Raw genomic sequence first — 288,358 nt, 5'->3', positions numbered from 1 at the left:
AGCGTTTCAAAGCTAGGCGTGTGGGGGAGGATCAGAGAGAGAGAGAGAGACATGGAGCTAGATGGAGGCGAAGCTTTGTGGAAGATCAGTCAGATCCTCTTGACTGGTAGATGCCCACATTCAGGGGACCTTGGGACCAAATGCACCAAATCTGCCGGCACTCGCCTCTGTGGCTGTCGGGGACAATCTGCTACGATGTTTGTCGCCACACAGTCGTGTGATGGTGATCGTGTTTTAGGCTCAGGGGGGAGAGAGCAGGATGTCATGTAATGTTTAGGAAATGACAACTTGATATATTTCACTGGTGTTGCTTTTTGGATGAATATGGAGGAGTTACATTGTGTATTATGACAAAAGCTATACTGAAATATGACAGCCAATCAGACAAACAGAATCTGGCTCACCGGGAATAGTTTACTGGACACAAAAGGTCTTTCTTAATGAAGTGGTAACTCCAAATGGCAGCAAGTACTTGTAAGATTCAATTTTCATTTAATTTAGCACGTGTGTGTGTGTGTCTGTGTCTACCATGTTTATATATCCTTGTGGGGACCAAAACTTAAATGTCACTATACTTGTGAGGACCAACAGCTCCATATGGGGACAAATTGCCCGTCCCCACAAGTTTGAAGGTATGTCTGAGACTCAAAATGTGGTTATAGTGTCAGGGTTACAATTAGATTAGGTTTAGGGCAAGGGTTAGGGTTAGGGTTAGGCTGTCATGATTTGGCTGTGTGGCAGGCAGGATTGGACCCAGACGCAGGACTCACAGACTGGAGGTTAAACTTAAAGCACAGCTTTGTTGCTGGAAAAAACTCTCCACAGAAAATAGACTTTACAAAAACAAACCAAAACCTCCAAACACAAAACTAGAAACTAAACTGGCGACAGGAAGCTAGAAACTGAGAAACTCACACTGGGAAACAAACAGAAACATCAAACACACAGCATAGTGTGGGGCTTAACTAAACAGTGGAGTAATCAGGGAATTGGAGACAGGAGGGAAACACAGCTGGGAGAAATTACACCTTAGGAGACAAGGGAAACAAAACTAGAAACACTGGCATGAGACACAGACTTTCAAAGTAAAACAGGAAGCACACAACAGGCACAGACTTGACACTGAACTAAACCTACATGAAACACAAGGGCACAAGAACAAAACCTAAGAACTAAACTCATAACTAGAATTAAACTGAAACCTAAAATAATAATAATAATAATAATAATAATAATAATCAAAACAGCACAACTAGACAATCAGAACATAAATCGTATCGAATAATACCAAAACACAAGAAACTGAAAATGCTGGGTCAAAATAACCCGGAACCGTGTTGATGGTTAGAGTTACAGTAAGCGGCTAGAGAAAGTATCGTGTCAATGGGAGGTCCCCGTGAGAATAGCAACACCTGACGTGTGTGTGTGTGAAAATGTGTGATTCTGTCGCGCTCACTCTCTGTTCAGCTCACAGACTGAACGTGAATGCAGGCTTTAAACGTCCCTCCACCATCACTGCTGTACTTGTGATGTAGCTGCTCTGTTGACATGCTCAGACTTGAATATGGTGCATTTACTGCACTGCATTGTTTACTTGTGGTCTTTTTCTTTTAAAATATCCATCTCTGAAAAAAAAGTTTAAATTAAGACCACTGATGTAAGGCAGAGGGTTTATAGTCATACCAGCAGCTCCCCAAGCCTTCCTGCGATTGTTGTTTATGGTACTAGAAGAAAACAAGGCTGGGAGCTCCATGATCACAGCCCTGCTCCCAAACAGAAACGACTGAGGGGGAAAAAACAAAAGTGAGCCTGAATATTTTGGGTATCTGTGATATTTACTGGATTTTTGTTTTAGTGAGACTAAACTATACATTTCAACATTATTGCTTTTAGGAATAAAATAGAAAATAAATTACACAAATTATGAAAACTATGCTGCAAACAAACACCAGCAAGCAAGATGATTGCGTTTAAAAAGGCTCTGATTTAATTACTGCAGCTTTGTGCACACACTTCTTAAAATCAGTTAATCTCTATAAATGACATGATTTACTCTGTAAAGTGCCCTTATTTTACAAGCCATAGATTAAATCCTTGGTCTGTTAAGTATTTCCCTTTATAAAGTGGCACAGCGAGCTTTTATCTTGTGCTGTCAGTCACTCTGTAATAAGTCGGTGTCACTTTCTCAGATGGCAGCAGTCTCATTCTGGACCAGCAGCTCTTCATCTCTCACATTAACACACACTTTTTCATTACAGCTAAACGGCACTTTATGAAATTAAAGCTTTCATTTCCATATACCATTTTAAGAACGACTCCTTCAGGTAATCTTTGAATCACTTTCAATATAAATGAGCCAAGCCGTCATTAACTCTTTAATACTCTATATTTCTTTATAATCCCTTTATTCTGCCTGCCAGTCACTATAACAGCGGCCAACACCTCCTCAAATGATAGCCGTCGCATTTGGGCTCTAACAATCATATGTTCAGTTTGCACTAATGCACATCGCAGTCAATCACTGGCACAGAGCTGCTCTCTATACCGAAAGTAAAGTGACGAGCATCTTAAATCATTATTCTTGCTGCAGGGACTTAATACACGATTTTTCTTTCAGTGGTTAATGTGCAATGAGTAATTAGTCCTGATTACACATTTATCCTCTATTGTGTTGTCAGTCGTACTAAATAGATTATCATTAGTACTGCACAACAGTGCCCCTGTTTTAACGTCCATGACAGTGTGATCAAAATGTTCCAGGAGTGGCCTTTTTGGTTGGGCCTCTAAAATGCACGCTCAGTCTCTTCCTGTGTGCTTAAACTGTGATCCCGCACCTTTATTTTCACTTTCAGAAGTCCAGAAAGTGTGCGCCTCCACAGCGTCGTGGTTTACACATTTGCTTGGCAGGCTTCACTGACTCACTTCCAGCTGCAAACACAAATTCCATTTGGGGTTATGCCAGGAAGGGCATCCACTGTAAAAGTCTGCCAAATCAAACATGCTGAGCTGCCCACTGTGGTGCCTCACTGTGAAAAGGGAGCAGCTGAAAGTAGCTTCAGAAGTCAACAAAGCACGGAGCGCCATGTCACCTGCATGGGGCAGGCGGTGATGTTTTTCAGTGCCCTCTGTGGCAGCACATTTCAGGTCCTTTCTGCTAAATGTTCTCCATCAGACGATGATGGAGGGTGACAAAGTGGACGTCCATGTTACTCCCAGTCTCACTACTCACCTGACATGAAGCCTTCAGGCTTGGGAAATGTGGACTGGTCCTCTAAACCTGCTCAGTTGTATGTTGACACCCTGCTGTCATCAACAGTGGTGATGTTCAGCACAATTTTTGTGTATTTTGTTTTACTGGGTAACATTTTAACCACGTTTCACTTTTTTTACTCGTCACTTCTTTCATTAAAGTTTTGTTTTCTAATGACTTCAATATCATTTTAACCCATGCATTGACTTAAGAGCTCAGAGTGAGTCATCCAGACCAGACAGACCCCCAAGAAAACATACTCGGCAAGTTTTTTTTTATTAGAAGAATAAGTACAAGTAGTGTTGAGTAAATGTGCTTTTGCCACAATTTTTAGCCCTTTCTTGGAGCCAGCGAAGCATGAGGGCATTCTTAAAATATTCAGTGCTTCCCATGATCTCCCTCATGTTTCCCCAGTCTCCCTCGTTCTTGCGTAACCTTACATAATGTGTTAAATATTTAAAGCGAGTTTAGCTCTGGCGCTCACTTCCCGCTGAAGGAACGAGGGTGGCAGTTAGACTCACTCCAGAGAAAATGAACAGTGATGGAAAAATACAACAAGAGACGACTGCTGAAAATAATTACAGGATGTGTTCTCCTGTCTTTGAGGATGCTCACACGCCAGAACACAAATATTCATGAAACCTGCCTGCTGCTGGAGCTAATTTGAAATATTTACTCTCCCAAACTAGACTCTGTGACAGCTGTTAACACGTTTGACATGTTCACATGTTCAGATAGCTTCACATCTACACTGTTTGAAGGAGTCTTCTTATGTAGCAGCAATCTAAATATACATTTGCTGGGGCAAATATTAGTGACAGTTTACGGCTACGTCCACACGTACACGGGTATTTTTGAAAACGCAGATTTTTCTATGCGTTTGCACCTTTCGTCCACACGTAAACGGCGTTTTCGGTCACTGAAAACTGAGATTTTTAAAACGCCTGCTAGGGTGGATATTTTTGAAAACTCAGTTTTTGCGTTTACATGTGGACGAGAAAAACGGAGAAAATGCAGAAAACGCAGCGTCAAAGGTGTGCGCCACGTTATTGTTTCAGATGGCGGCGTTAACCAAGATGGCGGCGTGCACAGACGCAGCGGCCCGGAGCTCCTACACTTTTGCACTTTTGGTGGTACTGTGTATTATTTCACACAGTCTGGGGTTACTTCAATACAACAGAGATGATCTACTACAACTTTAAACACATCAGAGCTGCTTTTCCACCATCCCTGGACTCGCACCAGTTTGCATACAGGGAGAACCGGTCAACCGAGGATGCGATCGCCACAGTGCTGCACACATTACTGAAGCACTTGGAACACAGGAACACCTATGTACGGCTCCTCTTTGTAGACTACAGCTCGGCTTTTAATACCATCCGGCCATACAAACTCCGTCCCAAACTCCACCAACTGGGACTTAACTCCTCTCTGTGCAACTGGATTGTGGACTTCCTCACTAACCGTGCCCCGGTGCCCCTCAGGGGTGTGTTCTGAGCCCTCTGCTATACACTCTCTTCACCCATGACTGTATTTCCTCCTGCGCGTCCAATCTCATTGTTAAGTTTGCAGATGACACTACAGTGCTCGGACTTATATCCAACAATGATGAGACAAACTATAGGACAGAGGTGCAACAACTAGAGTCATGGTGCCACGACAATAACTTGGTCTTAAACACCAAAAAGACCAAGGAGATCATTGTAGATTTCCGGAAGAGGGGTCATAACAACCATCTGCCTCTCTTCATTGGCAGTGAGGCGGTGGAGAGGGTGAGCAGTTTTAAATTCTTGGGGGTAACTGTGACTGAGGACCTGTCCTGGGGCAACCATATCACCTCAGTTGTACGGAAGGCCCAACAGCGCCTCTACTACCTGAGGAGACTGCGGAGCGCACACATTCCCAGATCTCTGATGTTGAACTTCTACAACTGTGCCATCAGCAGCGTTCTGACGTATGGATTTCTAGTGTGGTTCCCCAGCTGCACCAAGGCCGATCAGCAAGCACTCCAGCGGGTGGTGAAAGAAGCTGGCAGAATTATTGGAACAAGTCTGCCAGAGATCAGTAATATCTTCCCCACTCGCTGTCTGAGGAGGGTGCACAGTATCCTGCGGGACCAACATCACCCTGCGCGCCACCTTTTCCATCTGCTGCCCTCAGGGAGAAGGTACAGGTCTATACAGGCCAGAACATCCAGACTGGCCAACAGCCTGTATCCACAGGCTGTGAGGCTCCTGAACTCTCTGCCCCCCTCTCACGGACAATAACCATATCCAACTTCTTAATAGCAATGAACTGGTCTGCATTGGTGCATCATATCTTTATTCTCTTCCCCCTCCTGCCCCCCCCCCCCCTCTTTCTTAAATAGATAACTATCATATCTGATATCATATCTCACAGTACAATAATATTGAATGGGTTGCATTGTTGTATTTTGTCATGTTTCTCAGGTCTTTGTCTGAATTTCTACGAACATTATTGCTAAGGATTGTCTTATTGCATTGGAGTCACACTGGGTTAAATATGTACACTTGGGTTTTAAGGGGTATTTATTATTTTCTTCTTTTTTTTTGGGTTGTATGGAAGCCCCAAACGCAATTTCATTGTTCTTGACAATGACAATAAATAAATAAATACTAAATACTAAATACTAAATGAATTTCTACAATACTGTTACTGTTAATTGTACTCTCTGCGGTGTTTAAATGCTTACATATACACACACAGTTACTGTCCCTCCACACATACGACTCAGTTTTGCTTCTATGCCCCATCTTTGTTTACTATTTCCCACCGAGGCTTCTAGACTTCTGATTGGCCAACATTTCTGCAAGGTTAGGAATATATCGCCACCTGTTGCTTTGGCATGTTCCTAGCAGCGCTTTCCTTCATTTCTGCAATTACATGTGGACGGGATTATTTTGTAAAATGAAAACGGAAAATCCCCGTTTTCAAAAATACCCGTGTACGTGTGGATGTAGCCTACGTCTAAATCAAAGCTGTTTTGTTGTGAGACGCAGTTGCCTTATAATTAAGATGCGCCAGATGTTTCTACAGCCTAAGTGGTACCGACCTTTCTGTGTTCCAAAAATCTGCCGTTAGTTTCATGCATCAGCCTAGAAGAATGTGGTCCAAATTTTAACGCCACGTCTGAGTGTTTTAACCATCAGCATCTAAGTATCACGAGAGCAGGGTGGACCTAGATGATACAAGGTGGAAATGATGGACATTGCACGCTCTTAGATACTCGATGATATGAATGATTGATTGATGATATTGTACCTCTTGACTCTAATAAAACTAACACAATGTTGCATTCAAAGAGAGATGAAACTATCAATTAAGAAAACAAACTCATCAGGAAAGTGTCAAGAGAGAACAAAGGGAGAGATTTAAGTGCTTATTAAAAGATTTTCATGATGCCTTTTTGCACATAAGTCGCCCTCTATTGGCCATTAGAAAGACTGCAGGTCTAACGTACTTCTGCACTAGAAGATACATCCATCTTTTATATACTGGCTATTCTAACTGAAGCAAGTAACTGGGTTAAGCTGACTTGTCAGTGTAGCTTTTGTTGCTGTTGTAGCTCCACAGTGTACTGGCTTTATAGGTTCACCTAACAAGCGGAAGATCCTAGTTTGATCCCCAGAGGAGACACGAGGGCCTCAAGTGCAAAAATCTATCAAATCAAAAATGTAAAGCTGCCAGTTGTGGTGACCTTCTGTGAATTAGAGAGTAGCTAAAAGTAGTGAGTCATACATAATCACAAGGTGGGTGTCAAAATACGGAGAAAAAATAAGATTGAAATTTGCCATCTCACACCAAAACAGTCTAAATCAATAAACAGCACTAGTGTCTATGAAGGTTCTCAGCCATCCAGGTCATTGTAGTCTAAGGAGCTTGGAAAGAAAAGCGTCTGGAGTTTCCCCCCAAAGAGGGACAAAGGACCCCCTGGCCAAGTTTCACAATGAGCTCACCCGAAACCCTGGCTGATTGTGACCCACACCCGCTTTCACACCTTGGCTCAGGCGATTAGAGGATCATCAGGGGGTCTTTTGTCCCTCTGTGGGGGGATACTCTCACTAGGTTTATATCTGGGACTCTCCACCATTTGACCTTAGAACTGAAGAAGCTTCTCGGATGAGAGGTGAAACGTCTTCAAGCAACTTAAAGAAGTCCAGACGCTTTTCTTTCCAAGCTCCTTAGAAAACAGCACTAGTCCAGGGAGAAATGTGTTTTTAAAAAAATTAGGAATTAGAAACTGTAATGTGCACATTTTTTAACAATGCGCTGACATTTAATGTGCCGGCTCATGAACTGATGGGAAGTGACTGCAGTTTAAGACAGGACAAAAAAAGTGTATGTGTTTATAACTCATTAATATGCAGTACTGACTAACATGAAAGGTGCAGCGCATCGATACCCCCCACCCCCAATTTGACTGGTTAGTGCTTCATGTGCTCTTTGTCCAGCTGTAACAGTCTTTAACCGGTATTATAACAAGTACATGTCAAAACTATTATTTCTTAGTTTAGGGGTATATTAATGATGCCAAAGTGCTTGTAGCTGAACAAATCTGCACTTACTTTCTGAACATGATACCAGCAGAATACCAGACTTACAGGCATCATTTCACATTAATGATGTAAATGATGCACAAACATATTTTAAGAAATTCAGGAACTTTTAGTGTCTGCAAATTACACCATTACTGACTACCTACACCAGCTGTGTTTATTTATCTGATTATTTATTTTATAAATAATATACATACATTTTTTTTATTTTAGATGATAAAATAGTTTTTATGATTTTTTTAAAAAATAAATAAAAGCGAGTATTGATGGTGAACCTTTTTGAAAAGCAGCATCAAACAGAACATATTTGGTCAGCAGGAATATGCGAGTGCGTAAGAGTAATTTACAGAATTAATAATCATTTTAAGACTCCGCAGAGCTTTCTTGTGAGGAGGCGTCGCCGTTAACGGCCCACAACCAAGAACCTGATGCCACTGCTGCTGAAAGAAAGCGCAGGGGGGCTGAAAACAACTCCAGACACTTGCTTTGATGTCCGACACGATACAACCCCATTGAGAAATCAGTGGAAAAAACTCCACGAAGAAGAACCCGAGCATCGGCCCACCACCTCGCTGAACCGCCTCATTGGTGCGGAGCTTTCTTCTATTGTCACGATTGGTTGCGGAGGCAGCCGCGGTGCCGGCTCTCGCCTAGCAACAGGCACAAGCGCATCCACTGTAGAGCACCCCCCCCCTCCACCCTACTCCTGCCTTCATATGGGAGAGCAGCTGATGGATGGAGCATGTGGAGACTCACTGAGAGAACGAGGCAGGGACATATGGATGTGAACGCACAAACACATAATGACAGGACTGAAGATGCATGCTATGTGAACACACAAACACACATGCAGTCTGTTCCCCATTTATTGTGGTCCAAACTGCATAATTTGAGTTTTCTGACATTTGTGGAGCTTTTTGAAATGACCTGCCAATTATAAATGTTACTTGGTTTGTGCAAAGCGATCTTCTGTAGTGGAAACTAGAGCCCTCAGCTAGATGCTGCAACAACGCCTTTATTGGCATGTTCGGTAACACATGAGAGCATTAAGTTAAAAAGTCTAAAGGAAGTGTTAAGTGTATAAGCAAGCTGTGGGGTGTCATCAGTTTCTTAGTATTGACCTACCATCATCATGCCTTCACTGGAAGCAATGCCAGGCTGTAGCACATGTAAAATTAGCTCTTTTAACTCTATTATGTGTTTATAAAAATCTTAATCATATCTGATTTCTCATTCATTGAAGGTGCAGAATGCCATTCTGGATCATCTGATGCTATTAACTGATCAAATAAAACATGGCATAATGTAAATAGCTGAATCATATTAGCTGATGAAATCATTTGAAAAATTAGCACAGACTGTAGAAAAGATGGATGCAGCCACCGTGGCGTCATCCCCTGGTCAGTGAAGCCCTGTTATGAAGTGTCCAGTCCAGTCACTACATCACCTGATGTGATGGCACTGCTATTCTTAGCTTAGAAGAGAGCTCAAGATCAGATTTGATCAAACGATTCCCCGCCGATGTTAATGTCTGCAGAAAACCTCCACAGATTAAGGTGCAGCACAGTTTCTTCATTTGTCCACGTTAGAGCGCACGTCAGTTTCTTACTTCTGTGAAGATGGAGAGAGATGAGATTTTAAATCAGCTCATCAAATGCCGATGTGCTGTGAGTATATTGCTACAGCCTCTTTCAGCTTCCTTTCTTTTCCACAGCGAATAATAAAGAATAATAATAATAAATAATAATAATAAAGAACCTGTTGTAAATATTGGCAATTTGAAATTTGAGAGGATGAGTAGATGTATGCATAAAATTGTGTGAGTTGCATTTATGTGAATGCATTGTGCGGTTGTGTGCCTGATGTGGATAAGTGAGATATTAATAAATCACAATGATGACAACAACAACAAAAACCACAATAATGATATTTATTATAATAGTAATAACAATAATAAATGGTAACAATAGCAGTAATAATAAAAAAATAATATCATTAGTAATAATAATAATAATACCACCGCTTGATAGTAATGAGCAGAGAAGGGCAGTAATGCGTTAAATATTAATGTGTTACTGTAATTGGATTACTTTTTTCAAGTAACAAGTAAAGTAAGGGATTACTGCTGCAAAAAAGTAATTCGATTACTGTTACTTTCCCGTAAGCACACTGCAGTACTGCGTTACTAAGCTGTGATTTTGTTTGTGAGAGTGTCTCATGACAATGATGTAAGCGCGTGCGACGTCTGTGGCAACAGCTGTGTGCAGATCAACAATGGATAACATGGAGTGCAGGAGAGAGTGCGACCGTGCAGCCTTTAAAGCTCACTGAGGACTGAGCAGTAATGAAGTGCTGGAAAACAAAAAAAAAGGAATTAAATTACATGTGTCGCAGATGGACACGGGTGTGTCACTGAGACACACGAAGACAAGTAGAAAAGGTAAACACTAAGAAACACTCAGATACTTAACCAAAACACTGAGGGTCAGTTACCTTAGTGATGAGTGGAAAATTAAGTGGATGGATGGTTGTACTGAAGGAAGGAAAACACTGTGATAATCACAGCGACGCTTCTATGGGCCGAGCGTGAGTGGCTCAAAGGCTGGGAAAAACTACCATCACAGCTGTTTAGTATGGAGTTCTGTTTTAACACATTTTGGCTGAAACCTGCTCTAAAAACGTGCTTTCAACTGTCCACATGGGAACAGACCTTATCTGTGTACAGTACGAGTATAAAAAGCAGAGCACTAAATGCTTTTATGTTCTCTTTAACTCAGACTGCTCCCATGTTGCTCTATATTGTTACAGATACTCGGCGCAGTGGTCAGCTATGCCTCGCACAGCTGTTTCTACATAAGTATGGAAAGAAAGACACGTGCGCCTTTTCTATGTGTCCGAGTAACAAAAGAAATCAGATTACACTCATAGCTTTTCTGATGGATATCCGATTTAACCGAGACGAGGGAAGAGGCCACACAGGTCCCTGGACTTGGAAAGTACTTTCTTTTCTGAAAAGTCTGCTGTACCCATCTCCATGTCTATTATTGATATATAATTCACCCTCTCCCCATTGGTGTTTCTGCAGCACAGGGATGTTAGACTATTAAAATTTAAAAAATCTTGCCAGTGAGCAAAACAGTGTACTACCAGATTCTGCAGGATTTGTTATAGCAGACAAGTCTCAAATCACCAGGGAAGGTAAAAACTGCACATTTCCAGGGGCATTCAGGACCAGGACCTTCCACACCATGCATCATTATTTTAAGAGATTATCTTAAGGTCAAGACAATGTTATCTTATTAAGCACTTTTGAAGATATCATAGGGGACATTTAAAAACATCCTTGTGATCATCTCAAAGGGGTAAGAATGCAGATTGACAAACATTAATTGCTTACATTGGGCCCAAAACTGTCACAGGCATAAATTTAATGCAGATATTTCTATAACATTTTGTAGACAATCATATCAAACCAAACCCACAGCCTCCTCAGCTTTAATAAGCATGCATTTTATTAACTTCTTGCACAAGTTCATAATCATTTTAAGCAGTAAGCAGTGTGAAAATGTCAAATGTTGCTTTTTGGGAGGAGAAAATGAGTTCAACAAGTGCTCCGGCAGCTCATATGCATTTTGTCAAACGGCAGGAGAAATTCAACACAACAGCAGGAAGGCTGTGACACGTTCACTTTGTCAGAGGCGCTTGTCAGCTGAGCCTCCTCCAGCTCCCTGTGTCTTTTTTTATCCCCCCTCTCCTTCCTGCCCAGCGGGGCGTCTGTGCATCCGTCAGGCTCTGTGTGGAAAACAGTGGGACTGGAGCTTTGTGATTGTTATAATTTTCATCTCACCCCCCACCCCACCCCTTCACGTCTCTTGTCCAAGGCCACCTGCTTTTGTTTTTGTTTTTTTCTTTGGTTCTCCCCCCCCCCCCCCCCTCACAGGGAAGTCAGCGGGCTTCATTGACTGGATTGTCATGGCAACCTGATACTTGGCAATTTATTGCTCTCTAAGAAGACACAGCAGTGCCTCTGAGTCACGTTTGTTAGATATATGCATGTTTACATGGTGCGTGTCGGGGTGACATCAGCGCATCGACAATCTGAAAACCAAAGTCTGCACGATCGAATATTCTGAACCATAAATGGACTGACTCCTGTGTAGAGCATTTCTGCTCTTTGTGTACTCAAAGTGCTTTGTGCAACAACCTTCATTCACCCATTCACACACACATTCATACCAGCGCTTGTGTTTTTCTCTGCTCAAGAGCTTTTAATCTAACATTCACGCACATACACACTCTGATGAATGCATCAACTTGGGGTTCAGGTTCTTGCCCAAGGATACATCAAACCAAGCTTCCAGTTCTTAGATGACCAGCTCTACCTCCTGAGCTACAGCCACTCCACTGTTTCAGTTTACGGTATCAACTGTAATTACTATGTACACCTTCTCTTCTAACAACATGGTTGATGTTCGGAGCCATTTGGGTCTGATGCCTTTTTAAAGACGTTTCAGTAGGTTACATAGCATCGATATCTGTAGGACGACAAACATGGTGTACAGAATCTGTGTCTGCCAATAATAATGTATTTTTAATGGTGAAAATGTGTTCTAGATTTTCATTCTTATAAATCTCTCATGCAGACCACAAACTCACAACACACACAAATTCTAAGTCAAAGACATGGACGTACTTTTGGTTCCTCCAGCAGAGTGGATGGATCTCCACGTTTGATTTACACTGGCTGCCCTTCTTCACGCAAGCCTCCGATTTAGAATAGTGTTAGAATATTTAAAGCCAGTTATGGCCTTTTTCTCTCTACCTCAGTAGTGTTTATAATTCACAAAATAAGATATGAAACAAAAATGTTCAGAAAAATTAAGCAATAGATGAAACTGTGCAGAAAAAGAACAGTTCTTAAAGCTTTTAGTCATACTGTAAATATGGTGCATGAAGGGAAACAGAAACAATCCATCCTCGTTTTGTGCAAATATCTTGCAGTTATTTAAAATACACTTTTACATGTGGAAAAAGGTTAAAGTCAAATCCAGCTGTTACCTAAAACTCAATTAGTAGCTTAAAAATAGCTGCATTAGGTTTACAGTCCTGTTTATGTAAGCGTGCTTACTCACATACATGGTCAGAGCTTCCAGATGAACATTTAAGAAGGCAGTTAATGCTGTTTTTCTGCTCTGGTAGCTGCAAACTCTCCCCGCTGAGGACGGCCATCGCAACATTTTTAGAACAAGCAATTCAGGGAGAGAGAGAGCTTTCATTTTTGGCTCGTTCGCCTCAACAACCTTCAATTTGTCTTCCACTTAGAGACCAATCGACTCGCTCAGCCCTTCGCCCCTGAGACCCGTGAGCAGCTTGGATTAGAAAATGGAGCTCTGCTAAACAGCCATCTGCAGTGTGTGAGGTCTTCAACTGGGTGTCCAGTACAGCAACACAACACGGGGATGTGACGTGTCAAAAAAAGGTCAAGAGTGGTTCTGAAGCCAACGTCTTCCCTCAGCATTAATGTGGTCGTGCATTTGTGGAGGTTCATCGTGGTTTGTGCCTGTTACGCACCAAGAAAATGGCAGTGAAAGAATATTTCTGACAGGCTGGGATCACTACTTGAAGAGGGAAAAGTGAAAAATCTGCTTACTTCTTTTGCTCTGAGTTCCACTTCGAAACATGAATTTGCAGAGTTGACAAAGTACAACCCATCCTGACAGTAGTGACCTTTGAAAGTAGCAGAAGTCTCCATATTAGTGCTGTACTGGCATACACTTTTCTATGAAGCGTTCTCTGCTGCAATATATCTCCTCAAAAGTGATGAGCCTTTAATGCTATAGTCACGACTCTAATTCAAGTCCAAGCACCTCTGAGTCCTTAAAACTAAGATAAAGTGGATGTCGAGTCCGATTCAAGCAAAAAAAGAAGTTAAAATAAATCTTTTTTTAAACAGCGCTCCATGGATGCATCCTGGTAAATGAAACACATGACTGTTGTTTCTTTCTTCTGAGAGAAATTTGGGGAAATCACGCAACATCCTTGTGCAAGTTGTAACACCACTAGATTCAGTCTGTTTTTTTAATCACTTAAACTAAAATGTTTGAGTAGCTTTCAGTGGACTCGTGTAGAGACAGTGCACACTCCAACAGGAGTGGCTGTAGTGCTCAGGTAGAGTAGAAAAATGCTATGTATAGGAGTCAGTCCATTTACAAGGATGTCACATATGATATATTTAACTCTAACTGGGTTTATGGTGTCAGTGTAACGTTCATATATTAAATAATAAACCCAGTTAAAATGTGAAGCAACAAATTAAACAGGAGTCAATAATTTCTGCCAGGATTCCCCCTGCTGGCCATCGTAGAAATTGCAGGCTTAAGGCATTTTGCATTTAGTGTCACGTTTTGGGGTTCAAAGTCCATCTTCTTTATAAAGTTTGGTGCTGACCTGTGACCATATAATGTGCAAACAGATTATAGAACATGCTAATATGTTAACATTAACCTCTTTATCAGGTTTTAGTCAAGTGCCAAAAACTGCAGTTCCTCTGGTGGCCACATGAGGCTTTAAAAAGCCCTCAAACCTGTGAGTGATGTTATGGTTGCTACAGCCGTCTTTTACATACAGACTCTGGTTTTAGCCTTTTACGGCGTGATTGAGACTTAAATAACAGAAACAAGCTGGAAAACAGAGTAGCGATTCGGCTATCTATTGCTATTCCTGGAGTCATGCTGCTAGCGTGGCTAAAAGACAAATACTGAAAAACTCTGTTTTGTGGCAGGGACACTGTTCAGAGGCAGACCTGTCACATTCTGTTAGGTGTGTGTGAGACAGCATCTGTGTGTGTGTGTGTGTGTGTGTGTGTGTGTGTGTGTGTGTGTGTGTGTGTGTGTGTGTAGAGACTGTTCCTTGGATGTGGGTTGAGCCCTGACAAGCCAAACACCATCACTCCCCCCCCCCCACCTCCCCACCCCATCACCCAGAGCCAGTCTAGCAGCTTGTCCTTCCCGAGGGCCCCGTGTCTGACATGTCAATCCATGTCTGGGTCCTCGCTGGATCATAATCACACACACACACACACACACACACAGACTTTAAATGTCAAAAATAATCGCTATAAGAACTTAATACAGTGGCGCACTCAGAAAGCAATCTCATTCTCATCTCAAAGAGGGTGGTTAGGTCTTCATCGGCACTTCAGTGGAACGAGATGTGTCATGTAAACACTTTCTGATTACTTTCTATTTTCAGAACACACATCAACTTAAACTTGCAGATGCAATTGTGCTGCAAAGTCAGGCATCATTGCTCCTCCGGGGTTCAGGAGGAATATAAACAAATAGCACATGTCTCAGTAGATTAACAGTAAGTCTGAGGTGCTGTTTCACTGTTGGTGAATTTTTTTTTTTCATATTTGTTTTTCATAACAGACTTGTGTCAGCATGTCAAGTATGGACGTATTGCTGAGTCAGGATGTAGTTAACATAGCTTAGCATGAAGGGAAATTAATTCATGGGCTGGATTTTTTTTCTTCTTATTAACGCAAAATATCTGTGAGGAAGGAACAGTTACAACACGTAGCCTAAAGTCACATTTTAATAATATTATTCAAATTTTCAGAACATTTCCAAGCCCTGTTCACAACAACCAAATCTGACCCCGCTATTCAGCCCAATATTATCACAACAAGTCAATCAGAAGGCAGCAAATCTCATATTTTATTCCATAATGTCTAAAAACTGAGCATAGCAAAAGATCCGGGTCAGGGCGTTAAGTCAAGCCAAGCCACATTTCCATCTGATCTCAGATTACCCAATCAGGTTAAGGCTCAGCTGATAGCCTTCTACACATTTACACAATTAACAGATCTCATTCAGAGTGCACTTTTTAAGCTGCTTTAGCCTGCCTTCATTTATAGGATCCACTTTGAAACACAAGCAGTGCTCTGTGCTCTGCTGGGCGCTGTGGGGAGGGTCCAGATTACTGCACATTGGGAATCCATTTTTGGACTACAGTAGTCCGGACTGAACTTGTGATTAAAAAATAAATGAATCACAATATTTTTATTGAAGTCATAGTTCGAGTGAGCAGAAGAGTCGTTTCTCATGAACTGTATAATCAGATTTTGCAGCCAAAGAAGTTACATCCTGCTGGCTGTTAGAAATAATGAAGGTTTAGTGCGCTTCCCGCTAAGACTTAATGAGAACTGTCACAGTTGCCAATGATCTCAACTCAGTCTGATGAAGACTTAAAACAATCAGCTGAGATGATAAACTTATTATCAAAATGTTTTTGTTTTCTGATGGACTTAGTCGTGAATGAAGTTTGGGTTACCAACACACACGGTCTGGTTTCTTTTTGCTACCACAGGAGTTGCCCCCTGCTGGCCATTAAACAGAATGCAGGTGTAATGTATTGACGCTTATGTGGATACAGACTAAGCAGTTGTGTTAACTGCCCGTTTGCTGATTTATTTAATTTATTTTCTGTTTTGTTTTGATAACATAACGGAAAAAAAATCCATCATCCAACCTTAAAATTGTGAAGTCTGGAGAAAACTGTGCGCAGATGATGCTTTTTCACCTTCAGACAGTTTACGCTTTGGTGACGCAAACCTGAGCAGAGACCTGCTGGAGAAGCACGTATCTGCAGTCACATATCACATCAGGGATTGGAAGTTTGCAGCATGATGAACGTGTATATTTGCTTTACTGACTGTAGACATGTGATAGTATTGATGTGTCCTGTTCAGCCTGCTGAATTTCAGAGTCGCTCAAAAAGCTCTATTTTCAGTCTGCTTCAATGCAGGAAGCACAAAGATTACAGCATCTTCTCACTTTTGTTCATTATATTTTCATGGGTGTCATGGTTGCTAAGCAACAACAGCAGTATTTCTGAGTCTGAGGAGCAGTGAGAGAAACTACACAGAGGCTGAGTGGGTTTTGATTAAAAAAGAATAAATCTTTGATCTTTTCTTGCTCGGCTTGTCAGAAACACAAGACTCTTAATGTGCATGTGAAATATTTTTATTAGGCTAGAACTTTCTGCAGCGTCGAAGCTGAACTAATAACAGAGATTGCTCGTGTCACCATGTACTGGAAGAGTGACAGCAAACAGACCGGCTGAATCTGCTTTTTTCCTGCAGAATTAAGTTTAATTAAATTTGACTTGTTCGTGGCAAAGAAACGCCAGCGTCAGCCTGTCAGTCAGTCAGTTCAGCAATCGGCTTGGGTGGAAATGTCTCCACATTCACTTGATAAAAGACTGTGAACTTTGGTGCAGACATTCGTTGTCCTCAGAGGATAAATGCCAGCGCCTCTAGTGAGCCCCTGACTTTTAAACTTGCAGCACCAGGGTTATAATTTGCATTCGCCCATCCCTTCTGCTCATGACAGGGTAAGATTAGTTAGCAATTTCACCTGACCTTTGAGATTCTTTATCTTTACTTTGAGAGCTGAAGGTCCCAATATTCCAGTCTTGCTTTTCGTTTAAAGCTTTTATGTTTTTCTAACCTTTCCAAACTTCTCATGTTATTACTGATTAAAATAATCAGTAGAAAAGTTCCCTCCCCTAGAATAACATTTTCTAAGTATCTGGTCGTGCTAGTGCTGCTCTTTCACCACTCATCAGAGATGCTTGAACTAGGCTAGTAGCATTAGCATTAGCATCCAGGTCCTCCTCGAGGACATGAGATTGTAGTCCTGACACAGCTGCTGATGGTTTATGCTCTGCAGACCTACTAAACAAATGATTAATATTGTAAAAATGTTAAAAAGCTTTTGGACCGAGCCCCAGGATTGTTTCCTGGGCCCTGAGCCCAGTTTGTTCTTGCAGGACTTTTGCTGTGACGCTGACTTGCCTGCAAACATGAGTCAGAACTGTCCTACTGTGGGCTAATCTGGCTGGCAAGTTTGTAGTTTCAAGTTTCTTTATCAGCTAACAGTCACCATCAGATTCAGGCAGCAGAGCAAAGATGCAGCTATGTGGCTAACTTGCTTGCTTTCGCAGGTAAAATACTATCTGAGGAAAGCATAGTTAGCTAGTTTACTAAATTAATGAATTACTTATTGGTTTCTGAGGCATGCATGTTTGTCATCTTTGTTACATTTTATAAAACAAAGAGAACCATATGGTGAGAAAGAGTGGCATGGTTGTGCTAACACATTAGCTCATGAGCACATGGTTTCACAGTCTGATGAATAAGCCTCCTTTTTAAAACAGGGTATGAGCAAGATTTACAAAATAATAATAATGGATTGGATTTATATAGCGCTTTTCAAGGCACCCAAAGCGCTTTACAATGCCACTATTCATTCACTGGTGGAAGCAAGCTACAGTTGTAGCCACAGCTGCCCTGGGGCAGACTGACAGAAGCGAGGCTGCCATATCGCGCCATCGGCCCCTCTGGCCAACACCAGTAGGCAAGTAGGGTAAAGTGTCTTGTCCAGGGACACAACGACCAGGACAGAGAGCCCGGGGATCGAACCGGCGACCTTCCGGTTACAGATGCGATTCCCAACCCCCTGAGCCACGGTCGCCTCTGTTTTTTATTCAGTATGACTTCAAATGAAGGTGAGTGGTTTAAAATAAAAGTGTCAAAGCATAAAGCTCTTTTTATTGTAGTCTTTGTAGCAAAAAGCTTCATCATATTCAAGCAAACCATGTTGTTATTACGTAATTCCAATCAGGTACAGCACAGTCACATTACACATGACGTGGTCACAGCAGTGAAAAAGAAACTAAAATGCAAGCGCTTCCAAGTTCTCTATATGGTTCATCTAAATCGGGCTTTGATGTTGTAGTGTCACTACTGTAGATGCCCACCTGTCACACTGGATTCATTCTTATTTTCAGCCCTTATCTGACCCAGTTTGCCCACTGGGATCAATAAAGTTCATTTTACTGTATCTTATCTTTGATCTGAGCCAGTATCAGCTGCACCGTGATTGGCACTATGTATTTAAGATCAAATCGATGTGAGGCTAAGTGGGGTCTCATTTGTGTTGTAAAGCTGAACATATTGGACAGATCAGACAAGAAGAATCTATACACTAAAATGCTGGACTACTGCAGAGTTTAAGGCTTCACTGGCTATCATTAAATGCAAGCTGATCTAAGGACTTTTCCCACTTTCTGTTCAGTCAGATCAGATTAAGTGGGGTCACGTATATTCCCAGAGACACAAAACCAAAAGTTACAAGAGCAACAGGAAAGGAGTGGAGACAGTGCATTCCTCTCTCTGGAAGAAACAGCAGAGAATACAACTTTATTTAGTTTCATTTATTTATTCATCAGCAGTCATAAACAATCAGTAGCAGGCAGAACAGGAAGCTCGATAAATTTATCTTTGCCTTCAGCTGCTAAATAATAAAAGTACAATTAAACAAAACAGCAAATCTCAGCATTCGACAAAATGAAATTAAGAGATTTTATGTTATTCTTGTTCAAAAAGATTAACAGTTTTTTAAAAAAATATACTAAACCTGTGTCTAGAAGCAGGTTTTTACACTAGGTAGCCATCTTGGTGATGCCTCAGGCACGCACTTGGGCAGATATCTTCAATAACTTTCATTTTAAGAAACCAGGCTTAGACAGTTCAGTCATATCAAATTTTAGACCCATCTCTAAGCTTCCCTTTCTTAGTAAGATTCTGGAAAGGATTGTTTATACTCAGTTGATGGACTACTTGAATGACTCTAAATTGTTGGAAATCTTTCAGTCCGGCTTTAAGCCATTCCACAGTACGGAGACCGCCCTCGTAAAAGTTATGATTGACATCCTGATAGCGACAGACCGTGGTAAATATGCAGTGCTGGTCTTGTTGGACATGACCGCTGCATTTGACACTGTGGATCACGATTTGCTGATCTCCCGCTTGCAGCACTGTGTGGGAATTTCTGGTTTAGCACTTTTGTGGTTAAAGTCCTATCTCTTAAATAGGACCTTTTGTGTTAAGTTGGGGTCGGCTTCATCCTCTGTGGCCCCTCTGCTTTGGGGTGTGCCACAGGGATCTATTCTTGGGCCGTTATTGTTTTCACTGTACCTTTTGCCTCTTGGCGCGATTTTCCGGAAACATAAAGTGCCATTCCATCTATACGCAGGTGACTGCCAGCTCTACTTACCTTTTAATCATTCTGATAGTCTCCCAACTCGACCTTTGCTTGACTACCGATGTAAAAGCATGGATGGCAAAAAACTTTTTAAATTTTAATGATCGGAAGACAGAAGCAATTTTATTTGGCCCAAATCTTTCTTCTCATACTCCGGATGTTGATCTTGCAGCTTTGACTTCCCAACTAAAGAGTTTGATCACAAATCTCGGAGTTAAAATTGATTCTGCACTTACCTTTGATGACCATGTAAACGGGGTGGTAAAATCAGCATTTTATCACCTCAGACGTTTATCAAAGGTTAAGCCCTTTCTTTCCAAGCGTGACTTGGAAAGTGTTATTCATGCCTTTATTACCTCACGTTTAGATTATTGTAATTCTCTTTTAATAGGGGTTGGGCAGGGCACTTTGTCACGCTTGCAATTAGTGTAAAATGCTGCAGCACGATTTTTAACTGGCAGAAGAAAATTTGATCACATCACTCCGATTTTGGCGTCTTTACACTGGCTTCCAATTGAATTCAGGATCCGTTTTAAAGTCCTTTTATTGGTTTTTAAATCTCTAAATGGTCTAGCACCTGTTTATTTGTCTGATTTGTTGAAGCCCCATGTCCCCACTCGTTCCCTTCGGTCAGCTGAGCAGTTGCTGCTTTCGGTCCCAAAGTCACGGCTGAAACTTAGAGGAGACCAAGCGTTCTCTGTTGCTGCGCAGATGCTTTGGAATAACCTTCCTCTCATACATTTAAATCAAGTGTTTGGAAAACTGTACTTCTAAAAGTACTTGCACCGTGTTCACTCAGTCATGAGCTGCTCCAACATGAATCAAATGGCTAAATTCTCCCCTCAGCATTCAGTCAAAGTCAGTCAAAGTCAAAGTCAACTTTATTTGTCGATTCTGCCACATGTACAGGACATACAGAGAATAGAAATTGCGTTACTCTCAATCCCTAGATAAATAGCAAATGAACATTTAAATATATTTAAATATAAAAGTGATTAAAAATGCAAGTAAAATAATTAAAAAGTAAAAATTTAAATAAATACAATTTTACATATAACAAGAAAGCTATACAATATACAATATAATGGGTAAGTGACATTGAGTGTAAACCAGGCAGAGTAGTGCAAATAGGCAAATAGTGTAAATGGAGATTTAGTAATGTACGGTAAGAGAAAGTGTAACAAGTTCTACAGCATCTTGCTAATGACCAACTAATTGCATTCAGGTGTGTTGCAGCAGGGACACCAGCCCTCGAGGATTGAAGTTTGACACTCCTGGTCCAGATGAACAGAATCACCTTTTAGGGTTTCCTTACCTGGATGATTGAGCATGCATGCAGACTGTTTTATTAGAGCTTGTTTTTAACGCACTTTTGTAGACTTTATCAGGGTACTTCTGTAGTACCCTGATAAAGTCTAAGTCCATCTCAGCTGTAACAAAAACTTCCTACACTAGATTCGCTGAAGCTCTAATTTATTGTTTCTTTTCATTTCCCTCTGCTGTACATTGTTTTCAGACGCTTTCCGTCCCTACAGAGCAAGACTGAAGGTGCTGCTAAATTATTTCCTTTTTTTTGTAAAGAAAGGCAGCACGTGTCCTTTGAATCATCCGGCCCTCGCTCTCCTGAATTATAGATAGTTAAGCTCAGTGATTACAGCAGATTGCCATGCAATTGCCTGTGTCAGTCAACCGGAGCACCATCGACTGTCCTAGATTCACAAATTCTCCCTCGAGTGTCTCTCCTGGGATGCAGGGTGCTACTCTTCCCCGACTGCTTCTGTTTAAGAGGTTTATGGGCTGAGAAGTGACAGAAATTCAAAGAGTGAAACTATTTTCAGCGCTTTTCAACTCGGCTGGTATGATGATACGCCGCGGTGGGATTGTTGTCACAAAATCTTAAGTAGAAGTTATTTTTGGTATCATATTAATAGGGTTGCTGTGTTGTTTTTGTCTGCCACAGAGAGAGAAGGAAAAGAGTAAAGTGGAGACAAAAAGTGATTTCAGGTAAACGTCTTTGAGTAAAAGTTTCTAATCTCTCTGCTCAGTAAAACGATCACCTGCAGTGTAACGAGATGATATCCAGGCATTGATGTGGAAGTAATCCACTCGTATAACCCCCGAAGAAACCCACCCAGGTGGATTTTGGATTTATATTGCTAAACTAAAATCACCATTTTTCCAGTGGGCAGAGAAAGCAATAAGCTTCAAGAGAAGCCAAACCCAGTCCTGAGCTTTGTGTTGTTTCTCTGTTGTGCATCCCTCCTCCTGATCGCGGCTCGGGACCCCGCACACTGGGGGCTGTATGCATTTCAAAGAGAGTATATCATGAGATAGAATCGCGTGTGGATGCTGAATCGTAAATTGGGAAATCAAACATTGATGAGTGAGTCATTAATAATTGAGAGAGGCAGCGTAGCGATCCGTTTGTGAGTAGGAGTTAAAAGAGTGACTAGCAGTCCAACATGAGGGTCTGCTAAGACGGGTAGAGGGTGGATGATTTCAGGCCATCCCAGATGAAAGTTGACAACATGTAGCACTTTCTCAGAGTCCTGTGTGTACTGTGGGTCATGTGTGACACACAATAATATGTGGACACAGCTGTGATTCAAGCATGCTCGCTCTCCTGTTTCACAGGTCATAAGCATCAAACGGATAAACACGGTGACATTTGTGCCGCGTTGTTTCAGGCTGTGGTTATGATGTGCAGTGTAATTACCTCAGCTACTGAAGCTCTGCCACGCTAAATAAGTACACTGTAGTACATGTGTGTGTGATGAGGACACTATTGTTTTGTGTATAAATAAATAAATGTAGCTATCTGCTCATATAAAAACATATAAATGTTCTTCCTTCATACTAAGATATTATTATGATAAATGGTAAATGGCCTGTATTTATATAGCGCTTTTACTAGTCCCTAAGGACCCCAAAGCACTTTACATATCCAGTCATCCACCCATTCACACACCCATTCACACACTGGTGATGGCAGCTACATTGTAGCCACAGCCACCCTGGGGCGCACTGACAGAGGCGAGGCTGCCGGACACTGGCGCCACCGGGTCCTCTGACCACCACCAGTAGGCAACGGGTGGAGTGTCTCGCCCAAGACATATTTAAATTATTTTTTAAATGGAAAAATGTGTTTTTCATTTGTTTATTTATTTTAACTGAGCATTTCTTCTTCTCTCACCTCTTTTCACTCTCTGTGTGTTTCTACACCCCTCTGCATTAAATCATTATTATTCATCTGGGGCTGTCTTCCACATTGTGCCCTGTTCTACTCCCCTCACCCCCTGAAGTAGTTGCTGCAGATGGCTAACAATGCCAAATGTTTTCTTCCTGTTAAAAGGGATTTTTTCCTTCCCACTGTCACCAAGTGCTTGCTGATAGGGGTTTATCTGATGGTTGGGGTTTTCATTCTCTCTTACCTTACAGTATAAAGCACATTTGAAATGTATACAGTCCTGAATGCACAGGGTCCCGCCGAAGTTTACTGACAAAAGAAGCAGAGCTGTTTGTGTTTGTGTGAATAAATTCTGGCAAGACTCACCCGGGGAACAGCATTATGTTTCCTCTGCTCATTATTTCTTCTGTTTTACAGTTGTAATCCATCTTTACTCCGACTGTTACACAAACATGCAGTTAAACTTGATATTTTACTTCTGTTGTAGTTAATGTTACACTCTGGGGCTTGCAATAAATGTGTACGATTGCCAACTTGCAGAGTCTCATTTACACTAGAGTGACAATGACAAATATGGCAACTTACAGAGCACCACAAGTACTCAGAAGGTGTATTTATAATGGCACAGAGGTTCTCCTCAGGCAGGGCTCGGCAACCTGTGGCTCTTTAGTCCTTACAGTGCGGCTGCGCGTGGTTTATAAATTAGAAGTATTTAGCTGAAGTGTGTTTTATTTATGTTAGTTCTTTGTTAACTTGTAGTTCTAAATTGGAAGATTATTGTGATATCGACATATAAAAATAAAATTATATTCTATTATTTTTTTCATCACTCAAAATAAGCGTCACACTCGCGGAAGCCGGTGTACCCGCTGAAACGCCGTGCATTTATCGAGACTTTCAACCCCAGGCAGGCCAATTATGGATCTTGGATCCACATTATGTCAGCAGCTGTTCTCCACCGTGAACTATGTTAAAAACAAACATGCTCACGCCTCACAGACGACAGCTTACAGTCCTGCGTAAAGATGAAAGTGACTTCGTACAGCCCCGATCTGCAGACGCTGTGCGCAGAGGTTCAGGAGCAGAAGTCCCGTTGTAAACATATCACGGCAGACCCGACGCTGCAGACCACGCCCCGCAACACACAGTAACCAGGTAAAATACATATTTAGGCAGAATTTTGCAAATATCTATTTTTCATCAGCATAGAGCTTTTTTTCCCAATTATTTTTTAAAAGTCAGATCAAGGCTCCAAAAGCCCAAAGGCGATATAAGGGTGGTGGCTCACAACAGTTTTTGTTTGCTGGATCATTTTAGTTCAGCTGGGTGTCTTTGCTTTTGTTATTTTATTTATGTAATTAACACATTTTGAGTTCAAAATGTGTTAATTACACAAATAAAATGTAATTTTCTCTGTAGCACTTCATGGGTTTCATAAGCAGCACACCTTAGTTGTTCACACAAAGCACAAAGGTAAAAAACAGTATATACAGTGTTATCTTCATTTTAGATGTCAAAAAGTATTTGCGGCTCCCAGAGTTTCCGTTTGCGTGGAAACCGGGTCCAAATGGCTCTTTGGGTGTTAAAGGTTGCTGACCCCTGTCCTCAGGGTTCACCAGCTGGAAGAAGAGGAAGGACCACCAACTGATTTCAGCAGACAGAATCTAGGCAAGCCTATTGATCCCACTATGACGAAATTGGCTTCAGTTTAGTCAAAGGCACAAGAGGAGGTGCTTAGAAGCCAGTTCTCATTTATTAGGACTGAATGGAGTTAAATGGCTGAAATAAGTGAAATAAAATGTCATTATTCTTACAGGGAAACAAGTTTTTTCCTATAAAACTGCCGATGCTTGTCGATTGGTCAGTTAAGGATTTATGACAGGATGCTCTTTGATTCCAAATGTCTGTCTTAATTCGACATTAAGAGTGTATTTAAATCCCAGCAGAAGCTTTCATGTGTGGAAGTGGTGTCATCAGGAGGCTGCTGACTGCTGCGTCATGCCTGAAATTAAAATGGCGGATGCTTCAAAGTGACGCTGTGAATACACAAATACAGAAAAGCCAGATTTCGATGCTGTAGGCTCAACAAGTTGCAAATGTTCAGAAACTTTACTTTCCAGTTTTTATTTCTGACATTTCTCCAACTTTCCATCCATCCACTCATTTTCTTAACCCCTTCAGGGTCACCAGGGTGAGAATGTGGGGGTGGGAATCTGACACTGGGGGGTGGGGCACACCCTGGACAGACAGAAAATCATTTGTGGTCACAGTCACGCCTACAAGAGATGTAGAACAATCAGGTAACCTAGCATACATGTTCTTGGAGCGTGGGGGGAAACCAGAAAATAGAAAAGTGTGTAATACTACACGTCCACTGTGTGTGGTGCTACGTTTGGTGTTTTAGTCAAAGGAGCTTGCAAAGAAAAGCGTCTGGACTTCTTTAAGTTACTTGAAGACGTTTCACCTCTCATCCGAGAAGCTTCTTCAGTTCTGAGGTCAAATGGTGGAGAGTCCCAGATATAAACCTAGTGAGAGTTTCCCCCCACAGAGGGACAAAAGGACCCCCTGATGATCCTCTAATCGCCTGAGCCAAGGTGTGAAACTGGGTGTGGGTCCCAATCAGCCAGAGTTTCGGGTGCGTTCATTGTGAAGCTTTGCAAGCTCCTTTGACTACGATGACCTGGATGACTGAGAACCTTCACAGACGTTTGGTGTTTTAGCTCTACCAGTAAGGATGCATTAACATTTTGGATATTCTGCATCCACGGTTGGTTCATTCTCATATTTTTGCCATTTTATTTTTAGTTCCAGTTTATTTATTTATTTTTTAAACTGCACTGACACTGAGTCCCTTAAAACTTGATCTTCACACCTCTGAGTTCTGAAGCGATCGGACAACCAGAAACAAGAAAGCTTCCAAAAATCTTTCCCCTCATCTGGGCATCTGCACCCTCACTGGTTTTCCAGCTTCTGAAGATTCAACATCTGACTACAGCTACATAATTTAAAACATTCAATATTAAAACCAGTAGTGGCATGACCTTAAAAAACCCACAATCCACAAGAGGCATTTTTATGGTGTGTGAACATTTACCCCAGAGCCACTGCTATACTGCTACATTTGCCGTCTTGATCCTTTACAGGATTTAATGCAGGATTTGCAGTTACCGCCTCCTATACAGAGAATTACTGACTTTGCCAGCTATACTGAATATTGATGTGAACTCTGGATGCCCCCAGTCTGCAAAGCAGGACAAGAACTCTGATCAAACCCCAACATTCATCATCTTCAGGAAAAAAAATACTGGATTTGTCATTTTATCAGCAAGATGTGAATCTGATGCTTAATGAAACTACATCTGCACTCTGGACAGCATGATAATGAAAAAGAGGCATTTCACAGTGAGAATGGTGACGTCTGGAAAAGACTCGAGAAAGCAAAGAGTTCAAGTTTCTGTATCTGGTTCTGTTTTGTTAAAGACTAAAAATGTTGCAGTTGCCACTCTGACAGTTTTGCCAACACAGACGGACGTCTTCACTGTGTTAGTGCAAATAACTGTATAGCTTGCCATGTGGCATAGCACCTAACTTAGTAGTATTCTATCAGTCTGTTACTAATTTGTATTTCTAGAAACATGAATGAGTGCATTTACCTCCACAGTTACCAAATCCCCAGCACAAACGAAAACCTCTGGAAGGTTTTGAAGCGATTGTGCTGTAAGTCTGTAGATTCAGACAGCTGCTGTCTCATTCTGCAGGGAAAAAAGTCTTCTGACAGAAACTCCACAGATCATCTTCCTCCCTCCTTTTCCCTCACTCCGTCCTCCCAGACTCACAAACCTCATTATGCACATTATGCTGAGCGCAGATCAGAATCAGAATCAGAATCAGAATACTTTATTGATCCCTGGGGGAAATTATTTTTTGTTACAGTGCTCCATTATAAACCAACATTAAGACAAGACAGACAATATGCTAACTAAGAATAGTACAATAATCTGCACAATCCCACAGACATGTTTAATGGGGGGGTGTTTCCCCTTGTTTTTCTAGTTTGTCTCTTTTCTTTTGTCCTCACTGACCCATTTGAGCACTTCCAGGTACAGCCGTGGCCCAGCGAGACTCGATGATGGGGCTCGGGGGCTTGTTGCCTAGCAACAGGCAGCAAGCTGGCTTGTGTGGCAGTAGTGGCTTTATGTAACAGTGGGTTTGATGGTTGAATGTAGGGCGCTCAGTCTCCGGGGGGGAAGTGTAGGGACGTGTGTGTGTGTGTGTGTGTTTGGTCAGCAACCCCCCCCCCACCGCTTACATACACACCACCATTACCACCATGATGTACACACACACGGAGGGGATGGCGAGCAATCCAAAAGGATACCCAGCGTGAATAAACTGACAGCCCCGCTGTCAGGCGCAGTGGCCCGTGGACATGGGATGGACTCAAGCGCAGATTCAAAACCGGAGGCCAGGGGTGAGGTGTAACGAAAAGAGACTTTATTTTTACAATGCTCAGAGGCTAACAGAAAGTGCAGACTAGAATCAATGAACATAAACTAGATGTCTGAGGCGAGAGAAAAATACTGTGATGATAACTAGATGGCAGGGATAACTGGGTGCAGGTACTGGGCAGGGAAAACTGTGGCGGGTCCGGGCACTGAAACAGAGGACAGAGCAGTCAGGGGAATCCCACAGAGGGTTGCGAGTGAATCTAAAAAATAGTACACTGAGCTGTCTTACAAGCTTGCAGGTGGGGGTTGCGTGGAGGGGGGAGGCAGGAGAGGTCCAGGTGGGTGCTGCATGCAAGGCAGGGAGGCAGGCAGGAGAAAATGGCAGCTCCAAAACGGAGAGGGATTACCGGTGGCAGCAAACTGGTATCCAGGAGAGCTTGGTAGGTGGTTTTCAGAGGCTGACGAAAAAAACAGAGATATGGTTAATACACACGATTAGTCACCAAGGAACGGACGTGAGGCCGAGAACTGACTAAAGTTGGCAGATAATCTGGCGAAGACCAGTTGAGTGCGCCGGTCATAAATACTGCTGGTCCGATTGCCATCAGGTGAGGAACAACAAAGACTCCACCCAGTGGGGAGGAGCTGATGCTGTGGAAAACCACCCAGACCACGACACCCGCTCTCTGGATATAAATTTGATTTGATGTTGTGATGAAATGTCTGATTCTATTTTACCTTTGCAGGATGTTTATCATACATGAAGTTGTACATGTATATGTATATTACTTTACCTAAAAAGGTCACAAATTGCTGTATCCCTCAGGTGCAATACACATTAATCATCATCATCGCTGCAAATGTGCCGGTGTTAGCCAAATGCCAAATTTTTCCCACTGCTGTCCGCTGGCCAGATGTTAAAAAAACCTTTAAAAACAACGATTAGGCATACCAACATTTTGAGCAAAGGCGAAAGCAAGCAGCAGAAACAAAGGAGGAAAAGACATGAAAGGTGAAAGATAGACTATGCAAACAACTGATGAAAGACTCTGTACAACAGGCAGTTAAATCCTGTAAGACGGGGAATGATGTAAAGCCAGAGCAGACAGACACTCAGCGAGCAAGGCGGGATAAAGAAAAAACTGTATATAAAAGATGGATGTTACTGCCATAACGTCACTGCTTTCTGAAGAATCCATTCGAAGCCTCGGCATTAGCGTTTTTGGCCATGTTGCTTTTTTAGAGCTGGTGTTATCAGCTCATGCTAGCAAGGGTGGTTAGCAAGTCTCAAAAACTGTAATCTGTGCTAACATGCAAACATGCAAATTGCAAATGAAATACTAGAATTTCTCTCACCAGTACTGGTGCACCTTTTTTGATGGACTATTAGAATTCCCAGTATAGTTTTATTAGGAGAGTGATTCAAATTAGAGGAGGTAAAAAAAAAAAAAGAGAAAATAGAAATGTGGTAGAGATGTGATCTTAAGGCGTGGTTATGATTAACAAAGCATATCAAGATTAAACCCACAGTAAATCCGGAGAACCCACTAAAAAGGTTGTTGCATTAGCCGAGTCTGCTGGATTCTGCTGTGGGGTACGAACAGAGAGGGCGCTGTTTGTCATGAACACAAAAACATCAAAGCTAAAAACATTTTTCATCCTACTGTGGTGTTTTTGAATGTTGGCTTTGTACGCTAGTCGTGTGTAGTTCTTGGTTTCTGTGCTCTTTAATCAGCACATTGTACATCTGTGTTGTGGGTCATTGTTTGAGTCCACACCAACATGCTTTTACACATGCCACATGTGTGTGTGTGTGTCAGCCTGTGTGTGCTCGCTCCTCTCCCTCGCCTGCTGGCCAGATGGCAGATGGCTCCTTGCGGTCAGCTGAGGAGCATCACTGGCGGCAGTTGCCATAGTGTAAGTGACGTCTGATTTATATTCAGCTAGTTTGACTTTTTTCTTAAATCACGGGGACCATCTGATACAGAAAAGCTGAGCTGATCTAAACCGTTTCTGCATTAATGCATGTGCGTTCGCAGGGGTCTTTATTTCTGTCCTGGTTTAACAGAAAGGATGGAGCGTGTTTGGGTTCATGTGGGCTGAAAGGAGTTTTATTAACTGTGAATAAATGCTCGTCTCAGGACTCTGTTTCAACTTGGCTGCTTCATTTGGTGTGGACAACGGGCTCTGAGGTAATAATGTGAGCTCAGCTGCGATGCCACAGGCAGACTGTGTGTGTGTGTGTGTGTGTGTGTGTGTGTGTGTGTGTGTGTGTGTGTGTGTGTGTGTGTGTGTTTTACATAAAACAGTGAAAGGCCATGCCCATGACAGCCGCAGCAGCTCGTTCAGGGAGCAAAATTGAGAAAATTAAACATTTTCACTCACATTCCTGATGACCAAAGAAAAACAGGTTTGGACAGGGACATTGTATGGTAGCCAGTTTAGGCCAAACAGCAACCCTCAGGGATGAAAATAAAGCAGCCAGTGTGGAAGTGTGAAGAACTGCAGTTCCTCGAATGTCCACTTGAGGCTCGCTCCAAAAACGAGTGCCTATAGAGAAGCCTCTAACTAACTACAGAAGAAATAAACACGTTCACATAAAAAAGTTTATAGTTAATTTCCTCCTTAGTTAATTTTTTTCTTTAATAACTAATCCATTTGTTTTTTGTTAAAGAAAGATGAAAGATTGACATAACTACTGTGACATCACTTCTTGGTGACATTGTTTTCACTGTCACCATGTTGATTACGTGACTGACAAGTAATTAGCCAGTGACTAGCTACATACCACAGAAAGCCCTTTACTTAGAAATATAGTATGACTTTAAAAGTAAGAAAAGGCAAAGTGTTTACAGAGGCCAAGACAGAAAGCTAACAGCTATTGCCACCTGGTGGCTTTCAGAGAAATTGCCGGTTTAAAGCAGTGTGTCAGTGTCTTGGTTCTGGGTCATTCGACCGGGCATTTTGAGTTTGCAATGTTTTTCTGATTTCTTTGTAAAGTGTTAGTTTTGTCATTTAGTTTAGTCGTTGGTTTTCATGTAAGTTAATATTACTCCCAGCCCGTGTGTTCTCATCGCCGTGTCAGTCCCAGTTTTCTGTCCGAGTCTATCGTGTCTTCTGTGTCGCGTCGTCGTTGTGTTATGCTTTCATGTGTGCTCTCTCGTGTTCCCCCGCTCCCTCTCTTGTCTGACTTTCCTCCGGTGTCAAGCTCATGTGTTAGTCTTCGTCTCAGTGGCTCCTGTTTTATTTTGATAGTATCATGGTCCATGTTCAGTGTGTTTAGTCCCTCGTAACTCTTCTGTGTATTTAAGTCTCTGTCTTCCTTTGTTCATCGTCAGGTCGTCTGCTCGTCTCTCCGTGTTCATGGTTTGTAGGTTTTCCCGTGGTAGGTTCTTTAGATCTTTGATTAGTTTTTCCCCAGTTTAGGTTTTAGGTTAGTATACCTCTGCGTTCTTTCGCCTTCCTGCCTCAAGAAGACCCAAACGCAGACGCTCAAATAAATGCAGGGTCTGCAGCTGCAGACCCGCGACGATTAGCTTGATGACCCGGAAGCTTCATTCACATTTTTTGCGGTCTGTGGTTAAGGATTAAAGTTAAAGGTGGTGTAGCTCCATCCAGTCTAAAACGGTTATGAAGCATATTATAGAAGTATATTATTTTGTTGTTAAATGCATGTGCAGTGATGTGATATGAGAGAGAGTACATTATCAATGTTGTTATTAAGTGTATGTGCAATGGGCGTGTAGAGCTGTGTGTAGCTTTCTGACCCAGGACGCTGTAGTCTTTGTTCTTGTTAGATATCAGTTACCTGCCCAGAAATTTTGAAGACAACGATCAACATCATCATTTATTCAACAATTATGTTCATCTGATGAACAACATTGACTCTTTGAGATCTGTGTTTGGAGAGAAAAGTAAAAAAGAATTTTTACTTTTTCCGCTGCTCTCCCATCTTTCCATTAAAACAATACTTTGGGGGACCACGAGAGCTCACCTGTAGTTGTGCAGGTAACCTCTACACCAAGGCTACTGCAGGGACCTGGGTTGGAGTCCATCTCCAATTCATAAAAGATTTTAAAAAGATTTTAAAAAATTAATAACAGACCGCCAGTGCAGTCCTGATTATGGGTTATCATGTTGTGTGCTCTTTAAACACCTCGTGTACCACGTGAAGCCAAGCTGGAGTGTTTTTCCTCTGGAACAGTTTGTTCATAAAGTATCAGCTGGAATTTTAACCAGTCAGTATCGACTAAAGCCAACAGGAACGTAGATTTTAGTACCGTGGTGGTTGTGTTTGGTCGAGACCTCTGAGAGCTGAAAAGGAGGTCCACTCTTGTTTTGACCTCTGACCCCCTGAAGCTAAAGCCGCCTGGATAATGAAATCCGTTATCCATCCATTAGCCGCTGTATCGATGCGGTTTGCTCCTGGAAACCTTGTGATAGATTTTGAACCAAGAAAAAAAGTTTCCACAATGCTCTTTTTAAAAACAAATGCAAATAATGTTCAGGGCTGGTGTTACTGGTGCAGAACAATTAAAGTAAAGAAAGCTCTGTTATCAAACTGTTTGCATTAAGATGAACGCTAGAGGCAAAAGTCTGATTTTCTTGTTCTAAGCTAATTAATTTACTGTCATAACTCTGACTTTTATTTTCCTTGGAGTTTCTTTTGATGAAAGAAAATCTGCTTTTTGATGTAGTCTGGAACATCAAACTCCTGCCTTAGGCAATCAAATTTTCCTCAAGTGTTTCTTATTTTTAATATTCAGAAACAATAACAACTCCCAACAGCAGGCAGGGAAACACCACGTGTCCGCCTGCGCGCTTACTGGTATATTTTAGCCAAAATAACAGTTATGATTTGATCAGCTGCTTCACTGAGGATCAAATTGGAAACAACCTGATGCTAAATCAGTAACAACCAATTTGTAATTGAATGCTGAGGTGTTCTGAAAATATGTAAATCCAGTTCATGACAGCAGACCTGCTTGAAGCTGTTGATCTGCTCTCACCACTTCATTTTTTAATATAAACACTGATTAATCATTAATGTTATAATTTGTGCCATACATTGGTTCAAGAAGTAATCAGGGATAGCCTCAGAGAGAAACTGGTCATTGTGCAGTTTGAGATTTATTCAATAATTATAAGGATTCAATATTGCATTCATACAATATTGATATAAAAAGTGAGTACCCACCTTTTGCTTGAGGAATTTATCAGGGGAATTTAGGAAGCAGACATATAAACACCGGACTACAACAGCAGTAATCATGCACACACTCCAGTATGGTTAAAGATCGGATACAATAACATCAACTAAGAGGCATCCAGGGAGGATCCTAGTTAGATGCCTCAACTAGCTTCCTTTGATATGGAGGAATAACAGCTCGTCTCTGCACCCGCTCCTCACTCCTCTGTAACGCTGAGCCCAGACGACCTTTAGAGGAAACACATTTCTGCTGCTTGAAACTGCAGTCTCGTTCTTTTGGCCAGAGCTGTTGACCACAGGTGAAGGAGGGAATATAAACAGACCTGAAAATCAACAGGTTTGCTTTCACACTCAGTTTCTTTTCATCATGACAGAACGGGACAGCATCTGCATCTCTGCAGAAGCAGCACCAGTCCATCTGGGAGTCGATCTCCCACTCGCTCCTTCCCTCTTTCACTCCTGAACAGAACCCGGGATACTTGAGGCAGCAGCTCATTCTTATTCCAGAGTGGACACACCACATTTTTCTGATTGGGAACCGTGGCGTCAGACTTGGTGTCAGAACTGTGCACAAGAAACCACAACTTCAAGTCAAGGACCCCTCTAATCCCAAGGCCTAAAAAATAATTTGCATTTTAAATTATTACAATTTAAGTGACTTAAGTGGATTGTAAAGACATTTTAATGCCTGTGTTAATACACTATGATACCTTTGCACAGCACTAAAAATATGAGAGATTAATAACATCACCTCATTGAGCATCAAGTGGGCCAAACTGGACCCTTTGAAGAGCTGCTTCTAGTCCCTGAACCACATCTTTGTCACCCCCATTTAGCTTGACATCCAGCTTTTGCAACAAACTTGTGTACACACACACACACACACACACACACACACACACACACACACACACACACACACACACACACACACACACACACGCACACACACACACACACGCTTCACTGTGCCCCTGTCACCATAGCAACTCCATTCTCCACATCTCTGCTTCTCCCCTTGTTCCCTCCTCCTCCTCCTTCATGTCAAACAGAAAATCCATACGGGGGAGGGAAATGAGAGAAACAATCAATTTGTCCTGAACTCACCGCACTCGTGTTCGTCACTGTCGTGGTGACCAGATGCTCCGAGTCGTTCCCGTTTGATTTAACAATCCATTCGTCGGCGATGTCTCTGTGGCAACATTCATTTGTGGCAGAAAGAGTGGGAAAGGAGATTTCATGATGCAACGATTTTTTAACATCTGAGATGATTAAAACAGTTTATTAGTTTCCGTGCTGTCGCCGTAATGAATCTGCTGATTTTCCTGAAGCAGTTTGTGGGTGAATATTACACCAAATTAAGCTGCATGGCTTCAGCTGCTATCATCACCTTTCAGTCGTGATGCTGCTGCCAGTTGGTTGTGCAAACATCTTAGCAGAGATTAAATTTACACATTTTACTGGAGGTTGCAGACTGATGAGTGCAGGGCTTCATTTATTGAAAAGATAAAAGCTTTAAGATTTTAAGCTTGCACTTCTAACCACATTATTTTTGAGCTGCCAACATGACACTTAAATCTCTGTCTTGGTGGGTCCTAGAATTTTGACACAACCAAGAAGATCCGTTTTTGGTCTCTTCCTGGCCCCTAGTGGTTAAAAATGATAAAAACAAAAATCACGTCAAAGCAAAGAAGCATTGGAGGTATAAAAGACTCTTAAACAGACTTGGAACAGACACACTTCCCAATCCGCACTATTGTATTGTGCCACGTTACCTTCGTGGTGCTGATAAAGCCTGGCCAAAGCACACAAATGTGTTAAAAGCAAATTAGTGTGTGGAAGCGATCACAAACATGTACCATTGGGAGAAACTTCTGCAGGAGAAACAAAGAAGCGAGGGAAAATAAAAATCACACAGACTTGTGTTTGTTTTATAAATGTGAGTAAAAACCTGGGGGAGAAGCAACCTGGCTACTGTGGTTAGCAGGGTCACCTCTCAGTGAAAAGGTCCTGGGTTTGAATCCAGCCTGGAGTCTTTTCTCTGTGCGGATTCATTCCAGCTTCCTCCCACAATCCAAAGGCATGCGTGGAGTTTGGCTAGCTGGTGATTTGAGTTGTCTGTAGGTATGAGTGTGTTGTTGTTACTGAGGACCAGAAACACGTGGGGCTCAGTAATAGCACACCTCAGTGCTCCACGCATTGAGCTGTCCTTCCATCCTGATATTCCTCTGATTGGAAAAGGAAAAGTTTCACTGCAGGGAAATCAATGAGAAAAGAAATCCACCATTCACTTAAAATACTTTCCTGATTAGTTTGTGTCTCTGTTGCTGGCTTCAGGTCTTATTGTAATAAGACAACAGGGGGATTCTTTTATAAATTGAGGTCCTCACACCTTACAGGCGATGCTTTAGAGCAGGGGCGAAGAACTCCAGGCCTCGAGGGCCGGTGTCCTGCAGGTTTTAGATCTCACCCTGGGTCTACACACCTGAATCAAATGATTAGCTCATTAGCAGGCCTCTGGAGAACTTCAGGACATGTTGAGGAGGTCATTTAGCCATTTAGATCAGCTGTGCTAGATCAAGGACACATCTAAAACCTGCAGGAGTTCTCCACCCCTGCTTTAGAGCAAGCATGTCATTTGACTGATGAGTCTCCACCCTAACACACCTTGTTCCTCTGTTCTACTCAGAAACACTAAGGCTACGTTCACACTGCATGTCGTAATACTCAATTCCAATTTTTTTGATCAAATCCGATTGTCTGGTTGTTCACACTACAAATAAAATGTGACAGCAAACGCGCTGTAGTGTGAACGGTTCACGGCCCTCGAAGCAGCCTGCATGCGCAAAAGAAGACGTCACACACAACGCGCTCTGTTTACGGAAATAAAAAATGGCGGCTACAGAGCCCAAAACGGTCAAGCTCATCATAAAACGGGCAGGTGACTCAACCACGTCCGTTTTGTTTGTTTACATCTTCAGCTTCATTAAACTTGGCTGTGTGCCCTCGTTCAACCATTTCTTTGGCAATGCACTCGAACACAGCCCGGTTACGATACGACCAATGTTCCCTCTAATTTTTCACGTGTCTGAGCGAACACACAAACTCCCTGAGCGTCCCTTGGGCCACTGTGAGCAACAGCAGACATGTGCACTGTGGTCACGCCAGCATCCAATCCATCCAAGTTACATGTTTATTAAAATAATCAAATTACAGCCTTTACATTTATGTTAGACTACTTTTAATTAGCTGCTTTAGCCCACTTACAATGAAAGTTTAAAAAAATCTTGTTCATGACCTGTGTAGTATGTTAACACTATTGGAAGTAAAAATAACTTGAACTCCAATTTGGAAAATCCAGCTTTCTTTTTTTTTCTTTTTTCTTTTTTAAATAAATCTCTGACTTGTATTATGAGTCTGAGTCTGTGGTCTGGGAGAGAGTCTGTAACTCTCCGTCTGCAAAATACAGTAAATAATGACCAATGTTGGGTTATTAATTATATAGTTACTTCTTCAAAAAAGTAACTGAGTTATGCAAACAACGTTTTTTGCAGCCGTTTACCTAAAAATGCAGCAAAAGTGTTTTTTTAAATAAACATTTCAAACTATTTACAGAACAATCAGCTGTTCTGCATCAAATTTGATGCCACACAAATCATTTGTGCCACTCCAAAAAATAATTTCTGTCCACTATGAGATAAAGAACAACAGCCTGATACCTGCAGGCCTGACAACAGGAGATGTTTCACTGCTGTAACACCTGTAACATTCAGCAGTCGCCTCATTGTTCTGACACACACAACAAAATTATTGAATACACTACACACTAACTACACAAGATTTGAGCTAAACGTCGCAAATCTCTCACATCTCAAAACACCGCCACTCCTGAAACGTCCCCCTTCCTAAACAACTAAATGCCATGTTGCCATATCATTTTTTGATTGGTCGACATGGTACATTTTTCCACCAATAGGAAAGGGTGGTTGTTTTTTTTAAATTTTATTTTGTTTTTGCTCACAGGCGGAGAGTGCTTTCCTTATAAAACGCCGTTTTTACCGTTTCTTCCAGCAGTAAATATGAACAACGATAGTATTCAAGAAGAAAACCAAACATTGTACAGGGTGGGCCATTTATATGGATACACCATAATAACATGGGAATGGTTGGTGATATTAAAGTCCTGTTTGTGGCACATTAGTATATGTGAGGGGGCAAACTCCTCAAGATGGGTGGTGACCATGGTGGCCATTTAGAAGTCGGCCATCTTGGTTACAACTTTTGTTTTTGCAATAGGAAGAGGGCCATGTGACACATCAGACTTATTGGTAATGTCACAAGAAAAACAATGGTGTGCTTGGTTTCAACGTAACTTTATTCTAGAGGGAACATTGGATACGACCCTTCAAGTTTAGCTTGAATATTTGTGCCGTTCAAACTGTCACACCATGATCGGATATGGGGCGCATAGGGTCAAAAAAGTCAGATTTGATGCGCCTGCAGTGTGAACGTAGCCTTAGATGATGATGTTTGAAAGCTCAGTTTTAGCCTTTGCAGTCCAACCCAATATTGGGTTGTGGAATCCTGTAGTCAAGCTAGCTATGTCTGTCTTTTATGTACAGCGTATGCTTAAAGAATGAATTTCTTTTTCAAAAGTTTAATTAGTGGTTTTAGGAAAAATATTTTTTTAAATGTAGGTTTTTTTAAACTTCAGTTACAGTTACAGTTCAGTTTGTATCAGCAGGGAGGAATGAGGAAGAAAGAGATAAAATCTTTCTGCAGCCACACAATCAGCAAGTGTGTGTTTAAGGCTGAGTCAGTCTGCACGGGTGTATACCGCCATCAAGTGGATGTTCCTGCAAACTGCAGGATGCCTGTGATTTGTTCCTAAACCCATTTCCACCACTGATTTACAGGATTGTGTATGTGCACAGACAAGGACACCGTCAGAGTTTTCTTTAGTTAGCAGTCTGCTCTCTTGTCTGCTTCTTCACATTCATGTCTGATGTCAGAACTCATTTATTCACAAGAAAATCGTGTGTTACACAAATGAAGATTAACACATGGGGAATAATCTTCAGTTTCCTCAAATTACACCAAAGACGATAAATCTGATATGTCTTTGTATACCAGCTCCTTGATGGCACTCGTCTGGATTCAGGGACTAAATACAGGACTGATTGTTGCATGTGGAGGACATTTTTGGATGAAAGCAGACTACTTCTTTTTTACCCACTCATCTATTTGTTCCTTGTTACACTTAAATACAGGACATCACAAAGCCACAAACATGTGCAGGCTCAGCTCTGTCACGGTAGGAGGTGAAAGATGAGGGTGAAAGCTTGTGGAGGTAGAAGAGGGCAACACAGCGGTGGGTGGGAAAGGGCTTCTATAAATCCACAGAGATGGTTGGAAAATGAGGAACAGGTGAGTGAGTGGGTGTGGGGAGTCAGCTGAATCTTGATCAGCTAACAAGCTGTGCTAATGGGATCATTGAAAACACCTTCTTACTTATCAGTGTGCTGAGGTTTCTGTCCCAGAGCCACTTTGTCTTTAACATTTCCTACATTTTGGGGGGCATTTTGTGAGTGTGCAGGCCTTTGGACAGTGTCTTTTTGAAGACTTTCATTCTCCCCGCTACAGTAAAACATCAAAGAGCTGCTCTTACATCCTGTTGATGTTTGGTATTTGTGTTAAAACGGGAAGAGTAAAGCATCCTTCCTGTGTCTGAACAGAGCAGACGATCAGCTCTGATTCAGATCATCGACCATCAGCTGAGCTCAGCCGGGGTCCAGATGGTTTGGGGTTGTGCAGCAGTCTGGCTTCACTTCCAACTTCTTCACTTCACGCTTGTCAGATGTGAAGAGAAGGAAGAATTCATCAAAACCTTTTTAATCAAGAAGATAAAAAGATGTGGAAATGGAATCAGATACTTTTTAACCTGCCTGTTCTTCTGGAGACGCGCTGAATGCCGTCTCTTTTCAATAACATCAGCATTCAAAAGATGGGACGGGTCTCATAAAGACACTTCAGGGTTAGAATAATACAGCTTACACTTTTACAAAAATAAATAGCAACTGGTTGATATTACAGAGAATAAGACGCCTCACACTGGAACGCTGGAACTTTAAAGAAAATGGAACACGAGCCCACAAAGTAACGTGAAATGAGATTAGTTCCTATTTTCTCCTGATGGAGAGACGATCCAGTCTGACTCCTGCCTTTAAGTCGGGTTAATTAATTAGTTAATCCTAAAGGCTGGCAATAAGACGACAATCAAATCTTAAATGTATTCAGATCGTTTTAATAAAATGCATAATCTGTAATTATAGAGTGCTTTTCTAAAGCCACATTACAAAGTGCTTCACAGAAGAAAACGACCTCGTAACACACAGATGTTGTTATGAATTACGTGATGGTGTTGTGGTCTTTCCTTTCAGAAATGATGGTTTGGTGTATCCTCTGCTAAGAGGTGACACAGGAAGGACTGAAGCACTTTTCCTTTTCATTCAACCAGCTACATCATAGGAAGTTACACAGAAACCTCTGAGACATTTCCCTCAGTTAGAAATACTGAATACTAATGACTCGATGACGATCACTGACTAACCTTTGTGCTTGGCTTTGTGCAACGAATGTAGACATATGTCTGAAGTGCACTTGGTTTAACTAATCCTCAGTCAAAGCTCATCTGTGTAATAACCAAATGTTGATAAATAATCAGCACCACAAACCTTTGGATTTCGACTTTCATTTTAGGGTGTATCTAAACCTGCCTCAAAGTCAAAGTCAAAGTCAACTTTATTTGTCGATTCTGCCACATGTACAGGACATACAGAGAATAGAAATTGCGTTACTCTCAATCCCTAGATAAATAGCAAATGAACATTTAAATATATTTAAATATAAAAGTGATTAAAAATGCAAGTAAAATAATTAAAAAGTAAAAATTTAAATAAATACAATTTTACATATAACAAGAAAGCTATACAATATACAATATAATGGGTAAGTGACATTGAGTGTAAACCAGGCAGAGTAGTGCAAATAGGCAAATAGTGCAAATGGAGATTTAGTAATGTACGGTAAGAGAAAGTGTAACAACAAAGTCTTATGAGGTAATGGCAGTCCAATGCTCCACAAAGTGACTGGTAACTGGTGCAGGCCAGTGAGTGAGTCAGAGAGTGTGTGTGTTTGTGTGTGTGTGACAGAGTTCAGTGAGACCGTGGAGGAGAGAGGGGAGAGGGGGCAGAATCGGGAGGGAGTTAAGCTTCCTGACAGCCTGATGGATGAAGCTGTCCTTCAGCCTGCTGGTCCTGGCCTGGAGACTCCGCAGTCTCCTCCCCGACGGCAGCAGCTTGAAGAAGCTTTGCATTGGGTGCGTGGGATCAGCCGCTATGCAAAGGGCTTTTTTAGTGAGACGGGTGCTGTAAATGTCCTGGAGGGAGGGGAGAGAGACACCAATGATCCTCTCTGCAGCTCTCACTATGCGTTGGAGGGTTCTATGACAGGACGCATTGCAGGCTCCAAACCACACAGTGATGCAGCTCGACAGGATGCTCTCGATGGTGCCTCTGTAGAAAGTGTACATGATGGGGGCTGGTGCTCCTGCTCTTCTTAGTTTGCGGAGAAAGAAGAGACGCTGCTGTGATTTCTTGGCCAGTGCTGTGGTGTTGTACGTCCAGGAGAGATCCTCTGTGATGTGCACACCCAAGAACTTGGTGCTGCTCACTCTCTCCACAGACGCTCCGTCAATGGTCAGAGGAGCATGTTGGGTGTGCATTCTCCTGAAGTCCACAACAATCTCCTTCGTCTTCTCCACATTCAGAGAGAGATTGTTGTCAGCACACCACGTGGCCAGGCGTCTCACCTCACTTCTGTAGTCAGTCTCATCCCTGTTGCTAATGAGACCCACCACCGTTGTGTCGTCCGCAAACTTGATGAAGAGGTTGGAGCTGTATGATGGAGTGCAGTCATGGGTCAGCAGAGTGAAGAGGAGGGAGCTCAGCACACATCCCTGCGGGGCCCCTGTGTTTAAAATGATGGTGCTGGATGTATTACTGCCAACCCGTACTGCTTGAGGTCTTCCGGTGAGGAAATCCAACAGCCAGTTGCACAGTGAGGTGTTGAGCCCCAGCTGGACCAGTTTTTGAATGAGCTGTTGGGGGATTATAGTGTTGAATGCTGAACTGAAATCTATGAACAGCATTCGAACATATGAGTCTTTTTTGTCCAGGTGTGTGAGTGCCGAGTGGAGTGCAGTGGAGATGGCATCATGGGAAGCCATGGAAACGGGACAAAAAGGCAACCAGACACATGGTTTGTATAAAAAATTAGACCCCTTTTTATTGTGTTCTCATATATAAAAGAAATACAAAAAAGAAACATCGACACCGGGCGAGGGTCAGAGCAGGGCGGGGTTTATAGGCAGGGATGGGTTGGGAGTCAGGTGACATGAAAAAGGGGAAATGACAGGAGGAACATCAGACAGTCCGAGGGGATCGGTCAAACGGATATCGAACGGGTGAGGGTGGATGAGTCTCCCTCCCTCCTTCCTTCCCACCTCAACCACAACCAACTCCTACTCTTCTCCTTCTCCTCCAAAGAGAACTTTCAGTTCTTCAAACATGCATCAAAAGCGGAGATGTTCAGGAGCCAGAAATGATCTCACTGGTTGAGTTAACCCAAAGTGGGAGGGGCCAGAGATTTTCTTTTTCTTTTTCTGAGCACATTTGGGCTACCTGGTAAACCTAGAACGATGAAAAGAAGTCACTGTGGTGAAAACATGTAAGTGACTTTCATTCATTTTTACATGACATTCATGATGTTGAAAGGTCAGCAGGCTCGTTCACCACAACAATATAATCCAGTTAGCCTCAATGCTAATGCTCAATGCTTTAGCATTGAGCAAGAGCCTCAATGCTAATTCCAATAATCACCTCAGAGATTAGCAAGTTTTTTCCACCTCTCTTTGGCTGCAGATCTGTGAACCTCTTGGTTGCGCGCCTGCTTTTCTGTGTACATTCAGTGTTTCGCACCAAAATGCGTTGAGTTTATCCTGAAGATCTGAAAAACTTTCTGAGTGCCCTTTATTCCTCTTTAAAACACTGGCAAAGTTTTAAAGCCAAGTGCATCTGAAAAATGAACCGAAGCTAATGTACCAAAAACTGCAATTCCTCCAATGACCACTCGAGGCTTCAAAGGTGAGTCTGTCTCCATACAGGAAAAATCAGCACGTTTACATGTTTACAACCTGGTTTAAAAAAAAAAAGAAAAGAAGGAAAAAAGATTTAGTTTAATAATTTAGATTATTAGTATAGATTTACTTCAATGGCTGACCTAGTTTATCTGGTGACTTTTTTTTAAAGCTTTTTTTCATCCCTTCGACACCATTCTTGTTTTGAGTGGACAAACCCTTATTTTGAAAATTCAGCTGTAGCTAACCAGCTAGCAATTGGCCTGTTCACATCTCGTGTTTCCCGTGCTGGCAGACTCACTGGACAGGTTTCTGTTGAAAGAACCAGCGCTCCACTGCAGCTGGCGATGGCAGTGATGGAGTCTTTCTTGTGATCTGGAAAGCTGCTGTGAGCTACGGGGTCGCCTTTACCAGGACCTGCAGCAGAGGAACCATTCATGTACCCAATTCAGTGAAGCTGCAGAGCATAAGGACTACTGTAAAATTTAACTCATTACTAGGGGTATGACCAGACTTGTTAACAAGTCAAACTCCAGTATAGCCATTGGATGCTAACCAGGCTACAGTAGCTTCTGTTCGATTGAAACTTTCCACCCTGCATTCTTCACATCCAAACATCATCATATCTGGCTTTTAAAAAATAAAAACAGATGTTGATGGAAGCTAAACGTCAGAATTAACAAACCACTGGGTGACACTCTGGTAGCTACGCCAGTCCTCTATTTACAATCAAAGTTGGAAGCTTGCAGAGTGCACATTTGCTGCAGAGCTTATTCTTTGGGGGTCAGGGCTTTTCTTCGTGCATAACTGTCACATGTAGACCAGTATGAGAGTGTAAAGCCTGCAGCAGGTATTACATAACCTGCAAAGGTGAATTTACTAAGTAGGGGTAGGTGATATTGTTTCAAAATTCCATTGACATTTTAAGAAAAACTGCAACTTTTGATGTTATAGGGAATAAAATGCTGAATGTTGAGCGTTGAGGTGACTGTTGCTGTGATTTGGTACTATATAAATAAAATTGAACTGAATGTTGCTGCAAGCAGCAGTATTTATAGGTGTAAGTAAACAAACAAGCTGCTGTCACTGATGACTTGCTACCAGTTGCTGCTGCTAGCACAGATGCTAGCAGCGTTTTAGTGTAATAGTAGTGCCAGAATAAGTCAAACCTAAGCACAAAAGTAGTCTACGTCATGTGTTCCCTGGAAATTTTAATCCATCCATCCATCTTCTTCCGCTTATCCGGAGCTGAATCGTGGGGCAGCAGCCTTAGCAAAGAAGTCCAGACCTCCCTCTCCGCGGCCACCTCTGCCAGCTTATCCGGGGGAAACCCAAAGGCCTCCTCCCAGTGGGACATGCCCCAACCACCTCAACTGGCTCCTTTCAATGTGGAGGAGCAGCGGCTCTACTCTGATCCCCTCCCGGATGGCCGAACTTCTCACCCTTGGAAGATCCAAGGGTGACCCCCTCAGAAGTACAAGACCAAGGGAACAGTTCACCCTGCCAGAGATAGGGTTACCGGGGCCTCTCCCTGGAGCCAGGGAGGTGTTCGAGGGCGAGCATCTGGTGGCCGGGCCTTAGTCCATGGGGCCTGGCCGGGCACAGCCCAAAAAAGGGACATGGGCCCATCCTCCTGCAGGCCCACCACCCGTAGGCACCGTAGGGGTTTAGTGCAATGTGTGCCGGGCACCGTCCAGGAGCAAAGGTCCTGGCAGACTGATTCTCGACTACCAAGACTAGCAATTGTGACATTAAAAATTTTAAATCAAAGCAAACGCTCAACACTTTAGTCAAACAACAACTAAAGTAAGTCCACCTTGTAAGTGGAGCCACACAGTATTTCCCATATAAAACTCAAACATATTTTCTACACTGGATGTTGTATTTTTAGTCAAGCTTTTAAACCAGTTCAGTAACTTCCATTTTCTCTTCCTGTCATTTAAGTGTATCTAGCAAGTGCTCCAGTGACACTCACTCACACGTCATCAGCTGCTAGCATCCTCTCCTTCATAGCCTGGTTGTGCTGGATGGTGTGACTTTGTTTGTTGTTTCCACCTTTAGCAGGAACTGGGATTTTTTGCAAATATTTTGCTGTAAAATTATTCGTACTTTGTAAAGTAACATGCTGTGTCAGTTCCCGCCCTCAGACAAACCTGGGTTTGTTTCATTACTGTACACTCTGGGTACCGTAAAAGCATGGCGTTGCTATAGCAATGATGCAGTGACATGATATTTATATATCACATGATGTGCAGTTTGCTTTGTAACCATTTCAAAGGCTTTAACCACATTTGTCAATGAACTAAGCAAGACCTCGTTCTGATTCATCTTCTTTAGGGTTTCCACCAGTGTACTCCAGGCCTTGAACTGACGCCAGTTCAGTCGTTAAGTAAGCTAATGTGTCTTACTAGTCTGCCTCTGTTTATCTTTTTCAACATCTTAACTATGACAAAGTTTAAAAGAACAGCTGCTCAGTCAATATAAGTTTGCTAATATTCACAGCAGGTTAATTCAGTCATCGCTGTATTGGAATGAAGTCTGGATCTGGTGCTCTCCTGCGTTTACAGCTGCATTGTGTGATATAAATGTGTAGAGGGGCAAAAATCATGACATAGTGAACTCAAAGTGCTCGCAGTGACATCACTACTAAAATTCAGGCCCATCCAAACTCAGTGCAACAAATTTAACACCTTTAAAATGTGCATGAAATAATTTAACTTCTCTGAAGGATGGATGTTGGAGGAGAATATCAGTAACTTCCTGCTGTATCCTGTTGACCTGTTCTCCTTGATATTACGTGGTGTTGCATGACAAACGGAATGTATTTATATTTTATGGTATTTATTTGCATCTCCTGAAAGACTATTTCAGATTAAAATGAGGAAAAACTGCTTTCATCTCAGTTTACTTAAAACAAGCTCCTCATTGAAGTTTTCCAACCAGTAACACTAAAGATTAAACAAGTAGTAGATTTAAACTTTAACGAGCCGTGTTCAGTTTAGTTTAGCACTGAAGCCTTTCCTTCTTGTTCACTCTTGGTGCATTTTTTGATTTCTGGGAGATAAGATGACATTCCTGATTTGAATCCTGCCTACGTAGCTCTTCAGAAAACAGCCTTTATTCAGTACAACATAAACTTACAATTCAGGACCTGAAAGCAGCTTAAACTGCAACAGCTCCTCAAGGACTTTTGTTTGTTGTGTTTTTTTTGCGAACATGCTAGAAAGAAATGTTCTTTAGCTCCGCCCACTTAGGTTTAACTCAACCGCAGGCACTATTTCTGGCTGACGAGCAGCCCTGCCTCTGAGAGATCTGTGGAACTGAAACTCCAGTCTGCTCTTCAGGACAGCTCAGTTTTATCAGCTGCTTCAGCGTGATGGCCCCCTCCCACCTCGGAGCCACCGTGTGCTAACAACGTCCTCCGGTTGTAGTGGTGGTGGCCCTTCATGATGCCCGAGTTGTTGTTCTCGTTGAGGATTTGCTTTTGCTTCTGCCGGTTGAGCGACTGCACCAGGCCGAGCACCACGGCCGCCAGCGAGTACTGGCCGGTGATTTTGCGGGGCTGCAGGATGAGCGGGTTGGGCTGCACGCGGCCCAGCAAGAAGTGCGTTCGGATCTTGCCCTCCTGCTCGCTGATGCCCTTCACGTAGATCTCGCCGCGGTACTCGAACGCGAAGCCGCGCTCCTTCAGGATCAGGTAGGTCTCCTCGGGAACCTGGATCTTGCCGCTCACGCCGGTGCTGTCCATCCGGCTGGCCAGATTCACCGTCTTCCCCCAGATGTCGTACTGAGGCTTCTTGGCACCGATCACGCCTGCCACCACCGAGCCATGAGTCATACCTGCCAAAAACACACAGGACCAGCTGTTAGGGGCTGAACCATTTTTTATTAAAAACACAAAAAGGGTCTTCTTGCTTTTGTTTTCATTTTTAATGATGCAAATCTGGAGGTGCTAAAAACTGCAGTTCCTTAAAAGGCCACTTGAGACTCCAAAAGTCAGTGAATCTCCAACTAAACATCCAGCTGTGCGTTTTGTTGTTTTCTCATTTTATTTTGCACTGATTAGCATCTGACTCTTTGTGTACTTGTTGTTCTGCACTTAAGGACTGAAAGAACCCGAAGAAGTCTGCTGTCGCAATCTGCACTCCTCGATGTTGAGTTTGCCTTGAGACAGCTGATCTTTGCTTTTTATTGTCAGAAAGTATATGAAGTCCTTTGAAAAACAAGGTAAAACTAAGCACACCCTACTGCTTCTACAGGAAACAATTCAACCAGTTGCTTTTTCTCAGTTTCATGGATTTCAGGTTGATGCAGTGACACTGAGAACATTATTTCTGTGCTGCAGCCACATTAAAAGGTAAAAATGCTTTTTGTTTGCTTTTATTTCTTTCACCTGCACTGCAGAAACTACTACCCACTTGTCTTCACACAGCGTTCTGGTGTTTGTCATTGAAAATTAAAACTGAGTCCACTCCACTCTGAGTGTTTAGACTGAGATGATCTCCACAAAATGTTACCCACTTTACTCTTTCGTCATCAAAGCTCTTACCGATCCTCAGCTCAAAGTTGTTGAAGGAGTGCTTGTTAATCTCTTGGATGCTCTCGTTGAGGGCGATGGCGAAGTCTGCCAACGCACACAGGTGACCCCATTTATCTTCACATTGCTGTGGGAGTGAGAGCAGAAGGGTCTGAGTCAGCTGAACATCAGGACCAGCTGCAGGGCAGGCGCATCAGAGATGAACTGTGTCAGAAAACTCTTTTCACTGCCGTGGATACTGAAGCCTTCACTCAAGGTTTTAGGCACACGATCTAATGCTTCCACTCGAACAGATGCGACGGGCTGGGATCTGTCATTATTTTTATTTATTAGTTTAATTACTTCCACACAGCCTGAAAAGTCCTCTGATATTTTCTAGTACTTCTGCCTCAAAATACCAAATTACAAGAAGCAAAATAGTTCACATGTGGTACTGACTCCAGCCATGCTGCAAAACTTTGATCAAACAACCAATTTTCAGCAAAGTTACACTTAACTAGCTAACAGATGGCGCTCTTAGTGTGAGGATCCTAACCAGCATGTTTGGAGAAATGAAACGTCAGAATGTTAGAAATCAGATTCATTAAATCTTCGTATTATTTTTAAAACCACTTAATTACCTTTTATTTTCATTTAATGTATACAAATTATTTTGTTCATGTAAAGTAAAGAAAACAGCCGGCCCCAAGGGTCTCACCTGCTTCTCAGGTGACAGACCAGAGACGGCCATGTAGGTGCTTCCAATCGTCTTGATCTTCTCGATGTCCTGAAATCGGTCTTCACCCAGCAGCTGTAAAGTCAGAGAGACACTTTGAACATTTGTGTTTGCTTTCTTGTTCTTGCAAATATTTTACTTCCGAAGCCACAACAAGTGAAGAAGCTCCAGCTCTGTTAATCCTTCCATCTGCCACCGCCTGTCATGGATAACGGAGTTTGGGCTCCGTGATGTTTTTTCTCCCAGGAACCTTTTTCGGGGACATAATCGTTCATGTTACTGGTTAAATTGAATTAAAAAACTGAACTGAACATCACTGTGTTTCTGCTTTTGCACTATGTGAAGATAAGTTGAGTAAATTACTAAGCTGATGTGGCAACAGCTATTTCCTCCTCACTCTGTCAGCCTCTGTCTTTGTCAGAGCTGCTCTTGGCTGGTAAACACACAAATCCTCAGCAGGCAGCATTTCATCAAAGTCGATACCTGTTCCAGCTTTCTCATTTTGTTTTCCATGGCTTTCCACTCTACTATCTGGCAAGTAGCAGTATTTGTTTGCATATTGCAATACTAAACAAAACCACAAATTACAACAAGATTTGAGACATGACTAAATAAAGCACAACGTGTCACCAAACATGAAATGCGGTTTTGGGGAGTAACAGAATACACGTACCGGCATTACGTATTTAAAATACAAAATATGAGTGACTGCATTTTGTTACAGTTACTGTTTAAATAGGTGATGATTAGAATTCAGTTACTTTGTTGAAATAAATGGATTACACAGCGGTCTTCTCCTGTTTCATATTAGGCTATCCCCTCTCTAATTTTGTTAATTCCATGCATTACCAGAAACCCAAACAAAACACGCAATAAGAGGCTCTAATGTAAACGTCCTGTTAATGTTGGTGGCGTCAGTTACACAGTGGACCCAGAGCCAGCAGTGCACGGGCAGGAATGCTTTTCTTACTTGGAAATTCCGACGCCACTTCACATTTAAAGAAGAACGGGAAATCTGACCGTGCAATGCAAACTCTGTTTGCCAGCAACCAAGCTGCTCTCAGCGTCAAAAGACTTCACCTCCAACCTAAAGAAAGTTATTTTTTAAAAACTAACGTTAGCCTACTGCAGCTACTTTGTTTTAGTTGTGGTAGCTACCTGGGTTATGTGCCACTTCAGTATCTTCGATGTACTACGGTGTACTAGACTGCAGACTGTTAGACTTGATGGTTAGCATTAACAACCTGCTAGCTGCAAATAATCATGTGCAGTTCTGAAAGCAGTCTATGAACTAACCTCAGCTAATGCCAGCTAGCAATGTTAGCTTGGTGGTGAGTACCCTTCAGTAATAGTAATAAATCACAGCAATAGTACATTCATGTAGTTGCAAAAAGCATGATAATATATCAAGTAATCAGAATACGTTACATTGAGTAACTTAACAGAATACATTACAAACTACATTTTGGGCCATGTATTCTGTAATCTGTAGTGGAAACCATTTTAAAAGTGACCTTCCCAACACGGTATATGGATAATTTATCACTATGAATTTGGGTGTGTCTGGGAGATGATTCAGGTAAGCATTTGCTTGGAGCCAAGAGAGTTAAAATGGATGATATGTCACTGGAGTTGGTTGTAACTGAACCCTGAATAATCCAGTAACATGTTTGCTTGACTCTGTAGGCCTTACAAGAAAAATCTCTGGATATATGACGTAATAAGCAAAAAAAAAGCTTACATCAATCCAAATCTGACTTTTATTTCTTTTCTGATAGGTTCCTTGTTGTGGTTGTCTAATCAGAGTTTAACCAACCAGTGTTCACAGAAGTATCTAAACCAGGGAAAATGAAAACAGTCTAAAGATTAAGCTGATTAACATTCTGATGGTGGGAACACACAAGTTCCTGTGGATGGAAACAGCGGCAAAGTACCATAACAAAAATGTGGAGTTGCTTATTGTTCAGTTTTCCGACATGACAGCAAACAAAGAGATTCTCTTTGCAGTCAGCTGATATAAAACTATCATCGTTTTTACAGGAATCTGTTACTTTTAAACCACAACTCATCGTTGTATCATTGTCTGCTGTGGAAAACAATCAGACTGATGCATAAATCTTACTCACTTCTTTGCTAATTGTCCCCTAAAACGAAGCCATTTATTCTGATCTTGTCATCTGCAGTGAGAGCCCCTCTGCCGTGGGCTCATACTGCAAGGTCTGTTCTTGTTTTGAGGGAAAGTGAGTGAGGATTGTGGCCCGAGGCAGCAGAGAGCGCAGCTGGTGTCTGCCTGTCTCTGCGCTTATTAGGAGACTTTGACATTTTCTGTCAGAGACTTCGGTTCAGAGGCTTGATCAGGACCACGAGTTCCTGTAGACTTCAACTCTGTCCACAGGGAACCAAAAAGTGCAAAGTTTTGTGAAACTTCTGCAAGCATCCTAACTCACACTGAATCTGACGCATGGAGACTTATTGAGCAGCTCTTTTATCAACTGGTTTCTTCTCATTTGAAGGTTCCTTCTTGCTGATGCAACAAGGTAACTGTTTCTACAGTTCTGCTTTGGTGGATCAGTCGCAGTAATTCTGTACTTCAGTCTGTTTTGAACTCGTGTAGAAAGTCTGGAGCAGCTGCCACGGAAGCTTAAAAATCCTCCCTGTATCATGAAAGCTAAATCAATACAGGATGAGAGCTAATATCTGGGTTCATATCAGTGGAACCCACAAGCTTTTGTGTCTGTGGTGTTTATTTCCTGTGCGGGTGCGTTTCTGTCTGAAATCAGTGCTTGTTGATAACCTGTGCACGTATGTGAGTGTGCTCGTTGTTTCTGGCTTCGGATTAACCCGCTGTGAAGTGATCTGCTTTTCATGAAAAACAGAAGATGCTGACATCAGAGACGGTCCTCTGCATGTTTAAAATGTTTGTCTGAAGCAGAAGTGGGCACACTTGAAAATCTGCAGTCTCACCTCATCAAAGTCAGCGATGATTTCATTGAGGAGCCTCAGGCACTCGACTCCTTGGTTGTTCATCTCGGTCTGGGAGTAGAAGTCAGCAAAGCCTGGGATGGAGGCAAACATCACGCCCACGGCATCGTAGGACTGCGAGTACAGCTCCTGTGGGTAAACACGTCACGAGTGAGCTCACGGTGTCACGTTTTCTTGAATCACAAACAAGATAACTTCATTCAGTCACTTGTTTTGTGTCTCTATGGATACTGCAGAACCAAGCATTGGTGAATTTGGCCACGCATTCAAACAATCGTCTGGCTGACAGATGACATTATAGCAGCAGGTCGATCATTGCTTTACTCTCCAGAGAATTGAGTGAAACTTTACACAAGACAAATGTGACACTGCCCCACTTTCATCCCCTCTGAATTTCTTCCAGTAAATGAAAACAGAAATTAAACTTTGGTGTTGGGCACTCCACTTGTAATATCTAAGGGAAGACACTAACAGAGAACTGTAATAGAACAGACTGTGCTCCAGGTTATCGTCCGCTTTTTAGCCCTCTCAAGAACACTTTAGTTAAAGTTCAAGCTGAGAGGCAAAAATATCAGGAGAGAGGGAGTCACAGAAAGGGACTGAGGGGAGGTTGGTTGCAAAGTGGCTTGCAGAGGCAAAAGCAACGTGTAGTTTAAATAGTGTGACATGTGCAATATTTGCCAATGAAGATAACGACTCATCAGCTGATTTGAACCAGCTTGATTGGTGCAGTTTGTGGAGCTGAATAATTGCAGTTAATAGTATCAGGGGCTTCTCTCACTTCATGGTGATGTGACTCACTTGACGGTAGATGGTGATGTTCTGGAGGCCTCAGTTCTTCCTGGATTGTCTTGGACCATCAAAATAAACTAAGAGGATACACGTCATATAAAACCTGTGCCGTTGTTTGAATGGATGATGTTGGATTATGACACTTTCTCAGACCTGCACTGAGCTCCTTGGATTTTTCCAATAGTCTCTGTGTTGGTGAGTGCTCTCAAATAAAGCCTTTCTATGTTTCCACAGAGCAGCTGTCAGCTGTAGTCAATCATATCCCTGACAGGAAGTTTGGAGGTAAAACACTTTTTGGAGCTTTAAAACAAAGCACCGAAAAGCCCGCACAGCAGCAATCATTACCTTACAGTTTTGTGCATTACACAGTGCTCATCACTAGGGGGCACTGTTGATACGTGACCGGGCGGGAGGCGTGCTGACATGCAGTAGCATGTCCTCACACGCAGTTGCTCTTTGTGCCATTATGGAGGCATTTTAATGATGAGCTAGAAAACATAACGTCTGTCCAGAGTTCAACATTTGGAGGTAATAATTCAGGAGAAGCTGGGTGACTCTCTCTGTCTGTTATCATTTTAATGTAATTACACACTTATAAAAATAAGCCTTTGACTTTATTGTGAAATCATACAAGCTTAATGAGCTCAGTCAAATGTCAGCGCCTTCAAAGTGGAACTCAGTAAAAGTCGAACTAATTTAATTGCTCGGTTATTCCCGGTGCCTTTTCAGGGCAGCCAGAGCTCCGAGGTTTGTTTGGGCTTTACTTTTTCCTGCAAACTAAGCCTCCCTAACATACTTCAGGAGGAGTTTTCTAATACTAAATAGAAAGATGGGTGACTAAAGGCAGTAATGCTCCACCATCAACACTCCATCACCTCCAATTAAGTATTCAGTTCACTTTAGTACTTAAATTGGATCATGCATCTGTGATCTGAAGAAAAAAAAGACCTTTCTCATCCCATTGAGCAAATTTTTAATTAGATTAAATAAAGAAATAAAAATCTTGATAAGGGTTAAGAATGTAAAACACAAACACAGACTACAGGGCTACACTGCTGAGGATGATGCTTACGGGCTGTGACAGCAACTCTGACATCATATTTTATACTGTGCATCTCCGGGCGTTTACAGAGGTTTGGGTGATGCACAAACATCATAATGTTTTGGATTAGAATAACCTATATTTAGCCAAGTTATGTCAAACCCTGAAGAAATGAAATTTAATTATTTCAGCACAACATGTACATTTCAGTGGGGTGTACTGTGGAGCCAGTTCGACAGAGCCGGGCTTTCTTTAGCTTTTTTAACAATCCCTAAAACCCCAGGCGGAGATGGTGGCGATCACATAAATGGTTATCAGTGTTGTTTGTTAACCACGTTTTCTGCTTCGAGGTGTGTGGAATTTCATATAACTGGGGGGCAATGTTTGCATCATTTCTGTCTTCGATGGAGAGCACTGCCTCAGTAAATCATTCAATCATGTAAATTTACAAGTTGATATCTTTCACTTATCCTCACTGTGCTCTCAGTGCTGTTTACCTCTAAACTTTACTTGACGTTGTAATCTCGGTGGACACTCACGTTGAGCCCAACATATTCATGTCTGGCTTTAGCGGTGACCATCAGTGTTATGCATTTTGATTTGTCCCTTTCCTGATGCTGCAGTCATCATTTACTTTGAATTGTGCTAAAAATAAAAATAATAAAATAATAACATATCAAATGACTTGCTGCTGGGTTCGTGTATGCATTTAGCATTGCACCATCACTCTCTCATACAAATATGGCGACTTATGCCTCCAAAGTACAGACAAAAACCCCCAAATAAAAATGCTAACATTGATTTAAAGCAGAGAGATGTTCCGTCTATCTACAGTTTGTTGTTTGATTATCTCATCGTGATGATCAGCTACAGCTTAGAATCATAATTCCAGGAGCCAAGTTCTGCTCGAGCTATAGATCTGATGTTGATCCGAAACTGTCTTTTATGAGTCACTGAAGTCAGATGCAGTAGTTTCTGAGATTACCTCAGAAAGGCCTCCAGGCAAAAGAATTCCAAGCACTAAGAACTCGGAGGGCAGCGCGCGGTTAGCCACATGCTTTAGGACGAGTGCTGGCTGCCCCGGCACTGATGCAGCATGTCTGCTGCCATGATGACATTAAAACATGGGGGAGGTGTCAGGAACTTTTAGTCTAAAAACAGGGGCAAAGATGTTATTTAAGACCATCATTTTCTTCTCCTCTTTTTCCTTTGCCAAAAATATTTGGATCAACCAATCACTTAGCTTGATGCACAAGTGTCTGTAACAAACAAGTGTCGTTGAAGCAGCAAACCTTTGTTTCTACAGATATGTTTTTCTGTCTTTCCTTGAAGTCACATTTATTCATTTTTCCACTTCCACTTCCTCACTTTCCACTCCATTTTCCACTTGGGTCATTATGAAATTTGGCGTGAGTTTAATGTTCCAACGCTGACAGTTGTACTCGAAACGCCTCGAAGACGTTCAGAAACACGCCATAATTTGCATGACAGCTCTCAGTGTGTTTCCAGCCACTCTGCTTTCAAACACTTTGTTGCATTTCAATCATTCACTTCAACTTTACTTTGGGATCCTTTTTGATTCTATACGATTTTCCTCTAAATGTTTCAAAATAAAAGCTTTACTAGAAGACGAAGAAGAATTCAGAAATGATCCATGAATTGACGAGAATAAGAAACTAAAAATGTGGCGTCAAAATAAAAACTTGACTGAAGCTGTTACTGAAATTTAACAGATTAAATTCTGCTGAAGTGCCATTTAGTAAGCGACTGACACACTCAGGAATAAAACCTTCAAAAAAACGAAGCTACCTGGTGGAATAAATGATGCTGAGTTTTAATTGATTCCAAAGATCATCAAAACCTCCTCAGGGGTGTGGGAGCCTATTAATAACCCAGTGCTCTGGTATCTAAATCACAGAACAACAAACATCCTGATTAATAATGCAACAAGTGATTAGAAGTCAAACTATTCTAATGGATGCATTTTTAATCGTGTCCTTTTTAATTAGAAGCAGAATGATATCGGCTCTCCTCTCCTGACATTCATAATTCATAGGTTGCTCGACCTTTGTTTGGAAGGCAAAGGAACATTGGAGATTTGATCATCAAGGAGGCAAGAGAGGACAATACAGCAATTTGAAAGGACTAGTGATAACGGGTGTGTTTGCAGACCAGTGGCATCAGGTATTACTGAGCTGGTGAAGGAGAGCGACGAAGAATGGACGACTGGAAGAAAAACAGCATCAAGAAGCTGTTTTGTTGTCACCTCTTCCTGCACTTTAAGCAAAAACACAGATAACCTTAACGTAATAATCTCTGATCGATATATCAACACGGTGGCTTTATCATAAGGGATAGTGTTCAAGTTAAAAAGTGTCAAAGGGAAAAGGAGGGGATTGCGCTGTTTCAGCTCAAACTTTTTCAGTATCTACAAATTATACATTTATGCGTGGGTCTATCCCCGATGTTAACGCTAAACCTAAAAATCATATTCTCTGTTATCTTTTTTGGTCAACCAACCTCTAAACCTCTGATTTCCCAGTTCGCCAAAGTTTTTGTTATTCCGGTTAATGCCAACCGTCTGAGGGAGGCCTGGGCCAACTAGACTGCACCCTAGCCACCTTTGGCTCCTCTGATAGGCCACTTCCATCTCACCAAAGGAAACACGGGGATAGGGACGATTGCTGCAAAGAGACAAATCTTACAAGAATGGAAATCCCCATCACCTCCTTGTTCCAAAAAGATTCGTTGCTGCAAAGGGAAGTCTCTGAGCAGTTCTCAGGGCATCTGGAAACCTCTCCTGTAGGGGTGGGTTTTTATAATCGATTCATCGATTAAAATCGATTCTGGCTTGGATAACGTAAAATCGATTCATTAAAATCCTAAATCGATTTTTTAATATAAATTTATTTTGTCCGAAATGCCAGAATCTCTGGTGACATCTCACAAAATTTCAAGAACCTCCAAACAGTAAATGAGAGCAGGTACAGGGATTCTGCACATAGACTTAATCACACAGCGGATCAGAATCAGTTAGATGTCGCCTTTCTCACAGTCGGGGCTGAAAGCCGACAGCTCGCTGATCCGGGTCCGCGCTTTGTGTTCACGCCCTTTATGCGCTGATTCTAAAGCTGTTAGTTTGATCTCTCTCCAAACAATATTGACCGAATCAGCAGCAAAAGAAGATCCAAACGCTTCACATAAACAGCGTCATGAATTCTTTTACTGTTTTGCTTCCATTGCGATGCGCAGCTCTCTCTCTCTCCCTCTCTCTCTCTCCCTCTCTCTCTCTCTCCCCCCCCCCTCTCTCTCGAACAGTTTCGCTTTCTTCATTATTCGCTTGCTTGTTACACAAGTCTACTGTTGCTTACAGCGCTGTCGGCCGCTGTTTTTTCCCCTTTTACATTCTTCCGAAAAGAAAACCTCATTTCTGCTGTTCAATACTGAACAAATTGAAACTTTTTAAAATTATTCAAAATGCAAAATGCTTAGCCATGTCTCTAATAAAACCGCTGTAACGTCAGAGGTAATGTTCATTAATTAATGGTTTTCTTTCGTTTTTGATGTACTGCAGAATATTTTTATAAAATCCCAGGCCAGGAAAATCACCTACATGTTTTTCTGTGTTTTATCTTCAGCTACTTTGACACAAAGGCATCTGCTGTGATGCTCACACCTTGGATAAAGTCTTGAGAGTGTCAGCTTCCTTTTTATAGATACAAAAATATGTAAATGTCCTGATCTGAATTATATCTCTGACTGTCAAAATTTCCCAGATTTAAATCGAATCGAATCGAATTAAATCGAATCGATTCGGGACCTTGTGAATCGGAATTGAATCGATTCTAGAAATCAGTGACGATACCCAGCCCTACTCTCCTGGACTTGCAAGATGGGTCATAATCTGGAGAATTTCTTCCTGCAACTTTATGCTTGATGTCTGCTTATCAAGGTGATTTTTGCTATTAATCCTTTATATAACATCTCTCCACCCATTGATTTTCTTTCATTGTGTGTATTTGATTCTTTGTATAAATATATTTTTTAAAAAGTGTCATATAATAACTGTGATGATGGTTTATTATTTATAACTCATCCAACTGGATAGTGGACTTGGGGGCAGGGCTGCTTTGACTGACAGCTGTCCAGATGTGTGCAGCTGTACCCGCTCACTGTCTTGGCCTGGCTTCACCTTGGCTCATTAAACTGGATCTCACCGCTGTGTTTGTGCTGTTGGTGCTTTTTGGAGGATTTTTCATAACTAATGTTGAGTTGTTTTTTGCTACAGACCATGTGGCAGGTTTGTGCTTTTGTTTCAGTGACTGAAATTCTGTTGTTTTATTAGACTGTCACTTATGTATCACTAATTTCCTAATAAATAAGTTTGTGTTTGTGCGAGAACCAATTCATGATCAAATTACAGGTTTACAGCCTCTACAGCTAAATTTCTCCTTTGTGATGATGCAGTGATCTTTAACTCACCTGTTTGGATTTTGTGAAAGTTTAAAGTAAGCAGCGTGGCCTCTTTGACAGGCATGCAGACAGCAGCTGCTGCAGCTGCCTGGAAGCTTCACCTGCACTGAAAGTCACTGAAAGCATTTTTACTGGCATTATCTTTCTAATCATACGACCTGCTGTGTGATACAAATCTTGAGTTAAATTCTATTAGTTTGTTACTAACGAGTATTTAGTGGTAAGTCTGAGTGTAAATTTGTGCTCTCGTTTTATCTCCCCTTGGGGACAATTAAAAGCACCAGAAGAAGAGCGGCAGCGATAAGGTGAACAAAAAGTGACTGTGAAAAGTTTAATTCTCTGCAGAGTTGGGGCAGCTGAGTCACCGCTGTGCCAGAGACACAAATCAATGTGTGCTGACAGACAGACAACATGTTATTAAAATCAAATCGAATGCATGGGTTGGAAAAAAAAAAGGTCTCTAAAGATTTCCGGCTGAATGAACCGCCCCACCAATTCTCACTTTGTAAAGTCTTTGAAAAGCAATTACACTGCCTTTTCTTTTCTCTGCAGGCAGCAAGACCGAGACTCGGCGAACGAACTGTAATGAACACAGGGGACTCATTTTTCAGCAGGTCTGTGGTGAAAAAAATGAGGCGAAGCGTGCAAAGGAGACGCTGCTTTATAAAACCACTAAATATTGAGTCAGTCCAATGTTCAGATGTGACCTATCGTTTGCTGACAGGTTACTGAAAACATTAATCTTTCGAGTTGTCAGTGGCCTAAAAAACAACCTGTGTCTACTTCATCATTCCTGAAGGTAATAACAGGCTGTGATTCACAAATGCTAGCTGAGAGAACTGAGATCTGGAAATGGTACTTTACTCTGAATCAAGAGAAGAATAAAATTTGACAACAGTACAATGACCCAAAACGTCTGCTGCAAGCATCCACCCTACAATCAGATTCAGCCTTGACCCACTGCATCCTAATAACTGTAACGGTGCAGTTATATTAAGAAATTATAACTCATTTTAAGTGAGACCACTTTTAGTTTGAACCCCCCAAATATGTTGTTAATACAATACTGAGAAAGAGGAACAGGAAAAAAACATAGTGTATATAAAACACAGACGTCGTGTCTGAAACCTGCATTCTGTCTCATGACCAGTATGACTGCAAAAACAAAGTGCCCGTCAAGAGCTTAGATCTGTGACCAGAGCACCCAATTACAGGAAGCCACAGTCACACAGGCCCAGAGACTGGGTGCGGATCCCTCTGGCGATTTGTTGCTAGCATATTCCCAGACACCAACCAGCTAGCCAATGAAAATTTGATTACCGTTATTTAGCAGTTGCTGATATCACAAAGGTTTTGGTTTACTGGAGGCCTCTCAATTTTTCATATTTCAATTTGATGTGTATTTGTGACGAAATGACTCAAAGAACTTTTCCCCACCTCCAGATCCAGATCGACTCAACCGCTTTTTTGCTAAAAACCAACATAACCACTCGTATAACCACTTTTGGTGTGAGCGGGTTTTTGCACAGACCTCGTTGTCCCGGTCCTTCTCTAGGAAGTGTCGGGCCACGTGGCTGGGTAGGATGTTCCTCAGCATGTTCTCGTTGTGTTCTCGCAGCTCCTTCATCTCGTTGATCTCCTCCTTGGCCTGGACACGCCACAGGAAGTCCAGTCGTGCTGTGTACTCCAACTGAAGACAGAAAAATGAAGGCAGAGCACCTCAGATCAGTAACTGTCACAAATCAGAAACCCTAGTTCGGAGTGCCACTGTGTGCTCTAGCACCAGTGGATGCTTGCACTCGTATAATTCATTCAGGCTACTAAACAAATCATTTGGATGAGTTATTAATGTGTTTTTTAATCATTCATGCCATTGTGGCTGTTTGCAGATTAAACACTTCATCTGTTTCATGTGCAGAGAAGATCTTCTTTGGCCCGACATAATTTTACTGTACTTTGTGCATATACCAGCTCAAACATCCAGTGTATGAGATCTGATATCAGTAAACCATTTTGATGTATTTTAACCCTTTAAGACCTACCATAGAACCAAGTCCGCCAGAGCTTATATTATATTTTTACATGCTGTGGAGCCATTTTTGGGAGCATTTCAAGTTGCTATACATCAATACAACCATTACAGCCTAAATGTTAATAATATGCATGCATTAAGTGCATAGTAATTACATAAATTGCAAAAAATTGCAATAAACTACAAAAAAATTGAAAATCGTTTTTGTTTTTTAACATATATTTCTAGTTAGAGAAATTTAAGAGGTTTATCCCTCAAAACTGTAAATACAAAAAAGTTGCACAAACTAGTTTCCCACCACAGGAAATTTATTTTGAGTGTCTTCATAGTTTTATTTTTGAAATACACCAATTTCTATACACTGCAGGAAAAACGAAAATAAATATTATAGTGCAAATTTGCAAAAAAAACAGCATATGCATCAAAATAAACGATTTCCAGCAGTGCAATATGAGTCCTAAGCATCCCAGAAATGACACAGAAAGTCATAAAGTCAAACATAACTTTTAAAAACACCAGTATAGGCTCATGAGGCCTTGGTGGTAAAAAACTACATTTCCGCGACAATGACGTCACTTCCAGTTTCGGGCAGGACATAACGGACATGCGATAGTTTGTGCTGATGGACGTAGGAAGTGTTACAAACAGCTGATCGGATCGGCAAAGCCTGTTTCTGGAATATTATGGGTTTTTTTGCTGCAAGTGCTTTTTATGCAGTTTTTGCAAAGCTTTATGTGGAAGGAAACTGTGACCGAGGACAAGCTGATGCCATAAGATGTAAGTACAACTCCTCCGGTTTCATATGCAAAAACAATTATTGCGCTAGCTCACGTGGTTGCAGTGCTACCGGGATTTAAAAATAGTTACGCAAAACGGAGCGTGCCTGCTCTGACCGGTTTTAAAGGGTTAAAATACAGAGACTTGAACACAGCTTCACCAAACTGCATAGCCCAGTTCTCCAAATCTACACACAGGCTTATTTTTTTTAAACAAACAAGGCACTCTTCAGCAGAAAAACAGCAGCGCTGCTTCTTCACACGATTAAAACAACCTACGCTGATGTTTGCCTGACAAGTGACCCCTTACGGCCATGCCTAATTATTGCCCTCGTTCTGAAGTCAAGGCTGAAATAGCGTGATACTTTTGCATGCTGTTAAGGAGATTTGAAGCTCAGCTTCAGGGGGTTGGCTCGACATACAAATTGTCTGATTTTGACAATGAAGACCACGGGTTGAAACTCGTCTTCTTCAGTCTAACCTCAAGTTATCTAAACTTCACAGAAGGAACTAAATCGTCAAAAAGAAGTGAATGAAAATATACGTCGTCTGACACCACTGTAGGGCTGCCACGATTAGTCGACTATCAAAATCGTTGACGACTGATTTAATAGTCGACGCGTCGTTTGAAGCTTTGTAAGATCCCGAAAGACGCAGGAATAAGTAGCAGGATTTAAGAGTGTAATAACGGACTGAAACAGAAGATGGCAGCACTGCATGTACAAGGATGCCAGCTGCTGTTAAACCCCGAAGAAGAAGAAGCTGTGTCCCAGAATTCATAGTGCAGCCCAGCTCAGTTTCCAACAATGGCGGCAGCTAGTTAGTTTTAATATTACTCTTATTATTCTTTCTGGGTCACAAAAAAACTTTTAACATATTTTCAGGCGAGAATGTAGCTGTGTAAACCTCAAATATCTGCTCAGTTTATCAAGACACCACATATTTTCAAAAGCGCTCCGACGTTTTCGGAGACGTCTGTTACCCACCAGCTCGATAGCTAGCCGGGGGCTAGGTCACTAGAGCCGTGAGAACACCAGACTTCCGGCAGATCGTTTTCAAACCCACCGCCGTCTATCGCTACTCAGGTTAAACATGACATATGAGTCACTTAGATAACTTAAAAATGTTATTGTTTGCCTTTTTTTCAGTATTTTATTTGTTCCTGAGTAAATCGGTTTGTCTGAGATTAAAGTTATAGTTTTTACACAGCGGAATAAACGTCAAGCAGACAGCTGATTATCAGAAGTGCGAGATGCTCGAGAATTTACTCCGGTGTCCTGTTATATTTTAGATAGCAAGGAGTTTATTAAACTTCACTGAAACAATCTGCAAATTTCATTAAAATTTAATAAACTATCATCTTGTCTTTATTTTTAGTTAGCACAGACCTTAAACACTTAAAGCTGTAAGCTAATGATAGTTATATAAGAGCAGATGCTGCTGGTGCAATAAGCTGTACGTTTTACGTTCAGTGGATGATGATCTGATTAGTCGACTATCAAAATAATCGTTTGTGGCAGCCCAACACCACCATCTCCTCGGTACTAAACATAGTAATATGATTGCTTTTCCAACAAAAGATTTAAACACAGACAAGCTTCAAAAAAGCACAACATCTGGCATAAATGTACATAGATATATTAACAACAAGTTATTTTAGAGGCCGTGGACAAAACAAGACATTTTGGATGTTCGATGTGGAGAAGACTGGATTAAAATGATGTTTATGCCTTCTGGCTGTTCTTCTACCAGCAAGAAAATATCAATACAATCACTAAAGTAATTGTATTGTTTTCTCCTGCTGGTAAAAGAAAAGAAAAAGTCAAAGAAAATCAGTTTTTTAAGTCATGAGTTGCAAACATTGTGAATCAAATTACAGAGTGATATACTCAGAGCGATGGGTCTTTAGAAATCAAACCTGCAACAGAGAATAATAATAAGACCAAAGGAGAGGACCCTGAAAATCTTTTTCTTTTCTTCTACTTTTGTTAAAATTCTAAAGAGGAATGGAATAAAGACACCCCAAAACTGAAAAGTAGAGCCAACAAAATGTGAGCTTTAATAAGGAGCTGATGGAAGCTAAAGGAAAATGAAGGCATGTAGCAAAGAAGGGAAAGTGCACCATGATAATGGGGATCAGGTAGGGACAAAAAGACAGAGAGACAAACAAGGAGAATGATCTTTATAAAGCAGAACAGCAAAACCAAAGGCCTCAGGATGATGGGACCTGATGAAACCACACGTTTCTGTGCTTATTTAACATGAGATGCTTCTGTGCTTCTCTTTTGTGGTCTTATCACTTGGTTTCAGGTTGGGTCGTTTACTTACATTACCGACGGTGTCCATCATATCTGATGAAAACACCCTCGCAGCCGTGCAACATTTTCTGAGATTTAGTCATATGTGATGGAAGTTGAGAGAGAAATGGTCCCAACCATCCTTATCCTTGTTATCTGTTATACCTAAAAATAAAAATGTATTTATTTATTCTCCACATATTCCCCAAATCTTCCCCAACCTCCAAAAAACAGGAAATCCATATCCTGTCTGTGTTCTCACCCGAGCCTAAACAGGCACTTGTTAATCACTTAACTGCTTAAACGTGTAACCAAAGTTCAGGGGAAAGTCTTTTGTTTATTTCATTTAGATGATGAAAAAGCTGAGCCGCAGTTCTGGATCAGGCGGCTAAATTAAAAAATCTGCTAAAAGCCAGATCAATTATGTAAAACATGAGGGTGCGATCAATCTGAAGCTCAGAAAAAGGATTCTAATAAGCAACACAAACCGATGTTTTGAATGCACAGTTAATACCAAGTCATTTGAATACATTAGAGACAAACAAAAGTCACCACCATTTACTTAATACTTGCAGATGAGAGGAAGAAAAAAAAACTAATTTTGAGGGCCGGCTGAAAAGCCTGCGAGGATTTAAGCGACTCTTTCCAGCGTTCAGCGGAAACCGTTTTGTGATTAATCGCGGTAACAATTAGTCACTTAATCATATGAGTGAATACAAAAACTTCAATCTCATTTTCTGTTTTTCTAATTACGAATGCAAAGCCTGACAGCCCCGTTAGTCGGTGGGATAATGAGATGGCGCCCGGTGAAAGAGCGGGTCGCTCCGCCGTTAGCCAACATGACCTCCGCTGTTCACCGATGGCTTCTGTTAACTGTACAGAAAATACCTCGCTCTCCTGTTCTAACGAACACGTTACTCAGTACAGGAGCTGCAGTCACCTCACACATTGTGGTTACTGCAGGTAATCTCCATTTATACAGTTACATACCTTAATGTGACAGCCCAACAACCCGACGAGCATTAAAATGTATGAAGATGTTAAACAAAGAAGATTTAGGCGAACAAATAAAATAAAAACAATAATCCTGTAATTTTTCTTTCAGCTAAATCTAGCTGGAGAGGGGGGACAGACATGGCTGATGGCTACTCTGGTTTAAATCATACGTGGTCCAATGACTGGCCTTCAGTGTGAGGTCAGAATAATGGCTTTTATCCTTTATGCTCCAACCACCTGGAAATCTTCACAACGCATTGTTGGAAATGACAATAAGCCCTCGATTAGTTTTTAATTTAAAAAAATGTAATTTTGTACGTGAAAGTGGTTCCATAGTGGACTGGTTTACACGTTTGCCTAACAAAGCAAGATCCCATCTGAAGACCAGGAGGAGGCACAAATCTCTCGTTGGGTTTTGTCAGGAAGCTCAAAAATCTGCCACATCAAAGCTGCTTGAATATTTGAGCTTGGGAGCATGAAAAAGTACTTACACCCTTCCTGATTTCTTAGTTTTCTGTATATTTGTCACACTTAACTGTTCCAGATCATCAGATTTTAATGTTAGACAACAATTACCTGAGTAAATACAAACTGCAGTTCTTTTTGCTTTTCATTTTTAAGGGACAACAGCTACTGAAACCTACCTGGCCCTATCTGAAAAAGTAATTGCTCTTCTTGTTAAATCATTAACAGAATTTTCACTAGCCACACCCAGGCCAGATTATTGTCTAAAACTATTTAGAAGTTATCCAATAATCAATAAACAGAGGTAGGGTAAAAGATCTCAAAACAATACATCATGCCACAATCTAAAGAAACAGCTGAGAAACAAAATCACTATCAGTCATGGAAGGGTTACAAAGCCATTTTTAAGGCTTTGTCTCTCACCGTGGTTCGCTGGAATCTCTTCGTCCACAAATGGAGAAAACCTGGAACAGTGGTGAACCCTCGCAGGAGAGGCTGGCTTACTGAAGAGCTCATCAGCGACTCATCCAGGAGGTCACAGAAGAAACCAGAACAAATTCAAAAGAACTGCAGGCCTCACTTAAGGTCAGAGTTCTTGAGATTGGGCAGAAATATCATCTGTGACAGAGTTCCAGGGAGAAAACACTGCTGACCAAAACGGAGACAAAGCCTCATATCACATTTGCCAAAAAACATCTTGATGATCCCGAAGTGTTTTGGGAATATATTCTGTAGACTGATGGAAGGAAATTGGAACTTTTTGGAAAGTTTGCATCTCGTTATATCCGATGTAAAAATAACTTGCTATAAATGATGTAACCATGAATTCTGCTCTCTACCAGAAAATCCTGAAGGAGAAAGTCCAGTCATCAGTTCTTGCCCTGAAGCTCAAGATCACTCAGGTTATGCAGGACAATAATCTGGAGTCCAGTACTCTTAATGGCTAGAAAAACAAACAGTGGCCTAGTCAAACTCCAGACTCAAATCAGATCAAGATGCTTTAGCATGATGCTCAAAAACTCCACAACGAGGCTGAATCACAACAACTCTACAAAGAAGAATCGGCCAAAATTCCTCCACGGCGAAGTGAAAGATTCATTGCCAGTTATCACAAACACTTGATGGTAGTTCTCGCTGCCAAGGGTGGCACAATCAATTTTAGGTTTTACTTTTTCACTCAGGGCCAGGTTTGGATAGTGTTTTCTCTCCTTTTTCCTCCTGATTTAAAACCTGTATTTTGTATTTACAGGGGTTATCTTTGTCTAACACTAAAATTTGTTTGATGACCTGAAACATCTTAGTGTGACAAATATGCTGAAAACTAAAAATTCAGGAAAGGGGGCAAACACTTTTTCACAGCATTTTAGATCATTAATATTGTACATCACAGAGAGGGTTTTTACCCTTGACTCTAAGACATCCCAACTCTTATGCGACTGTGACTGTTATTGGGAAAATTATTGGGACCATTTGCAATGAACTTCTGATCCTGATGACTTTGAAATGGTTGTTTTAAGACCGAGGTAGGGCTGTGCGATATGACCAAAATCTCATATCCCGATATAAGACATTTATCGTCCCGACAACGATATAAATCACAAAAATGTAGCATTTTCTGTAAATTCTGTAAATTTCGGGCAACTCGACTTGTGTGAAGTGTTTCCAGCTGGGCGTCCTGTACCTGGAGTCGAGTGTTTTGACCGATGCATGAAACTATACATTTTTAGACATAAGTTGTAACGGCCGCCATTTACTTTGTGAGTATTACACGGCGTGCTGCGGGGAAAAGCCAGTTTTAATGTTTGAGTCTAAGGTTTACTTTGAGCACCTGACGGCTCTTTTTTGCTTCTCATCCATAAACTCTTTCCATACTCTTTCACGTGATTCTTGCGTAGGTGGTAAAAGAGGTTTGCCATGTTTGAGTCTGAGGTGGGGACCGGTTTGCAGCATAATTTCCATAGTAAAGGTCCGTGTCAGACTTTTCATAACCAAACCATGTCCATGCTGCAGAGGGAGCCCCTCGTTTAGAAATAAGGTCCTCGATTTGTTTTGTTTTGGTCATTCTGTTTGTCATCATTTCAGTTTATTTTGAAAAATCTCAACAGGATCTTCAGCTTTATTGTGAAAGGCTTGGGTGGAAAATAAACAAGCGGACAGCAGAGCCACACGCTGGGTTTACCGTCGTTGTTGCTAACGACAACGCGTAAAAACAGTTGCTTATCCGTCCGTAGTGTGGTTATTTTAAATATAACAGAAAGAGAGAACTTTCTGTTATATTCACTATAGTGACCATCAAAACGATGAAAAATATTGCCGTAAACAGTTTATTTTGCGACACCATGAAACAAACGATAGCGTAAAATGAAACGATAGATTTTTTCATATCGTCATCCGATATATATCGTTATACTGAACAGCCCGAGACTGAGGCTACAACTACTTGCAGTCAGATGACGACTTCCTTGTCCTTGTCGTCCTTTTTATATCCTTGTTAGACTGAGCGATGCTTACACTGACTGAGCATAAAGACGCTTATTATTTTGGGAAAGCTTATGAAGATATTGGAGCCAGTGAAATAATGTAATGAATTGAGGTTTACACGTGAGTGCTATTATTTGATTCTTCTTGTATTTGTGTTGTATTATTGCTGCCAGCAGTGCGGCCTTGATTAATGTTCGAGTCTTAAAATTATTCAGCAGAAAACTGGAGTGTCAAAAAGAAGAATCCCTAATCCTTTCAAATTAAGAGCTTTTTCTGAATGGCTGTAACGAATTGCTTCGTGCTTGCTGTGTTTGATAATGTAATTACGGCTCTGACAGGAAGCAGCACTCATGAACAACAACCTCATCTGGCTTCAGTGTTTCCACCATTAATTTATTACGCAAAAGGCTGCTGGCTTAGTTTCCTCTGCTGATCTGTTGATGCAATAATCAACTACCTACAACAAAAAACATATTATAGTAGCCAAATTTGCTAAGTCGATGCATTAACTTGTCTTATTGTATAAATGTGCAAAAACTCTTTCTTTTTCTTAACTTTCAGCACTTTTTTCCCGGGCTCGCATAATGAGCTGTACACTTGCAGCTCCAGATACCATCAAGGGAAAAGGTGAGAAAATTTTTACAGGGAAGACATTACACACAGCAGTCAGAGATAACGAGCGCTGAATAAAACCACAACTCTCGTAATGAAAGAGGCTGTGAAGACGAATAAAAGGCTGAAATAGTTTCCTTCATCTCTCCGCTCTAATAGGGTTTTCTCCACAGCACAATAAGTGTCTTTTGTGAAAGAAGCACTAACTAATGTTTTAACACCCTCTGTGTTCATGCATTTCTTCAACAATGGACGACAGGGCTGTGGGTTTTCAGCCCTGTTCTCATTCCAGAGCTTCATTACGCCATTGTTCAGCGTAACGATTATTACCTCTGTTTTGCTTCATCACTGTGTGCCTCTGTTGCTGGAGCTCTGCTTCAAACACAAACCACGGGCCATTCTGAAAAAGTGAGACTTCTGATTACTGTTGGAGTCGATTACTAGTAGGCAGAGGAGCGGATGTGAGTCAAAAGAATGTCGTGTCACTATATTTTGGTCCGTTTTAGTCAGAACTGCTCCGTGCTTCTTGTTGCTGCTCTTTGGGGAAATTTCTCCAATCTCAGCCCAACCTGTGTGCAATTACTAACGCCACAGTTGTATTTTCTAGTTCCAGCGGCTGCCAAAGTAGAAAATGGGGGTGAAAAACCTGCTGTTATGCTGGTAATGACATGTGTTTTGACAGCAGTCCAAACATATTGAAAATGTTTGCAGGTTTTTTTGAAGCATTATGTAAACTAGAAAAATTTGCATTTCCTGCGAAAATGCAGTGTGGATGCTTTAAAGCTGAAGCTGTATGCAAAAAGTAGCTGAAAAAGCTGAAAAGTTGCAGAAATTGTAAAAACTTTGCAGAAGCAAAGGAACTTTGCTAAAATGGAATAACTTAGCAGAACTGCAATATCTTAGAGGAAACATAATACTTGGCAGAAATACAATAGCATAGCAGAACTTAGCAGAAATATTGTAACTTACCAGAAACATAACTTCTCAAAAATACAAGAATTTAGGAGAAATAGTATAAGATAACAGAAAGAATATATTTAGACAAAAATACTTAAGCATTACAGAAACACTATGATTTAGAAAAATAGTACAACATAGCAGAAATACTGTGATTTACCAGAGACACTGTGATGAACTATGAATATTGTAATTTTAAATTAAGACTATGTTTTAGCACAAATATTATAATTTGGCAGAAATACTATGATACAGCACAAATACTCTGGTTTAGCACAAATATTATAACATAGCAGAAATACAATTATATAGCAGAAATGCTATATTTAGAAAGAAAAATATAATATAGTTGAAATAGTATGATTGAGCAGAAATACTACAATATAGCATAATAACAATGATTTAGCAGAAATACTATGATTGAGCAGAAGTACTAAGATGTAGTAAAAGTACTTTGATTTAACAGAAATACAATTATGGAGGAGTAATACTTTAAAATGGGAGAAATATTGATACACACACACACATACACAGAGCCTAAAGGGAAGAGTATTTGTGCCATGGAGTGTTAAGAATGTGAGGTCCATATTAGAAAAGCTGGTAAAATCATAAAAGTTTGCAGAATTGTAATAAATGATGAATATGAATTACTGGTCTGTGACAGTGTATTAATTTGTAGGGAAAAAAACATGTTGACCAAGGTGGAATCGAACCCACGATCTTTGGCTTGCAGACCCGTGTCATTACCAACTGCGCCACTGGGAAAGAGAGGAGCCGTTTTGAAAAACAGGGTGATGAGCAGTCAGAATTAGATCCCGGTGAGAGGCGAAAAACGCCGTTTTTTGGAGTTACAAAACGTTGTGTAACTCAAAAACTAGGTGGACTAGAGGCATAATTCTTGTACTGGGTGAATCAGCGGACTTTGGTGTACTTTGACTGCGATTTTCATTGCTCTTTGTACAACCGTCGCTGAGATATGACGAGAGAGGAAACGGAAGACCTCAGACATGATTGGCTGGCTGGGAAGCCGTGCAGGCCCTGATATGTGATATGTGTCTGAGTCCGCACAGAGGATTGGCTGCCTGGCAGAAATATATAGAAATAGTATGATTAAGCATAAATACTACATTTAGCAGAAATACTATATTAAGCACAAATCCTATAAAAAGCAGAAATAGTATATTAAGCACAAATCCTATTAAAAGCAGAAATAGTATATTAAGCACAAATCTTATAAAATAGCAGAAATAGTATGATTTAGCACAATAGTAATAAGTTAAACAGAAAAATTGGAAAAGCAAAATGGACAGCTGAAGAAATGCTGAACATGCTGAGGGTCCCTCAAATATACTTGTAAAATGAAAAAAATCAGCAAAAAAAATATATAACAGCCACACAATCAGAAATATGTACACATAAGGAAACACACATGCACAGAGAGACACACACACAAGATCCAATTCAGTCAACCAGTCTAAATATATTGAATTTGAATCTTAGAATGAGATCATCCCATTAAAAGGCCTTCTCTCTCTCTCTCTCTCTCTCTCTCTCTCTCTCTCTCTCTCTCTCTCTCTCTGTCACACACACACACACACACACACACACACACACACACACACACACACACACACACACACACACAGGGAGAGAGAAGTAAGTTTCTAGCTCAGTCAGCCTGGGAGCTGCTGAATTTGAATCCACCAATCAGAGAGCCTGTGCACTTTTTCCCGCCAAAACAGGTGCATCTATTTACACACGCAGCACAGAGAGACACAGGATTATCCGGTTGTTCAGTCTGATGTCACTAGCCGTGTCTGGGTCTAAACTCTGCTGCAGGTCCATATATCAAACGATCACTATGGCATTACTGAGAGTTGAAAAACTGTCTAAAGTCTTTCATCTTTAATAAAATGATCAGCGTTCTGCTCTACCAGGTGTAACAATTGAGTTTAACATCCAGGCATCCATGAAAACAGAATTTATGACATTTAATGGAGTTAGAAGTTAGCAGGGAGTTAGCTCGCTAGCTTCTATCTAAATACAATATAGCATGTCCTGACTGCGGGGTTTTGGAAACAAATTCAAACGTACAGCTCTGTTATCACTTCCAACATAAATGAAGACAGAAAGCTAAACAGCAGTGACGTTTGTAGGGTTACTGAAGTTGGGCTAGCTGGTATATAATGATGTGCTACGTGACCGCTAGCGACACAGCTATGTTAGCATAATATAAACAAGCTAACTTTTTTTCCACTTGATAAAAGTTACCGTGAGTGTTCTCGGTGGTCAGGAACAAATGTAATTGCATGGCAGGATGCTGTAAACGGACCAAACTTCAGCCAGGAGAACAACTGAGATAATCCATCCACAATACGAGGTTAGTCATTCATATACTGCTGCATGGGCTGGGCTGTCGTTACATCCTAAGGTTTTAAAAACTGAGCTTAAATAAATGATTAGCGGTAATAAAAGCCGAGGGAGGTCAACAGTGATCGCTGACTGTTTTAGGAGCTTTTTGAGATCAAATAGAAGAAAATACATAACATTAAACATGTTAACAACACAAATGCCATATTAAACGCAGACTACTTTAGACCCGGAAGTAGGATTCGTCGCGTCATCACTGAACAACCGGATTGCAGTCTATTTCTCATAATGACGACTCCCCTCAAACAAATGACCATAATTTCCTAACCGTAGGGGCTAGAGCGGTCATTCTTACACCGTTTTGTTCAGAAGAGATGGGGGAATCTTCAAGTGTTGACAATTTATCATTAAAATATGAATTTTTAGAGATATATGACATGGATGACTTGTTGACTTAGAAGCCACGAATTCCCCAATATGCAAATTTGAATGCCTCAGACCACATATATGATTGGCTGGCTGGGAAGCCGTGCAGGCCCTGATTTGTGGATTTGAATTCCTCAGCCCTCAGATATGATTGGCTGGCTTAGAAGCCATGAAGGCCCCAATATGCAAATTTGAATGCCTCAGGACACATATATGATTGGCTGGGAAGCCGTGCAGGCCCTGATTTGAAAATTTGAATGTCTCAGTCCTCAGAGAGGATTGGCTGCCTGGGGACCTGGCAGATATATATATAGAAATACTATGATTAAGCATAAATACTACATTTAGTAGAAATACTATGTTTTAGCACAAATACTATAAAAAGCAGAAATACTATAATTTAGCAGAAATACTATATTAAGCACAAATCCTATAAAAAGCAGAAATAGTATGATTAAGCATAAACACTACATTTAGTAGAAATACTATGTTTTAGCACAAATACTATAAAAAGCAGAAATACTATAATTTAGCAGAAATACTATATTAAGCACAAATCCTATAAAAAGCAGAAATAGTATGATTAAGCATAAACACTACATTTAGTAGAAATATTATGTTTGAGCAAAAATCCTATAAAAAGCAGAAATACTATATTAGGCACAAATCCTATCAAAAGCAGAAATAGTATGATTAAGCATAAATACATTTAAGAGAAATACTATGTTTTAGCACAAATAGTATAAAAAGCATAAATACTGTAATTTAGCAGAAATACTATATTAGGCACAAATTCTATGAAAAGCAGAAATAGTATGATTAAGCATAAATACTACATTTAGTAGAAATACTATGTTTTAGCACAAATCCTATAAAAAGCAGAAATACTGTACTATGATTTAGTAGAAAAACTATAAATAATCAGAAATACTATATTTGGCAGAAATACTATATTTTGCACAAATCTTATAAAATAGCAGAAATAGTATGATTTAGCACAATAGTAATAAGTTAAACAGAAAAATTGGAAAAGCAAAATGGACAGCTGAAAAAATGCTGAACATGCTGAGGGTCCCTCAAATATACTTGTTAAATGAAAAAATCTGCAAAAAAATGCACAGGGAGAGAGAAGTAAGTTTCTAGGTCAGCCTGGGAGCTGCTGAATTTGAATCCACCAATCAGAGAGCCTGTGTACTTTTTCCCGCCAAAACAGGTGCATCTATTTACACACGCAGCACAGAGAGGCACAGGATTATTGCAGCCTATTTCTCATAGTGACGACTCCCCTCAAACAAATGACCATAATTTCCTAACCGTAGGGGCTAGAGCGGTCATTCTTACACCGTTTTGTTCAGAAGAGATGGGGGAATCTTCCAGTGTTGACAATTTATCATTAAAATGTGAATTATTAAAGATATTTGACTTCTAATGCACCATAACTGAGTAGAGCGAAGCAAAAACTGGCTTGACTTGCCCTCAAACAACGCTTTGTAACTCGAAATCTATTTGGAGTATCGATATCATTCTTTCACCGTAAGAGACAGCAGGCTTTGGTGAACAATCATGGAAATTTTCAGGTCTCTGTGGAAATCCAACAAAAAGTTATGACGAGAGAAAAAAGTGGTTCATTTCCAGAGTTTGAAATCTGAAGAAATCTGAGCGAGGGACAAATTTCCTACCCTCAAACAAACATAATTCATGGCCAAATGGTAATAGGTGAGAAAACAATTCTTGAATTGTGAGCGTCAGGAGTGTCTGAAGATATACCAGGACAAGCCTCATGTCTTAACTTTGCTTCGTTAAGGAGATATGACGATTCGAATATGCCTCTCATTACAGAAATCCAGCGATGATTTTGAACAAACTCTCCATTGACTTTGTATGGAGAGTTTTCTGACCTTGTGTTGGTCTGAGGAGATTTGCCAAAATTCTATAAATCCCACAACAATGATAGTGACATTTTCTGAAAGCCAGCAAAAATACCTACGTTTTGATGTATAATTTGTGGAAGTTGAGTGAAAATTGAGCAAGTAGCAAGAAGTTGTTCGGACATGAAGTGAAAATTGCAAAAGCTTCAGTGACACACTGGAAGCCAAGAGCATAGCAACCATAACAACGCATGTATTTTGTGAAAAATCACAATTGTGCAACTGAAAACTTTAAGAGGCATAAAAGTAAAATGGTAAAAGATTTGAAAAAGCTGAATCATACCTGAATAGCCCAATAATTTGAGAACATTTTAAAGTTTGAATGGTTGTTCTACGTGAAAATATGAGGAAGTAGTTAAGTTTCAGAAACAAGCAAATTTTAGCAGAATTGCAGAAGTTTCCCATTCATTTCAATGGGACAAATTAAGCTTAATATTTTAAAAAGTATAATAGTGAAAAATACCAAAAGACATAGCAGGAATTAGCAGAAATAGCAGAATATTTTAAAATTTGAACGGTGAAAATCGGCTGAAAATTGCGGAAGTAGTTAAGTGCCAAAAAGTGTACGGAAGTCCCAAGAGGAACTCAAGAGTGTGGATGCTTAAAGCATCCACACAATTAATGTTAATGTCAGTGGTCACAGGTTCGTACAGACGGCAAACTTGATCCCAAAATAAACTGTGTTTTCTACCCCAAGTGTAAAACATGACAGAGCTTCTGCCATGGTTTCTGGCTGTGTTTCAGTCAGTGATGTCGGGGATTATTGTGTGGATGCTTTAAGCATCCACACTATTGAGTTCCTGTTTCTCTTTATTGTGTGGATGCTTTAAGCATCCACACTATTGAGTTCCTGTTTCTCTTTATTCTTTATACTTTATTATTCCAGTTGCTTCCGTACACTTTTTGGCACTTAACTACTTCCACAATTTTCAGCCGATTTTCACCGTTCAAATTTTAAACTATTCTGCTATTTCTGCTAATGATCGCTATGACTTTTGCTATTTTTTGCTATTATACTTTTTAAAATATTCCACTTTTTTCCTTTAATTTGTCCCATTGAAATGAATGGGAAACTTCCAAAATTCTGCTAAATTTTGCTTGTTTTTGAAACTTAACTACTTCCTCATACTTTCACCTAGAACAACCATTCAAACTTTAAAATGTTCACAAATTATTGGGCTATTCATGTATGATTCAGCTTTTTCAAATCTTTTACCATTTTACTTTTATGCCTCTTAAAGTTTTGAGTTGCACAATTGTGATTTTTCACAAAATACATGCGTTGTTATGGTTGCTATGCTCTTGGCTTCCAGTGTGTCACTGAAGGTTTTGCAATTTTCACTTCATGTCCGAACAACTTCTTGCTACTTGCTCAATTTTCACTCAACTTCCACAAATTATACATCAAAACGTAGGTATTTTTGCTGGCTTTCAGAAAATGTCACTATCATTGTTGTGGGATTTATAGAATTTTGGCAAATCTCCTCAGACCAACACAAGGTCAGAAAACTCTCCATACAAAGTCAATGGAGAGTTTGTTCAAAATCATCGCTGGATTTCTGTAATGAGAGGCATATTCGAATCGTCATATCTCCTTAACGAAGCAAAGTTAAGACATGAGGCTTGTCCTGGTATATCTTCAGACACTCCTGACGCTCACAATTCAAGAATTGTTTTCTCACCTATTACCATTTGGCCATGAATTATGTTTGTTTGAGGGTAGGAAATTTGTCCCTCGCTCAGATTTCTTCAGATTTCAAACTGTGGAAATGAACCACTTTTTTCTCTCGTCATAACTTTTTGTTGGATTTCCACAGAGACCTGAAAATTTCCATGATTGTTCACCAAAGCCTGCTGTCTCTTACGGTGAAATAATGATATCGATACTCCAAATAGATTTAGAGTTAGAAAGCGTTGTTTGAGGGCAAGTCAAGGCAGTTTTTGCTTCGCTCTACTCAGTTATGGTGCATTACAAGTCAAATATCTTTAATAATTCATATTTTAATGATAAATTGTTAACACTGGAAGATTCCCCCATCTCTTCTGAACAAAACGGTGTAAGAATGACCGCTCTAGCCCCTACGGTTTGGAAATTATGGTCATTTGTTTGAGGGGAGTCGTCACTATGAGAAATAGGCTGCAATAATCCTGTGCCTCTCTGTGCTGCGTGTGTAAAAAGATGCACCTGTTTTGGCGGGAAAACGTAAACAGCCACTCTGATTGGTGGATTTAAATTCGGCAGCTCTCTCCCTCTGTGTGTGTGTGTGTGTGTGTGTGTGTGTGTGTGTGTTTAGTGGGAGAGAGAGGACCCTGCCCTTATTTGGCAGCATGTCATTGTAGGATTTAAATTGAATATAGTTAGACTGGTTGACTGGATTAGAGCCTGTGTTTGTGTGTCCCTCTGTGCATTTGTGTTTCAATATGCCTCCATATTTGTAATTTTGTAAGTTATTACTATTCTGCTAAATCATAGTATTTCTGCTATTTTATAAGATTTGTGCAAAATATAGTATTTCTGATTAATTATAGTTTTTCTACTAAATCACAGTACAGTATTTCTGCTTTTTATAGGATTTGTGCTAAAACATAATATTTCTACCAAATGTAGTATTTATGCTTAATCATACTATTTCTGCTTTTTATAGGATTTGTGCCTGATATAGTATTTCTGCTTTTTATAGGATTTGTGCTTAATATAGTATTTCTGCTAAATTATAGTATTTCTGCTTTTTATAGTATTTGTGCTAAAACATAGTATTTCTACTAAATGTAGTATTTATGCTTAATCATAGTATTTCTATATATTTCTGCCAGGTCCCCAGGCAGCCAATCCTCTGTGAGGACTGAGACATTCAAATTTTCAAATCAGGGCCTGCACGGCTTCCCAGCCAATCATATAAGTGTCCTGAGGCATTCAAATTTGCATATTGGGGCCTTCATGGCTTCTAAGCCAGCCAATCATATCAGGGCTGAGGAATTCAAATCCACAAATCAGGGCCTGCACGGCTTCCCAGCCAGCCAATCATATATGTGGCCTCAGCCATTCAAATTTGCATATTGGGGAATTCGTGGCTTCTAAGTCAATAAGTCATCCATGTCATATATCTCTAAAAATTCATATTTTAATGATAAATTGTCAACACTTGAAGATTCCCCAATCACTTCTGAACAAAACGGTGTAAGAATGACCGCTCTAGCCCCTACAGTTAGGAAATTATGGTCATTTGTTTGAGGGGAGTCGTCACTATGAGAAATAGACTGCAATAATCCTGTCCCTCTCTGTGCTGCGTGTGTAAACAGATGCACCTATTTTGGCGGGAAAAAGTACACAGGCTCTCTGATTGGTGGATTCAAATTCAGCAGCTCTCTCCCTCTGTGTGTGTGTGTGTGTGTGTGTGTGTGTGTGTGTTTGTTTAGTGGGAGAGAGAGAACCCTACCCTTATTTGGCAGCATGTCATTGTAGGATTTAAATTGAATATAGTTAGACTGGTTGACTGGATTAGAGCCTGTGTTTGTGTGTCCCTCTGTGCATTTCTGTTTCAATATGCCTCCATATTTGTAATTTTCGCCTCTCACCGCGATCTAATTCTGACTGCTCATCACCCTTTTTTTCCAAATGGCTGCTCTCTTTCCCAGTGGCGCAGTTGGTAATGACACGGGTCTGCAAACCAAAGGTCGCCGGTTCGATTCCACCTTGGTCAACATGTTTTTTCCCTACAAATTAATACACTGTCACAGACCAGTAATTCATATTCATCATTTATTATAATTCTGCAAACTTTTGTGATTTTACCAGCTTTTCTAATATGGACCTCACATTCTTGTTAACACTCCATGGCACAAATACTCTTCCCTTTAGGCTCTGTGTATGTGTGTGTGTGTATCAATATTTCTCCCATTTTAAAGTATTACTCCTCCATAATTGTATTTCTGTTAAATCAAAGTACTTTTACTACATCTTAGTACTTCTGCTCAATCATACTATTTCTGCTAAATCATAGTATTTTTGACAAATCATGATTTTTGTGCCAAATCATAACATTTGTGTTATGTTAAAGTATTACTACTAATTGGAGGAATTTCTGTCATGTTACAGTATATGTGCTAAATATAGTATTTCAGCCAAATCATACTATTTCTACTATATTATATTTTTCTTTCTAAATACAGCATTTCTGCTATGTTGTACTATTTTTCTAAATCATAGTGTTTCTGTAATGTTTAAGTATTTTTGGCTAAATATATTCTTTCTGCTATCTTATACTATTTCTCCTAAATTCTTGTATTTTTGAGAAGTTATCAACTTTCTGGTAAGTTACAATATTTCTGCTAAGTTCTGCTATGCTATTGTATTTCTGCCAAGTATTATGTTTCCTCTAAGATATTGCAGTTTTGCTAAGTTATTCCATTTTCGCAAAGTTCTATTTGCTTCTGCAAAGTTTTTGCAATTTCTGCAACTTTTCAGCTTTTTCAGCTACTTTTTGCATGCAGCTTCAGCTTTAAGCATCCACACTGCATTTTCGCAGGAAATGCAAATTTTTCTAGTTCTTTATACTTTATTATTCCAGTTGCTTCCGTACACTTTTTGGCACTTAACTACTTCCACAATTTTCAGCCGATTTTCACCGTTCAAATTTTAAACTATTCTGCTATTTCTGCTAATGATCGCTATGATTTTTGCTATTTTTTGCTATTATACTTTTTAAAATATTCCACTTTTTTCCTTTAATTTGTCCCATTGAAATGAATGGGAAACTTCCAAAATTCTGCTAAATTTTGCTTGTTTTTGAAACTTAACTACTTCCTCATACTTTCACCTAGAACAACCATTCAAACTTTAAAATGTTCACAAATTATTGGGCTATTCAGGTATGATTCAGCTTTTTCAAATCTTTTACCATTTTACTTTTATGCCTCTTAAAGTTTTCAGTTGCACAATTGTGATTTTTCACAAAATACATGCGTTGTTATGGTTGCTATGCTCTTGGCTTCCAGTGTGTCACTGAAGCTTTTGCAATTTTCACTTCATGTCCGAACAACTTCTTGCTACTTGCTCAATTTTCACTCAACTTCCACAAATTATACATCAAAACGTAGGTATTTTTGCTGGCTTTCAGAAAATGTCACTATCATTGTTGTGGGATTTATAGAATTTTGGCAAATCTCCTCAGACCAACACAAGGTCAGAAAACTCTCCATACAAAGTCAATGGAGAGTTTGTTCAAAATCATCGCTGGATTTCTGTAATGAGAGGCATATTCGAATCGTCATATCTCCTTAACGAAGCAAAGTTAAGACATGAGGCTTGTCCTGGTATATCTTCAGACACTCCTGACGCTCACAATTCAAGAATTGTTTTCTCACCTATTACCATTTGGCCATGAATTATGTTTGTTTGAGGGTAGGAAATTTGTCCCTCGCTCAGATTTCTTCAGATTTCAAACTCTGGAAATGAACCACTTTTTTCTCTCGTCATAACTTTTTGTTGGATTTCCACAGAGACCTGAAAATTTCCATGATTGTTCACCAAAGCCTGCTGTCTCTTACGGTGAAAGAATGATATCGATACTCCAAATAGATTTCGAGTTACAAAGCGTTGTTTGAGGGCAAGTCAAGGCAGTTTTTGCTTCGCTCTACTCAGTTATGGTGAATTACAAGTCAAATATCTTTAATAATTCATATTTTAATGATAAATTGTTAACACTTGAAGATTCCCCCATCTCTTCTGAACAAAACGGTGTAAGAATGACCGCTCTAGCCCCTACGGTTAGGAAATTATGGTCATTTGTTTGAGGGGAGTCCTCACTATGAGAAATAGGCTGCAATAATCCTGTGCCTCTCTGTGCTGCGTGTGTAAAAAGATGCACCTGTTTTGGCGGGAAAATGTAAACGGCCACTCTGATTGGTGGATTTAAATTCGGCAGCTCTCTCCCTCTGTGTGTGTGTGTGTGTGTGTGTGTGTGTGTGTGTGTTTAGTGGGAGAGAGAGGACCCTGCCCTTATTTGGCAGCATGTCATTGTAGGATTTAAATTGAATATAGTTAGACTGGTTGACTGGATTAGAGCCTGTGTTTGTGTGTCCCTCTGTGCATTTGTGTTTCAATATGCCTCCATATTTGTAATTTTGTAAGTTATTACTATTCTGCTAAATCATAGTATTTCTGGTACTTTTCGGTACTTGTGCTAAATACAGTATTTCTGCTAAATCATACTATTTCTGCTTGTCATAAGATTTGTGCCTAATATAGTATTTCTGCTAAATTATAGTATTTATTCTTTTTATAGGATTTGTGCCTAACATAGTATTTCTGCTAAATTATAGTATTTCTGCTTTTTATACTATTTGTGCCTAATATAGTATTTCTGCTTTTTATAGGATTTGTGCCTAATATAGTATTTCTGCTTTTTATAGGATTTGTACTTAATATAGTATTTCTGCTTTTTATAGTATTTGTGCTAAAACATAGTATTTCTACTAAATGTAGTATTTATGCTTAATCATAGTATTTCTATATATTTCTGCCAGGTCCCCAGGCAGCCAATCCTCTGTGAGGACTTAGACATTCAAATTTTCAAATCAGGGCCTGCACGGTTTCCCAGCCAATCATATATGTGTCCTGAGGCATTCAAATTTGCATATTGGGGCCTTCATGGCTTCTAAGCCAGCCAATCATATCTGAGGGCTGAGGAATTCAAATCCACAAATCAGGGCCTGCACGGCTTCCCAGCCAGCCAATCATATATGTGGCCTCAGGCATTCAAATTTGCATATTGGGGGAATTCGTGGCTTCTAAGTCAACAAGTCATCCATGTCGTATATCTCTAAAAATTCACATTTTAATGATAAATTGTTAACACTGGAAGATTCCCCCATCTCTTCTGAACAAAACGGTGTAAGAATGACCGCTCTAGCCCCTACGGTTAGGAAATTATGGTCATTTGTTTGAGGGGAGTCCTCACTATGAGAAATAGGCTGCAATAATCCTGTGCCTCTCTCTGCTGCGTGTGTAAAAAGATGCACCTGTTTTGGCGGGAAAAAGTACACAGGCTCTCTGATTGGTGGATTCAAATTCAGCAGCTCCCAGGCTGACCTAGAAACTTACTTCTCTCTCCCTGTGCATTTTTATGCTGATTTTTTCATTTAACAAGTATATTTGAGGGACCCTAAGCATGTTCAGCATTTTTTCAGCTGTCCATTTTGCTTTTCCAATTTTTCTGTTTAACTTATTACTATTGTGCTAAATCATACTGTTTCTGCTATTTCATAAGATTTGTGCTTAATATAGTATTTCTGCTTTTAATAGGATTTGTGCTTAATATAGTATTTCTGCTTTTTATAGAATTTGTGCTTAATATAGTATTTCTGCTTTTTATATGATTTGTGCTTAATATGGTATTTCTGCTAAATTATAGTATTTCTGCTTTTTATAGGATTTGTGCTAAAACATAGTATTTCTACTAAATGTAGTATTTATGTTTAATCATACTATTTCTGCTTTTTATAGGATTTGTGCTTAATATAGTATTTCTGCTAAATTATAGTATTTCTGCTTTTTATAGGATTTGTGCTAAAACATAGTATTTCTACTAAATGTAGTATTTATGCTTAATCATAGTATTTCTATATATTTCTGCCTGGTCCCCAGGCAGCCAATCCTCTGTGAGGACTTAGACATTCAAATTTTCAAATCAGGTCCTGCACGGTTTCCCAGCCAATCATATATGTGTCCTGAGGCATTCAAATTTGCATATTGGGGACTTCATGGCTTCTAAGCCAGCCAATCATATCTGAGGGCTGAGGAATTCAAATCCACAAATCAGGGCCTGCACAGCTTCCCAGCCAGCCAATCATGTATGTGGGCTCCAGGTATTCAAATTTGCATATTGGGGAATTCGTGGCTTCTAAGTCAACAAGTCATCCGTGTCATATATCTCTAAAAATTCATATTTTAATGATAAATTGTCAACACTTGAAGATTCCCCCATCTCTTCTGAACAAAACGGTGTAAGAATGACCGTTCTAGCTCCTACGGTTAGGAAATTATGGTCATTTGTTTGAGGGGAGTCGTCATTATGAGAAATAGACTGCAATGATCCTGTGTCTCTCTGTGCTGCGTGTGTAAAAAGGATGCACCTGTTTTGGAGGGAAAGAGTGCACAGGCTCTCTGTCTGATTGGTGGATTCAAATTCAGCAGCTCCCAGGCTGACCTAGAAACTTACTTCTCTCTCCCTGTGTGTGTGTGTGTGTGTGTGTGTGTGTGTGTGTGTGTGTGTGTGTGTGTGTGTGTGTGTGTGACAGAGAGAGAGAGAGAGAGAGAGAGAGAAAGGCTTTTAATGGGATGATCTCATTCTAAGATTCAAATTCAATATATTTAGACTGGTTGACTGAATTGGATCTTGTGTGTGTGTCTCTCTGTGCATGTGTGTTTTCTTATGTGTACATATTTGTGATTGTGTGGCTGTTATAGATTTTTTTGCTGATTTTTTTCATTTAACAAGTATAGTTGAGGGACCTTCAGCATGTTCATCATTTTTTCAGCTGTCCATTTTTGCTTTTCCAATTTTTCTGTTTAAGTTATTACTATTGTGCTAAATCATACTATTTCTGCTATTTTATAAGATTTGTGCCAAATACCGTATTTCTGCCAAATATAGTATTTCTGATTAATTATAGTTTTTTCTACCAAATCATAGTACAGTATTTCTGCTTTTTATAGGGTTTGTGCTTAATATAGTATTTCTGCTAAATTATAGTATTTCTGCTTTTTATAGTATTTGTGCTAAATTATAGTATTTCTGCCAAATTATAATATTTGTGCTAAAACATAGTCTTAATTTAAAATTACAATATTCATAGTTCATCACAGTGTCTCTGGTAAATCACAATATTTCTGCTCTGTTGTACTATTTTTCTAAATCATAGTGTTTCTGTAATGTTTAAGTATTTTTGGCTAAATATATTCTTTCTGTTATCTTATACTATTTCTCCTAAATTCTTGTATTTTTGAGAAGTTATCATGTTTCTGGTAAGTTACAATATTTCTGCTAAATTCTGCTATGCTATTGTATTTCTGCCAAGTATTATGTTTCTTCTAAGATATTGCAGTTCTGCTAAGTTATTCCATTTTAGCAAACTTCTTTTGCTTCTGCAAAGTTTTTACAATTTCTGCAACTTTTCAGCTTTTTCAGCTACTTTTTGCATACAGCTTCAGCTTTAAGCATCCACACTGCATTTTCGCAGGAAATGCAAATTTTTCTAGTTTTGTGTTCATTTTTCAGCATGGCAAATTCAATTCAATTTTATTTATACAGCGCCAAAGCACAACAGCAGTTGCCTCAAGGCGCTTTATATTGTAAGGTAGACCCTACAATAGCACATACAGAGAAAAATCCAACAATCCTATGAACCCCTATGAATAAGCACTTAGGTGACAGTGGGAAGGAAAAACTCCTTTTTAATAGGAAGAAACCTCCTACAGAACCAGGCTCAGGGAGGGGCGGGGCCAACTGCTGCAACCGATTGGGGACAGAGAAGAAAGACAGGATAAAGTCCCCAAACACTGCAGTAATCCAATCCAATCCAGTAAAATCAAAACTACCCATCATGGACTGGCCTCCCCAGACCTCAGACCTCAGCTGCATTGAATCTCAACATCCAAAGAAGAGCTTTAAATGTCCTTCAAGAAGCCTGCAGAACTATTCCTGAAGACTACTTAAAGAAAGACGCGGAAGCTGGCTCAGAGAGTTCAGACTGTGTAGAAGAATAAAGGTGGCCATAACAAATATTGACTTTTAAGCTTGTTAGAATTGCACAAACTCTGTTTTGGTTCTGGTTCTGGTGTTAACGTCATTTTAACGAGATTAACGCTGACAGCACTATTATATACCCATGCATGTTTGCATATATTCTAATAACTAGCTGCTTTGCCATGTTCCTAGTAAAATATAAAGTGACTTTTCCGCAATACTGTAGTTACCACACTGGAAAAGTACTGATTGCTTTTCCTGAATCGCCAAAGCCAGAAGTCTAGATTCCAGCTTGAGGGTTTGCAAACATCACATTGTGTATGTAAAGCTGTTATAGACAGCCTGTGTTTACTGTCAGAGAAAAGCTTCCAGGCTGGACACTAAAGGACTGAACATGTACAGGATCTAAGGATCCTTTTATGCTTAGTGGAGTTGGATCCACGTCTTGCTCGACGCTGAGACAAAATCCTGCTTTAATGTCTTTGGCTGGAACGTAACTGTAACATAAACAGACAGGAAAGCACTGAGATTGCCTTTTGAACTTAAAACTTGAAACAGTAAAATATACCACAAAAATTGTAACTTAACCCCTGCTGTGAGCTTAAGCATGAAAAATGAAAACAAAAAGTGCTCCTCTGTCAGCGATTATCCACTTTGCCCAAAGATAATTTGGAGTATTTAGCAGAAAACACGGAGCCACTTAGTTCATCAACACTGTACTAAAAAACAGCTGGATCCTGTTTTGCACGCTGGACTTTCCTGCTAAGGGTAAATAGTCTTTTTAGTGTGCTCTCTTTTCCCTTGGCCATATGCATCTGGCACAAACAGCTTTTCAGCGCTGCGAGTGTTTCATGCTGTGAGCTGTCATTGTCTCTGCTTTGCCAAACAAGTGGTTTGACCCAGAGAAAATCAATACGCCACTGCATGACTTCAAAAACAGCTGCTTTCTACTTTCATGAGGCTACAAAAGACCTTCAATTACGGCCGTCTCTGACCAATGCCGAGCTGCTAAACTACATGATCAAAGGTTGCCATAGCGAGAGCATGAAAGCGGCACAGTGGTACCGGTTTCCTTCAGGCCACTGAGTCTCACTGCATCTTTATAGAAATGGCTTGTATAATGTATCAGACGTGTAAACAAAGTGGTCTGTGCCAGTTTTGCTTTGCTGAAGAAACACTCCGGTCGCTTATTATGCAATCATAAAACCTGGCAGGACGTTTCCTGTGTTATTACAGATGCGTTTAAAGGCTCGGTTATTAAAATGTTCTCTACCCACAGCCCTGTGTCACAGCTTTTATAGGCAGCAAGAGGTTTAACCAAAGTGATTTTTCTTTCTTACACTTGGACCGCATTCAAGAAACCCAGAAGAGGTAAATACAAATTGCTTAGAACTGTCTTGCCACCACCCAGGTTCCTGTAAAGTGCAGATTCAGCCCAAACCTCATATACAGAACTGGAGGATTCAAAAGAACTCATTTCAGGCTTAAACACCCCGACCTTTCTCACCTCTTTGGGCTGAAGGTTAATTTCTCAAGCATTAAACCTGCATTGTTTTCAGTGGCCGCCAGGTGGTGATGCATACGGCTCACACAAGACTTCAGGTCCTACAGAAGACCTCCCTCCACCCTGATCTCTGTAAACACTTTACTGAGGAGTTTAAGGGCTCAGTTACGGATAAGACTCCTCATAAGCAGGATTATACAGGACGTGCTCATTGGTTATTCAGTCAGAGTGTGATTTCACAGTCAGATCCACACCTCATTGGTCTGGTTTCAAAAGCACCAAGATGGTGATGGCAAAAACGCTCAGCTCAAGGATTAACAACAGGACTTCACAAACCTACGGCTGACATCACCATGGCTACATCCGTCTTATGTTACCCCTGCCTTCTCTGGGTCATCACGCAAAGATGTCTAATGCTTACAGCTACGGCTGTCACCTCATCTGTATGGAACCAAAGTATTTGAGATTCCACAGCATCCACAGCTGGAAGAGTGATTCACATTTTTAAAGGATGCAATGACAGTTTTTTGCTTTGAGTTTCTCAGAGGCCAGTTAAATGTGGCAGGTCGTTAACCGTTTATGTCATCATGTTTGGACACATCTGAACTCCAACTGTTTGTCATCTTCTTCTGTTATTTTTACTTCACGTTAGCTGATAACTCTAATTAGACCGTTGCATAGCAACAGGAAAGATGCTGGGTTCCTCACGCCCACTGTACTCTGGTTATTTCTGTTACTATCCTTTAAAGGAACCGTCACAGTTTTTGTTTTTATCCATGCCCTTCAGTCACCTTTAATCATACATTTTGATGCTTAGAAAAACAAGCTAATCCACCTGATAAGACACAAAAATCAGCTGCATGGGTGTAGATAATAACAATATTTAGCCAAGAAGTCCTCTAACTCAATCACCAGCCCATAACAAATCCACTCATAGGTGATGAATCAGTAATCTAAATGTGTAAATTGCCATTCCTTCACTGATTAGGACACAGTTAAAGCTGGCGTGGTCTTACCTGCTGGCCGTGGTAAAACACGGCGAGGAGGAACATGGCCATCAGGAGTAAAGACGTCTCTTTGGTTCCCAGGAAGTTTCTGTTGGAACGAGAAGAAAGAAGAGTCTGTTCAACGGGAGCCCTTGTTCGTCTGTTTGACAGGCATGTTAATGGAAAAAAACTTGGGGCATGTCATGGTCGACGTTTAACAATTAATTGTGTTAAACTCCAGAATTTCAGAGAAATTCTAGAGTTTTATTTGTTACTTACTGATTTTATTTGTTACTTAGTGCCAATTAGGGAAAAGGGGAGCTTCTTCAGTACTATGGAAGTAGTTTGGCTTTGTTGTTGAGAGCATACCTCCAACTAAACATGACACTTAACCTATTTCAGCTACAGATGGAAACAATAAACTTGTTTTACCCAACGAGGCAAAAACACATCGTAAAAACAAGTACAACCAGGCTACAAAGGCATGTGATGGTGAGATATGAGTAGCTGGCGATACGAGACCAAAAGTAAAGTGACTTGACCAAGGATTGCTGGAGCACTCGCTAGCTGTGCTCCATATGACAGGAAGAACAAATAGCGGATGGAAAGTACTCCTGCAGTTACATGGCTGAAAAGCAGAGCTTTTTTTAAAAGCTCAACCCAAGAAACAACACCTCAGGTAGAAAACATTTCAACTGCACTTTTATTATATCCTCCTGAGAACCGAGGGAAAATGTATCCCTCAGTTTAACTTTTTTTGTAATTTCCTGCCTCGTTAGATCTAAAAAAGGCCACCCAACCAAATGAAATATTATTGAAAAGGCCAGGATGTCCTCTGTTGAGCACATCAGGACTTAGAAGGGTAGCTCAAATAACACAAAAGTTATAGACCAAAAGCAGAGGACATAAAAAGCCGTTCTCAGGAGGATATGTTAATCTTGCTCCTCTTGCCATGTCTGCATCTCATAATGTTTCCTGTTTTATTGTGAAGGGTCTGTTGTTTCCATATTCAGTGTGTTTAGTTTCACTTCTCCTGTGGCGTCATTCTGTTGATTCATATCAGCTGTTTCCCCATGTTTCCACTTTCCCCGATCACTTCCTGTGTGCATTTAGTCTGTGAGTTCTCTTCATTCCTTGTCCGATCGTCCTGCTTTCTCTGCCATGTTTCTAGGTTTTCATGTATCCATGTCTTCATGTTCACGTTAAGAGTTTTCTCACGTTTAGTTTCGCCTTTGCCTTTTTATTTTGGACTGTTTAACCAGCCTGCAACAAACGGCTCTCCCTCAGTTAAATCAAAGTTTCGTTTTGTGTGTCTGCACTTGGGTCCTCCTCACTCCACACAGTCTGCTTCCACGACTGTGACAATAACGTTACTCTAGTTATTGTTAAACTAACGTTTTAAGTAGTTATGTTAGACTTTGAGTTATGTAAAATTTCAACTGAAAACACTTATTGTACTCATGTTTGATTTATGCTGTGTCATTGCTATTGTACTATTATACTGCTGCTGGCATCAGTAACAGTAGCTCATTGGAAATGAAGAATAGAAACAGCCTTTATGTTGTTTGCAGTGATACATTTTGCTGCCTCCAAGCTGCAAACATCGATAAAATGTTGTATTTTCTGCCTATACTGTCATAAATGTCATCATTGTGAATGATACCGTGAGATCACTTCGAGTCTATATCATCCACCCCTACTGGCTATGCACATAAATACAACCAATCCACATTAAAAGCATTGAGCCTATGTTACCCTAAAGATGCATTTGTTGGGCATTTCTGACCATTTGATAAACACAAATATAAATTATTCATGTTTCTTCTCTTCTAAAGTTTTACATTAGTGTTGATTTTTTTTTTCCCAGGCAAAACCTGTCTGAGTACATTCTGTTAATGAAAGGTGGTCACATTTTCATTCAGTTTTTACTCTTCTGGTTTTAATTTTCAAGAAAACTTTTTCTTAATAACCTAAATAAACATGTAGTATGATAAACAGTGATCCACAGCATGTTCTTTTGTAATAACCTAAATATTGCTTCACAAAAACTACATTCGAAACCCAGCACCGGTGACAAACCTGCTCTCCATTAAAGTTGAGATCTAAACACAAACTGCAGCAAAATATGAAAAGACGACACTTTTTTTCTCTTAATCTCACGATTCTTTGTTTTCAGCTCAGACCGTAGAAGGATCAAATGTTCTGCGTGATCTGAGGCTGATCTGAGGCTCGCTGAGGATCAACAGCTCAGAGAGATGTGGAGACGGAGCTCCAGGCACTTTACAACGAGTTAGGAGCCAAAATCTCAAAACAAGCGAAAAATAACAGCTCGTTTGTTTTCGCTGCCGAGGATCAGCTTGTGACAGCAAAATGTAGCGTGCAGCCTTTAGTGTGCAGTGATGCCAGAGGAAAACAAATACAAAGCTTTAGATTCTCTAACACCCACAAATAAACAAACACAAGCTCACGACTCGGTGCATATTTTGGTAGAAATAATCATCATCTTTTTAAAGTTTAGAGGCACACTTACGATAGAAACAACACAAAGATTGGAAAACTTCAAGCACTTTGAAGTAAATCAACTCACGCCCACAACACACAGCCGGCATGTCACGGAGATGAAAAAGCAGGCAAGCTAAGGGAGTCGGGCCAGGATGGGATTCTGTAAATACGCAGGCTTTTTACAAGAAAGAGGCTCATTTAAACGAATTCTTTATATATGTCAAAGTGTTCGCATTTTTGATCTATTTATAAAATTAAAGACTTAAAACTGAAAATGATGATGATTAATGCAGGTATACGTTAATGTATCTCTGAGTTCATTTCATTGTCATTGAGATATGGCTGTAGAAATATTTAACTTTTACAGGCAAAATACTCAATTAATCAAATGCATTTATTTTTTGGTAAAATATGTCATTATAGACATTTGAACAATAATGTGACAAATATGTAAAAGGAAAAAAATGAACATAAAAATGCTGTTAGTAACAGATCTGTGTTTTTTGTTGTTGTTTTTTACAAAAGAAGGGATATGTGTGATTTCTACATATGGAGCAAACAATACTGGCTAAACTGGGCTTTACTTTCTTTTCCCCTGAGATTTTCTGTCATTTCCCCAAAGGACCTCAAAATCAATCTCCCAAAAGTTTGGTTTTGTTAGCTTGTTTTAGCAGGTCCTTCGTAGTATTTAGGTCACATTTCCTCACATTCGCCTGTCTTGTCTAACACATTGGAGCTTCTTGATTTGAACCTTGACACAAGCAGGCACCTCAGTGGAAGTGCCAAAAACTGCAGTTCTTCTAATGTCCACTAGAGGCTGGCTACAAACGAAGTCAATCCAGAGAGGTTCCCATATGAAACTGTCCGGCCTTACAGCAGATATAATCATGCCTACAACCAGCTACAAAAAAAACAGTTTTAGCCTTGATAGTTTCAACTTAGTGATAGCAGGACTTTTTAAATCTAACCAGTAGTTGACTGCACATGGCATCAGGCACATTCTGTCGTGGTTAGGCTGTGTGGCAGGCAGGATGAGGACCCAAACGCAAGACTCAAACACAAAAAGCTAAACTCAAAGCGGCAGCTTTACTTGCTGGAAAAAAGTCTAAAACTAAATACAAGAAGCAAAACATAAAACTAGAAGCTAGAGAACTAAGACTCAGAAAACTAGGAAAATAGAAACAAAGGAACTAAGAGCTGACAGGAGGTAACAATGGAAATCAGGAGCCCAGAGACAACACACAGCATTGTGACGGTACAATGCAACAACAGACAGAGGAACAAACACGGCTTAAATACACCAGGGAGTAATGAGGGAATGGAAAACAGGAGGGAAGCACAGCTGGGGGTAATCTGACACAAGAAGACAAAGGAAGCAAAGCAGACATAGGACACAGACTTTCAAAGTAAAACAGGAAACACGCGAACACAGAGGTAAGGATGACAGAGAACATAGAGACCTGAAATGTGGGGCAGGAAGGCAGGGAAGCACATAAACAAAACCTAAACCATGAGGAAATCAAAGATTAATAATAACACAAACCCCTGGGTCACCGAGCCCGGACCGTGACACATGACCGTGACAAACTGCTCTTAGAATAAAACCTCACCTGAACAAAAAAGACAAACAGTTCATTTAATATACGAGGATGTCCTCCACTAAGCACTCACTCTGTGTTATGGTGGACGGTGTCGTAGCGAACAAACAGCGACGTGTAGAAGGCTTCGGTCAGCAGCGAGTAGATGGCGATCATCACCAGCAGCACTGCCAGCTTCAGCACGGAGTTCAGTCGCAGGAACACCGCACACGTCACCATCGCCAGCACTCCAGTGAATACAAAATACTGTGAAAAATTAAAACGCATGGTCAACTTCATCTGAACAATAATGTATTTAAAAATGTTGGCAACTCCAATCAGCCACAGCTGCACTCAGTGTTAAATATCTGTCAACAAACACACGCTTGAAAAGTTCCACGACTCTGCAGATGAACATGAAAAACATAACTGATTCAAATTTGATCAATATCCATTCAAAGTCATCTTCTCATGGACCGCTCTACTGCTTCCAGGGCTCCTGCTCTTTTTAAACACAGAAGTCCCATTTGGACCATTTGCAACTGGGATTTGAGACTGGAAAGCTGTTTGACCTGGTAGAAGACGTTGTGATTCGGCTGGATTTTATTTTTCACTGGATTCTTGAGGTTCTGCCAACCTCCCATAATGTTGATGGTGCAATAATTTTGTGCCAGCACAGACAGAAAAGTGAAGCGCTGCATGTGAGCAGCTCAATAGAGCAGAAGGAAAAGGAGGAAGACGAGACCATATAGATGTGTTATATGTATATAACACACCAAAGTGGACACAAGTGGATGGACATCCAGTCGTCTGAACAAACAGTATATATATATATATATATATATATAAAAAAAGGTGTATAACATTTTCCTGGTTCTTCAGTTTTCTCCAAGCCGATTTTTACACGTGTGAGAATCGTCAGTAGTAGTAGAGTGGGGTAGTTTTGCAATACATTGCAGGAAACCGTGACCTAAACTTGTGCAGATATGAAGTTCTGTGTACAGCTGACTCAAGTGTCATCGCTATAATTCAAGTGAGAAGCATGATCAACACATGATGCACAATGTGGTTTCTTTTTTCATGCACCTTGAATTCATCCCTCATGGTCAGACTTTCAAAGCACAGTACTACTGTAAAGTCCTGAAGCATCAGAGGGGAAACATTAGAGGAAATGACCTCTGAATGAACTGCAGTGCAACAGCCGTAGCCCACAGTGCACTGAAAAGGTCTCCACTCAACATCTGCCCATTCAGCTGGGACAGCCTATCCCAGCTGAGCGGGCTCACAGGGCAAGTGGCAAATAATAATGATAATAATAATATTATTAATTATAATAATAAGTGACTGGTGAATCTCTGCCAGATATCCATACTGTAATATAGTGGATGTTAGCATGTGGTGCAGAGGTTGATCAGAGTGATCTTTGATAGATAACAGTTTGAAAGCTGTGATAGAGAGGAAGTCACTAAACAAAGTCTCCAGTTTGCAGCCAATCATAGAGGAAGATTTCCTAATGGTGCTCAGCAGAGTACGCTGCAGCTGCCAGAATTAAGGTATACAAAAGCACCATCACTCTGCTGCACACAGTGAACACAAGCTTCCTCCCTCGTTTTTGAACAGCCTCTGTGTTGGTCTGCCTGCTGGTGATGAGGACAACCAGGTACTCGTAGTCCTCTACGACATTTGCATCCTGACCCAGGATACATGGGTGAGGCCTTCTTCACCTTCAGAAGCAAAGGATTTACAATGTCATCCACTATTGTGCTCTCCTCCTCGTCTAGTCTAGCTCTAGATGCTACGACTCAGTTTATTGAAAATTTGAGGCGTTTGACATGTTCAGAGATCTGACAAGAGACAAGCTTGAAGGGGACACTGGGCAAGCTGGAATTTTATGAACGGATTTTATGAATAGGGACACATTTTGTATTATCATGCAAACAAACTAAACTAAGCATACCTGTTAGCATGCCTGCATTAGCACTTAGAGTGACGTGTGTAACACTTTTACTTAATTAATAAGAGATGACTGCTGCAGCTGCAGAAATCATCCTGACTCTTCACCCCTGAAAACATTCTGTGTTTACCTTTGTCCTCACTGGTGGACTCCCTCACCTGCTCACAAACCTCCTGCTGCCAATCTTCTGTCTCCAAACTGAAGTAACATTTACGGCATCACTATGAACTCATTAGCTCCTCCACATTAAACCTCCATTATCACAAGATGAGAATGAGTCGACTGGCCTTTATGTGTAAAGTTGGTAAAGTGCCCTTTTATAAAAATGAAATATCTGACAGCCCGCTCACTGCACCAAAAGCCTCTGACATTGGCACAGACATCAGTTTTTGTCTAATTTAATATTGGAGTGCGTTCTGGTGCGGCCTAAAACAAAGTCAATAACTCTTCTTTATGTGTGTAAAATAGGTCTTATTTGCGCGCATGAGCCTCAGGAGGAAATACGTTTATGATGTATACATGCAACAATACATGAGTCAACCCGAGCTCGGAGCTATAAAAATGTGGCTCCCTTATTGAGTTCATCAATCAGCTGCATATTATGTGAGCAAAACAACATAATGGATATTTTCTCCGTGACGTTCTGATGGCTCCATCAGTCGTAGCGTTGTCTGAGGCGAGACCTCCCTCTGGGCGCGAGCAGATGTCGAGGATGTTTAATTCATCAGTTTGCCGCTGTCACACAAGTGGGAAGAAAAAAAAAGACACAACAGATGGACCCGACTGCAAAATTCAGACACCTCATTTAGTTTGTACCTCTGGGTAGAAGCAGATGTCTGGGATGGAGGCCGATTCGTTGTACGTCTGGTTCCTGAAGGTACTGGACTTGTCGAAGTCGCACCACAGCTATGGGAGACCAACAGGGTGGATTAGTGTTGTTGTGCAGTTTTAAATGATGCAGGATCTGCATAAAAATACCCCACATTCCCTTTCAGACAAATTTCCATCACGCTTTTAATATTTCAAGATAGTTGTGTGAGAAATCGACAGCTGATTTCAACTTTCTGCAGGAAAACACCAAATTTCTCCTGCACAGAAGGAGTGATGCAGTTGACACGAATAACTGAAGAAGACCTGAAGGGTTGAATTAGCAGCAACACAGGATTCTTACAGAAGGAGGGGGGGGGGAATGTAGATGTGTAGGTAATTAAAATCTGACTAAATAAAGCAACTGAACAAATACTTTACAAACTAAGCAGTTGAGTGGGTTACTTCATTGCAGAATATTGTATGCTCGTTGCTTTTATCTCCAACGTACCTTAGCAGCTTCTATTTAAAAAAAAATAAAAATATGTATTTCAAAAATTTAATTAATAAATTACAACAACAGAGTGAGAACAAGGATGTTCCTAGTTGATTAAAATAATAAGAAAATGCAATGCATGGTGTTAAACATTAATTATTTCATCCCCTACTCAATTTGTAAGTTTGCTCATTCACATAGAAACAAAGTCTTTAATTTTAATGGAGAAAGACAGAACATCAAGCAAAGGTTCAGGAAGAGCCTGTTAATGATCTGAAAGTAGTTGGGACCACAGTCACCCAGAACACCATTGATGACAGACTACGGCATAATGGATTGAAGTCTTGCAGTTCCCACAAGCCCCCTGCTGAAGAAGATACATGTAGAGGTCTGTCCCAAGTTTGGCAGTGAACATCTGAATGATTCAGAGAAGGCTTGGCAGAAAGAGCTGTGGTCAGATGGAGCCAACGTCAACTCGACCCAACACATGCAGCCAAGCATGGGAGTGGAAACATTACACTGAGCTGTTTTTCTGCTAAGAGTACAGGATGACAATGGGCGGAGTCACGTGGCATAAAATCTTTGACAAGAAGTTTCTTGCCTCAGCCAGAACACTGAAGATGGGTCATGGATCAAAAACCCACCACCAAGATAACAAAGGAGATCCGAATGATCCAAATACTCTAGCTAGTGTCCAGACCTCAATCTTATAGAAAATATTTGGAACGGAATTCTCAACTGGCATTAAATGTCGTACCACTGTGCTTTCCAACAAGTACGAAGTCAAGTGTTGTAGTCTGTATTTACCCCACTGGATGGACTGAGGTACTGCACACCATCAAATCAGCCATGTCTAGATGCCTACATCGTATTCCTCTGTTTCATGAAGCTCCATATTTAATTAACCCATTAAAATACATTTTAGCAGCCATGCTATTGAAGTAGGTGAAATGTTTCTTCATTACCACAAACACACACTTATAAAGAAAATCGCACACACACTGTCCTGTTGCCCGAAGTATGAAGAAATGCTACGGTACTAACCATGTAGCGTTCCCATATTTGATGCATTCTGACAGTTATTTTGCAGACAGACATTGACCCCATGTTTTAAATAATATATCTAAAAAAATAACTAAAGAACTCACGATATTGATCATGGCTGCCAGGAAGTTGATGAGGATCGAGACGAAAATGATGACGTTTCGTGCCGCGTAGGTTTCGTTTATCCAGCAGCAGGCTTTTCTCAGGACCAGAGGCAGACACTTGTAGTCCTCCGCTGTCGTAACTAGGACCAGGCAGGAATGGAGGATGATGAGGACCGAGAACTGGATCACCATGGTTACCATGCTGCAAAAACACAATGATAAATATGCCAGTGGGACACTGCAGCTTAGGACTAGTCTTTATTTGAACAGGTAATCAAGCTGACTTTTAAAGAATAATTTGAATATATTTAATTGTGAGCCCAGCATAGTGGTGCAGTTGCTAGCACTGTTGCTTCATAGTGAGACGGTCCCAGGTTTGACCTCACAGACTGCCCGAGAGCTCTCTGCGTGGAGTCTGCACATTCTCCCCGTGTCTGCTCTCTCTGCGTCCTCACACGGTCCAGAAACAAGCATGTTGGATGAACTGGTGACTCTAAATAAGCTTGATGTGTAACTGTGAGTCTGCAACAGACTGGTGAGCTGCCCGTGTGTACCCACCTCTCGCCATATAAGAGCTGGGACAGCAGCACTGTGACCAGGAATTGGATACATGGATGATGTTTTGTTTTCTTTATGTCACGAGCTTACTGAGCATTTCAATAAGCTTGTGAAAAATGGTAACGCATATTGGTCACTACAGTGGACAGCTATTCAAAGGCTGTTTTCTTGTATTTGTGTCAGTGTTGATGGCACACTTGCACATAAACCACATTGGACACTGATGTGTCACTCCATACCCTGCCACCCACTGGTCCTTTAATGTTACTATAGATGTGTAAAGTGTTGCATTGTAATTATTGTTATTTAAGCCCTTCATACATGAAGTATTTTTATTCATCTTTTCACACCTAAAGATAAATAAAAACACTGAAGAAGAAAATCCTGATTGAGATTGAATTCATGCATGAAGGGTTAAGTGAAAAATAGTCTGAAGAAACAAAAAAATATTATGTATGTCCAAAACTTCAAACGTATTGTATTACGAGATATCAACAGATGGCACAACAGGTCTGGGCTCTTCTTTTATGTAATAACAAATTTTACATCCATCCAATCGCTTCCGCTTATCCTTTTCAAGGTCGCAGGGGCCACTGGAGCCTATCCCAGCTGTGTTAGGGTGAGAGATAGGGTACACCCTGGACAGGTCTTCAGTCTGACGCAGGGCTACCACCAATATCCTAATACCAATTAGGATTGGGAAATGTGCTCTAAACTCCTAACAGCCCAATGTGGGATCACAGATGACTGATAGCGCTGCCACTTGGGCGGGATGCAGAGGAGGTTAATGTTAGTGTGCACTCAATGGCACTGTCCACCTCCACAATGTACAACGTGTGGCCTAAAAAAATCTCTCTTACACACACACACACAAACACACACACACACACACACGTCGGGTAATTATATCTTTCGGGACATCTAATTGACATAATGCTTTCCCTAGCCCCTTACCCTAACCATGAAACATGAATGCCTAACTCTTACACTAAACCTAACCATAACCAATTGTAACCCTGACACTAAACCACATCCCCATAAGAGCTGTTGGTCCCCACAAGTACAATAAACTTCCAATTTTTGGTCCCCACAAAGATATGAATACACACACACACACACACACACACACACACACACACACACACACACACACACACACACTGGTAAAGGTTTTAAAACGTGTCACCTGCTGGAAAAGTATCTCCATCACATCAAACATCAATTTAATGACTTTTGCTTTCACTTTTCACTCTGGCTTTGGTGTATTCGGTTTTGTTTTTATCAATTATAGCTCCATATGGTCATCTACTGAACGAACATCTGAACACTGAAGGCTCGCTATTAGCACAGAGTAGGTGTAGTTTTGGAAAACAAGGCACACCACTGAACTAAAACGGGCAAATTACTGAAAACGTATGTGGTGCTCTTACAGAATAACACAACACAGGCCAACACTAACCGAATAAAAATGGCCGCTGCTTTTTTGTCCGGTGCGACCAATTCTTTTTTAAGGTAGGAGTTTTTATAATGCTTAAACTTACACTGAGATCTGGACACTAACCAGATATTCAGCTATGACTCTGGTTCTTTGTTTGGTTTTCATTCACGTGAGTTAATGATGATTTATATAAGGACCTGAAAGCAGCACCATTGCAGGGGAATATTTCCTGAGAGAGTCTGAGGACAACACAAACCTGCAGAATTCTTGTATTTAGTGAAGCTTGTGTGCTGTTGTTCTATAGATGCAGGCAGGTATCAAAGCGGCTTTCAGATTGTCAGTTGGCATTACCTTACTCTGTTCTCCTCGGCTGAGATTCATTAAAAGCTTGTGATTCTGCTCGAGCTGACCTGGTCACACAAGATTTCCTTCACAGTCAGAGTCACAGAGACAACACAAGGCAAGATACGCTTATAACGCAGCTGTTTCTGCCTCCTTTCTCTTCTTTCCTTCACCTAACCCACTCCCCCCCACCCTCTAAACCTCTGACATGATGAAAAAAAGAAAACCTCAACCTTTACATTTAAAATACAACCTAAATCTGTTCACTCAACCCAAGTCCTTAACCTCTCACAGATGACATGAGCATCTACAGCTGTGTGCAGCAGAGAATGCTAACCCATATACTAAGGCTACATAGGTCAGGGTTTTGTTATGTGATAGACCAGTGAGCTGTTCAGGGTGTACCCTGCCTCTCACCCTATGACCTTTAGAATAGCCTCCAGCCTCAACATGACCCATGTTTTTACACATAAACAAGCACCATGGAACATACTGGACAGCTAGCATTTCCTCTCTGATATGATTTTGGTGCGGTACAGATTAATGTCAGAATTTCCAAGTTCCCCAGGATTTCCATCTGGAACAGCCCCCCAGGTAGGACTTTTAACTCGGAAAGTCAATTCAAGATGGCGACAGTAAGCGTAAGCAGTAGTAGAACTGTAAAACCTGTAATCTCTAATCTACTGTTTTGCATTTGCGCCTCACTAAATAATCCATATGCGCCCTGTCCATGACTGTGGAACTCAGGAGCAAACATAAACAGTGTATCCATTGGATTTTGGTGCTACACCCACATAAAAATCAGTCCCCAGTGTCTTAGACGCAACCAAGAGGGTCAGGGAAGTTCCTATTTTACACTGAAGGTGCAAAAGCTGCTACACATGCAGAATTAAGAGATTGCGCATTTTGAAATGATCATTTTATTGAATATCTGCTCTCTTACCTGGCAGAGGGTAGCAGGCTTTGGATGGTTGTGATGAAGACGAGCACAATGAAGGCGCACACCAGGTTGGATTTGAAAACCTCGTCCCTCATCTGTGAATACTGCACAATGAAGAGAAGACAAAGAGAAAGAAGACGGAGGAGGAGGAGCAGGTGAGGGGAAGACGAGAAACAAGTTTTCAGACAAACAGAGAAGACATCAAAATGCAACTCAAACACGCCAGTACACTGCCACAGATGCATGCCACGGTTCAAACACAAGCGTTAGAGAGAGACAGGAGCTGGTGGGTTAGCTGTGGGGTCCTGGGGAAGGTGCGAAGCTCACAAGCACAATGCTAGCTTTTAGCAGAGTCAGAGACGAAAACGATGCACGCCGTGTCAAAATAAGCAGACTGCAAAGCTAAAACTCAGGTGGGACTTCAAATGGTTACTATATTTAGAGTAGGAATAATATCAAATTAATTAGCTTTTTCTTTCAAATGTCTTTTTAGTCCTAAAGTATCAATGCTAACAACTCAACCAAATAAAAAACTCTAATAAGGATTTCTAAAAGCCTCAACCTTTTTGACTTTCTCCTACTTTTTTCTCTGTATTTTACATATAGACCTACTTTCTAATTTTTATATTCTGAAACCTGGTATAGTTATGCTAGCAATCAATGTAAGTAATCCAGACCTGTGAGGAAACCTTCAGACTATTTGCACCTGGCCAAAGGTTCAAGAATTTTCTTAATGTTTGATAAAACGACCTGTTCTCTTAAATAAGAAGACTAGCTTGGCTGCTACACTAAAAACAGAAAGAGATACGCTAGCCTGTTTAACAAGTACACAAAGGGAGATATTAAAACACTAGTTGACTGTTTTAATCATAACCATTACTCATAACACTTGGAAGATGTTTTTGAATTTTGGAGCGCACCAAGCTAGCACTAAGCTAGCACTAGCCTAGCACCATGCTAGCGTACTCATGCTAATTAGCTTACTAAGTGCACAATCATAACAGTAGTATTCACTGTCTCATCAGATAGCTATATTTATTATTGCTTCTAAATACTTTACTGTTTCTAAATATTTAATTTAAAAATATTTAAAGTCTACACGTTAACACGTTTTAATTTTCTGATCCTGTGGCTTCTGCCGAGTTACACGAACATAACTTGACCTGAGTCACCAGTCTGACCAAACTGCCCTGAATTGTTTCACTGAAAACTTCCCACCCTGTAACCCCCGCTGCCCCGTCCTCGCTCTGTCTCTTTCTCAAAGGGTGCTGGGAAATTAGCAAGAGGATGCTTCACGTTTTGTCACAACTTTGGCAAAAAAAGATGAGGGAGGCCAACAGCAAATCACTGCACATTTACTAAAGAGGTTAAGAGGGCAACAAAATAATAATAATAATAATAATAATAATAATAGATTCTTGGAAAAAGTTTTTAATGTAAGATTCAAGGGGAAACACAAATGTGAAGAGGGAGAGGCAAAACGAAAGTCAACTTAAAGGTCAAAGTGAGCTCAGTAATGTAACAAAAAATAGGGTAAAAAGGGACCAAAAGCTTCAGAAGTTCACTGCATTCACTAAAGAAAAGGCGGGAAAACACAGACACACTTTCCAACTTCCATATCTCATGATAACGGCAATGAAAACTGGCAGCTGTGTTTAACCCCGTTTAGATGTTTGTATTTGAGTTTGTTTCTTTTAAAGACGAAATAAAACACAAAACCACTTTTTAAATATCTTTAAATTTGTTTTCAGATTAATAAAATCACAAACTGCTAAATAGTAAGGTATGATGCAGATTAATTCATCAAAGGTCATTTGACTATTGACACTACTGCTTATATAGAATTGTAAATAATCTTTTGTGTAGTTTCTAACACAATAACGACATTAAACGACATACCACAGATGATTAAAAAAGTAACAATAAATAAAATTTTATAATAATAAATCCTAATGTAGACACTCTAGTATTACATATAGTACATTTAACAGAAATAAATATTTCAAACATCTCATCATTATGACACGTTCAGCTGCAGTTATGGGATATGGAAGTCAGGATTTTGAGAAAAAACATATTTTTTCCTGTCATGCTGTTTTCCTTTAGTGAATGCAGTGTGCTCCTGTAAAAAAAAAGAAAGAAAAAAAATAGAGTTGAATATGTTGTCAACTTTTTCCACAGGACTGTAAAAGGGGTCCACGGCATGGACGTTTGGTCATGAGTAAACTGAAGGTGGAAACTGGACTCCAGGTGTTGGCAAACATCATGTTTCATCCAGCTTCGAAGCTTGGCGAAGAAAAAAAATCTCACATCCTTCATCAGATTTGAAGCACGTCAAACATGAGTCACAGTTACACGTGTTTGATGCGTGAGAATAATAGTTACATTAACTCACAGAAGATATTAATGCCATGCAGAGTTAGTCTGTAATGTTAGAGATGAAGCTGATTGTGTTGTTATTACGGAGTGTGAAGTGTGCCAACAGAATAATAATTAATTGTTGTATATTTTTAACCTGTTTTGTTTGAACATATAAACCTGAGAAGAATCCTAAAATACATTTAATTAGAAGAATTTAATTTCACTTTCTTTCATTTAAATTGCATAATGGAATTATGGATAATAATATACTAACTCAAATGCATTAATTATTGACTGATTATAAAGTCATTTACGAGCCAAACATACACTCACAGCTTTAAGCTGAAAATGTTGACATGTCACTTCTGCTGCTACCTTGCAACACGGCCTGCTGTTTGAAGCCTTCCACCATCCCAGCATATGCTCCTGCAGGATATATACTTATCAGACACCCAGCTCTATATGCAACACATTTGCTAATGCTACAGCCACACGAGGCAAAACAGTGTTTGGGGACCATGACACAATCAAAACGACTGTGACCATGTGCAACAAACTTGCAGTGGCTGCTTTGAAGATAAAACGAGGTCTGCAACAACTTTCACTGCAATCAGTTGCTGCCTTCAAAGCAACTGCTGTTACAACCAAATTTCCCCTAGTGGGACAATTAAACGATTATTCTATTCTATTCTAACTTCAAAACTTTCAATAAACTTACAATAAGATGAAGCGAGTTCAGTTAAGTTCATAAATTCCTCCATAAATAGCAACATAGTTGCCACAGGACAGCAGTTTAACTGCAAAATGGCCCCGGGCCTCGACAACCAAGGTGTATAAGCGGAACAGTTGGCAACTAGTTAAGTTGTGTTCCCTGTTGCAAGGAGATGCAGACTTACATGTGTACATCTGTCTGCATTTATGAGTTAAAGGGTGATAATTTACAGTCAGTCTGGAGGCAGGTGAATTGTGCAATCTTACAATCAAAAGCGGTTGACTAGCTAACTAATTGCAAACAGGCAGTGGAGGAGAAAGAATCCAATGTAAGGAAGGAGGTAAGCAAGAAAGTTGCTTCTCCTACTTTTACTCTAGAGTGATGAAGCCTAAATCCCAAACACTACCTGTGTGCTACAGGAAGGAGGGTTAGATGTTGGTTAGATGTCTGATAGATATTCTGTGGCGTCAGTTTTCTTGTTTTGCTCATTGTTTTGCTTCATTTCAGAGCTTTTCAGAGAAAATCCAGGTCGACGCCAATGTCTGGCTTAACCTTCTGCATTCTACGTTCTGCTGTATTAATTATTGTGGTGGCACACTTCAGAGTCCATTTGCTACAAAGATGAGTAAGTCTTTAGCTAAAAGAAAATCCTTGAACATTAAATCTATTTTGCAGTGCATCGTATCCCCTCCCCCCAAAAAACACAACTTTTTTTGTTAAGTCATTAAAAGTTGTGGGATCTTAAATTGACTCAGATTGACAGTAAAATACAAAATGTCAGTCTTTTTGTTCCTGCAATCCCACAGTAGTACCTCATGTGCCTTTAGCTTACTCATGATGGGACAATAAAAAATTGCTGGTTATTGTTTTGCTTCTGAAAGTCGTCATTTAGGAAAAGATATGAGGAGGGAGAGAGAAAGAAAAAAACAGTTATCTGTCTAAAACCCCAGCTACCTTCTCTTCCAGGCTGGAGTCTTTAAACATCAGTGAGAAAGGCTTGATATGCTCTCTTCTCAACTTATCGCCACTCCGTAAGTCGATGGCGCTCTCTATTCGCTTGTTAATTTCCTCAGGACCAGAGTGGACATGCAAAGCTTGTGCGAGATGGTTTGGAAGCAGATTTATCGAATTTCTCGTTAGGGCAGCCAGAGTCTAGAGGGAAAGCACATGCACATAGAATGAACCTGCTTGTCCCCCTTTTGGTTTCATTCAAGTTACAAATGAAAAAGAAGAACAGACACACAGTTACATTCAGTACATACACAAAAGAAAGTTAAGGAAAAGGAAGAAAAGGGAAGACCAAAATGCAACATCGGCTATCAGACCGACACTTCAGAGCAAGTCATGCATCTTCCATTCACCCCTGCAGCAGGTTCACTTTGCACTCGGGTTAGTGGTGACAAAGCTCTTAAAACAAGCACGCATTATAACAAAGCTGTAACTCATGTGCGGGACGTGAAAACAGAATCAAAATGGCAAATCGTGAAATGAAGGACAGAAAACAAAGGTTTGGATACAAGCGGAGCAAATGCGCAACCATTTATTTCCACCTGTTATTATTATAACCTTCAAAACTTTCCAGAAACAAAGTTAAACTCCATTAAACCCTCACCCCAGACAACCCTGCAAGACATTAATATGCACTATTATAAAAGGTAATTGAACAGCGCAAGGCTCTTTCTTTACAAGGGTCTCCTCGGGTTTTAATTTACCACTTCATCGCTTCCCGTCTCACTCGGCCTTCCTTTAACTAAAATATATCCAAGGTCAAAAGCTGCCATAACTCTCTTTTTAAAGCAACCCTTTTCATCCTCTGCAAATCAAGTCTACTAGAATCATTACAGGCTTTCCCCCCCAAAGGTTTTCGGGTGAGATCATTTCTGCTTACAGACGTTTCAGTCTGACTGTGAAAACGGCCAAATCTACAAATGTAGAAACACCGAGGTCAGTACATCCGGATTTACTCTGCAGTTATTTTGATTATACTTTCATGAGGTCACCAGCATGCAGATCCAAAAAGATACAACTGATGAATCATTTACTTATTCATTTAAAGGCTATTAGCCCATACCAGAGCTGACACTGGAGTAAAACACAGAGTTTCACGCAGGCTGTGTAAATGCACAAACATGAAAAACAAACTATAAAGGACTAAATGTCCGACCTCAAAGGTCCAGAAAAGGTTTCACATATGTACCAAAGGTGTTAAAATACTTGTCGGCACAGTTTTGTCTAAATTTTAAATGTCTCTAAAATTTTAGGTAAAATATAAATTTGACTCTTAGATGTTCAGGTTTTACCGTGTAAGCCCCAAACTTTTTTGCACCACGGAGCAGTTTATGTCCAACAATATTTTCACGGACCGGCCTTTAAGGTGTCGTGGATAAATACAACAAAATAAAATCAGTACCAAAAATCAAAATCAGTATCGGTGCCAAAAAAAGAAGATTTATTCACAACACACGGGAAAGACCCAGGGAAACGGAGTTAATGATAAAAATGATAAAAACCCTGAAAACCATAAATTTCACACCCGAGCCTCAACTCTCGCGGCCCGGTGCCAAACGACTCATGGTCTGTGGCCCGAGGGGTGGGGACCGCTGGTTTAAGTTATGTGGGACACATTTATTACAATCTGACATACACTCTGTATCACTGGCAGAACATCACTTCACAGCAAGTTAGTTCTGGGTTTCAGTTCAAACACATTAGTTTTAGGATCCACTGTTTAGATATGAGACACATAAAGCTTCAGTGAGGCTAGAAAAGTGTTTTAAAGACACACTTTCAGTGTCTGTGTGAATAACAATAACACTGCTCTGCAGACTGTGCACCTTTTTTTTTTATAAGAGGGCCATTTTTGTATAGTTACGACCCCCTCTGCATTGGGGGCTCGTCCATCCTTTTTTTTTCCGTCGGGTTGACTCGTTCTTTGTTCTTTGTTCGTTGCCGTTGTCGCAGGTGGGTTACCTGTGTTCTTGGTTAGCTCTACTTTTCTGGTTGGCAGTTTTTTCTTGTGTGGGAGGGTGTGTGTTAGTATGGAATTTAAATTGGAGGATTTCGCTTTAGGCCCAACTGAAGAAAAGCTGGACAGATGTAAAAAGGATGACCTCATTCTTATTGCCAATTTCTTTGATGTGACTGTGCCATTGAATGCAAAGAAAAAGGAGCTTAAAGAACTCCTGTGTATTAAACTGCATGAAAGGGGGTTGTTTGGTGAGCCAGGTCCTGCAGAGGGAGTTGAGCTGGGAGCTGTTGCTGGTATTCCTGCCCCACTGAAAAATCTCCCTTCTCAAACTGGCCCTTCTGCGGAAGAGCTGCAGTTAACACTGCGCATAAAGGAGGTGGAGTTAAAAAAGCAGCAGTTGGAGGTGGATGCCATGCACTTAAAGGTTAGGGCTCTGGAGATAGAGAGGGGAGCCGCTGTATCTGCCAGTCCTCCTACACCTCGGTCAGCCCCGCAGTTACCATCCCAGAAGAAGCCAGAAGACAGCTTTGATGTAAGTAGGCACATCACATTAGTCCCAGCATTTAGAGAAACTGAGGTAGACTCTTATTTCACAGTGTTTGAGCGCATTGCAGGTGGACTACACTGGCCAAAGAATGTATGGTCTCTTTTACTTCAGTGCAAATTGGTGGGCAACTGCTGCGCTGACGTGAACATGCTGTGTCCTCCTCGTCTGCCTAATATTTGAACTCTGTTTGTAAACTCTGATATACAGCTGACCTTAGTTTTATTACAGTCTTGTGTCTGCTGGCCCACTTTAGTTAACCCTTAGCTTTTACTCTTGCCTGTTCTTTTCTTTGTGTATTAATTGTTTTCCCGGTGGTCTGTTGAACAGCCCTGTCGGTTTTCAGTTCAATGTTCGTAATAAAACCCCTTATTTACTCTGATTTCATGAGAGGGCTTGTGTATGTTTCTCCCCTCCTATCGCCTAGCAGAGGGCGTCGTAACAGTATCCTTGCATCAAGGTACAAATTAAATTGTCCCCAGAGGTTTAAAAATTGTTACAAACTCAAGGCTACAGTTAAGTTCCCTCCTTCAAGGGTAAAACTGCAGCAGCTTACAGTGACAAGCTGTTGAGTGTCATTGTAACGAGGATCAAGGATCGCTCGTAGGAAAAAGGAAATTAACCTCTTCCTCACATGTCCTCCTTTGGTGTTTTTTCTCTATCGATGACCTCAGCCTCCACTTTGACTCTTTCTCAGCTGTACAGCCCATCCTGACGTAGACGACATGTTGGCTCCAAAGGTAAAAGCGATGAAGGTCACACATGAGGATCAGAGTCATTTTCTCAGGCCCATTGACATTAGCTACCCATCATTATTAAGTAGCCACATATTACAAATTACCCTTTGAAGTGTTTGAAACCTGTGGAGCTGGCAGCCATTAATGATGATGGAGACGTAGTCAAATTCAACATTTCTCACCAATTCTGACCGATCCAACGTCTCACCTCATCTCGCTTCATTCAACACATTAACGCGCGACATCCATCGTGCTCAGAGAGATCATTAAACGTTCGTTTTCAGTCTCTAAATGAAGGTTCTCAAACAAACACCTTCATTAGCGGATGCCGCTTCTTCTGTGTTTCATGTCAGGGCTCCTCTGACCGTCATTACATGCAAATGTGAGTCCAATCAGAGCTACCTGGAGCTTATAAATGACAGCAATTTAGAGGTCTATCAGACAGTGCCTCATGATTCACGAGAAGCAAGATCACTTTTTACTGTCAGATGAAAGATTCTCACGTCTCACAACCACAGAGTGAACGTTTTATTAATTATTCATTATAATTAATAATAAATAAAACGTAATTATATTTTAAAGTTTGAGGTTCTTGCTGGAAATGCCTTTATTGGTGAAATGCCTGTATTGAGGTAAACCTCAGATTACAGTGACGACAATCCTTCTTATTTGTGTTTTCCTGGATTCAGCCGAGAGTGTAGCTGAACTATCGACCGTGTCTGACTGCGTCGGGCTTCAGAAGAAGTCCTCTGTTTAATGACGAATGTGCTTTGAGGCCGACTAAAATCTTGACTCTCGTGCACCTCTGGAGTATCTTGTGTTCTGCTGCTATTTTTAGCTCCCTCTGTGACCTGTTCCCTCGCCTTCTACTTGTGCCTCTGCACAGCACACCGGATCTCCTTCAGATTTTTGTTGTGGGCAGCTAGGCAAAAGCCAAGATTGTGTTTTCAGTGGGCTCTGATCCACCACACAGCTCAGATTGTTTCCTTTGATTTATCTCACGCGCACACTTTGGGCTGTTATCGTCGAGCGCAGGGCTGCTCGATTATGGCAAAAATGATAATCACGATTATTTTCACTGAAATTGAGATCTCGATTATTTGACGATATTTATTTAACCCTTTAAGACCTACCATAGAACCAAGTCCACCAGAGCTTATATTATTTTATTTTTTTACATGCTGTAGTGCCATTTGTGGGAGCATTTCAAGTTGCTATACAACTGTTATAGCCCATATTTTAATAATATGTATGCATTAAGTCCATAGTAACTACATTAATTGCAAAAAAGTGCAATAAACTACAAAAAAATTGAAAATCGTTTTTGTTTTTTTTTACATATATTTCTACTTGGAGAAATTTAAGAGGTTTATCCCTCAAAACTTTAAATACAAAAAAGTTGCAAAAAATAGTTTCCCACCACAGGAAATTTATCTTGAGTGTCTTCATAGTTTTATTTTGGAGATACAGCTATTTTTATATACTGCAGGAAAAAAAAAATCCTATGATGCAAATTTGCAAAGGAAACAGCAGGTGCATCAAAATAAACTATTTCCAGCAGTGCAATTCGAGTTCTAAGCATCCCAGAAACTATTCAGAAAAGTCAAACATGACTTATAAAAATACCAGTATAGGCTTTTAAGGCCTACAAGTAAAAAACTACATTTTCCGCGAAAATGACGTCACTTCCGGTTTCGGACAGGAAATGGCGGACATGCGATAGTTCACGTTGACGTCTTTTTCAATGTGGGAAGTGTTACGAACAGCTGATCGGATCGGCAAAGCGTGTTTCTGGAATATTATGTTTTTGTTCCTGCAAGCGCTTTTTATGCAATTTTTGCAAAGCTTTATGTGGAAGGAAACCGTGACCGAGGACAAGCTGATGGCATCAGATGTAAGTACAACTCCTCCGGTTTCATATGCAAAACAAATTATTGCGCTAGCTTACGCGGTTCAGGTTCTACAGGGATTTAAAGGGTTAACAATAACAATGTATTGAATAATGACTTTAAAAAATAATATAAAATAGTGTGCAAATACTGATAACAGTGCAAATGTTTGCAATATAAAAAATAAATTAACTTCTGCTTAGCTTTCCGAGCTTCCCTTGGGTCCTCTTAATTGTTGTGATGCGTGTTCGAAATGCAGAGAGGTGCGCTCGATTTGCCACACGAGAGTAAAGCACGAGGGAGGGGCTAATAATCGGCTCAGTCATTTTTAATGATCATTGAAAGCCCAGATCGTAATCGTGATTAAAATTCGATTAATTGAGCAGCCCTAGTCGAGCGGCACATCGAGAGTTTCACCAGAGGATAGGCCCCATTCCTGCCTTTGAGCTTGAAAACTGTGGACTTGTTGACAGTCTATTTACTTATCTGCAAACTGAACTGTTTTTCTAGTTGTCACTTGAAATGTCATTTGTTTTTTCAGAAATAAAAGAGCTTGCACTTAAACCTAGCAGGTAGGAGGAAATGAGGTGCAAACTAAAAGCATCAGGAAAAGTTCTGTCTGCATAATAAAAACCACAACGGAGAACAGTGACTGTGAGCTCAGCCCTGTTTGCTCTCAGCACACAGCGAAGAGATCGGAGCTGAAACTGAACTTGAGCTCAACAATTCATCTTTTGCATATGAATGAAAACGCATGGCCTTTGTGTCAAATCATTAACATATTTGGAGCGGTTTCATTATAATGAGGAAACTGGCTGATGAGCATCAGCTACGCACTCCAGGCCCAAGACAGGTGAGGTGACGGTATGCAGACTTTATTATCAGCTAATTTCAGACTAATCTCAGCTCATTTATGTGGGAAAAATATACAGACGATATGTCTGAATGCGACATGCTCCATGCGTCTGTTAAATAGAGACAGAGTCAGCTGTGATGCTTTACAGCACAAACTCAGATCGGGTTTGGGAGTGTTTTATGTCCACACTGTGATTTTGGTGTAAATGCCATAAAATGCATAAACAAGGCAGCACAGAAGTAATAAAAAGGCTTATTGACCCATAAACATAAATCTTTACAGGAAGAGACTAGAGCGTGGTTTCTGTTCTGAGCTGCACGAATCCACATCTGATTAAATCGGTGCTTTTTCAAACTAAAATGACCCTGGATGATGGATGACCACGCAGCAAGTACCAGGGGGCTGAAAAATAGATCAAACTTTACTTCAGAAATAAATTTTGTTTACAGCGTGACACAGAATTGCTTTGGGTTTACTTTAAATACTTCCCCCTTCATAACAGCTGCCCAGGGATGACTTTTTAAACATGATTATCTCGTGCTGTTTTAATTTGAAAATCCTTTCTCAGGTGATCATGTTTAAAAGAGAAAACTTGACCTTTAACCTTGACAATGAGGTCACCTGAAAATACTATAGTCCTGTGTATGCAAAGTTGAATGCCCCGCCCACCAACCCACTTGCTGTCCGTCAGCCTTTTAAAGCCGAGGTGGGGGTATATTTCTCAGTAGCAAAGATTGTAAAACATCTGAAAATACCAGTGAAAGTCCAAAGTTTAAAATTTTCCAATGGCACCCCAGTGGGCCAGACTGGAGTCTTTGCCGGGCTGATTCTGGCCCCCGGGCCTTTTGTTTGACACCTCTGCTAACTAAAACATCAAGCCGTCACTTGGCAAACCTGTTCATCACTTAACCTTCAAACATCTGAGCCGGAAAGAAATGAAACAGAGATGAGCTCCAATGATAATAATGCAAGATTGCTGAAAACCTGCAGCACTGATAATGTAACTGTGTGTTTTATTTTGAAAGGTAAGGTTCTCTTGATTCACTCTTTTCATCCTGTTCACAAGCATAAAAGACACTTTACTACTCCACTCTTTATCTTTGCACATGCAGCCCAGAGAGACGCAAATGTCAGCTTCATCAGAATACATGAAAAAAACACACTAGGTAGAAACTCAGACTTTATGCAGAAAAAATGAATACAAGCTGAAATTCATCATCGCACAGTTAATTTATCATCAGCGTCTGGAGCTGGATGTTTTCTTTAGGTTTCCTCTCTTTAGAGGAGAATCTGGTTTCAAACATGAATCCCTGTGAAGTTTAAAGGAAAGCTGTGAACATTTTAAATATTTAAAACAAGGATTTCCACCATCAAGAGATCAAAGCCACAAAAGAATTTCCTTCTCTTGTTACGCATACCTGTTTCCAGAAATTGGATGAAGCTACATAATATTTTATATAAAAATCTGTGATGTAGACTTGCTGTGTACTGCCAAGTTTTCCTTGTATGTCAGTCCCCTCTCTGACCCTCTGCTACCTGTGAAAACTCCATTCAAAACACAAAACACTCTTCTGTAAAAAACAAGTATCGCAGAAAAAATCCACATCAGAAATCTCTGCACTGAATCATACTTGTTATTAATCTCTTCCACAACCAGTCTCTTTGCCTCTCTTCCTTCTCTCACCCCAACCGGTCGCAGCAGATGGCCCCGCCCCTCCCTGAGCCTGGTTCTGCCGGACGTTTCTTCCTGTTAAAAGGGAGTTTTTCCTTCTCACTGTCGCCAAAGCGCTTGCTCATAGTGTTTTTCTCTGTATGTATTATTGTAGGGTTTTCCTTACAATATAAAGCATCTTTGGGTGACTGTTGTTGTGATTTGGTGCTGTATAAATACAAATGAATTGAATTAAATTGAAATCTGAATCTATTACTTCATATTCCACAATACAGATAGCGAGCCTTAGTCTTCAGCTAATGAGAGAAGAACTCGGAGGGGGCAGGGCTATGAGCCGTGCTGCTGTGATTTTTCCTGGCATGCACATCCCTCAGGAAGTCTACAGCCTAAAGGGCAACCGCTTCTGAATCTGGCATTTCCCGTCTTTGGACTGGCTACAGTGATTAGTCGTCGAGCAGTGTTTGGCTGCATCGAGCCAGCGGGGGTTACATGTATGTATACACATTAATAACAGAACACACTGCTGCAAAGACCAACATATGACAACAGAACAGGGACCTTTGTACTTATTCAAACTTCCTTTTACACCATTGTTTTGTGGCACTGATGTGACGGTGTGCCCTTTCTCACAAAGCATTATATAATTTGAAACATAAAAGTGGCAGACATAAATCAGCAGAGGATTTTCCCACAAAAGTGCCCTAGTCAAATATCGTTTATACATGAAAGATGGATGTCGCCATTGTTGCATCATCAGCTGATTATTGAAGTCTGGGTTTTCACGCCTGGAGCTGAGCATCAAAACACGACCTGGGTGCTTTCGTGACACCAGCTTAGTGGTTTTGAAACTAAAGAAAACAAACCTGAGCATTTAGAGCAGCACGATGACACTTTTGCTCATATGGAGTTTTTGTCCATGTTTATTAATGAGCATTTACCGCTACTGCAGTGTATACATGACTTAACGTAAGGAGAAGCTGAATATGTCGTCTTCAGACTTTTGATTGCACACTGCTTTGTAGTTGAACTGGCATGACTTAAGTCACTACAGCAGCACTGAGCACAAACTCAGACTGCTTCTAGCCTTCGGCGAGCCTTTAAAGTGAACATGCAAACAAGGTAGCGAGAATTAGGTCAAGGGAGGAGCGTCTAGAAAGAGATCAAGCTGCCGCGCGTCCCTGTCGGCTGAGCCACCTTTCATTTCAAATGCAGACGTGAGACTTGAGCAGAGCTGAAATGAAACATGAAACTGAACCCATTTCTTTCTGGCCTGGATTTCACAGAGCGGGGACTCGGAGTAACCGGGTCTTCTAAGGAAACGCAGAAGCTCCTTCGAGGCGAAAGCACTGCGACTGTGCTGTGCATCACGGGCGCCGGCAGGTACACAGTGAAGCATGAAAGAGGTAGAGACAGAGCCACTGAGTCGGCGCAGAGCCCACACGGAGCTCCGAGTACGATTTCAGGGCACGCGACGAATCTTCTGAGTTTCATGATAGCAATCAGTCCCGGATGGACGATAGCTCCCGTAATCACAGTGACACACAGGATATGATGTCATTTCTTCAGTGGCTATCTGTGTCTTACGCAATAAAACACAGGATAATTGGAAGATAATGGTTGGCCGCAGATACTAAATCCTGTTTTTATAACAGTTATCAGCACAGAGCTGTTACCTGCTGCTTCAGTCAGCTGCCTGTGAAATCGGTGAATCATCTGCTATTATGTGTTATTGCATGTCTTCAACCAGCTGTGTACAGTTAATGGAAGCTCCTAGTGCCCATGTCAGTGTGAAAGCTGCTGTCAGCGTCCTGGCTGAAGAAAAGGAGCATAAAGTCAGATTACTGCAGGTGAGAGAAGTCAGTCATTCAATCTTAGCATAAGAGTCAAACATAGGCTGAGTATTTCTAGTGTTTTTGTTTAAATATCGGCTACTAAAGCAAGAAAAACGAGCTTCTAAGCTAACGGGACAGTTAGATTTTAGTATACTTTAGTTGCCTTATTGACTTATTTAAAGTTTATGATGAGAACACAGAAGAAATGCAGCAGCTGCAGTTGTCAAACTTCCTGGACTTACAGATCTCCTAGTGTGAGTACACTTAACAAGGTGTCGGGCCTTCATGTGGATTCTCTGAATTACTGCTAGAGGGATGGACACCATTGGTCCAAAATTATCCCCATATCCTGTGTTTTGATGGTGGTGGTTGGTCCAAAGTCTTCTATAGATGTTCAGCTGGGTTGTTAAAGCCACAGCATACGATTCACATCACATCTGATTCACTGACCGTGTGATCCCTGGTGCTATATTCCTCCTGGGAAAAATGCATTCCTACTTCTCTGCCTTATTAATTGTTGAGGAAAGGACTAACCCTCACTCACCCATGAAACAGCTTATAAATTCATTATATTTGATCTCTAATCTAATCCAGTAGTTTTACTCTCATTTCAGTAAGAACATATTTTAAAAATATAGAACTTGTGTGGGACGACGTTTTCACCTTTCAAAAGTGGAAAATGTTAACTTCATGCACATGGACACAAATGAATTGATGCTAGACTGGTCTGATACAGAATAATGTTCAAGTAAATGAAGACAAGTGTCCATAAACACTAATTAATTGATTTAATTTCACGACTACGTCAACCACTGCCATCCGACTGTGTCGGCTCATTTCTACAGTACTTATTTCCCTGCAGCAGAGAAGCAGCGGCCACTTAACAAGACGGTGATTCATTTCCAGAAACGCTGACCATGCGGTGGCGAGTCACGTTTACACCGATTATCGGCCTTCAAATATTCATGTCATAACAATGGACGCAGCCAAGACATAACTGAACTCTTCTTGTTGTACTGCAGTCCCTTTATTTCCTGTCTGACTGACACAGGCGTGCACCAGTATCGTGCCAGCCAAATCAGACCAATAGGAGTGAAGGACGGGGGTCACAGAAAACCAGCAGTGAGAACTCGAGCTCCAAGGAAAGCAACGCAATAGAAAATAAAAGTGTTTTTTTTTAAAGAGATGCTTTGAAACTCCTCCGAGGAGCCTTTGATATGCAAAGAGCCACTGTTTGAATTGACTTCTCTAACAGGCTTTCATTGTGCCAGAAGAAAAAAAAAAACCAAGTGGCACTTTTCAGAAAAACCATTCCTCTGCATCCAAACACACGCTTACATCAGACGCTGTAAACTCCTGCTGCATTCAGCCTCGTATACACAGGAGGCGAGTTTGCAGAGTTTGCTGTCAGCTCGGAGCTGCAGGAGATGAAACAATCAAACTGCAGCTCTGCACATTTGGCACACGCTGAGAGCGGAGACACATTTCACTGTTCACATAAGGAGCGAAAATATGGCATTACCATCGCATGTTGTAACAGCGCTGTATTCATAAAAACGTGTAGAATATACAGTGTTAGACTGCAATCTGTTGTGACTGGACTTTTAAATACATATTATGATTTATAATAGTATGTATTATAATAATTGTAATGTATAATTTATGACCTGAATGTCCATGAAATCAAAAGGAAATTGTCAAGTTTGTGTTTAACGTTCTTGAGTGCACTCAATCACAGCCAGCCAGACAAGCACACGGGAACTTTAATCAGTCTATTCAACTCAATTTAATTTTATTTATACAGCCCCAAATCACAACAACAGTCGCCTCAAGATGCTTTAGATTGTAAGCTAGACCCAACAATCATATGATGAGCAAGCACTTTGGCGACAGTGGGAAGGAAAAACTCCCTTTTAGCAGGAAGAAACCTCAGTCAGAACCAGGCTCTGGGAGGGGCGGGGCCATCTGCTGCAACCATTTGGGAAGAGAGAAGGAGGACAGGAAAAGAAGTCTATTTTCTATCCAACAAGGAAAACGATGACAGAGCAAAACCACGTTTGGAGTACACAGCACAGAGAAAATCAGACAAATAACAAAGGAGGGAAGAGAACAATTGCAGTAAATAAAAACAAAGGAAGCCAAACAGGAAGAAACTAAAAGAGACGAAGGAGAAAACGCAGACACTGATGCATCACACGCGGTCGACAGCCTACTTCTATAAATGTCTTTTAAACGTTTCAAGTTTGATGCTAAATTAAGTCTTCATTATCTCTATTATCTCTGCAGGGTTTTGAAATGGCTTGGTGATGTGTTTAACATGAAATCTTAAGCTAACTGTTTGGCTAACTGTTCGCCTTCTCCAGTTATCCTGATGAAACGTGAAGCTCGACGGCCTGGAGCAGAAGCTGTAGGAAGGCGCCATTCACTTTGTGATGGAGGAACAACGAGTCCTCGCCAAGCGGCATGTTTGTGGTGCTGGGTGTCGGCCAGCAGCGCTGGACACAAAAAGCTCGTCCGATCAAAGCAATCTGGGAATGCTAATGTGGCCTGAGAATGCATTCTTAATCCCCCTCCCATCATCATGCACGATGACATGTCTTTGTTTGTGGGAGGACAGCAGATACGTCCAAGTATGCGTAAGACAACGGTCAGAGTTTAATCTGCTGCAGAGACCGAGCACCCTCATCTACATTAACACTAACACACTGTCAGGTGTAATACAGCAAAACAAGCTCACATTCATTTACTGTGATACATCAGACACCTGGAAGTAACTAAATAAAATGTGTTTACAAGGAAACTCTGCAGAACCTTTCCAATTACAAGAACAAAGAAAAAGATAAAACACAGACGAGGAACGATCTAGAAAGAGTGGTCCATGCTTTTATTACTTCACGGCTGGACTACTGTAATTCCCTCTATGCTGGCCTAGATCGTTCCTGTCTACATCGCCTTCAACTGGTGCAGAACGCTGCCGCTCGCCTGTTGACCGGTTCAAAAAAAAGAGACCACATCACTCCGGTTCTCTGCTCTCTCCACTGGCTCCCAGTTGCTTTTAGGATTGATTTTAAAATCTTACTGCTGGCTTTTAAGGTTTTAAATGGCACTGCACCTTCTTACCTGTCAGAACTCCTTAGTACTTATCGCCCCAGGAGATCTTTGAGGTCAGCCGATCTGATGCTTTTAGATGTTCCCAGGTATAAATTAAAGACAAAGGGAGAGAGGGCGTTTGCTGTGGCTGCACCCAGACTGTGGAACAGTTTACCTCCTCACGTCAGATTCTCCAAAAGCCTAGAAACTTTTAAAACTGCTCTTAAAACTCACCTCTTTTCATTGGCTTTTAGAAAGGTTTAATTTATTTGTTTATTTATTTTTTATTTGATCAGCGAGGTGTTTTACGAAATTGTGTTCTATTGTATTTTTATCTGTATTTACTGTACAGCACTTTGGTCAGCCTTGGTTGTTTTTAAATGTGCTCTATAAATAAACTTGACTTGACTTGACATAAAATGAACTGAATGAAGTTTAAATATTTCAGCCTTCAAAGATGGGCAGCAGCTCAGTCAGCAGTGGTTACACAAATTGATACACAGAAAAATACATACGAAATGTGAAGAAAATGTAAACTTCAAAGCTAAGGAGACATCAGAATAACTGCACCTCCTCCTCCAAGATGAAGGCCAGAACGAAATCCAACAGCTCAAGTTTCACAACGCTGAAATGCTCATGCTCACTAATCACCGCTTTTACTTTACCTTTCACGTGAAGCTCAAATGCAACACAGAAGAGCTCTGAATTTTTCATTTCTCCATCACGTCATATACAAAAATCTGAAATCTCCACTTTAAGGCAGATTGTCCTGCTTATGATCCTTTCAGACAACATAGGCCATGGATCAGGACTGAGAATAAAAAAAGAGTCATGCATGAGCAGAAGACGCCGCTGTTTAGAGTTGCCTCCCCCCTCCCAATATTACTCCAGTGTGCAGAACTGTAAAGAGGACAAAACAAAGGATGCTGCTGGTGTAGGTGAGGCTGTGAAATGGACACACACTGCTTCAGCTGCAAATATCTTTTTTACCGTCTTTTCCCAGAAATTGAAACCTCCCCCCTAATAACATCATGCACATCATGAAAGACTCCAAGCATGGTCCCCAGTGTTACCCATCAGCCTCCCAGTAGATGCACCTATGATAACACTTCCTTCAGGAGTATCACATTCACAAGAGTTTTGGAAAACTGACCTTGACCCTGAGGTCGAGGTGACAGAGATTCTAACTCATCTGAGATTTTTAGTAGCTGCACCTGTGGTGTAATTTCAAAATCCTACGTTGGCTCGTTCTCAAGTAACCACAAACCGGGGTGTCCACACCACCCACCCAGCAGGGTGACAACAACACCTCTTTAGTCGTTTACAGCTGAGCGCTGTTGTGTCTGTCAGTCATTAAAAGACGAGACTTTATGACCCTGTCGTCGAAGCATTCCAGGTTTACTTTTCAAAGACATCTCTGCTCTCAAGCATCAGTACTATTGGATATAGACAGCACATGCATTCAGCATAAAATATCTGGGGTGTTTTTAAAACCTCATTTAGGAAAGAACTCAGTTAAGCTGATGGTTAATTAGGCCTGATTCAAATCACTGCAGAGCACAAAACACCGAGAGAAAGAGAAAAGCAGCCCAATGATGTCGCAACAATTAAAGCAGCACAAGAGCAGAGTCGTCTCGGTTTCAGTGCAGGTCACGCTGGTACTTAATTCATCAAAAAGGTATCACACCATTTTCATATGCAACGTAGTCCATGTAAGGGCAGGGATAGCTCAGTAGGTAGAGTGGTGGCCCCATGATCGGAAGGTCGGGGGTTCGACTCCACTGAACGGCTACCCTGAGGTACCCCTGAGCAAGGTACCGTCCCTACACACTGCTCCCCGGGCGCTGCACTGGTGGCTGCCCACTGCTTCACTGGGTGAATGGGTTAAATGCAGAGGAACTATTTCCCTATGGGGACTAACACGCACACTTAAAATGTAATGCCCTCAACATTTGGTAGCCTTACTCAGGCATACTAATGCAACACAATGCAACATAGCTCAAACAGCACAATCTTCTAAAAGAAAAGATAAGTAACAAATCTTTCATTTTTTTCTTGCATAAACGTCTTTCAAAGACCTGAAGATGGCAACTCAAGAGCAGATTAAGAAGTTTCCTTTAAAAAGATCTTCACAATTTACCCGAACCACACAGCCTCGCCTTCGCCCATGAACCTGGCAGCACACAACACGTAATCCTGCCTTTAATTCAGTTCAAGCTCATTAATGCAGCACAAATCACAACAACAGTCACCTCAAGGTGGCTTTATACTGCAAGGTAAATGCCCAACAGTGTTCACAAGACACAGCAATCAGACTTTACAGCGCCATCATGTTGTTTCATTGCAGTTGCACGCCTCTCTTCCTCAGTCTATGACTATATATCTAACCGGTGTGTTAGCTCCTTATAGAGGCAAAAGGATCTGTGAACGGTGCAAACAGAGAAAACTGCATTAAATGATACTGTAAAAAAACAAAAACAATGATGCATTCATCAGCCTGTGTCTGATGTTTTAAGGACATTTTTCTAACATATTTTCAGATATTTCCTGACAGGAAACTCTCTGAACACCATTTGAAACTGTCACAAACATCCATCAGCTGTTAGTTTTTCTCCCTCTCCCTTCCACATTGTTCAACAAAAAAAAGAAAGAAAATGTGAAACAAGCTCAACCTTCAATCACTCTCTCCAAATTCAACCGTCTTAGACAAAACACAAAACCCCTCCGGGGGCTGGTTTGTTGTCACAGGCAGGCAAATGAAGAAGAAATGAGGAGGATGTTTAAAATGGGCCACACAATCACAAGCTCGTCATCCGAAAATAAAAAATAAAAAGAAGGCTGGCGCGCAGTGATGCGTTACCACAGTAACACATTTTCTCTGCAGAAAGCTGTCCACTCGCTCCCAGGAAAACAAAACCCCCCAAAAAGGACAAAGCAACCAACAAACAGGCGAAACAACTGCGAAGATCCCATGCACTGTAAACAAAAAACAAATAAATAAATTAAAAAACGCCCGCCGTGACAAAAAACTTCATCCTGCAGTGAAACTCAGTTAAAGCAAACAAGCTGGCCAAGAGTATTCTAGTCGTCCAAATATCATCAGGAAAAATGAAACAGAAGTTTATTTCCTCCCATCTACTTGCTTCGTCTGGCATCTTCACTCATTTCTGGGTCCAAATGCTTCAGTTCCAAAACGAAAACAAGCACAGACAATTGAAAACAGTCCAAATTTGTTTAGCTCCAATAAAAAGATGCGTGTGGTTGTTCTAACAGGTGTTACAGTAAAGTTTAGCATTCAGGCGTCGATGAAACGAGGATTTACAAAGTCGCTGCTCTAACGTTGAATCTAACATCGCTGGAAAACTTGTCAAGGATTAGCTTATGTACAGTTTTGATATGACGTGGAGTCCTGCGAAAAACTAGGCACGCCATATGATTAAATAGCTTAATCAACAACCTTTATTGATAATAACTTGATCAAATGATCAGTTTCTGTGGATAAAATCTGTCCCACTCTTCTTTGCAGCATCACTTCATTTTTGCACAGCTCTCTTGAGGTCCGGACTTTGGCTGGACCTTCGCAACATTTTCTTTTTCAGCCATTGCTGCTGTGCTCGGGATCATTGTCCTGTTGCATGACTCAGTTTGGGCCAAGCCCAAATCAATACCCCTGCAGCGCCGCGCTGACCGTCTGTGCTGTATGAAGTGCTATGGCCAAACGTCTCCACTTCCAAACAAGCCATATTTGTTCAATCTTTTCTAATTGTACTGTCATGAATGTAATATTGTATGACAGGAAAAGAAAGAAAAAACTCAGGTTTGTGCATGTCTCTGAGCATTGCATGATCTGACTATGGGATGAATTTGCGAGGATTTTCACTCGTGCTGTAATGTTTGCACGTGCCTGAATGCTCCAGACCAACAAACTGCTTTTATAGAGGTGCTTACACTTGCTGATGATCAATTAATTAAGGGCATTTAATTAGCAGCACCTGGGTCCTACCAGGCTGAGAAGAAACCAGGCTGAGAATGGCAATTAAATAGGTCTGGTGGGCTTGTGCCAGTTTAAAAAAAAAAAAACGGAGCACTGGAGAATATTAAAGAGACGAGATTCCCATTCATCATAAGGAAACATTTGAACCCAGAAATGGGGTCATTATGTCATTAGCTAACGAGCAGATAAAATTCATTCCCCTCCCCCGAACGTAGAATTAAAGATAACAGTTTAATCATCACTGCAGAAGAAGTTTGCTGCAAAGACAGACATTCTCTGGCAGGGTGATAAAGTGCATACATCATGACCTGAATTACAAGCAGTGGCGGGACTTACGTTCTCCTTCCCCACGATGTTGTCAAAGGGGAGCTCGGGGCTCCACGAGGCCTCGTTAAAGGTAGCGCTGCTGGCTCGACGGTCGGCCGAGCTGGCCGCCTCCTTCATGATGTCCTCCGGCAGGGAGAGCAGACTCTCCTCGGGCTGCTTTATCAGGTACGTCTCGATGTTGTGGCGGCGAAGGAAGTCGTTGCGGTCCTTCCCGTGGCCTTCCTCCACCTCGTAGTCACCGTTTAAACAATCCAGAGCTGCCTTAGAGATGTGGATCCTCCTGAAATGGAGAAAAAACATACATATTTAAAACATCTTTTGCCACTTTAGCTCAGTGGGTGAGAAGGTAACCACAGGCCACAGTGGTCTGGGTTCAAGTCTGACCCACAGTCCTTTGCTTCGTGCTTGCTCTCTCCCCACTTAATGCCTGCACTTACTATCCAGTAAAGATAAAAAATGGCTATATATATATATATATATAAAAAAAAAAAAAAACACCCAGCACGCCCCTGCGGGCGGTTTATCCTTCAAGCTCGGGTCCTCTACCAGAGGCCTGGGAGCTTGAGGGTCCTGCGCAGTATCTTAGCTGTTCCCAGGACTGCGCTCTTCTGGACAGAGATCTCCGATGTTATTCCCGGGATCTGCTGGAGCCACTCGCCTAGCTTGGGAGTCACCGCACCTAGTGCTCCGATTACCACGGGGACCACCGTTACCTTCACCCTCCACATCCTCTCGAGCTCTTCTCTGAGCCCTTGGTATTTCTCCAGCTTCTCGTGTTCCTTCTTCCTGATATTGCTGTCATTCGGAACCGCTACATCGATCACTACGGCCATCTTCTTCTGTTTGTCTACCACCACTATGTCCGGTTGGTTAGCCACCACCATTTTGTCCGTCTGTATCTGGAAGTCCCACAGGATCTTAGCTCGGTCATTCTCCACCACCCTTGGGGGCATCTCCCATTTTGACCTCGGGACTTCCAGGTTATACTCGGCACAGATGTTCCTGTACACTATGCCGGCCACTTGGTTATGGCGTTCCATGTATGCCTTGCCTGCTAGCATCTTGCACCCTGCTGTTATGTGCTGGATTGTCTCTGGGGCATCTTTACACAGCCTGCACCTGGGGTCTTGCCTGGTGTGATAGACCCCAGCCTCTATGGCTGCAATATATATATATATATATATATATATATATATATATATATATATAAACATCATGCCCAAAGGGAAAGAAGTATCCCTAGATACAATGTAATCATGTCGCTGATTAGATGTAAATCCATAATTCAGTTCTGGCTTTGTCTTGCTTTTGTCTTCTGTTTCCTGTACTTTGTGTTTTATTGTGTGTGTTATTTGTGGTCTCTCTATTCATTTTCTCTTTCCCTTCACCCACCCAGCCAATCGAAGCTGCCCCTCCCTGAGCCTCATCCTATTAGAAATCTTCTTTCCCACCATCACATCAAGAGCAGCTCATTGGAGTTCTCTTGCTAAAATTGCAGGATCTTCCCTTACATGTACTCTGAGATGACCGCTTTGACTAGAATTCATTTGAACTGAAGTGAATCCATGACATAAATAATTCCTGTGAAAAACATTTGCTGTTCAATGTTTCACTTTCTTCACCAGGTACTGATTTTTTCTTGAGGATCTTTTTTATATTGTGAGGTCAACACCTACAGTAACACAGAGAAAATCCCAATGATCAGATCACACCTGTGAGCAAGCACTTGCCTACAGGGGGAAAAACTCCCTTTCAACAGGAAGAAACCTCTGGCAGAACCAGGCTCAGCAACCAGTGGAGATGCATTTAGTGATGACTGGAACAAAATTCCACCTCAGATACACATTTGATGAACATTACGTAACATATGGGCGACAAACATGAACGTGACATGAAACAAACACTAATGTAGAATGTAACATCACATTCACAGGAGGGTGATGAATGTGAAAAATCAAAAGAACTGGGATTTATAATAAATGCTTTTTTAATACATATAGATGTTAATAATCACTATATACATGATGATGCTCGAGCTCGATTGGCCCACCTGTTAAGGAGAAGATACATACAGACATGTATACATACAGACATAGACATACAAATTTGCTTCCGTTATAATTTGCAGCACGAGGTGACGGGTGAAAAAACGAGTCAGATTATATAGAAGTTTATGGGAAAAGATGCTTGCAGGAAATGTTAAATCAGTACTTAGAGAAATAATCTGCCTTTTAAGGTCAAACAGGAACAACAGGAACGTGAAGATTAAAAAATTCCCATATTATGCCACTAAACTATCCTTTTAAAAACTATATGAGGGTGGATAAAAATAAATGACCGAGGGACTCAGCATAATCGCATCTCCTGCTCGGCTCTGGCCATGACATATCTTTACCAAACATCCGTTTGCTTTCTCTGGAGCCATGTTTTATGTGAGTGAATTTTCCGTCTGTCCACTGCCAATAATCCAACTGGAGATAAAAACAGCCACAGAAAATTCCTTCCGTTTCCTCACCCTGGGATGCCTCCAGACTCCAGCTTGTTGGCGATGTCCACATCCCAGGACCAGACATCGAACTGCCACTTCCTGAGTCCCAGCACGCCGCACAGTACCGAGCCGGAGTGGATCCCAATACGCATGTCGATGTCGTGTTTCGTCCGTGATCTCACGTATCTGGAAGAAAGCGGGAAAAAAGCAGTTAATTTTTGGCATAGTACTCTTATATAAATCAGGACTACGGCGCTAAACTAATGTACTGAGAAGAAACGGAGAAAACTAGCCGATTTTTGGCAAGAAGAACGAACAAACAACAGACAGAGGTTGCAACTGACTGGCTAGCCGCTCCATGTTTGTTAATACAGTGGAAAGAGAAGATTAGCTGTACAGCTTTGCTTTGTGCCAGTACAGGGTTTACTGACGGCTGCAATAAATCCCAAAGAACGGGAAAAAAGAACATGGAAGTCTTAGGTTTGTAAAGGTTTGTGCTCTGGAAGAACAAGACCAAAATGGAGAAGTTTATCCATAATGTAAAGCACAACATTTAAAACTAACTGTGCTGCCACTGCTGGGTGCAGTAGCTCCACCACCCCACTAGGGGGAGGAAGCGGGTTTGTGTACTCAAGTTTCTCTAGTAAATATAGGAAAAGTTCATGGAGTCTGGCCAAGTTGATACCAGCACACAAAATATTAGCTCTGAAGTTGGCTGTACTGGAGCATGAGAAATATATGCTTTTTTACAGTGCCTTCATTAGGGAGACAAATAAACCCTGCAATGAGAACTGGAAGCCTTTGCCTCTCCTTTTGAAGAACTGTTTATCTATCTGCCGAACTGGGCATCAGCGTACAGGGAGGGCAGAACAGTAAAAAAGCATCATTCTCATCAGCCAGATAGTTCTCTAAAAGAAAGGATGGATGAGACGCTGGAAACAAGGTCAAAAGTGTCCAGTTCTTTACGTTCCAGCCAGCTTACATCATCATCTACTGCTGCCGCCAGAGCACGAGCAAAAGCAGAAGCTGCCCGTGCTCAGCTCTCCTTTGCTAAGCAGGAAGCCAGCATCCTAAAACAACAGGCCGAGCAGCTTAAAAAGAAAGCAGATCTGGATGCAGAGCTACACGTATTCAAATCGCAGAAGGCAGCTGCAGCAGCCCTAGCTGAGGCTCAAGCTTGGGAAGCATCTGCGCAAGAGAGTGAGCACCCACAACAGCCCCAGCTGGACGGCATGCAGCAAATCAGCCCATTAGAACGAGTCCAAGAGTATGTGCAGCAACAGTCAGAACTCGGCGACGATCTGCAGACTCCACAAGTTAATCATCCAGAACTCCTATCTTCTCTGGTGCCACAGCCAGCCACGGCCATCGATGCAACACCAAAAGCTCACAAGGAACCAAGTATCCATCAGCCCAGTAGGAGCAACAACCAAGAATTCACACCTTTGCCAGTCTTCCGTGCTTTGAGCCCAAAGAGAGAATCTTGCAACTGGAGCTATGGAGGCGAGCCAGCAAACTATGATCGATATCACCATCCTCAGTCTAAGGTATGGACACCCACACCTGTAAGGAGTAGTCATGCTGACACGTCTGATCTAACGAGATACCTGATACGGAAAGAGATGATCAGCTCAGGCCTGCTGAGGTTTGATGATCGACCAGAAAATTACTGGGCTTGGAAGGCTTCCTTTCTAAGTTCAATTCAAGATCTGGGTGTAACACCTCAAGAAGAGCTAGACCTGCTATCCAAATGGCTCGGGCCACAATCAGCAGCACAAGCCAAGCGAGTCAGGGCTGCGTACATAAACAATCCCACTGCAGGTCTTCAGATGGTGTGGCAGAGACTCGAAGAGTGTTTTGGCGCACCAGAAGTCATTGAACATGCACAGATAAGGGTAGTGTTCGATTCAAGTGCCAAACATGAAGGGGTTTCCCTCAATGATGTGCTCCTGAGTGGACCCGACTTGAACAACACTCTCCTTGGGGTTCTGATCCGCTTCCGCAGAGAACCTATAGCAGTTACAGCGGATGTGCAGCAGATGTTCTACTGCTTCAAGGTGTGCGAGGAACATCGCAACTTTCTGAGGTTCTTATGGTATGAAAACAATGATCTCCAGAAAGAAGTGAAAGAGTTTCGAATGACAGTACATGTATTTGGCAACAGTCCATCACCAGCAGTTGCCATTTACTGCCTCAGACGAGCTGCTAAGCAAGCAGATGACTCCACTACCAGTGCAAGGGAGTTCATCACACGCAATTTTTATGTGGATGATGGACTTGCATCTTTTCCTAATGAAGCAGAAGCCACTGGTGTCCTGCGCACTGCCCAAGCGATGCTAGCTAAATCAAACATTAAGCTACACAAGATTGCATCGAACAGCAGCAGTGTTATGCAAGCATTCCCACCAGAAGACTTGGCCAAGGATTTGAAAGATCTAGACTTAGGAGTGGAGTCACTACCTCTTCAGAGGAGTCTAGGTCTAATTTGGAATCTGGAAACAGACAACTTCACCTTCTGTGTGTCGAAGGAGGAGAAACCCTTGACAAAAAGAGGGATTTTGTCTGCAGTGAACAGTTTATTTGACCCTTTGGGATTTGTAGTGCCAGTCACAGTGGGAGGAAGACATTTAGTGAGAAACCTCTCCATTGAACAGTATGACTGGGACACACCATTGCCAGCTTCAAAACAAGAACACTGGAAACTCTGGAAAGACTCTATGAAAGACTTAGATCAGCTCCAGATCCCAAGACTATATGTTCCAGTGTCTTTGTCTACACAGACTCAGCACAGAGAGTTGTGCGTGTTTTCAGATGCATCAGTCATGGCTATAGCTGCTGTGGCTTACTTGAAAACAATTTCTGCAACAGGAGATATCCACGTGGGATTTGTTATGGCAAAGGCAAAGCTGGCCCCACACCCAGCGCACACCGTGCCCCGTCTTGAGCTTTGTGCTGCGGTTTTGGCAACTGAAATGGCAGTCTTCATCCAAGATGAAATGGATATTGACATTCATTCTGTGAAGTACTATACTGACAGCAAGATAGTACTGGGCTACATATATAACACCTCACGCAGGTTTTATGTCTATGTGTCAAACAGGATAGCACAGATCAGAAAGTCGTCTCGTCCAGATAAGTGGCATTACATCACCACTGAAGAAAACCCAGCAGACCATGGAACTCGGCCAACAACTGCTGCAGCTCTCAAAGGCACCAATTGGTTCACTGGACCATCATTTCTATTGGGCCCTTCAAAACGACTCCTTCCCCAGAGTGATGACTTTGAGCTGATACATCCGGAGGTGGATCCAGAAGTTCGCTCTGAAGTAACGACCTTCAGCTCAATGGTTAAAGAAAGCTCGCTTGGAGCTCAAAGGTTTCTTACATTTTCCACTTGGAGAGCTTTGACTCGTGCAGTCTCCACACTAATCAAAAAGGCAAGGAGTGTTGCAGATACACATGGTGGCAACACTGGGGATGAAGAAGAACAAGCAGTAAAAGTGATCATTAAAACTGCACAACAAGATGCCTTTGCAAGGGTGTTGCAGTGTCTAGCCAAAGGGGACCGAATCCCAAAACAAAGTCCACTGCGAAAGCTGACACCATTTCTGGACAAAGATGGGCTATTAAGAGTTGGCGGCCGTATGTCCTCAGCCGATATGTCTTTTGATGATAAACATCCTCTGGTCATTCCCAAGACGCACATTGCTACATTATTGGTCAGAAGATATCACGAACAGGCTGCGCACCAAGGACGCCATTTCACGGAGGGAGCTATTAGGTTGGCAGGACTTTGGCTGATTGGGGGGAAAAGGCTTGTATCTAGTGTGATACACAAATGTGTAACTTGCAAAAGGCTGAGAGGTAAAATGGAGGACCAGAAGATGTCAGACTTACCATCTGAAAGACTTTCACCAGATCCATCATTTACTCATGTAGGGTTGGATGTTTTTGGACCTTGGATGGTGACTGCCCGAAGAACAAGAGGAGGGCATGCGGAAAGTAAACGATGGGCAGTAATGTTCACTTGTTTGACTACCAGAGCTGTGCACATTGAGGTTATAGAGACTATGACCACTACAAGCTTCATCAATGGGCTCAGACGTTTCATTGCCATAAGAGGGCCGATCAAAACAATCAGATCAGACCGGGGAACAAATTTCACTGGAGCCTGTAAAGAACTCAGACTTGACACATCAGATTCTGAGGTGAGGAATTACCTTAAAAGCAACAAGTGTACTTGGATATTCAATCCTCCCCACTCTTCCCACATGGGTGGGGTGTGGGAGAGGATGATTGGTATCGCTCGGCGAATCTTAGATGCTCTTCTTCTGAGGCTGAATCCATCGTACCTCACACATGAGACACTTGTCACCCTGATGGCAGAGGTTACCGCCATTATAAATTCAAGACCATTGGTCCCAGTGTCTTCTGACCCAGAAGCACCGGCAGTTCTCACCCCATCAATGTTGTTGACACAGAAACGAGATACGTTGACTGCTCCCTCTGGGGATTTTGATGTTAATGATCTGTCCAACAAACACTGGAAAAGGGTCCAAGCACTTGCTGATGCATTTTGGAAGAGGTGGAAAACGGAGTATCTGACCACGCTTCAAACACAGAGAAAGTGGACAACAGAGAAGCCAAACCTTCAAGTGGGAGATGTTGTACTGATGAAGGATTCGCAAGTAAAAAGGACTGAGTGGCCTGTTGGACTTGTGATTAAAGCCTTTCCTAGCCAAGATCATAGAGTGCGTAAGGTGGAAGTGAAGGTAGTCAAGAATGGCACTCCTAAAGTGTATTTGCGGCCAGTGTCGGAGGTTGTTTTACTACTACATCCAGGGAATGGGTAGTGGTATAATTCATTATACCAGGCGGGGAGTGTGCTGCCACTGCTGGGTGCAGTAGCTCCACCACCCCACTAGGGGGAGGAAGCAGGTTTGTGTACTCAAGTTTCTCTAGTAAATATAGGAAAAGTTCATGGAGTCTGGCCAAGTTGATACCAGCACACAAAATATTAGCTCTGAAGTTGGCTGTACTGGAGCATGAGAAATATATGCTTTTTTACAGTGCCTTCATTAGGGAGACAAATAAACCCTGCAATGAGAACTGGAAGCCTTTGCCTCTCCTTTTGAAGAACTGTTTATCTATCTGCCAAACTGGGCATCAGCGTACAGGGAGGGCAGAACACTAACCAAACACCCCATACCAACGGTCAGCACGGTGGTGGAGGGCTGACGTTTAGGACTTGTTTTGCAACAACAGGACCTTGGCACGCCACAGCCCCTAGAGTTAAATGCCATCGGTCTCAAACTGCAAAGATCACAAGAAAAGCAGCACATCTACAAATCTACAGCAGAGTGGCTGAAAAAGAAACGAACCAAGGTTTTGCAATGCTCCACTCAAAGACCTCAATCTGACTGAAATGCTGTGACACGCTGTTGAGAGAGTTTAACTAAACTCAATGAAAGGAAGTTACGTCAAAAAATCCTCCACACCGATGTGAGAGACTGATACAGTCATACAGCTATTAACGCTAAAAATGCTTCTAGAACAGGGGTGGGCAACTCCAGGCCTCGAGGGCCGGTGTCCCTGCAGGTTTTAGATGTGTCCTTGAACCAACACAGCTGATTTAAATGGCTAAATTAGCTCCTCAACATGTCCTGGTAATGAACTAATCATGTGATTCAGGTGTGTTGACCCAAGGTGAGATCTAAAACCTGCAGGACACCGGCCCTCGGGGCCTGGAATTGCCCACCCCTGTTCTAGAAGATGCTGAATCATGCTGTGAGCTCATGCACTGTTTCTGCATTCTGGCTTATATGAATAATTAGATGGTGAAATCTGTCGTGTGTTACTGTTCATCCAGGTGATATTATCAGACCTGGTGAGGACCAGATTATTTTTATTGTGTTATTATATGTAAAATCATGACAGATGATGCCAGCGTGTGATTTAGCTTTGTTGACGTAGCTGATGTACCGTACTGTACGTACCTTGAATTTTAAAAAAATCACAAAATTAAAAGATTTGCTCTGTGAATTTAGATGAACCAACAAATCTTATCCCAGAATTTTTCCCCCATGTAAAAAATGTTGACACCCCTCAACAATGTTTTGGGCTTCCCCTGACTGCACACCAGGCATGTAGTCACTCCCAGATCCATTTACAATCACAGTCCATTCAAATACTCCCAGAAATACGTTTCAAAAGTTACCTGAAACATGTTTAACTGTTTCAGAATACAAAATAATATATAATGTGGTGTGTAAGTGGACTGGACCACTTACATGAGCATGAAAATACAATGAAAATAAAGCGTTGTGAGGCTGTGAATAAACTGAATTAAGGTTATGAAGGTAACAATGGATGATTTTGAAAAAAGTGTAAAATTACACGCAGGTATGTATATTTGAGTTTAAAAAAGCTGATCTAATTGACTTCAGGGGCACACGTCTGGCATTAATTTAAAAATATTTCAGGGGTCACTTTGGGTCGTACTGTGAAAAACACTGACGGCATTAATTCAGCAGATTAATATACATGAAACTGACCTTTGGTGAAACTAAAGAAACACAGAACACGGAGACAGATAATGCTGCCAGGCAAACACCGTTCAAGTCCACCAAGAAACGAACACAAAAGAGTTCAGGCATATCTGTGGCACTTCAACAAAAGAGGTAAAACTGTTTCTGTAGACTCGTCGCACCTGTTAATAAATTACTTTCTCATTTCGTACTTTATTTTTCCCTGAAACACAATAAAAGCAGGACAGAGTGCAGCTGATAACAGCCTCCGAGGAGCAGACAGGCCTGTCACGCCTCTTCCTCCCTCCTGGCGTTATTTCATGCTTCATAAGAGCCGCAATGAATGTGAGGTGAAAGGCATCCTGGGTGTTTGTGACAGGTGGTTAAAGTCAGTCAGCTGCTAGACGACACCTGGAGTAGAAATTAACAAACAACCTGCAGCTAACGACGAAGAGGAGGAGGAGAATGAAGATGCTGTGATACTGTGTTGACTCTGCCAGGAAGTTCTTTCCATATATATATATATATATATATATATATATATATATATATATATATATATATATATACATACATACACGTCACCTACAAATCAAAAGGTTGGTAGTTCATTCCCTGGCTGCTTTAGTCCAAAGTATCCTCAGGCAACATAGCGAACCCCCGAGATGCTGCCGTCTAAGAGAGCACGTAGAGCACAGGTGTCGAACTCCAGGCCTCGAGGGCCGGTGTCCTGCAGGTTTTGGATGTGTCCTTGATCCAACGCAGCTGATTTAAATGGCTAAAATACCTCCTCAACATGTCTCAAAGTTCTCCAGAGGCCTGATAATGAACTAATCATTTGATTCAGGTGTGTTGACCCAGGGTGAGATCTAAAACCTGCAGGACACTGGCCCTCGGGGCCTGGAGTTCAACACCTCTGACGTAGAGGCAGAAAATAAATGCTTGTGTAAATGTGTGAATGAGATGCGTTGTATAAAGCGCTGTGAGTGCTGACGTAGAGTAAATAATAATTAAGACAACAGATTTTAATGGAAATCTGTGGGTGGCATCTGGAAGTAGCAGGGCTTCTTCCCAGACTTTTGTCCTGATCATCCCCAATCTGTAAGTTTTCCGCACACACCACATTCGACCTCGTGTCTGCAGCAGTAAGGGGGTCTCCTGTTCTTTAATCAGTTAAAGGGTTTTTGTAAATATCACAGATTTTAAATGGAAAAAAATGTATATAGCCTCTGTGACACCATCCTTTGTTTCTGGACACCACAGTTTGATTGGTGATTTATTTCAAACATGTAAACAATATACAGGTACATTTAGAAAAGAAAATAAGAGAGAGAAAAAAATACTATACCAAAAAAATCAATACATTTCAATATAGCTCCCGTTCTGATTAATTTACATGTTGAAAGGGGTTTAAAACTGTGTTTGTGGTTCGGCTCCATCATGTTAATTTTTTTATTAGAAATATGTTTGGACATGAGGCTGTCGGCTAATAGCAAGCTGTATCTATAAGATGTACAGGCGACATGCACAGATGTGCTACTTAGTGCTACGTCAGAGACGAGTAACACACGAGGATTTCACTCGCTAAAACTGGAGCACAGACTTCTTAAACAGGCCGTATCACACAGGCAGGCATAAACCTTATTATATGGTAAATGGTAAATGGCCTGTATTTATATAGCGCTTTACTAGTCCCTAAGGACCCCAAAGCGCTTTACATATCCAGTCATCCACCCATTCACACACACATTCACACACTGGTGATGGCAGCTACATTGTAGCCACAGCCACCCTGGGGCGCACTGACAGAGGCGAGGCTGCCGGACACTGGCGCCACCGGGCCCTCTGACCACCACCAGTAGGCAACGGGTGAAGTGTCTTACCCAAGGACACAACGACCGAGACTGTGAGAGACTCAGGTAATTCTGTGAACACGTCCTGCTGAGGTTTCAAATCAGCACTAACAGCTGATTAGTGCTAACAGGAGCAGGTCAGAGGAGATATACTCGCTTGTGTGTTTTTGTGCCTAACAAACAGTGCAGTCTGTCTCCACTTCTGTCCCTGCATTCAGCTGTAAACACCTTCATTTGAAAATCCCATCTTCTCGTCTATAGCAGTGTTTAGAGGTAAACACACCTACTGTACATTGTTAATGACTGAGTAATGTGAGGGTGACAATATGTCGAATTCTAAATATTAATTTGTAAGTAATGAAATTTGAAATTAGGGGGTAGGAACAGGAAAAGTGTAAACTTCATCCTACTCCTTTTTGAGCATAGACATTGTGTAGACAGAGATATTCATGAAAACGTGTTTTTAAGTTTTTTTCTTATTTTTTTCTTGTTATTTCAGTTATATTTGCATGTTCGAAATAAAATCTAACCGTCTAGGTAACAGAAAAACTGTTAGCCATGGATGGATAGAACAAACTATCCATCTAAGAAGACGTTGGCAGTGTTTGGTGAACCAGACAAACTTTTAGTTTTAGATTTGTGTTGAGTCTTGACCTCAACAAAAGACGGCGATAAACATCAAAACAGGGAGAGAGAATTTCTGCAGACTGAACTGTCTTCGGAGCCTCCTGTTTCTATCCTCCCAAACATTTGGTTCAGACCTCCAGGTGTCATGTGAGAGCTTCACATCGTAACTTTGGACTTTTTTCTGTGAGGTTTCTTTGTACTAGTACTCCCTGATTGTGCTCCCCTGCTGAGCTGCGATGGATGTGCTAAAATAGCCTAAAGATACAGAAACCTTGGAACATTCCCACCTCAACTGCCTTAACTGCTAACGGCTTAACATGTCTTCCTAGTTTTAATGTACAATGAGGACTGACAATTTTTGAAATTCACAAAAATGTAACCAACGCCTCAATCTGTGTAACAGGAAGTTGTAAACCAGTATGACAAGATGCTGTACTAGAATCTGTCAGCTTACTCTCAGCCTTCATGCATTTGTTCAGCAACGTGTGACCAGAATCTGCATTAACAAATACGAGGAAAGAAGGAAACTGGTGCAAGCTTAGCTAACATTAGCTGGATTCTGTAAACTCGACCAACATCGTCTTTGTGTGATTATATCACCACATGTAGTTGCACACAGCAGTGTTTAAAACCGTGTTTGATTACTGACGACTGTGACTGTGAATTTGGGACTCTGTGTAAAACATAAATAAAAGCAATGCTTTGAAAAATCTCATAAACCCATATTCTATTCACAATAAAACATATATGCTTATACTCAGACATTTCACTATTACATTAAATATATTAGTTCATTTTGACTTTAATGGCAGCACCATGTCGCAAAAAAGTTGGAAAAGAGGCTGGAAAAGTAAAGTGGTGCCAAAAATGAACAGCTGAAAGAACATCGTGAACTAACTAAAGAGTTACGTCCAGCTCGTCATCAGCACTCAGTTCAAAAGCCTGAAACTCTGACGGTATGGTGGTTGAACATGTGGAAAGGTACCACCAGTGCTGAACGGTACATACAGGTTGTGCCCATGCAGACAGCATCTGTCACAGGAGAGGCCTTGCACATTTCAACAAGACAATGCTAAATCATATACTGGAGCTAATCCAACAGCACAGCTTCATGGCTCGCTGCAGTCCAGACCTTTCACAAACAGAAACACCATTAAGTGAAATTTATGACAAATAAGACCATGGACAGCTGAGCAGCTGGATTCCTCTCAGATAACAGTGGAATATTATTCCCCTCCCAAAAGTCCAGCAAATCGTTGCATTCATTTATTCACTTTTTAAGGTGTTCCAACTTTTAAGGAAGGGGGTTAGTATTTCCTCTGTTTATTGGACGAGTCGGGAACAATGTGGTCCCACCTTTATGCTTTACAATCCCTCAGAAACAAGTAAAAACCTGCTTTATTTGGACAATATAAGCAAACCCATCTCCTCTTATTCCAGCTTTTGCAAAACTGATTGGTGTCGCAGCAAAAAGTGTGCACAGCTCACCATCTTGACATGATGATACTGAGCACAAATCTCACAGCTTATCAACCCTAATCTGTCTCTTTCCTCTGAACATCAGTCCTCTCCTCTCTCACTCTTATATCAATGCAAGGGGTTAAAACGCTACAGCAGCACCGAGGATCACTGAAATAAAATAAATCAAAGCACAAACTCCAGCGTCTGTGAGCCTTTTAGACAAAGAAGAACTGACTCTTTCTCCTTTCCTATGAACTACTCATTTCACAGTCTGATACAAAGATCTATAAAGCCCTTTTGTGTGTTGCAAAATACAATACAAGCACTACAAACATGTTTTCTTGCATTTCAGCAATGCATCTGTTAATTCAAATGTACATTATTTGATACTGATTTTGTGTTGAAACACAGCTGCATGCAAATATTGCAGGGAGGCTTTTCCAAGCAGAACAGATACTAGGACAGTCCTCGGGGTAAAAGACATTTATTCTTCTAAGATGATTCCTGCAGTTACAATGAATTCATTGCACCATGAATTTGCTCTATTCATACAAAAACAGACAAACTCGACTTTGATTTAAAAGGGTTTCTCTCCCGCTGCACCAAAATAAACGTACTTTTTTTTTATTACCATGTTTTATCTTTTAAAGTTACAGAGAAGAAGGTTTAAAAATGTATTCGTAGTCACATGTGTATTTATACACACCTATTTAAAAGGTGTATTAACCCATGTCCCTCACTGGTTAGAGAAAATCCTGTTGTGAAACGTCAGTATGACGATTTTGGCGTTTTGTATCCTGGCAATCTAGGGCAGACCAAGATGCACTGCATGCTAATACCTCTCAATCCCATAATAAATCACGACCAGGCCAAAAGTCAGCATTTATAAAATGGGAGGAAAAATCAGTGACAAAATAGCTAAAACACTACATCTAACTTATAGCTTATTTATATCAGTACCACTCAATCAAAAAGTGCAGATTCTTAAAAAATATTGGAATTAGATCCACTTTTAATGTACAGAGCTCTCTGTGCCAGTGAAACAGGCCATCCTCAGGCTACGAACAAAAAACAAATGCACTAGAGCGATCGCAGCAACATTAAGAGACGTCAAATTTAAAGCTTGATGAGACAAGAAAAAGAAGAATGTGCCGAGGAGCGATGCAACATAAAACAGACCTAGAGCGGTGGATGATCGCAGGATCCTTTCCATGGTAGATAACAAAAGCATTTCTACATGAGGAAGACATATATTTATCCAAGCCTGCCATCCAAGAAAGACTTTACAGTACAGGGAACAATCTGATATCCAACATATTAGTGCATAATCTGCAAACCAGTGATCACTCTCGAAATTAGAAACCAGAATGAATTTTAAAAAAATAAATTAAAAAGCTCTGGCACTGTTACTTAGAGAAATCAAAGTAAGACAGGAAGATCAATCTATTGCATGGACATGCATGGCTTCCAGCTTCCAGTGAGTCAGTGGACTGACCAAAAACATACTGTAAAAGCAACACAGGAGTCTTTGATGGAAAACAAGTGGTCTGATCTGAAATCAACTGAACTACTGTTCACCTATTTAAGGTAAAACTAAAGGCATAAACAACTGATGACAGCTGCAGTAAAAGCCTTTCCCTACAACAAGGAGCTTTGTTAAAAAGAAAGGACAGTAGAAGAAGACAGCACCTGATGGTTTTGATCATGCTGAGGCCCATTTCCACGCAGCAGTGGGCGTGGTCCGGCCTAGGCTCCGGCAGACCAGACACACAGTAGTAACAGTCTCCAAGGATCTTTATTCGTAGACAGTGATGCTCCTGAAACAGACAAACACCATAACCATAAAGGCAGAAAACCTAAGCAATGACTATACCTGAAATAAGAATTAAAGATCAGTAGAAATTAGAAAAAAAAGGAAAACACAGAAAACATATCAGGTTATCTCTGAATTCCTTCTCTGACTGTGAAATTGCGACCGCCCAAGCGTGACAGTCTGAAATAATGTACAATAATAATAATGTAAATGTTCTGCAATCTAATATCAGCTGAGTCGTACACAGTGGATGTTGAATCAGATATTCACTGTGTTGTTTTGAATAAATATTTATTCTACTGGAGCGTCTTTATTCAGTTTTCATGAGTCCCGACAGCCATGAGAGGCTGTCGCAGAAGAGATGAGCTCTGGGCTCCAAAATCATACACGCACAATCAAACAATGTGGAAAAAGAAGAGCTGCAAAGTCTATTCTTATGCTTCATTTTCAGTAATTATTTTTATACAACTGGGAAAATAGTTTTTAGTGATAGCCTGCCACACAGAAGCAAAAATTAAAGAGTTTATGTTACCATTTATGGTGTATGTGCATGTATTTTTAACCAGCATCTTGAATGGTACACTCTATTGCCAGAAGGTGGCAGTAAAGGAGCTGAGAAGCTATCCTTGCAATTCCTTACCAGCTAGCTAGCAAGATGCAAGTCTGCCACAACAATGCAGCTTATTGCAGCTGCATTTATAGAACTCTTTAGCATTTAGCAAGGTTAATATACTACAATAACAAAGAGAGAACCCCAACGATCACATGATCCCCACGAGCGACACCTGGCGACGCTGTGGAAAAACACCTCCCTCATCCACAGTGACATCCTCAGAGTTTGCTTTCACTTAACCATAAAGCAAGTGTTCACAAACTATATATTGGGAAAAGTGTTTCAATCTAAATATTGATTGAACATTATAGGATCTATGAGATTATCAGTTTAAACTGGTCGCCTTTAAAGCTGACTTTCACTAAACAGTTCTATCTAACACAGTTTACCAAATATTTGAACAAAATTTGAGTCCCATCGTACAAAAAGTCTCCACATAATCAGCCATAAGTCATAAGATCAGGTGATGTAGTGTTTGACAGATGCGGCCCGTGGCTGAGGTGAGGCATCCAGACTCACCCTGAGTCAACGCTATGAGTCAACACACAACATTACAAATGTTGGCCAAGCTGGCGTTGCTGTTTGGGCCATTTTCAGAGGAGGTTCATAAGATAAGTGAAAGTAAATCAAAAGTTAACCACAGACAGGTAATCAGCTGTTAGGTAAAGGTTATTAACCTGATCCAGAACACACTGTTCCTGGATCTGCTAAGAGGTATCTCTAAAGAAATGTGATTTATTAATCCTTTAATGCACAGATGAGTGAATATTTTTAATGGGAAAATAAATTGATTCAAATCTCAAGACTAAAATCAGATTATATGCACATATGCATTTGGGATGAGAAGCTCTTACATGTGCGAGGCGGTCGAAGCGTGCAAAGAGTTCATTCAACATTCGCACCAGCTCCTGCGCTGACAGCGTCGTGGAGAGGTTTGTGAAGCCTTTAACATCTGCGAAAAGAATGCTGAATAAAATACGGAAATGTCACTTTAATATCCAGCTCACTTCTTAAAAGTTATGATACTTAATGAGGATGACATTTTCTGTGATGTCAGATTTTGCACATTTTACGTAAATGTCACAGTTTTGTTCTTAAGAGCAAAAACTCTCAAATGTCTTTAATCGGGGCACACACAGGTGTTTTGCTGTTGGACCCTCACCTGACATTCTCGTAGCGGTGGATGTAGATTCTGTGAAACTGATGCTGGAGGTGTTCGTCCTCTACATTTGTCATGTCGTTGATCATTTCCAAAACTACAAAACGAGGCAGGACTGATAACACCAGTCGTTCCTGTTGGGGAGAAAAATGAATCATCTCATCGCTTTGAAATGACAAAAAGACACAATACAGAACAATAACATAACATCTGCATATACCGACAAATCACAATGTGTTAAAAAAACATTGACTATTGAACTGTTTTTGTGATTGGCACTTCCATCCGTTAATTTGTCCACAGGGAGCAGACTAAGCAGAGGTGTTCAGATCTTCCTCTCCCCTGATGCCTCCCCCAGGTCTTTCAGGAGGACTCTGATGCTTTCCTAAGACAGACGAGACACTTCATCTGTCAGCTGTCATGCCTCGGGTCTGCCTGGGGTCTCCTCCCAGTAGGAGCTACTCAGAGCCTCCTGAATGATCAAGCTCCTCACCCTGTGTCTACGGCTGACCCCAGTCACCTCTCAGGAGAAGCTCACCAACACTGCTATCTGCGCTCCTATTTCTTCTGTCACCACCCACAGCTCGTGACCAAAGGTGAGGCCAGCATTGTTCACAGGCCGGTACATCAACAGCTTCAGCTTCACAGTCAGCTGCTTGAATAACAACAAATATCTGAATTCTACTTGAAGCCTTCAAATCCAGAGTGGACGGTCTTTTCTGAGCGAACCGGGTCCTCGGATTTAAAGGCGCTAATTCTCATTCCAGCCACTTCACACTCTGCTGTAAACAACCCTCGTAAAAGCACGAGGCCATCACCCCATGAACCACAACTTTGAGTTTTATTAGCTCAAACCTAACAGTCCAACACACTCCTGCAGCAGTTTATAGGCAAAGGTTTGTCCTGGGATCTCCCCAACCTTACACGGCAACATATGGAAAACAGGAAGTGCTGAGCCATCAGCTGATGTCAGCTTGCACTGAGATGAACGCTGATCAGTGTGAGTTCTTCTAGTACAGCAGCATCTACGTCCAGAAACACAGGAAGGAAGGTAAACTCTTCACATCATTACTTTAGATTGTTTCACTTTTAAACTAAATGCTTTGAACTACAGCTAAAAAGTGGAAACAGCCTTTTTTATGGATAAATTCAAAAACTATGTTTGATGCATGTAAATGTTTCAATAATAAACGAGAGAACATCAACAGTAAATTATCGAAGGAACAGAAATAAAGCCTTTAAAAAGAAATTACACGAGGGGCTGTGTGTGTGAGAAATGAATTAAAAAAGATGGCTTGAGCTCTGCCAGCCTAAGCTCCTCGAGCAGGATCCTCCAAAGCCTCCGCGCTCGCAGGAACATCACAAGTAAACGAGTTTGTGTTGTGATTTTTGTACTGACACGGTGCCACTTGGCTAAAGCAGAAACAGATTTGGAGTGGGAGCGATGCAGCATCCCTCAGGATTCTTTTGGCCTCGGGGAGCCGCACCAGAGCCAAGCAACTGCTTCTTTCAGATACTGAATACATTAGAACCAACCAGAACGTCACGTACAGTGACATCAGTACACGGCACGCACATGCTCAAAAGCCCTGCAGGTTTTTTGGAATATTTTACGCCAAAGGGATGACAGAGGGACAAGTCTAATAGCTGGAAAGGCTCCGAACGAACCAGCTGGCCCTGTTCTACATCTTAAAGACTCACTGTTTAAAAACACGAGAGGAAATCTGCACGAGGCGGGAGATTAGTTTTGCTCCCAATCTGATAAACAAGTTGAAAGAAATTTTGCACAGAATTTTGACATTAGAGCGGCGATCTGCCTTTTATTCTCTCTGGTGTGTCTTCTGGTGAGATTTTCACTGGAATGAATTTGTGATAGAGACTAAAGTGATATTCCATTTGAAGAGCTGTAAATCTTGAAGACAACATGATGGTTGCACGTGGGCACATCATGTTCTTTCATTACCATGAATGCACACCGCGCTTCACTATGACTCAGCCCCACATACAGCACTCTGCTGTTGGAATTACTCACCAAAGAGCTCCAAATATGGATTAATCCGCAACTGCAAACAGTTCCCAAAAACTCTACGACTTGAAACACGGGCTGAGGGAAAATATATTTATATTTGATTAGATACATTCAAATACGCCAGGATACTACGAATAACGGGGCTGCAAGGTCGCATGATAGGAGGCGACCTTTCTCTAAGTGGCTGCAGTCACGCTTGGAAAGATTGTAAAAGGTTTGCAAATGGTGTTTAATTTATAAATGAGCACAAATGTTTCCATCAGTCTGAATGATTCAGTCTATGAGCTCAACACGAGGGGACTCAACTGGCTGCCAGCTGGTTGTATTCTGGTTTATATTCCTATAGAACAGGAAGGCTGTGAAGTGCAAATGTAATAGTTAAATGTCAATTTCTGTTAAATTTCAATTTCTGTCTATTTAGACGGAAGCAGATATGTGATTTTCAATGATTTATCACTGTATTTGCTGTATTATCAGAAACAGATTGCGTATAATTGCTGGCTTGACCACATTCAATCACAGACTGATAACAGACCGACTCCGTTTTATGGCAACATTTGTTGGTTTTAGTGACAATGTTGCCATTCTTGATAATCTCATTTGGCACCAAAAAGAAAACACTGAAGTGAGGTAACTTTATCTTATTGGATAAAACAGGTTTTGATACATTTTAACTTTGAGGATGTAATTTGCAGTAAAAAAAAAAAAAGGTGATAAATTGCAATATATTTTAGTCCAAATACTCAGCATATTGCAAAATGTAACAAATCACACTAATATTGACAGAGTCAAGTATTGTTTTAATATTGTATCGTGAGGTGTCTGGTGATTCCCACCTCGACGTTACACTAGATCGTCTATAATTCTCTGAGAACATTTGCTGTCATCAGCTTGCACGGTTCCTCTGCAGTCACAACTGTAAGACAGCACACTTGTTTTTCTTCCCTGCTTGGCTCACAGATGAGTTTTCCAGTAAGAAATAAAAATGCAACCTCATGTGCACTCAGTGAAGCTGCATGATGCTGTCTGAGAGCCCTGGAGAGCCTCTTCAGACCCCGAGCACAAGTGCAAAGAGAGGCTGGCTGAGGCTGGATAATAGCAATGAGACGCACAGAGAGAGGGAGATAGCGACACCGTCCTCTGCTGCGATCACAGCAATGACAACAGTTCCATCGTTGCTGTAGAAAGAGATGTAAATAATGAAGCAGCGGTTATACAAAGATTGTCATCTAATACGTAAAAACAAGCATCGGAGCAAATTCTAACATAAAAATCACCACAATCAGAATAAAGAAAACCATCAAAATATCATGAACTCTAATCATTTTGAACCTTAACATACGATAAAAAAAGTTGGTCCAGAGGAGGGAAAATGCCAGTCCACATCAGCTGTTAGCTTAGCTGATACACATCCAAACGGTACATCTCTATGGAAAATAATGTACATGTTATCCTAGCAGTCCCCACGTTTGTGCATCTGCAAGCCACTTTGAAACCCACATCCATCCAAGCTCCCAGCTAATCACTGTTTCATCTGTTGTCATGGAAACCTGTTCACATCTAATCAGGTGGTCTTCCTGTTGCATTGATTTAATACCTTAATCAAAAAATTACTCTTCAACAATTCTTTATTTCTTTTCATCTTTTTTATGACACTTTACAACTGTCGTCTTCATGATAACAAACTTTTAAAACTGGGGTATCGTACTCGTCTTAGCTCATAAGTGGGCTGGACCAGTGAAACCAGTGCATAACGGTGCACAGAACACACCTCATACTTTACATTGTAGCCTCCCAGCATACAGTGAGCTGTACCAGCACCCCGAACAATACTTTTTATTTACATAACTAATCACCCTGACACAGTTCAGAGGGGAAAGTCCTGAGTGGACCCAACAGCAAAGCATTGACAGTTGTTAATGTTATGTAGTATTTTTTGCAAGCTTATGGCTGCAGTGGCAGAAAAAAACAAGCTAACTAAACCAAACCTGAAGAGCAGCTGAAGTATCCAGAGGTAAACACTCACACATGACAGGAAGAGATATGATGCAAAAATAAAAAGGGATCATAACAAAAACAGAACCCCTTATCTTTAGCAAAGAATAATAACATATTGATAATTCATGCATCCAGCTACATGATCACTCAAAATCTCAGCTATATTGTTGTTTATGTTTCAGTCACTGGGATCCTGCAGCTTGTGATGGAGAGCAGAAGCTGATTGGACAGCTCATCTCTCTGACACACCACTGTGGACGTGACCATCAGCTGAGTGTGAAATGTGTAAGAGGAGAGCAGGTGCTTGTGTTGTTGAGCACGCACCGCCCCCTGCTCTCGGCACGCCTCTGTTGTGCTGTTGTTTTTGTTGTGTTGGTGTCTGTGCTGGAAAGCAGAGCAGTGCATCCACAAATTGAGGTCTAGACAGACAAACATTTCAGTGAAGCGTTGCTAATTCTTCGGCTGCTGCGTCGCAACCAAACGCCCCGGGCTTTGGTGGTGGAGTCTCACTGCAAGAAATGTGGATTTTACAGAGTCGTCCTGAATTCAGACTGAACCTTTGAACCCTGCAATGTGTCTGTGCTGCTCAATCACACGTCAGCCAAACTCCTGCTGCAATCACACAAGGAGCTCCATTTGAGCAAATAGTACCGCTTCCTGTCGCAGTACTCTGGGATAAAATATTACAATATAAATTCTATTAACTACATTATGTTTTGGAAACTCTATCAGCAGCTCTTCTCCCTCTCTTAACTCCTTTTGCCATCAAGACAGTAATCTTAGTTCCCATGTTAAACATAAACAAAAGAAATCTGCTGAAATTTTCAACTTAAGTGGAATTTCCAAAGACAGCATACGTATGCTGAATTTAGGTATTTTAGCATCACTAATTAACCTAACCTTGGACTGTGGGAGGAGGCGGGAGGTACCTGGGGAGACCCACACAGGCACAGTGACAACATGCAAACTCCACAAAGGCCGCTCATTTACAGTATTTGTACCCGGTTAATAAAGGTAAAGTAAATTTACAGGAGACAGACTTTGACATATATTCATCAAAGTACTCTGTGGCAAATAACTGAGCAATATAATCAGCCACCTCTCCTGTTAATCCTTATCCTGCAGATAATCTTGCAGCTGGTGTGAGATTATCTGGAGGATAAGTAGGAAAAAAATAAGGAAGGCTATCTGATTAGCAGTGACTGATCTTTCCAAATAAGAGCAAGGGGGTTTTGAAATAGTAAATGAATTGAGAATGCCGCAGTCATCTCAGACACATAACAAAATGTTAGAAATGCTAAAATCTTGTGTGTGGACAGGGGGCTGCAGAGTGTTTGCTCCACTGGACAGGGACCCTGGTTTGGACAGCTGAGAGCCAGCGGACTCAATGTCAGATCAGCTTTGAAAGTCATTAGTGAAGCTTGATTTTAGCTGAAAGCTGAAGCCCTCCAGCAGCTCACTGACAACGTCTGTCTTCATTCAGACTGTACCAAAGATCCACATGGACCTTGTGGTGGATTTTCAATGTAAAGGCTAATTTATAGGGCAGCACGGTGGCACGGTGGTTAGCACTGTTGCCGCACAGCAAGAAGGTCCTGAGTTCAATTCCACCATCAGGCCGGGGTCTTTCTGTGTGGAGTTTGCATGTTCTCCCCGTGTTTGCGTGGGTTCTCTCCGGGTACTCCGGCTTCCTCCCACCATCCAAAGACATGCAACTTGTGGGGATAGGTTAATTGGATAATCCAAATTGCCACTAGGTGTGAATGTGAGTGTGAATGGTTGTCTGTCCCTGTGTGTTAGCCCTGCGACAGACTGGCGACCTGTCCAGGGTGTACCCTGCCTCTCGCCCTATGACAGCTGGGATAGGCTCCAGCGCCCCCCGCGACCCTGAAAAGGATAAGCGGAAGCGAATGGATGGATGGATGGATGGATGGAGGCTAATTTTGAGTTCATCTGTATTATAATCTGCTTATTACTGCTTCATTAATACTGTTTTTCTTTAGAGTTATTACACTGCAGCTGTCAGGGAAACATCCTTTCATTACTCTTGTCAGGAACAGAAAAATATTTTTTAGACAGCCAAATGTTAAGCTTTCATTTTTGAGGATCTGATGTTGTCCAATGTTTGCTAAACTAAAACTCTAGCAGTGCACCAGTCAGCAAACACCATCTGCGTGTCTTAAACATTTGTGAACCCTAATGCAAGACTCAGGAAACAAGAATGAACATTAAGCATTCTCAATGCTTAAAGAATAATGATTCTTTAAGTCCAGAAAATCACAAAGTCCAGAAAGTGTTTACAAAGCGCTAAGGCACAGACGCTACAACGCTGATGTAACAAATGACAAGGGAAGCGACAGGAAACAATAACAGAACCCTAATCCAAAGGTAACCTAAAATTCAAAACGAATCCTTCTAAACTCAAAACCTTATGCGGTGTTCACTGTTTACTGATCAACAACAGGAAGTTTGTGAGTTATCTAAAAATATAGATATTGGTTTTCTGCTTGCAGCAGTATGATCCAATCTTCAGTTCAGTTCGATTCAGGTTTATTTATATAGCACCAAATCACAACAGCAGTCGCCTCAAAGAGCGCTATAATGAAGACCCTACAGTATTCTGGAGAGATGCTGTAACCAGAAATGTGCCACTATGTTCCTGGAACACATTAACAGAAATAACAGAGCCTGATTGGATGTCATTACACTGTTCTTTTCAGGGGCGGGGCCCTGCTTACTCCATTACAGCCAGCCCAGAGCCTTCCAGGAAACATGACCACTGTAAAAGCTTTCTGTGGCTTCTCAGAGCTTCACTGTCCACTCCAGCGCATACACAACACTATCTGCCACTGTGTGTGTGTGTGTGTGTGTTTGCTTATGTGTGCGTGCCTTCTGTTTGTCTGACTCACAGCGCGTGTGTTGTCTTATTAGATTGCGTGTTAAGTGTGTGTGGAGCAGGGGCTGCATGCACAGAGACACAGTATGTGTGACAGCATTGAATCAATGCAGCGTCCATGTTTTTCTGCTCTCAGAGGACTCGTTAGCGGTGCTGCTAACACTCGGCCCTGTTAGCTAAAATCCATAATTTGTTTTGATTCTTTTTTTAAAGTCGCCTCACGCTGAGCTTCAGCATCAAGCAGCAGAGGGTGAAAATGTGCACTTCACACATCATTCTGCTGTAAATTAGAGGATTTCGTTGCTGCTGTGGTGCACCAGTGGTTTGTGAAGGTCATTTAGAGGTCACTGCCCAATATCTCTCACTGGAGTTCAAACAGGGGTCAACCTGAAATAGTTTCAGCAGCGGCGTATGAACTCTCACTGAGCAAACAGCACTTAAACAAGTCTACAAGGAGCATTTAGCATGCTAGCCATGCACACAATAGCAAGTGCTAGCATGTTGACGGTATTGAGGTACGATTTGCTCACATTTAGAATGCATATAAACCACCATGATGGATTCTCAACACTTCCAAAACCACAGATTCAGAATTTGTCTGATGTGGTGATGGTGTGCATCAGCTCGAGCACAGGCCGGAGACGCGGGATTAGAAATGAGTACAGCAGAGGGACAGTTTGAGCAGTTTGGAAATGAAGTCAGAGAGCCGAGACTGAGATGGTTTGGACATGTGCAGATGAGGGATAGTGGATATGTTGGGCAAAGCATACCGACAATGGAGCTGCAGGGCAGGACAGAAAGAGGAAGACATCAGAGACGATTCAGGAGGACATGCAGGAGTTCAGAGGTCGTTAAACTGAGCAAACAGCCTGAGTTTAATCCTGGGTGTCCTGAATATCTGAGCCAAACTGTGTTCCAGTCCATCCAGATTGTAAAGCAAGCATTTTGACCTGGTGGTGATACTAAAGGAGTGCAAACAGCTGTCCCTACAGCCCTGCTGCTAGCACTCACACAAATCTTCAAACCTGGCTCTGAACACGCATCCTAAACTTGCTTTCATTCTTTAAGTGTCTTGTGAAAACACACAGAAAAATTTAACTGCTGCAAATGTATTAAACAGAACACAGCACAGACAGTGACTAAGGCTACGTTCACACTGCAGGTCTTAATGCTCAATTCCGATTTTTTGATCAAATCCGAATTTTTTGTCTGCTCGTTCACACTACAAATAAAATGCGACAGCAAACGAGCTCTAGTGTGAACGCTCAAAGCGGCCCGCATGTGCAAAAGAAGATGTCACACAACGCGCTCTGTTTAGACACAGAGCAAACAATATTGTTTGACTGATGGCCCTTAATATAAAGACTTCGGACTTCACGTTTCCCAATTTTTGCTTTAAGTTATTTTGTTATTTACATAATAATGTAGATAACCTAATAATTATCCTTATTGCTGTTTTAGAGAGGAGCGGTGCTTCAAAGGATAGCTGCAGATTTCTGTCAGAATCTGCAGATTATGCAGTACAAATAAAATGTTCACGTTTCTCCAACGTTGTCCCAGCAGTTTCACCGGATGGCCAGGAAGCGTTCGCGATGTCTTATCGGGCGCTTCTCCGGTGCTGATAATTGGCGTCTGTCTTGTGTCAGTGACGTAAAAGACGGATTTAATGCGACTTGACCGTTCACACAGCAGTCGCTTTCTGAAACATCGGATATGTATCGGATTCAGGACCACATACGAAAGTGACCCAGATCGGATTTGAAAATATCGGATTTGTGCCGTTCACACTGTCATACCATGATCGGATATGGGTCGCATAGGGTCAAAAAAATCGGATTTGATGCGCTTTTGCCTGCAGTGTGAACGTAGCCTAACAAATCATCCGAAGCTTGAAAAGTTGCAGGAGGCAAAAAAAACTTGTCTGCGGCTCACCTGTCTCTGGTTCTCTGTCTCGAGTCGCAGCCGAGCTTCGATGCAGCGCCGCGTCTCGAGGAAGGCCTGACGCTGAGCACGGTCAGACAGGTAACTGATGAATATCCCAGCAGTGTTCATGCACATGAACAACACAGCCTGAGCTGCTATCTAGAACACACAAAAAGAGAGGATTAGGAGATTTGCTTGTTGACAAATTTTGGAGTGCAAGAACCAACATTCAAAGCTTCTTTGTTTATATTTACAAATATTCTGAGGCAATTTTATGTCTTTATTAATTAGGCTGAAAAGGGGGAAACATCTGCACAATATTTTTCTCCAACTAAATATTTAATTCTAAAAATATTTAAGATCTTCATCAAGCATTTGTCAAAGAGAAAAAAAGAGCATCTTTTCAAATCAGTGCAAAACAAATATCAGGCAAAAATCACAACAGACTTTAAAGCAGTTTGTAACACAAAATACAAACTATCATCTTATATCGATTATCTTTGTATTCAACACAACAACATTGAGGAAAATCTTCAGCTTTTTGCCCTATTCATCTAAAAAATAAGAGGCTGAAAAGCAAATTAAAAAGATTGCAACGAGAAAATCTAATCCTTAATAACAACTAGAAGAACTTTATCATTAAAAGTTTTTCCTGGAGAAACTTCAATCCCAATATTAGTGAGGACGTTTCATAAACGAGACCTGTCGGCTGCCAAGTATAAATAAAGTGTATGACTGTAGAAATAAGTGACGTCATCACTGATGCGTCTCACAGTAGATCGGTTACATTTAGCAATGCAAGTTTTCAACCATCTCTGAGTTTTTCCAACATAGGAAAAACCACGTGGGACTTTTAATTACTGTGACTAAAGAAATCACTGAAAGGAAGTTGTGCACATTGGTATCTGCCATTTAATTTTTTTAATTGTAACAATAACTAGAAATATATAGACGAGAGAGAGAGAGAGAGAGAGAGAGAGGGGGGTGGAGGCCGACATTCAACAGAGGAACCCTGCTGATCTCCAGCTGTGTGATCGGGGAGGGGGTCCTACCGGCATCACACTGGAAGTCACATGAGATTATTTTCACACAGAACAAAATGGTCCTTTACAAATGTGCCACCGTAGCCTGACGAGTCCACAGGTACTGAAGGCTAACATGTGGAACTGCATGGAAACTGACAAACTCAATGAAATGAATTCAGATCAAAGCTTTAAGTAAATCAATAACACTGTGACGTCCCTGTCGCATCGAGTTGGTTTTCTATGGTTTTTCTGTTCCGTGTCTTTTTCTCCACTTGGTTATCTTGTGCTCACTTCCCTTTTTTTGCACCTTATTTGATTTTTTTTCTTGCCAACTTTTTGCAGCAGGTCCATATTTTTCTTTTTGAGACGCATTTTACAGCTTTATCTGAAATGCATTTTTTAAAATAAATCACTTTAGCAAAAAGTTATATGAAGAGCTGTACAGAGGACGCCATGACCTCAGAGTACTTTAAGATGCATACATAGTACTCAATAAAATATGATGGCCCGAGGTGATGTGACACGATGAAAGGATTGTTTGCTCGCTGCAGTCCCCGTGGTGTAATCTGAAGAGTTGTGACGGTGCTGCAAACTGTCACAATCTCCCTTTATGTTTGTGGTGATATGTTACACAGTCTGTCACTTATTTTTACCATTAGAGCTGGATGTGACCCAGGAGCAGCATCGAGACTTCATGCAGTTATAAACTGAGAGAGGCACATACAGTGAGATGGTTTAAAGGCCTTGTAGGCTGGAGAGTTTGAAGGGATTTGACGTCACACTGACGTCTGTCATGGGCAAGAAATCAAATCAGTGAGGGGAAGTCCAGAAAAACTGCAGGAGCGCTGTCAGGTTTAGTTTTCAGTCACAATAACTCGTCTGTCAGAGATCCCTCATTCAAACAACTTTTATCTCACAGTGTACAAATGATTTCTGTTTACAGGGAGCAGAAGCAAAAATAGAGCCACTACTGTAAAAGTTGGTGACAGCCACAGTGATGTCAGCCATTAAGAGCTGAGCACTTTCACTGGCCTCATCTTTAGTGTTTTAAACCATATGTCACTTGTCAGGTGAGCCCAGACAGGTACTGATCATCTGTTACACCAATGAGCTTTCAACCACCAGTACAAGTCAATGATCTATGACATCTATTTAACAGCAATCAGACCGTCTGGTACTTGAGCAGGTAAGAAAGGTGCTAAAACATTAATTCTGGAATGAGTGAACATTCAAACTCCTGCTTCACATGTACCGATGTCTATTCACCGTCTATGAAGACCTTCTAAGGACTGATAGTTCCATTAGAATAAACTCAAACATGTAATATGTATCAGTAAATTAGGTTTTCGCAGAGACGTTTGTATTCTTTCAAACACTTTAAATACTCTGAGCTCTGAACTGTAAGAGCTTTAGGTTAAGTGCAGGTTAAACCAATGAAGCCAGTCTGACATGTACATTAATTACATCATGACTATGTTTGGATAAAATATGTTTAAGATATAAATACATATTCAAATGAAAGATTTGTAAAATATTATGTTATGTCTATGTTTTATTAGGGCTACATAACAAGATAAGTCAGTATCTTGATTTGGCTATGAAGGAATCCTCGCCTACGTTAGCTTAAAGCACTAATTATTCATTTTTGGCCACTTGGGGGCAGCAGAGAGAACTGATTTGGACTGGCAGGAGATGCATTAATAATAATCATTTGAAATTGTGTTAATCTTCTCTCAATGGGAAAGGTTAACGAGTTCTGCAGAACTGATCGTGCTTCTCTAACTGAACTCTCATCCATTACATAAAGTCTTTGATCCATCCTGATACAAAAATATTGATTCATGCAAACTTTAAAGCACTCTGCTCTGACACCCAACAGCAATCCAGAAATTCAGAACACTGTAAGTCTTTATATGAAAAGCAACTCTGAGTACAGAAATGTGATGATCTGTAACTGGAAAGGGAGCCAAAACTGTACATTTTCATATTTCATATTATGCGTGACTGTAATTTAGATTTATGAAGTAATTTCATTGTAAAAACTTATTTAACTATGGAAACAAAAAGCGTACTCGCTGAACAAATGAATCTACCGTTAAGGCAGACTTGAATATAGTCTAAATTAAAAAAAGGAATCCAGAGAGCAGCTGTGTAACATTTAAACTAAACTCAAGCGTCTTCTTTGAAATTTCTGTGAAAGATGACAGTATAAACACTGAAAGCTTTCATCAGCTGTGAGCACATAAAGTGATGTAGGGCTGGGCCCGTTAAAAGCATCGGACGTCGGGCTGATGTAACAATAAGCAACACGAGCGTGTTCCTGAGCAGCACGAGGGATTTCACCGCCGCCTGACCAGCTTCCTCCTACCTGCTGGAGCTTCACATGATGCAAGCGTTAAAAACACTCACAGAGGAAAACCCTTCACAGCTTTCACCCGACTTCCACAAACAGCTCTTCAAACAGGACAAGGATTTCTACCTGAACTGTTTTGTTTTTTTTATCATACTTCAGTTGGATGACACAGTGTTTATTTGTTGTACTCTCAGAGGGTTTGTGTACATGGGGAGTAATTATAGTCACGGGCAAGTCTGGACAGGACTCGAGCATCTGCTACCCAATCCCAGTCCTCGAGAGCTACTATCCTGCAGCTTTTAGATGCATCCCTACTCCAACACAGCTGAATCAAATGAATGGCTTGTTATCAGGCCTTTGCCAAACACGATGGCATGCTGAAGAGGTAATCAAACCATTTGATTCAGCTGTGTTGGAGTAGGGATGCATCTAAAAGCTGCAGGACAGTAGCTCTCGAGGACCGGGATTGGGCACCCCTGCTCTACAGTATCTCTATAAAGGTCACACAGGACGGCTTCTATTTCCTCACACAAAGATTACCATGTAGAGTACCTGCAGGATACTGATAACACCGCTGATCCATAAATCAATATTATTAGCCAGGTTGATGAGATTTGTGCCTTTTAACATCTTCAGACAAATTACCAACTGGAAAAAGTGGTACATCTCCAAGGCCCAGAACTCCAGGATAACGTAATAATGGACTGTATGTAGAAAATGACATTATGTTTCGAGGCCTGTTGCCATTTAGTTTTTGGGTTTTTTTGTTTTTTGATGTTTTAAATCAGGGCTGGATGGGACTGAGAGGCTGGCAGACATCCACCATAAGGCCTTAGCCTGGTTTATGATCTGCTTTAACATGATTTAGACTATGGAAACATGCTGTACATGTAAATCATCAGGAACGTGTTTACTGAGGTCATCATCATGCAGGCACATTTTTCTCTATATAGTCTACGGTCTATACAGGTTTTAGCCCTCTGAGCTCATCATCGGGATGACCCCGACATTAAAAGATTCTTTGTTGTGTGTCACTGTGATTATTGTTTTTGTCACCTGACTGGAAAGACTCTTCAAAAATAATCAAAATGACGTATTCCAATAACATCAGCGATGACTTCGACCTTTCAGGGTTAGCATGGTTCCAGCTTCTTGTGCAATCTCGAGGTCGTCTAAGGTTTGTGTTTATGTGATGTATAGTGTGTGTAGTCCACCAACACAGATGCCTTTACTTCTTTAATTTATTAACAGATCTTCTTCTTCTTTTGGCAGCTCCCTTTAGGACCACAGCGGACCATCTGCATCACGTTCACCCTTCCTCCAGTATGCTCGTCTGTCACTCCAACCCTCGGTGTCCTCCTTCACTACATCCACGAACCTCCTCTGAGGTCTTTCTCTCTTCCTCCTGCCTGGCTGCTCCATCCTCCACATCCTTTGTCCAACATAACCACCGTCCCTCCTCTGCAATTGTCCAAACCATCTCAGGCTCTCTGACTTTAACTCCAAATCATTTAACCTGAGCTGTCCCTCACATACCAGATACATTGCAGAAAAATAAACACACTTCAAAAAAGTACAGAATGAATTTTAAGAACATTTGTTGTGCAAAACTTTTTTTAAAATAAATGTTACTTTGGGTGTTTCAGTTCAGCTAAAATGTTCGCAGCCAGGTACCTCGCAACATGGATCGAGTGTCTTAATCATATCGTTAAAGCCGCTTTTCTCCACTCTAAGAAACGGCACCACAACTACACGGTAATGGCATTTGTGATATCCACCGCTGATTTGTTTTCTCAGTGCCTTTGGAAAAGGCTTGGAAAATATCAGTCTGCTGGTGTGCAGGGCCACTTTTTTCTTTCCATTTAACTGAATGGGTGTTTGTGGAAAGCGCAGTTTTTGGCTTTCCTCATGTTCCAAAAAGGTGCTCCGTTTAAAGGTGATAAAACAAATTACTTGTATATCCTCTCTTCACTATTACTGTCTGAGAAACCGTCCAACTTCGGCAAATCGTCCTACCCGTATTATAATTTGACGGCGACTTGTGACTAATACAAACCCTAACATAACCATAAGAAATATTCACAATGGGTTAAAAAAATGATTTAAATTTGGGGATTTTGTTACCTACGGAGCCCCGCAAGGGACATGGGAGAAAAAAACAATTAAGATGGACTTTTGCGAGATCTTGCAAAACAAACTCGGGATCTCGCAAAACTTTTAGCTGCATTCTTCGGAGGCCGCGCCGAGGCACGATGTGCCGGGAGAGCGATGTTCCTCCCGGCTGTAGTAGGTCTCGACCTCCCGTTAGCTTCGACATGGTGGGTGTCAGATCTCCGGAAACGTCGCAGCACTTTTGCAAATATGTGATGTCTTGTAAACCGAGCAGATATTTGACGTTTATACAACTACATTCACGCCTCAAAATATCTTAAAAGTTTATTTTGTGACCCAGAAAGAGTAATATTACAACTAAGTAGCTGCCACCATAGTTGGAATTCAACTTTTGTGAATTCCGAGTTTCTTTTGCGAGATCTCGCAAAAGTTCATCGTAATTTTTTTCTCCCATGTCCCTTGCGGGGCTCTGTAGTTACCCGCATGCGCAGCATACGTGCATAAACAAGGGGTAGGATGGTTTGTGAGGTAGGATAGATTCCCAGAACACCGGCATAATATGCAGATGATATTTTTCTGCTCAACATCCGACTGCTTAAACCCAAACCAGGTCCATGTGACCGACGTCGCACCGGTCTTCTTTATGAACACCTCCTCCTCCCTCCCACCTGTAAGCTCCATGCTTGCAGCCGCTGCCATGCTTTCGACCAAAACAGGCGCAGTTTGATGACACCATCAACATGCGCTATCGCGGTAGGACGGTATAGTCAAAATCTCTAGCGTTGGCCAAATTGATATCATTTCTACCGTATACCGTTTATCCCACCGGCCCACCCCTACCTCTGATGTACTCATGTCTAATCTCGTCCATTCTGGTTACTCTCAATGAAAATCATGACATCTGCAGCTCAGCCTCTTGTCCTTTTATCAGTGCCATCATCTCTAAACCATACATCAGAGCACGTCTCACTACCACCCTTTAAGCCTTTCCCTTTCCCTCCTGTTGATATCTTTCTGCCACAGATCACCCCACACTTGTCTCCTCCCACTGCACCCCACCTGATAGTGGATATATTAGACACAGGGTACTGAATGTGGAGCTGCAGATACATGCACATAGTGAAGAAGCGTTGCAGTGACAGAAGAGGAAGATGAAGAAGAAGGTCAACGAGAAAGGAATCTGAACAACACCACATTTAAATGTTTCTTTCCAGCTTAGATGAGTCTCATTGACACAAAGCACGCTGTAAATCAAAGTGATCAAAAAGCTTTAAAACCGTTTCATTGCTCCCCGCCTGTCTGTCTTTTTCAAAAATAAAAGACTGAGAGCTTTTGCTCCCACACTTGAGGCAGAATTGTGTCACAGATGATAAAAACCTCAAAAAGACAGTTCGGTGTCCTCTGTCGCTGAGAGAAGTGCTCTGCCGCTGTTTTCCTCTGCAGTGAAATTGCTGCAGTGAGAGCACATTTCAAGAGGAAAAAATGGAGCATGAAGAGGGGATTTTCTGATTTCTGGTGCTTTTCACAGCAGGGTTGCTTTGCAGAGAGCAAGTTGACATTTCATAAGGGTGCTTTTCCCAACTGCCCGAAATCCTCTCCATCCGTCTGGATTGATCTGGATGGATTGGTGTTAACAGAGACGAGAGCCTGGCAGAAGGAGGAGGTGGTGCAGAATACTGTAAATTCCCAAATAAATAATGTCTGGCATCCATTTAACCTCCTTGGATAATATATACAATGAATAATTACTGTCATTTAGTTAACTGAGGCTGATGTGGTTTTCACATTAGCACTACAGCCCTGAACCTTTCTAGACCAAACAAATGTGTGAATGTAAATATCCAAGTCGGTCATTACCCTGCCAACCCCGCCAATGTCAAATTTAAATCCAACAAAGCAAAGGATCTGATCTGAATCTGATCTTGAACAAAAATAGAGGAAAACCGGCTCAGAAAAGACCCGAAGGACAGTCAGAAGTACGTTTCACCTAAAACAAGGATCTGTTTAAAACGTAAGAGACGCGGTGGTCAAACAGAGCAACACGTGTCACTATCTGGGACCACATCCTCAGTTACGATGAGCAATGAAGGATGAAGGTGTACTAATGAGGGGCATGAAAATGAGAACAGCAGGTATTGGTGAAGAGGGCATATATAGCCTGAGGCTGGAAGGGGCGTGAATGAGGTGTGGTCCCGCTCCTGAAATTCAGATAATATCTCCATTTAAAAGAATAATGGTAAATTCCCAGAAAATACATTTCAAATATACCGGTGACTGCCACTGGTACCCCCTCAGCCTCCTAAACTCCTACATCGTCTCATTCCAGAGTTAAGACATTCACAAGATTATCAGAAATCTTGACCTTTGACCTTAATGTCAAAGTAACTGCGATTTGAAACCATTCTTGAGTTAGTGCATTCATAAACTTGGGTCTCCATGCCAACTAGCCACTCACCCGCCCGGCCAAGCCCAGCAGGCGATGACAACTTCGCATCAGCCTTTTAGGATTAAGGGGTAAAAACATAAACATTGTACTGTACTCTTAACTAGCTGCCTCGAGCTTTGTAAGCAAGTAAGTAAGAGTCTGAGTGTGCTGGACGAGCTTCAAAGTTTAGTGTCAAACTCTGAAGCTTCAGGGTTTGCACCAGTAAAGACTTCAGGACTGGTTGCTGTGATGGGAGGAGGCGCTAATGTAGCACCGCACTGTGTCACACAAAAGGAGCACACGTGCAGCTCCACCACCATGACGGAGAGCTGTTGTTCTCGTTCACTTCCAGCACAAAGAACAAGTTAAAGAAAACGCACTAAAAGAAACGGGTGAAATATATTCCCCTGGTTCTATTCTGACTTTTTTACCATTTTGAAGGCTTCTTTACAGATTTAGTAACTTGTTTTATATGTAAAAACTGATGTTAACAGTAGCCTAACTTAGACTCCTTAAAAGTCCTTAAAATACCTTAATATCACTATTAAAAATCTACGCTCAGTATCAGGGAACATGTATATACTGCCCCGTAATAACAGGTTCATTTATGATTTACCTTGTTAATATTCTTTAAATGACACTCTGAGTCTATCATTAAAACAATACAGAACACAGGATGTGAAGCTGTCTCTGGCTTCAATTCAGATCCACCTCAGTGCTTTCTGACTTCAGGTCTCCAAATCTCTGCTTATATAAGTTGACCAGCACTGACTTCCCACCTGATCATCATCACAAACCGCCTTAAATTTCTAGAATCTTTCCATCTTCAGCAGCTTTAACATGCTGCACACCATTCTGCACAACGAAGCTCAAGCATCCAAGAAAACCAACGCTCCCACATTTAAGGAAAAAGGAGCCTTTAAGCTTGCATTCGCTAAAACTTGTATAAATTTCTCGTCATTAATTCAGTTGATTCGACCCGCCTCCGCTTCAAATACTGCAGCAGGAAACCCTGTGTGGAAAAAACCTCCTGTAGGCACTTTCACATTAAAAACTGAAAACATGTAGGAGTATCAAAGGCTTTTTTCCTTTAAGCGACACACACACACATGCAGCGCCATCCTTCTGCCAGTCTTCTCCCCCGAGGCTTATCACTGTATCTCACAGAGCATTACGGTGTGTTACTGTGCGTTATTGTGAATCTCTCCCAGGACGCTCTCAGCATTGATTCAATTTCTTGCTCGGCCCCCCCCCCCCGAAGGCCTCTGCTCCTCCCACGGAGACAAAAATTAAAACCCCCGTAAGCTGCGGCAGCTGTGGCGGCATCCATGTTGTTTTGGAAAAGAGCAGCACCGGTTTGCCATAAAGGGCATCAGCATGGAAACCGCCGGTGCACTCATTAAAGGGAAATGCCAGTGATGTGGATGTTTTTAACAAGACCTCATTAGGAGCGCTGGGCCGGGAAGAGGCGCTGCTTATAAACAGCTACATGGAAAATAATCAGGCAGGGTTAATATTAGTAATAATTAACATAATGTCTTCAATTTGATTTAACCGTGAGAAGGGCCGTGCACCGTGACAAATAAACACACATATCTGTGTCTTTGACCGGCCCGCTCATGTCTGTGACAGGCGTCCAATCTGGGAGCTCGCCTTTCAGTTCAGTTCATGTGGTTTTATTTGTGATCTTTTATTTACTGGCAACTAAATAACCGAGCAATTTAAATCAGCTGTTTCTCCGCCAATGGTCTTAAACTCTACCTTCATGGACTGCAGCTGGCAACGACAGTCCTCGTTCTCCTCTGCACCCGTTGTGGTGCACGGGAATCAGCTTTGGTTAAAGTGAGTCCATCCAGCTTTGGGACAAGAGACTCCCTGGAGGGCCAGCTGAGAGACACTGAGGAACACTGTGACAGCGACCTGGTCAGCCTTTAGGGCAGAGGTGAACTCCAGGCCTCAAGGGCCGGTGTCCTGCAGGCTTTAGATATCACCCTGGGTCAACACACCTGAATTCAATCCAATTGTTTTTTATACAGCACCAAACATCACAACAACAGTCTCCTCAAGGTGCTTTATATTGTAAGGTAGACTCTACAATAATACATACAGAGAAAAACCCAACAATCATATGACCTTCTATAAACACTCCCTTTTAACAGGAAGAAACCTTTGGCAAAACCTCTGGAGAACTTCAAGAGATGTTGAGGAGGTAATTTAGCCATTTAAATCAATGCTGGATCAAGAACACATCTAAGACCTGCAGGACACCGGCGCTTGAGGCCTGGAGTTCCCCACCCCTGCTTTAGGGAAATGGAAAACTGTAAGGAATGGGGGCAGCTGGATAAAAGTGATGGAACTTCCAAAATAAGAGGATTGTCTACAAGTAAATCTGCCTGTTTTCACATCTATGTGTGTATAAAACCAGCACCCGGAATATGGATGTGCAAGGCTACGTGCATGTGTGCACACAACACGAGTTCAGGAAATAAATATGCATGTGTTGTTCAGCTTCACTAATCTTCAAGTCATCAAAAGAGAGAAAACAGACGGAGTGCATTTCAGTCTGTTGCTGTGACTTTAAACGAGAGCTTAATGAAACTGTACATTTGCTCTAGTTGATCTCCTCTCCTTCACTTTCCCCCTGGCTGTGTGTTTGTGACTGAAAAGCAGTGAGTAATTTTACAAATATAAAAACAGATGGACAATTTCGTAGTCTTATAGGCCTCAAGAAAAACTGTGAAAAAGAACGAGGAAAATATTATGATCCAATACGCCTCTGTTCACCTCTTACAGCAGGCTGCAGCGTTCATGGCAGGTGAGGCTGTCCTGCTGCTCTCCTATACTTCCATGCTGCTATGCTTGTGGGGACCAACACTCACTTTTGGGGACAAAATGCCAAAACAAATACTATGTGTGAGAAACTGTGCCTACTGTGCATTAGCAGCAGTGCTCCAAGGAGAAGTGTGGAGGTGTCACATGGTCACCATGTGAAGCAGTTTTCATCTGTTTGTGTTCAAGAGCGCTGACAGTGATGGAAATGTGGATGCTGTGTTTCCTGTCAGTTTTCCTTCTTAGTATCACTGTGTTGTGTTTGCACAACAAAAGCTATATAAGTGTCGACTTGTCTTGTCCTTTTTCGGTTTTACCTGCCCTGTGTGAAACGTAGTTACTTTTCCTTTTATTTATTTTTAATGCCATTTTTTTTTATATTTTAGGATGAAGTGAGGATGTGTAGCAAAGCTACAGCTATAGTAAAGGATCAGCAGTTTGAAGCCATTTCACTCCGTAGACACCAACAGCTTCTCTTTGGTGATGTGAGTGATGATGATGCCATCCCTGTCGGCTTCTCTCGCACCCTCGCTCAGTTTGGTTTAACACTTGTTGATAAGACTTTAATGAACAGTTACTGTAAACGAGCTGTTTTCTCTTGGCAGAAGGCCGCCCCTCCCTGAGCCTGGTCCTGGTCCTGGTTTTTCCTTCCCACTGTCGCCAAGCGCTCGCTTAAAAGGGTCGTCAGATTGTTACAATGTTCTTTATCCTACAAAACAAAGCGCCTTGAGGCAGCAGGCGTTATGTAATGAAAGTGAACTGAATTGTGCTGTTGTCTTTTTACTAAGCTTCTTGGCATACGACACAAATATAACACAGCAACACTACAAGAAGCAGACAAGAAGATAAAGGCTAATGCTAAAAAACTGTGTCTTAACTGTTAAGATGCCGTTCCTTCTTTCTACAGTGGAGTCAGGCATTATTGCAATCCATGGATGACTCTGCAGAGACAGTTTATAATGACCCAAGATCAAAAAACAGACCAAACAAAGACACGCACGCTGCCGAGAACGAGACAAAAATGTACATCTGTGACGTGCTGAGGGAAGAAGTGAGGTGAGGATGAGCGTGGGAACGTGTGAGCTTGTCACATCAGCAGGATAATCAGTAAGCGCTGATGTTTAACCCAACGAGACGAGGGAGCGGGCAGACTGCCAGATCTGCCACGAGGCGAAACACAAACACCCACCCCGTATCAATATTTCAGAGCTATCAATTACATTCCTGCTCAGCAGCTGGCCTTCTCATTTTACATTCACGGTGGAGACTTACGGATACCAGAGGAAGACGTCACGACAGCACAGGCAGATTTACAAGGTGTGGAGGCCTCGGTTTAACCTGCTTTTAGTATCTGATGACAGCTGTATGAAAACATGCGAGAGGAGCAGGCGGCTGAGAGCGGCCGAGCTAAATAATAATAATGGATACTTTATTGATCCCCATGGGGAAATTACTTGTTTTTCTCTGCATTTGACCCATTCACTCAGTGAAGCAGTGGGCAGCCCACTAAGCAGGCGCCCGGGGAGCAGTGTGTAGGGACGGTACCTTGCTCAGGGGTACCTCAGGGTAGCCGTTAAGTGGATTCGAACCGCCGACCTTCCGATCATGGGGAGACCACTTTACCTACTGAGCTATCCCTGCCCCTCACAACCCCCTGCAGCCGGCGGCGGTCTGTGCAGAGAGCACCCCTCAGCCAAATGAAGGGATTTATTCTGCAGCTCAGACGTGTGGAAGAGGACAGCGAACGATTAACTCAGATCCGCAGATCTCTGCAGACATGATGAACATACTCCAGTCAACACAGGCCTGTCAAAAGATATTACATCTGAAATATGACGTGTTTAGGTCGGCCTCAGTTCATCGGCATCTGATGTTTGCACAGAAATTTGCAGAAAAACAAAACTACAGCTTTGTGTATTTGTTCAGTGGACAAACGTTCAGCATCTATTCCAGCGATACAAATATGTCTGGGCACGGCGGCTTTAGTTTAATTAAACCTCTGCTCACTCGAAGAACCTGATTTCAACATCATTGAAGAGATGAAGGGTGCTGCTGCAAGCTTTGCACAGCACGAGATTCAGTAATTAGCAGAATCAAACAAGGAGATTTCCAGCCAATCTACGAAAAAGCTCCCAGAGCAATCGTTTTATGATCATCGGTGTTGGCTTATTAAAAATTTCATCTGTTTCCAAAACTTTGCTTATTTTAACTTCTACCTTTGTCTAAAATAGACACAGATTCAAAAGATCATCAACAGAAATTTTGCAAGAGAATTACAAAGTCTGAGTTTGTCGTGCCCCCAAAGTACCAGTCAGGAGAAAAATGAGCCAGAACAGCAGGAGCGTTTCCAGGATTTTGTAAATGGAGCAGCACAGGAGGACTGACAAGCAGTCTCCTGCAGACCTCCATAAACATTGTTATAGCCCCATAACACCACGATCGTATCACTGAAGCACAAGATTCAGATCATTTTACTCTATCGTTTGTTTCGTGCTGTCGCAAAATAAACTGCTTTCGGCAATATTTTTTCATCGTTTTGATGGTCACTGTAGTGGCTATATTAATTTCTTAAAGTTCTCTCTTATATTCAATATAACCACACTACGGACGGACAAGCGCCTGTTTTTATGCGCTGCCGTTAGCAACAACAACGGTAAAACCATCGCGTGTCCGCTTGTTTATTTTCCACATAAACCTTTCAGAATAAAGCTCAAGATCCTGTTGAGACCTTTCAAATTAAACCGAATCACGTGAAAGATGCAGAGTGTTTACGGGTGAGAAGCAAAAAAGAGCCGTCAGGTGCTAAAAAAGAAACCATACACTCAAACGTTAGAACAGGCTTCTCCCCGCAGCACGCCGTGTAATAAATACTCACAAAGAAAACGGCGGCCGTTACAACTTATGTCTAAAAATGTATAGCTTCATGCATCTGTTAAAACACTCGACTCCAGCTACAGGACGCCCAGCTGGAAACACTTCACGCAAGTCGAGCTGCCCGAGATTCACAGAATTTACAGAAAATGTAAAATTTTTGTGATTTATATCGTTATCATACGATAGATGTCTTATATCGGGATATGAGATTTTGGTCATAAACAGCCCTAATCACAGGTGATTAACGATGGCGGCGCCTTGTTTTTCATTGTCTGGTCAAGAACAGGTGTGTTCAAACATCAAAGTAGATGTAATAAATTAAGGAAATTGGAAAATAAGGGCAGAAATGAGCTGGGGATGAAGCGGATGAAGATGGATGGATGGAAAATAAGGGAATCGTTGTTCTTTTGGGGTTTTTGATGGGGGGGGTTTTTTAGGGGGGGGGGCTGCATCTCCCACACATAGTGGTGAGGATGTGTAGCAAAGACTAACATGGGTTTAGTGTGAGAGCCACCACTGAAATTAAAGTTAACAGTTGCTCCCCATTCATTTAATAACATGACTGCCAGACACGCTGCTCAATGGGCCTGTTTGACATAAGTGAATATTGGGCCCTGCACAGATCACAAGTGGTGCCAGCATCATGTTTCACAAATTAGAAAATGATCGTGAGATGATTCAGTCAGAGAGTGTGAGGGTTTTTATTCTAGCAGAGTTCTCGTATTGACTCTGCTGCCAAGTGGGAAACCTCACCGAAGTATCTGCTGCTACAGCCCGAGCAGCAGGTTCTGAAAAACAGATTTTTGTGACTAAATCATACATATTTTGTTTATTAGCAGCAATTATCAAAACATCTATATCTCACATTTCTATTATACAGTCTTATTTTGCATAGCAGGGCTGGGATCTTGAACTTTAATGGTCAGGACTGATTATTATGACAGATCCCGGGTCAGTTTTGTTAGAAGCTGGTGATTTAGAGGGAGAGAAAATGACTCTATCATATACACATTGTTCTAATGGTGGATTCATATTAGACATTATTTGTATTAAACGGTTTCAAATAATGAGGTCAGTGCGTGTGGACGTGCCTGACGAGTCACTGCCTATCGTGGTGGATAGGTCCCTGGCATCCTTGGAGCGGGATTGTGGCCAATAGCCCCTGGCAGAATCTCTCAGGGCAAAATGTTCTCAAGGGAGGGAACAGAGAGAGAGTATTTCAAGAAACTCCAGTGATCTGTAACACCCAGCACTGCATATCCTCGCCTGGAAGCAGAAAACCGGGGCCGCCTCCTGCAGCCAGAACCACTAGGGGAACTTGCAGGCAAGTGTCTGGTGCCCATCCCTGGATTCAGGAGGCTCGGCCGGGCACAGCCTGAACAAAAAACATGCATCTGCTTCCCCGCGGACCCAACACCATGACGAGGACAGCCACTGGGGTTGGATATAAGGCGGGGGAGTCTGTGCATTTGGATTATCCACTTTGGCCTACAACTACTGCACTAAGTGTAAGATAACAAATGCATGAATGTATAAGTAATGCTGTGAGCAAAGACCAGAGATTTCAAACTGCTCTAAACACTTTTTTTTCTTCCGAATTTAAGAAAAGGCTCTGTATGATGTCATGAACCCAAACAGCCTGCTGAACAGAACAAGATCACTTGATCATATTCTGCTGCAGACACGGACACAGGCAGCCATGGGTGGGTCACATTCCTGTTGTATTTCCTTTGAAGTCTGCTTGAAGTGTAATGAAAATGTAAATTTCCTGCAGACGAGTCTGCGCAGTCACAAAAATTAAGTAGGCGGACGTCCCCTTTGTGTAACACGGCGTGATAGAGCCGCGTGCTCATTTTCACTGCTGTTCAAGCTGAGCCACACATGGGCTGATTAAATTCAAGCAGAACAAAATATATATGAAACCACGAGGTAACGTTAACTCCTGGGAAAGACAATAAAGGCTGTCAGCCTTCATGCTGTCCTCAGACTCGCTCACTGACATGAAAGAGCAGCTCAGACCGTCCCGACGCAGGAAGGCATCGTGAAACGGGCGCAACGTTTCCGTTCGTCAAAACGCCGCTCTCAGCCACTTTTAGTCCACTCCATCCTAAACCACACGGGCCTGCGCTCCAAATACGAGTCCCGTGACGTGTGACCTACATCTGACTCATTACCATGGCAATATGTGGTGTCACTGAGCAGAGACAACTGTCTCACTTCTTGGGAGCTGTGACAATCCGAGTGAAAACGGGAAGGAAGCACGTGCGAGAGGTCGGCTGGTTTGCGCACGAATGTGGTTACAAAAAAAACAAAACAAATAAACATCAATCTTAGACATCAATTAGATATTTTCTATATTATTCAAAAAATGATGTTGTATTTAAATAGAGACCCAAATCATAATAAGATATTTTCCCCTCTCAAAGATCCCTCTTTCCCTCTGTCCTCTTTCCTGTTAAAGGGGAGTTTTTCCTCCCCAGTGTCACCAAGTGTTTGTTCATAGGGAACGTCTGGATCCCTCGGGGTGTAACTGCAGACGCACAACTGAAATACCAGTTTGGTAGTTTCATCACATCAATCACACACGCAGGGTTAACTCATTTCCTCATAAGGACGACACCTGATGAAAAAGGGGGAAATCTTAAGAAGTTTGTTTCATTTGTACAACACTAAATGCTCTAAATGATGGCACTCACATTTGGTTATTAATCGGGAAGGACTCGCCCGGAGGATGGGTGTCTTAAACATGAGAGAGGAGCTGGCTGAAATACAGAGGCCTCAACAAGTAGACCGAAGCATCTGCTGCGACGGCGTGGAGGGAAACGGCGTTCATTGCACTGAACCGTTCTCTCTGTTGCATTTATAACAGCTTTTTAAGCTCACAGGTCAACTTGTTGAGTGGAATTTAGTCTGGTTGACCTCTTTTTTTAGACCCACTTATTTCTTAAACTAGCTTATTTTTATTTCTGTGTATTTTGGATATCTGAGGTGAAATAAAAGCCTCTTTTAAACAGTATGCCTGTGTGTATTGAGAGGGGGGGGGGGGTTCTCTCTAATCCAATATTGTGATGGCCCCTCCCACTCTGTTTGGTCCTCATGTGTATGTTTTCTTCAGCTCACTTCACTCATTACTACATCTGAGGGCCGGGTGTGCTCGCTCTCTCCTCGCTCCATCTGGCAGGAGTTTTGTTTGACCTTTATTTCTTGCAGACGTTTCCTCCTACCAGCATCCACACACACACACACACACACACACACACACACTACACTGCCGATGAGAAATTTCTCCTCTGCAGGGTTAAGTAAATAAATTTAGGTTATTTCAGTTTGCAGCTCTTTTTACTGACTTTCTGTAGATTATGAGACAATATTTAAAAAAAGAACTGTTGTTTCGATCACACAATGCGCATTTGGATTTACTCATCACATGATTTACTCACATTACATGACAGACCCATCTCAACTTCCAAACTAATATGTTATATATACATCCCACAGGAGGATGGTGAGGTGAGTGAGGGCACTGATATCTCAGAGGGAGAGGCAGGAAGCTCTGCCTAACTAACAAACTGAATGTCTGCTTGGCGTGTGATACGAGGAGTGAGGCAAGAATATGAATGGAGCTTCTGCTGACCTATCCCACTGTGTATCAGACAGCTGTGTTTACTCCTGCAAATATTCTACAATAATCATTATTTATCATCTATACAAGGAGCTGCATGTGACAAGATTTACCTAAACCTGGGATAACTCTCATTTCTACTCACAGTCTGCTGGTGTGACTATAACTTATTCACACAGATATTGGTCTTCAGTTCAATTCACCTAATCAGTCATCTCAAGCACCTTGATATTGTAAGAAACGCCCAACAACCAAGCACTTGGTGACAGTGAGAAAGAAAAGCTCCCTTTTAACAGGAAGAAACCCCAGACTGAGGGAGGAGCAGCGATCTGCTGAACCCGTTTTGGGGTGAGGATGACAGGATAAAAGGCACGCTGTGGAAGAGAGCGAGCCTTAAATGCAAATCCAAAACCAACATCACTTTTAACCCTTTCACCCATAGTGGCGCGATGTCAGTGTTGATGGTATACTTGCACACTGATGTGTCACTCCATACCCTGCCACAAAGGTGATGTTGTCCACCTAAGTGGAAATGTAAAAGACTCTTTGAAAAGTACATGTTTAAAAAAATGACGTTCAAAAATCTTTTTTTCATGCCTACAGATGAATAAAAATACTTACGAAAAAAATCCAGACTGAGGTTGTCATAATTCATGCATGAAAGGGTTAACCAGTAAAACCATAAACAATGCTGGGAGAGCCTTTACTGGACTGTTTAATGTTGGAGATATGATCTCTCATCTCTGACACCTCTTCTTCACCTGTGATCACCTGAAACGTCTCTCTGCTTCGTGCCGTAATGTGAATCTAATCACACAACAAATGACAAAACGTTAGCCCTGTTTCCTGTATTTGATCTCTGTATTTAAAGTATATTCAGCATACATGACGGATTATGCAGCTGAGAACCTTGCAGAGATACTGAGCTGGTTTGGCAGACACGTTTCCACGTCAGTCTCACTGCAGCTCTTCTTGGCTCTGCTGGTATCACAGCCTGTCTGTTGCTGCATGTGTAAATTGGACTTATGACTAAGGTGACAAAGAACGTGTGTGTGTTAGACCAGCCAACAATAAAAGCTGTGATATTCACCAATATGTTCTGAACGTGTTATCAGAAACGACCCCGATGACGAAGCGCAGGATTAAGTTTGCATATTTTAATCAGAGAGGAGGCTGCAGAGGCAGGAAGGAGCAGCTCCTGCAGCTTCTACGCGCTACGAAGGGAATGCGTCATTTTAAAATCCAGCTGTGCCAAAACACTGGCGTCTACAGCTCTGAACATTTCCTCTGACAGGATTATATTACTGATACTGTTTGCATGACACTACATCTATCTGAAGCCTTTAGTTGTTAGTCTACTCTCAGGATTAATGCAAAAAACCTTAATGAGCCAAAGCACTCTCACAGCAGTTCTTCAGATAACGGCCTCTGAATTACTGATTCGTGTTTTGGAAATTAGACTGTTTTATTTTAATTTATCATAACTATTTCACATTTTCAGCGGTCGGCACATTCTCATTGTATGGATGAGCAGATCAATATCAGCGAAAAAATCCACTTTGGTTCATTTCACTTACAGATTTGTTTGTTTTCATTTCCTCCCTGAGCCTGGTTCTGCCAGAGGTTTCTTCCTGTCAAAAGGGAGTTTTTTCTTTCCACTGTCGCCAAAGGTCTTGCTCATAGGGGGTCATATGATTGTTGGGTTTTTCTCTGTATGTATTATTGTAGGCTCTAGCTTACAATATAAAGCGCCTTGAGGCGACTGTTGTTGTGATTTGGGCTGTATAAATAAAACTGAATTGAACTGAATACTCAGTCAGGGTTAGGAAAGATCATTTTCCAGGTTAAAGCCCGCCTCTCCAGTTACCCTGCATGTTGGTGAAGTATGAGCTGGGAGTGACAGACCCATCTCAACTTCTTCGACCTGCATCAGGCTTCTCTTTCTCCACCCTTCACACGAGTTCACCAACGTAAACAAAGGTCAGTTTAACCTCTTTCAAAAATCAAGTTATTTCTTCCTCGTGGGAAGAAATTAACTAAACGAAAGGAACTACCTCACCCAATGCAGAGTTATTATAGTCATTATGTGACCACAGCAACCTCTGACCTCTAGGGCCTCAGAGAAACCAATGCTCGTGTACTTACTCATGCTGTGTCCTTTGGCAAAGCTTTCCTGAGCATGTGATCCTGACATTTCCCTACAGCTCAGCCTGCAGCACAGCAGCATGCTCATCTCTTTAATGTCACTTCATGGCTGTAACATCTTTCTCCCCTCAGAGAGAGAAGCAGGAGGAAAAGCAGAAAGCAGCCATTATGGCAGCAAACACGTCTGAGGGACTGAAGCCTGAATACAGCGAGAGCTGGTGTGTATATGTCGGACTGACAGGCCACAGTTATTCCTCTGTTGCCCTCCGTCTTCTCGATAAATCAGGAGTCATCAATACTTTTCTGTAGCCGATGCACAGGTCTTCCAAGAATCTTCCCGTTAACCTTTACAGGAAATGCATCCATTGAAAAAACATGAAAAAACGCTGATTTGATCAGCTACACAGAGAGCCAAACACCCCGTGATGTAAGACATATTTTTAGCAGAGTGGGCAGCTATGTTTGCTCCTATAAGCCAAGCCGAGGTTTATTCCCTGAACTGTCAGGGCAGCAGATCCCTGAGGGCAGCTCGCCAGCCTGAGCACAACAGCCTGAGGGAGAGGAGGAATAGTCTGTGATACTGTAGCTGCTAAAGACCAGTCCTCCCAGGAGATACCGAGCACACACACCAGACAATAACAAACACGTGCTGTGTGCCGCTGCTCCTTCTGACTGGAATAAAACATATCTAAAGGATGTGCACACTGAAACACACAGTAACTTTGCGAAACACAAAGCTAGACACTGCTGGTGAGTGGAGATTAGCAGTTAGCGAAACACAATTCCCACATTTTCTTTTCCTCTTATGAAACGTTTGATTGTGACGCTCTTTCTATTCACTGAAACACTGACGGTTTGTCCTGTCTGATCAGACGTGACATGCAGTCATTGTTGTGCAATACCACGTTAACCTGCACACTGCCCAGAGGCGAACTCACTTCACAGTGAGCTTTGCAACGTCACTGCAAATGTTGACCGCTCTGCTTGGATTCACTCTGACTTCCCTGCTTTCACAGTCATGACAAGCTCGGGTTTTAATTGTGAAGCTAAGAGGAGACTAACTGGGAAAGGCACAATCAGTAATTATGAGACTTATATTCTGAACTCGTCACTGCTCATCTTCATGACAGTCACTGCAAAGCCCACGATAAAAAAAACCCACAGATGTAACTTGATTTTGTGAGCTTTAAACTCAGTTTGCAGTCTGAAGCTCTTAAACTGCCTGTGCTGTAGAATGTGTACGAGTATTAACAGCAGTATAGCTCACACAGACGTGTTTTTGCCTGTTACTCACTGCTTATACTGCAGCTACCAGAGATTCACTGGAACTGGCTGTTCTCAGCCCTGACTACTGCCTGGATGGTAAGCCTACATGTCCGACCACAAGCGCGTGAGTTTCATGCATGTTCTACACACGCACAGTGATGCAAGCAAATACTGACGTGCACGCTCGCAGGAACATGCTGTTAGTGTGGAAGCTTTTTACCACGAGTGAAGAAAGTTTGCCAAAGTAAAGCATCGGGGGAACACTTAAAAAACCCTCACACAGCACAACATGGGATTTTTAAAGAAGCTACCGTGGGCAATGTGGCTAAGGCTAAAGCTAAAGCTATCCAAACCTCAGAGCCAACCAACCACAAGCCAGCAGCCTCGGTATTAGCAAAGAATCAAAGCACATAAAAGGCAAAAATACAAACAGATGAGCGAAAAAGCCAGAAGGGTTGCTGTCCCATTATCTGGTGAAGTTCAACATACTGGAGATGGTGTAAGTAGCTGGCTTTTGTTGGGTAAGATAAGATCTGTCAGGTAAAGGTGGGTGTACAGCAACTCATTTACAGTCATTTATTATACCTATTTCCATAAAGAGAACATTTTATCTTCAGTTGTTTCAATGAGAGAAGATCCTCTGAAGAAGTTTCATCATTTCTTTTGTTATAGCAATAATATTGTGCATTAAAGGAAAGTTGATTTTTGTTTGTATATGCTGTCATTTAATTATAAAACTGGAATCAGCAAAAATTGGTATTAGAAGGTCGCACTTTAAAAAGAAATCGTAAGGCAGAAACAGCCCAAAAAGTTGCAACCTGCATATCTGAGCAGCCTTTGGTTGCCCTTTGTGTAAAAACCAAAAGAAGGAAACAAATGTGGCAGACTGAAACAGTAATTCTATCAAAGGCCACTCAGTTACATCGACCAAATAATACATGAATCAGTCAAATCCATCTTTAATTGTGTTTATTGTGTGTTTGCACTTAAAATATGAGTGTAGGGAGATGGAGAGAGAGCCTAACATGGACAAAAGCATGCAAAAGAAAAATTATACAATTATCCAGATAACAAAATAGAAAACTGGGACTGACCAACAAGTCTATCTCAATTTGATCAAATCCAGAGCAGGGCCTCCACAAAACATGGAAAACTCCTGCACACTCTGTTAATGTGAAACATAGTGACAACAGTGGGTAGTGCAGTTGCTATGTCGAGTTAGAATAGAATAGAATAGAATAGAATAGCCTTTATTGTCATTGTACAGAGTACAACGAAATTGGAGTGCCACTCCCTTGGTGCAAGTTTCAATAATAAATATAAATGTAAAATATAAAAAGTACAAAAAAAACAATCGTAAGTACTCAAACAATAGTATGTACAATATATACAGGATAGCAGCATTAATATAATGACAGTATGAATAGCAGCATAATATAATGACAGTGACGGTATGGAATAGGTTCAATTGTTTTTGTGCTTATTTACTACGGTGATAGCTCTGGGAAAGAAGCTATCCCTGAATCTGTTTGTCCTGGTTTTATGTGACCTGTACCGTCGGCCTGACGGTAATAGTTCAAACAGTTGATTGCTGGGGTGAGAGTGGTCCTTGATGATATTGCCAGCTCTGCTGAGGTACCAAGAGTTTGCAGTGACCTCCAGGCTGGGCAGAGAGCAGCCAGTGATCTTCTGGGCTGTGTTGATGACCCTCTGCAGTACTTTCCTGTCTGCAGCTGAGCACCCTGCATACCATGTTGTTATGCCGTACGTTAGGATGCTCTCTATGGTGGCTCTGTAAAATGTCACCAGCAGCCACTCCTCCAGGTTGTTCCTCCTGAGCACTCTCAGAAAGTGGAGACGCTGCTGGGCCTTTTTAACCACCGCTGTAGTATTTGCAGTCCAGGAGAGGTCATCAGATATCTGCACACCCAGAAACCTCATGGAGTGTACCCTCTCCACACAGCTCCCGTGAATGTAAAGTGGGGCCGGGTCTGCTCTGCCCTTCCTGAAGTCCAAGATAAGTTCTTTAGTTTTCGTGGTGTTCAGTTGGAGGTTGTTAACTGAACACCACTCAGTCAGTCTGTTGACCTCATCTCTGTAGTCCGACTCATCCCCCCTTGAGATGAGTCCAACCACTGTGGTGTCATCCGCGAACTTTATGATGGTGTTTGAGAGATGGGTAGGGGAGCAGTCGGATGTGTAGAGCGTAAACAGGAGGGGACTCAAAACACATCCTTGTGGAGACCCGGTGCTGAGTGTGATGGTGCTGGACCGGTGGGGGCCGAGTCTGACAGACTGTGGTCTATTTGTCAGGAAGTCCTTGATCCAGAGGCAGATGGGGGTGGAGAGTCCCAGGTGAGACAGTTTCTGGACCAGGATCTCCGGGATGATATGATTGAATGCTGAGCTGAAGTCCAGAAAGAGCATTCTCACATAGCTTCCTCGGTGCTCCAGGTGACTCAGCGCAGTGTGGAGCGCTATGGTGATAGCGTCCTCGGTGGAACGATTTTTCCTGTAGGCAAATTGGTGGGGGTCCAGAGTGGGAGGCAGACCGGCCCTGATGTGCTGACAGACCAGTCTCTCAAAGCACTTCATCACTACAGGCGTAAGTGCAACAGGCCTGTAGTCATTTGGGCTGGCCACAGCTGTCTTCTTGGCGATGGGGATGATGGTGGAGGTTTTGAGGCAGGGCGGGACGGTGTTTGATGACAAGGAAAGGTTGAAGATTTTAGTGAAGACTCCGGTCAGTTCGTCAGCACATGCTCTGAGAACCTTTCCATGTATTCCATCAGGACCTGCCGCCTTCCTGGGATTCACTGACCTTAGAACACACCTCACTTGGTGCTCCCTAAGTGTTAGTGTGCCAGTGCTGGGGGCGGGTGGAAGTGGTGTGGCAGCTGAGGGCTTGGTCGTCTCAAAGCGGGCGAAGAAACGGTTTAGATCCTCAGCCAGTGAGGCATCAGTCCTAGATGTCGCCTGGTTATTGCTTCTGTAGTTGGTAATGTGATTGATCCCCTGCCACATTTTTCTGGGGTCGTTGTCAGCAAAGTGATCTTCAATCCTCCTCCTATAGGCAGCCTTAGCTTTCCTGATGCCTCTACTCAGGTCTGCCCTGGCCGCCCTATACGCAGCCCTGTCCCCTGACTTGAAGGCAGTGTTGCGGCTTTTTAGGAGGGATTGCACTTCGCTATTCATCCAGGGTTTTTGATTTGGAAACACCCTGACCCTTTTGTTGACGGTGACATTGTCAACACAGTTCCTGATGTACGAGAGTACAGTGTCCGTGTACTCCTGGAGGTTGTGGCTGGAGAATAAATCCCATACAGTTGTTGAGAAGCAGTCCTGCAGTTGAGAAAGGGCTCCTTCAGGCCAGGTTTTTATTGTCTTTGTCTGGGGCTTTGTTTTTCTCAGCAGGGGGGTGTAGGTGGGGGTGAGGGACATGCAGAGGTGGTCAGATCCAGCCAGGTGGGGGAGGGGTGTCGCTCTGAAAGCATGCCTGATGTTTGAATAGACATGGTCCAAAGTGTGTTCTCCTCTCGTAGCAAAGTCCACGAACTGGACAAATTTAGGAAGCACAGTCTTTAGGCACGCTTTGTTAAAGTCGCCGGCGACAATAAAAACCCCATCGGGGTGGGCAAGCTGTTGTTTGTTTATGGTGTTGAGCAAGAGGCTGAGAGCCGTGCTAACGTTAGCATCCGGCGGTATATAAACAGCTATCACAATAACTACTGTAAACTCCCTCGGGATGTAAAAAGGTCTGCACGAGACTGCCAGAACCTCCAAATCAGGAGAACAGTGTGTGTGAATGATCCTGCTGTTACAACACCACTCGTTATGCACGTAAACACATAGCCCCCCTCCTCTGCTTTTACCTGAGTTGCTGTTTCTGTCATGCCGGTGTAGCGTGCGGCCTGCTAACTCGACTGCAGCGTCGGGAATCAGCGGGTGAAGCCACGTCTCCGTAATAAGAATAATGCTGCAGTTACGTGCAAAGCTTGTGTTGGCTATCTGTAGCTCCAATTCGTCAAGTTTGTGGGTGATGGATCTGGCGTTCGATAGGAAAAGGCTCGGAAGTGCTGGCCGGTGTGGATGTTTGCGTAGCCTAGCGTCTGAGCCCGACCGGCATCCCCTCTTCTGCTTTCTTTCCCTCCGTCGCCTTCTACGCTTGCTGGGCGGGCAGACCATCCACGGTGACCCTGGCGGTCTCGCTATCTCCACCAGGATGTTGCTAAGGCATTGGTGTGTGTTACGTCAGAATAAAAAGTAAAATTACTGCACTGAAAGTCAGCCTCCAATGATCAGGTTAAACTTAAATGCACCAGGATCGGTTTCCATTTTTTCCTGGAGGGCAGCTGATGCTAAGATAATGCCAGAAGAGCTTTTTAAAAGAGCTGACTTTAACATTTTGTCAGTCAGAGCTGCTGGAAGAGGTGGAGGCAGAGATTCAGGGTCAGGCTAAAGGCCAAATGCTGGGAAAAAAACATCTTTGACAGATGAATCAATACAAGATGCAGCCACACCAGCAACAAGCTTTTTCCAGAAACATTTAAAAGCTGCTTGTTCTGCAAAGTTTGTCCCTGGTGGCCACCGTACAACTAAGAACCAATTAAAGGAAAGCAAACATCTCACAGTCTCACTGTGATGTTTCCCTTCTACAGTTTTCGGGCATCACATCAGTTTCGATGTATCCTGTTATCATCACATTTCTTTCTCCTTTCTTCTTCTCTCATTTTGGACACGTCTGTCGTTTAGAGTCACCTTTCTGAACACCTTCCGTTTTCACATTTCAAACAGATAACAGTAATCCAACATTAATCTCGTTAAACGCTGACCCCAGAGGAGAGCGGCGAGAGATGCTGGCTGCCACTCCGGTGCTATGAATAGATTACCGCTGGGAGGTAATCCTGGCTGAAATCATCCTCGATGTGAAGAATAAGCTGTAAATCGCCCTCGCTCTGAGCTTAAAACCTCACTCAATATGCTCTCAGACTCAAACAGGGCAAATGTTGATGCATATCACACCAGCTTTGGAACAGCAGGAGAAATAAATACAGCCAGCTGAGGATGATGCCTTCAAGGGGAGAAAGATATGCTTTTTGGAGAACTAATGGGCACGACGAGCAGGGATCTGGCTTTTATCTGCAGAATTTTAAAAACACATTTATGATTGAGAAAACTTTTAATAGCATTTAGATCCAACAAATATCCATTTTGGAGCCACGAAGTGCAGCCAGCGTGTGTTTGCTGCCTGACAAATTGTACAAGAATAAAGTTTGACAATTATAATTTAAAATAAAATAGGATAGAAAAAAGCAGAATAGCCACTTTATTGTGATTTGGGACATACACCAGCACATCAGAACGAAATATCGGTGCATTCAGCCTGATGTTGAAATAGAAATACATCTCAGAATATAAATCAACATAACTGAGGTGAGTAGCTGTCTGCAGCTCCTCACACACACAGAGAGGAGCTGACGAGCAGATGAACAGCTTCTGTTTGTGTCAGTGCCACAAAATATAAAACAGTGAGAAGCTGACAGCAACATCCCCTCGCATGACCGCAGTTTGCAGGTAAGCGGTGAACTGCTGCTATCATGTAAAGAAAAGCTGCTGACTCTATGCTATTAGCTTCCTCCGTGCTACGTTAGCTCGCTCGCTAGGAACCAGGAAAGAAACAAAGAAGAAAACAGAAGCGGACTGAGCAGACATAAATCACCGACGCCCAGTGGAGCTGTCCGAGTCAGCGTCACAGCGACAGCAAACCCAACTCCGATCGTTGCATGCAGAGCAAACTGCCTTTTTAACAATCGTGGCCCATCCCATGTTGAGAGAACAAGTGCTGCTGTTAATGCTTCAGCCTGTAGCTTTTATCGGGCTTGTTGTAGTTAACAGGACGAGTCAGCGATAGGTGCCACCTCCAAATGCAGTCTGGCATCCCACTTCCACTCATTTGCCAAAGATTCACACACATTATCCAGTTAAGTTAGCTAAATACAGATGGCATGTAAATAAAACGTTAACCATAATATTGCTCTTTCTTGTTGTTTCAGGTCACTCCTCCAGAGAGACGAACTGCTCCAAGAGAAAAGGTGTGTTTGTTACATAAACCTGAATGTAGGTGTGGGAGGATCTCCTGATTCGATGAGGATGGATGGGTCTCTGCGCTGAGACCCGGCAGTGATCATCCCTACAATGTGTCATCCTTAACCTCCAGCAACAGCACAGGAGAGGTTTCAGGGTCAGACTGCCCACCACGGCGTCCATCAAATTCATCAGCTGGTGTCTTTGTGAGAGATAATCGATACGCCTCGTCTTTTAACCTCCTGACCCAGCCCCGAGACACAGCTACGCTTAATTAATACGTCCACGCACAGAGTGGGAGGGACACTGGGAAAAACAACACAGACAGTAGCACCAGTGTTACCTGTTTATTACGAGGATCAAACATCCTGAACCCTGCTCTGACTACTAGCGATTTCGCGTTTTCTTTCATGAGTAAATGGATTCACCAAGAGTTTCAGAGAAGTTGACCTCTCACTTGGATTCTGAGGTCGACGTCACCGGGATTTAAAGCTATCCGAGATGTTTAGTAGTTACACCCAGGCCTATAAATTGTGCACTATCTATAAAAATGACTGTAAGTCTTAAACAGTCAGCGCCATATTTTTATGTAAAATCAAATGTGAGGTGCCAGTTTGGTCTGACCTGCAGCCCTCTGCTGCATGTCTTCCCCTGCTTTCCGGGGGGGGGGGGGGGGGGTGTACAGAGGCAAGATTGCAAAGGTTGAATCATATTTTGTATCCATGTCCTCCTGCTTACCTGCCACAGGGGCAGCTTGCTTCCTTCGGCTCCTCCTGGAGAGACACCGAGGCTTTCCAGACCTAGTTGGAGAGACTTCATCTCTGCAGCATGACCTGGTCCACTCTGGGGTCTCCTCCAGGTTGGTTGTGACCAAAACAAAGCTGCCTCCTTTCAGTGTGGAGGAGCAGCAGGTCTACTCTGAGCCCCTCACAAACAAACAGCCTCCTCTTTCCTTTTTTTGCATGAAGCAATAAAATGACTAATTGTTCCACCCATGTCTATAAACTGGAAGCTGTAAAGCACTGCATGCATCAAACTGGGGCTTTTAGTTTTCTGTATCTTTCTGCAAGCTGCAGGTGAACTGCCTTCTGTTGACTTTGAAACTACTGGTTTGGGGTCAGAAAAACTCTTTGATCAGAACCAGAAAAGCATCATGGACACACTGACAAAAGCACATTCTGCTCACACTCTGCAACTAGTGTCCAAAACCCCTTTTTGAGTTTAAAATTAATGTTTTAGAATTGCTGCCTTACATTTACCAGCCAAGATATAATAACCAGTAATTAGGTTCAGTCAGCAGTTCAGACGCAGGAACACAAAGAGAAGCCTTCATTGAGATGAATGCCTGGCTGATAATGGAGGCAGGAATAGGGTGAGTGCTGACTCAGCGTTTGGCAAGAAATTAGAAATGACTCGCAGGTAACTCTGAAGGTCGGTGTGCAACACTCTGGAGCAAAACTGGCACGTTTCAGTTTAGATTTCAGTGAAAGTTTAGAAAAAGAACAAACTTCAGTGAAATGGAGTAAAAATGAAAACCTCCCATGTTCCCTGGCGGCACTTTCAGAACTGGCTGTGCTGCTAGTGTGATTTATCAGGTCAGGACACTCTTCTGGCACTTAAAGTTCACAAAAAAAGGTTTAAGAGCCCGGAGCAGAAAGCAGAGAAAGGAGGAAATGAGTCGCTACGAGGTGTCTTTTTTTTTTATCGCTTCGTATCGAGCCAAGACTCAGGGGCAGTAATTCTTCCAGACAAACTATTTCATTTGGTCTTACTGAGGACGAGACCGGAGGAGTCAACAAGGTGACAAACGGTGGCCGAGGCCAAAACTGCCCCTAGTGAAGTTTGTTATAGGAAATGAGCCAGAGCAAACATAAAGGTCTTCATTTTTTCCTGTCTTTAAACAAACCTGAGCAAAGACAAAGCAATGTGTTATAGCTCGTATTAGTCTGCTGCCTTGAACCTCTTAGAAAGTCTCTCAACTACAAGGCTGTGCTGCTCTCTGTATAAACCGGTTCTTGTGATGCAAATTTCCAAAACTATGTTCACACATTGCTGTCAAATAAAGAGGTACGGGTTACCCCAGAAACTCTGACCTTTACTGGTCCAACTCTGGGTGTTTACAGAAGCTTTGCTGACACATACTTGAAGCAGCTTCTTGACGGTTGCAATGCAATCGCATGGCAGGATGCTGTAAACGGATCGAACTTCAGTCAGGAGAACAACTGAGATGATCCATCCACAAAGAGGTTAGTCATTAATATACTGCTGCGTGGGCTGGGCTGTAGTTACATCGTAAGGTTTTAAACTGAGCTTTAAAATGATAAAAACCGAGAGAGACAGCGATCACTGACTGTATTTAGAGGCTTGTTCTGATTAAACAGAACAAAGATACAAAACATTAAAACATGTTAAAACCTCGACAGCCTTAATAAACACAGAGTAGTTTGGACCCTGCAGCAGGGTTCATCACGTCATCACTTATTTGGTTATTACCGTTCTGACATAAACGGTAGTAACCAGACCGAAAAGCAGCGCACATTTCGGTGCTTTATTTCGGTGCTTTTTTTTCCTGAGCTGTGGTACACTTTAGATTCTAGCCAATCATTTTACGTTTCCGAGGATAGTAGGCGGGGCCAGGTACGTACGTTCTGTTAGAGCAGAGCTACAGATTAAGTGCTTTAAGCTGATACTGTGATACTGTCAAAGGAGGTAACACCTCAAATCCGATGAAACACCTGGCGACGCATAGCGTTTTTTTTAAAAGCCGAGAAATGCGCCGTATTTGATAGCTTGCTGCGAGACCTCATACCGAGCACATCTACTGCGGGTGTGGTGCCTGTTATCGGACCCGGAGTTAGCAACATCCCCCAAAAACCCGAAGAGGAGAGTCCTGGCCCCTAGCCCTGCCAGTGTAGCAGAAATGATGAGGATGATGATGCAGCAGCAGCCGTTCTTCTCTGCGTGAGTAGCTTAATGTTGTTCGTGTGTAATTTACGTTGAGTAGGCTAACCACGTTATTACATTAATGCATGTAAGGTGAACTAGCAAACATCATCATAGCTACATGCGGCTGTCTTCTTGTTTGATGGCAGATACTCCCTTCACCCTGGACAAAAAGGCTAAAATGACCAAAGAAAAAGTGGAAAACAGTTAAACATGAGAGGTTTAGGACAAAGTTTGTGTTTTTTCCATTGTTTAAGCACTGCTTCCAGCCAAGAGTGATACCATATATGCCCCATAGCTGCAGAAAAGGCTAACATTGTTATCTTTTTACAAAAAAACCAGCTGAACATGAGGTTTTTGGACCAATTTTGTGTTCTCCATTCTTTAAGCACCGGTTTGAGCACCGTTTAAGCACCGGCACCATTTCAAAAGTACCGGTTTGGCACCGGTATCGGATAAAACCTAAACGATACCCATCCCTACACTTGACCCACATGCAAAAAATGCAAATTAAGGACGTCTTAAATTATTTTACAAGAATTACACTCTTCCCTACTTTAAATAGTCCCCTCATCTTGTTTGAACAGTACATGTGTAATTACTTTTGCTGCTTTCTAAGTTGATGGAAACCCTTGAGTTCAGCGAGCATTGCAGACAGAGCAATGAGACAGAAAGACTGTAAAAGCTTTTGCTTCTCAAGTCATTTTTAAGCAACGCCTGGAAGGTCACTGCACAAGAATGCCACCAGAAAACTGTGCCATTAAAAGCTCAAAAAGCTGCAACTGATGGCCCTGATCCTTCATCAAATATTAAGAGAGGCTGAGTGCAGTGTCTGGTAACAACAAGATTGTCTGAGATCAACCGCATGAAACCACCGAGGAGGGTGAAAGGGAGGCGAGGGGTGGCTGGGGGAAGGCTGGAGTCAGTGATTCGTCCCTCTGTGCCCGCCTGCCCCACACCCCTCCTCCCTCCAAAATATTTTTCAGCGAGCTGAGTCAGTCTGAAGACGCCTGACTGCACACGGAGGAAATGTCTGCAAAAGCAAAAGAAAGAGGAAAGCTACAGATGACAGCAACACTTATGAGGTCACTATGACTCCACATAGCAGAAATTGTGTCTGGATCAACATGGCTGCCCATCACTGTCAATCTCTTCGGGGGTTCGGAGAAGCAAAGGTTCTGCCCAGAAGTTCAGCCTGTGGGAATCTACTGTATTAAAAGCTACGAGGGTAAAGGGCCTCTGCATAACATCACTGTTATTAATGACACGAGGCCCTGAACCGCAGCGTTGCTGGCATACAGTGCAAGCTACCGTCAGTCGAAACAGTGATGAGACTCTCCTGTACTGTTATCCTGCAAGATTATACTGTATGTACTATACTGTGAGCCACGTATCTTGTACTGCAGCTGGGAAAACGGTGTGTATACTGGATAGTCTGTGTCAGGGAGCAAGTCATTTGTTGATGTTCATCATTAATGAGCTCAGATCCTCAGATAACATTATCGGGTGTTTCTAAATGTTAAAACTGGGAGCAGCGATGTGTTGAGGCATCTGGGGGCTCGCAGAAGTCTCACATACTCAAATATTTCATCAAGATCCATAAAAAAGAAGTCATCTTAAAGCAGTGGTTCCCAAACTTTTTTTGCTAGGCCCCCCTATGTTTTACAAGAAAATCCCCCCCCCACCCCCCCACCCCACCTAACACCCCCCACACAAACACAAACACATCCTCCAACCACACACACCCATGTTTTGTTTTCAAACTCCACTGCGGTTTATTTCACACCTAAACATTCAGTAAACACAAATACAAGTAATCTGCAATAAATTACAGGTAGTAAGAAAAGAAACTACAAACTCTTTTACGCTGCGTCCGCACCTACACGGGTATTTTTGAAAACGCAGCTGTTTCTGTGCGTTTGGACCTTTCGTCCACACGTAAACGGCGTTTCGAATCACCGAAGATTTTTTTAAACCTCCGTTTTTGCGTTTACGTGTGGACGAGGAATACAGAGTTCGTCACGCAACGTCAAAGGTATGTGCCTTTTTTCATGTCAGCTGTCCGCCACGTTATTGTTTACATGAGATGAATTGCAGAATGGCAGATAGAGACAAAATACTGTTAATCTGACTGTCTGCAGTTTTACACGCTTACATATACACACGCAGTTACTGTCCCTCCATTTAGAAAAGCAGAGGCGTCACGGTGTGATTATTTTACATGTAGTTGTTTTTTTTTCCTGTGTAATAATATTCAACATTGCTATTAATACATTTTTCAAAAAATCCCTCTGCAAAATGGGTTCAAAAACATAAACAACTGTTGGATACTGTTTGTCCGTGATTTGAACAAATCGTGGCAGGATCAGCCTGATGTTATTGGTATCCCACTGTAACTTTACTGTATAAAGAGCTCACATCTCCAAAATGTCAGGAGTAGTTAGTCATTACAACAAGTGTTTGTGAACTACAAATCAAGAATGTGGGATCCTGTTTGTCCGTGATTTAAACAGCCCAGCGCTGCTCCCGACGAAGGGAAAACCAATTCTGCAGGGAGACCTACCTCAGCACTTGTGCAGGTGAAGATTTGCTTCACCATATTTTCTAGTCTTTGGCTTAGAATGAAGTTGGTTTGGAAACATATTCAGCGATGCTTCATCTCCTGCTTTGCGTTTGTGTGAGCGCCCGTGCTAGCAGTGTCCAAGCCTTGTTTTTTTGTTTTTTTTTCCCTTTTCATGCCGCGCCCCCCCTGCAATGGCTCTGCGCCCCCCCCTAGGGGGCGGGCCCCACACTTTGGGAAGGTCTGTCTTAAAGTATATTAACAACAAGTTGGGGATGGGCAAATTTTTTAAGGCACAATAGAATTCAGACAGCATTTAAAATGTGAAAAAACTTGTCACATAATACACATTTAAATATGTATTAAATGAGTTCACACATCTGCATTAACATATCCATCACCTTCCTGAAACTTGCCAGGGGGCATTCCTGGCTGTTTTTGGGAAAACAAAGATGGAGGTAACGGATGAAAAGACTCCACAGAATATCTTCCATGTTTTCCAAGTGGAAGAATAACTTTTTATAAACATCTTTTCAAAGGAGCTTTGAAGTAGGGCTGGGTCTCGTCACGGATTTCTATAATCGATTTGATTCGATTTCAGTATCAGTACATATCTATATTTTTATCATGGTAGAAGCAAAACAGCCGAAGTAAGAGGGAATTTATGATGATGTTTATCAAATGTGAAGCGTAGCTTCGATCGTCTTTTGCTGCTGGTTCAGTGAATTTTGGTCAGAGAGTGACGAAACCTGCAGCAACAGAATCTGTGAGCTGTCGGCGTGTCTGTGCACGTGCCGTCGGGTGAACGATCCACGCTTTGTGTTTACATCTTTGTGAGGATCCGTTTACCTGCTCTTTAATCATTTGCTTTTTTAGCTGTTTGGTGGTTGTTGAAATACTTCTGTCAGCTTTTACCTGAGATTGTGGCATTTCTGGAAAAATACATTTATATTTAAAAATTCAGGATTTAATGATTTGATATCACTTTATTCAAGCTAAAATCGATTTGAATCAGCGAAATCTATATTTTAAACCCACCCCGATTTTTAAGGCAATCCATATTGCTCATTTTGGTACCTTTTTAATATATGAACATTATATATCTTGATATAAATATGTATTGATATATATAATCTGGTCTTCTGTAATGGAAATACAAAGATTTACATTTTTGTTTAAGGACATTTGAGGATGACTTCGCTTGTTATTCATACACCACTTCATGACTTCAGGCTGGACACAGACGGCAGAGCCGATCCTGCTTCTGCTGTCAAAACCTTCCAACGAGCCACCGCTGGCACCAGATGAATAACCACCTCAATCAAGCGCACACAGTAATATACAAAATGACTGCGTGGGGGTAAAACCTGTGATTTATTTCCACGTGCAGACGCAGCTGTGAGAAATTACACTTTTTCCCAAACAGCTTTTATTTGGCGCTTTGTTTTTATGTTGTAGAAAATGGGTTGGCTCAAATCGGCGGATGAGGTCGTGATCAGCCAGTGGCACCGAGATGCAGTCACAGAAAACCTGATCAGCGCTTTCTTACGTAACGCCCAAAATCAAAAATGTAAATGAAAGCAGAGAGAGATGAAGCCAATGTCTTTGAAAAGGGTTGTTAACATTCAAAGCCTTTTGAGTGTTCAAACAGACAAAAAATTCTCCTCTCAGGGATAGAAAATGCATGCACGTTGTCTCGGTATGAAATCCAAACTTCTCTATCTCCTCCGTGCAGCCGGCGCTCTAGGTAAGCTGACTTTGACCTTGAAAGAGGAAGCTGCAGCGAGCGGGAGAACAGCTAATCGGCGGGTACGAAGCTCTCGCTGTGTGTGTGTGAACAGAGAAAATAAGACACAGTGCTATTGACAGTTTTATAACACTCTTAGCTCCATGCAAACTCTTCCCTGACACCCAAACACACACATTATCATTCACATGCATGCTCCTTCACTGGCCAGAACAGGCTAATCTGTTATTTACTGATGCCCCTGTTCATTTAACAGCAAGAAAGAAGACTAAATGACCTCTGCACAAAGGCAGCTGTCAATACAGCCATGATTGGAAAGCCAGAATTGGGTCTGCTTGGAGTCTTTTCAGCGGGGGGGAAAAAAAGCCACGAGTCGATATGAGTATATTGTTTAGACAGTGAGAAGATGGGGCATGACGGTGTGAAGGTTTTAAGGGAAAGGCAGCAGTCAATACCACAGCCTTCGACAGGAGGGACACAAAGGATGTGGGGCCAACAGGGGCCCAACGAGACTCTAAAGAGACCGAGGTGGATCGATGGAAGTTGTTTTGAGTCTGACAGAAAGATTCAGTGGTGAATAGTGACAAAGAGACTTTTGGAGACTTTTAAATCCCTCGGTAGCCCCACCCTAAAGACTAGTAATAAATAACTAGTAAAATCATTTGAAAAATTAGCATCATGTTCTATTCACAAGGACTTGAAACTAGCGACTGAAACCATAAACATGTCAGGAAAGTGTTTACTCGAGTCAGAGATCAAGTTACAGGTGGGGTCATAGATTTCTATACATTATGATTTTTTGCAGGATTTGCCCCCTACTGGTCATTAAAAGAATTCAGTTTATTATATGCAAAGTTTTGTGTCCTCATTTGTCTTTAACATAAATCAGCACGTATCATAAATCCATCCACCAGACTACTTCCTACAGTAAGGATGAGATGCTCTCATAACCACAAGCCACCTCACAAAATGTCCTCAAAAGCCACTGAAATGTTTTTGTACCTATTTAACTTTGTGCTTCTGGCAAGTGTGATAAATCCTCAGCTTCCTTCATCCAATCTCATTCCCTTATTGTCTCTTCTCTCTGTATAATTGTTGATCTGGATTTTATATTCTGTTCACAACATCCTCGCGCAAACATAATTAATAAGAGCAGATTAGCACCACTTGAGTTCAGGATGTTAAATTTCGCAGCGTGTCGAGTCTTCCTAACCCCAGGAGTTCAGTATGAGCCGTCCTAATCCTCCCTCTGCTGCTGCGTCCATCCAGCTGCACCGCCACCACGTCACTGCAGCCGAGTTAAGACGAAACATGTTAGGCGCCGATCTCAGAGGTCAACTAATACAAACTCGCCACGCTAAACTAATCCATCCGGCCCGCTGACTTTCCAGCGAGATAACACTTATAATAATGACACAAGCTAAGACTTATCACAGCATGAGTGGAAGCTAATTAATAAAGTCATTATTGAACTTCAAAAACACTCCTGCATGTCAGTAACTCAGACTTTCATTACACTGAGGCAGAAATCTGAGGGTTGAACAATTTAAAGTCCTGTAAAGAAAACAATTAATTTGTCTTTTGGCGAGATAATATGTGATAAAAACAACGCCTGTTAGCCACAGGCTTGATCACTGAGACACTTAATGAGGCAGTAAAATAAAACCAAAAACAAGTTTGATCCAGATTACCATCATTTTGTAGCTTGCAACTTTACGCAAAAATTATTTTATAGAGCTACAAAATAACTTCTTGATTATTTTCTTGAGTATTGAGGAGTTTTGGTTTGGTTTATTAAAACCTCTTCATCACCATGTTTTTGCAGTCTTCATGATGTGTGCTGCAGGTCTTTTTGATGTTCTTCAGTTTGTTGTGTTTGTTAGTTTGCTTTGTGCTTGTCTTTCAGTTTCTGTTACAATGTTCCTTTCCTGTCTCCTCTCTGTTCCCTGTGTGTAGTTACGTTTCTGTCAGTGATGTTCCCTTCCTGAGTTCTTCCTATTTTATTTTGGTAGTCTTCTGTCTCGTGGACATGGTATTTACTTTCTCCCGTCTCCTTTCCCTGATTGGTCCCAGCTGTGTTCCCTGGTGTTTTTACCTCCCTAATCACCTTGTGTGTCTTGATAACGCTTGTTTCCCATAGTTCCTGTTTCCTGTGCGCACCGCTCCCAGCATCTCTCTATGATGTTTATTCCTGGACTTTGTTTTTGCTACTTAGTGAAGGTGAAGTAACCATGGTAACTTCGCCTTCAATAAAAAGGTTGTTTTTAGTTGATACCATCTTGCCCGTGAGTCTGCATTTTGAATGATCTCCTGATTCACTAATCTGACAACATGTCTTCAAATATTGTGAAACCCAAACAAATTTAGCTTAATGATAAAAGAAACGTAAAAAAGTATCAAACATTTGACTCTCATTATAAATTGTGGCAAAACAATTGCTACATTATCTTTTATTAACTTTTGACTAAATAACTGATTGACAGTCACTGTCGCTCTGTTTTGTGTTTCGGTGGTTAGGGAGTGAAAGCTGGAGCGATGTGTTTGCATATATATACAAAAAGATCCTATAAAATCATTTAAATGATAAGTTCAGTGACTCGATGATGGCAGCTGAATGATGAGGACATGCACCGCTGCACCCACCCAGTCTTCTAACAGGGAAATGAAAGACTAAACTTTCAAAATAAGAGCACAGGGACTATTCACTTGTAATTTACTGGCCTTAGTGTAACACTCAGCTGAATCTAAAATAAAGCTAGTGCTAAATCTGTGCAGTTTTTTCTTACTACCGCTCAGTATGTCTGATATACCTCTAACTCATGGTTTCTTAGAAATCCCAAGAAGCTTGTTAATCAAAGAAATGTTTTTCTTATAAGCAGTGGATCAAGCTAAAAACATAATGTGATAAACATGTTATAGTATTGCTCCAGAGTTACTGAAGGGGGATAAGTGATTAGTGCAACCATGACCTATTGACAGAAGTGAATGGAAAAGCTTTCATGGCCTGCTGAGTCTATGAAATATCAGAGGTTTTATTGAAAAGTCATTAAACTGTAATCAATTACTGCAAAGCATAGCATCAGCCTCTGAATCCAGCTTACAGCAGCCTCTTTAAAACTATCGACCTCCGACACAGAAAAAGCTCGCTGGTTCGGTGGCAGCGAGCAGAGCGACAGCTGAACCGCGCCGGGTGGGGGAGCTGGGAAATGCACCCTGAGCTACACAACAACAGCCAGTCAGTGCAGCCTACAGCCAGCTGCACAGCTTTAGTCAGCTACACAGCCACACAGAGGCACGAGCATTCAGCAGCTCACGAGGTCGAGCCTGTGACGGCTGGTGGTTCAATCCCTGGCAATAAGTACCAGGCCATTTACACCAGTGGGAAGATAAGGCCTCACACGAGATCACATGAATCTCACTGAGCATGCTCAGAGAGCTTTAATGCTGCAGCACTTAGAATTCCCAAAAAGTCTGTGAGCTACTATAAGTGACAAATTTAAGAAAACGAAATCTTTGACCCTTCAGTGAGGCTCTGTTACGCTGTGGGTTGGGTCCACTACGGTCACTGCAACATCAGTACAGTCATGTTCTGAGTGCCAGCCTGTATCCTAACACCTTCTTTAGGGGACTGTGGACCCATGCAAAGCTGGACGGTGAAACCTTCAACAGTGATAAAAAACATGATCAACATAAAGTCAATGGAGCTCATTTCATCCACGTTTTGACAGACAACACAAAAGGCCAATGATAATGAGAACAGCACCGTGCTGAACCAATCGTGTGGTTGGAATAAAATCTCAGGAGTAAAAGAAAAAAACCTTATGCCTGAAAAAAAATAGTGATTTTATTTATACGGTTATATTTATCGATATCGACTGATACTAAAAACATTATTGCAATAAGAGTTTTTTCCCTATCGACCAGCCGTAGGTTCATCCCTCCAGTAGAATTCCAGAGACGCATGCAGACCATACGCTGCATCCAGCGACTGGACTTTTTAAACATCTGGCTGTTATTCTCCTACTGTTGCCTTTGAACAAACCAAATAAAGATGACCTTGTTTTATTTCAGTGTCTCTAATGCATTTGCAGTCATTTATGACTACATTTATACTACATTTGTTTTTAAAACCATTTTCACACATGCACCCAAAATCTGCCAAACATTACCGAAAGGGGTGGATGTCTGGCTAGTCTTTAACCCGCCAGCTCTATAGCACAAAGCCTGTGAGATACTAGATTGCACCAGTATGGGAATGGTAAAGCTAATATTCCAGTGCATCAGAGCATTTGCTACTATCGAGTGGGTGACATGTAAGCAGGTAGCTCCCTCACCTAAACCAGTATTTCCAGTAATTCCTGGGGTAATGTCACTCTTTCCAGGATGCATATCTATGTCAAATCCGAACAATAATCCCTTCTAAGTTGGGCAAAGCCTCACCTATGATCAAATATACATGCAAGTCTCTGTTTATAATTTAGATGTATTCTGCTAACAAACGGTCAAAGAAGCTCACCGAAGAATTACCCGAGAAAGATAATTCAACGAGCTCTAAAGCATTCAAACACTGAATGGTATCATCACCATAAAATGCCAAAGATTCAAAGCATTTAAGTTAAAGTCAAATCTAAAACTGTGAAAATTACACACATATATATATATATACCTGTCCAAGCTAAGGAGTCCAAACCACACATACACAGTTAGTGAATTCATAATGATGGACAAAAGCAGGTCCGCACCATCGGCAACAAAAAGCCAATTTAATGATCGACTAACTGTTTAGCTCAGTTTTTATTATACAAGAGAACAAAATGTGAAATTAAAAAGAGCTCAAGCAACAACAAAAATACGTAATGATGCTTATAAAGCCTGAAATACCCGAATCTGACAAAGAAGATAAAAAACAGTTTAACATTAATCCTCTTTCCAATACTGAGAACTGCTGAGCTGAGAGCTAACAAACTGTGCCACATTGTACTTTAAAGTGCAAATCATCACCTTATTTCAAATATAGTGGTTTCCCTTCGACTGCTGAACACAGAAAAACTTTAAGAAGCTGCAGAGTTTGTGTACGATACGTCCTTGACAGCTGAATGTGCCTAACAGCACGATAGTCATCGATAGTAACGAATCCAGCTGCAGTCAGTGAAGCAGCACTTCTGCTGATTGCTGATGTTCTGACCTGAGTTTTTACTCTTTTCTGTGGTAGCTTTGAGTTAAAGCAGAAAACTTGACCTCTGACCTTGAGGTTGAGGTCACTTAGTTTCAAACTTGTCCGAGATGTTTAGTAGTTGAACCTGGGATATCAATTTGAAGCTCCTATGTCGCCTCATTCTCGAGTTATCTCATTGACAAACTTGGCTTTCCACGCCACCCGCTCATCAGCTCACCAGCAGAGTAACAACAATACCCCAGCAGCCTTTTTCAGCCGATGGGTAACAAATATGACTCCTCAGCCGAAGTCATAAAAGGTAACAATAAGCCTACAGGCTACAGATTTGATGACTTTCTTTCCAGCATCACAGCTCAAGCTGAAATAAACTGTGAGTGAAGCTTTCAGAGCCCCCTCCCCCCGCGGCTTATAACAAGACAATATTGTGATTTTTAGCAAAAAATTACTGGAAAAACTGTTTTATCCTAATCATCTTGTTTTCATTATCGGAAGCCAAAATCTTAATTAAAATTAAAATCCAATTAATCTCCCTGCCCTACTGCAGGGGGTATGTTCAGTTTTCATCTCTGAGTCAGACTCCATAAACTGTCTAAGCAAGTTTTACTGGGAGCTGCAGGGAGTCCCATGTTTCCCCAAATCTTTCCAACAGAGGTGAAGACAGAAAAGTGAGCACAGAGCCACAGTGGACACATTATAAATTAACCTGAATTATCCTTCCAGACCAGAGACACGCTGTGTGTATGCGCTTTGATCTGTAGCTTTGGGCTTCATGTTGTGTGTTTGTTTCTGCATAACCCTAAAATAATGCATTTCAAGACCAAGTATAAGAGCTCTTCATCGAGTTGCCCGTCACATGTTCGTCTACGCTCCTTTCAAGTATTACAAGTCACTCTGGGAAATCTGCCAGACATGAAAGAGCTGACGGCTGATTTATAAAATATATTTCGTAGCTAATTGCTGATGTGAGGAGCTAATTCTGAAATGAGATGTGCACAGCACTCGAGAGCATTTCACACTCATCTTAAAAGAAATACGTCAAGTCAAAAGAAAACACATCTGAGAGGCTGTGTGACGTTTTCATCAGACCGAAGACTCATAATCACAGGCAGTTAAACTCACTGAATAATCCACCTCAGGTGAGAGCGTCTACCAGCGCACACACAACCATCTGCAGCATCTCTGTTTTTGCTTCTTTGATGTTTGTTGTTGCTCCTCACTACACACTTCGAGAAAACACACATTTTTTTTTACAAAGGAACCTATTGTGATAACAATATAACACATTGATAACACATTGCATGAAATTTCCAAAAGCTATGCATCTTTCAGACTTTTAAACAGCTGATTCCTAAAATAAAGCGTTATTATGATGGCCAGATTAGTCAAACCAATGCTATAAAAACAAAAATCATATTATTTGCAGTATAGCAACATGACTCCTGGACTGACACAAAGGTTTCTAAGAACAACAAGTATGTAAATTATGCCGTTCTTACTTTATGACAGTTCTCCATAAAAATGATTCCCATTTACAAATCCAAAGCGAGAGACTTTAAGCTCTGCGTTCTGCTTTTCCTGGTTTTCTGTCATATATAAACTGTTCCAATGATGGATATTAAACCAAGTTTCAAATAACGAGGAAACTGAATCAAAGTGAGCAAAAAAGCAGCTCAGGATTCAGACTTTTTTTTTACTCTTGCCTCGGTATGATGTCATACTGAATGGATGTCCCTAATATGATGGGAGCCAATCAGAAATGTTGATCTAGCGGGAGGGTGACGTCCACGAATGGACAAAATGGGCCTAGAAACGAGCAGAGCAGGTCGTCTGTAAACCGAAACCAACAGTTCAGGGACGTCTGCAGGATGTGGAAGAAAACCTCTGACCAACCCAACAATTTATCTCAGCGCTCACACGACAATCCTCAGACTCTGTTAGCACCAAACAAACCACGTTGTCAGAATTCAACTGATGAATAACAACGCTGACTTGAACTTTCACTCGTGACAGCAAACAGGAAGAAAACAAAGCACAAATGGACGGCATTTAAAAGCTTTTTTTTACTGAACACACAAAGTGCTGCAATACAAACCACATTCACTTCTTCACACTGCATTTATTATAGTAGAAATACACCACATTATCGTAGAGAGGCACCAGTGATGTTAGGGCCAGTTTCTGAATGAAATCATTGGCTTTCTGATTAATGGAAAACACTCTCGATACCTCCTGAGCTTTTCAACGAGATAAAAGAAAAAAGGGAGTCAAATATTTTAGTGTGCAAACCATGCAGTGAAAGGTTTAACTTGCAATTATATCATTTCAGCACATTACTGTGGATTACTGCAGGGTTAGCACTTGGTCGCCAGTACCAGGACACACTCACTGACTGCTTTGCATCAATTCATAAAATCCCTAAACTTAAAAAAGAAAGTTATCCCTTTGCCTGCATAAATCTCAAAATAACAATTTAATCCTGCCAAAGAGGTTCAAGAAGCTTCAGTGGTTCAGATTATCTGTCTGACTGTTTGTTAGCAGGATTACCAAACGTTATGGGCAGATTTCTGTACATTTTTCACCAAAATTATGATTGATTTCATTTGGGAGTCAAACTGGATGTGGAGCCTGGACATTTTGGAACGATCCTTTACTGCAGCAACATGGACCCAGCTTTGAGATTTGAAGGTTTTTGACTGTATAGGTCACAACAAACAAATAAGCAACTGATTTGAAATTTCCAAAAGCAGAACAGGAGGCAGGCTCCGCTCCTGCGGAAGCAGCTTCCTGTTTGGGTTCAGAAGACACCCTGTCTACTTTTAAGATCCAAACTTTTAATTAAATTCAATTAAATTGGTTCAACTTTACATACATATTTTCAACAACATTCGCCTCAAGATACTTTATATTGTAAGATAAAGACCCTGCAAAGTTAGAAAGAAAATCCCAACAATCAGTCAGCCCCCTATGAGCAAGCAGTTGGGAAAAAGTGGGAAAAAATAATTCCCTTTTAAGAGGAAGGAACCTCCGACAGAACAGAGGCACCTATTTTTACCTGCCTATGATTAATAGTTCTGTTTATTGTTTGTCGTTTCTTCATCAACCCCCTACATGTAACAGCAAATAGCTAAAACAGAGTTCTTCCTCCCCAGTGTCGATGCTCATATTGTTAGTGTTGTCTGTCTTAGATTGTAGAGTCTTTACCTTATAAACACAAACACAAACTGAACTGAAATAGAATTTAAGTTTCAGTCTGTAAACCGAGAGCCGTGTAAAGCAAAGATTCCACAAAACGAGCTGAGAAATCAAATAGTTGAGCTGTAACATCTCCCTCCTCGAGGGAAAGTTCAACGACAGGCCACTAATGGATTACAGCAACATGCCGCTCACTCTCTCGCCATCAATCAGATACTAAGTAGCAACAAAACTGCTCAGAATCGTGTTCTGCTTCATTAGCTTGCGTTGTTTACTTCCACATCTGATGATCAGCTCTTCAGTCGATGTTGACAGACTGCTGCGGTTATTTGAAGCTTTCTGAGAGCTCTGTGTTCATTTCTTGGTGCTTTCAGGGACTCAGACATATATGATGATGGTGCCATAAGACAGTCTGACAATCAAAGGCAAGCACATTTAGAAATATCACCCTCTCGGCTGTTCACCTGCACACTTCCATATGAAGCATCTGACTCTAAAAGACCTCCTGGAATTTGATGCATTTTTACCAAAAAAGATTAAAGTTATTGTTTTCACCCGCAGGGGGCGCTAAACCTATGTGGAGCTCAGCTGCATTTCAGGCCCTCCTTTGTGTGTGTGTGTGTGTCTGTGTGTGTGTCTGTATGTGTTGGACAGCTCCTGGTGCTGAAACCTGCAGCACTCTGAGGCAGTCACACCAGGCTGCTGTCACAAACTGACGCATTTCATTATTAAAACACGAAAAAATCAAACCACCTGAGCCAGAGTCGGGGAAGCACAGGCGACACAAAACATCTCAGGTAAATTCACACCTGGTCGTGGAGTCTACGACTGTAATTGTGCGCTCTAAAAGACGGGAAAACACACGTGCCAGCTGCACATAAACTGACTGTAGGTTTGGAAAGTGAAACATCATCACACAGCTGAGAGTTCCGGTAAATATCAGCGCTCCGTAAAAAGATAAAGTTTCAGGGAGGAGAAAGAGGAAGATAAAGCAGCTGCTTCGGGCAAACGAAAGAAGACAGAGCAGAGGAATGGAGGAGACGTGAAAGCAGGGTATGTCGAAGGCTCACCTGGTTGCTGGAGAGCTGCACATTCTTGGAGATGAGCAGCTGGACCAGGATGTGAAGCCCCGAAGTGAACAGGCCGGCCAGGATGGCCCAGGTGAGCGGCAGCGGCAGCATGCTGTAGGTGGCGAACAGAGTGAAGAGAACGTACCCCACCCCGTCGCCCAGCAGCCCGTAGCCCAGCCCTGCCGCCAGGATCTGCGTGGCCATTGCCACCCAGGTGACCACGCCGCTGTACTGCAGGTAGCTGTGCGACGTGGTGTCCTTTCGCACCACCACTAAGGCACAAATAACAACTTCGATGCCCGTGAAGAAGCCCAGGAGCGTCCCCTTGATGGGGTCCATGGGGATGGAGGCCAGGGTGAGGTGCAGCACCAGCAGGGTGAGCTTGGTCACCACGTCCAGGATGTTCATCACCACCACCGACTTGCGCCTTTGGCCCAGGAAGTAGCGCTGGTACAGCCGCTCCAGGTCGCGGGACTTGAAGGAGTTGCGCAGCGTGGGGAAGATCACGCCCCGATACGTGTAGCCCCAGTTCAGGAAGAAGTCTGAGTTGCTCGGCGCGCAGTCGATCTGCAGGAAGCCCAGGTCGCTGCTGGCGCGCTCCGGGAACACTTTGGTCCCGCCGTTGTTGTGCCGGTCTCCCACCGACGTCCGCCCTGCCGACTGCTTCCGCGCCCCTTGGCTCGGGTCGTAGGGCTCGTCCGGCCCGATGCCCTTCACCCCTCCCCCGCCCTGCTCGTGGATGAAGCGCTGCTCGGTGATGTGCCGCACCGCGTTCTGCCACAGCAGCCGTTTGGGTCGCGCGCTGCCGCTGCTGTTGCTGTTGTTGCTGCTGCTCGGGGTCTTGTTGATGGTGTACAGCTCCTCGCTCGCGCTGGAGCATCGGACCTCTGACAGCTCCATGGCAGCTGCCACCGCGCGCGCTGGTCCCGTTTGTCTGTGTGTGTCTTCGCCGCACTGATTACAGGCTCGTAACCCACCCTTCCCGCGCGTTAAGGAGCTCGGCGATTTTGGGGGAGACAACGTCCTCTCGTGCGCACTGAACTGGGGGCGCGTGCTTCTCTCTTGGGTTGGAGGTCATTGTCGCGCGAACGATTCCAAAAACGAAAAAAACCCGCACAGAAATCCTACTGGAAAGGAAAAACATCTCCAAGATGAACCGCGCGCATCGTCAGAAGCGTCTCAAAACAACAATAACAACAACAATCACCGGGTGGCGTGTCCAAGCTCGAGCCACCAACCGTCCGCACCATCGGGGTGCCGCGGCAATCCAGGAGCGGGAAAAACGAGGCGGGGACACGAGGAGTGCACGCGGCACAGAGACCAGATTTCCAAATGGCTCGTGCGTCGTTGGCACAGCTCGGTCCGCTTTACCGTGCCATGGCTGTCCTATCTGCGCCTGCAGCACGAATATTCACATTAATTCCAGTCTTCTGTCTTCTACACATGCACACACACACGCGAGTACACAGATCCAAACAGCGGTGAGGTCAGCAACTCAGAGAGGAGCAAAAAAACACGAAAAAACATCCAAAAATCTTGTTCTCTTAGAAACTCGGCGACGACTCAGAAATATCAACTTGTTGTTGCGCGCGAGTCTCCAGATTAAAGTCGAGAGCGCGAGCCACTCAACCCTCCTCAGGCCTCCCCATCGAAACGGGGGGGGGATGCAACACCTGGCTGTGAGATCTGAGAGAGCCGCCCTCGGTCACAATCCTACCCGCTTCTTTCTGAGAGGACGGCGCGCGAGACGGAGAGCGTCTCCATGGGAAGCGTCCAGTAAATAATGCCTTCTGCCTCCGCGTGCTGTGCGCGCGAGGCTGACAGAGAGCGAAGCCTCCTTCCTCCTCCTCCTCCAGTTCCTCGTCCTCCCGCGAGCCGTCTCTCTCCGCGTGAGACCTCCCGGGTTTGGCTCTTTCTCCTTCTCCTCCTCTTACTCCTCCTACGGTGTTTTTTTTTTTTTTTTTTTTAAAGGGCGTGCAGTAGCACCCGCGTGGAGTTGATTTGCAGAGAGCGGGAGACTGGTCAGCGAGTTGCACCGGGGGGCGAGCGTGTCAGCTACGCTCCAGTTTGACGTCACACCTCCGCGCGCGCGTGTGTGTGCGCTCCCCTTGTCTTAACCGTCCCTATCATCCCACGCTCTTCTCCTCCTTTGTCTTTTTTCCTTTCTCTCCCCTCCATTGTCTGCCCCCCTCCTTTTACTCTCTCTCTTCTCAGCTGCCCAAATTTGGGATTAAACGGTGTCGCTTAAGCATAGCCTACACACTGTTTATGATTTCCCTGGGCTGCTCTGTAGCTTCCTATTATCCTCTGTCATATTTACATACTGCTGCAGTGGAGGAGGCTCGTTTTAGTCCAAGCCTCAACCTCCAGGGCTGTAAAACGAAGCCAGTGCAGAAGTGGACTGCAGTTCCTCTTACGGCCACATGAGGCTGGATCCCAAAGTGAGTCGATCCCCACTGACTCCCATGTTAAAATACCCATTGTTACAGCTAAAGTAACCATATTTACAGCAGGCTACAAAATACACTGTAGCACGTGTAACTAAGTTCACCCTATATAACAACCAAACGGGGCTAGAATCTGTTTAAAACTCACTCATTTGGATTCAGGAGTTAGGAGTATCTTTCGTCACCTCCACTAACTGAAGCCACTGACTGTAGTTTCTTGGGCATTTTTAGTGCAGCTATCTGTCAAATATTACAGCGTGCTGTCTTGATCCATGCTCAATCATCCAGGTAAGGAAATCCCAAAAACATGATTGTTTTCATCTGGCTCAGGAGGTAGAGCAGGTCATCTACTGATCGGAAGGTTGGTGGTTTGATGCCTGGCTCCCCCAGTCTGGATAATAATAATAATAATAATAATAATAATACATTTTATTTAAATAGCGCCTTTCAAAGCACCCAAGGACACTGTACAACAGATAAAAACTGGAAATATACACAATGATAAAAATAGAAGATAAAAGTTAAAAACATACAGAAATTTAAGAATAGGCAATTTTAAACAGATGAGTTTTGAGGGTGGACTTAAAAAGAGAGAATGAACTAATATTTCTGAGGTCCAGGGGTAGGAAATTCCAAAGTCGAGGGGCAGAGCAGCTAAAGGCCCTCCCTCCCATTGTGATCAGACGAGCAGAGGGAACAGAGAGAGAAAGAGAAGATGAAGATCTGAGGCAGCGGGATGGGAGCTTCATCTGTAATAAGTCAGAGAGGTACGGTGGAGAGAGAGAATGAATAGCCTTGAATGTATACAGAATTATTTTAAAATGGATGCGAAATTTGACCGGGAGCCAGTGAAGTTGCTTCAGGATTGGGGAGATGTGGTGGGTAGAAGAAGTCCTAGTAATAATACGGGCAGCAGAGTTCTGGACACGTTGGAGCTTGTTGATAGATTTTTGTGTAAGGCCAAATAATAATGAGTTGCAGTAGTCAATTCTAGAGATAACAAGATTATGGATGAGAATGGCAGTGGCGTGAGGTGTGAGGAAGGGGCGGAGGCGATTAATGTTACGGAGTTGGAAATATGCTGCACGTGTAATATTATTGATATGTGAGTTAAAGGATAATGTGCTATCGAGAATGACACCCAAGCTTTTCACAGAGGGAGAGATAGGGACCAGCGAGTTATTGATGGTGAGAGAGAAATTGTTAATTCTGGATAGCAGTCGTTTAGTGCCAACCAGAAGAAGTTCCGATTTATTGCTGTTGAGTTTAAGAAAGTTGGAGGAGAACCAAGAATTAAGTTCAGCTAGACAGAGGATGAGGGAGGGTGGAGGAAGAGTAGAGTCAGGTTTGGTAGAGAGATAGAGCTGGGTGTCATCGGCGTAGCAGTGGAACTGAATATTATATGGATGACAAATATCCTTGGGCAAGATACCTGCCCGAACATAAGACAAGGAAAATGGTGGTGCAGAGGCAAGTGATGTTTTAACTGCCATAAATGTCAATATTCTTAATTTATTGTGTTTATGTATTTTATTTATTTCCTTTATTTATTGTTGTTCCTTTTGGGGTAGGAACTAAGTTACATTCTGTGTTGTGCACAGGCCCCTTAAAGTGATGCAAAGGGCAGTCAAGAAAGCATGTGCAAAGAAGCTAAGTCACAAATCCATCTTTGAATGAATAATAATAATAATAATAATAATGGATAGGATTTATATAGCGCTTTTCTAGGCACCCAAAGCGCTTTACAATGCCACTATTCATTCACTCACTCTCACATTCACACACTGGTGGAGGCAGCTACAGTTGTAGCCACAGCTGCCCTGGGGCAGACTGACAGAAGCGAGGCTGCCATATCGCGCCATCGGCCCCTCTGGCCAACACCAGTAGGCAAGTAGGGTAAAGTGTCTTGCCCAAGGACACAACGACCAGGACAGAGAGCCGAGGGATCGAACCAGCGACCTTCCGGTTACAGATGCGATTCCCAACCCCCTGAGCCACGGTCGCCCTGCCGTGGCCCCTGAAGAACCGTGGTGTTGTGTATTACCTGGAGGGAATGACAGGCGTAAATAAAAAAATGAATCTTCAGTGCCCGTTTGCAAACACCAGGATACACAAAGTCCAAGGAACTTCACAGGATGAAACAAACTTGAGTACAAGAAACTTAAGGAAGCCTAAACAGGGAACTCGACAAAGGGAAAGACAAAATAAACTACGTAGCAGGGAGTGATTACACAGTTACACACTGGTGTGAACCAGGCACTGACAAAAGAGCAAGGACACACACAGGAAGTAAAGACAAACAAGGAAAGCAGCCACAAAAATACGCTAGAACCAAATAAGAACCTGGAGCCATGACAAACATGGGCTCTTCTAGTCTGGTAATTTACCTCTCCTGCGCTCTGCCTCAGGTCCATAACTCGTCCCATGTTACCTGGCAGACTCACCTGGCCTCCAGCCTCTGCTGAAACCAGACTCCAGTCTGCAATGATCAAACTCCTGTCTGTGCATCATAATAAACCTTTTTAACTAAGTTCCTATCACTGCCACTTGCAGACCTCTCCGTCATACCACATGACCTTCATCAGCAGAGTCTGCATGAGTGAAACTGACAAAGCTTATGAAATAACACAACGAGCCCTAAAATCCCATTAAACTCACCATTCAGCTGTGACTCCTCATCGCTTTCTGATCACTAAAGTACTTTTGATCTTGATGGTGTCTCCTGAACTATGGTCAGAGTTCCTTCAGCTCTACTGAACCTGGCTTCATTTATGAAGCTTGAAATGTTCTTTGAGGATTTACAGTACAATTATCTGACAAATACATGGCTTGCTTGTGTGGTTAATATACCACAACCCTGTGGAAGAAGTCTGTGGATCAGTTTTAGTGAGTGAAATTCCCGCATGTTGTTATTCTGTCACTTACCTGTCACTTGGCAGGTATTTGCAGGTGTTTGTACCTCTACAGTTTGCTAACCAAGCTAGCTATCTTTAGCTAACTACAAATTGGTATCATCAAGGCAAGTTTATTTATATAGCACAATTCAACAGCAAGGTGATTCAAAGTGCTTTACAGAGACATTAAAAACAAAAACAAATAAAAAGCATGATTTAAAATGGAAAAAAAAGAAAGGAACAGTAGATAAAATCAGTAGTTAAAATGTAATAATCTCTGACAAAATAATAAAATGCATGAAAAGAAACAGATGGTTGTGGATCTTGTAGGCTTTAAAACGAGGAGCTCAGACACCAGTAGATGATATTGTGGTGGCTGCGTCCATCTTTTATTTACAGTCAACACTGTATATGCAAATGTGCGCATAATATGACAGCGAAAAGGTTATACTGTAACCTGTAGAGGTGCAGGTCTGTCATTGTGTGGTGATGTGGCTTAGTTTTAGCTTAAATGAAATTTCCGTCATATTTTGACACTGCTTATTATTCAGTGATTCATTTTCCTTGTAGTTATTAAGTAAACAGAATTTACTCGCTCAGATTGTGAACGAGCAGAGACGCAGTATTTAGTGTTTCCTCTGATGTTCGGCTTCATTTATATGCTGCAGCTCGTCTTCGTGAAGACGTGGGAACTGCAGATTTACATTATTAGTCTTGTTTTAATCCCTATCAGTTCTGACGCCTACTTCTGAGGACAAATAAAGGACACGTTGAACAGTGGCCGGCTCTCACTGGCACTCGATATCATTTGGTGAGATTCTGTTTGAGGAAGGATTTCAGTAATTCTCCTTTCCTGGGAAAAAAGAAGCCAGTGTAGAGACAAGGCGGGCGAGGGGAGGGTAAAAATAGACTGAATAGCAATGAGGCAACTTTTCTCCTGCCCTGAGCCATGTGTAGGGTTTGCTTCTCCTCATAAGGACCCCATGCAGCTCCTGGAGGTTTAGCGGGGAGTAATTTCACCCAATCTAATCGCGGTGCGGCGAGCCTGCTTCTCTCGGATAAGGAAAAGTGGGACAAGATATTCACACACAGCAGGAGACCACGGAGTCTCCAGCGTGCTCGTTTCCCTCCCCAATACTCTGACTACTTTTTGGGCATTTTCACGACGCTATGACTTAATCTGAATTAATCTCACTTTAACAAGCGTCCCCTTGGCAAGACAATGAGTAGCGATGTGTGGAGGATGACTGTCAAAACATCTCTGGGGAGTTCTTTCATAATTAATTTGAAGCTTGTGATTAACATGCGAGGGCCTCCCAGGCTCAGATTAGATTCATTCTCCAGTTATTTTATGGACGTTTTACTTCATATCAGAGCAGATTTGAATGAGCCCCAGATTAAAGATGACTAATATTATCAAGCAGGAGTTTGTGGTGCGTTTATTTGTTTGATGGTTTTCTTCCATGTTTTTTAATGGCTGCACCTTCCTTGTTCATCTCCATGCTTTAACCACTCCCTGTTTATTTTGGTAGTGTTTTGTGTGTTTTGGCTGGTTCTACTTCCTGCCTTTAACCAGTTCCCTGTATTCTGGTTGTTTGCTCCGCACTCATCGCCTCCATCTGTGTCTTACTGCTTGCACATGCATCTCTATCCTAAGCTGTTTGCTAGCTGGTGGAGGTCTCTCCTTTGAAATCTTTTGGTCGTTTTCTCCACTTTTGTTTGCCAGTTTTAGTTTTTCGGCCAAGCATGAAGTGAATTTTAGAGGAGACTAGATGCAAACATAATGGGAGGTAGGTGGGGTGCCAGAAATGAGAAGGCTTCCACCCACAAGTCAAGAGTTTGCATTCCATCAAAGCTCCACTTTCTAGTTTTACTTTGGTTTTTCATTTTTGGTTGTAGAATATTCCGAGTTTGTCCCCCAAATTCTCTAACAGCCCCTGACCGAGGGAAACTGTAGGGAAACATAGAAAAGGGGGGAAAGAGCCCAGAGTCACAAATCAGTGTGATGGTTTTTTGTCTTTTGAAAATTGATCTCTGAAATCCTGACAACCAAGGGACAAAAAGAAAACCTCAAACGGGGTTTAGTATAGACCAGTGATGGGACCTCAGAGGGTTAATGAACCATATATTTGCTATTTGTAGAGTCTTTTTATTATATTCTCTGCTTGAATATGGACCATCAGTAAAAGCATAAACATAATAAAAATGCTCCATGTAAACAGCTGACTCATAAAATTTCAGGGATTAAGTCTGATTAAATCCTGGCTGCGCTCTTACCGGCGACGCCGTCCGTGTTTTTGTAGATGTGCTTTGGAATGCAGTTTTGTTTGTTTCTCAAAAAGGCGACTTTCAATTTGCTCTTCAGAAAATGAGTTTATTAATACAAAGTCACAAAAATTAGGAGCAGCTAATCCACCGAAGGAGCGAGCCAAAGCGAGATCGCCATCAGAAGGAGAGAGTGTGTGCACGTAGCTGCAGAGCGTGACCTCTGAACCCTGACACTGCAGCCTGATCGTGCTTCGAGAGCTCCTCGTTCACAGAGCAACATTTTTAAATCGGATGCAAAGTGTTGGTGTGGCTGTAACTGATTATTCAGTGCTCATTTACAAACACTGCAGACATTTCAAATGTCAAACCTGCCTCCATGTGACTTCCTAATTTCACATTTCACGCTGATCTTGTCAAAGAGAGCCCAAATACAAACAGCGTGCCCCCAATTGAACGATTACTTTTGTATTTGTGAAGTTTTGGACGTGATAATTGTCGGTGTTTCTTCTTTTAAAGGTAATGAATTCGCTTCTTTTGAACGAAATCCCTGAAAACCATTAACTAAAGCATGTTTAATTGCTTTATGTTAATGCGCTGTCATGAAAATCAGGTGCTGATGCGAGTCTAGGCCATTTAAAGCAAAACCCTTCATTTACTTTCCCACTGCCACATTAGAGCGTGCATACATCACCGCGCGTCCGTCAAAGTGTCACCGTTCCCTCGAAATTAAGCTGTTTGCCATTTCGCCCAGACCCGCTCATTTCAGGGTGTTGACGCCCTGACGGCTCCACAGGGTCACGCGTGACAGCTCATCAATTGCACGGGGCCATAATTTGAGGTTTCAATGATGAGATGACAGGAAGTGAGGGACGCCTCAGCCTCTGTTCATATGCGCTCCCATCAAGGGTGGATGTGTCCTTTCCCCGAGACATCAGCTGATGATGTGCCAAGGCTGCACTTCCTGCACCGGCCGAGCCCCGCGGATAGCTCCAGAGCGAAAATAGGTCCTACCTTGAATAATGGAGGGAGACATGGGAAGGTTTTTAGCTCTGCAGGAGTTTTTATTCTCATCATTACAACCTGCCCTGAGCAGAACATCTTTCTTTCTTTCTTGTTGTATTTTGTTTAATTTGAGGTCCAACGTTTTGTCTATGATTCATAAAGGGCTGCAGACATATTTCCAATTAAGGAAGCACTTAGTATAAACACAGCTGGTGGTTAATGTTTGCTTTTAGGCGATGGATGAGCCCGCTGTGAGCACTCCTAACATTTGTACAGTCCAAGTTGAAAAGATAAAAAGATTTGCTCTTTAAGGAAAAATTATGCAAGAGGCAGAGCTAAGTCAAACATCCAATCTAGAGGTCATAAACCGGTGATCGCAGAGCCCAGACAAGATGCAGGGAAAGGAAAAAACAGGCTGCATCCATATTTAAACAAAAAAAGACAAACTGGGAATGCGACAAACCGAGCAGCAGAATCGATGGCTGAAAAATAAGCTAAAAACTGCATGCAGTTCCTCTAACGCCCAAGTTAAAATGTACAACTTATTGCAGACAAACATATTAACAGCCTACTATACAAAGAAGAAGAAGAAGAAGAAGAAGAAGAAGAAGAAGAAGAAGAAGAAGAAGAAGAAGAAGAAGAAGAAGAAGAAGAAGAAGAAGAAGAAGAAGAAGAAGAAGAAGAAGAAGAAGAGCCCGGGAAAGCAGAGAAAGTGGGTAAACTGCTCGAGTACAGTTTAACACAGTCTGATAACTGAGGAGCTCACAGGTGTCGTTACACAAGGACTGATGAGCTGGTTATGAACAGGTGGAGAAGAAAGAAAAGAAGCAAAACTTAGCATGATGCAAATCCCTTCAGGATAAGCTTATTGTCACGGTCGGGCATGCTGAGCTCCTCCCGCTCGCTGAGCTCCTGCTCGGGCATGCTGAGCTCCTCCGGCTCGCTGAGCTGCTCCTGCTCGCTGAGCTGCTCCTGCTCGCTGAGCTGCTCCGGCTCGCTGAGCTCCACAGCTGGCGACGCGGGCTCCTCCCGCTCGCTGAGCCGCTCCTCCGGCTGCGACGCGGGTATAGATGGTCGTTGAAGATGGCGATGCGGAAGCTGCAGGTGGCGAAGATGACGGTCGAGCGGGTGATGTGGATGGTGAAGTCGAGAGTTCTGCGGTCGCTGCAGTCTGATGGGACGCTGGTGGAGAAGTAGCTGCAAAGGGCGGAGGTGATAATGGTGCGGCAGCTACTCGTGGTAGACTGGACAGCGATGTAGAAACAACAGGCGGGTGACATAATGGCAGGGTAGTTCCAGCAGGCATATCAGCCTCCAACTGAGGATGAAGACGAGAGGCTGACTGGACTGGCTGTGCTACGGCTACAGGCTGGGCAGCTGGCTGTGCTACGGCTACAGGCTGGGCAGCTGGCTGTGCTACGGCTACAGGCTGGGCAGCTGGCTGTGCTACGGCTACAGGCTGGGCAGCTGGCTGTGCTACGGCTACAGGCTGGGCAGCTGGCTGTGCTACGGCTACAGGCTGGGCAGCTGGCTGTGCTACGGCTACAGGCTGGGCAGCTGGCTGTGCTACGGCTACAGGCTGGGCAGCTGGCTGTGCTACGAGGTTAGCTTTCACACAGTCCCGTGAATAAACAGATGAGGTGAATGAAGATGAATTGTCCATATGACTCACCACAGCCGGCTGTTGGAAAGTTTTAGAGTCTGACTGCGGTGAGGCACGCCGGCGGCGCAAGCGTCGCTTCTTTAACGATGCCGGGGCCAGCGTATCAGGCTGAGGTTCCACCAGCCGGCCGGACAGGAGAGCAGCTGTGTGATTTTGAGCTGCCGGTCCTTGGTCTGCTGACTCAGCAGGTGCCGCAGAGGTGAGTGGAGATGTGGTGAGGTGCAGAGGGCATGTGAAACGTTTCCCCCGCAATGGAGGGTCCAACAAGCGAGCTGCAAGCGACGGCGGGGAGGCTATCAGCCTATGAAAAAAAGAAATAGGCAGCAAGGGCTCCCAGGGAGGTTGCCATATCCTCCTCGCCCGGACAGCCCAAACCAAACAGCTCAAAACAGGAACTTTCCCTCAGCGTGGTTATAATCGAAATTAGTCTCTTAATGTCCAAAAAGCTCACAGATGAGGTGATTGATGATAAGAAGGAATCAAAAAATACGACCTGTAAGTGTCTCTGATGTGGATCTGCCGCCTGGATAATGCTCCGACAGTATTTCCAGAGCTGGGCGAGCAATTCCTCCTGTGAGACGGTCCTTGAGTCCGCTGGGCCCATAATGGCTGGATCGTTCTGTCACGGTCTCGCTGGCAGACCGTGGGGATGTGGGGAAAGGAGGACCCAAAATGCAGGACTCTACAGTGCAACAGTGTTTATTTACAGTGGTGACAATCCGAACAACAATAAATCCCCCCGTGCGATCCCAACTCCCGTTCCGTGTCTTCTCCTTTATCCCGTGCTCCGTGCTCTGTCTCCGTTCCCTGTGTACTCTCCGTGTGCTGCCTCCTGGTCGCCACAATTCCTCCTGAGGAAACACGCATACCAAAGGCAGCCGTGAGTACAAAACCTAACAGTAGACTTGCACTAACCTTGCACAATACACTTAAGACTGACGGGAAGTCACTCAACGATCCAGCGTCGAGGAGCTCTCAGCCACACTGTTTTCAAGCTCCTCTGACGAGGCTTGATCGGCGCCAGGTGTGTGTGGATTCCTGGGTGGGACCGGTCAGCTGGCAGGGCCACACCCACCAGGCCTAAAAGTGCCTGCCACGACCGCACCCTCACATACACAAGCACACACCCCTAAACACCTGACAGTACACCAACACGGAAAAACAGCAGACACAACCATAATAACAACAACCACAATAATGATAATAATAATAATAATAATAACTACAATAGTAGTCCACACTGCTCACGGACCCCGAATCCCTGGAACTGGGTCCGTGACACTTATGTTTTGTAGATGGAGGTTTTTGATCAATATTTAAAGTTTTCAAAAGTGAAATGAAAATATGAATTTGCAAATTAACCTCCAGCTTTCAGATGTGGTGCAACAGGAAGTCTTTTGAAAAGCAACAACACTCATCCGCTGATCTGTGAAGCACATCAACTCCCACAGCTCATTTATTTATGCACAAAATTACAATATATAAAGAGACGGAGAGATGTTTCAAAGGAGAAGCCGATGCTGGACGGTACAGTGGAGGGTGCAGGACCTTAAACCAAGAGCGTGATGGTAAAGCTCATACCGTGCTTCTACATCACCCGACATGTGAGTCTGCGGCGGCGTCTGGCTGAACAGACTGTGGTGATGATGTCATCTCGAGCTGCTCCACGGACCATGAATAATGAACAACAGCTCTGAGATCAGCCGTGGAGATTTTTTTTTTTTACTCAGATGAGTCACTAAGCTGAAAGTCCTGAATTTAAATTAAGCTCATTAAGATGACAGACATCCAACGAGAATGACTCAGCCACTAATTAATTAATTAATTATTTATTGGAGATTACAAGAGTAAAACATCTGCTGACGCCTTTGTCAGTTCAGGTCCTGATGCTCATCTTGTTAGCTGGGATTCAGACAACATGATGTTTTACTCCGAGTTTAATGGCCACCATTTACAATCAGTCTGAAAGACACTCGGTGTCCCGGCCAGGGCGCGTCTGTGTGTTTGTGTGCAGCAGGATCCCAGAAATATCTGCTGGAATATAAAAGACCTCCTTAAAAAGAATAAGAAAAAATGTGTTCACTGCAGTGAAGTTTTTTAAATGTAAAATGCAAAAAGATAATGATGCTGGGTACTGCATCAGATAACTCTTATCTGGCCTGCCACAAAAACCCCTCAACAAGCTTCAGTGTGTCCAGAACTCTGCTGCCTGTATTATTACTAGGACTCTACTCACCACATCACCCCTATCCTGAAGCACCTCCACTGGCTCCCAGTTCAACTCTGCATTCATTTTAAAATACTCCTCTACACATTTAAGGCTATTCATTCTCTCTCCCCACCATATCTCTCTGACTTGGTACAGATCTCCATCCTATCCCGGTGCCTCAGATTCTCCTCTTCTCTTCTTCTTTCTGTTCCTTCATTTCGTCTTATTACCATGGGGGCGGGGCTTTTAGTTGCCCCTCAGAAACATCACTTCTTTCCCCCTTTTTAAGTCCACCCTCAAAACCCACCTGTTCAATATAGGCTACTCTGTATAACTGCTTCATGCTCTTAAACTTTGTTTTATCATTGTGTTCATTTCCTGTTTTTATGCTTCTCTTATTTGCTCTGTAAAGTGTCCTTGAGTGCTTTGAAAGGCGCTTCTAAATAAAATGTATTCTTATTATTATTATTATTACTGTGATAGCCGTGTTTGGACTTGGATAGAAAGAGGCTAGCAGGGAAAACGGTGAGCAATGAGTTCTCTGTGGGTTCACGTTTCAAGTTATTGTGATGTTTCACATTTTGCAGGACGTCAGGCATTCATCCAGCTCGTTACGTGCACCAATCAAGCCAACACGCAGGAACCACAGGCCGCATGTAAACCGTAATTCCACCCATTTCATGGACTTCACGCTGTCGATCCTCAGTATTAGCATTTTGGTGTATCCATGTATCCATCTGAGGTTATACTTGATGCTGCTTCAATAGCACGACTGAGATGATTTCCAAACTCAGACATTAGTAGAATATATTCAAATCCAGGTGTTTGTAAATGAAGCAAAAATGATGAATCAAGACACAAATACTCACATTTAAAGAAAAAAAAACAATGCAAGAAAGGACAGATGGTGTGTGTGTGTGTGTGTGTGTGTGTGTGTGTGTGTGTGTGTGTGTGTGTGTGTGTGTGTGTGTTGACTCAGCAGGGACAATATTAAGAAACTTTAATGTGCAGGACACTAAATATTTGATGTTTGGCACGGAGGTTTTCTTTGCTCTGTAGCCTGGATCCTCGCCTTGAGGAAAGTTTGAGTCCGCGCATGAATCATACATAAAAAATGAGCTTTTATTATAAGACATCAGAAGAAGCCGGGATTTCAGAGTTCTGGCTGATCGCACGCGTTTATCTCCACCTCATCCTCATTAAAAAAATGATTTGTGCTGAATATTTAACTGCCATTCGTCACAGGCCTTTTCTCTACATAGTACAAAGTTTTATAAGTCATCTGTATGACGGTCAGAGGGATTTGAACCTCTAACCCTGCTGCTGTAATGCCTCTCCCACCTCTATGGGCCTGAACATTTTCCCTTTACCTGCAGAAACATTTCCTCTTTTCTCTTTTCAGACTCCAGCCGCCCGCTGTGAAGGTCATTTACCACCTCATTTGTCAAACCACTGCAGTAACCGCACGCCAGCGTGTACAATTTCCTTCCCGCATTATGATTTATTCCACATTATTTATTTGTGTTTGGTCAAACTGTGTTGCTGTTTGAGTAGCATGACTAATAACCTTATTAATTCCTCTGGCAGGCTGATTTCTGGTCCATTTCACCCACAGAGGACAAGGTCTCAGAGGACCTCTCCACCACAAGTTCTGAACCTGTTTTAACAAGTTTCAGGGTAGAAAAATAAGAGTTACTTACCGACGAGGGGCAGAACATAAAGACGTGTTTCAGTTTTCCCTCTGTCAGTCTGTCGACACCGCTGACGAACGAATCCTTCACCGGGAACATTTTTAAAGTGTCCAGGTGGTGAGTCCTGGTGCCACTTGAATATAAATGAAGGACATAAGCAGACTGCTACATAAAAAACTACTTTTCTACTCTCAGCACTCACAGTGCTTTCCTACTACAAGCCTCATTAACCCTTTAAAGACAAGTGAGATTTTGCGACTTCTTTGTCATCAGTGTGATTTCTTTTCTCCCCAAAAAGAAAAACAAAATTGCAAAAAATGCCTGATGTAACAATGTGATACAAATTTAAGCATCCAGGAATCGAACCACTGAACCTTCGATTCACAGATGACCTGTTCTACCTCACGTTGGTCTCTGTAGCTATTTTAAGTGTTCATAAAAACTGTATATAGAGAAAATTCTAGCATTACTTGTATGTTACTTGGTGTTATTAATAAACAGGCTGTAGGTGATTTGCAGGAATACGCTGAATAGACAGAGGTTATAATATGTCATCTCATTGTTTTGTGTCCTGTTTATTGCTGGGACCGAAGACAGACGCGCCTTCTGGCCTTAACAACTTCAGACCAGTTGGCTTAACCTTGCATATCATGAAGGGACTGGAGAGACTGGTCTCACCAGGCTTAGCTGAGATGCTCTTGCCCCTCTTCAGTTTGTTTAACAGGTTCATGTAGAGGTTGGTGATGTCACTATTTACCTGCTGCAGCGTGCTGGCTCTCACTTCGATCATATCGGTGGCTTTGTCATGCTCAGGATTTAATTTTTCCAGTACCTGTCTTATCATCCAACCATTGCTGCAGAGACAGAAGCTGTTCAGGGTGAGTGTCACCACCTAAAGCCCCAAAAATGCCTTCAAAAGTTATTCCACTAATAGTATTTATGTACTTGTGCACAGTTTTCAACATTGCTGGCAGGAAGGATTTTCACCTTGACTCAGTTTCTCTCACTCCTTCATGATGGTGACTACATGATACTATCATTTGCTAAATTCCTGGTTCTTGTAGGTAAAGACCAATCATCCTCCTCCTCTCTGACAGTGCTGTATAATTATAACCCCGGAGACTGAACACGAGTGCAAATATTTACATTTTGATAGGAAAAGTCCAAAGATTAAAAACTTAAAGACGTTGGAAGACGTGCATGTCTTTAATTTATTTCCAGAGTCCCCTGCATCCCTCCAATGACTGTCAGTCAGAGTTGGGTTACTAATCAGGTAGTTTGTGTCGTCTAAAACGACCGACACCTCAAAGAAGGTGGTTTACAGTATTTTCACTGCACTGGCTTTGGAAGGACTGGTGTGCAGCGCTACAGTTCTGTTTGCAGTGTGCGTCAGACTAGAAAATGTGTAGCTTTTGCCTCGTGTCAAGCTGGCACTCTGCCTGCACAGCACAAAATGAAGAACATCAGCACAAGGCTCTGTAGCAGTTTTAATTGTTTACCATCTCTGTGGTAAACAATTCGAAACTTTAGGTGAAATTCATGGCACTGCTTATGGTCTAAAATTTAAGTATATGGGTCCTAAGTGCTGTAGTCGGTATAAGTTGCACAAAAGATCCTAATAATTCACATCCAGACACATTGTTGCTTTATGATTCATTATTAAGACTTATTTTCCTGTCAGTAAATGTCACTTCTTGCTTTTCCAAACCTCTTCAGCTCAATCGCTCTAATTCATGTCTGATTGTGATGGCCATCTGCCAACAGTTAATGCAGCGCTGAAGAAGGGAGCAGGTGGAAACAGAGTGCTAAAGCTCGGTCGCCCTTCTAGTTAAACAAAGGTTAATAATTAGACAGAAATGCTCTTCTCTGCACTCTCCATCACTGCTGTGGACTCAACAGGGTTCAAAACTGGAGCTCTGCAAAAGATAAAAACTGTCCAAAAAACAGACTTTTATTAAGCCAAATAATAATAAGACGGCTGGACACTCAGTCTGGCAGAGACTCCTCATTCCCCACTGGATTACCGCTCATCAGTGGATGGAACTAAAGGAAGCAGAAAAAGAATAGAGGTCTTGTTTTTCGTCTCTGTGCAGCACTGATGGAGTTTGAATCTGGGCCAAACATGATCCAGGGATAAGACTCCTTGTTATCCTCACAGGGAAACTTGGGTTTGTAGGAAAAGTTGAAAGTAGTAAGCAGCTGCGGATGTCACATCCAGGCAGACTTCAGCTGTTTGGATCAGACAGACAATCAGCAGAAATGATGCAGTGCAAGGAACCTGAATTTAATTCATCTTTGTAATGATGTTAGCTCTTTCCAGAGCTCTGAAACAAGCATGCTAATCATAGAGTCGGTGGGTTGGACTACAAGCTGCTGACGTTACGGAGCGCTGTCACAGTCACACATGTGGACAGTTTAGATACAGTCAGCTGTTTAGCCAGTGCAAAAATGAGGTTTCACAACTACTAGATATGAGATATTACAAACCTGTGTCCAAAAAGATTGTGTAAAATGCCCAAATAAAGTTATTTGTCATCTGTATGTTTATATCATCACAGACAGGATGAAAGGTGGAGTAGTTTCCATGATATCATCCACTGGTTTCTGAAGTCTCGCTCTGAAGCCTCAAGATTTACACCGTTGGCGTGTCGGGGATTTGAAAGTGGGGCAGATCTGACAGTGAAACGGCACACGCAGTGAGCATGTCCTGGATAATTCTGCTGCCTTTCACATAGAATAAGTAAACTGTATGGACTTAATGCTTATTCAGTATGACCTGAAATGAGTGCCCGAGTCCATAAAGTCAACAAGGAACTACTTAAAGAGGTCAGAGCAAAGGGTTGTTTTCCCATAGACTTCAGTAAAACTGAAACTCTTTCTGTGACCACATGTATCGCCCCCCCGGTGGCCTTTAAAAAGAAGCCACTTGAGGTTGGCTTCACTTTTCTGACCTGGAAGCTCTGCTCAGTTTCGATGCTGTGTTGTTTCAATGTTTCCAACTCTTTGAAGTTGGATTTTAGCTGCTTGGCTGCCCCTTTTTGAACTTTTTTTTTTTTTTTTTTTTTTGGCCTGTCCCGTTTGGCTCTTTTGCCATCAGAATTGTTGTCTAAAGGCAAAGAAAGATGCCCAACGGATTTACTTTACCAAACTGACCATCCCAGCCTTGCCGTAATGGTCCATTTGATTCACCTTTTATTGTTTATTTTATTTTCACTTACTGAATACGGGACAGACTTGACTGGGGGAAAGAAGGGGAGAAAGAAAGAGGGAAAGAGAAACAGCTGAGAAGAGGGACGGGGGAGAAGGGCAAAAGACAAAAACCAACAGAACGGGCAGAGAAAAAAAGAAGAAAAAAATGCATATATCAATCACCTGGGTCACCTGCTGAGAAAGAAAAAAGAAAGCAAGCAGAAGAGAACAAGAGTAATAGAATAAACAACATCACAATGATATATGGGAATATGACAGTAAATACTAAATGTTAAACATTATTGTGCAGCACATAAGATCAACAGAACACAGTGTGCTTTGAGGTAGGAGCCAAAAAGGGTGTAGTTTGTGGGTGTGATCACCCGTGTGTACACCTGTGAGCATGGACGCGCTTGTTTTTTGTTTTTTTAAAAGGTTCCTTCATGTAATAATCTCTGGGGACATCTCAGGCCCTCCAAGGTTTGGAGGCCTATCTCCCCCTACCACCACTTCCCCTGCCAGTGGCGGACCCCCTCAGACATCGGTGCGTTGGTGGTTCTTTGTGTCCGGGGATGGGCGTCCAGGTACACACCGGCTCACTCCTTGGCGGCCGCTTATCGGGGCCTGGAGCCTGGGGCTCGCTCGGGCCACTTCGGAGGTGGGGTGCCCCCGGCCTCTCGGCCTGGGGCTCGGTCACTCAGGCGCAGCTGGCTGCCGGCGGAGCTCACGGGCGCGTCACTGCAACTCCCCCTGGCTTCTGCTCCGCGGCTGCTGAGTGAGCCCTCATCTGGGACTCTCCTCAGCTCTTTCCGGGACAGTGGCGCGGCTGCCCCTCTGTTGGTCTTCCTTGGTCTCTTGTGTTCTGGGGGCCTCTGGATGTCTGGAGTTTTGATCTCCTCCACACCTGCTTCACGCCCTGGAGGACGGGGCTGTGGCCCCCCCACACCCTTTTTGAACTTTTTAAAAGTTTTGTACCAGAAAGTTGGGATGTGAGTGAGTAACTGTAGATTCGGTTTAGTCAGTGGGATGAGCAATGCTCTCAGAGCCAGAGAGAGAGAGTTCGACATGCCTCTGTGATATATGGCTGTTTTAAAAAAAATCTTTTTAGACATTTTTACTTTTTTCCTTGATAAATAATATTTTGTTTATTTCATTTTGTTCTGATTAAGTTTAAATTTGGACTGCGCCTGCAAAGCCTTCAAGCAATCCATCACAATTCGGACTGGACAAGTGGTTAAGAGGATGGATGGATGGATGGATGGATGGATGGATGGATGGATGGATGGATGGATGGATGGATGAACGGACAGACGGACGGATGGATGATGGATGGATGGATAGACGGATGATGGATGGATGGATGGATGGATGGATGGATGGATGGATGGATGGACGAACAGATGGACGGACAGACGGACGGATGATGAATGGATGGACAGACGGGCGGATGATGAATGGATGGACAGACGGGCGGATGATGGATGAATGGATGGATGGATGGATGGACGGACGGACGGACGGATGATGGATGGATGGATGAATGATGGATGGATGGACGAACAGATGGATGGACAGACGGGCGGATGATGGATGGATGGATGGATGGATGGACAGACGGATGAACTGCCAGGCATGTATTTGAGTACCAGTAAAAGACTATTTTTGCAGTTATTTGAATGATGTATATGTAAAATCCTGAACTGAACCAAATATATAATGAATGGGCCCTTACTGTCAAAAATTTTGTTCATGTCAATTTAAATTTTATTTATATAGTGATAATCACAACAGCAGTTGCTTCAAGGCTCTTTGTATTATTGTATTGTCTTGACTTCATAATATAAAGAAAGTAGAGAATAATAATAATGGATAGGATTTATATAGTGCTTTTCAAGGCAACCAAAGCGCTTTACAATGCCACTAAACCAGACACTAAACCAAGGCACAATGTACATTTCAATTCCTTTAATTTTAAATATGTTTATATTGTCTATCCTGTAAAATAGTCAGATATCTATTCATATTAATGTACAGAATTCACCTGCTTGCTGCTACTAATGCACATTCACCCAGTGTATATACTATATGTGTATATATATAAAAAAACACCCAGCACGCCCCTGCGGGCGGTTTATCCTTCAAGCTCGGGTCCTCTACCAGAGGCCTGGGAGCTTGAGGGTCCTGCGCAGTATCTTAGCTGTTCCCAGGACTGCGCTCTTCTGGACAGAGATCTCCGATGTTATTCCCGGGATCTGCTGGAGCCACTCGCCTAGCTTGGGAGTCACCGCACCTAGTGCTCCGATTACCACGGGGACCACCGTTACCTTCACCCTCCACATCCTCTCGAGCTCTTCTCTGAGCCCTTGGTATTTCTCCAGCTTCTCGTGTTCCTTCTTCCTGATATTGCTGTCATTCGGAACCGCTACATCGATCACTACGGCCGTCTTCTTCTGTTTGTCTACCACCACTATGTCCGGTTGGTTAGCCACCACCATTTTGTCCGTCTGTATCTGGAAGTCCCACAGGATCTTAGCTCGGTCATTCTCCACCACCCTTGGGGGCATCTCCCATTTTGACCTCGGGACTTCCAGGTTATACTCGGCACAGATGTTCCTGTACACTATGCCGGCCACTTGGTTATGGCGTTCCATGTATGCCTTGCCTGCTAGCATCTTGCACCCTGCTGTTATGTGCTGGATTGTCTCTGGGGCATCTTTACACAGCCTGCACCTGGGGTCTTGCCTGGTGTGATAGACCCCAGCCTCTATGGATCTTGTACTCAGAGCTTGTTCTTGTGCTGCCATGATTAGTGCCTCTGTGCTGTCTTTCAGTCCAGCTTTGTCCAGCCACTGGTAGGATTTCTGGATATCAGCCACCTCCTCTATCTGCCGGTGGTACATACCGTGCAGGGGCCTGTCCTTCCATGATGGTTCCTCGTCTCCCTCCTCTTTCTTGGGTTTCTGCTGCCTGAGGTATTCACTGAGCACTCGGTCAGTTGGGGCCATCTTCCCAATGTATTCTTGGATGTTCGTTGTCTCATCCTGGACTGTGGTGCTGACACTCACCAGTCCCCGGCCCCCTTCCTTCCGCTTAGCGTACAGCCTCAGGGTGCTGGACTTGGGGTGAAACCCTCCATGCATGGTAAGGAGCTTTCTTGTCTTTATGTCAGTGGCTTCTATCTCCTCCTTTGGCCAGCCTATTACCCCAGCAGGGTACCTGATCACGGGCAGGGCGTATGTGTTGATGGCCCGGATCTTGTTCTTACCATTCAGCTGACTCCTCAGGACTTGCCTGACCCTCTGCAGGTACTTGGTGGTTGCAGCCTTTCTAGCGGCCTCTTCATGGTTCCCATTTGCCTGCGGGATCCCCAGGTACTTGTAACTGTCCTCTATGTCTGCAATGTTGCCTTCTGGTAGTTCAATCCCCTCAGTTCTGACTACCTTCCCTCTCTTTGTTACCATCCGACTACACTTCTCCAGTCCGAACGACATTCCAATGTCATTGCTGTATAGCCTGGTAGTGTGGATCAGTGAATCGATGTCTCGTTCACTCTTGGCATACAGCTTGATGTCATCCATGTACAGGAGGTGGCTGACAACTGCTCCGTTCCGTAGTCGGTATCCGTAGCCAGTCTTGTTAATGATCTCACTGAGGGGGTTCAGGCCTATGCAGAACAGCAGTGGGGACAGAGCATCTCCTTGGTAGATCCCGCACTTGATGGTAACTTGTGCTATGGGCTTGGAGTTGGCCTCTAGTGTTGTACGCCACATCCCCATTGAGTTCCTGATGAAGGCTCTTAGGGTCCCATTGATCTTGTACAATTCTAGGCATTCCAGTATCCAGCTGTGGGGCATTGAGTCATAGGCCTTCTTGTAATCAATCCAGGCAGTGCACAGGTTGGTCAGTCTGGTCTTGCAGTCTCGGCTGATTGTTCTGTCTACCAGTAGCTGGTGTTTTGCGCCTCTGGTATTCTTGCCAATTCCTTTCTGTGTCCCGCTCATGTATTGACCCATGTGCCTGTTCATCTTAGCCGATATGATGCCTGACAGGAGCTTCCATGTAGTACTGAGGCAGGTTATTGGTCGGTAGTTGGAGGGGACCGGTCCCTTCTTGGGGTCCTTGGGGATCAGGACCGTCCGGCCTTCAGTTAGCCATTCCGGGTGTCTCTCGTTAACTAGCAGCTGGTTCATTTGTGCTGCCAGACGCTCGTGGAGTGCAGTCAGCTTCTTCAGCCAGTAGGCGTGAACCATGTCGGGCCCTGGTGCTGTCCAACTCTTCATACTGGAGACCCTTTCTTGGATATCTGCCACTGTGATGGTTACTGGACCCTGTTCAGGGAGGTCGCTGTGGTCTGCCCTCAGATCCACTAGCCACTGAGCATTGCCGTTATGGGTTGCATCCTTCTCCCATATGCTCTTCCAGTATTGCTCCGTCTCCAGCCTTGGTGGTGCTGTTCTCTTATTGTTCCCTTGCCACTGAGAGTACACCTTTGCTGGTTCTGTGGAGAACAGCTGGTTTATTCTCCTGCCTTCTATCTCTCTGGTGTACCTCCTCAAGCGGCTGGCCAAGGCTGTGAGTCTTTGCTTGGCAGTTTCCAAGGCCTCAGGTATGGACAGCTTGCTGTATTTCTTAGGCACCTTATTCGTCGCACCTTTCTGCAACTCCGTTAGTTGGCTAACCTCCCTCCGTGCTACTTTGATCTTGCCCTCTAGCCTCCTTCTCCATGGAGGGTACTGCCCCTTGTGGCTGTTCAACTTGTAGCCAAGCATCTCACTGATCACTGCTGCCGTATTGTAGATCAGCTTGTTAGTGTCGGTAATCGTGGTTGTAGGTATTGCCCGTAGTGCTGCATTAACATCATCTAGCAGACCTTCTGAGGGTACTTCACGTAATCTTGGTAACCGGCTATAGAGTTTCCTCTATAAACCTGCCAGTTTCCTGTCCAGTTATGTCAGTGTGTTGAGGTGAACCATGATTTAAAAAGCAGCCAGTGTCCAACAAAAACCCTGAAAGACCTTCAGAAAGCCTGAAGAACTGTTGCTCAAGCTCACTTTAAAAATTAAAAGTCTGGCTCAGTGGACACAAAATATAAAGAAACTGGAGTTGGCTCAAGATTTGTGTCGTTATCGTTCTTATATTATGACCTAAAAAGGTGAAATTAATTAAATATTTAGAGTGCATCCTGGTCCAGTGACATAAATTGGTGGCATTTAAAAGTTGAGCTGATTATACACAGTTTGAAAATAGGGAGTCTTCACCAATTCCAGGATCATGAGGAGAAAGGAGTGGGAACAGTCTCATGGATGACGACAACCTCCAAAACTTCTCAGCACTTCTCTCCCAATGAATTTGATGCTTTCAGTATAATACAGACAGCAGCTGTGCAACGCGCTGCCTGCAATCTCCTTCCACAAGGGCTTAAAACACCCTTCGTTAATAAAATCCTATTATGGAAAATAACAGATGCTCTATTGTTAAGCAGTAAACCATCCACTACGACCTTGACCAAGGAAGAAGTGAGACTTACATGTAGCTCAGCATTGTGCTATTACTGAGTGTGTGTGTGTGATCTGGAGATTACACTGACTCGGGTTAAAAAGAGTGTGAACTCATGTTAGTGATAGATGATTTATCACAAAATGATAGACTGATACATAAACCTAAAACAGCCAATGAAACACTCTGCCTCCTGGGTAGCACACCTTTATCTTAGCACTTCACCTACAGGTTTATGGATGCAGCTTGCTAAGGCTTCAGTCACACAGGCCTAGAGACCAGTTAGCATCCATCCAGAAACCACTCCTCGCTGAAGAAAAATCTGAACTCGCCGAGCAGTTGTAAGTTCTGCTGCTCGTGTTAAACTGGTCACACTAAAAAATCGCCTTGCAGCTGTTTTGGTCGTGAGCAGTTTTCTGCAGATCGCCATCAATTCGCACATTTGGGGCAAACATGTCTGCAAACACTTCGAATTACTTGGCAAGTCGTAGTAAAACTTGAAAAAGTGAGACATAGTTGGAAAACAGAGGGTGGCTGCCTTCAAAGTAAAGGTTCTGTCTGCTGAAACAGTTGGTTATAGCACTAAAGCACAACTTTTATTCTGAAGGTGGATATTCTCCATTTTTGGTTTGCATCGCTCTTTTTTAAGTTTCTCTACAGCTCAGGCAGCTCAGAGCTAAAATCAGTCAACATGCATTGGCGTGAGTTTTTATGCAGGTATGGTCGTGACTAAAACACTCCTATTTGATTTTTCCCTGAGACCATGTGCTGGGCTAATTCTGCCCTGCCGCTGGTGTGTTTAAAGAGTTTTTACCAAATGATTTTGAAGCGCAGGACCTTGTAGAGCTGTGCCGTGATTGGCTGATTACACTGACTCCTGCTGAGTCAAAGTTTTCCACATCAACTGCAGCCAAAGTGCAATTAGATTTAAGTAAAGTGGACAAACCAAATCAAATTTCAGGAAAGCTTTTAATAAACATCTTGGCTCACAGATGAATGAACATACAGGAAAAGTTGACTTTGATGCACTCTCTGGAGACGTGAAGCCACTCTGTTATGAATAATTCATTCAGTGTTGCAGTCGCAGTTTGTGACAATATGAAAAATCAGAAAAAAAAATACTAATTCTCTCTTTCAAAACCTCGCACAGTCACATCAGTCCAAGGCCAAGCTGACAGAGTGGCATTAAGCCTATAAATACATACATGATACATTAATTTCAATCACATTCCACTTAAGCACACTCTGTCTTCCTCCATCAGAACCTCTATCCGGTCGTTAAGTCTGACGTCACTAGCCGTGTCTGGGCCTAAACTCCGCTGCAGGTCCATATATCAAACGATCACTGTGGCATTACTGAGAGTTGAAAAACTGTCTAAAGTCTTTCATCTTTAATAAAATGATCAGCGTTCTGCTCTACCAGGTGTAACAATTGAGTTTAACATCCAGGCATCCATGAAAACGGAATTTATGACATTTAACGGAGTTAGAAGTTAGCAGGGAGTTAGCTCGCTAGCTTCTATCTAAATACAATATAGCATGTCCTGACTGCGGGGTTTTGGAAACAAATTCAAACGTACAGCTCTGTTATCACTTCCAGCATAAATGAAGACAGAAAACTAAACAGCAGTGACGTTTGTAGGGTTACTGTGTCGTTGTTGTTAGCTGTGTCGCTAGCGGTCACGTAGCACATCATTATATATATAATGATGTGCTACGTGACCGCTAGCGACACAGCTATGCTAGCATAATATAAACAAGCTAACTTTTTTTCCACTCGATAAAAGTTAACGTGAGTGTTCTCGGTGGTCAGAAACAAATGTAATCGCATGGCAGGATGCTGTAAAAGGACCAAACTTCAGCCAGGAGAACAACTGAGATAATCCATCCATAATACCAGGTTAGTCATTCATATACTGCTGCATGGGCTGGGCTGTAGCTACATCCTAAGGTTTTAAAGACTGAGCTTAAATAAACGATTAGTGGTAATAAAAGCCGAGGGAGGTCAACAGGGATCACTGACTGTTTTAGGAGCTTTTTGAGATCAAATAGAAGAAAATACATAACATTAAACATGTTAACAACACAAAAGCCATATTAAACGCAGACTACTTTAGACCCGGAAGTAGGATTCGTCGCGTCATCACTGAACAACCGGATTCAGAAAGCCTCAGATCAAACTCATCCTGACAGCCAGCGCACCTCACAGACCTGGTGAGGAGCAGATAAAGCATAAAATCAATGAATCAGGAAATAAAACAGGAACAAGAAAGAGAAGAACACCATGAACACCTGAGCAGACCACTCCTCCAGGAACAGACACCAGTGACCACACAGGAAGTGACTGGGAGCAAAGCAGAAACCAGACACCAGAAAGAGTCAGTGGCATCAGGTTCAATCACTGAAATGAGTACCAATGAAAACGATTGGATACACTGACTGGATATTAGTGAGTGCTTAATAGAGTACATTAAAGAATTACCTTGGCAACCAGAGGCTGGAATATCTGCTTGTGACCGACCCATCAGGTACAAAATGTTTGACAGCAGGTGATTCCTGTAAACACAGTCTGACTCACTGCATTATGTATTGAACCGTGAATCGTCTTGAGAAATGAAATCAATATTGAAATATTGATAAAAGTTTTACTCTATTCGCCTCCACTGTGTATATGTGTCGAGTTAAAACATGAATATGAGTACTAGTACTAACTATAAAGGAAACGTTGAAGTCTAGTCTAAACTCTGGAGACCATGTCTGTCCCGTGAACCCTAACTGGTACCCGGTTCCCTAACTGGGACCTGACATTTAAGACTCTGGGAACTCTGTAAGGTCTCTCAGATATGATGGGGCCTCATCATTTAGAACTAAACACAGTCAGCTGTAAGGTATAAAAAGAAAAGACAAACTTGTTTGGACACGTTCTTCGACTAGAGCAGCTCTTTATTGCTGAAATCCCTCTGTGAAGAACTAGAGAAGCTTGCACACCAAACAGATACTTTCTACAGAGATGAAAAGAAAAATCAATTCCCCCACAAACATTCCCTCATTTTACATCATCACCAAACCTCTGCCGTGTCTTTGATCACCAGGATGCAACTTTGGAAGCCTGAGCTGCATGAAATAATGTCCCCAGTAATCCTTGCACTAGTCTGAAAAAAAAAATGCATTACCTAATAGTAAAGGAAGTCTCGAAACAAGTTTATAAGCCGTGAAAACACACAGAAATCACCCTCACATGTTCCAGGCGATAAACACGTTTAATCCTGTGAACCGGAGAGGAGAACTCGCTGAGATGTCCGGATGTCACAGAGTCACGGAGGCCTCGGCCGGCTCTGGAAGTGATCATATTTGAGGGCGGCGCAGCGGTTTGAGCCTGCTTCAAATAACCAAGTTTGCTGGCATCACATCTGAAAGGCCGCCTGAGGGGATGAGTCATCCAGAGATGGCTTTTTTTCCTTCATCCTCCTCCCTCGCTTCTCATTCCTTGTAATCTGCTGCGCTGGGCTCGTCGTCGTCATTGCTCGGCTTTGTGTTCAGTCGTGTTGGCCAATCAGAAAGGGCCGATCGATAATCAAACACTGTTTTTACGCTGATTGCCACCTTGAACTGAAGACAGTCGCGGTGCTGATGTTCGAGAAGCTGAGATGGAAATTGGTAATTGTGATTGTGATGTCTGCCACAGCCATTGGGATCGTTTACATCATCTCTTCACACTGAAGCACAGCTGTAGAGCAATTTGTCTTAATTTGTTTCTCTTCTCAGATTGATTCTTCTTTTGTTTCCTTTGATTGGATATCTCAAACATCCTCATTTGATCGTTCAGACGATGGTTACTGTTTGAGCCGAGGAAGAAATCACTTCTTCCTGTTGCAGTTTATTTCTTGAAAAAACGAGACATGAAAGTGTCTTTTTTCTTCTTTTTGGACGGGAACGTCTCAGATCAGACATGCTCGGCCTTGTGAAACAGGTTTCGGTGAGAAAAAAAAGAACCCATCTATGCACCTGGCTGAAATGTTTATTTCCTGGTTTCTCATTGAACCGTGAAAAGCAAAAAGCTGTTTTTGATTAACTCCGATTTCGACTGTGCGTGGCAGAGCGGTAAAAAGAGAGCACATCCTGTACTGCGTTTAGATCAGGCGCACGGCAGCAGAATCACTGGAAGAAAACAGTTCAGCGTCTGTCTGCACATCACATTATAGAGCGAGAAACTCTGCATCATAGCAGGAAATGAAGCATACGGAAACATGCATCTATCGTTCATTTTTCTCTCCCCCTTATCAAATATCTAGGAGATATAACTTTAGGGTTATCTCTAAATCTAAGGTTAAACCTTAGATTTGACTGATGCATTTCCAGGATTATTTAAATCTCTTTAGTCTCCTGTGTTTTTCTTGCGTACACACAGGATGCAATCAAACATAATACTGTTTAAACATCAGAGAGCATCATTCAGTCAGGCGTGCTGCTGTTACCTCATATTTCAAATTCATTTACTTTAAGGCACAGCAGGCTGTTGGCCTTTGAGAGAGTCAGTAAATATCTGAAAATATCTGAAAATGAGACGTGAGCGCGGCTGCTCCGCTGATGATGCCCGGCACACGACGTCTCACTGCAGGTCTGCAGTTTAGCAAGTTGAAATAAGATGTTTCAGATTTCACCTCTGTAAGACATTCTGATGCAGATGATCAGGATGCAGGCAGGTCTTTAGAACAGCTTTGGACAGCTTTTCATTTTTCTTCGGTTTTACTGGAGATGTTGTTTAAAATGTTTAGTGGAGGGAGACGTTTTATTCCCGCCATGAATGAAAATCTATTTTTAGCACTGGCAAGAACAACTAGAAAGAACTGGAGTGTTTTCATTCCCAGGTACTTCCCCTCATAATTCCTAATCCTGAATTATGTTGTAAATAATGATTAGCAACTAATGAACTAACTGGCAGAGACATTGTTAGAGCTTAATTATCGACTGTGCAGGGCTTATTCCTGACTGAATATTGAAGCTTTGCTGACTGTTTGCGCGCTCATTAGTGACTCACTGCACTGCTTATTATTATTATTTTAATGATCTACTGATCTACAACATAGACACGCATACTTTGAAGCAGTACATATAGATGGTTTGGTCACACAGAGGGAAGATGTACAATGATATGATGAATTTAAAAAAAACAAACATTTTATTTTATTTCCTTTAAACAATAATTAGACATAACTAGACTAATTAGACACAGACAGTGTTGGGAAGGTTACTTTTAAAATGTATTCCATTACAGAATACATGCCCCAAAATGTATTCTGTAACGTATTCCGTTACGTTACTCAATGAGAGTAACGTATTCTGAATACTTTGGATTACTTAATATATTATCATGCTGTTTACAACTACATGGATGTACTATTGCTGTGACTTATTACTGTTACTGAAGGTCCGCGGCGCCGAACCGTAGTAAAGCGACCTCTGACTAATACGTCGGGTTCGTGTCGGCTTGTAGCTGAAAAATAGCTTTACTTTGTTGTCTGGGTCAACTTTGCTAGCAAGAGACAGAGAGAGGCGTTGAAAGGCTGCTCCAACGGAACTTATTGAAAACATGAACAAAGCGTACAGTCTTAATAGCTTACTTACAGCTGGACTCGTCAGACACTCTTCTTGGCTGCAGTGGTTATTATTATATTTACATGCTTCCAGCTCCCGTTTCTGCTCGATGACAGCTCGTACTTTTCCTTTCTCTCCCTCCCTCCCTCGCTCACAGACACATAACGGGTATGGCAGTCCATTCTCCCAGCAGCACGGACTACACTGCCCATGATGCTACATTCTTTAGGGCTATGCCTGTAGCATTCTGCCTATTAGCTTAGCACAAAAACAACAAAAAGACGCTCTCTCACCCAGGAAACACACAGTCGCAGAGAGAGAGAGCGTCGCCCTGTAACCATGGCAACCGTAACGCTGCCACCTGGAACAACAGAACATGTCAAACAAAACCCAAACAGTCCTGACCCACCACAATATGAAACAGGAAAATACCGCCGTGTAATCCATTTATTTCAACAAAGTAACTGTATTCTAAATACCACCTTTTTTAAATGGTAACTGTAACAGAATACAGTTACTCATATTTTGTATTTTAAATACGTAACGGCGGTACATGTATTCCATTACTCCCCAACACTAGTTTTTAGTTTGTTTTTAGTTTTAGCTATTTTAGGGGGATATCTGTGTGTGCAGGTGACTATTACTGTGCATAATTATTAGGCAACTTAAAAAACAAATATATACCCATTTCAATTATTTATTTTTACCAGTGACACCAATATAACATCTCCACATTCACAAATATACATTTCTGACATTCAAAAACAAAACAAAAACAAATCAGTGACCAATATAGCCACCTTTCTTTGCAAGGACACTCAAAAGCCTGCCATCCATGGATTCTGTCAGTGTTCTGATCTGTTCACCATCAACATTGCGTGCAGCAGCAACCACAGCCTCCCAGACACTGTTCAGAGAGGTGTACTGTTTTCCCTCCTTGTAAATCTCACATTTGATGATGGACCACAGGTTCTCAATGGGGTTCAGATCAGGTGAACAAGGAGGCCATGTCATTAGTTTTTCTTCTTTTATACCCTTTCTTGCCAGCCACGCTGTGGAGTACTTGGACGCGTGTGATGGAGCATTGTCCTGCATGAAAATCATGTTTTTCTTGAAGGATGCAGACTTCTTCCTGTACCACTGCTTGAAGAAGGTGTCTTCCAGAAACTGGCAGTAGGACTGGGAGTTGAGCTTGACTCCATCCTCAACCCGAAAAGGCCCCACAAGCTCATCTTTGATGATACCAGCCCAAACCAGTACTCCACCTCCACCTTGCTGGCGTCTGAGTCGGACTGGAGCTCTCTGCCTTTACCAATCCAGCCACGGGCCCATCCATCTGGCCCATCAAGACTCACTCTCATTTCATCAGTCCATAAAACCTTAGAAAAACCAGTCTTGAGATATTTCTTGGCCCAGTCTTGACGTTTCAGCTTGTGTGTCTTGTTCAGTGGTGGTCGTCTTTCAGCCTTTCTTACCTTGGCCATGTCTCTGAGTATTGCACACCTTGTGCTTTTGGGCACTCCAGTGATGTTGCAGCTCTGAAATATGGCCAAACTGGTGGCAAGTGGCATCTTGGCAGCTGCACGCTTGACTTTTCTCAGTTCATGGGCAGTTATTTTGTGCCTTGGTTTTTCCACACACTTCTTGCGACCCTGTTGACTATTTTGAATGAAACGCTTGATTGTTCGATGATCACGCTTCAGAAGCTTTGCAATTTTGAGACTGCTGCATCCCTCTGCAAGATATCTCACTATTTTTGACTTTTCTGAGCCTGTCAAGTCCTTCTTTTGACCCATTTTGCCAAAGGAAAGGACGTTGCCTAATAATTATGCACACCTGATATATGGTGTTGATGTCATTAGACCACACCCCTTCTCATTACAGAGATGCACATCACCTAGTATGCTTAATTGGTAGTAGGCTTTCGAGCCTATACAGCTTGGAGTAAGACAACATGCATGAAGAGGATGATGTGGACAAAATACTCATTTGCCTAATAATTCTGCACTCCCTGTACGTTCAAAGTGAGCGCGAGAGCCCTCAGTGCGCCTGCTCGCTGGTGAAGTCAAAGTAAACTTTATTGTCATCTCCGCTACATACAGTCCAGTAGAGAGACGAGACGACGAGGCTCCAGTTACAGCAGTGCAAGTAAACAAACAATAATTATAAGAAGAGTAAGAAAATAAATATACACTTGGGGTAAAGGGATCAATTACAATTTAACATTTATAATTTAGAGTTTGATGATTTAAAGTCTCACACACAACCCGTCGAAAGGGGCGGTGGGCCCTGCTGCTTCCAAATAGAGCGCATTTCATTCATAATGTTGTAAATCCAAGCCCATCATGTATTCATGATTTGAATCCTGGGTTAGAAAAAATAGAACAGAAGAGGAGGAGAAACAAGCAAAAGATACAGGTAAGCAGGTCATCCTGAAACAATCAGAATACTTTATTAATCCCTAAGGAAATTATGTGGGTTACAGTTGCTCCAAGAAGAAATGGTAAAAAATAGTAACAGTAACAGACTAAACTCCAAACAATACATTATGTTACAGATTTTAATACTAATTAGTCGTTGTCAATTGTTGATTTGTCCTGTTCTCATTGTATGACGAATTATGATGGCTGTTTGGTAGCTGTTTGTATACTATGCATACTCTCTCTCTTCATATGTGTGTGTGTGTTTCTCTGGCGAAATTCAGTATGGTTCTGACAACAGTTTTATGTTAATGTACAATGTTTTGTGTGTGTGTGTGTGTGGGGGGGGGGGGGGGGGGGGGGATGTGCACTGCTTGGCTGAATTACTATATGGAAGCTCCAGACCTTTGTGCCTGCCTGCTCTGCATCCAACCCTCCAACCTGACTGTCTTCCAAATAGATTAAGTATAGAACATGGACATAGCTAGCGTAGCCTCACCTGATGGTTAGCGAGGTTGCACCTGAAGTTCGGAGCGTTAGCCCTTTTTTCTGTTCTGGCTCTGGCCGACAAACTGATGGGCACAAAGACTCAGCCAATCACAATGCAGACCCACCTGAATCATAGAGTTATCCTCCATTGTGAGCAGATTTGTAAAAATAAGCACTATGTTCTATTCAATAAGACTTGTTATTGCCAGTGGAAGCCAAACTCAAAGATTCATCTTCAAGCAGAGAAGTCGCCCCCTGCTGGTGGTTCCCCAGTAACCTCACTTTTCAAACTCTGAAGCTTGAGCCTGTTGTCCTCCTGCCTGCTGTCATCCTGCAAAACTCTAACCTGCAGATGATTAATATGAAAACTCGGGTCAGACTTTCTTGACTAAATATGCTAATAATTCTGGAATAATTCTCCCCTCTTCCCATTAAATGTAGTTATGGCAAAAAACAGAAGTGGAGCCAAACAGTCGATTCAGAGTCCTGTGCTGGAGCAGAGCTAGAGTTCATGTGGCTTTCTGCTGCTTTCTCGGCCTCTACTGTAGCTTTCCACATATGGACAGAGGAGGGTAGAGAGTTTGCTCTATTGAGCCATGCACAGACTCCAAATATTGCAAATGGAAAAAAACAGTTGTGTTCAGTACAAAATATTATCTGAAAAATGCATTTTGGTTTTTCCATGTAGCCTTTTAGAAAAAGTGCTCTAGCTCACAATAACTGCAGAACAGGCAAAGCTAATCACATCGATTTTATTTTATAATATATTTAAAACACGTTTTCACATATTTTCAATAATCTTGGTTATTTACAGTTATTTATTATAAAGTTTATACAGTCATGGTAACGTAACCCTTCGTACATGTGTGTGAGCACAAGTCTGTAGCCTCAAGTGTTTGAGATCAAATAAAATGTGTGTCTACGTAGTTTTATCCAGCTCTGTGTGTGTGTGTGTGTGTGTGTGTGTGTGTGTGTGTGTGTGTGAGAGAGAGAGACTGAGAGCGAGTTAATGAGCAGCTATTTTCGCCCCTTTCCAGGACAGGATGTCGTATTTGCTGCCACTTCACGGTGGCGGGTGACACACATCAAATCAACACACACAGAAATGGACCATTAATGAGCCTTCCAAAATTCAGGCAGCACTTCTGATGTGTCGCTGGGCGTGTGTGTGTGTGTGTGTGGAGGGGGGAAAGCTTCAGTGTAAAAGCCTCCGGGAACAGCAAACCTTCTTTGAACACCAACAGCCTTTTACAAAAGCAAACAGGATTTAGTGCAAATGAAAAGCTGCTGTGTGATTTCACTCGATGTTCTGAGCTCGTTTTAGTATCTTTACTCACATCGACCTCGAGTGGCAGCTGCAGGCGAGGAAAATGCTTAACAACATACCGTACAGTCAGCTGTTCAGAAATAAACTCATCCAAACACCTGTACTGTCTGCTCTAATGCTGAAAGCTGAAATCTGCACCATCAAAGATATTCATCTCGACTGGTCAGGTATGTGTTTTTGTTTACTGTGTCATTCTTACTAAGTACAATGGCTGTATCTATAAATGAAACTTCCCTTTAAGCTAAAAACCAATTAAAATAATTAATCCCAAGGTATAACTGATAGGGTCAGTCAGCTGTTATCGCCATGGTTGCTGTTTCTAAGAGTTATCACTTAGAAACAGCAATAAAACTACACATAAGGGCGGCTGCAGGAGTGTTACCGCCATAATTCACACAGGAGTGCAGTCTCAGGTTGTTCTCACTCCCTCACTTCGAGTTTTGTCAAATTTTCTGCCGCCAAGAATGAGGTTCAGATTCTAAAGCCTAAACCCAACTGAGTACCTCTCCCATCTCACCCTAAACAGTTTTCAGTGCATGAACTCTACCGGTTTGTTTGGATAGACCAAGTAGATTTGGCCCTGGACAAGCGGGAAAAGATGGATGGATGGACATGTACCAGGTTCATCAGCACTAGAGCTGGTATGGATGTGATCTGATGCTTTGCTTTGGGAGCAAACTACTTCAGAGTGCACTCTGCTTGAACCAAGTCACGCTGACGGCGCTGTACTGTACTGTGTGTTTGTTTTTGGAAACCACGAAACATAAACCACCAGATGAAGCGATGAAGTGGAGGAATCCTGCACACTGCAAGAAGAGTCTCGTTCAGGTCTTAAAACATTCTTTCATTAAAAACAACAAATAAAATGGTCTCATTATCGCATGTGTTAAAATACAAACACTGAGAACTTGAATTACAAACACATAAAACAGACAAAGACTGATTTTAGGACTTGATACAGACACAAATGATTTGGCAAGATGGAGATTTTGCATTGATGTAATGACCGAATGTATGCAGAACCCCACCAACCCTCTGATTTACAGCTGCAGTCCACATCTGGCTGAGTTTCCTTCTCCAATGTTACACATTTATCTTCCTCATGAATCCAAACAATAAAGCAATAAAGAAGTCGTGTACTTTCTTTGGTATTAACCTGATGCTGAACTTTACACCTTGTTGACCTGCAATTCACTTCGACACTCACTCCAGCCCACGCTGTGGGTTCCATGTCTGTGACACATCATGAGTCACAGAGGTTGAGAAACTGGGATTGTGGCATTTTTTGCAGTGTGGGATGAGGCGAGGCAGAGACAGCCCGGCGCGGTCGGCGTCGTCGACCCCGCGCTCTATGATTAAACTGACAGTTGGGATGTCGCAGAGCGCCAAAGCACTGCTATCGAAACTGTGAACCGGCTGCCATAATTAACGGCTTCGGCTGCACAAGGAGCAGCGTGCCAGAGCAGCTGAGACACTCACAGTCAGCGGCCTGATGCCTGTGAAGCAAACTGTGAGGACAACACTGGTTTTGCCTCTCTGCATTCTGAACTCTGATCTCTGCATTAGGAAAATATGATTGGGAGTAAATGCGGAGCGTTACAGAGCTCTGCAACTCACTGGTCTTTGGCCTTAAAAACACACACCTGTATTTACCATCAGCAGCAGGTCGTCACAGTCACGGCTGGCGACACCTCGTTTAATCTGAAAATAGTGCTCTGTGTTTTTGCTGTGGTTTCCTCTAAAACATGTTTCATGAATGTGGGCAGATTCCAACAAACTAAGAGTACGTTTGTGTGTCATTCATGCTTTCTGGCACACGTTGCACACTCCTCGTGTAACATGATGACAAAAGTTTCACGTGTTGTAAAAAACATCCTAGGAACTAAAAAATAGTCCCAGAAGAAGTTCAAGGAGTCGCAGCCACACTCAGTATCTCCAGTATGGACAGGAGACAAGGGGTAATTTCCTCTAACAGCTGTTAGAATTATAAATAGTTCCACCAGGCCAAAAGCAGCTATTCACAGGATTTACACAGACACGAGTCAGAACAATGTTCAGATTACACACGATGACAAAGTGAAAAAAGATTCTTTGGAATACAAACAAAAATATAACCTGAACAAAAGTATTCACTGCCTTTGGCACACCTGTTCTTTGAAGAACCCTTCAAGCTCCCTCAGGTTGGATGGGGTGCGTCAGTGCGCAGCCATTTTCAGATCCAGAGATGTTCAACCAGGTTCAAGTTTGAGCTCTGTGCACAGACCGGTCCAGAAACCACTCCTTTGGTCCTGTTGGATGAACCTTCACTGCAGTCTGAGGTCCACTGCTGCATTCATCTTTCCCCTGACCCTGACTAGTCTCATGGTTCCTGATGTCAAGAAACATCCCCGCAGCGATCATCAGGGTCTTGGTCACCTCCATGACTGAGGCCCTTCTACCCTGATCACTCAGATTGGCCAGACGGCCACCTTTAGGAAGAGTCCTGGTGGTTCCATTTCTGGATGCTGCCCAATGGGACCTTTAATGCTGGAGACATTCCCAGGAGGTCTAGAGGTGGAGGCCACAGGTCAGGAGAATGCTGCACGTTGTCCTCACCCTGTGAAATAAATGAGCTAACTATGCTGTGCTATGGTTATGAATATGCTACTTTGCTATGACTGCTGATCTCTGGGGGTGAGGTGTGTGTGATGGCAGCTCAGGCAAAACCAGAGTATCTCCTTCAACTGCAAATGAAAGAGGTAGATGTGAAATATGTAACTGGGTCGTAAATTACATATTATTATAATCACACAAAATGTGTTCTAAACCCCAAACTGTTCCTGGTATACGTGACTTTTAGGACCTCCGAGCCTGTAGTTATCTTCATTATCAGTTAGAGCCCCTCTTCATCCTTTTCTTCTTCTTCTTTGGTGCAACCCTATAAATTTGGGGTACCCCTTTGGCCTCTCCTTTTTTTTCTACAATTCCCCTGCGGGAGAGGTCGGTGTCATTTCTTTTCCAACACTAATTGTACCTTTATCCACCCTGATGTTTCTGATTGTGTTGTCATCATTACGCCTGTCTTTACTACATGCTGTGAATATGTGTGTGCCATGTATGTGTATAGGTGCTGTTAATGCTTGCTTGAACAGATCAGTCTTGCTTTATATTTGGTTATAGGAGCTTGAGCGGGCCAGTTATTTACTTGGAGGTCTTTCTTTTCATCTTTCATTGTCAGATACAATGCAGGAACACACCAGTTACATTTATGCATTCTTTTTTTGCCAACCTAACACTTCTCGCTTTGTTTGCAGTGTTGCATTTTCTGCTAAGACGTTTGTTAATATTCTTCATGGTGCTCCATAATAACCACTTGTTCCTCTTAACTGGAACAAGCTCCCTGCATGAGTCAAACGAGAGGCGGGTTAACAGAAAGTTGATGACCACCGCCATGTTTCCAGTTACCTCTGATTGCAGTTTCAGGTTTTGTTGACTGTGTTGAACTTTAGTTGTAGTTTATCCCTCTACTCTCATTGTCATCTCTTGTTAATTACACCATCTTGATCTGTCATGTGTTCTTGTTCAAAGCCTCTGGTTGTTCTCCTTCACTTACAGCTCTGATTATTCCAGTGTTCCTGTTTTTTCAGCTACAGTGAAATTTTATTTCATTCTTCTGTCCTTGTGTCTTGCGTTTGGGTCCTCTCTACACCTCATAACCTGACACGTAGGCTCGCTGTACTGACTATTTGCCTTTATGCCACCAACTACAAGCGAACTTCAGATATCAAAGCTTTGGAGAAAAAAAAATCTGTGCCCTTCTTACCGGTTCTGCAAACTTCCCTTTCAAATCTAAGGTTTCACTAACTTCTTCCAGCCAGAATTGTACATAATTGCTTAAAGTATAGTTATATTTTATGAGTAAACAACACAGAAATGCTTTTAACAGATTCAGAGAAAAAATATATTTTCAGCCACACTGCATCGTCCTCATCTATTACCTACTGGTTCTCATCATGCAGCAGTCAGTGTGAGCAGTCATCGCTCTACATGGACTTGCTGTGGACCCGAGTTGTGTTTCGTTATGCAGCACCGAATAAATCTGAACACACAGTTCAAGGTCACACCTGTAAATATTGTCTCTGGAGCCGGGCAGGTTTCTCCACCAGCTGTCACTGTATAATACTAATCACCGCCTCACTTCACAGTAAACCACAGACTGGAAAAATAAAACAAAGCGGACGTCCGATCGGCACCAGGGCGTGTCGCAAACATGCAAAGTGTGCTCTGCTTTGGCCTGCGTGTAATCACGGGCGGCTGACTGAAGTCCCTTCACAGGATTTCTGGGAACTAATATGGAGCAGCCGACTGTGTCCTAACACAGCTTTAATCATCAGTTTAATGAATTAAAATGTGATGTTTCTGCCTCGCTGCTTCAGCCCCGATTTCATTTGCTGTATGGACAACAGCAGATTAGGAAAAATGTTTCGCGGCTCAGACCAGATTTCCTCGCAGCCCAAACTCGTATTTATACACACTCGATGTATATAAATGAATGCAGACTAATAAAAGATTTTCATTGGTATTCACAGGCGGCTTTTGTTGTGTCTTCCAATCAAACTGATATGATTGCAATTCTGTATTTCCCCAAATCTCCCAACCACTCACTGAAGACAGCTGCTCCACCCCCGCCTGGGTCTGCTGGAGGTCTCGTCCTGTTAAAAGCAGGCTTTTTATTCCCAGCATCAGAAGGTGCTGCTCACAGATTGCTGGAAGTTTTCTCTTGAATTTTGTTTGTTTTATTTACTTTACGATTGTTGAGGTTTACTTCTTGAGCGATCGTGGCTCAAGAGTTGGGAGTTCGTCTTGTAATCAGAAGGTTGCCGGTTCGAGCCCCGGCTCGGACAGTCTCGGTCGTTGTGTCCTTGGGCAAGACACTTCACCTGTTGCCTACTGGTGGTGGTCAGAGGGCCCGGTGGCGCCAGTGTCCGGCAGCCTCGCCTCTGTCAGTGCGCCCCAGGGTGGCTGTGGTTACAATGTAGCTTGCCATCACCAGTGTGCGAATGTGTGTGTGAATGGGTGGATGACTGGATATGTAAAGCGCTTTGGGGTCCTTAGGGACTAGTAAAGCGCTATATAAATACAGGCCATTTACCATTTACCATTCTTGACCTCACCGATCCTTCTGATATCAGCTGGAGAAGAAGAGTCAGATGAGGCTGGAGGATTTTTCATCAAAGCTTTATTACCAATGTGCATTGGGAGATCCCACTACATGCACTAATTCTATTGTTCAGTCGAGGGGGGGGGGGGGCTGTCCTCCCCCAGGCTAGTAGCTGTGGCTTCCTGTTTATGTGGCCAAGGCAGCTCTTACTCCTCATTTTATGATAGGTAGACCCCCACCTGTCAATAAATTCCTCACACTATACAGTGAGAAACCAACTTATTTGGCACGTCACAGGTCAGGGATCAGCAACTTAATCTCATTCTTGAAAGCTTTAACGTCACATGAAATGCTTTGAGAATAAAAACAGGGGTTGACCGCGTCATCCTAACCAAACACACTCACAAATCATTTCCTGTTCTTCTGATCCCCCTATTATCTAAGCACATTCTATTCTAATCTTTGGTTTATTCTACTCACACAATGTAAAGTGCCTTGAGGTGACTCTTGTTGGCAATTGGCACAGTAATATGTGAAATGCGAGAACTTCCTGGTAAGTTGTAAAAAAGCGTCACTGTAACTTGATTTCAGCTTTCGTTGTGTAAGAGCTCCTTAAGCCTGGATTGTACTGTGTTGTCGAGACACAACGGTGGAGTAGTCGTTCTTGTTGTACTTCTTTGAAGTCTGCTTAAAGTCCGCTGCCTGGGGTTTTTAATGTGGATTATAGTGTTGATCCTCACACTCACTGTCCAATGTCGAAATTTATATCACAGGGATCCTGGTGAAACACAAAGTATAAAACTTATTTGCTGGCTGTTAAGAGTATTTCCGGATTCTGGATTCACAGCGGTGCGACGTTGCTTCATGTTTGGACACAGCTTTTTATGCCACAGGACATCAGGCTGAATATGGATCAAGAACTGAAACGACTGTAGTCCACAACAGTCTGACAGCCGTGGAAGTCTGACATAATGAATGAAAACTGACAGTCCAACGGTGAAGCCTCTGACAGGAAATCTGGCACCAGAAAACTTCTGTTCTGACCAACAAAAGTATGAACAAAACTGCCAAAACCTAACCTAACCTCAAAATCTAACAAAGGCACAACAGGAAAACAAAGCAGGCACATGAGGATGGATAACAGACTGTCTGACAAAGAGGAAGACAGAACAGAGGAACTGATTAGAACAGAACAGAGGACAGGTGAGATCGATCAGGGACAGGTGAAGGACAATCATCAGTCACAAAGAGGGAAGTAATGGAGACAGGACTAAACATAAGATACGAGCACGTAGAAGAGGAAGAGAGAGCAAGCACACGAAAGAAAATCAACTTATAATAGAAACTGGGTCACTAAATACATTCAGCATATACAAGAATAAAAGACAGAGTGATGTTTCCAAGGATGAACTGTCTGCCTTACTTTTCTTCATCGTTTTTTTTCTTTAGACAACTAAAGAAAAAATTCTGGGGGAGAGAAAATGTTTAGTCTCTAGTGCACGATCGTAAAAATGATGCACAGATATCTCTTTTATTGCAGGACTGTGCAGAATGTGAATGAATGCTAGAAGTGATATTGCAGGTTTGTGGAGGTAAAGCGAGGAGGGTCAGTAGACCGTCTAAACTCCTGGCTGTGTCCTCTGTCCTGATAACACACAGACTGCAGCTGCAGGGATTTGGCTCATTCTGCTTTATCAAAAACTGTCAGTAGGAAAGTGTATTATGTTGTGACGAGCTGGATGTGATAGAGACCGATGCTTAACCCATTGTCTTAATTAGTTTCAGCTGTGTCCAGTTACGCTTATGTTTCCATTTTCCCTGATTAACCTCTGAATTTATTTAAAGCTTCAGTCTGTCTTTGTTCCCTCTGACTCATATTGCAAACCTGTTCTCGTCTTCTCTGTTTGTTTTTCCCGCTTCCACAGTTTTGATATTTTCTCAGGAAGTTCATCTGACATAAACACTGTTAAATTAAATGTATGCAACTACCCGCTGTGGTAAGGGAGCAGCTAAATGTAGCTCACCGTACTTGCCACAATTAGTGGTGTTGTCAGTTGATGTTTGTTTGTTTTAGAGTTTACATGAGGGTAACATGGTATTTAAGTTATTCTATAAAAACTGTGGCCTTTCTGTGTGGCCTGGTTATTTTTCATCCATACAACAATGCTGTCATAGTGTGACCAGTTGGTAAATTTCAAACTTATCAAGCTGATACTAAATATAATATATTAAGCATTATGTGTATGATTTTCTTTGTAGAGACTTCTCCAACCTCAGAGTCTGCAACATCCAAAGACTGTGCTCTGTCAGATGTGTGTGATATATATGTGTGGTGTATGCGAGGCCTCTGGATGAGAATCCTTTGCCTTTTCTTGATCTTCTGTAGTTCCACATCGTTTCAATGCTACTCAAATGAAACTACGTGCCAAGTCAACAACCCATGTAATGGACTTCCTGTTGTCAAATTTGTCAGCGCTCTTTAAATTCACCTGAAGTTAAACTCCACACTGCGCTCATTAAATCACTGACCAGTGTGGTTAATGTTAAAGTGACCCCCACGCCTCCTGCAGAAATGAAGCGTTCAGATGGTCACAGCAGGAGGCGAAATGAGAAACCGCGAATAACCTGAACTGTGTGCGAAAGTCATTTATTGTGATTGATGCATTAGCTGCACTGATCCTTTAATTCTGTTTCACAGCCCAGTTATTTTTCAAGACCTGATGGAAACATGCCCCCACCCTACCTCAACCACCTTCCTACCCAGAATAAACTCCTCATCCTCACCACCCCCTCCTCGCCTTCATTGTCATGCTCATGCGTGTCTATTCGCACATACTGTGTTTAAAATCATTACAGTTTTTGAATTACTCCAGGTATTTGACAGGAATTTGGCATCCACGTCAAAATAAAAGCAAACATAATAAATAAAAGATTGAATTATGCCATATGGGCTCAAACGAGGCTGGATAAAGTTGAGCACTCAGTTATGCAATGTTTACTGAATACACTTAAATGCATTTTTATATGCATTTATTATACCTGCACAATAACTATGCACAAAAAAAACAGGGAAAGCAAGCAAAAGTAGTCTGTGGCTCAAAGTGTGACGGGTTAGCGTCACTGAGAAAACAACAAGATGGCAGACAGGAAGTCGACGTCTGTCCTGTCAGTCGAGTGATTTTCACTCTGCTTTCAACTGGGCTGCATCGATCTTTTCACCCTGAGCTTTCCTGTTGTCCCAGTTTACCGACCCTGAATTGTTTCTTGCTGGACTGCAGCTAAAACTACTTATTTGCTTCAGAGTTTTGCATTTGTGTTCTCTTTGCATCACACTTTACACAAGACACACTGAACTGAGGAAGAGCAAACACTTCCTGTCCTGATACGAGTGCACCACTGTAAGTTTAGTGTTCAGTATTTAATTAGAGGAAACCACATTAAACTGTAATTTCTTTTAGTCTCTAATGTACATAATGTATAAAATTGTATCTTGTGGATTAATGGTGAACTTTACATGCAAACAACGGCCTGCAGGGATGAGTCAGCCTCTCGCTGCTCTGCTGGCTCGGGTTTAACATGCATCCATCGACAAGTCAGTGTGCATGAATGCATTCGCTAACCATCCGCCCAGTTCCTGATTCTTACACATAAACATAAATAAAAGGCAGTAACTCGAGTGATGCAACTTCCCACATATATCACCATAAGAAGGTTAAAAGAAAATATGTCGACCCACTTTAGGGACATTTCTGATGCTTTACATCACTGATACTATCATGTTAGGTGGAAAATATTTTAAATCACAGCAAAGACGTTTTCTTTAAAGAGCTCTTCTTTTGCTGTAAATATCAATTTCCTCTGCAGCTTCATGACTAAAAGTTGTAAAGAGATGAGGAGGAGGAGGAGGAGGGGTGATGGCTGGAAAGACACAAACAATTCCAAGAAGAAAGGAAAAAGGAATAAGTGAAAGGTGGGGAAAAAGATGAGCAATATATCTGATAAAACTGAAACATCTGCTTGTGATCAATTGCAGGAAGAGCAAAGACAGGACACAAAAACCATTCATCTGCTAATTTCCACACAAAGACCGGAGATGTTTTTAGCTGAAGGTCAGTTCTTTCATTCCTCTTCCTAGAAGGCCTTCCTGTCTAAATGTTCCCACTAATTATTGGTTCATAAATGTCTCCGAACTTTAAATTCACGTTCGCTGACTGTCTCTCACAGCTGATTTGCTGCCAGCAGAGTTATTAGCATTACATGTATGACGTCAGAAGAGCCAGCGTTTACCAAGCATCCACCAAACTGGGCTCAGTGGTGCTGCATCATGAGCTGGTGTTCCCTGAGGCCTGGAGCTCGGAGCAGGATTCAGGGATTAGCGAAGTAACTTCAAGGTTTAACTGGTTTTCAGTGATGTGCTGCCCTGGAGCGTGTTGTACACAATACAAGATCACAAGGCATGAAATGACCACCTGCTGACTATTGCACCTGATCCCGTTACCTCAGTATGTTGGTCCAGTCATCATCATCATCATCGTGTTTTTATTGTCACCCTCATGCTCGTCTCTGAGCATAAACACAGAGAAAGCGGAGCATCTTGGTCCGTCTCGCCTTCTTCCTCTCCTCCATCAGTACCAGTTTTACTTTTTTTTGTTTTTAATTATTATTAAATATAGGTGGAGTCGGCCGTTCCCGTTTCTGTTTCCATTTGTCTTCTTTACCTGAACTTGTTTAAGCTGGATCTGAGGGCCATTGTGTCCACAGCCTCCTTCCTCTTTTTTTATAGCCATCCCTTTTTGCTTGTTTGTCCTTTGTAAATAATTGTGTTTCCATTGTAAAAAGCTTGAATGTGAGCATCTCATGTTAGGCTCCTTTGAGCCATAAATTTAGAGACCATAACACTGACCATTCAGACCTCAGAGTGGAGAGGAAAAGCGCATCTAAGAGAGACTGAAGTTTCTATATCTATATTAGCTTCTTATTCCTCTGTAAGCATTAGTGTATGATGGTAAAAGATGGTGCCTATTTGTACTTGTTGGCCTTATTAAACATGTCGTAGACTGAGCCTATATATTTATTCTTAAACCTGGGCTGCAGCTGAAAGAATGAAAGCTGCTTTACACACGTCTGAACATTAATTTCATGGAATAATGGCTGTAATCCATCAGACCCTCCCAGACTTTAATGATAGAGCTGTGATACTTATGAGTCTCTAACACAGTTTGTATCTTTTATCAGCTTTCCGTCTCACCTGCCAGCTAATTTATTTTTAGTATAGCAGAAATCTTTCAGTGTTACTGCAAAGCACCTAAATCTCTGACATTCTTACAGAGCCATAAATGCTTTCCCCGGCTCACTCTCGCTCTGCTGCTTTCATAAAGACTGAAATAAATATCAGTGTGATTAGTGAAATGTTGCAAACTCCACTGTTTATTTAAGTGTCTGCAGCTAAACTGAGAATTATGGGTGGACCAAGCTGATGAACACCTTCATCGTGACCATGTGGCTAACTACATTCATTAAAAAAAGCTGTAACGGAAAACGATATCCCCTCCTAATCGCTACCTTATGGGGGTGGAGGGGCTATGTTGTTGGGGGGGCTTTTGCCCCCTGGTAGGGTTACCCATGGCAAACTGGTCCTGGGTGACCAGTTTGACAAAGATCAGACAAAGACCGATTCAGGAGATGAGTCCAATACTGAGGGAACAGTTCACCTGCCCAGGACCCCGCGCTGGAGCCAGGCCCGGGGAGGATGCCTAAGGGCGAGCGTGTGATGGCCAGGCCTTAGTCCCGGGGCCCAACTGGGCACAGCCCGAAAAAAAGGGACATGGGCCCATCATCCCGTAGGCCCATCACCCGCAGGAGGTGCCGTAGGGGTTGGGTGCAATGTTTGTGGGTAGGGGCCAGGAATGAAAGCCCTGGCGGACCAGTCCCTGACTATCAAAAGGAGAAGGAGCATGAGTTAGTGCGTGAGGTTAAAAGGTACCGGCTAGATATAGTCGGGCTCAAGTCAACGCACGGCTTGGACTCTGGCACCAGTCTCCTGGAGAGGGGCTGGACTTTGTCTCAGTCCGGAGTTGCCCTTGGTGAGAGGCGGCAGGTTGGGGTGGGTATCCTAGTATCCCCTCGGATTGCTGCCTGTATGTTGGGGTTCCTCCCGGTGGACAAGAGGGTTTTTTCCCTGCACCTTCAGGTCGGAAATATTGGAAAGGTGGAAATTATTTTACTGAGTTTTAGCCTATAGTCTTTTGTTGAATCAGTTCCTTGGAATAGAAATAAGACAACACACGCACACCGCTCAGCCCGTACAACCTCAGGTCCAAGTTTTATGAACCATCACTTTCTTGGCTACAGAGACATTTCTGAGGGAAGGAGCGGATCGGTCCGAGATTTCTGTGGCTTCTAATTCCCAGAGTTAAATGGAATTATCAGGCTAATGCCTGAAGAAAATTACATTATAATGAACAGGCTATTGGAGCAATAGGGCGACCCTATGTGTGCATCAGAATTTCGTCTACTTACTCCATTTAAAATATGCAGTTTAAATATGATCAATGTTCAGGTAATATGTGAATCGTCAGATTGTCTTGGAATCAGAATCAGAATCAGAATCAGAATACTTTATTGATCCCTGGGGGAAATTATTTTTTGTTACAGTGCTCCATTTTAAACCAACATTAAGACAAGACAGACAATACGCTAACTAAGAATAGTACAATATATACATATATATACATACATACATACATACATACATACATACATACATACATACATACATACATACATACATACATAAGTCACTCATAAATAAATAGCTGGAAAAGAAACATGTGTAGCTGTAGCAGCAAACAGTGTGTTAAGTGGATGCGTTGTACAGGGAGATGGCCACAGGCAGGAATGATTTCCTGTGTCGTTCAGTGGTGCTTTTCGGTAATCTCAGTCTCTCACTGAACGAGCTCCTGTGACTGACCAACATGTCATGGAGTGGGTGGGAGGTGTTATCCAACATTGTCTTTATCTTGGACAGCATCCGCCTCTCCGACACCACCTTGAGGGAGTCCAGCTCCATCCCCACAACATTGCTGGCCTTACGGATCAGTTTATTAAGTCTGTTGGCATCTGCGACCCTCAGCCTGCTCCCCCAGCATGCAACAGCATAGAGGATCGCACTGGCCACAACAGACTCATAGAAAATCCTCAGCATTTTCTGGCAGATGTTGAAGGACCTCAGTCGCCTCAAAAAATAGAGACGACTCTGGCCCTTCCTGTAAAGTGCTGTGGTGTTTTTAGCCCAGTCCAGTTTATTGTCAATGTGAACTCCAAGGTATTTATAGTCCTCCACAATGTCAACACTGACCCCCTGGATTGAAACAGGGGTCAAGTGTTTCCTGGTCTTCCTGAAGTCCACGATCAGTTCCTTGGTCTTTGCCACGTTGAGCTGCAGATGATTCTGCTCACACCACGTGACAAAGGAGTCGACCACAGCCCGGTACTCTGTCTCATCATCCCTGCTGATGCATCCAACCACCGCAGAGTCATCAGAAAACTTCTGAAGATGGCAGGTCTCTGTGCAGTGGCTGAAGTCTGTGGTGTAGAGGGTGAAGAGGAAGGGGGAGAGGACAGTCCCCTGTGGTGCCCCTGTGTTGCTGATCACCTTGTCAGACACACACTGTGGGAGACGTACATATTGTGGTCTTCCTGTCAGGTAATCAACAATCCAGGACACCAGAGAAGCATCCACCTGCATCGCTGCTAACTTATCACCCAGGAGGGTCGGCCTGATGGTGTTGAAAGCACTGGAAAAGTCAAAAAACATGACCCTCACAGTGCTCGCCGGCTGGTCCAGATGGGTGTAGACACGATTGAGCAGGTAGATGATGGCGTCCTCTGTTCCGAGACGAGGCTGATAAGCGAACTGAAGGGGATCCAGATGTGGTCTTACTATGGGTCGCAGCTGGTCCAGGATGAGCCTTTCCAGGGTCTTCATGATGTGGGAGGTCAGTGCCACGGGCCTGTAATCCTGGGGGCCACTGGGACGTGGCGTCTTTGGTACAGGGACGAGGCATGATGTCTTCCACATCACCGGGACCCTCTGCAGACTCAGACTCAGCATAAACAGTTTATGAAAGACTCCACACAGCTGGGGGGCACAGGTCTTGAGGACAAGGGGACTCACTCCGTCTGGTCCAGCAGACTTGCCTGAGTGAAGTCTCCTCATTTGCATCTCAACCTGGTATTGAGTGAAGGTGATGGGTGGGGGAGGGGTGTCAGGAATCTCACAGGAGGCAACATGTGAAGAGAGAGGCTGGCACAGTGGTGTGGCTCTGGATTCCAGGCTGACTGCAGGTGAGGTTGTGGGGGTGGGAGCAGACACTGTGGTGTCGAATCTATTGAAAAACAGATTAAACTCGTCGGCTCTATTCTCACCTCCCTCAGCTCCCCTGCTGTTGGTTGGCCTGAATCCAGTGATGGTCTTCATGCCCCTCCACACCTCTCTCATGCTGTTCTGCTGGAGTTTCCACTCCAGCTTCCTCCTGTAATTGTCCTTAGCCTCTCTGATCTTGTCCTTTAGTCTGATGTACCGGATGTACCCACGACAGCAGCACAGCAGGAATGCATTTGGAGTAAGTTATTAAATCGAAACACTGGGTTCTGTCTGTGCTTAAATACTAAATTTATTATTTTAGATGACAGTTGACATGGCTTTAAAAAAAAAAAAAACATGGCTGTTGACCCCATCTGCTACAACCACGTCCACGTCCACACACACGCTGTAACAGAGTGCACATCTGCGCTGCTGAAGCGTTGCTGGATGTGTCTGGACAGGTCTCGGAGGATACGGCTTTATTGTACAGCCCAGCCTTTTTTTCTTTTCACCATCGTGACACCCGTGGAAACACTTTTGAAAAGCGTGCCTTTTTTGCTTCTTTCTCTGAGACTATTGTTTTCATTTCTTGAGCTGTAAAATTCTCTTGAATGTCTTTTACTCGCCTTGCTATCTAACTTTGTGCTTTCTCCGCTTCACCTGGAGGTTAGCTTGCATGCGTCCTAAACCTGATGGTGATTTTTTTTTTTGTACAAGCTCTGCCATTTTTTCCTGCAGAATGCAGATATTAGTGAGTGCCAGTGTTCTTTGTAATGTTACATAACATGATCAGTTTTTGCTGCATTGTCGGTTACTTTGTCTGTGAAGGTTCTCAGTCATCCAGGTCATCGTAGTCAAAGGAGCTTGCAAAGAAAAGTGTCTGGACTTCTTTAAGTTGCTTGAAGACGTTTCACCTCTCATCCGAGAAGCTTCTTCAGTTCTAAGGTCAAATGGTGGGGAGTCCCAGATTTAAACCTAGTGGGAGTTTCCCCCCACAGAGGGACAAAAGGACCCCCTGATTATCCTCTACCTAATCACATGAGCCCAGGTGTGAAACTGGGTGTGGGTCACAGTCAGCCAGGGTTTCAGGTGAGCTCATTGTGAAACCTGGCCCCACCTTATCATGTGATTTCCTGAGGTCAGATGGCCCAGGATGTGAGTGGGCGTTAAGGCGTCTGGGAAGGGATCTCAAAACTGGATTATAGATGGCAGAGAGTTGGTGTCGTAAACCCCGCCTCTGTTCAAAGATGGTCGCTCACAGTGGACATAGATGCTTCTTTCACTCGTCTTTCAAACCATCTGTCCTCTCTGTCCAAAATGTGAACGTTGGTGTCCTCGAAAGAGTGACCTTTGACCTTTAGATGCAGATGGACTGCTGAGTCTTGTCCTGTGGAGGTGGCTCTTCTATGTTGTGCCATGCGCTTGTGAAGTGGCTGTTTGGTCTCTCCAGTGTAGAGGTCTGGGCATTCCTCGCTGCACTGTACAGCAAACACCACATTGTTAAGTTTGTGTTTAGGAGTTTTGTCTTTCGGGTGAAATTTCACCCAACTTAAAGAAGTCCAGACACTTTTCTTTGCAAGCTCCTTTGACTGTCTGTTACTTTATTAATCATTTTCTTTTTTACATCTCAGGCTTGTTCAACTTTCTTTTCTTCACAACAGTCTTCGTGATGGATATATCCAAATTTACTTTGTTGTTGTTTGTTTTTGTTGTTGTTGGAATCAGAAGTAAACAAACCATCTTCACAGTTTTTTACTCCATATTCACCCATCTTAGTGTTATTTTCTGTCAGGCGTTTGTCATTGAACCAGTGGCATGAGAGTCCAGTGAAGCCTACTAATATTCTGGGTGACCTGAGCAAGGTGACAGCACGGCTGTTTGAGGATGATGTGTTTACTGACACGGGCCACGGGTCAGCAGCCACACTAAGGAGGGATGGCACGAGAACACAACCCAAAATCCACTGACTTTTATGGAAGCAAAGGCTGGAAGAAAAACCTGCTCTGGGAAGAAGAGACTGAAAAATCAGACAGTATCGTTTTTTTAGTCGCACTGCAGCTATTTTAAGTCCACTCATGCCATGTTTGGCCCATAAACTGGGTCAAAATTTCTATCCAGAAAAAAATGTCTCATTTCTGCATCCTGTTAAATATTTTCCCCTCTGCTAAAGTTAATTATTTAGACTTAAAATAATTTAGATAAATGAAAATGTCTGAAACCTTAAGCATGAATATGAAAGTTTGCACTTTAGCCTCATCACCAGACTGTTTTATTTACACCATTTACACCAGACAGAACAGCATCAGCAAATAACACCATCAGTGAAAAAACATACAAGACTATCAAAAGGCGAATGCATGCGGCTATACGAACAAACTTCAACTTTCTTTTATCCTTTCACTGTTTACTTATAGATACATATGTATGCATATATTACTTTGTGCTAATTTTGGGTGACCAGGTCCAACAGGTTTAGCTTTCAGCATGTAAAAAAACATTATCACTATTACTATATATAGTAAACATTGACAAAAATTAATGTACATGCAGTAAGTTTGATCCTTTTATTTGATCTTCTTAAGGGTGTATGAAATGTAATGTGCCAGATAATCAGTGAAATACTAGCAGCAAACAGCTAGCTTACCCAGCATGCTAACATGCTGTATTAACCCTTTAAGACCTACCATAGAACCAAGTCTGCCAGAGCTTATCTTTATATTTTCACATGCTGTAGTGCCATTTTTGGGAGCATTTCAAGTTGCTATACATCAATACAACCACCATAGCCCAAATTTTAATAATATGTATGCATTAAGTGCAAAGTAGCTACATAAATTGCAAAAAAGTGCAATAAACTACAAAAAAAATGAAAATCGTATTTGATTTTTTTTTTTTTTTACATATATTTCTAGTTAGAGAAATTTAAGAGGTTTATCCCTCAAAACTGTAAATACATAAAAGTTGCACAAAATAGTTTCCCACCACAGGAAATTTATTTTGAGCGTCTTCATAGTTTTATTTTTGAGATACACCAATTATTATATACTGCAGGAAAAACGAAAATAAATATTATAATGCAAATTTGCAAAAAAAGAGCATATGCGTCAAAATAAACTATTTCCAGCAGTGCCTTTTGGGTTCTAAGCATCCCAGAAACTATTCAGAAAAGCATAAAGTTGAAAATGAAAAACACCAGTACAGGCTTATAAGGCTCTAAAGGTAAAAAACTAAATTTTCCGCCAAAATGACATCACTTCCGGTTTCTGGCAGGTAATGGTGGACATGCGATAGTTCGCGCTGATGTCTATTCCAACATAGGAAGTGTTATGATTTACAATAATTGATTACACAGCGGTGGAGAGTAGACTTTATCACAGTAGATGTCTTTCTGAAAGCGCTGTAACTAAGTTTAAGAATATAATCCACCCACTGTTATCATCTTCAATGCCCTGTACCAACACAGAGCAGAGCAGCTATCTGAACGCTGCTCCAACAGAGGTCGATTATCTTGTTAATAATTTCACCTCCTCACTACGTACGACTCTGGATACTGTAGCTCCAGTGAAAACTAAGGTCTCTAATCAGAAGTACCTGACTCCGTGGTATAATTCTCAAACACGTAGCCTAAAGCAGATGACTCGTAAGCTAGAGAGGAAATGGCGTGTCACAAATTTAGAGGATCATCATTTAGCCTGGAGAAATAGTTTGCTGCTTTATAAGAAAGCCCTCCACAGAGCCAGAACATCTTACTATTCATCACTGATTGAAGAAAATAAGAACAACCCCAGGTTTCTCGTCAGCTCTGTAGCCAGGCTGACAAAAAGTCAGAGCTCTTTTGAGCCAACCATCCCTTTAACGTTAACTAGTAATGACTTCATGAACTTCTTCACAAATAAAATTTTTATCATTAGAGAAAAAAATACCAATAATCATCCCACAGATGTAATATTATCTACAGCTACTCTTAGTACCACTGATGTTAAGTTAGACTCTTTTTCTCCAATTGATCTTTCTGAGTTAACTTCAATAATTGGTAAATGGTAAATGGCCTGTATTTATATAGCGCTTTACTAGTCCCTAAGGACCCCAAAGCGCTTTACATATCCAGTCATCCACCCATTCACACACTGAATTACTTCCTCGAAGCCATCAACGTGTCTTTTAGACCCCATTCCTACAAAACTGCTCAAAGAAGTCCTGCCATTAATTAATTCTTCGATCTTAAATATGATCAACCTATCTCTAATAATCAGCTATGTACCACAGGCCTTCAAGCTGGCTGTAGTTAAACCTTTACTCAAAAAGCATCTCTAGACCCAGCAGTCTTAGCTAATTATAGGCCAATCTCCAACCTTCCTTTCATATCAAAAATCCTTGAAAGAGTAGTTGTTCAAGCGTCAGGACTTCTGACCTGTTCATTATTATCAGGAAGTCCTAAAAACTCGCTGAAAATTCTTCAGTTAATCCAAAATGCTGCAGCAAGAGTCCTGACAGGGACTAGAAAGAGAGTGCAGATTTCTCCTGTTTTGGCTTCCCTTCATTGGCTTCCTGTTAAATCCAGAATTGAATTCAAAATCCTGCTCCTCACATACAAGGTCTTAAATAATCAGGCCCCATCTTATCTTAATGACCTTGTAGTACCATATCACCCTATTAGAGCACTTTGCTCTCGCTCTGCAGGCCTACTTGTTGTTCCTAGAGTTTTTAAAAGTAGAATGGGAGGCAGAGCCTTCAGTTTTCAGGCCCCTCTTCTGTGGAACCAGCTTCCAGTTTGGATTCGGGAGACAGACACTATCTCTACTTTCAAGATTAGGCTTCAAACTTTCCTTTTTGCTAAAGCATATAGTTAGGGCTGGACCAGGTGACCCTGAATCCTCCCTTAGTTATGCTGCTATAGACGTAGGCTGCCGGGGGATTCCCATGATGCATTGAGTTTTTCCTTTCCAGTCACCTTTCTCACTCACTATGTATTAACAGACCTCTCTGCATTGAATCATATCTGTTATTAACCTCTGTCTCTCTTCCACAGCATGTCTTTATCCTGTCTTCCTTCTCTCACCCCAACTGGTCGCAGCAGATGGCCCCACCCCTCCCTGAGCCTGGTTCTGCTGGCAGTTTCTTCCTGTTGAAAGGGAGTTTTTCCTTCCCACTGTCGCCAAAGTGCTTGCTCATAGGGGGTCATATGATTGTTGGGCTTCTCTCTGTACCTATGAAGCGCCTTGAGGCGACTTTTGTTGTGATTTGGCGCTATATAAATAAAATTGAATTGAATTGAATGAACAGCTGATTGGATCGGCAAAGCGTGTTTCTGGAATATTATGTTTCTGTTGCTGCAAGTTCTTTGTATGCAAGGCCATATGTGGAAGGAAACCATGACCTAGGGCAAACTAATGGCATAAGGAATATATCCACTGAGAGACAGACCAGGTATAAATCTGCTTTAAACCTGGTCATTTTAACATGGGAGTCTATGGGGATTGGCTCACTTTTGGAGCCTCAAGTGGACTTTAGAGGAACTGCATCTTGCAGACCATCTTTAAACAGTCCTTTGTCCAATTTACTGGCTATCCTAACTAACTAAAGACATTCTCACTATTTCCCCTCTTTGATTGCTCCCATTTGAGCAACACCTTCCTCTATATGCGCAGAAGACCTGCATGTCCATAAACCAGTGGTCCTTAACCTTGTTGGAGGAACCGAACCCCACCAGTTTCATATGCGCATTCACTGAAAGCCTCTTTAGTGAAAAATAAAATGTGATTTTTTTCAAATTCAAGACATAGGTATGTTTTTTACTGGTGCACAAAATGAGCCATGCATGTCACGGCGGAGGCTCTGCCGAACCCCTGAGACTGACTCACCGAACCCCTAGGGTTCGATCGAACCCAGGTTAAGAACCACTGCCATAAACTTACACTTTACCTGCAGCCTGGCAGCTTCATCTGCAGCAGCCTTGTCTCTCCGACCTGGAAACCTTTAGAATTTAACAGTGAAACCAGTGCAGATGTGCCCCACACACACACACACACACACACACACACACACACACACACACACACACACACACACACACACACACTAATGGTTCCTCTAATGGCCACACTGACTCTCAGCTAGCTAAAAAAAGTGTTTGCGAGATGTAATGTCTGCCAAGGTTCATTCTTACTTCATTTAACTTTGAAAAGCACAAAACTTTGTGATTCATGCTGTTTTTTCCCAGGGGGGGTCCTAACTGCGTGCACCCCAGAGGCTGTGAAGGCATTAAGGAGCTTTGACGCTTGACTCAACACCCAACAACGACCCCCTCGGCTCCTCCTATGAGCCATTGATCGTGCAATCAATGATACATTCTTCTTGCAGTGACCCGAGCTCATGAGGGATGCTCATATACATCATCGTGCACAATAACAACTCATTACAGGAGCATTTGACACTCACCACTGGGCTGCGAAGACACCCAGGGGAGGCCTGGAGGCTGGGGCGAATGATTGATACGCCGTCAATAATGGAGAGCAAACATGGGCCGATGACGCCGGTGGCCGGCGTAGGTCGAGCGCTTGTCCTCCTGTGACCTGGAGGCTGTTTCATATGTCAGTTCTTAAAATTAGAGATGCCCAAACGATTCCTTTACACAACGCTCATCTCATATATGCAACTTGGGTTCCAAGAATGGCTCCCGTAACTTACGAGGACTATATCCTCCGTGTCTAATGTATAAATGAAATGTTGATGAGGTGCATCCAGCTACAACACGCCAATGTCGGAGAACAATCCCGGCCCATTCTCTTCATTTAACCGTCACACTCAGAGGGAATCAGCCGCTCTCAGAGGTTGTACAAAGCTCTCCGTCACGGATGTTGCCAGTGACCTTGTTATTAAAGTGGTGAAATTAATGTGTTGAGAGGAACAAGATTCTTGATTGGCATGCATATGATGAATGGTAATTCACTGAAGCAACTCTCCAGAGTCACTGATTGTTCATGAGTTCAGCAGCTGAGAAAAAGTCACTGCAGCTGTTTTTAAGAGACCGAGCACAGAGGAGGCAAAACTACACATTTTATATTTTTTTAATATTTCACTGTTGCTGTGCAGATCTGCTCCAACCAAACTGTCCATAAAAATACATTTACTGTCAGAGGAACATGTGCTGTAAATAAATGATGGTTTCTGGCGTAAACGCCCCAAATTTGAGTCACTGAGCTCCACCTCGCTGTTGGTGCCTTTTTAATAAGAGTATATGGGAAACATCAGGACTTAGGTGGTACAGACCATCCACTACCTTTATGCTGCATATTTTATTAGTCTGTCACTAACTAGCAGATCTTTCCTTTGCACTGCAGCTGTATGGATGCAAGTTTCAAAATGCAGTCCAGCACACTGCTATGTACTGGAACATAACATGACGATGACTATCTGGGTCAAGCACATGACTACAGACGCCCTGTAAAGACTAATAAAATATTAGTTTCACTCACTAAAATGTAGTAAAACGATCGAGCCGGAACACATCTATCGGTCACATAATTCCATTAAAAAACACGCTCTGAACTGCACAAACTCAGTGGAAATGTTCAGTTCAGTGACTCCAGTTAGCTAAACTGAGGCCACGCCCCTAACTCCAGTAAACAAAATCACTAAGTGTACAGTTAGAAGGAGGAATCTATTCATAGAGACGCAAACCAGGCTGTCAAAAATGTCGGCGAAACTGTCAGTCATTTCACTGAATACCTGGAAGGCAAACCAGCCAGCACTGGACACACACACACGTACATGTATATATTAGTACCATCTGGAGAATCCCTCCCTTAAACTGCTGCCAGGGTAAAATGGGTTAATAATGCTGCCACGTGACAGATGGAAGAAAAGAAATCCTTCACTGTTAAGATAATTGGCTAATGTTAGTGAGATAGCTCCTGTTGATCCATCAGTCATCGGTTTCAGGGTCACTTTAGTGACAAGATAATAATAATATGGACACGAAGAAGATCTAAAAACTGCTCCCAGTGTCAGTTTAATGGCCAACTATGGACAGCCTCACTGCAGTGGAGGTATAGACGTCAATACAGATGCCACATTAGACCTCCTACGTGTGTGTGTGTGAGGAGAAACTATAGAAATTGTAACTCAATTTCCAACAGATTTTCAAATGACTTGGTTCATTTTAAATGCTAGAATTATATTTATGATACTTTAAAATGAATCCTCTTCATTTTTTTATATTAAAAGTTTAAACCTGAAGCACTGAAAAACTTGCCAACTTGCCAAAACTTTTGCTCCTGACTCGTGTTTAATATTGAGTTTGTCTTTTGATTGTATTAGCTATCCTTCAGAGACAATTTTTTCCCTCTGGTTGGTGTCCCCTCCTGTGTCTCATCACCAGTCATTCAGATTGTGTACATGTCTGTTCCCTGCTTAGTTCCCTGGTTAGTTCCCTGTTTAGTTCCTTGTGTTTTCCTGTTTTGCTGCCAGTTTTTGCTCCACGTGTTCAATTTTAGACTTTGTGTTTTCAGCCAATAAAGTCAGCTAAATTAAACTGCTGGCAGTAAAGTCAGTGTGTGAGGCAGCTACAGTCAAGTGTAAGTTTGAGTCAAGCATGGCCTCTGCTGCTGTAACAGCCCAACCGTGACAGGATGTCTGATGGTCTGCTGTGAGGCAGAGTCATCTGTATCTTACAGTGACTGGGAAAATTCACATGAATGCCCACCTGAATGAGACTACTTAGAAAAGGTATTCATTAACACAAAGGTGAAGTGGGACATTCACAGCATGTACGTCTGCTTTCCTGCTGCGGCGTGGCGTAATGGGCTGCCGTGCACGGGCGCAGCGTGTTGGCGTTCAGCCTGCAGTGACTGTACAAGTCTCCTGAGGTTAAATCTCAGGGAAAAGCTGAATGGATCTGCAGGATAAGTATACTTTCTCCTTTGATCAAACCCACCAGCACTCTTAATGAGGCGGCGATGGCGGCACAGTCTGATGTCTCCCATGGATACGAGTGGCTCTGAATCAGCAAAATGAAAAAGTCTGTCACAGTGGGAGTGGGGTGGGCTTAGAAAATCCTCCCTCTGGCCCTCCCACACAGCTGAATTGAATCGCAGCGAACAAAGTGAGACATCTCGAAGAGTTTGGGGAGGAAGCTGAATGTGCCGAAATTAATGGGACAAAATAGATGACCTTCATAAATTTTCCTACGATGACCGAGTCTGAGCTGCAGCTTTCTGTAATCTGCACACATAAAAATAATGAGAAATAAGAGACACATACATCATTCAGGCAGACAGTTATCTGTGAAACGCAGAGATGAGCACAGCTGTGAAACGCAGAGGGAGCTGAGGCTGTTTCGCAGCATTCACAATGCAACCTGTAATCAGCAGCAGAAGGTGTTTGAATCAAAAGCACAAAACTGATGCTGTAAAAGGGAAAGTGTCCCATCGTGTTCTCTTAGACTGGAAGCTCACGTCAGAGCAGGAAGGCACGGTGCGGTGTTTGTCTGGAGCACTCAGGCTTTAAACAGCCGTTATTCACTTTGTGCCTGCAACACATAATTCAGAGCCGCTGTTTGGAGGTTTGAACTGGACTCCCGAGCTGGTGACACCTGTCAGTCATTTTCCCCACCATCCTGACCAGTGCAGCATAACGTCCAGAGCAGAGCGTTTATGCATTTTTATGAAGTGTGTGTGTGTACATGTTTAGGCTTCTTTGTGAGGACAGAAAATTGGCATGCTAATTGTGGGGACCAGCAGTCACTTATGGGGACCAAATGCCCGTCCCCACGCACAAACACATAGTTTGTTTTCAAACTCCACTGCGGTTTCTTTCACACCTCAAACATTTAGTAAACAAATAAGCAAATACAAGTAAACTGCAATAAATTACAGGTAGTAATAAAATAATCTCCAAATTCTTTTACGCTGCATCCACACCTACACGAGTATTTTTGAAAACACAGCGGTTTCTGTGCGTTTGGACCTTTCTTCCACACATAAACGGCGTTTCGAATCACCAGAAACTGAGATTTTTAAAACTCCTTTTTTGCGTTTACGTGTGGACGAGGAATACAAAGTTTGTTGCGCAATGTGCCTCTTTTCACGTCACGCTGTGGCCACGTTATTGTTTACATGAGATGAATTGCAGAATGGCAGATAGAGATGAAATACTGTTAATCTGACTGTCTGCAGGTTTTACACGCAGTTACTGTCCCTCCATTTACAAAGGCAGAGGCGTCACAGTGTGATTATTTTACTGTAGTTGTTTCTTTCCTGTGTAATAATATTCAACATTGCTGTCAATACATTTTTCAAAAAATGCCTCTCTGTGCAAAATGGGTTCAAAAACATAAACAGCTGTGGGATCCTGTTTGTCTGTGATTTGAACCGGGGGAACAAATCGAGGCAGGAGATGATGGGCGAACATTTGTCATACTTCAACACTGGAAGGCTGCATCACGAGTTGTGAACAGACTATATAAAAGATGGACGTTGTACAGATTTACTTTTGGATTCTGAAGATCCAACCTGTAGCCTGGTTAGTTGTTTGGAACCACAGTGGAAAGCAAACTTATGATCTAACAACAGCAATTGCATTGGGTATCTTGGAGATGATTTGTGGTGCGAGTAGCTGGACAGTGTAGTGGCACCACTGCCACCTTTGGAACGATAGATCCAGTAAGTGTCCCTGTGTTAGCCCCCTGAAGCATACCAGCTCACTCATGACCCGGATTAGCAATGTGTGTTGAGGAACTGAGACATACTGATGAGAAGTGATTTAGTGGAACAAGGTGTACATGCAGATGGTTTTATGCAATGCATGTGGGAGCTATGGATGCACAGAGAGAGGTGGAACATTGGCAAAGCAGCTCAAAGTAGCGGAGAAATGACCTCTTTCCAATGACGAACACACGTCGCTTTAGTCATCAGTGTGTTTCAGTTGCACGTTTCTAAGTATACTTGGGGGACACGTAACAAGCTGTTACTCCTCACCTCACTTTTCTTAAAGCTAATCAAGTTGTTTTTATTCTGGAAACCTCACGAGTGAAAGTGAAAATAAAGAGTTAAAGGCAGGCAAAAAACACAAAGTCCAAATCTCCTGATAAATGTCCAGCTTGTCCAGCACAATTTATAGATGTCTAAAACGGGGACATCACATAAAGTCACAGGACACCTTTTGCTTGCATCTGACAAAACACCCTTATGTGACACCCCAGGATGGGTGCAAATAGAGTGTAAACTTCAAAGTTTAAGCATTAAAGGGAAACATGTTGGTTTATGAAGATAGCAGTTTTAATGACAAAAGGCTCAGAGTCTGTTCTTCCGTGTGTTTTGGGTTATTTTAGCTTCCAGTTTTGGTTTTGCAGCTCATTTCTGGCAGGTTTCAGTGTCGTTGTTTGCAATAGCAGCAAGCAGCAGCTGTTTTCACCAAACAAGCCCAGTAAATCCACCTCAAACACCAAACTCTGAGACAATACCTCCTGCATGTTAGGACTGATGGAGCTGCTGCCAGCAAGCTTTAGACATTGCTGTTTTTCATGCTAGTAAATCAAAATTAGCACATGCTTAATGTGCTCAAATGAATTAAGAGATTACTGCCTTTTTAGGCTCATGTAAAAATATTAAATATGTCATTGGGTGGGGAAATTAAACAGCCTTCCAGCCTGGTCCCTCCACAATTTCCAAATTAAACCTGAGGAACATTCTTCCCAAAATAGAAGTACAATATGTTATGGAATAAATCTCTTCCATTTGTGGCCACAAAAACAATCAGAGAAGAGCTCAGAGCTTTGCTAATGATGGAAGGATTTGGAGGCTTTTAACAGAATTGCAGCAGCACAAGGTTATGAGGAGCTTCAGTTTGCTCCAGTGGTCTTCACAGGCCTGAAATCAGGTCAGGGCCAAACTGACAGGGAGCCAGCCGTCAGCAACCTGCACAGGAGCAGAAGTTCACAATAAAAAATGAAAATTAAGCGGAGAATAAATCATGCAGGAGGTCAGGATGTGCAGCAAGGAAGGAGGGGAGTTTGGCAGGGAGCAGGAGACATGCACAAGAAAACCATAAGATATAAAGGTCACTGGGGGGCAACTGGAAATGCACTGAGGTAAGTGATTAACTGGAAACAGGTGTCGCCAATTAAACACAGGCGATACTGATGACGGCGGGGCGATGCAGGGACTCTAACAAAGACAGGAAGTAGGAATTACAGCAATTAAGAGGAAGCAATTAGAAAACAAAGGGATATGGCTTTAACATAAGCATAATCCCAACCATAGTACATAAAATGTGGTACCAGACAGTGAGGTAGCAAGTTTTGGAAGCCCAATGCTGAAACAGCAGTCCCATATTGGAGGGTTGTTTTTTTTTAATGTTTTAGTAGAAAAAAACAGTTTTCTATGGTCAGTTTCTCCTTTTATAAAAGTTAGATAGCTTTGATTGGCAGCTATAGCTTCACCTCTGTCTGGAATTTTACTTTTGCAGCATCTTTAATGGAATTACCTTTAAAAATACTGCTATTGATCTCTTGTCTTACTGTTTCCTGCCAAGTAAGCGTAAAGCCGATGTTAAATGTCAAACTTCCTTAATTAGAAAGCAGTGATCCTTGAATAAACTTTTATTCTCTCTGTGGCAATAACCTGTTTAAACAGGTATCGTGACAGGTGTAGCTGTCACCTTGCAAAAGACTCAAACTAGAGTGATCGTTGGCGCTTTCAACTTGACTTTATATTTTCAGTTTTGTGCACTCTGCTCATTTCTAGCTCCATATTAACATTTCCTTTGCTCTCTCCAGTAGTTTGTGGTTTGTTCAGTTCCTTTCTCTGTGCTCGTCTTTTCTCTCTTCTCTTTCCGTCCTCCCCTCGTTCAGTCATGGAAGACGACTACCCCTCCTTAAACTTTGATCTCGTCCTGTTAAAAAGAGCCCCTTCTCCACACCGTCACTAAGGACTGCCTCGTGCTGTGGGGAAGTATTTTTGTCATATACTGTTGCTCTAAAAGAAATGATCTAGTTAAGATTTTCTTATGTGTTCTCACCTCTTTCCAAGTTATATATTGAATCAACATTAAACCACGACAAAAGCTTCAATGTGTGTATAAGAAGCAGCTGGTTATGGTGACTGAAGATTCTGTCGTGCCTCAGATGTCAGGATCTGCAACCCAGCTCGTGTGGTGAGAGTAGGAGAACCCAAATGCAGACACTGAGGCATGAGTGAGGTGGAACAGAAGGTGAGACATTTATTGGAGGCCGATAACCGAAATACAAAACAAAAGTCAGGAAGAGAAATAACTAAGACTAAACTGGGAAACTAAAGACTAAACTAAACGCGCGAACCCTGGAAACTATCATCATGGAAACATGAAGAACTGGAAACACGGCGTGAACGTAACAGACGACCTGACAAAGACTGAATAACAGCTAAACACATACATACACATGAGGGTGACGAGGGAAAAGAAACACGGGGACCACAGCTGGGACGAATTAGGCACAACGAAACAGAAGACACACTCAACACGGAACGCAAGACTATCACAATAAAACAGGAAATCTGTTCTCGCTCGGACGTTAGAATGAGTTAGTGCGTTCCAGTAGTAAATTCGGAAAAGTGTGAATAACGGTGTTAATAGTGGAGCCATTCATGCATCACTAGCGACACAGCACAATTGCAGCACATTCATGGATAGAGCCTGATCAGTGGTCTGCACTTATTTAGCAAGTCACAGATACACAACAATGATGGACAGATTACTGCTGCCATCTTGAATTGTTATCTCAGAGTTGGTGGGGCTCCTCCGAGTTTCCAGCTTGGAAAACCCAGTATTCCAGACTAAAATTCCAACTGGGAACCCGAAACGTCTGGCTTAATCTGAAACTCCCATTGGCTCCCTCGACTCTCTTTAAACCAGCTTTTTTATGATTGGCTGACCCTCATGAAGCAAAGATTCAAATAGCAGGTGGGTGGAGCTTCTGTGTGTCCAAGATAATAATGTGCCCGTGGGAAATTTCTCTCTGCATTTACATCACTTCCGGCGCCGCTCCGAGCTGGCAGCCAGTATCAGCAGCTCCGACCTGACCGAGTCGTTTTTCTCTTTCTTTGTTGTTATTGTGTTTCTTGTTCTTGTTTTTTTTTTATTGTGGACTGTACTACTCCACAATGGAGCTCAGAATTTTATGGACAATTGTGTTATTTATCACATATTTTTACGGCATCTGTGTCTGGGGAGCGCTCGGAGGTCCGACCGCCCATTGTTTACAGCAAGGATCAGCTGTTAGCCCTCAGGGCCTCCGCTGTTCTGCCTACCGCCGAGCGAGCCAACATCCGCAACGAGGTGAGGAGGAAGAGACATGGCACTCGGGCCGAGATTGGGCGTCGCAGTAAGGTTAGGAGGTACCGGCCAGCGATTCCATCTGTTATTATGGGGAACGTGAGATCGCTCCCCAAAAAAGTGGATGAACTGGCGGCTCTAACCCGACATCAGAGGAGCTACAGGGAGTGCAGCCTGATGTGCTTCACAGAGTCGTGGCTAACCACGCTAACTCCGGACTCACACATAAACATAGACGGTTTCCACCTGATCCGGGCCGACAGAACAGCGGAGAGTGGTCAGAAGAGAGGAGGGGGTCTCGCTGTGTTTGTGAACGATAGATGGTGTAACTCTGGGCATTTATCTATCAAGGAGACGCTATGCTGTAAGGACATTGAGCTGCTAGCGGTTAGCATGAGACCGTACTATCTACCGCGAGAGTTTAACACATGATTATGATAGCTGTGTATGTCCCGCCCTCTGCTAACGCTGCAGCAGCCTGTGAGGTCCTGCACACTGTAACCAGCAGACTCCAAACACAGCACCCTCAGGCCCTTTTCCTGATCTCTGGGGACTTTAATCACATTTCCCTGTCCTCCACTCTCCCCACCTTCACCCAGTATGTTACCTGCCACACCAGAGACAATAAAACATTGGACTTATTGTATGCCAACACCAAGGAGGCATACAGCTCATCACCTCTTCCTCCCCTGGGGGGCTCAGATCACAATCTGGTTCATCTCCAGCCTGTGTATAAACCTCTGGTACACAGAGAACCAGTTGTGAAACGGACAGTAAGGAAATGGTCGGCAGAGACTGAAGAGGCCCTGAGGGACTGTTTCCGTTCTACTGTGTGGGACAACCTCTGCAGCCCCCTGGAGGATGACCTCAACAGCATCACAGACTGCATTACGGATTACATGAACTTCTGTGTGGACAACACTGTACCCATCATAAAGGTACGGTGTTTTTCTAACAACAATCCATAAATAAATCCTGAAATAAAGGCTCTCCTCAAGGAGAAGAGAGTCTTTAGATCTGGAGACAAACAGGAGCGGAGAGTTGTTCAGAAGAAGCTGAAATGGAAGATAAGGCAGGGGAAGGAAAACTACAGCAGGAAGGTGGAAGAGCAGCTGCAACAGGACAACATCAGAGGGGTTTGGAACAGCCTGAAGACAATCTCAGGACAAAAACCAACCCCCCAGGCTGCAGGAGACTTGGGGTGGGTGAATGACCTAAATAAATATTTTAATAGGTTTGATCAAACACCCACCCCTCCCCCAGCATCATCCCCCCAGCTGCAAAAAGAAAGTACCACAGCTGTGGAAGATCTCCTGTGTGATAACGGTACCAAAGACCTCCCATCCCAAGGACCTCAGCAGCTACAGGCCGGTTGCCCTGACATCTCATCTGATGAAGACCCTCGAGAGGTTGGTTCTAAACCATCTGCGTCCCCTGGTGAGGTCTTCATTGGATCCACTGCAGTTTGCTTACCAGCCTGGCATCGGGGTGGAGGACGCCATCATCTACCTCCTGCACCGAGCCCTGACTCACCTGGAGAAGCCTGGAAGCACTGTGAGGATCATGTTCTTTGATTTCTCCAGTGCTTTCAACACCATCCAGCCACGACTTCTGAGAGACAAGCTGGAGCTATCGGGAGTGGACCACCACATGTCCCAGTGGATACTGGACTACCTCACAGAACGCCCACAGTATGTGAGGACGCAGGGCTGTGTCTCTGACACGCTGGTCTGCAGTACAGGGGCCCCACAGGGAACTGTGCTGGCACCGTTCCTCTTCACCCTCTACACTGCAGACTTCTCCATCAACTCCCCACGCTGCCACCTATAAAAGTTCTCTGACGACTCTGCCATAGTCGGCCTCATCACAGGTGAGGACGACTCAGAGTACAGACGGTGGACTCTGGACTCTGGACTCTGTGGACTGGTGTCAGCAGAACCACCTGCTGATCAATGCCGGGAAAACCAAGGAGTTGGTGGTGGACTTCCGGAGACGCAGACCCACCACACTGACACCGGTGAACATCCAGGGAGTGGACATTGAGATAGTGGAATAAACTGGACTGGAGCCACAACACTGATGCTCTGTACAGGAAGGGTCAGAGCAGACTCTACCTGCTGAGGCGGCTGAGGTCATTTGGAGTCCAGGGAGCACTTTTAAAGACCTTCCATGACTCTGTGGTGGCATCTGTCATTTTTTACAGTGTGGTTTGTTGGAGCAGCAGTTTATCGGCAGCTGAGAGGAAGAGGTTGGATAAACTCATCAGGAAGGCCAGCTCTGTTCTGGGAGGCACCCTGGACCCAGTGCAGGTGGTGGGAGACAGAAGGACTCCGGCCAAAATAACATCTCTGATGGACAGAGTCTCCCACCCCATGCATGTAAGTGTTGCTGCAGAGCTGCTTCAGTGCCAGACTGCTGCATCCTCGATGCACGAAGGAGCGTTTCCGCAGGTCCTTCCTCCCTGCAGCTGTCAGACTGTACTACCAGAACTGCTCCCAACAAACATGGATGTTTATAACAACGCTGTAACTTGGCACTATTTTATCAACCGATTCACACTATAACTAGGGTTTGCCTCTTATCTGTATTTAATTTTATTTAATTTAATAACGGTACAGTACTCTGTTTTTCTCCAGCGTGTCCTGGGTCTGCCCCGGGGCCTCCTCCCGGTGGGACATGCCTGGAACACCTCACCCAGGAGGCTGCTGCCCCCGCGACCCGGCCCCGGACAAAGCGGATGAAAATGGATGGATGGATGGATACTCTGTTTTTGGTAACCATTGTCCTTGATGTAAATATGTAAAAATTGTTTCTGTTCTGTGTCCTGTTTGTTTGTATATGTGTCTTTCTTACTACTGTTACACCCAAATTTCCCCATCTGGGACAATTAAAGGATTCTTCTTCTTCTTCTCTTTAACCCATTCACTCAGTGAAGCAGTGAGTGCATGAGATGACCAGCTCTGACATCATGCAGAAAAGCAGAAAAAAAACATCCACTGGCCTTGTTATGTCACATATTTAACATGAGCGTGAACTGTTGCAACAGGGTGTGTTTATGACAGAAAATAAATCATAATGGGTCCCCTTTAACAGACAGTTACACCCTTCTCATGTTCCCTGATAGTCTCTGACTTCGTTGAACCTTTGCAGCTGAAGCCAAACACTTTACAGGCAGCCATATCTTTGCTGACATTTCCTGGAGATCAGATTTATTGGCTCACATAATTAAAACAGCTGGCGTCACGTGCAGCAGTGCTACCTCCTGCCCTGTAACGACTGTCGGGCGAGTGACGGATTGGACACCGCGACGTGACACCGAGGCCCAAAACAAACACGCACGCCGTAAATCTCCACAGCATCGGGGTGACGTGGCCGATGCACATCAACGAACAGACCGAGCACAACGCAGATTTACTGCAGGGAGACAGAAATCATTTATCAGGCCCAACATTAATCTCGTTCTGCAGCATGTACACGATTTTAATGTCACTGTGCAGATAGCATGTGTTTCTTTAATCCAGATTTAATACTCGGGCCTGGTGGATACAGGCGTAGAGTAGCCAGGATAAAACTTTGCTAAAGCTTTCCTCTGTAATGAACAGATATGACCTACGTGCTTTACCCTCAGTGTGCTCGAACACATCGTTAGTGACTGCAAAAGTTATTGCAACCAGAACAGCCACCGTGTGCTAAATTAGTTTTCTGTTTTTTGCTTTTTCCTCCAGGAGAACAGGTATGAGTCTACATATGCAGGACTCAGTACACAACACAGTTAAAGGTCTTCTCTAGTGCTGTGCTGCGACGGTGGATTAGGGACACTCGGGACAATAATAAGTGGAAAAAAGATTGATTAGGTCACGGGTGTCAAACTCCAGTCCTCCAGGGTCGGTGTCCTGAAACTTTTCCATGTGTCTCTGCTGCAACACACCTGGATAAAATTAGTAGGTCATTAGCAACACTCTATAGAACTGACTGCATGCTGAGGTGGCAATTCAGCCATTTGATTCATGTTACTGAAGCTTATGAGTGAATGAACACGGTGCAATAAAAGTACTTTAGGAAGTACATTTTTCCCAAAACTTAAATTTATTTAAATTTACTTGAGCAAGGTTAGGGGTTGCCACTTCACCAAGTAGTCAAGTCTTGCTCATGACCTAATTTTATTCAGGTGTGTTGCAGCAGGGACTCATTTAAAAGTTTCAGGACACCGGCCCTCGAGCACTCGAGTTCGACACGCCAGGATTAAGAAAAAAATTTAAAATGAAGGACAGAAAAAGAAACATTTAAACTCCTTCACTTGGGACAGGAACTCGTCCCTGACCTGGAGTGGGCGCGCCACCCTTTTCTGGGTGAGGACCATGGCCTCAGATTTGGAGGCTCAAAGTACAGCCGCTGCTCCTCCATATCGAAAGGAGCCAGTTGAGGTGATTCGGGCATCTGACAAGGATGCCTCCTGGATGCAGTGTTCTGGGCATGTCCCACCGGGAGGAGGCCCGGGGCAGACCCAGGACACACTGGAGAGATTATATCTCTAGGGTGGTCCTGGGAACACCTTGGTGCTTCCCCGGCCAATGGGCCGATTTTCAGTCACATGACTGACTCACTACCTGGCGGGTGAAAACAATACTCCATCATGACAGCAAAAAGTAAAAGGATAGTCGGTAGTACTGCAGGATAAAAAGTTGGGTTTTTTCACCTGTCTCAAGCCAAGACTACCTGTATCAGCTATCAATTGAGATGAGATGAGGGGAAACTATGAATTTAAGAGACTTGTGATTTAGCTTTATTTAAATCCGTAGGCCAAAAAAGTTCTTCTTTGTTTGTGTTATAACAGTAGCAGTTGACCAGGTACAGTTTAAATGAGCCGTCATGAAAGTCAATGTGGAGAAGGAGGGATTGGTGCGATTTGGTCTCTAAGGCAGGGTTAGAAGAGTTGTGCTCACGTGTTGGTACCATACGGCCTTCTGGCAGCTGTAAATAAACACTGATTAGTGCATCTGATAGCAAAGAAGCTATCCGGCATTTTGACTAAGTTAAAGTCGAAGGATGGCTGCACAGATTTTGCCCAGCAGGTGGGCGTGTCCCAGTAGCTATGGATAATTTCTGAATTGAATAGCTGCAATTTAACCTTTCAAGGATTAAAAAAATAAAATAAAAAAATTCATATGTGTGTCAGAGAGCCTGTCATTGGGGGGGATTTGCAGAGGACGGAAACCTCAGGATTTCAACACTAATATTTGCTTTTTTATGAACACGCCGAGTCCTTAATTATTTCCTCCAGAAGCCTTTCTTCCCTCTTTATTGCCATGCAGCCTGTCGCCTTCATCTGGCTGACAATCAGCCACCTGCTCGCTGGCTCCAGCACAGTTTGACTCCAACCAGAAGAAAATGTATGCGGACAGACTCACGCAGAGCGCTCGGATCTCTGGAAACGACAGCAGGAAAATGGCGAAGCTGCAGGAACACACATGAACACGGGGTGGGGGGGTATTTCACTCTAAAAATGTACTTGTGCTGTTGCCATGTTACTCACACTGACAGACAGAGACTGAGCTTGCGACCTCCAGGTTAAGAGACAGCGAGGTAAATGAACCTACACAATATTGACTTTCACCCAAAGAGGCTCTTATCATCTTTCTTTGGCTCTTTGGTCGATGAGGAACAAGAAAAGGATCCATCGGGGTTTTTCAGCACCTGACCAGCCATGAACATCAGCTAATCAATTCAGTGATATTCCTCTAATCTGATATCTGGAAGAAAACATCAAACAGCCGTCTTCACTTAGTGTTTCGCCGCTTCTTACCGTCTTTTATTCCATGTGGTCGTCTCCCCTGCTTCTGACAGCAGAAATATAAACCTGCCAACATTCATTTGCTCCTCATTAGTTTGATTATTAAACATTATTGAGGTCATTCTATTTTTCTCATGCCTTGTATTTCCTGTTTAATTTTTTGTTAGGCTTTTATGTACAGCTTCAGGATGTTTTTCACAGGCACTGTTAACGCTGATTGTCCATTGGAGGTTTCTTTTCCTTAAGCCTCATGTTTGGCACTGATCCAGAGGAGTTGGGTTTGATCCAACAGTCGTTATTCCTTCCTCGCCGTACCGTCTTCTGGCAAGTGCAGAGAACAGAACAGAGCAGAGAGGAGAAATGATATTTTTGTGCTCGGGATTTATTCCTGGAGAAGTTGCGGTGTGATTGCAGCTGCTCCAACCTTGGACCAAACAATGACCAGACAACCTCTCGTGTCCCCGTTTTTCATCATGCTTTGGATTGGGAGGAATTTCATTTTGCAGGTGCAGATTTTTGAGGATTTTGAGGATATTTTTAAATCAGAGGAGCAGAGTGAAGGCAGTTCAGAGACTGCAGCTGAAACTTCAGAATGAACTAAAGTTTGGGGTTCAAGTCCAAATCAAATTATAAAGAAAATGGCCCACTGACTCTGTCAAAGGTTAAAGATGTTATGTCATGGCCCTGTGTCTCTCCGGCTGGCTCACTCCAGGCCACATGTTGTTTTTGTTCTCACTCTCCTGTCTGGCTGGGCGGAGCTCATTATGGGCTCCCGCCTTTGGCCCACACACCTGGCCTGATTACCACCTGCTGCTGCTCACTGACACAGTTCCTGACGCTACTTAAGGTGGCGGCTCTGAGCTTCTCGTCGCTGGATCGTTGAGCTACTGGAGTTCGTGTCCCCGGATACTTCCTAGTGTTTGTTCTCGAGCTTCGCTAGCTGGTGTTCCTGACCTGTGTCTCCTTGTACATAGATTTCCTGGACCTGTCCCCGAACCCTCCTGGAGTGCCTGTTTGTCTGCGTAGAGTGTGAAAAGGCGTGAGTGGCAGAAGAGGAGTGAGAGTGTGAGCACGAAGAGTGAGGCAAGCGTGTGGATGTCCCACATACCCCCCTGGAGCCCTGGACGCTTTGCCCCTCACCTTGTATATATTCGGCACTTTGGTTTTCTAAATAAACTGTCAAACTCTTTTTCCAAGGAGCCTGAGTCTGCGCCTGAGTCCGTTCTGTCCACCTTAACATGTTATCATTATGGCTTTATGCATTAAAACCATTGAAAGAGTAATAGCTTCTCTAAAGATACAATACGCTTAGGGGTCAAACCGAAGGAAAAGCATATAAAATATAAAAATGAGGTCAGAGGTCAAATGTCATGTGATATTTAGAACCCCCATTTGTCGGAGTCATTATCAATACAAATGAAGGCGGTAGAGTTTAAGCACAGCTTTAAAGATGAAAGACATTTTATGACAGTTTGACCTTATTTGACCTTGAAAAAGAGGTCAGAGGTTTAATGTAACGTGATCGTTAGAATCCCCGTGTCCTATATGTTGTCAATACAAACCACAGCAGTAAGTAGTAGTTTTGAAAATAGCTTCATATAGCATTGTCAATTTGACCTTTAGATCAATCTATTGACCTTGAAGGAGAGGTCAGAGGTCAAATGTGATCTTTATATCCTTAGACAATTCACACCTCAGTAAGAAACACATTTTCAAGGTTAAAGGACATTTTTGTCACTTTTTGACCAATAAATTGTAGACCTTTGTGCGGACGACTGCCAAACAGTTTATCCTGTTCACAGACACACACATGCAAACACATCAACTCCTTAGTGGAGGTTAGGGTTAACCTAAAAAAAAAAGCAAGCTTTATGCTAAGCAGTAAAGTCAGTTATTGAGCGTGGCCCTTCGCTTACTGTGCAGGTCAGTGTGTTCCTCTGCAGAAACAATGTTACCCACCGCTGTTGGAGGGTCTTTACCTTTCAGTATAATGCACCTTGAGATGACTGCTGTGGAGCTATCTCGTAGTCATTATCTTCATCTGTGCCACAGGCCTTTCTCTTTTTCTTCTCCCCCTCCTTGCTCCAGCGTTTCTCCTCCTGACCGTCCATGTCCCTGGGCGACTTGTCTAAATGTTATCGGAGTAGATGCGGGTGTACGGTGCGTTGTTGTGGCTGTGCTTGTGTGTCTTTACGGTGCAGCTGGAACAGTGATTGAGAGATCTGATAATGTAAGTAACAGCTAGCTGCATCCCAGAGTAAAGATCTTAGTGCGTTCGCAGTGTGGTGAAGAAAAGTGCAGCTGCTTTCAGAAAGGCCTCGCAGGTGAACAACTGCAGCTCCTTTGACTCACATGCTCACTTTCGCTTCCATCTCACACCGGGCTTTTGTCTGAAACCAGAGTTTGCGAATTGTCACGCAAGGTTCTTTCGAAGCCACCTCACCGGGGTAAAAGCTTCCCAACTGGATCTAATCATAGACTTACCTGTTCCACTTCTGTGCCTTCTCCCCTTTGGTTTAATTGGCAGAGTGCTGACACCCTGAACAACTGGACTCGTGACCCATCAATCAAACCAGCAGGACACAAGTAACTGGAAGAGAAGCGGAAACTAGGTCAATGCAGGAAAAGAGCTTTTAGATGCTTTGAAAGGCTGATAATGGCTGTTCGGTGTGAAGTGAACAGCAAAGAGTGCGTGCAGAGTGTCGGGTTATAAAAATCGCCTCAACGAAACAGCCTGAGAGTCTGAAAGGTGCGTGCTCTTTGCATTTTTCTTCAACATGTCCCATTGCTTGACTGAAATTGTAAGCTAGGAGGAGACGATAACACATTCTCAGTCAGTTGTAGTGAATAAACCTCGAAAGGAGACATTTACTCACTCTGCATTCAAACTGGACAGTCTGAGGCCTTTGTTATGCTGAGAGCTCTTTGTTCTCTTATTCGTAAGGAAGGAAATATCCACACATTAGATCCATAATATAATTACAAGGATTGTTGAATTTTTTTTCTTCTTTCTTGGCTCTTGACGGAGGCGGTCGCACTTTTCTCCCTCCCCCTCTCCCTCTCACTTATCTTTCCTGCTTGGCTTCTCATGTCTTTTGTATAATCTCATCTAACTCTAACCCTCAAAGAGTTTCTCAGTCTTGTTCTCTAAAACCTAAAAAATTATGGATTTGATCAACTGGTCCCGTAACAGAATTGACACCTTCCTGGGCTTGGGAGAGCCCGACTGTCCTGCGGAGACGTTTGCTGTCAGTTTTTCCAGCTGTAAAGGATGAAAGAGCGTTCGTGTTGTGTTGTTACCTTTAAACAAGGAAACTACTCGGTCGGATTTAGAAATAGATGCTTTGGATTCAGATAAAACCACTGACAATTATTCAGCCTCGTGTTTTCAATGAAAAACATCCTCAGAGAGAACAACGTTCAGCCATGAAACATGAAACGTACGACTTGTTCTAATGAAGTTTTTTTGTAAAAAAAAAAAAGAAAAAAGAAAAAGATCGATTTGTGTCCATGAACCAAAACAAACAGGTGGAATTATTATTGTTTCGGTACAATTTGGACTCGGGGCTCATACTCAACGAGGCGACAGCAGCTTTACTGTGTTCAGTGAAGGACAGGAAGCATTGGGACCTGTCAGCGAGGAGAGAGGGGGTTAAGAGGGGCAAAGGTGAGTCCAGCTTGTAATATTTGTGATCAGTTTAACGGCTTCATTTGTTTATTTCTTGAACAGATGCTCTGAAGGTGTACAAGGCTGGCAGAGAGAAATCTGAGAAAATGGGTGAGTGGTGATGGAGGGTGAGCAGGCAGGTAGATTACAGGTAATTCCCTTACTTTGTAAGTATTGAGACTGGCTGACCGGTTAATGTAAGAGTGGATGGCGATGACTGGGAAACTCCTCAGGATAGCAGGAATCCAGGTGAACAGGTCAGCGGAACAACTAGGAGGCTGATGGAAAACTGGCAGGTAACAAACTGGGATTTCTACTTTATTACCCTAAATGATCTGACAGAGAACATCAGCACCATCCAGCCTTTAAATACCATGAGCTTGATGAGAAACATAATTCATATTATATTAATCATTTATTAGCATTAAAGAGCTGTACTGTATTTTGTAGGTGACCCATTCTTGATTTCCGTAGATAAATCCTGCATATCGACTGTAATTCACACACTAAAACCCCACTGAGGAGGAAAGAAATTGATAATTTGCCATTTTCATCTATCCAGTCTTGACTATCATCTTTCCCTGCTACATCATCGCCTATCTAAGAGGTCAACGATCACACGTCCTCTATATACAACGAGGATAGCAGCAGGCGTGCAGCAGCTCTGCAGATTGCTTCTTTTTTCCCTTTACCGCGAGCCTCTCTTTCATTTCCATCTTAAAAAATGACTGGTCTCCTGTCGGAGGACCGCCAAGCAATTTAAAAGCTAATGAGAGAAAATTAAAATGACACAGTGTTTCATTGGCAAGACATCCCTCTTTGGAGTGGCCCAATTAAAAGTAAGAAAGATAAAGAGACCCGGGGGGAACTCGTTCTTTGTTGTCTTTTGTCAGGTGAATTAAGGTGCGGCTCAGTTTGAACTGGAGACCGGAACATCACGCTGCCATTCAAATTGGATCCTGTGTTCAAATAAAAAGAGGCATGAAAGTGTAAAATGTCTGGATGGTTCACAGACGAGGCTGCCGCTCCTCTGTTTCTGAGACGCAACTTTGATTCAAAACGAAAACTGAATGCTGACGTTGATCTATCACTTTTGCACCCTCGAATGATACGCGATAAAATATAGCTAGTTAAAATTTACATCTTTCACAATTTAAATATTAGAAATAAGTGAATGCTTGCACTGTGATAGATTGGCGACCCCTATGACAGCTGACATAGGCTTCAGACCCCCCAGCTAAGTAATGGATGGATCTCTGGCGTGCAGTAATGTCATCTACCATCCCGCTCAACTATAAATCAATGACTATGAGACGAGTGCAGCGGAACAATCCAGGTGATAATAGCTTTAATTCCTCAGTCAACTATTAATCATTGGGTTTTCCACCTCAGTGTGGTCACCTGTTTGACTGTAAACACACCATCAATCAAACAGAACCTTTTGTTAGTATTTTAATGTTGATACAACACTTATCACTTAACATTGATCGCTCAGATTTCTATGTGAGCCATGCTTTTCAATGTTGCTCTGGAGGAGAACGTCTTTGTTCTACTTGCAAATCTGAATTTTGGCCTAAAAGATGAAACTCTATGGAAACTCTTCAGATTGCCCTTTGAAAAAAAAGTTTTCATTTAAGTTTGCAAACTGGTTCTATTGTAGATTTGTGCTGTTCTCGGGCTCTCTGTCCTATTGCAAGGCTCACTTCAACTACGCCTTGCGCTGACAGTGAGGGACTGTATGAGGTGTTTGTGCTGTTATCGGGGATGTCCAAATTCATAGGCTGCATCCTCCTGAGGCCGCATTTGTAGGCCAATTACGTCACAGCGACGTAATGAAGGCTGTCCAAATTTGTAGACTCCTCCAAATGTGGCCGACAATTGCGTCCTACTTTTCCCCAGATTTGAAGAATGGGTTGGGTGTATCCTTCGTGGCCCACCATATCGCAGAATTCATAGCGCGGCCCAGCCACATCCAGTTTCCAACAATGGCAGTTGTTGGAAGTTTTAAAATTACAGTTTTAAAATTACTCTTATTACTTTTTCTGGGTCACAAAATACATTTATAAGATATTTTCAAAGAATGTAGCTGTGTAAACTTCAAATATCTGCTCAGTTTATCAAGACATGGTAGTCTAAGGAGCTTCTGGAAAAGCGTCTGGACTTCTTTAAGTTGCTTGAAGACGTTTTACCTCTCATCCGAGAAGCTTCTTCAGTTCTAAGGTCAAATGGTGGAGAGTCCCAGATTTAAACCCAGTGGGAGTTTCCCCCCAAAGAGGGACAAAAGGACCCCCTGATGATCCTCTACCTAATCACATGAGCCAAGGTGTGAAACTGGGTGTGGGTCCCAATCAGCCAGAGTTTCGGGTGTGTTCATTGTGAAACCTGGCCCCACCTTATCATGCGAATTCCTGAGGTCAGATGGCCCAGGATGTGAGTGGGCGTTAAGGCGTCTGGGAAGGGATCTCAAAACTGGATTATAGATGGCAGAGAGTTGGTGTCGTAAACCCCGCCTCTGTTCAAAGATGGTCGCTCACAGTGGACATAGATGGCTTCTTTCACTCCTCTTTCAAACCATCTGTCCTCTCTGTCCAAAATGTGAACATTGGCATCCTCGAAAGAGTGACCTTTGACCTTTAGATGCAGATGGACTGCTGAGTCTTGTCCTGTGGAGGTGGCTCTTCTATGTTGTGCCATGCGCTTGTGAAGTGGCTGTTTGGTCTCTCCAATGTGGAGGTCTGAGCATTCCTCGCTGCAATGTACAGCATACACCACATTGTTAAGTTTGTGTTTTGGAGTTTTGTCTTTCAGGTGAACCAGTTTTTGTCTGAGTGTGTTGCTGGGTCTGAAGCACACTGGGATGTCAGTTTTTTCATCTGTCTTAAGGACATTGCTCCAGACGTCTTGTGGTTTGTTCAATTGCAACTTTGCATATCTAACCAATGCCACCATGCTCTTTTAAAAGCAGAGGCTTTCTCGTGGCAACCCTTCCAAACCCTTCCCATTTGTTCAGCCTTCTTCTAATTGTTCCGGCTTGATCTTTAACACATGACATAATAACTGAGTCCTGTAAAATCTTGAAGCTCTTCAAGATCATTGCATGGTTTGAGGGTGAATTTGCTTCTTGTTCATTCCTCAGTAATAATGGATTGCATTTATATAGCGCTTTTCAAGGCCCACAAAGCGCTTTACAATTCCACTATTCATTCACTCTCACATTCACAAGCTACTGGGGCAGACTGACAGAAGCGAGGCTGCCATATCACACCATCAGCCCCTCTGGCCAACACCAGTAGGCGGTAAGTGAAGTGTCTTGTGTCAAGGACACAATGACCAAGACAGAGCAGGGGATCGAACCGGCAACCTTCCGGTTACAAGATGAGCTTCCCAACCCCCTGAACCATGGTCGATCCTCATTGAGGACCAAGTTAGAGTCATCTGGCTCCCAGTTACATAAGGCTGTGCCCCGTTTTTCACACGGCTGCAGAGATAACCTGGCGTGTAAATGTATGAATGCATCATTTTTGTGATGCAAATTCTCTGAGTCATTATTTATGCTCATTATCGAGGATGTATTTGTTGTTAAAATGATTACACAGTTGAAAATAACATTTATACTTTCTTCCTCACCAGATGTTCTGCTGCTGTCACCACATTTTCAGTCTCAGCCAAACCAGAAAAACAAAGAAGTGTGAGAATGGCCTCTTTCAGGATTTTAATGTTTAACAGAAAGTGTACGAGCTTCATGTTGACTCATTTTAATTCTCGGTGACATTTACATTCTAGTCTAGTGAAGTGACTTTACTTTTTTAAAATATTCCATTTGTTCTTTCTCTACAGAGGACGGACTGTGACTGCGCTGCAGAGAACAGGACAGAGACTACTTTCTGAATTCAGTCTTATATGTTTTAAAACATTTCTCTGAGAAGACTTCGAATTTCCACATATTTCCACATTTCTAGTGAGGTTACGTCAGTGAATATCACACCGGAACCAGCAAAGAAGAAATCCTGTCGGCCTTTTAAATTCTTCAGGTTATGTTTAACAGAACAAGACACTTTCATCAGAAATGTACTCATCAGGAGTAAATATGAGCACTATAGCACAACACAAACTGTCCTGTCTGTGCTTTATTGAACCATTTCCATTACATTATACATCGCTGACAGCAAGAAGACGAACCCCAGAAGTTATAAAAATGGACCGATTCAGGATCCTCTCACAAACTTGGTTTGGGTGTAACTTTGATACTAGCTATGCTCCTGAACATTTTTGCAGATCAAACACAATCTCCCATGAAAAAATGAATTTTCAGGAAGATCGTGCTGCTGGGAAGAGCTGAAGTACAGCCCACAATGCTGACCCGTTCCTCAAACTTTGCAGATCCATCTGACGACCTGCTGGATGCAGTGGTTCAGGCCAGATCCATGCAGGCCCCATTCTGCAACCTGCAGGAACACCACTCCATTCCACATGGAGCAATTCTGAACATACGAGGATCTTCTACCCAGAGGACCAGATATCGGCCATACAAGCCCAGATGCTCAGAGTGCTGACTGTTTATTAGTGTGCTTGAGATCTTCTGGACCCAGTGAAGGACTAGCTGGTTTTTAAAATGAAAAACATCAGGACATGTATGAGATAACCCTGAAATTTTGTGGTCCGTGTCATGTGTCACTTGAGCTGCTTCTTGGAGGATCCATTATGGAGCTGATCGATATGTATTTGAAGCTAAGTTTTGCGATTTCCCATGCAATCACATTATCAGTATGAATTGTCTTTTAGCTTTTCTTCTAGAAAACGAGCCTGAATTCAGCTTTGTCTGCAGAGACATTAAAATCCCTCACAGACTCCACATCCTGCTGGGAGCATTTCGCAGCCACCATGGTGACTACAGACCATAGAAAGTAGATGATAAACTTCTTCAACCTCCTGTTTCTGTTTAACACTAACACTTTTTTATACGTCTTATCGTGAGTTTGTTTCACTCCGAGCTTTGACCTGCAGCAGATGCATGCCCCTGTCATGCTGCAGAGAGACTTTGTGGTACCGTCCAGCCAGGTAACAGAAAAGCAGATCATCATAGTGACCGAGCTTAAACATCATGATAATCTATCCGAAACATTGTCCCTTCTCACGGTGGCAGCTGTTATCATCTACTCAGTGTCATCAGGCAACATGGAAGTACAGAGAGATGAAAGGAATGCTGACATGTTACAGATAGTTTTATTTTATTTATTTATTTATTCCCAGGCCAGCCGAGCGTGTCCTGGGACATGCCCCGAACACCTCATCCAGGAAGCCTCCTTGTCAGATGCCCGAACCACCTCACTCCTTTCGATGTGGAGGAGCAGCAGCTCTACTCTGAACCCCTCCCAGATGGCTGAACATCTCACTCTATCTCTCACTGGAGAAATTATATCTCTCGTGTGGTCCTGGGAACACCTTGATGTTCCCCCAGACAAGCTGGAGGAGGTGGCCAGGGAGAGGGAGGTTTGGGCTTCTCTGCTTAGGCTGCTGCCCCCACGACTTTAAACCTCATTTCACTATGTGGGAGATGAACAGCTATATGCTAGTGTGGCACGGACCCCACGCACACACACAGTTGCCAGTTTGCTCGGATAACTTTGATTGTCTATGGGCAGCAGATACTGTTGTTTCGGTGCTCTGCACGCTGGAAACAGTCACTCCAAGGTTGCTGCCACACACGTCCTCCTGCTTCACCATCACTGGAAAAAACCGAAGAAGATAGCAGTGTCATTTACCCCGCTCCAGCACGCCTGTGTTTCAAACACGCCTCCGTGTCCCCCTTGCGAGCTCACTGTGCCACCTGTCCTCTGCAGCAGGCCAGAGACCACACCTCTGCCACAGCTACGTCTCCCTTTCACCTACATTCTAAGACCAGGCTCGTCTTCTGGCTGTAATTTTGAACCAGCCTTTTCAAGCCTTATAGAATTTCTTCATCAATGTAAAGTTATTGTATAAAAAATATATAGATTTGTTCCTAAATGAATAAAAAAAGAATGAAGATCATTACCCAATAAATACACAACACAACGCGAAGAGGAAGCTGTTAAATGTCGTCCACTCGCCTTGCTGCCATTTTTTAAAACTGAACAAGACAACTTGCTGTAAATCTTACTGTGAACACATTTTCCTTCCAAACTATGAACAGCAGTGACATATTCTCCATTTCTAAGGTCACGCTTGCAAACAGGGATCCCGGGTAAGAAGCTTAACTACAGCCCAAGTATCATTCTCCAGAGTTTTATTAAGCAAACGGATCATCAGCTTATAGAGAGCAGACTTTAGCAAATCTACTGGAAAATAGTGGAGACAGAGAGCGGGAGGGAGGGATGGGTGAAGAGCTATCTGGAATGGAATATATGGGATTAAAATCCCTGTGCCTGAGGAAATGTTGACCCTACAAGGAAAAACTATTAACTGGCTTGTCTGGGCTGAGGACTTTAGGGAAGCTTTGGGCACAATCAGCTGCTAAATGTCAAAATGTGGGAACACACAAGATTTTTTTTTAAAAAGAGGCAGCTTTAAATTTTCCCAGCACACTAAGTTTTTATGGGTCTGTGCAGATGCTCAAACTGACATCTGATTGCCTAACAGCCGATAGTTCCTGATGTTTGTTTGCTTCTTTATTCCCCCACACGAGACATATGTCATGTTCCGGGTGAGCACTGTGCTACTTTTCTTCATTGGGAAGCTGATTATAGAAGCTATTGATCTGCTAACTGGAGACAAAAGAGTTTACTAATGAATAATTGAGTCGGATGCGCTCCCTCGATCATTGGCTGATATGAAAGCAGGACACAACCTATAACCTCGCCATCTTATCTCTGCAGCCGGACGGCAATCCCTCATTCACAAACACAAACACACACCTATACGTTTATTTTATTGGCAGCGTTCTTTTTTAAAGGGAAAGGTTGTGGTTTCGTGTAATTGTGGAGTCAAGCCAACAAACAGGAACCCGTTTTTATTTTTAGAGTTACCTCTGGTAAATGGACCTGTATCGATGTAGCACTTTTCTAGTCTAACTGACCATTTAAAAGGCTTTTATGCTAAAAGCCACATTAACCATTGGCACATGCATTCTTGCAGCACCTTAACTCGCACTGGCCTCTCTGTTGCTCACACTCGTGTCAATGAATGCAATGCAATTGTGAGCAATTTAGGGTTCAGTAACCTGTCCAATAACACTTAAAAGTAAGGGCTTGAGGAAATCAAATCACTGTCCAACTCCTTAGCCACAAAGGCGCCATTTGCCTCCAAATCAATTGCAAAACCCATTTATTTTTTATACTGTTTAATTTACTCTGTGGCAGTTCATAATGTTAATTACATACTGTTTATTGTAAAATGTAATGTGTTCTTAAGAGCCACTGTTTGAAACATGGTTAGGAGCAGTACAATTATTACAGGACAAAATTGCACAAAAGCAGAACGAACACGAAACACGTTTTTGCTGCTTCGAGTAAAGACGTGTTTTTAGCTGCCTCCTAACAGTTAGTTTACAATCCAAGGAGTGGGAAATTAACAGCAGCCAAAGTAAATCAATCATTTAAAAAAAATCTACCACCTTTGCCACAGAAATACTTAAAATTTTCAGGCTTACTCAGGCTATATTTACGTTTCACGTATGGCTCAATATGTATCACAGTCTAGGCCAGTAATAATTGTTGGTGAACTGCCCAAGTAAATAAGTTTTTAGGTCCTTTATAAAAGTGTTTAGAGTCATTAAACCTCATCAGGTGTGGGCAGAGTGTGCCACAGGTCGGGCACTGCAGCTTGAACCCACCTCCAGTTCTAAATACCGTGCACGTAGCATATTTTAATTTATCATATTTTAATTGTCACTGAGGTGTGCAGTGTCACAGCCTGACCTGTACTAGAAAACCAGTATGCTGTGACCAATATGTCCCAAAAATATATGTATTTATCACCACTGTACTGTTGTTACCTGACATTATGTTTACGTCCATGTCAGTGTTGAAAAGTTCACCGTGTATTTATGTTCTTTCTGCAAACTCTCATTTTCTTCTTGTCAGCAGCTTCAGTGCAGTTGTTGATTAAACAGCCGTCAGCATGTCCTTATTCACTGGATTTCTGATTTCCTTCACCTCCTTTCTTTTCACATTTTCTGCTTATTGTGGACATTTAGAGAGTTAATAGCTGAAGGTGCAGATAAGCAACACAATGGGGAAAACAGAAAAAAAATAGTGAATGTCATTCTTATTTATATTGGTAATTAAAATCACAGTAATCTGTGAGGTAAAAACGCCCCCATCAGCCTTTTTGTTTTTTTCCCTCTAGCAATATTTCCCAATTGCCACCAAGTATGATGAGATATATAATCCCTCCTGTAAAATTCTGGGCCTGCAAATTCTGCTCCCAATTGGACATGCCCAAAACTCCTCCAATGGGAGGCATCCTGTCTTCAACAAAAAAGTGCAATGTCCTCATTACTGCTGATGCTGCAAACAATCTGCCGATCTGCCAATCACATCCTGCTTTCAGTCATAAACAAGAACCCAACATACTTAAAACTTCCACGTATTTAGGAACAACTGTTCTCTAACCCGTTAGATGCTCTCCATCGTTTTTCTTCAGAGAACCGTGGCCTTAGATTTGGAGAAGCTTAGTCTCATTCAACCAACGTTAAGTTACAGATGCAGAATCTGTAGGCAGAGGACAGGGAATTGGTTTTGTTGCAAGTATTTAAACATCAGTGGCTGGCTGAAGATATTTTTAGCTTATTCTTTTTTTCCCCTCGTGATCTGCATTTGTAAACAATGACCGGATGGCAAAACTGGCCCAGATAACTGCTGGCTTTACCTGAAGCCTCAAGACAGCAAGAGTAACTGCAGCCTCCAGACTTACATCCTTCTTTAAGAAATCTACATCCCAAAACTGTTTATTAAACTGTTTAGTTTAGTCTAACTAATAAAATGCTGAGAAGCTGTTTGCATGTATGCATCATGAACATAACCTGAATAATGGAAAACATGTTGTAGGTGGTACTGATGGACAGCAAATGCTTTCAGGTCTAACCTATACACACACACAGACACACAGTGAGTGCCCTCACACAATCTTGGGTTAAATGAAGCTCCACAGAGCCGCTGATCTTCCTCAGAGAATCTCTGATCACCTGTGGTTTTTATTTAGACCACACAAGGACGAGGCTAAACACAACCTCGAACTCACAAATGTGGAGCGTTGAGAGACGGAGAAAGTGGAAGAAGGAGAGAGCTGAGGGGACAAAATCACAAATAAATGTGGGACAAAAAGAGGCACAGTCAATTATTATTTAAGTCCAGGATCACACACGTGAGTGGATGGAATCAGCAAGTCTGTGCAGAAGTCTCGAGCCAGCCTTCATCGTGTTTTTAAAAGCGGTGGTTCTCCAAGATCTCTTGGGCTGCTTTTTCGCTCCTTTTCAGTCCAGTTCTTGCACCTGAACATTTTCAGAGCAGTGTTTAGGAATTTAAGCATAAATAAGATACCTAACTCAACGGATGAACCACTACTACTGTTTTCATATAACTGACTTATAAAGCATATGCGTCATTTGTTTCCATTTCTTTAGCTGAATGTACAAGAAATGCCAAAGATAAAAGGCATAAAAATGTGTTTTTGCACTAACAAGCAGAGGTGGGACCAAGTCATTGTTTTGCAAGTCTCAAGTAAGTCTCAAGTCTTTATCCTCAAGTCTCAAGTAATGTCTCAAGTAATGTCAGGCAAGTCAGAGTCGAGTCTCAAGTCACTGGTGTAAAAGTCCAAGTAAAGTCACAAGTCTGAAATTTTGAATTTCAAGTCCTTTCGAGTCTTTAAAAAAACCCCGAAAAAAAGCATGTTGCAGTTATGCTAAATGTAAATATTAGACCATGTAATTTTTAAATCTGTGTTTTTCTCAACACATACAAAATAGTGAACTTAGAAAATATACACAAATTGTGAAATTGCACCTCTTTAAAATGCAGCTCAATTAAACCTAGCTCCAAGAATAATTTTCACCGACAGTTCTGAGATAAGCTGCATGTTATTCTTGGATGCGGTTGTAGGACCAGCTTTAAAATCGCATGACAAAAATATCATACACATTTAAAAAAAACTGCATCACCAACGTAGCCTGGAAAACATTTGCTAGTTAGATGAAGTCAGCTATCTCATCGTAGCATATTTATATGCATATTTATAATCATACGGTTCTTGGAGTGAGTGCACACACTCATGAAGTTTAGTAACTTCCGGTCACTGCAACAAGCCCAGGTACAGTTTACCGACGGATGGGTGCAGGACCTTGAAATGCACCGTGTAGAACGAAAGACCATCGTACGTATCATAAGTTTACCAGTCTCACAAATCGTCGTCATAAATACACATTTGTTAACCGTTTATTAATATAACCTTTGAGCTCAACGGTAATTAATTAACAGTGGAAATAATTTCTGGTAGCATCACAGAAATGTAGCAGTGACAATAATATTGTATGCTGTAATCGTACTGGGCAATTAGTGATACAAAAAACCTGTTTTATCCTGTGAATAAAAGTATATGTTTTTGTCAATGTACCATAATAACAGAAGCGAAACGCAATATTGTGTCAGGACAATTCACTATTTATGCACAATAAACAAAGGAGCATAGCGCGACAATTTCTGTTCAGCGCCAGACTTGCTTGTAACCTATATCACTAATTATGTTAAGAAAAATGACGTATTAACTACAACAGCAGACTGACCTTCGTGTAAATGCTTGGAGCAGACTAACCTGTGAGCTGGAGTGTTCTGGGACGTTATATTTTGTCTTTGAATGGCTGCAATCCAGTCGCCTCTTTGTTACTTCGGAAACACGGCTCGAACAATTTCTCTTCAACGACGTAATCCGATAACAACCGATCTCTTTACTCGTCGGCTTCCCGTGGCTGTCATGCGACCGGCTATTGCAGTTAATAATACAACAGCTTCTTGACATTTTTGTGTTTCTTTTTATCGCTGCGCTAGTACCGCTTGCCACGAGTTCCCAGAATCCTTTGCGGTTCTACCCGTGAATGACGTCACATTTTCAATCTCTATATAATATGCATGTTAAATTTTATATTTGGGGTAAAATATCAAGTCTTTTCAAGTAAACCGGTTCAAGTCCAATTCAAGTCCCAGGTCATTGGTGTAAAAGTCCAAGTCAAGTCACAAGTCTTAGAACATTTTTTCAAGTCAAGTCTAAAGTCATAAAATTAATGACTCGAGTCACATGACTTGGACTCGAGTCCAAGTCATGTGACTCGAGTCCACACCTCTGCTAACAAGGTTTTTCTTTTTACTTTTTTGATTGTTAGCTTTCATATTTATTCATGAAATACATACAAAACAACAGTTTGTTGCAATAAAATCATTGTTTTACATCTTAGAAACCATTCAGAAAAAGAAAAAAACATTTTTAGAAACTTGCAGCTTTCTTTTGGTTGTGTTCAAAATGTCTCTGTTTTGTCTACTTTGTGGAATCAAGGGAAATCTGTATTCGTCAAACGGCTTTTTTTACTTAACCCTTCGAATTTCATGCTCCACATGCACTCTCAGACGTGTGATTTTCTGTGTCTGGAGGAAGCTGTGTGCTGGCATCTGGCTTCTTTTGCTGAGATAAGGCAGACAGTAAACCTTGAACTTTACACAGTCAGAGATGAGGAATCCCTTGGCAACCATTATGGCCATGTCTTCTGGGTCAGCCAACCCTCATCTCCTAAAGAGTTCTTCATCACTTACTGACCCCTCATAGAGTGAAGAAACAAAGTTCACTGAGATTTGTATCTGGAGAACATCTCACTTTGGAGAACAGGGGAGGATGGGGTTTGATACTTTAGCTCAGTGCAATCTGCAATCACCTGAGTATCAGGAAAGTCTTTGAAATAATCAGGGAGGTGAGCTTTAATGTCCTCAGCATCAATCCAAATTCGCACTGAACCCAAGAGAGTGTAAAAGTTGTTGGTCCATGAAGAAATAATGCGACTTACAGTGGCTGTACAGTCTGTCTCCTTAAGACTAGCAGCCAGGTACATTTAGAAGAGCCAGAGCTCATCAGTGGGTTGCAGTGACTGCCTCATGTGTGTTTCAGACTTTGGCTCTTGATGTGCGAACCATTTTGTGGACAGATGGCTCAATTAGTCCTCAAAGCGTCAGGAAGTAACTTGCAAATGTTGGGTAGAATCAGCGCATCCAACCAATCTTTGTAATCTGAAAGTGAATTAAATTTTGAGTTCCTCCACCTCTTTTCTGTTTTTGGCTGCTACCAGGTCAAGGCCAGAAGGTTCTGGGACAAAAGTCATGATCCACTGTAGGACTGCATTCCATAGGCTGCTCATCTTCGGCTGCTGGGCTAGCTAGATCCCACATGCTCTGCCTTTGTGGCTGAAGAGAGTAATCATTGCACTGTACCGGGACAGATGCTTTATGTCATGGACTGGTTAGTGTATTTTAGTTTTATTTTGTTGATCAGTCAGCTGTTTCCCCATGTGTTCTCACTTCCCCTGATCACCTCCTGTGTATTTAAGTCCTGTTTTCTGTGTTTTTTCTCAGGTCACCTGTTATTCTCTCCACTGCAGTCATAGTCTTTCATAGTTGTCATAGTTTTTCATGGTTTTTTTCATAGTTTCATAGTACTGCAGTTTTTCGGCCAAAATTAAAGGCTTATTTTTGGTTAAAACCTGCAACTCCTCTGTCAGCATCTGCTTTTGGGTCCTGTTTCCAAAAACACCGGCACACCCTGCCGTGACACTGTATTTAACTTTCCCTTCAGATGTTTTTGGTTGAACCTGATCTGGAGTGAAGTGCAAACTGAAGCCTTTGCTGTGTGCAGTAATGGTGAAACATCCAGAGCAGCCACCCAGAACCCTGACAGAAATGCTCTCAGTGGAACGGTGTGTCACAAACCAAAGGTCTGTACAAGATGCGAACCCAGAAGCAGACTCAAGAACTGACTTAGACTTTATTTACACACAAGAGACGAGGTTTGATTATATACCTATGAAGATACCAGTAGGGAGCAGAATGGGACCTCTGATTAGCAGCTGTGAAACAGAGGAAACAGCGGTTACTGAGTGACAGAAGAATGAAACTACAGGTGAGTATTTCTTGCTGGATGTTTGCTTATTTGCAGGTGAAGAATGGGAGCTTCAAGTAGGGTAGCTGAAGGAGTGTCTAGGGAAGGAACGAGCAAAGAGGTTAACGGCGCTCTGCTTCGAAATTCCAAAGTCCCCGAGGTGCATGGTGGACAGGAGGGCAGGTGAGGTGAGTAGTTCTGTTTTCCAGATAGTTACTGATGAGCGTTGCAGGTAGGACCAGCACTTGACAGAAACTGTGGCAGTGGATGGATCCTGGAAGTCGCGACCAGGAACAAGATTACACATTAAGAATAAACCGTGGAGGCAAGACACAAGGAAAGTCTAGTTACCACCAAGAGGTAGCTGACGAACTAGCACAGAGCGGAGGACAGCGCTGGTCTAAAGAACCCTACTGCTGTTTAGCCGTGGATGCAACACAGGTGAAACACCAGAAACTCCACACATGAGAGGAGACACAGGGAACGCATCGACTCCGGCTGGAAATTCCTCCAACTGTCTCAAGAAGACAATATTAAGGAAAGGAAACGGGAAAAGGGCTGAAGTATGCCAAATTACACTTCCTCAAAATCTGTGGTAACAGGTCTTATAGAATTATAAATCGAAATTTGAGACTTTGGTTCAGATTGTTGTTATTATGTGCAGAGAGCATCAGGAGTGTGTCTACAGCTTTATGGAAAGCACGGTGGAGGCTCTGTCATTGTTTGTGGCTGCATTTAAATCAGTGGTGTTGGAGATAGATGGAATTACAAATGCAGAAAAGTAACATCAGATTCTAATTTGCACGTCACTAATATTTGGAAAGCATCTGACTGGCAACAGCTTCATTTTTCAGTGTTACCGTGATCCCAAACACACTGTAGTAAAACACAGGGCAACACAATCAGTCGTGGATTGGCCTCCCCAGAGTCCGGATCTCAATGTTATTGAAACGGTGGGATCATTTTGACAGACAACAGAACAAAAGACAGCCAACATCCAAAGAACGGGGGCAAATTAACCTTCCTGCCTTCTTGGGACCTTTTTGTGCCACTGCTATGTGTTAAATGGCTGCCATTTCCACTGTGTTCAGTGGAATATAACCAAACTTGCCACAGGATAGTTTTTACCTGTCAATGTTAATATTCCAGTGTGAATTCCTTAAATCAGCCTAAAATGGCTGAGCAGCAGAAATCCCCACACCCATCACCCTGGGGACCATTTTCTGCCCATTGACTTCCATTATAAACGCTATTTTTCAACCCCAAATTATCATCATATGATTTTATTTTTTCTTCTTTTCTTGGATGTCAATGAAGACTCAGGGCCTTGAAGTTTTAATTTTTAAATTGCAAAAAAAATGCAAAAAAAATAATGGCAGGTCAAAATGTATGTTGGTGCCAATCTTTGGTCCATCTAAAGGCCTACTTATAATGACAATCACATATTACTTCAACTGGTTTTTTGTGGAAATATTTAGTTTCGTTTTTTGGTTTTTGGGGCTTATAACACAGGGCGCTCATGTAATAACACTGGGATTTGAAGGGTTAAAACAACGAAAATATAATTAAAACTTTACATGAATATTTCAGGGAGAAGTAGTTTTACAAGGTTGGCTAATTTAAAGTGGAATAAAATATGGATATATGGTCTTTTTATGGCGTGGCTGAGAATGGTCCCTAGGGTGATGGGTGTGAGTTTTTTAAAGGATGGCAGGAGGGTTAATCAAAGGGCGCAAAGCTGGTTTTTGTAGCAGCTGTAATCGTGTTTATTTCTGCTGTTCAGTTGGACATTTTAACATGGGAGACTACGGGGACTGACTCACTGTTAGAGTCACTCAAGTGCCCATTAGAGGAAATGCCACTGATTTACATTGTCATAGAAGCATTTTTTTCCCACTGTGATCACTATAAAACACGCACTTCATAAGAATTACACAATAAATGTTGGGAAATTACACCCTAACTCATGGGTCTGTGTCGTCAAATGCAATGTTTTCCTTCCTGTTTTCAGTCTACAACAGAGCAGGACAAGCTGCTGCTGCTGGCCGCCTGCCATGGTTCAACTAACATGCTTTCAGCCTTCGTGCCATTACACACACACACACACACACACACACACACACACACACACACACACACACACGCATATAAACACACACACGCATATAAACACACACTGTGGCTTATACTCCCTAATCGTCTTTCTCATCCTTTCTCTTGCTAACTTGAAAAAAAATATGGACGGGATTTGCTCAGCATTGGACCAGATGTAATAATACTGATCCAGCGGGGTTGACCTGGGGGGAGGGTGTGAGTCTGTGTGTGTTTGTGTGTGTTTTCATCATTGTAAATAGAGGCATTGAAACAATCTGCTCCTCTTTGTGGGTTATTTTCTCTGTGTTGTGGCTCCAGCAGTGCCACAGACAGATTAGCAGTATTATCAACATCTAACAGTGCACATAGGGCATGAAAAATATAGTCAAAGGAACACATGCGCGATCGAACCGAGCGGTCAGGGTTTAAAGGATTACTGGTTTATTTCACACTAGCATACTGTGGCTCCATGGTCCACGCTAACTTTACATTAGTCAGGGAGAAGACAACAGCATGACCTTCCTGCAGCTTCCTAAAACACAATGTTTTCTTGTACCTTTTTAAATTTCCCAGTTTGACCAACAGTAAACAGTTATTATCCCCAAAGCCAGTCTACATTTTGAAGGACTGTTTGTTTACAGAGTGACGCTGTAGTGAAGTTTTTCACTTTTCTGGTTTGTGTTAACTCTTACAAGCAGCTACCCCCTGATGGACTTTGAAGGTACTCCAGGTGCCGCGCACGATAGTCAATTGTAATGTTTCCATTTTCAAAAAGTAATCAGAACTAATAAATACATATTTTCCTTTATTTGTTTGATGATTTGGTCTCGGTTCAGGTAACGTTTTTGACCAGAACCAGTAGCTAACACAGGACTGAAGGCTTTAATGACATCAAACTGTCTTTTATTCAAACTGAAGGTTTTTATACTCCAGACGTGTAAAGTATATGCATATTTTCATGTCAATTAAAAATATCTTCTGACTCGTTGAACGTGTAATTTCACTGGGTGAATTTGTGGCTTTTTTTTCATGATGATAATAAACCAGTCAGATGACTGCATTTAGCAAAAAGTGGACTGTAACTCAAAACCAGTACTGAATATACAAATAATGTAATGATAATGATATTAGTTTACCTCAGACACATAGCTAGCATTTTTTCAGGTAAATCTCTGAAGATTTTTCAAAGCCATCTTAAATGTGTTCCCAACTCTGCCAACAAAAGCTCAAACTGCTCCACCCTGAAACACAGATTCAATCCGTATTAATCTGTGAATCTCGGTTTCTTCTTTTTCTCATTTAGAAACATCAGGAGCAACGGACCAGTACGGTATCTATATGCACCACAGGGAACGAGAAGTCATCCTTCACTACAGTTCTGGGTTGCCAAGCTAATGGCCAGAAACTACCACCCATGGTCATTTTCAAGAGGAAGACTTTGCCAAAAGAAAAGTTTCCGGCCGGCATCATTGTCAAGGCTAACTCAAAGGGCTGGATGGACGAGGAGAAGATGAGCGAGTGGCTGAGGGAATTTATGTCAAGAGACCGGCTTTTTCCACAAATCTCCGTCCCTATTGATACGACTCCATGCGCGCCCATCTCACCGATACTGTCAAAACCCAAATGAAGCAAACTATTTCGGAGCTTGCCATCATTCCGGGTGGATTAACCAAAAACTCCAACCACTAGATATTGGTGTCAACAGGTCGTTCAAAGTCAAATTGCGAGCTGCGACCAAGACAGGGAGACAACGGCGAGCGAGTTACGCCCCTATCTGCCAATGGATCGTGGATGCTTGAGCTAAGGTATCGGTCTCAAGTGTCGTCCGAGCTTTCCAGACCAACAAGACTGATTCGCATAATGATGAGAGGGATCCGGGCATGCTTGAGGCCGAATTCGCCCAACTGTTGAACTCAGACACTGAAGATAAAGGAATTTGATGGATTTGTGGAAGCAGAATGTTTATTGTTCAATTTTTAATGTGTTACAACTTAACAATATTGAGAGTTATTGTGAATGAGTTTAATAAAGTTCGACTAATCTGACTGTTAGGTTTGGCTTAATGCGCCTTATAATCCGGTGCACCTTATGGTCCAAAAAATACAGTAAATAGAGGGGTGCTATTGCGATATGCTAAAAGAAGGCTTTCAGTGGACAATGACCAAGAAAAATCTACAAATAGAAGAAAATCCTGCTTCATCATAATCTACCGAGTTGGTCAGAGCTGTGATTACCAGCAAGGGTTTGTGGATGGTTGGGTTAATTCACGAATAACCATTTATCGCTGTACTGTATATCCACTGATGATGAGTTTATTTAAACGTACAGCGATACAATTGCCACTCTAAAATGAAAACGGGCGCTTGGAGGCAGTCCGTTTCAGAAAGGTTAAACACTTCAGTCTTCGTGCCCGGGACATCTGTTAGTGAGCGACAAGACCGCCCTTCAAAACTAACATGAGTCATATACAGAGCTTGTTGAAATGCTGTAGTGATATCAGGATTTGTAGTCATGATTTGAGTGTAGGGCAACATGATGGGGCCCTTTGTAGAGGACAACAATGCTGATGTGTTCAAGGACCCTCTGAAACGAGAGATTTAGAAGATTTGATTATTGTGAAAACCTGACTCACTCCACCTTGCTCACTGGCTCGTGGCTTCTTGATTTAATTATCAAACGGTGAGACCGATGACATGTCTCCTGAGATGGCGCAGTGTCTTTGAAAACACTACAACATGTATTTGGAAAGGTCTGCCTACGTCCACAACCACAGCACGCCGCATGATGCCAGGGTGGCTGACAAAACGAATAAAAGCTGTGATGGACGGTTAATTACAAACTGTCTGTGAAGGTTCTCAGTGAAAGACAGTTTTAATTACAAACTGTGTTTCAGCAGATGTGTAAGACTGACGGGGGGGAAAGTTCATTTAGCTGATGTACAATCAACTAACCAGACGTTTTTCACAGCAACTCCTGTTGAGAAATCACAGCAGGGAAAGGTGGAACCAATGACGCCTCAGTTTCATCATGTGTCCCAGTAAACCATGACCGTGAAACAGGTATATTTTCACTTATTTAATCTATATGATATATAACCACATCATTTCCTCTAAGATTAATAAATTATTCTGAATATTGGGATTTTGTGACAATGACATAGAAAATAGGATAAACAGGTCACTTGTAGCACATTCATAAATGATTAGACTTCTGATCATCAATCAGTCACGTCCACACTGAGTTCTTGCCACAGGCTAAAGACAGAAAATCTTCAGTATCACTCAGTGGACAAATTTTGCTGGCTGACTGGTCAGCTCGCACCCCCAGGACATGGGGAAAAATACTGCATTATTTGCAGTTTATGCATCAAATATCGTTCAGTAATCTACATCTTTCAGATGTAATTTTGAGAAATTGTGTGTGCACTTATGATAGCAAACAGTTGTGCTTGATTGCTTCATTATTTGACTGTTTTTGTGTCCAGCCAGGATCCTTTGCCGTGCTAGTTCACAGTTTCATGTCTGTGTTTTGTAACAAATAAATATGCTCACTTATGTGCCTCCAAAAACCCAAAATGAAGGCTGCCAAAACACCAACATCAAGGCTTCAAAATTAATTGGTAAGACTACACACCTTTGGAACAGGAGTCAGCGTAAAGTGTTGAGGAACCAGGGCACCCTTATGAGGGGCTACTGGAACAAAACGGCATCGGTGGCCCTGTTGGAATGTTTCTACACAAGTAACCCAAGTGGAAAGGGCGTACATGGAACGCTTTAACCAAGTGGCTGGCATTGTATACAGCTAAGCAAGCCTACCGCAGACATGAGCGAGACAGATAAATATGAAGGCATGCCGGCTCGGACGTCGCCCGGATCAACAAGGTCCGCGTCAGGTGTTGAGGAACCAGGGCACCCTGATGAAAAGTGGGCTACTGGAACAAGAAGGCATCGGTGGGCAAGAGACGAAAACAGGGCGTTGTTGGAATGCTACTACGCAAGTAACCCCGGCGGAAGGGGCTACATGAATAGGATGAGGGACCTATGGATTCTTCGATACCCAACATCCACAATGACGGCGAAACAACTAGTAGCTCAGTGTTCCAACATTCGAAAGAAGGGACTGCTCTCACAGCTAGAGATTGACGAGGTACAACACAAATGCTACGGCAAGGAGGAGTCAGGACGCCAGGTCAGGGGGGCGATATCATCACCCCCACCCGAGATTGGGTACATAGCCCCAAGTGCGATAGGAGAAGGATCGTTGAGTGTGAGAGGAACTGACCTGAAAAATAGGATCATGGCCAAGCTTGAAACCTGGATCCCCCGTAGCCGGTTACCAAGATTACGTGAAGTACCCTCAGAAGGTCTGCTAGATGATGTTAATGCAGCACTACGGGCAATACCTACAACCACGATTACCGACACTAACAAGCTGATCTACAATACGGCAGCAGTGATCAGTGAGATGCTTGGCTACAAGTTGAACAGCGACAAGGGGCAGTACCCTCCATGGAGAAGGAGGCTAGAGGGCAAGATCAAAGTAGCACGGAGGGAGGTTAGCCAACTAACGGAGTTGCAGCAAGGTGCGACAAATAAGGTGCCTAAGAAATACAGCAAGCTGTCCATACCTGAGGCCTTGGAAACTGCCAAGCAAAGACTCACAGCCTTGGCCAGCCGCTTGAGGAGGTACACCAGAGAGATAGAAGGCAGGAGAATAAACCAGCTGTTCTCCACAGAACCAGCAAAGGTGTACTCTCAGTGGCAGGGGAACAATAAGAGAACAGCACCACCAAGGCTGGAGACGGAGCAATACTGGAAGAGCATATGGGAGAAGGATGCAACCCATAACGGCAATGCTCAGTGGCTAGAGGATCTGAGGGCAGACCACAGCGACCTCCCTGAACAGGGTCCAGTAACCATCACAGTGGCAGATATCCAAGAAAGGGTCTCCAGTATGAAGAGTTGGACAGCACCAGGGCCCGACATGGTTCACGCCTACTGGCTGAAGAAGCTGACTGCACTCCACAAGCGTCTGGCAGCACAAATGAACCAGCTGCTAGTTAACGAGAGACACCCGGAATGGCTAACTGAAGGCTGGACGGTCCTGATCCCCAAGGACCCCAAGAAGGGACCGGTCCCCTCCAACTACCGACCAATAACCTGCCTCAGTACTACATGGAAGCTCCTGTCAGGCATCATATCGGCTAAGATGAACAGGCACATGGGTCAATACATGAGCGGGACACAGAAAGGAATTGGCAAGAATACCAGAGGCGCAAAACACCAGCTACTGGTAGACAGAACAATCAGCCGAGACTGCAAGACCAGACTGACCAACCTGTGCACTGCCTGGATTGATTACAAGAAGGCCTATGACTCAATGCCCCACAGCTGGATACTGGAATGCCTAGAATTGTACAAGATCAATGGGACCCTAAGAGCCTTCATCAGGAACTCAATGGGGATGTGGCGTACAACACTAGAGGCCAACTCCAAGCCCATAGCACAAGTCACCATCAAGTGCGGGATCTACCAAGGAGATGCTCTGTCCCCACTGCTGTTCTGCATAGGCCTGAACCCCCTCAGTGAGATCATTAACAAGACTGGCTACGGATACCGACTACGGAACGGAGCAGTTGTCAGCCACCTCCTGTACATGGATGACATCAAGCTGTATGCCAAGAGTGAACGAGACATCGATTCACTGATCCACACTACCAGGCTATACAGCAATGACATTGGAATGTCGTTCGGACTGGAGAAGTGTAGTCGGATGGTATCAAAGAGAGGGAAGGTAGTCAGAACTGAGGGAATTGAACTACCAGAAGGCAACATTGCAGACATAGAGGACAGTTACAAGTACCTGGGGATCCCGCAGGCAAATGGGAACCATGAAGAGGCCGCTAGAAAGGCTGCAACCACCAAGTACCTGCAGAGGGTCAGGCAAGTCCTGAGGAGTCAGCTGAATGGTAAGAACAAGATCCGGGCCATCAACACGTACGCCCTGCCCGTGATCAGGTACCCTGCTGGGGTAATGGGCTGGCCAAAGGAGGAGATAGAAGCCACTGACATAAAGACAAGAAAGCTCCTTACCATGCATGGAGGGTTTCACCCCAAGTCCAGCACCCTGAGGCTGTACGCTAAGCGGAAGGAGGGGGGCCGGGGACTGGTGAGTGTCAGCACCACAGTCCAGGATGAGACAAGGAACATCCAAGAATACATTGGGAAGATGGCCCCAACTGACTGAGTGCTCAGTGAATACCTCAGGCAGCAGAAACCCAAGAAAGAGGAGGGAGACGAGGAACCATCATGGAAGGACAGGCCCCTGCACGGTATGTACCACCGGCAGATAGAGGAGGTGGCTGATATCCAGAAATCCTACCAGTGGCTGGACAAAGCTGGACTGAAAGACAGCACAGAGGCACTAATCATGGCAGCACAAGAACAAGCTCTGAGCACAAGATCCATAGAGGCTGGGGTCTATCACACCAGGCAAGACCCCAGATGCAGGCTGTGTAAAGATGCCCCAGAGACAATCCAGCACATACCAGCAGGGTGCAAGATGCTAGCAGGCAAGGCATACATGGAACGCCATAACCAAGTGGCCGGCATAGTGTACAGGAACATCTGTGCCGAGTATAACCTGGAAGTCCCAAGGTCAAAATGGGAGATGCCCCCAAGGGTGGTGGAGAATGACCGAGCTAAGATCCTGTGGGACTTCCAGATACAGACGGACAAAATGGTGGTGGCTAACCAACCGGACATAGTGGTGGTAGACAAACAGAAGAAGATGGCCGTAGTGATCGATGTAGCGGTTCCGAATGACAGCAATATCAGGAAGAAGGAACACGAGAAGCTGGAGAAATACCAAGGGCTCAGAGAAGAGCTCGAGAGGATGTGGAGGGTGAAGGTAACGGTGGTCCCCGTGGTAATCGGAGCACTAGGTGCGGTGACTCCCAAGCTAGGCGAGTGGCTCCAGCAGATCCCGGGAATAACATCGGAGATCTCTGTCCAGAAGAGCGCAGTCCTGGGAACAGCTAAGATACTGCGCAGGACCCTCAAGCTCCCAGGCCTCTGGTAGAGGACCCGAGCTTGAAGGATAAACCGCCCGCAGGGGCGTGCTGGGTGTTTTTTATATATATATATATATATATATATATAGATAGATAGATAGATAGATAGATAGATAGATGTATGATCAAATGTCCTGTTTTCAATAAATGTTTTACAGTTATTTACAGTTAAATTAGTTTAAGCAGTTGAATGTTAAGCATGTTAGATGTTAAGCTTGACTACTTTCTGACTTCTCAGGAAAGTCCAGTGTGGCGGCTCAAATCTGGGTATAAAAACATCAATTCAGTTTGTTATTTGAATAATAAAAAGTGTATTTTTTAGTTTTAAACAAGCTTTTGACATTGATTTCTAAAATATTTGTGTTTCCTTGGTTTTATGACAGGTGGTCTAATGAATTTGTTAATCACTGTCAAACACAAAACACAGAAAACGACAATATGATTTTTTTTTCTTGAAGCATAAAATCTGAAACAACCCCAAAATTAAATTTTTAATTTTAAATTAATCTATCATCTATTTGTGGAATAATTTGTAAAGAAAGTTTTCATCCGATTTACTGTTATTGTACAAACTGAACCAAGAACTGCAAAGTGTTAAATAGTCCAACATAATAACTTTAATCACAAAGCCAAAATTCAGATTGTGAATGAACTTTTCTATCATTCTCGGATTTTAGACAAAAAGTAATTTCAAAACTCACCAAGCGATAAAAGACCAATGTACGACAGTCTTTCTGCCGCTGACGACTCGCTGCGCTCTATTCATTTATTCCAAAGTGATTACCGTTTCGCTTCAGCACATAAGCCCTGCAAATTCAAAGCTAACTTTCTTCACACAGTGGATTTAGTATTCCTCTGCTGCGTTCCTTCGTTTGCGATCATCATTTTACGCTGTGCTGAACAATGTACTCGCAAAGGTTAATTCACTGTCCAGTTATTTCAGCCATGCATGTTAATGTCACCCCCCCAAGTCCTAAAGCTATCTGCTGTCATACAGTGTCAGTCAGGGCATTGTGGCAGTTTATTTGCTTCACACTTGGTGAATCCTTTAATTAAATCGCCCTCGATGCAAATAAAAAGAGATGCATCAGCAGAGATAAGGCAGAGAATGAGCTGAATCAGAAGTGTGTATTTTATAGGAACACTTTAAAAGATCTAAATCTGCCTCCCAGTTGAGGAAAGGGTCAATATGTCAGGAGCAGGGCAGAGATTAATATTACACATGTTTGTATAAATTTCCCAGAGGCTTATATTAGACTTGCTAGATATTTATTGTACACTGACTTCAGAGACATTTTAATTTGGTTAGCTCGGTTTTATGTACATTTCTGGGTAAAGGAATGGGGGAAATAGCTTTCCTTTCACTACTGCGGACTCTTTAGAAAATTCTGTTTCTGTTGCACCGTCTTGCTTTTTCCATATCAATGTGTTATTCTCAAAAAGAGTGAGCTTTTTTCATTTTTGTTTATTATTTAAAATGAATGTTCAGACATGTCGTGTCTTCTGTTGTTTGCTCATCATTGTTCAGGTAATGACTCTTTTTTTTCCCTGAGCAAAGTTCTGTAATCTGTGTACTCCAGTGCATTCACTTAGTAATAGCTCATTTGCAAAGTTGTTTAAGCAACTGCTGCAAATCATCTGTGGGAGGGTTTAATGTTAATATAAAAGTACATAGATTTTATTAATGGTAATAAACCAAGTGCAACACTGTGGTTAACTGTTACATTTTATTTTTTACATAACAGAGGAATCATGTCTGTCAGGCTTTGGATACACCTACAAAAAATAAATTAATAAACATATTTTTGTTAAAACACTATTCATATCAGACTGATTTGCTCCCACAGGAGCACATGAAGTCGTTTCAGGTCGTAGCTCATAGCAAGTCTATGTTGCAGTATCCCTGTATATGAACAAAGCATGGACATGATGAACAGTGCTACATGCTACATGCTAGCACTGTAGAAACTAACCTTTCACTAAACGCCTTTTTTGAACCATTATTTATCTTAAGCTAAAATCAATTCAGTGTTTTGTAATTTAGGGTGACCATATTTTGATTTCCAAAAAAGAGGACACTTGGCTCAGTCATGAAGAACTTCCTTAAAGAAACATAAAATCGGCCCGGGCATTTTGACTAGAGACTGCCCCACCAGGTATTATAGGAAAAACCATAAAGCCTTTGAATGAAAACAAACGCTGTTGTGACAGTGATGTACACTGTCTTGTTGGTATATATATAATTTTACATCAGATGAAAACTTTGGTTGTAATATTCCCCATTAATGCCCTACCTGGCCCCTGGCAAAACTTTGCTAGACCCGCCCCTGCACACTTACCAGCTGTCAGCTACATAAAAAAAAGGATCCTGGTGTTATTTGTCTCTCAGAAACAGTTCATAACGTCCCTTCAACTCATTCATGTCACCTAAAAGGTAAACCTGTTTCTCCATCACCTGTTCAGCTCTGATGATTCAGTAAGGACATCTCCTGGTTTCATCTTCATGTTCATGTCCAAACCGATATCATGACCAGCAGGTTTACAGCTGTGGCTCCAGCAAACATCAGCTGATACTAGAAAGTAATATTTGATAAATTCTAACAACAGCTGATCAAGCTTAAACGTGCTGCTGTTGTTTAGTGTGACATCTGCTGGTTTCCTCTTTCTGGTGCAAAGTGGGCGTTAAACAAACAAGAGAGAAAAGCCGATCAGCTGATCATTGATCAGTTTCATGATTGAAGTAGAAACAGGCGAGAGAGGGGAGAGAATGAGAGAAGAAGAGGCAGCTGTGCAGCGTAAAGACAGAATAACTCCACCTTTGTGTCTTTTTCCATTCTAGCTGAAGTACGAGACAAACTGTGCTCCTTTTCAGCTCAATACGAAACGCGTAATATTTTCTCTGAATACGAGACGATTACGTTTTTTACGGGACGGTTGGCAACTCTACTAACTAACTCTTATAAATAAAGTTCACTATCAGTAACATCATAGCACCCACCCAGCTGTATAGAAACTCATGCTAACTAGTACGCCGTACGAGTTATTGTAACTGACTGTAAAACGTCAGCACAAGGAAAATAAACTCCACCTGAACTTGGTTTATATCTGACCCAGATAGACTGCAGGTCATAACTTCTTACCTGAAGTTCATTTCACCTGACACTCGGACCAGCGGCCCCCTCGGGTCTCTCCTCCTCCTGCCTCCCCTTTCCCTCATAAACCTGCTGACCTCTGTGGCAGCTCCGCCATAGCCACCACCAAGTTATTTTTATACATCGGCCAGCATCTGGCCAATCCACCAGCTTTCATTGTTTATACCGTTACAAAAACAACAACAGCAAAGAAAAACATCGGCCCGTAAAAACAAAAAATGGCCAGTACAGCTATGGTCGGTACGAGGGAAATTTCTTTTGCAGTTTGTCTGAAAAGATGGACTTGTGCTTTGGGACCTTTTAAATATCATTAGGCGCGTTGCTGTGCGCTGTCTGTCCTGTCTGTGAGCGCAGAACAAGCGCTCACAAAGCAGCAGCTTGGGGATGACTGACGTCACACACATGGGTCCTCTGTCGGAATATAGGAAAACCCGGACATTTTTATCAATCTCGAAAAACCCCTTGGGCGCCCCGGACAGAACGTGAAAAAAGGACATGTCCAGGGAAAAGAGGACGGTTGGTCACCCTTTGTAATCTCTAAGTGGATATCATGTTAGCTGGGAAGCTAACTAATCTACACATGTGATAGCAGTGTTTTGTTAGCTATGACGTTAGGTCGCAAATAAGCTAAGATTGGCGAGCTAGCTGTAACTTTGCTTTAATTTTAAAGTTAACTGACTTTATCCATTCAGGACAGTAATTTAAACAGCTAGCAATCCATTACAAGGCAAGCAAGCTTTAACACGAAGTAGAGCAAAGCTAGCTCAGGGTACAAAAGCCCCTCCATGAACCAAATGCCCCCTTTGTTCCCTCTTTATCCTGCTGACAAGATCACACCCTCCCATTTGGCCCCTTGGGTTTTACGGTTATTGAGGAAGGTGATTAGTGGACTTCATTTGTAAGCTATTAGATGTTTTTGCTCAGTGTATACACAGCCAGTCATTTATCATCATTAGTGGATTCCAGTTTCTAAGCTAGCGCTAAAACATCACACCCATTTGTCCCCAGTCCTTCACGGAGAAATCAGTCCACGGGTGTTAGATGCTCTTCACTCTGTGAGTGTTAATGCGATTTCAAACGGTGAGCTCAACCATTTGTGCTGGTTCTGTTTTTTAACTTGTATTTGTCATTAAACAGAGTTTGGTGATTGTAGTTGGCCCCACTTTAGCAAAATATTTCCACAATGAAGTGTTGCACAGATTGAGTATTAAGCCTGCACAATAGCGTTGGAGCAGTTCTGAATGCTTTTATTTTAAATGCTTTGAAATGTGAAATGTGTTAACTTTCTGTATGTGTATTGTGATCGTCTGCCCTCATGAGTGCGATTTGTATCAGAGGCGTTCTGTACCAGCACAGTGTCATTGTGTATTTCCACTGAGCGTGCTTTAACACTGGTTCATGTGGCACAATAAGGTTGCAAAGAGGTGAAGTGGCTGTGCAGCTGTGTGTGAAAAGAGGAGGAGATCCTGTTAGTCTCTGCTCCAGATGATGAGCTGAAATCACGGAGGGGAGAACAAACAATCCTGGCGGCTGCCTCCAAAGCCACGAGCTGGGGCTGAGGCAGGTTGGCCCTCCATCTGCATCTCAATGAGGAATTTGATCACAGCTCAGCATTCAAAGGCGACAAAACAATGTGAGGCTACTGGGACCGCCGCATTCAGATAGGAAAATACATCTAGGAAACAAAGAAGGTTCTACTAATTTCCAAGGTGGAGAAATAAAGTGTGAATGTTTGCTTTCACAATCTGCAGTTTCTTTCCAGTGTTTGTCATGTTTTGTTTTCTTATAATGGAGACAAAAATTAGGCCAAATGTTTGGAAATCCAAACCTCAAAAACAAGCAGAGATTAAAATTTAATACGTATATGTTTATCACATATAACATCTGCCCGGGATTTGTCATGTTATCTATGTCATCCCAGCATAATTGCTGAAGTGCATCTTCTAATTTCTGCAATATTTGTCTTTCTCAGGCTTCTTTCGTGTCCAAATTAATCAAATTTTTCATGTTTTTAATTGAGAGGGACAAAGCACTTGTACATAGTTCCGATACAGACCATAAATCTGACTTACTGCACAGTTTGTAGCTACTACTAATTTCCAACCTAGTTTTTCGTAAACGTCAGGCAGCATGCCGTAGTCTTCATTGGTTTTCAAGTAGGTCTTCAAAACTTGGAGGTGTGTTTGGGCACAGGTGTAGCCCATATAACCCCAATAAGCCAAACACATCATTACATGATGTTTTGATCCTTAGAGGCACCAACAACAGCAATAAATGGGTGACGTTGGCAGCATCCGATGAATCACAGACATGGATAAGTCTACTGGAAGCAAAGAAGCGGATTTTAAAAAGGAAATTAAAACTATGATATTAGAAAAATATGAAGAGGCTGAAAGCAACACAGCTGCTGCAGACAAAGCAGCAGCAGGAAAAGGACTGAACAGTGTTACAGTATCTAAAGTGCTGTAAGTGAGCTTTAAGCACGTTGATAAGTGAGACAGAAAAACAACTCTATCAATAAAGTTGAACCTATTAAGGACAAGAGGGTGAGGAAAAATGCCTGCTGTGTAGGTGATGGTGTTTAACGTTCTGAGAGTAAAAAATAAAAATGAAGCATAGATGCCAGTTTGATATACTCTAAGGTCCAAAGGACAATTATGTGCCCTGTTTAAAATTGGGGAATAAAGTTGAACGTGCATTTCTACTCGTCAATGAAAGACAAAGATTTGATACACTGTTGTAAAACTTCAGAAAATCAAAGTCATAGCAAGAAATGAGAATTCTCTCAGTATAATCTACAAATAACCAGACTAACACGTGCTGCTGATGTCCCCACGAGCAGCACTCAGTGGGACTAACACAATTATTAGCGTTGATCGTGTGCATAAAGGTCGGAGCTCTGGGGAAAACTGTAAACTGTGGAAACTTTAATGGCCGTGTGTTCATCTTTATCTACTTCAGAGCAGTCAGACTCAGCCTGCTGTTAGCCATTTACATCCATTTGCTTCTTTGCTACTTCATACACTCATTTGTACTACATTGTAATACAGCCAGAGTCACAATAAATCTATCAGACAAAACGACTTTGAAATATGGTTTTAATGGAGGCTTTACAAACACTGTTTAATAAGGCTGGTGTGTTTTTAACATGTTTTAATGCTTTGTATCTTCTTCTGTTTAATCTGAACAAGCCCCTAAAAATAGTCAGTGATCACTGTCGACCTCTCTTGGTTTTTATTACCACTGTTCGTTTTAAAGCTCGGTTTTTAAAACCTTACGATGTAACTACAGCCCAGCCCATGCAGCAGTATATTAATGACTAACCTCGTATTGTGGATGGATTATCTCAGTTGTTCTCGTGACGTTAACTTTTATCGAGTGGAGAAAAGTTAGGGTTCATCCTCCGGCTTCACTGTGTTTATGTTATGCTAACCATAGCTGTGTAGCTAGCCACGTAGCACATCATTATATACCAGCTAGCCAAACTTCAGTAACCCTACAAAAGTCACTGCTGTTTAGTTTTCTGTCTTCATTTATATCGGAAGTGATAGCAGAGCTGTACGTTTTAATTTTTCAGAAATCCCTCAGTCAGAACATGCTATATTATGTTTGGATAGAAACTAGCAAGCAAACTTCCTGCTAACTACCCATATGGAAAAGAAATAGTAAAAACATATATGATTTACTCTTGAAAGTGGCCACTTTCATGAGTAAATCATATATAAATCATAAGGCTTACATGATTTACTCATGAAAGTGGCCACTTTCTCATTACTTTCATATTTTTTTTTAGTAAGTATACAAAACATACAAGTTTCATTATATAATTTTTCAAGGGATCTTATATGTGTTTTCACTCTTGTATGCTTTTCATACAAGTTTCATACAAGACAGATAAAAACTTTATAAGATTTATATATATCTTTTCCATATGGGTATGAACTCCGTCAAGCTTCATAAATCCTGTTTTCATGAATGCCTGGATGTTAAACTTCATTGCACCTGGTAGAGCAGCCATACTGATCATTTTATTACCGAATTTAGACAGTTTGTAACTCTCAGTGATACCGCAGTGATCGTTTGACTTTGGGACCTGAAGCAGAGTTTGGACCCAGAAACAGCTAATGGCATCAGACTTAAAGACCGGAAAACAATAAAGAGAAGACAAGCTGGGAGGAATCGGCTGCAGTTTACTCTTCCAAAAAACCCTTCTTGCTTTTCTTCCTGTTGGCCGGCTCCTTGTTCCTACCCTAACCCTTTTCACACCACTGACCATGAAACCATGTTATTGGACCAGGTTATACAACAAATACTGCTTATGGTATGTTGGTCAAGCACAAGACAAACACAGTCTATTCTGAAAGACATTTATACTGTTGCTCACATGGAAAGCACCATTTATCAAAACGAAAAAAATCTGAGCTCTACAAGTTCAACACCAGGCACGGGCTCAGCATGTCCACTGTTGCGAACTTTCTGGTGAAATAAAGTCCTTCAAAGACAATATTGGGGAATATGGCAAGCTGTTATCAGCTGATGGGTAAGTAAAGCTCATACTGAAAGATTAATTAGATTTAAATATGTTTCTTTTAACCTGGCTCATCAGGTTTTGAATGAAACCAGCTAACGAGCTAATTAGAAATGTTATATCAGGGCAGTAAAAGTTCACATTTTATTCTCTTGGACTTCGTTGTGGAGCAGCTGGTCGAGTGAGTGCGCTGTAAAACCGTCAGTGTCAGTTCACCCTGAGAGTGTAAAACTTCTCCGAATCACTCCACGAGCTGCACAACTGATCAAAAAAGCATCGATTGCTGGTTAATAACTTGAGACAGTGCAAACTTTAAAGCTCTGGCGAGGTGGAGGATAAGTGATGTGAGATATGAAACAGAAGGAGAAACACACACATACCTCCTCACTGCACCAAGTATCGTGGCGGGGAGTCGATGAGTCATCCCCGTAGCTTTTATATGGACGGTGCATCAATCACCCTCTCCTGAAGGGAGCAGATGGTGCGCGGCAGCTCAACTACTGTGGAGAAGTGTGGTGCTGATGCTGTGTGTATATGTGTGTGTCTTGGGGAGGAGACGGGTGATGTTGCCAGCCAGCTAAGGAGAAGTGTTGGATGAAGACTGATGCAAACAGCCGATGGAGAGCGGACGCCCACAGGCTGAGGAGCGCTCGGTGTTTGGCGTTGATCTGGCATCTGAGCGCCAGCTGTGGCGCAGGTGCAACAACTGTAGAAGAAGAAAAATTAAACCTTGACAAGAGGAATGTGCAAAAGAGGATGATGAAAGGTGTGAGGTCATCTGTGAGTGAGAGGGTGGATATGTGGGAAACATCAGTCCACATCAGCAATAACATTGTTATTTAAAGCTTTAACACACAGGCCTAGAGACCGGCTGCAGACCTCTTAGTGCAGCAGTCCTCAACCCCCGGGCCACGGACCGATACTGGTCCTTTGGTAACCGGCCGACAGAGTTGAGGCTCGGGTGTGAAATTTATGGTTTTCAGGGTTTTACTGTTAACTCGCTTTTCCTGGGTCTTTTCCCGTGTTGTAGTTGTGTGTCTTATTTTGAAAGAAATATTTACACGTTACCACAGCGACCAGAGGGCATTAAGGGGCAGAGAGGAGGATGTTACTCTCAATGTTGTTGGTGCATTTAAGGAGGACGCTGCTAATAAAGTTACACAATTACACAGTGAATTCGCGTTTATTATTATATTTACAAAATACCACAGTTTTTGTTTTGGTCATATCGTTTTATTTTGTTGTACAGTGGAACCCCGACTTATTCGTTCCCGAGGGTCTTTCGTAAGTCGAAAATTTTCATAAGTCGAAGCACCCATCGCGCCTTTTGAGTGAACGATAGGCTATAGGCTAATTGCTAACAGCAACAACAATATGTCGTTTAAGTGGAACAGCGAAGCGCAAGTACGAAAGCCAAGGGGTTGTCACATGATTCAGAAGGCATTGTGGGCATTGTAGGCATTCTGGGCTGAGCCAATCAGAGCCAGCAGATTTCGTAACACGGGCATTTTGCGTAACATGGGCAGAAATATTGCCGTTCAGTGCCTTCGTAACTTGAATTTTTCGTGTAACGGGGTACTTGTAAGTCGGGGTTTATTTATTCGTGACACCTTAAAGGCCAGTCTGTGAAAATATTGTCTGACATTAAATCGGTCTGTGGCGCAATAACGGTTGGGGACCGCTGTCTTAGTAGACACCAGAAAAATGTGTTTTCACCAACTAGTTGGCGAGTGGTTGCGGGGTAAAAGTGATTGAGTTACACGGCTTTGATTGGTTTTGTCACGGTCCCCGTGTCTCTCTGGTTGGCCCACGCTGGCTACAGGTTTTGTTGTTGTTAGTTTTAGTTTTTTGTCTCTCCTCCTCCTCTCTGCCTAGGTGGAGCTCATTACGGGCTCTCACTCTTGGCCCACGCACCCCTGTGGATGGTGTCCACCTGCGGCTGATCTGGCTGATTTCCCCAGCTGCTATTTAAGGCAGTGGCACAGAGCAGCTCACTGCTGGAACGTCGAACCACCTGAGTTCGTGCTCGCGGCATATTCAAAGAAGAATCGCTTACACGTGTTTTATGTTGTGGAACTAACCTTGACCTTCTGTCTGTAGATTCTGGACCGAATCACCGGACCTGTCCAAGTGGGGCAGTGTGTGGAGTGTTGGAGCGAGTGCGGCTGAAGAGGAGTGCGTGTGTGCGGAGGAGCGGTGGCGGTGACTGAGTGGAAGAGGAAGCGTGAGTGTGGATCCCCCCCCCCTTCTCTCCCTGGAGCCCTGGACCCCCTCCCAACTCACTGTACATATATTTTGCACTAAGGTGATCCCTATTGTAAATAAATCCCCTTTTTGTTTCCTTGAAAGAACTGTCTGCGCGTGGGTCCGTTCAGTAGCCATGACAGGTTTGGCTGTTAGCAGGTCGCCTTGGTTGCTTATGTAATATCCCAATTTGTCTGCCAACACTTGCTAATTAACCGCGAGCAGCAGTGAAACTTAAAAAACACATACTGGAAACGAAGCACATTCACCCTCAAAGTTAAAGTTGTTTCTTACTGCTGAATCCAACATGTTTTAAAAAACCCACACTTTTACTTTGTTTTCGAACAGTTTCCATTTTTGCTGCATGTTTCCGATTCACAACTACTTACTGAGTAACTGGTAAGTGTTTAAGGACAAGTCACTGTCTTCCATGCAGACTATGACCGACAACAACAATCTTCTAAGGAATAAAGCAGTAGTGATGTGCGATACCACTGATTTCCTTTCCGATCCGATACCAAGTAAAATTCAGGGTGGTATCGACGATACT

At 42.4% G+C, this 288,358-nt stretch overlaps 1 protein-coding gene across 1 annotated transcript; it reads right to left on the bottom strand.

Moving 5' to 3' along the window:
* Nucleotides 1-45,305: 45,305 nt before the first annotated feature.
* Nucleotides 45,306-187,532, bottom strand: adcy8 (adenylate cyclase 8 (brain)). The gene is made up of 18 exons (XM_085388505.1): nt 185,649-187,532; nt 142,235-142,384; nt 133,383-133,513; nt 133,075-133,186; nt 131,484-131,611; nt 119,354-119,512; nt 116,848-117,118; nt 99,884-100,081; nt 95,860-95,960; nt 92,579-92,780; nt 90,944-91,033; nt 88,268-88,440; nt 84,125-84,203; nt 58,050-58,208; nt 50,194-50,340; nt 47,212-47,304; nt 46,527-46,641; nt 45,306-45,817 (listed from the first exon to the last, which is right to left on the bottom strand). Exons 1-18 carry the CDS (start codon nt 186,546-186,548, stop codon nt 45,318-45,320), a joined length of 3,708 nt encoding a protein of 1,235 aa, XP_085244631.1. The 5' UTR covers nt 186,549-187,532; the 3' UTR covers nt 45,306-45,317.
* Nucleotides 187,533-288,358: the final 100,826 nt, after the last annotated feature.

Source organism: Rhamphochromis longiceps, linkage group LG18 (genome assembly GCF_057381845.1).
Source record: "Rhamphochromis longiceps isolate RC_006_pf linkage group LG18, R_longiceps_female_GT1.1, whole genome shotgun sequence".
NCBI classification, from domain to species: Eukaryota; Metazoa; Chordata; class Actinopteri; order Cichliformes; family Cichlidae; genus Rhamphochromis; species Rhamphochromis longiceps.
Note: the sequence above shows the minus strand (reverse complement) of the source record. Positions and strands in the feature narration are given on the sequence as shown.

Excerpts from the sequence above, each read along its gene's own strand:
- adcy8 (XM_085388505.1), bottom strand. The coding sequence starts at position 186,548 with ATGGAGCTGTCAGAGGTCCGATGCTCCAGCGCGAGCGAGGAGCTGTAC. Across the intron at positions 84,204-88,267 it reads ACCGTCCACCATAACACAGA|AAACTTCCTGGGAACCAAAG; the intron begins GTGAGTGCTTAG and ends TCGTTCCAACAG. Across the intron at positions 50,341-58,049 it reads AGAAGGACCGGGACAACGAG|GAGCTGTACTCGCAGTCCTA; the intron begins GTCTGTGCAAAA and ends GTTTACCCACAG.